General features: G+C 39.1%; 1 protein-coding gene, 1 long non-coding RNA gene and 1 pseudogene across 7 annotated transcripts; 2 read left to right on the top strand and 1 right to left on the bottom strand.

The window, feature by feature from the left end:
- The first annotated feature begins 41,431 nt into the window (after positions 1-41,431).
- Positions 41,432-47,317, top strand: LOC105722049 (uncharacterized). Its single transcript, XR_001108479.3, has 3 exons — positions 41,432-41,566; positions 42,902-43,034; positions 46,937-47,317. It is a non-coding gene; the product is annotated as an uncharacterized LOC105722049 (long non-coding RNA).
- Positions 47,318-65,607: 18,290 nt separating this feature from the next.
- LYST (lysosomal trafficking regulator) lies at positions 65,608-281,717 on the top strand. Of its 6 annotated transcripts, none has more exons than XM_021677341.2 (55): positions 65,608-65,670; positions 111,757-111,846; positions 114,988-115,186; positions 130,412-130,502; positions 133,252-135,334; positions 136,917-137,946; positions 138,916-139,077; positions 140,528-140,684; positions 142,237-142,463; positions 142,950-143,016; positions 149,727-149,836; positions 151,979-152,405; positions 155,092-155,236; positions 156,527-156,700; positions 160,705-160,865; positions 161,731-161,921; positions 165,416-165,661; positions 170,513-170,686; positions 171,864-172,013; positions 174,889-175,026; positions 178,840-179,038; positions 188,506-188,637; positions 191,498-192,125; positions 193,625-193,802; positions 195,337-195,506; positions 197,405-197,635; positions 198,460-198,626; positions 199,278-199,430; positions 203,534-203,695; positions 204,335-204,526; positions 206,478-206,528; positions 207,051-207,229; positions 210,957-211,163; positions 218,177-218,353; positions 218,901-218,977; positions 219,113-219,301; positions 221,966-222,111; positions 222,200-222,296; positions 223,339-223,400; positions 224,829-224,884; positions 228,461-228,613; positions 231,978-232,222; positions 235,717-235,783; positions 237,105-237,261; positions 241,196-241,336; positions 244,250-244,467; positions 248,259-248,489; positions 253,915-254,104; positions 256,966-257,102; positions 260,608-260,706; positions 270,812-270,951; positions 271,243-271,340; positions 278,143-278,299; positions 278,701-278,772; positions 279,658-280,473. In XM_021677341.2, exons 3-55 carry the CDS (start codon positions 114,995-114,997, stop codon positions 279,794-279,796), a joined length of 11,622 nt encoding a protein of 3,873 aa, XP_021533016.2. In that variant the 5' UTR covers positions 65,608-65,670; positions 111,757-111,846; positions 114,988-114,994; the 3' UTR covers positions 279,797-280,473. The 6 variants fall into 6 exon arrangements, with proteins under 6 accessions (XP_021533016.2, XP_021533015.2, XP_021533020.2 ...); XM_021677340.2 differs by lacking the exon at positions 65,608-65,670 and adding an exon at positions 81,789-81,878; XM_021677345.2 differs by lacking the exons at positions 65,608-65,670; positions 165,416-165,661 and adding an exon at positions 81,789-81,878.
- Positions 213,411-214,512, bottom strand: LOC105722392 (L-lactate dehydrogenase A chain-like; annotated as a pseudogene).
- Positions 281,718-288,358: the final 6,641 nt, after the last annotated feature.

The following is a 288,358-nucleotide window of genomic DNA, read 5'->3' as shown; positions in this document are numbered from 1 at the left end:
GTTTATGAATTTGTATTGGGCCGCATTCAAAGTCGTCCTGAGCCACATGTGGCCCGCAGGCCACGGGTTGGACAAGCTTGCATTGAAATAATTGAGTTGTGTGGTAATGGGGTAAGATTTCCCCATATTGCCAATTGTGGAACCTCGAAAATGGGAAGTTGCCTGGTTCCCCTTCACAACTGTAGTGACTGTGGAGTAACTCCATCTCCTGAGAATGCACCTTACAGGAATGAGGGCAGAGCAGGAAGATGTGCACGAGCACACGCACACATGCACCTGAGGGAACGAGCCTGTGTCTGTCAATCCCCCAGGGCTGAGTGTAGCTGCTGCCCCAAGACTAGGCTGCAAGTTGTTCTTCTGGGGTGCATGGACCACTTACCCCATCTCCAGAGCCGCTCGCCCGTGGCTGCTGCAGGCCTTGCAGAAGTTCCTGTTTGGGGATGAAGGTAGCCTGTGAAAGTGACAAAGAGGAAGCTGTGGCTGCAACAGTGAGAGCATGGCGCGCCCCCCACCCCCACCCTTTGCCTTCTGGGAATGGGATTCTCCTGGGCACCTATGCAAATGGCTCAGCAGAAAATGGAACACTTCCTAGTGGAGACCATGGAGTAGGTGAGATCTTCACACTGATTCTCCTTCTCCTGTGATTGCCCCCTGCCCAACAACCTTCCCTGTCCCCTCCATACCCTGCCCTTCCCTCCAATGGAGTGCTTTTTATTTTGAGTTGGAGTCTCGCTCTGTTGCCCAGGCTGAAGTGCAGTGGCGCGATCATAGCTTACTGCAGTCTTGAACTCCTGAGCTCAAAGAGTCCTCCTACCTTATCCTCCTGAGTCACTGGCACTACAGGCACAGGCCGCCATGCCTGTTTTTATTTTTTTCCCTAACTTTTATGAGACTGGGTCTCCCTATATTGCCCACACTGGAGATTGGGGTGTTTTCACACTGTATTGAAATGACCACCTCCCAAACTGGCCTGTGAGTGTTTTGAAGGTGGGGTCTCTTCTCACTGATCTATGCTTTCCTGCTACCTAGAATCATACTGGGTACATAGCAGGCACTTCACAAATATTGGTTGGATGAATGGAAGGATGGAGCTAAAACAATGGAGGCTGGCATATTTCCATCCAAAACCAACGTTCCTCCAGCCCAAACTCTCTCCCACTGCGCAGATATGGCCTCACATCGCAGTCTGCTTTCCGGTGAGTGTATTCCTCTGCACACACACACGCATGCTGTGGGAGACACTGGTGTTTTCCTCACTGGCCCTGCTGAACACCCAAATGCATAGCAGCCTGTGAGAACAAGAAGACAAGCCACAGGCCAGGAGAGAATATTAGCAAAGCACATATCTGATGACTGATGCCCAAAACGTACAAAGAACACTTATACTCAGCAATAAGAAGAGAGATGGCCTAATTAGAAAATGAGCAAATGAGCAAAAGATCTGAGCAGATACCGCACCAAAAGAGAAATACAGATGGCAAGTAAGCATAAGTAAAGAGGCTTAACATCAGATGTCACTAGGGAATTATGAATTAAGTCAACAATGAGCTACAACTGCACACCTGTTAGAACCGTTCAAATTCAAAACACTGATAATGTCAAACATGCTGAGAATCCGAACCCTGAGCACATGCTGGTGAGGATGGGAGCCACAGAAGCTCTCACTCATTGCTGATGGGAATGCAACATGGCGCAGCCATTTTGGAGCACAGTGTGATCATTTATTGCAAAGCTAAACACAGTCTCACCATAAGATCCAGCAATCATGCTCCTTGGTATTTACTCAAATGAGTTAAAAACTTTCATCTACACAAAAACCTGCAAGCAGATGTTTATAGCAGATTTATTCATAATTACCCAAACCTGGAAACAACCAAGATGTCTTTAAGTAGGTGAATGTCTCCATTCACAAACTATGGAAAAAACTATGGAACACCCAGGCAATAGCATATTATTCAGGACTAAGACAGAATGAGCTATCAAGCTCTGAAAAAACATGGAAGAAACTTACATGCATATCACTAAGCGAAAGAAGCTAATCTGAAAAGGCTACGTATTATATAATTTCACTATATGACACTGGAAAAGGCAAATCTATAGAGACAGTAAAAAAATGACCTGTGGGGCCGGGCACGGTGGCTCACGCCTGTAATCCCAGCACTTTGGGAGGCCGAGGCGGGTGGATCACAAGGTCAAGAGATCGAGACCATCCTGGTCAACATGGTGAAACCCCGTCTCTACTAAAAATACAAAAAATTAGCTGGGCATGTGGCACGTGCCTGTAATCCCAGCTACTCAGGAGGCTGAGGCAGAAGAATTGCCTGAACCCAGGAGGCGGAGGTTGCGGTGAGCCGAGATCGCGCCATTGCACTCCAGCCTGGGTAACAAGAGCGAAACTCCGTCTCAAAAAAAAAAAATGGCCTGTGGTTTTGGGGTGAGGTGGGGTGCGGAAGAGATAACTAGTGGAGCAGAGGGGGTCTTTCGGGCAGTGAAACTATCCTGTGTCACACTACAATGACGGCTTCAGGCCATGACACATTTGTCCAAACCCTCAGAATATGTTACACCAAGGGGGAGCCCTAATGTAAACTATGGACATTAGTTAATTATAATATATCAATATGGGCTCATTGATTTCAAAATATATACCACACAAATGTAAGATCGTAATAGGGGCTAAGGAGTATATGGAGACCTGTCTGTACTTCCTGCTCAATTTTTTCTGTCAGCGTAAAATAGTTCAAAAAATAAAGTCTGGGCCAGGTGCAGCGGTTCATGCCTGTAATCCTAGCACTTTGGGAAGCCGAGGTGGGCAGGTCACCTGAGGTCAGGAGTTCAAGACCAGCCTGGCCAACATGGCAAAACCCCATCTCTGCTAAAATACAAAAATTAGCTGGGCATGATGGTGGGTGCCTGTAATCCCAGCTACTAGGGAGGCTGAGAAGGAAAAATCACTTGAACCCAGGAGATGGTGATTGCAGTGAGCCGAGATCGCGCCACTACACTCCAGCCTGGGCAGCTGAGCAAGACTCCATCTCAAAAACAAATAAATAAATAAATAAATAAGGCCTGTTAGAGAGAGCAAGCAGCTCCTGCCAACTTATTATTTGGCCAGAAACACATGAGGATATTCACAGTAACATGTCGCTGCTGTGATCATTAGCATCAAATATTTGCACATCAAGGGTCTTCTCTGAGCCCTAGGACACACAGGGTCGAGAGCAGAGAGGTGCAGCAGGTCAGTCTGGCGGGACCTTCATTTCCAGTCCACGCTCTCCAGTCTGGCCGGCTCGGGGTCTGCTTGTGGTCCTGTCGTTGTCCCTGACAAGGAGGCTACAGGAGCACCACGGACTTACCAGTCCCATTCTAAAGTACGTGAATCTCTTAGCAAACCAGGTGGCTCTTTACAGCAGCTCCTGCTTCACGCTGGACACATCTCCTTCACCTTCTCTGGGGCTTTCCAGCCTTGCTCTTGATGAGGAGGCTCTGGGAACAGAGAACAAGTCTGTGCTCCCCTCCACCCAGAGCCCTTGGCGTGTGCTCAGATGTGCTGGCCCCTGAGAGCTCTATACAGGAGCATGCGTCACCATGCCCAGCTAATTTTGTATTTTTAGTAGAGACAGGGTTTCACCATGGTGCCCAGGCTGGTCTCAAACTCCTGGGCTCAAGCAATCCTCCCACTTCAGCCTCTCTAAGTGCTGGGATTGCAGATGTGAACCACCATGCTTGGACTACATTGTCATTTATAATGCACATTCCAGCCCTGGTTTTTCATCCTTTCTCTAGAAACAGGGAACCACAGCCCTGTTGGAAGTCCTCAAGGGAAAGCAGCCAGCAGACTGTGGGGCCTCAACTGTGTGCCCTTTAAAGAACCTCCCACTTATTAACCTCAAACATGAGGTTATTATTAAAAAGGAGAAGACGGACTTCTTGCCTTAACCGAGGGCTTTGTTGGCAGGACTCCTGTCTGGTTGCTGCAATCAGTAACCAAGACCTGGTTCTAGAGGGCAGTAGTGACACACCCATTCCAAACTACCACCAGTCCAAAATTACCAGGCCCAGGGGTCAGCCCTTTCAGAAGGACACAGTGGGCAGCATAGAAATAGAAGATGAGGCTGGGCGCAGTAGCTCATGCCTGTAATCCTAGCACTTTGGGAGGCCGAAGTAGATGGATCCCCTGAGGTCAGAAGTTCAAGACCACCCTGGCCAACAAGGCGAAATCCCGTCTCTACTAAAAATATGAAAATTAGCTGGGCATGGTGGTTTGCACCTATAGCCCCAGCAACTTGGGAGGCTGAGGCAGGAGAATCACTTGAACCTGGGGGATGGAGGTTGCAGTGAGCTGAGATCATGCCACTGCACTGCAACCTGGGCGACAGAACAAGACTCCGTCTCAAAAAAAAAAAAAAAAAAAGAAAGAAAGAGAAGATGAGTTGAGCCCACTCTGCCAATTGCTGCTCACAAAATTACCTGATGATGTACTGAAATGGAGCATCAAACCTAGGCGAATTCCTAGCAGGAATTTTAGACATCTTCCCATTCAGTGGTTGTCGAACTTTGGCCTGCATCAGAACCTCCTAGATAGCATGTGTGTTAAAACACAGATTTCTGGGATCCAATCCCAAAGGCACTATTCAGTAGGTCTGGGTTGGGACCTGAGAAAGCCCATTTTTAACTAGTTCCAGGGTGATGCTGAGGTTGCTGGTCCGGGGACCACACTTTGAGAGCCACTGTGCTAGCCTAAATTCCTCATTTTGCAGAGGGCGGTCCTGAGCTTCATTCCTGTTAGCACCTTGCCCATGGTCAACAGAGTCAGCCTCCCAAATCCAGGTTCAGGCCAAGGTTAGGAGATCCAAGTTGGGATACAGGAGAACAAAGTACATTCAGGGACATGCAGGGAATGTCAGGGCGCAAAAAGCCAGACTCTGGGCAACGAGCCCCAGGGACAGACCCAAGTTTCCAGTGAGAGGAATGAACTTGACAGACCGCAAACCACTGCTGTGCTCAGGAAGAGAACTGGCCTAAGGACACCAGTTAGATTGGATTAGGACTCACCTCAAGATCTCATTTTGATTTAATTACCTCTTTAAGAATCTATTTCCAAATAAGGTGGCATTCTGAAGGACTAGGGATTAGGGACTCAGCATATGAATTGGGGAGGGGGACGAGATTCAGTCCATAACAGCTTATGTATACATGTGCATATGTCGTGTATGTGTGCACATGCACGTGTGTGTACATGTGTACATGTATGCGCATGTGTGTGATGGGCCTGGGAGCATGAGGGAGGTGCTTTGCAGAAAGCCTGGTGATGCTGGGGAATACCTTGAGTGACTTCTTTCCCAGCAAGGGTCCTGGCAAGTAAGAAATCTGACTTCCTTCTAGCCTCATCCTGGGTTGGTGAGTTTATGAAGAAGCTGAATGTTTAGCTCCATTATTTCCCAGCTAAACATAGTTCTTTAGGTCTCAGGGTTTAAGATGAATTCCTCCTAGGTCCACGCAGCATTTAGCCTCCATTCAAGCAGTCCCCTCCTGCAAGCATTGTGATGTGACAGTGCAGTGTCCACAGGTCCACCCTGGCTGATCTTCCCTATGGCACAAGAATAACAACTGGAAAAACTCGGCTTCCATCTGAGAGCAATGCCAGCTTTACCCAGGCCAACCCTCTCTGGCATAACTGTTCCTTTGAGCTTTCCTCATGTATGGTCATCCTTGTGTAACCCCAAGGCCAGATTCCCCATGTATTAAAGCTAGAAAAGACATTTTGAGGCTCTAGTTAGTTTGTTCTTTCATAGTGGAACAACTGTTTGTGGTTCAAATGGGGATGTGGCAATAGGTTATTTCGGGCCTTTCAAAAGGCCTGTTTTCCATTTGGAATAGCTGTATTACCTAATAGGCCGATCTTTATAGGAACTGAACAAAGACGCGATGACACAATCTCAACGGCTGGCCATTCTTGGGATGGCTAGACAATTATTTGGCTTCTGGATGTAGCAAGCACAAAAGAAGGGGCCAAGGTACACGCAGACCTCAGTGTGAGCTGGACAAGGCCTGAGAGATAAACCATCAGGAAGGCTCATGAGTCTTCAGAAGGTTCTGGGGCCGTTGGGTTCACACCAGGGTGGAGGCACCAGGCTGAGACCCTATGAACACCACAGGGTGGTAAATACAGGGCCCAGCCAAGGGCCTAGGCATAGTTCCTGCCCACTAAATGTTTGTTGATCAAATGACTGATTGGAGGAATGGACAATATTATTTAAAGGAAGGCAAATGTGTGCCAGGCAGAAAAGAGAGGGCTGGCCGTGATGGAGGGAGGTTATAATCGGCTTCCTCTGGAAGGCTCACTGCCGCAACCACGTGGCCTCTGAGAAAAGTTTTTTGTCAGGAGACGCCTCAGTCTGCCTAAAATTATGTATTAAGTGTCCATTGTATGCAAAACAGAGGGAGGCAAATAAAAGAAGTTCTTCTGAAAATTTCCATGTCCTGCTTATATTTTATATGGGAAAACATAATTAAAACTATAGATATAGGCCTGGCGCGGTGGCTCAGGCCTGTTGGGAGGCCAAGGGGGGTGGATCACGAGGTCAGGAACTCAAGACCAGCCTGGCCAACATGGTGAAACCAAAAATACAAAAATTAGCTGGGCATGGTGGCGCGTACCTTTGGTCCCAGCTACTTGGGAGGCTGAGGCAGGGGAATCGCTTGAACCAGGGAGGTGGCGATTACAGTGAGCCGAGATTGTGCCACTGCACTCTAGTCTGGCGACAGAGCAAGACTCTTATCTCTAAACAAAACAAAACAAAACAAAACAAACAAGCAAACAAAAAACTATAGACTTAAGGCAAAAGACTGGAAGAAAAATTGAAAAATAATAATAATTGTACTGGGGTCGTGGGATGATGGCTAAATTTATTTTCTCTTTCTGACTTTCTATAACGCTCGTTTTTGGCTTTAACATCAAAATAGGGATTCAAAGAGTCATGATTGTCTGCAGTTGTGATCACTGCAGTCAGCTCAGGACAGGGATACCTTTCCTGGAACCCTAAGCTCAGTTCAGAGGATGGGGGTTTGGCAACAGTGGGGCAAAGACCCCAGCAAGGCAAACCTGAGCCATTCTTGGGACAGGGTTGGTCTTGATGGGGCCGCATCTCCACATGGTATTCCCCACTTAATTTGCTCCAAAAGCCCCAAAACCCAGCTTCATTTTTTCACTCCTCTTTATCCTTTTTCCCTCACTCATTCATTCATCAAACAATTATTAAGCTCCTTCCTATGAACAATGAGTCCTATCAAGCCCTGGGAATACATGGAATGAGAATTAGGTCCTGGGCTCACTGCTTGCAGAGAAAGCAGATATTTAAACAAATGGAGCCGGGCACGGTGACTCACGCCTGTAATCCCAGCACTTCAGGAGGCCAAGGCGGGCAGATCACCTGAAGTCAGGAGTTCGAGATCAGCCTGGCCAACATGGTGAAACCCCATCTCTACTAAAAACATAAAAATTACCCAGTTGTGGTGGTGGGCACCTGTAATCCCAGCTACTCAGGAGTCTGAGACAGGAGAATTACTTGAACCCAGGAGGTAGTGGGTGCAGTGACCCGAGACCATGCCACTGCACTCCAGCCTGGGCAACAGAGTGAGACTCCATCTCAAAAATAAACAAATAATAAAAAACAAGTGGATACAGAACAGGAATAATGGAATAGCCAACAGGCTCTAAGTGCCAGGAATCTAAGTGTCAAGGAGGGGAGGCTTCCTGAAGGAGGTGATAAGTTGGAAGTGAGTCCCAAAGAAAAGATAGGAAGACAAGTAGGAAAAGACTTTCTGCAAAGAAGGAAATCTGTTTGCAAAGGCACAGCTTCAGAAAGGCATGGCAGGTCGTACGCATTGTTTTTAGGAGAAGCTGTGAGGTCATCAGCCTGGAGCCAAGGGTGCAAGATGGGAGGGGAACATGAGTAGACATAGCCAGGCTTTGAAAGGCCTCGTCTACTCTCCAAAGGTGTGTGGACTTATCTTACAGACATTGGGTTGCCTGAGTCTTGAAGTAGTCTTGAGGTAGACATGGTACCATTGGTTTTATAGCCAGAGAATTCTGGTAGCCATAAATAGGGTAGGGAAGTGTGGCCAAGGGGCAGAAGAGGGATGATGAAACCAGGCTGGGTGGTGGGTGGTGAAAGCCTAAGCTTTGTACCCAGCAGTGGGTGTTGACATGATACTGCATTGCTGTGACTTATGGGCCAGTTGGGAGGAGAATGATGGTGGAGAAACCGGCAGGTCGGATCTCTTCCCTCTGCCGGCAACAAGTTCTGGGTGCTCGTCCACTCCCCGGCCCCCAGCTCTTTGCTATCTCATGTACCCAGCCCTTCCCCAGACAGTGTCATCCCATCCCTGTTCTCCCCGGCTAGCTTGTAGAGCATATTGCATAAAGGTTAAATTCCCCTTTTATTTAAAAAAATTTAAATTATTTATGCATTTTTAAAGCTATCTTTTGTTTTAGAGATAGAGTTTCACCCTGTCACCCAGTCCTGAGAGCAGTGGCATGATCACGGCTCACTACAGCCTCGACCTTCTGGACTCAAGAGATCCTCCACTTCAGCCTCCCGAGTAGCTGGGACCACAGGTGTGCACCACCATGCCTGGCTAATTTTTTAAATTTTTTGTAGAGATAGGGTCTCGCTATGTTGCCCAGGTTGGTCTCAAACTCCTGGACTCAAGTGATCCTCCAGCCTCAGCCTCTCAAAATGCTGGGATTACAGGGGTGAACCACCACACCTGCCAAAATCCCTTTTTAATGGCTACATTCGAAGTCCCCCATTCAGCCGTCATGCTCAGTATTTGCTAGTGTGAACACACCTCCACCCAAGACACCCTGTTACGTCCTCACAGACCCTGCCGTTTCTGCAGCTGACACTTTGTCCTCACAGTGTCTCTGAGGACCGCCCTCCTCCACCTGCGTGAATGAAATACATCTTCCAAGGCTTGGCGCCCCCATGAAACCTCCCCCAGCAGGGCTCCTCATAGAAAGCTCTCCCTCTGCTGATTCCTATGGCATTTTTTCTGACTCTCTACCACACTTGTTTCGCACTGTTATTTACATGTTTTGAAAATGGGCCACGGTTCACGGTATAGTGTAGAAGTCAAGAGTATCTCACAGAACCCACTATAAAGCTGCCTACGGGCCAGGCACAGTGTCTCATGCCTGTAATCCCAGCACTTTGGGAGGTCGAGGAGGGCAGATCACAAGGTCAGGAGATCAAGACCATCCTGGCCAACATGGTGAAACATTTCTACTAAAAATAAAAAAATTAGCTGGGCGTGGTGGCACGATAACTGTAATCCCAGCTACTAGGGAGGCTGAGGTAGAATTGCTTGACTCCGGGAGGAGGAGGTTGCAGTGAGCCACGATCGCACCCGCACTCCAGCCTAGGTGACAGAGCGAGACTCAGTCTCAAAATAAATAAATAAATAAATAAAATAAAAAATTAAATTAAATTAAATTAAAGCTGCCTACATAGTAGGAGTCAGCTGATATTGATTGTCACTCTGTCCATCGGGAGGCTTATCAACAGTACCTGTCACGCTGCTGTCATCAGTGTGACTGGTGTGCAGTACTGAGAATGGGCCCTGGTCAGAAGCCTTTGCCATTTATCATAAACTCACGACCTCAGGCCAGTCACTTCACCTGTCTGGATCTTCATTTCCTTATCAGTGAGATGGCAAAGTTAGAGTCATCAATGGTAGTTAATTCCTTTTCACTTTCTGTTGATCATATAACCTCCTTTCAAATGTGGACCTGGTTGTGTACAGTACATGAGAGTCAAGCTGCTAGGAACCCGGCATCTCCTCCCCGCCGCCCCTCCTTCCCGTCGATCCACTGTGGACTTAGAAAACAACCCGAAAACTCCCACACTGGGTGGTTCCTTCTAAGACTCAACACCTGCATGGTTACAGGATAGCAGAGATGGCCAGTCTCATAGCTCTAGGTCCGGACACTACTGTGTCTACATAGGACTAGGGCAGGATCTAGGCTAAGAGCTTGGTCAAACCCATGCTCACTAATTATAGAGAAGTAGTTACTGCAAAATTTCCCGAGGAAACCAAAGCTAGGGTTTGGTTTCCACTTAGATTGAGCAACTTCCTTCCAGGGCACTCAACCTTCTCAGCAAAACATTCTCTTTCAATACAAGCAGTCCAATAACACGCAAGGGTTGTGATTGTGCATTTGACATAAACATAGAAACGCACCTTCAGGAGGAAACTGGGCCCTGGTTATTCACTCTGGTGGTGTTTATGTTGAGTCTTTGTCCACTTTAATCATCTTAAAGATCCAGAACAGGTTGAGGTCACAGCTCATGGCCAATATGGGGCAACAGACAGCTAAGCGCATACCGTAAGATTTAAAGTAAACAGGTGGCTCACACCTGCCGTCCAGCACTTTGGGAAGTCCAAGAGGGAGGACTTCTTGAGGCCAGGAGTTTGAGAGCAGCCTGGGCAACACAGGGAGACCCCGTCTCTACCAAAAAAAATTAAAAATTAGCCAGGCATAATGAGGTGCTTCTGGAGTCCCAGCTACGCAAGTGGCCGAGGTAGGAGGATGGCTCGAGCCCAGGAGGTTGAGGCTGCAGTGAGCTATGATTACACCACAGCACTCTAGCCTGGGTGACAGAGCGATACCCTGTCTCTAAGAAAAATTTAAAAATAAAATGAAATAGAAACTGGCTGGGCACGGTGGCTCACACCTGTAATCCCAGCACTTTGGGAGGCCAAGGCGGGCAGATCACCTGAGGTCGGGAGTTCAAGACCAGCCTGACCAACATGGAGAAACCCTGTCTCTACTAAAAATACAAAATTAGCCAGCGTGGTGGTGCATTCCTATAATCCCAGCTAGTTGGGAGGCTGAGGCAGGAGAATCGCTTGAACCCAAGAGGCAGAGGCTGCAGTGAGCCAAGATCACGCCATTGCACTCCAGCCTGGGCAACAAGAATGAAACTCCATCTCAAAAAAAACTAAATAAATAAAATAGAAACTAAATAGTAGTACCTCAAGTGACAGAGGATGTTTCACATTTCACTGATAGCCACCTAAAAATGATTTAAAATCACACTAAAGGGATCTAAGACTTTCATTGCTTGAATCTCCTCTGCAGGATATCTGTGGCCTCTCTCCTTCCTCCAGCCAACCTCGCCCTGTGCCAGGCAGGCTGAGCAGGAGGCTCAGTGTCTTCATCCCAGCCAGTCCCTGAAGAGAAACTGGAAACATTCCCAGTTAACTAAGCCAGTTGCTCCAAAAAGGCCCCCATTCTTGGGTCACCTTCCTCTGCCCTGTTCCTCAGTCAGGCTGGTGCTGGTTTGGGTGGGTGGCCTGCAAGAACTGTCTTAGATTTCCCAGACCTGGCTCCCTCCTTTTTGTAAACACCTGGACCTAAATTTCCCATCCACTGCTTGCTGGCCAGCACTCCATTAACATTTTCCAACTTCAGCTGGGACCCAAGATAGCCCATTGGACCTATCTGCCCTTGACACTAGAGTTCCTGCTCTCCCCTCTGGGGTGGTTGTCACAGGAACTCATGGGAACCAGATCTTCCCCAACAGAGCAGCTCCTCAGAGTGGTGGGTGGTTATCAGGGTCAGGCAGAGGCTATGCTGTTATATATGGTGATGCCTCCAGGGGATTCTCAGTGAAAAAACCATGACTGGGTGTGTGGGTGTGTGTAGAGAGAGATGAGACCAGACAGAGTGCCAAGAGATTTTTGTCACGGTAGCCAGGAAGGGGTTATTTTGGGTTATTTTGAGTTGGAATCTCACTCTGTCACCCAGGCTAGAGTACAGTGGTGCCATTGCAGCTTACTGTAGCCTCGAATTCCTGGGCTCAAGCAATCCTCCCACCCTAGCCTCCCAACTGGCTAGGACTACAGGCTCATAGCATAGGCGTGCTGGCTGTGCGCCTGTGGAGTTCAAGACCAGTCTGAGCAACGTAGTGAAAACCCATCTCTACAAAAAATACAAAAGTTAGTCGGGTGTGGTGGCATGCACCTGTAGTCCCAGCTATTTGGGAGGCTGAGACAGGAGAATAGCTTGAGCCCAGGAGGCACAGGTTGCAGCGAGCCAAGATGGCACCACTGGACCCCAGCCTGGGTGACAGAGCCAGACCCTGACTCAAAAAAAAAAAAAAAAAATCCCAGCTCTTCCACTTACTGGCTGTGAGATCTTGCTGATTTAAGATACTCAGCTTATTGGAGCCGAAGTTTCCCCATCTGGAAAATGGAGATGACAATAATAATACCTACCTGATCGGTGGCTTCGATGATTACACAATGTAATATGTATAAGGTGCCGGGCACATTGCAAATCACTGTATTTTTTAGCCATTGCTTTTATTATGCTACACCTGTCTCCATGGTTTTACCCCCGACTTTAACACAACCACATTTGGGGTTTTTTGTTTGTTTGTTTTTTTCTTTTTTTTGAGATGGATATTCATTCTGTCGCCAGGCTGGAGTGCAGTGGTGCAATCTCAGCTCACTGCAACCTCCACCTCTTGGGTTCAAGTGATTTTCCTGCCTCAGCCTCCCAACTGGCTGGGACTACAGGCACGCGCCACCACACCCAGATAATTTTTGTATTTTTAGTAGAGACAGGGTTTTACCATGTTGGCCAAGATGGTCTCTGTCTCTTGACCTTGTAATCTGCCCGCCTTGGCCTCCCAAAGTGCTGGATTACGGGCATGAGCCACCGTGCCCAGCCTAGATTTTTGAAAACTTTTTTTGAAATAATTTTAACTTTACAGAAAAGTTGCAAGAACTCCATGCACTCTTTGGATTCACTGATTGTTAATATTTTGCCACATTTGCTTTATCTCCCTCTCTTTTTCCTTTCTCTTACTCTATATAAATGATCGTTATAATTATTATTTTGCTAACCTATTTAAGAGTTAAGTTGTGAGTATTTTGACCCTTTACCTCTAAGAACAAGGAGATTCTCTTATATAACCACAGTAAGAAGATCATATTCATGAAAGGTACCACTAATACAATACTATGATGAAATATACAATCCCTACTCAAATTTCCCCAATTGACTCCATTCTAAAGCCTTTTAAAGAGATTGTTCTTCCCTGTTCTGGGATCAAACCCAGAATCACATGTTGTTTGCAGTTGCCAGGTCACATGAGTCTCCTTTAATCTGGAATAGCTCCTCAGTCTTGCTTTGTCCTTCACGTTGAACCATTTTTGAAGAATGCAGAGTGTGCAGATGCCCCTCATCTGGGCCTGTCTGATTTGCTCCTCGTGATCCTGTTCAGATTCTGTACTTCTACAGAAGGCTGCACAAGCCGTGTCTTCTCAGCACATCACACGGAGAGGCGCATGATGTCCGTTTTAATCTGTGGGGAGATACTTTGAGATCCTGCTCCTCGCAAGCCTGCACCCAGCAACCTCTAGAACAGATCAGAAAGCTGTGCACGCCATGGCACCGGTGCCAGGCACCTGGAGTTTGGCCACCCACGCCGTCAGCCCCTGGCCCTCCCGCCCTTCCCGTCCTTCTCGTTCTTCCTCCCGTCTTGCTGCACTCCTCCCTGACTTTCAGGACGGGCTCCTTGTGCCCCTGCCCCACTGATCACAGGGGTTAACACAGAGCAGGGACTCTGTAAATTGACATTTGAATGTCACTTTAAAGTTAATAAAAAATATGTGATCTAGGGTCTGCATATCTTCTCAGGGGTAAGTGTTTCAATAGAAGTTTCTTTGACAAGGATTTCATTTATAGTTCACTAGGGTCAGGCATGAAAGACCACAAATATTCTTTCTATCTGCCAAAGGGCAATTCAGACTGGGAAAAAAAAAAAACACCCTGAAATGGTGTGGAGAAGGGAGGGAGAAAGGAGAATTAAATATGCATCTACCTCACACGCCCACCACTCTCTTCCATATGGTGTCCATGGTAGCAGGCAGTGAAAGACCACCGCATCAGAGAAAGTGATACGTAGAATGTGGTGGACAAATCCTCATGCGCTTATTCAATGTTGACGATGAACCCATCGTGGGCTGGTACTGCTCCTACTCTCAGAGCTGCGGTGATCTCAGTGAATAAAAGAAAGTCCTTGTTCTCATGGAACATATATTTTAGTTAGTGCTAACAGACGATGAACAAATATCATCTGCACACATACCCCCCCCCACACGCAGATACCCATCAGGGAGTGGGAAGTGAAGGGGTATAGGAAGAGAAGTGGGGAGGCACTTTGCACAGTCAGACGTAATAAACTAGGCTGGGCTCAGTGGCTCATACCTGTAATCCCAGCAGTTTGGGAGGCTGAAGGGGAGGACCACTTGAGGCCAGGATTTGAGAACAACATATCAAGACCCGATCTTTACAAAAATTACAAAAACTGGCTGGGCATGGTGGTGAACACCTGCAGTCCCAGCTACTGGGGAGGCTGATGAGGGAGGGTTGCTTGAGCCCAGGGTGTCTAGGCTGCAGTGAGCTATGGTGGCACCACTCCACTCCAGCCTGGGTGACAGAGCGAGACTCTGCCTCAAACAACAACAAAAAACAAAGTCGTAAACTAAATTTACAAACAGGATACGAATAGACTTTAAAAACATAGTCAGTTGACCAACGATTAGAATTCGTGATGCAAAGATAGAACAACTTTGTACAAAACTGTATTCCTGATGCTGTTTTCACACGTGGATTTCTGGCTGCAGCAGGATATTAAGCAAATAATAGAGAACCTTTCACTTCACCTCTGGCTGAGCCACCCCACTTTGTTGAATGTTTAGAATTACCTCGATTTAAAAAAAAATACCCATCTCCAACTAACACGTTGTTTCCTAGAAATAAGGCTCTACTACACACACACACACACACACACTCACACACACACACACACACGAAGATGGCTTCTGGGAAAAGATCTTTTCTACAGGAAGCTAAAAATTGAAATGACCAAAGAAACCATCTTTGCAGCCTAGCAGAGAGCATGAGTGAGCCTGGCAAGAATCCAAATTCGGAATCTACATCCATTGAATCTAACGTCTCCTGTCTTACTCCGTGTCTTTCAAATGACTTTCAAAATGAAGTCTTATTTTGGTGAAGGCAAAAAAAATACACAGTCAATTTAAAGAAAGGCATAGAATAAAATTGATGGTATCATATTATTTACGGAACTTTAAAAAACACATATGCAAAATGCTGCTATACATAGTTCAGGTAAACACACGTCTAAGGACAGGCGTGCAAGCATGTGAGCATGTAACCCTAATGGAAGTGAGAATGGAAGTTTGGAAGCGGAACGGGAAAAATAATGAATAAAACAAGAGAGGAGCTTTGCCTGCATGGATGGTAGGGGGCCAGGAAGTGAAGTGCAGAATTACTTAAGTGAAAGTGGAAAGAAAGTTTCACAAAAGGATGGGGAAGGAAGGAGATTTTGCTGCCAATAACGAGGAAATGAGTGCGCTTTTCCTTCCCCTGCATCTGGGATCAGGTCGGCCAGTGAGCCTCTGAGCTTCTCCCTCTGCCCCGTGAGGCTGTCTCAGGGTACCACAGCCTGCAAATCTGCCACTGCCAGGGGACAGCAGGGACAAGCATGGTGGCAAGAGGCGGTGGGCAGGCATAAGGCAGCCTCTACCAGCCGTGGCATCTTCACTGGATCACACAGCTCTGGTTCCCAGTCCAGCTCCATTATCTACTATATATGTGACCTTTGGGCAAGTTGCTTTATTCTCTAAACCTCAGTTTCCCCATCTGTGAAATGTGCCTAATAACATAATAATAGTAAGCACTTCACAGGGTGGTTGTGAGGATTCTGTGGGCCAGTGCATGTAACGCCTCCATCACAGGGCCGGGACTAGAGCCCATTCTTGGAAATCCTTAGTTATTAACATTCTTCTCTTTTTTGCTTTCCGGAAATGGCTGCCAAACTAACTTAGCCCAGCACATTATTCTGCATGTTCAGAACATGCCCAAGCAAACTACAGGCGGGCTATTGGCAACATCTGCCAAAGGATACCTGTGGCTTTCACTCTTTGGTTGTTTTTTTTTTTTTTTGAGATGCAGTCTCGCTCTGTCCCCAAGGCTGGAGTGCAGTGGGGTGATCTCTCTCCCTCTGCCTCCTGGGTTCAAGTGATTCTCCTGCCTTGGCCTCCTGAGTAGCAGGGATTACAGGACCCCGCCACCATGTCTGGCTAATTTTTGAATTTTTAGTAGAGACAGGGGTTCACCATGTTGGCTGGGCTGGTCTCGAACTCCTGACCTCAAGTGATCTGCCCACCTCAGCCTCCCAAAGTGCTGGGATTATAGGCCACCGTGCCTGGCTGGCTTTCACTTTTTAAACACACCACACCTGACACTTCCTGATCAGCCCCTGGGATCATTACCGAACGCTCTAGTACAAACCTCACCTGAGCATGTTTCCATTCAAACACAAGAGGAAACCCAACGCTGTTCTATTGATCCCTTCTCTGCAAAGCTATTGAATTGCCGGTGTTTATTTTTCAATGTGCTGTGCTCAGGACAACTTCTTTTTTCTACAAATTTGACATAGAATCACATAAGGCACTGAGCCAAAAGCCCAAGGAGAAAGGGTGTATGCTCACTCATGTGTGCCTGTGATTGTGTGTGTGTGTGTGTGTGTTGCAAGTGATGTTATTCTAGGTGGTTGCTGAGTTCCGGTCTCCAGATTCCATGGCACCTTTACTCGACTCTCAGCCCAGGCCAAGTAGGTTTGCCAATGTTTGTGCCTGATGTTGGCAGGATGGCTTTGGCAGGAATTGTGAGCACAGTTTTGAAACCTGTGCTTATCAGATGGCACCAGGTTGCAGTGTGGCAATAATTACAGGACAATTCAGAGTTTTGCCAGGACAAAGGGTGGAGCAGCTCTTTGTGGCTGAAATTTCAGAGCCTCCCAAACGGCCCCACCCCTGGTGTGATGGGGAGAAAGGGGAAGACGGGCCCTGGGAAAAGCAGGGCGCACAGCCCCGAGTGTCTACCCCCGCATGTCTACCTCAAAAGCACAAGCAAACAAGGATGCACAGGATGCTAAATTGTGAACCCCTTGCAACTAGGGACTATGCCTAATTCATGTTATTCTCCTAGAAGCTGGTAGTAGGGCCTGGCCCAGAGTAGCTGTTCAGTAAGTATTCATAAAATAACATCAAAGATTGAGGGAAACGGAAAAAATGTAAGACAAAAAGTAGCTTTCACATCTTTTTGCAGTGCAGCCAGCTAAAATCAACAGCAGATCTTAAGCACTCTTAACTGACACCTTCTTTTTCTTTCTTTCTTCTTTTTTTTTTTTTTAGACAGAGTCTCATTCTGCCGCCCCAGGCTGGCATGCAGTGGTGCGATCTCAGCTCACTGCAGCCTCTGCCTCCAGGTTCAAGCCATTCTCCTGCCTATGCCTCCCAAGTAGCTGGGACTACAGGCACCCACCACCATGCCCAGCTAATTTTTGTATTTTTAGTAGAGACAGGGTTTCACCATGTTGGCCAGGTTGGTCTCGAACTCCTGACCTCAGGTGATCCACCCGCCTCACTCAGCCTCCCAAAGTGCTGGCATTACAGGTATGAGCCACCCTGCCGGCCCCTTATTGGCTTCTGATAGCTTCTTTTGTTTCCCTTTAGGATCGTAAACCACGGAGTCCTCCCAGATGCTATTTACACACACGTTCTTGCCAGCTCAGCACCGTGTTCCTGTTCACATCATCATCATCGGTGTAGCACCCACACACCTGCAAAATGCGTCTAATGATTCATTCTTCATCTCAGTCTTGAAAGCAAGGTCTCTGGGGCATCTCTAGTCTTCACTGCAGGCTGCAAGTGGGGCTTAGAGAGAGTGTGAGAAAGTGCAGTTGGCCAGGGAGTGCAGGAAAGTGCAGTTGGCCCATCTCTCTTTTGCCACCTGGGGTCCAGTCTTTCTTCACCTGCTGAGTCAAACTCCCTGAAGCTTTCACAAAACAAGAAGATTCCTTCTGCTCTCTTTCACATCTGGTCCTCCACATCATTTTGTTCTTCCAAGCAGCTGCTGACAAGCTGCAATCCATTTTAAGCAGGTACAAGTTGCACGAACCCCAGGTGCTGAGCCTTGAGTCCCTCGCAAACTTTTCAAACTGAGTTTGACGTTGACTCCTTTCTTTAGAATGAGCACTTGTGTTTGCTACCTGAATCATACATCATTACAAACATGTATTTACACATATATAATTCATCTTAAAAGATTTCCCCGGTGTTTTATCCAGCTTGGAACCAAAGAAGTTCATTCTCTGTGTGTGTGTCTCTCTCTGGATAAACTGCATTTTTCAGAGGAAGTTTGTCTTTTTAGTCATTGTCTTGCAAAAAATAGTAACTGCGTGGCTATTCCTCTTAAAACCAAAAAAATAAAAACTTCAAGCACCTCCTTCCCCAACGAATGACTGAATGGACCCTCCTCATGGTCAAGGGGACCCAAGCAAACCTGAAAAATTAGCCCAGGCCATGGTAGGAAGTGGGTTGGACGTCCCTCATTTACCTCCTCCCGTTGGAGTTTAGGCACAGCTGACCAGTATTAACATGCAAACAAAGCTCTTAAGACTGACAAAGACTGACTGACAAAAGCTCTTAAGACTGACAAACTGCAACAATAAGATACCGAATTCCAACTTGACTCTGGTGTAACATCACCTGACAGTTAGCAGGCCTTGAAGGAAATTAAAGTAGTTTACCCCAAAACATTTTTTTGAGCAAATTGCTTAGTACATCTCACCCTGATGACTTCTATAGCATTGTTGGGAGGATTAAATGACTCCATTTATGCAAAGCTCACAGAATAATGTCAGGGACTATGGTAATCACTCAGAAAAAAAAAAGCAAGCTAATATTATTTGAAAGATGGAGATGATAATGCCTAACTCATAGGAAAGTTGTGAGGAAGATTAACGTGTAAATATCTAGCACATACTAGGTCTAACTCAGTAATGCTTCCATCCTTCCACTCTTGTGACTTTAATATACCTGGAATATTGACTTATCAGGAATATCTATAGAAGCGGATGAAGTTGGTGAGGGTTAGAGCACATGAAAGGTGTTGTCACTCACAGGAGCTATGGCCCTAGGTGCGCTCAGTCTCTCATTCTCTCTGGCTTCTCCTGGCAGTTTGCCTCCTGGCCTTCCAGGTCAGTGGACCAGGCTCATCTGGGGTGCTGGACTATGTTCTCTCTCTTTGATGAACCTCTCTCTGGAGGATGGCTTTATCAAGAAGTCCTAGATTGAAGGTAGTCTGCTTTCATCTGGAAGTACTGTCCAGCCTCCAGAGGAGAGGTCAGCAAAATTCTTCCTATAGAGCCACATATTAATTATCTTTGGTTTTGCAGGGCAGATGGTCTCTGCTGCTATCACTCATCTCTGGCATTCCAGCTCTAAAGCAGCTGTAGACAATCCCTAAATGAACAGGCATGGCTGTTTTCCAGCAGAAGGATATATAGTGGCACTGAAATTTCAATTTCATTTCAGTTTTGTGTGCCATGATGTAGCACGCTTCTCTTGATTTTTTTTCAAACAACTGAAAACATAAAAACCATTCTCAGCTTGTAGATCACACTAAAACACACGTGGGGCTGAATTTGGCCCGTGGGCCACAGTTTTCTAGTCCCTTTGGATCCCTCTTTCAGTGTAGAGGATTTCTTTTAAACATGTGTTCATTGCTATTATTTTTTATTCTCATTCGATGTCAAACTGAACACTAGCTTTACAGGCTAACCATGTTGTATTCCCAGTGACAATTTCTCCTTGAGTAGACATGATTTTGACTGTGGCATTCGTATGTCTGTGAACTATGCTACTGACTCATGTGATAATGGACTTTAGCAACTTTGAGCTTTTTATTCTCTTTTTAAGGAATCCTTCGTAACTTATTTTATGAAGCCAGTATCACTCTGTTACAAAAACCAGGAAAGGACATAAGAAAAAGAAAAGAAAACTAAGACCAATATCACTGATAAATATAGATGCAAAAATCTTCCACCGTATACTAGCTAACCAAATCCAACAGCACATCAAAAAAATAATACACCATGATCAAGTGGGTTTCATCCCATGGATGCAGGATGGTTTAACATTGCAAATCAACAAATGTGATACATCACATAAACAGTATTGAAAACAAAAACCATATGATCATTTCAATAAATGCAGAAAAAGCACTTGATGAAATCTAGCATCACTTTATGATAAAAACCCTCATCAAACTAGGCATAGAAGGGACTTTCCTCAAAATAATAAAAGCCATATATGACAGACCCACAGCCAACATCATACTGAATGGGGAAAAGTTGAAAGCATTTCCCTTGAGAACCGGCACAAGATAAGGACACTCGCTTTCACCACTTCTATTCCATGTGGCACTGGAAGCCTTAGCCAGAGAAACCAGGCAAGAGAAGGAAATAAAGGATATCCAGATTGGAAAAGAGGAAATCAAACTATCACTGTTCACTTATGATATGATCATATACCTAGAAAACCTTAAAGACTCCTCCAAAAGACTCCTAGATTTGATAAACCAATTCATTAAAGCCTCAGCTTACAAAAATCAACATACGCAAATCGGTAACACTGCTATACACAACAATCACCAAGCTGAGAATCAAATTAAGAACTTAATCCCTTTTGCAACAGCTGCAAAAAAGAAAAAAAAAACTAGGAATATACTTAATCAAGGAGATGAAAGATCTCTACAAGGAGAACTACACAACACCGCTGAAAGAAATCATAGATGACACAAACAAATGGAAACACATCCCACACTCATGGATTGGAAGAATCAATGTCATAAAAATGACCATATTGCCCAAAGCAATCTATAGATTCAATGTAATTCCTATCAAAATACCAACATTATTTCTCATAGAATTAGGGAAAAAAAAATCCTAAAATTCATATGGAACCAAAAAAGATCTTGAAAAGCCAAAGCAATCCTAAGCAAAAAGAATAAATCTGGAGACATAAGATTACTGGACTTTATATTACAAGGCCATAATTACAAAAACAGCATGGTACTGGTATCAAAGTCAACACGTAGACCATAGAGAACCCAGAAATAAAGCCAAATACTTACAGCCAACTGATCTTTGACAAAGCACACAAAAACACAAATTGGGGAAAGGACGCCCTATTTAATCAATGCTGCTGGAAAAACTGGGTAGCCTTCTATAGAAGAATGAAACTGGATTGCTCTCAACTTATACAAAAAACAACTCAAGATGGATCAAAGACTTAATTCTAAGACCTGAAACCATAAAAATTCTAGAAGATAACCTAGGACAAATTCTTCTGAGAATTGGCTTAGGCGAAACATTCATGACTAAGACTCCAAAAGGAAAAATTAATAAATGGCATCTAATTAAACTATAAAACAAAAATAAATAAATGGCACCTAACTAAACTAAAAAGCTTCTGTACAGCAAAATAAAAATCATCAAACACACAGCCCACAGAATGGAAGAAAATATTTTCAAACTACGCATCCAACAAAAAACTAATATCCAGAATCTACGAGGAACTCAAGCAAATCAGTAAGAAAAAACACAAATCATCCCATCAAAAGCTGGGCAAATGATATGAATACACATTTCTCAAAAGAAGATTTACAAATGCCCAAGAAACATGAAAAAATACTCCATTAATCATCAGGGAAATGCAAATTAAAATCACAATGACCTACCACCTTACTCCTGCAAGAATGGCCATTACTAAAAAGTCAAAAAAAGATAGATATTGGCATGGATGTGGTGAAAAGGGAATGCTTCTACACTGCTGGTAGGAAAATGTAAATTAGTACTACCTATATGGAGAGCAATGTGGAGAGTTCATTTTTTTTTTTTTTTTTGAGACTTGCTCTTGTCGCCCAGGCTGGAGAGCAATGGCAGATCTTGGCTCACTGCCACCTCTGCCTCTGGGGTTCAAGCAATTCTCCTGCCTCAGCCTCTCGAGTAGCTGGGATTACAGGCATAGGCCACCATGCCCAGCTAATTTTGTATTTTCAGTAAAGACGGATTTTCTCCACGTTGATCAGGCTGGTCTGAACTCCCCATCTCAGGTGATCCACCCACCTCAGCCTCCCAAAGTGCTGGGATTACAGGCATGAACCACTGCACCTGGCCTGAGATTTCTTAAAGAACTAAAAGTAGATCTTCCATTCTATCCAGCAATCCCACTACTGGGTATCTACCTAAAGGAAAAGAACTCATTATATGAAAAAGACAGCTGCACACATATGTTTATTGCAGCACAATTCACAATTGCAAATATATGGAACCAACCTAAGTTCCCATCGACCAATGTGTGAATAAAGAAAACATGGTTTATATACATCATGGACTACTCAGCCATAAAAAGTAATAAAATAATGTCTTTTTCAGGAACTTGGGTGGAACTGGAGGCCATTATACTACGTGAAGTAACTCAGGAATAGAAAATCAAACACCATATGTTCTTACTCACAGATGAGAGCTAAGCTATGGGTATGCAAAGGCAGACACAGTGGTGTAATGGACTTTGGAGACTCAGAAAGAACAGGATGGGAGGGAAGTGCAAGATTAAAAACTACATATTGGGTACAATGCACACTACTCAGGACACAGGTGTACTAATATCTCAGACTTCACCGCTATACTACTCATCCAGGTAACCCAAAACCACTTGTACCCCAAGAACTGTTGAAATAAAAACTTTTGGCCAGGCGTGGTGGCTCACACCTGTAATCCCAGCACTTTGGGAGGCCCAGGCAAGCGGATCACAAAGTCACGAGATCAAGATCGTCCTGGCTATCATGGTGAAACCCCATCTCTACTAAAAATACAAAAAAATTAGCTGGGCATGGTGGCACACACCTGTAATCTCAGCTACTCAGGAGGCTGAGGCAGGAGAATCACTTGAACCCAGGAGGTGGAGGTTGCAGTGAGCTGAGATTGTGCCACTGCACTCCAGCCTGGGTAACAGAGTGAGACTCTATCTCAAAAAAATTTTTTTTAATAAAATATTAAATGTCCTGAAATATTACTGATGCTATATCCATAAAAATCATTAACATTTCAATATACAAAATAACCCTTCATTTAATACAAGGCAAAAAACCTGACAGAGCCCTTTCACACTCGTTAGCTGTTCGTCTCATCTCAATATCTGATTTATCTAACCAGGGCACTGTCAGACTCATGCAGGAAACAGACTTCTTTTTCTTTTTCTTTTTTTGGAGACAGGGTCTCACTCTGTTGCCCAGGCTGGAGTGCAGTTGTGCCATCTCGGCTCACTGCAGCCTCTGCCTCCCAGGTTCAAGTAGTTCTCATGTCTCAGCTTCCCAAGTAGCTGGGATTACAGGTGCCTGCCAACCACACCAGCTAATTTTTTTTTGTATTTTTAGTGGAGACAGGGTTTCGCCTTGTTGGCCAGGCTGGTCTCAAACTCCTGACCTCAGGTGATCCACCTGCCTCAACCCTCTCAAAGTGTTACTGGGCTTGCAGGCATAAGCCACTTTGCCCAGCCCAGAAAACTTTAAAGACACCCTGATCCTTACTTTGAAGTCAAAATCTGACTAGATTGTATATACAATTTTGGGTTGTAGCTCCATCAATGCAGGGCTTCAAGACAGCTTGATGGAGAAACATCCTTTTAGGTGGTTTTTCACCAACAGAGGTTTTCAACTACCAATTTAAACTCATCAGGGAGGTGCTGGAAGGTCACACTCTTAGCATGCTCGATTGGTGTTCTTCCACCTAGCGTCCCAGTTCCTCTCCCTATGTGCATGAGGGAGAAATGCTCTGTATGCATTTGCTGACTGGGCAAATCTAGGGGAGAGGAGTGAGCTGATTTAGGTGACTTAGACCCTGGTCATAGGGCAGACACGTGGGGATCATTTTTCCCCTTTTAAATTATATTCTTCTCCGAAATCATTACAGCATGACTTTAATACACTACTTTTCTCCAAAACAAATATTTACTGACCGAAGCTGTCTTCATAGCCATCTCTTGTCAGTGTTTTATACACATACATATACATATGTGTGCCTATATGTATTGATACATACATACAGATGCATACACACAAAGACACATATGCACACACATCGTTATATATGTGTATGTCTTTACATATGTGCATGTCTATGTATGTACATGTCTTTATATACGTACATGTCTTTGTGTGTGTGTGTGTGTGTGTGTGTGTGTGTGTGTGTGTGTATTCAGGTAGCTGAAAGACCGATGTGTGTATTCAAAGCTATGCCTGTGGGCTGCTAACCTCAACATTTGAGATCATCTTTTTTCACCTCTCCAGAAGGAAAAGGAATAGCAAATTGTTTGCTTGGATTCTTGAGTGTGATTGAATAATGTATCTCCCCCATCTGTTCCCAGCAGAGGTGTTACAACATCAAAGCCTGAATCCAATTCCCGGGTTGTCACTCTCTGTGTTCTCATCTGTTCACATTGTTGTATGTAACAGAAAGGAAATAGACCCTTCCAGAAAGACAAGCGGCCTGTGAGCTTTGGCGCCAAGAATGCACTGGCAACCTTAGAAAAGTAATGAATGCAGTGAGCCGTACCCCGTTCCCCACCTGCCCTGGACTGTTTGTGCTATTTGTTGCTATTGTACTTGCTGTCCTGTTTAAATTGCAGCAGAACAATAGTCTTTGACTAAGGCTGGCTGCAGAATTTGATGCAGGGGTCGGGAGCAGTCTCTGTAATTGGGTTGTGAGCCTGGAGGGACCTTTGCTCTGTCTTTTCGGTTGGCTTGATCTGGACCTTGTGATGCCATCTACAAAATCCCAGGGTGTTTTTGGCTGGTAAAATGAAAGAATCTTAGCACTGGACTGGCCGTAGTGGACATTCCTGGGGCTGTTTTGCCCGGTGTCAAGCAGCTTCTGCTTCAATAAACCAGCAGGAGCTCACTGCCTTCCTTCCCCTCTGCCAAGGGCACAGGGCACAGGGCCGGCCTCCTGGGCAAGCGACCTGTACAATGGCACAGGACTTGCACTCGGAAGGCTCCCACACTTGGTTTAATGGTCTGCTGCTGCTGTCTTGAAATTCTTAATCATTCTCGAGCAAGGGGGGCCCTGGATTTTTATTTTGCACTGGGCCCCACAAACTGTAGCTGGTGCTGCCGGCACATTTAAAGCTACCTTCACCCAGCACCCACAGACAGGATGTTTGTATAAATGTCATTATCTACCTCTAGACCCCACCCTGCCCTCGCTTCCTGCTCTGCTCCAGGTGCTGACTTCCAACTCTGGGCTTTTCCATCTGCTTCCAGCCTCACTTGACTTAACCTGCCTTGACCCTTGCGATTTGAAGTCTGAACCTGGCTTCTCTAATTTGACCCTTAAAGGTCAGATGTCTCAGAGGTTGCAGGCTCTAGTCTTGGTTTTTCCCACTTGTCACCACTTAGAATAAATTCAAAGCCCACTCAGCTCTGATCACCAGACTCTTAACAGAGATGGGCCTCAGCCCTAAGAGATTAGTCAGCTGATTCTTTAGAGAGAGTTATTTTGGACTTTTGTTAAAAGTGCCATATACTGAGCCCAACATCTGCTTCCCTATATTTCCTACACATTACCTGGTAAATGGGACAGATTGCTAGTTATTGAGTCAGCAAGTAAACAGATGCAAAAATAAACATACTGAAATTAAGCATGTTTGTTATAAATGATAATATTAAACCACCTCCCTCTCCAATTAAAATATCCAAATGAGGCTGGGTGCGGTGGCTCACTGTAATCCCAGCACTTTGGGAGGCTGAGGTGGGTGGATCACGAGGTCAGGAAATCGAGACCATTCTGGCTAACACGGTGAAACCCAGTCTGTACTAAAAATTCAAAAAAATTAGCCGGACGTGGTGGCGCATGCCTGTAGTCCCAGCTACTCGGGAGGCTGAGGCAGGGGAATCACTTGAACCCGGGAGGCAGAGGTTGCAGTGAGCCAAAGTCGCACCACTGCACTCCAGCCTGGGCAACAGAGCAAGACTCTGTCTCAAAAAACAAAAAAATATCCAAATCATTCTTCCAGTCATCCTTCACACATCCCCGCACAACCAGCTTAGCCTCAGACTCCCAGATCAACTACCTCCATCAGATATCCCAACACCCAGGCTCCCTGTCCACACACTTTCAGTCTGCCCCTGGCTCCTGTTCAAACATGTCTGCTCACGACTCTTCATCCCATCCTCTTCTCTGTCCCCATGACCCCTCTCAGGTAGCCACTGGGCCTGGCATGTCATTTCATGGTGAGAAGTCTTCCTAAGCATCTTCTGTGGCGGGGATCTGCTTTCATGCCTCTCCCACCGTCAGCATCCCCGGTGTTCCGTGCTCTGAATTTTTCTGGGCTCCTGCATAGTGATGTTTATTTTGACTATCACTGTGCCTGTGCCACCTCAGTTACAGTCCCCGGGAGGCGGAACTGCAGCCACCCCCGGCACCTCCCTTGTCTCCTGGATTATCTCTTGTGATCTTCCTAGACCTGCTCTTACCAATTCTTAGACTCCTTGGTAGCACAACCCTTTACATGGACACCTTTAAGTGTGTGTGTGTGTATGTGTGTGCATGTATATGTGTGTTTATGTGCATGGGTGTATGTGTGTGTGCAGATACGTGCATGTGTGTACACAAGGATCATTTCCTACTGTAAGGCCGATTGCCTCTGGGAGCTCGGATGTACACCCCCCCTTTTTTCCCCGAAAGCTCGGAAAAGCTCGGGCATGTTTCCTTTTCCCCTTTTTGCACAGCCTGGCTTTCCCTTAAAGAACCCAGTATGTAAGCGGGGTCTGTGATTCTAGCCAATAGCAGCCGAGTCTTTCCACCCAATAGCAGCCGAGTCTTTCTAGCCAATAGCAGCCGAGTAATTCTAACCAATAGCAGCCAAGTCCTGTATGCAAACAAAGGCTTGTAACCTTACCCAATAGTAGTCCTGCTCTCCCACAACCAATCGAGCTCCTTCACTGCCTATAAAACCCCACATCTGAGAGGAGTCCGTGCGACTTCTCCGGCCCCTCCTGTCGGACCGCAGAACCTCACCCGGGAGGCTGAATAAATTCCTTCATATTGGATCTTCTTGTGTTGGCCTCAGTTTCTTCTTTTTAAACTCGGCAAGAACAAACCTTACACCTACTGAGAGTGTTGATTTCATTATGCGGAACTAGCCTTGTACATCAACACACAGCTGACATCTGCGTCTCAATGTCACCTTCAGCTCAGTACTATATGAGTTCAATGCCAGCATCTCCAAACTGCTTTGTCACATGTTTGAACCCAAACCTTTAGCCATTCTTGTTTTCCACAGCAGTGTGCATTAACCTAGTGGTTGCCAAACCCAGCAGCCCAGTAGAATCATCTGGGAAGCATTTTTCTTTTTCTTTCTTTTCTTTTCTTTTCTTTTTTTTTTTGGGACAGAGTTTCACTCTTGTTGCCCAGGCTGGAGTGCTATGGTGCGGTCTCGGCTCACTGCAACTTCTGCCTCCCGGGTTCAAGCAATTCTCCTGCCTCAGCCTCCCAAGTAGCTGGAATTACAGGCACTACGCCCAGCTAATTTTGTATTTTTACTAGAGACGGGGTTTCTCTATGTTGGTCAGGCTGGTCTCAAACTCCTGACTTCAGGTGATCCACCTGTCTCGGCCTCCCACAGTGCTGGGATTACAGGTGTGAGCCACTGCCCCAGGCCAGGAGCATTTTTCAATGTATTTCCTATGGTAACATCTCAGACCTGCAGAATCTGAGTCTCTGTGAGTGGGGCCCTGAAATCCTCATATTTCCAAAGCTCCCCAGACTGAACCTAATTTGGAAAGGCTAACAGCAAGCCACCTTTACCCAGACATAAAGCTAATAAATGCACCTTAAATGGGCATCTGGGGCATTACCCTGCATTAGGTAGAGATATATTATTATCTCAATTTCATAGTTGAAATAACCGAGGCCCAGGGAAACTATGCAACCTGTCTGAGAGAGAACGCAGCCAGGACTCTGCAAGTTGCCTCCTCGGGGCCACTCTTCCCACCGTGCATGAGGCTGCTCATGCAGTGCACGGAGTGAGATCTAGGGTCCTCCTTGTGTGCCGCATCCTAAACCATAACCCTGGAAGCGGCTTGAGCACAAGGGCACATCCATACACCATCTGCTCGAACATGCCTCTAAAATCCCCTGGCCCCCTTCCCCTGCCTGCTCTGTTTATTCTGCACAGACCCGTCATGGAATGACTGGGCGGGCATTTGCTCATGTGTCCATCGCCTGCTACCCTCAGGGCTCCCCAAGGTGGCTGGGGTGCTGTGGAATGTGCACTGATCTCCCATGTGGAACAGATCTGGGTGCGAATCTCAGTTTGGCCAGTCTACGAGTTTGCTAGAACTACCTTAACAGAGAACCGCTGACTGGGTGGCTTAAATTACAGTTCTGGAGACCAGAAGTCTGAGAACAAGCTGTGAGCAGGGTTGGCTCCTTCTGAGGGAGTGAGGGATTTGTTCTAGCCCCTCTCCTGGCCTCTGGCGGTTCGCTGGCCATCCTGGGCATTCCTTGATGGCCTGAAGAGCATCACCCTGATTTCTGATTTCATTTTCACATGGCATTCTCCCTATGTGCCTGTCTGTGTCCAAATTTTCTCTTTTTACTTTTTTTTTTTGAGACAGAGTTTCACTCATCGCCCAGGCTGGAGTGCAATGGCGTGATCTCCACTCATTACAGCCTCCGCCTCCCAGGTTCAAGCTATTCTCCTGCCTCAGCCTCCCAAGTAGCTGGGATTACAGGCATGTGCCACCACACCTGGCTAATTTTTGTATTTTTAGTAGAGATGGTGTTTCACCATGTAGGCCAGGCTGGTCTCGAACTCCTGACCTCAGGTGATCCACTCACCTCGGCTTCCCAAAGTGCTGGGATTACAGGCGTGAGCCACTGCACCCGGCCCAAATTTCCTCTTTTTATAAGGACACCAAACATATTGGAGGAGGCCACCCTGATGATCTCATTTTAACTTTGTTACCTCTGTAAAGACCCTATCTTTCAATAAGGACACTTTCTGAGGCACTGGGGGACCTCAGTATATCTTTTTCGGGGATACAATTAAACTCATAAGAGCAAATAACTTGTTTTGTGAATTGGAGCAAGTAATTGAACCTCACAGAATCAGTTTATTCATCCATGAAATAGGGATTAAAAAATACTCACTGTGCAGGCTATTTCTTAATAACTGTTAGCAGATTAGATAAGGCACAAAATTTTGTTTTTTAAAGCAAGGTAGAGAACAGTGAGGTTAGTTACTACAATCTGGGTTAAAAGAGGTGGGGCAACTCTCCATCCATTAGCACCCCCTCTCGCCCCGTGAGAGTGTGTGTGTGCGCACGCATATGTGTGTGCGTGTGTGCGTGTGCACGTGTGTGTGTGTGTGCGTGCATGTGTGTACCATAGTGATTGTCCAGGTCATCACAGCCTCGGGCAGATTCTGACAGAAACCACATATCAAACAAACACGATTATTCCTGAATGCTGACTTCAAATTTTCACTCACATGAAGGGTATATCAGCACTCAAATCAAGAACTAGGCACCTTTGTTGCTGTTAAATCAGCTTTATCTTTATCTAGCTCAGCATGTTTCCTAAACTTGCCTCATCACAGACACATTAAAAGCACAGATCCCCTCCCCAGGGATTCAGGTTCCTTTGTTCTGGGTAGCAGCCGAGGGATCTGCATTTGAACAAGCTCCTCACATGAGTCTTATTGGACAAGGCCAGAACAGGGCTGCTCTGATCACGGGTGGACCGATTTCTCACCCTGCCTCCTCTGCTGCTGATCAGCCAGGTGGACCTGGAGGAGGGGGTACGTGGGGGCCTCCATTTCCTCACCTTTAACCCTGTACTTAATTTTGAGTCTTGAGCTCTCCAGGTCCTTTCCAGCCACAAAAGGCCATCTCTTTGCTGTGGGTTCAGAATTTTCTGCATTATAATAAGCTCCCTGAACTACCTCTGACATCTTTTGCCATATGTTTTCTCATCATCTGGAGGGTTGGGGTCTTTTTACTCAGTGGGCGTCAGCCAAGCTGACCTGCCCACTGCGGTTAGAGCATGTGTAGAGAAGAGCAGTGGACCAGGGGAACCAGCACAGGAGCAGAAACCTCCAGTGCAGTCCTCTCTCTCAAGCAGGGAGAGACAATCTTGCTCCTGGCCTCCAGAGTAAGTCTGCAGACCAGCTGGGGGCCTATTCGGCTTAGGCTTACCTTTTAACATGGCCATTCTAAATGCCCTTGGCACACTCAGCAGTCTAGGATAAACAAATTGTTTTGTTGATTTTGTTCTGTTAGATAAAAGAGAGAGAGAGACCCTCACACGTGGCTGGTGGAAATGTAAAGTGGTGCAGCTAATACGGAAAACAGTCTGGCAACGCCTCAAAATGTTAAACATACCGACATATGGCCCAGCACTTCCACTCCCAGGTCTATTACTCAAGAGAAATGAAAGCACATGTCTGCACAGAAATTGTGCACTCATGTTTACAGCAGCATTATTCACAATGGCCAAAAGGAAGAAGGAACCATCCACAGATGAATGGATAAACAAATTGTGGTTTACCCACAGCATGGAATATCACATAGCCACAAGAAGGAATGAAGTGTTACACATGCTGCAACTTGGACGGACCTGGAAAATGCGCTACGTGAAAGAAGCCAGACACAGAAAGAACAAATGTTACATGATTCCTTTTCCATGAAATATCCAGAATAGGCAAATCTACAGAGATAGAAAGCAGATTGGTGGTTGTCAGGGCCCGGGGAAGGGGAAAATGGGAGTGAGACGTTATTCGGGGAGATGAAAAGGTTTTGAAACTAGAGAGAGGTGGTGAGTGCACAACACTGCGAATGCACTAAATACCACTGAATTGTGCACTTCATAATGGTTAACGGTATGTGATGTGAGTTGCACATCAATAAAAAGAGAGAGAGAAAAGGCAAGGGAGAGACTGGTGGAGGGAAGAGAGGAAAAATGGGAAAGAGAAGAGAGGCAATATCATTAGGCCTGGCATGTGAATTTTTTTTTTAGAAGATAATGTGACCATTTCGTCACTGAAATGGAACAGAGCACTCCTCTGATTACAGTGACCACTGACCTTCTCCGAGGGGTGGAAGCTCCATCGTTTCCTTTTCACCAGCAGCAGTCTTTGATACCACAAGTCACAAGATGTGGCACCAGCATTATATCTTTGGGTCGACCGAGGGAGGCCCCTCCAGCGGTCTCTCAATCAAGCATCTCGAGCTCAGAGGACTCTGCTCTGAGATTGAGCTACACAAGGTTCTTTCTGCCCTGGAGTCTGGGCAACCACTTTGGGGCTCGTAGGGATGTGGGGTACACAGGGAAACGTGAGCTCACCTGGGCTGCAGATTCACAAGGACACGGATGAACTCCTTTTACTAGCTCTCAAATGTGTAAATCATGCTTTTCCTGGTACAAGGTAGGGCAAAGACTTGGATTTTTTTTAAAAGACAATCTGATGGAGATTCAAGCTGGACAGCAGAGAAGACACATTCGTTGGCCAGCCTGGAGAATGCATTTGGAAGGGTTTCTGCATAAGTCCTCTGCTGTTGAGGTTTACAGCCCTTGCCTTGGGAGCCTTTCGGATAGCCTGGACGAAGGCATCTGGTAGAGCTGACTGCTTAACAAAATCACTTCAGAATGAGTATGGAGTTCTGCAGAATTCACTAAGTCTCAAGTCAGACCTGCGTGGACTCCGAATGACTGAACTTGGCTGCTTGCCTAGACATCTACCTCCGCAACCACCCTGTTAGCAGTTTGGTGTTTACTTGTGGGTTCCAGCCACCAATCACATCATCCTTCACTGATGGCTGCTTCCCACATCTCTGCCTAAATCTGTGTCCAACTCCTGAGCACTCAGCGCTGACACTGATCATTCCTGAATGCAGATTCTAGATCGACAGACGCTGCAGAAGCTCAGATACGTTATTATTAATAGAAAAGAGGTCAATGTGACTCCTAGCGTACACAGGCTTTGCCACGGTCAGGGCAAAGGTCTTGCAGCACATTCCAGGCTTCCCAACATGCAGATGCTCCCTCGGAGCCCTGAGGAAGCTTCCAGGGCTGTGCAGTTTGCTAGCACCCAGGCAGATCCAGATGTCAGCTGATGACTGCAGGGCTCTGTGATCTCTGTGACAGCTGGTCAGCTCCCTCTGGCAGTTCCAACGGTGCTCTGTGTTTCAAGATGGACACCCAGGAGACCACCTTCTTAGCTTTACAGCCACCTGGCGGATCCCTGCTGGAGTGTCCTCCTCAACGCTGGGCATGGGGAGGAGGGTGGATCCTGAAGGGCTTATCCATAGCGCCCCCTTTACAGGTCTCCACTGCACTGAGCTTCGCCGATGCAAGACTCATAGTCCCCTTAGATTCCTGTTATGATTGCTGTTCTTTTCTTACAAAGGACTTCATTGCTCTCCAGTCTAAGACTTTCAGTAAAGCAGACTATCTTTTAATGCAATAACTCAAATTAAGTGAACATTTTAATTTTCATTTAAAAATTTAAATTTTGTGGAAAACCAAATAATATTTACTTTTAAACAAATCAGTGCAGCATGGCTGTAAGCCTCAAGTCCTGACCTGCTTCCCCCGACCCCACCCCATCTCCCCCTCCCGGAAATGGTAATCCTGCCTGAATACCGTTTGTCTATCCAAGGGAATCTGTGCCAGATTATGTCTCCAGGGCTGGAGTTTACAGCTCCCATCACATGGTGTGGCAACTCATGCTTCTTAATCAGAGCATCAAATGACTGAGTCAGTGCGGTCTTGCTTTTATTTTTACAAAGCATCTCCCTGGCAAGGCCTGCCCTGAGCTTCGGGGCCTGGCCTTGGCTCCACTCCAATAACTTGAGTAATTTCCTGCGCTGAGGGCCCTTGTGTGCTGAGACTTCTTATCACATGAGCCACTAGGTTAGAGCCTGAACCTATTTCCAGAATGCTCATTACAGGCGCTTTGGAAGGAGGTCTGAGCTCTGAAATAGGAGACTGAACTTCTGGCTTGAATTCTGGCTTTGCCCCTGAGTGGCTGTGTGACACCACACAGCTTAATTAATCTCTCTGGGCTTCCATTCCTACATCTGTAAAACAGGAATCACAAACAGGATGCCAACAGAGGGATGAGCTCAGGCCTTAGAGTCGGACAAAGCTGCATTCAGATGCCAGCCCTGCAGATAGCTAGCTTCAGGACCCCACCAGAGCCTCCGTGGATGAGAGAGCCGATATCTGCCTTCTGGAGTTCCTGTAGAAATTAAAAGAGATGATGTATGTGCCATGCCTGGCACATGGCTAGGCACTGAGGAAATGTTTCTGAAGACTAAAATATGGATAAAACGCACAGTGTATCTACCTCCGTGGAGATTTAAAAGGATCAAATTAATACATGTGAAAATACACTATAAACTAAAAATAATATAAAACGTCATTATTGGGATTTTTTTCTCTCAGATCATTTTGCTCTATTTACTCTCCCCAAGTTCTTATTTAGAAATTTTATACCTGAACAAAGTTGGAAAAATAATAAACACTTGAGTTTCCTTTTCCTAGATTCACCAATTATTATTATTATTATTATTTTGAGATGAAGTTTCACTCTTGTTGCCCAGGTTAGAGTGCAATGGCACGATCTCGGCTCACCGCAACCTTTGCCTCCTGGGTTCAGGCAATTTTCCTGCCTCAGCCTCCCGAGTAGCTAGGATTACAGGCATGCGCCACCATGCCCAGCTAATTTTCTATTTTTAGTAGACACAGGATTTCTCCATGTTAATCAGGGTGGCCTCGAACTCCCGACCTCAGGTGATCTGCCCACCTCAGCCTCCCAAAGTGCTGGGATTACGGGCATGAGCCACCGCACCTGACCATAAATTCACCAGTTATTAATAGTTGCCTCTTTGCTTGCTCTATCTCTATCTATTTATCTACCTATCATCTATATATAATTTGTTTAAGCATTTGAAAGTAAGTTGTGTTTGGGAGGCCGAGATGAGTGGATTCTGAGGTCAGGAGTTTGAGACCAGTATGGCCAACATAGTTAAACCCCTTCTCTACTAAAAATACAAAAAATTCCCCAGGCATGGTGGTGTGCGCCTGTAATCCCAGCTCCCTGGAAGGCTTAGGCAGGAGAATCGTGTGAACCTGGGAAGTGGAGGTTGCAGTGAGCCGAGATCGCACCATTGCACTCCAGTGTGGGCGACAGCATGAGATTCCGTCTCAAAAAAAAAAAAAAGGAAAAAGAAAGTTGCAGATATCATGACTCTACCCTAAGTACCTCAGTGTGTGTCTCTTGAGAATAACAGCATCCTCCTATAGAACAAAGTACTATTACTACCGTATTAGTAGGTGTAGGCTGTGACACCAAAATGCCATAGACTGGGTGACTTCAACAGCACACACTTATTTTTCAAAATTCCAGAGGTTGAATGTATGAGATCAAGGTGTCAGTTGATTCAGTTCCTGGCGAGGGCCCCCTTTCTGCTTGCAGATTGCAGATGGCTGTCTTTTTTTTTTTTTTTTTTTTTTTTTTTGAGACAGAGTCTTGCTCTGTCTGGAGTGCAGTGGTGCAATTTTGCCTCACTGCAGCCTCCCCTCCTGAGTTCAAGCGATTCCCTGCCTCAGCCTCCTGAGTAGCTGGGATTACAGGGGGGCGCCACCACACCTGACTAATTTTTGCATTTTTAGTACAGATGGGGTTTCACTATGTTGGCTGAGCTTGTCTCGAACTCAAGTGATCCGCCCACCTCAGCCTCCCAAAGTGCTGGGATTACAGGCATGAGCCACCACACCCAGACAGCTGTCTTCTCACCATGTCCTCGTGGTGGAGGTGGAGAGAAAGCTCTGATATCTCTTCCTCTGTTTATGAGGACACTAATCCCATCATGAGGGTCCTGCCCCTTTATGACTTTATCTAAATATATTTATCTCCCAAACGTCTCATCTCCAAATGCCATTACATTGGGTTAGGACTTCAACATATGCATTGTGGAGGAACACAAGCATTCAGTTCATAATGATTGCCAAAAACTTTACCATCAATACAGTAGTATTATCTAATACACAGATATTCAAATTTTATATTCAGTATTTAAATTTTAAATACTTAAATTTTAAATTCAATATTCAATTTCAAATATTCTATATTCAAATTTTATTTTGATTGCATGTTGAAATGAGAATATATTGATTACATTGGGTTAAAATACATTATTAAAAATTAATTTCACCTATCTTGTCACTTTTTCATAGGGCTTTTACAAAAAGGAAAATTCCATCTTTTGCCTGCATTGTGTTTCTATTGGACATCACTGCTCATAATACTCTCTCTTACATTTTGTTGCTGTTGTTTGTGACATGGACATTTTTTGAGCCCAAGCCAATATCTTGTGGAAGGGTCTACAATATGGCTTTGTCTGTTTCCTTTTGAGTAGATTCTGTTTAAATATTTCTGACAAGGATATGATCTAAGTGATGTTGAGACTTCGCATCAGGGGCTCCCTGAGTGAGTTACTCCCATTGTTGGGAATACAAAGTGTGATTACTTGGTTAAAGCGGCCTCTGCCAAACGTAAAGATTCGTTTTTCCCAAATCAGGGGTAGTTTTTTGAAACCATATAGGCATCCTGCTCCTACTTACTCGGTTTTAGCATCTAATGATGCTTGTTGCCTGTATCAATTATACATTAGTGGTTGCGAAAATCACAGGTGTCTTAACTTTTCATTTTAACTCAGTGTCTTGACTAATTTCCTATTCTGGTCTTTTATGCTAATACATGATATATGCAATTTGCTTTTTTTTTTTTGAGAAAAATCTCACTCTGTTGTCCACCCGGGAGGGGAGTGGTGCCATCTCAGCTCACTGCAGCCTCCACCTCACACCTCTAGGGTTCAAGTGATTCTTGTGCCTCAGCCTCCCGAATAGCAGGGTTTACAATCATGTGCCACCATGCCCAGCTAATTTTTGTATTTTTAGTGGAAACGGGGTTTCATCATGTTGGCCAGGCTGGTCTCAAACTCCTAACTTCAAGTGATCCACCCACCTCAGCCTCCCGAAGTGCTGGGATTGCAGGTGTGAGCCACCGTGCTTGGCCCAATTCGCTACTTTCTAAGTCTTATCAATTTATTTTTCTGGCTGCATAGCATTCTGTTGTATATAATGTAGAATAAAACATAACTGAATCTGTTGATGATTATTTACATGGCTTCTAATTTTTTGCAATTAAAAATATTGATTCTATGAACATCTTTGTACACTGTCCACCTAGTCATTTCCTGCCTTGAAATATATTCCAAGAAATGGTATTATTGAATATGTTCAGTTACATTTTTGACACATATAGTCAGATTGCCCTCCAGAAATATCACACAGTTCACACTTCCAGTGAATCAGCCAGAATACTTTCAGCTGCAAAGGAACAACAATCTCAACACAGATTGGCTTCCATAATAAAGACATTTGTTTTCTCATAGAATCCAGAACTCCAAATGAAAGGTGCCACCGTACACTCCATTTTCTCCACCTCAATTTCTTTTCTTTTTTTTTTTTAAGCGGAGTCTTGCTCTGCTGCCAGGCTGGAATTCAGTGGCACAATCTCGGCTCACTGCAACCTCCGGTTCAACCACGGGTTCAAGCGATTCCCCTGCCTCAGCCTCCTGAGTAGCTGGGACTACAGGCACGTGCCACCACGCCCAGATACTTGTTTGTATTTTAGTAGACGGGGTTTCACCATGTTGACCAGGATGGTCTCGAGCTCCTGACCTCATGATCCGCCCACCTAGGCCTCCCAAACTGCTGGGATTACAAGCGCGAGCCACTGAGTCTGGTCAATTTCATTTCTTAAGAAAAGGACTAGTTGTAACCCATTAAATGGACTTCATGACTCACAAGGGGATCATGACCTACAATTTGAAAAGCACTGGTTTAAAATACTTGAGTTGCTCACTGGAGCTAGAGGTAGGCAGCTACCTGAACAAATTCTGACGTTTGTTAGGAAGGGATGAACAGATACCCATCACCTTATCTACACGGGACAGACAGCACACCTTTCCCCAGGCCCTTCTCACCCTGAACGGTATTTGGCCTCCCAATCTTTGACAATCTAATAAGTGAATTCACTGTCTCTCTTTATAAAATTTCATCTATATAACAGTGAGATTTCATGGGTAAACAATATTGTATAGTGCCAGGCTCTGGTAAGAGGCCTGCCTGGATTCATAATCTGGAAACTTCACTTCTCACCTGTGTGACTTAGAGCAACTTACTTAACCTCTCTGTGCCTCTGGTTTTTCATTTCTAGAAGGAGGATAATAATATCTACCTCATAGATTTGTTATGATCATTAAAAGAGATAACTTGGGCCAGGATGCAGTGGCTCACGCCTGTAATCCCAGCACTTTGGGAGGCAGAAGTGGGTGGATCGCCTGAGGTCAGGAGTTTGAGACCAGCCTAGCCAACATGGTGAAACCCTGTTTCTACTAAAAATTCAAAAAATTAGCTGGGCGTGGTGGTGTGCGCCTATAGTCCCAGCTACTCGGGAGGCTGAGGCAGGAGAATTGCTTAAACCCAGGAGACAGAGGTTGCAGTGAGCTGAGACTGCACCACTGCACTCCAGCCTAGGCAACAAGAGTGAAACCCCATCTTAAAAAAAAAAGAGAGAGAGATAATTTGTATAACATGCTTAGCACCCTTTCTGAAAATGCATTTTGGAAAAACTGTTTTTTTCATTTACGGGTTTCTGTTGCTCTATTAAGATGATGTCTGAATTTGAACCCATCACACCAGAGAAAAGAAGTCAACAGCGACTTGAACTGTGCTGAAACAACTGTGTCCTGATTTCCCCAGGCCCTACACAGCTCATGGTATACAGAATGCAAAGGGAAGAACTGCTTGCACGACACAGGGTGGGCAAGGCTCTGGAGCTCTGTGAGGCCAAGAAGGCGCCATAGATGACTGTCTTGCAGAAGTTTAATAAGAAGAATAGGTAAACAAACGTTAAAACAGAAAATGCACCCAGCACAGATATATTTTTACATATAGCACACACAGCTTCTTTTTCTTGGCATGCCCCTGGTCCCTGCAGCCATTTGGTCAAGTGCAGTGTCTGTCTTCCTTCAGGTCCTCTATCGGTGTGCGCTTCTCCAGCCTAGGTCCATGTCTTTCCATCTTTGGATGAGTGCCAGTGCCTTTCCTGACATATTGTGAGTGCTGAACAGATAGTAAATGGCTGACTGAACAAACGCAATTTACAACTATATAGTGGAAGATGCAGGAGTAATTGGAGTGTAGTTTTTTCTTGGATTATCCGTTTTCTCTCTGGGATCCGTGGTGGTTTATATACAGAATCTTACAGTCAATGTCTCCTTAGTTGGGGAGCCTGAGTGTTTAGGAAAAATAGGAAGTAGCTAAAGAATTAAGAAAAGAAAAAGAAATAAGACTGGGTGCGGTGGCTCACACCTATAATCCCAGCACTTTGGGAGGCTGAGGCAGGCAGATCACCTGAGGTCCAGAGTTCAAGACCAGCCTGACCAACATGGAGAAACCCTGTCTGTGCTAAAAATACAAAATTAGCTGCACTTGATGGCACATGCCTGTAATCCCAGCTACTCTGGAGGCTGAGGCAGGAGAATCGCTTGAACCTGGGAGGCAGAGGTTGTGGTGAGCCAAGATTGCACCATTGAACTCCAGCCTGGGCAACAAGAGTGTGAAACTCTGTCTCAGAAAAAAAAAAAGTGTTGTGTGTTCTTACGAAAACACAGACAATGTAGAGAGAAAGTCTGCAGGACTATAATGAGCTAACTGCAAAGGGACCTACAAATTGCACGTGGTGTCTATCTGTAAATCAGGGCCACCTCAAGGTCTAAGGCCCTTGGCATTGCTGTCATATGAATGTGTGATAGATTTCAATTGAGATTGATTAGAAAAGGTACCTTGCCTCTAACTGAAAATTGGACAAATGATAAGAGCAGGTAGATCATGAGAGACACAAATTCCCCCAGGAGCTGTAAAATGCTAGGTTGACACCAGTCTCCCAGACTGTGTTGCAATTGTCATCATCAGTTTTTTGACAAGTGAACAAGATTATCTGAAATCGTGGTTGGAATTATAATAATAGCTAACATTTATGGTGTTGTCTGTTCCTGTCAACTTCTTTCCCCTGGTGTGACTTTATCCCAATACAACAGAAATCCATAAATGAAAAAAAAAATTGTTTTCTGAAATGCATTTACTGTGTTAAGCACCTTATATTAATTACCTCTTTTAATATTATTCTGTACTGTAGATATTAGTATTCCCATTTTGGAAATGATGACCCAGATGCACAGAGAGGTTAAGTAATTTGCTCAAAGACACACAGCTAAGTAATGGTTGCAGAGCATGAACTCAGGCTGATCTCTCACAAGAGACTGCACTATACGTTATTGCTTGCCAATGAACTCTCACTGGCAGATGAAATAAAAAGGCAGGTATTTTCTGAAAAGCAAGTCCATTCTGTAGCGTTAACTCAAAGTCTGAAGTTGTTCCCCAGATTGGTGATACCAGTATTAGGGTAATGGTGATGCTGCTGAAATTTCCAGGGACCTTAAAAAACACTTGGGGGGTAGGGGAGCTGTTTCTTCAACCTCCATCGTGGGAAATAATCAAATCTTAGTCATCTCCAGTCTGTGACTAATACCCATTTCCAGGGCTGTTCCATTATGCTGCAGAAGCCACTGTCATGACTAAGCCATCAAAACGGATTTTTTTCCTAATGACATATGCTGCACAGGACTCAATTCTATTAAGCCAGCCTTTTCTAGTCTGGATCTGGAGGAGTCGTCGTATCACTGCCTTTGAAAATTAGGCTAAAGGGGGTGGTATCTATTAATATAACCAGGCTCTAGTTTCTCTCCTCCTAGGATGCCTGACCTCTCCAGCCCATTTCCATCTCTTTCTTAGTGAACCTGCTGCGCCTGTATTGTGGGAGCCTGCATGACCTCATCGCCGTGAGCAGGGGAGTGTTGGGCGGGGCCGCGGCCCTCCCAGTGCCCTCCCAGGCAGAGCCTCCACCCTGGGTTGTTTTACAGTTACTCAGGGACTACAGAAGGTGGATGGTGCTAAATTAAGGCAGAAAACCAGAAAAAAAAGCAAGGACACACCATTCAATACACCAATGCTTTTATTTTAAAGCAGACACTGTCTGAGGCCGTTTCTGACTTTGACATTCTGTAATTATGATCTTGAGAAACATTTATTTAGACAACAACACATAAATTAGTTCATGACTTGTTATTTATACATCACAAGGGTCAGAGATATGGCGCCAAGAACAATTATTTTGTCACTAACTGAAATTCTTTTGAGTTCTAATTATTGGGGTATTTAGCCTCTTCCCAACTAAAATGCCAACCTTTTCCCCAGCTTCTGAGAATAAAGAAAATCTGATCCACTCCCCTGATTAAAACTCACGAGTCCCTTCACCTCCAAGGTGAAAGCCCATCTTTTCTTATGGCACAGTCCTTCATAATCCATTCCCTGCTTACCTCTTCAACCTTATTTTTTATTATTTTTTAAGTCAATGGATAATAGTGGATGTATTTATCATGTACAGCATGATGTTTTGAAATATATCTTTCAACATGACTAACTTCTGCCTCAGGTAAGTCTCAGCCAAATGGCACCAACCCATCAAGTTCTCTCTGTCTCTTGGTGGTCCCAGGCTGTCCTCTCGGCCTTGAAACGACCCCTCCGGACCCTGACGTGTCCACTGTTACCTGACTGACGCTTCTTGCTTCCGTCCCAGCTAAGACATCATTTCCTCCTTTCCCCGCTTTCTCCAAATGCCCACGTGTGGGTGCCACTCCTGCAAATTCCCACAGAAGAGCTCAGCAGCTATCGTGGTGGATTATAATGGCCCCTGGATCTGTTTGCTTTTCTCACCAACTGTAAATTCTTGGGAGCAAGGGCTGTGTTATCTTCACTGTCACAGTCCCTAACACTCAGCCATTTTGTCTGGCACACAGCAGATGCTTCATAAATATTTGTGGCTGAATGTTATTCATGTTCATATGATTTTTTACATTTTTTGCGATTTAGAATGTCGCTATCCATTCTCTTTTTAAACTCTCTGCCACTTACTGAAAACAACCAAGTGACTCATAGTTTCTCCCACTCCAAGCTGATGCCTACTCATGCCATCTAGAGGGCAGTCCCCACCTGCCCAGCCCCTCAACACGCACCCTGAGCCAAGCCTCTGTCATACTGTGCAAGAACTTGAATGCCACGTGGAGGGGGTGGATTTCATCCAACAAGATGGGTGAGTCAGTGGAAGTTTGTTTAGGAGCAGGGAGTGTGCAATTACAGCCAAGATGAATGTTTCTGTGAGGTGCAGGATAGCTGCTTGTGAGAGGAAGGGAGGCTGGTTAGGGAGCGGTGACCGTGAGCAATGTAAATTGGGCTGCTAGGGAAAGAATGGAAAGGAGAGACCGGGTTTGAACTGAGAGGCACGACTTGGCCATTGACTACCTATGCGGGCAAAAGAAAGAGGTTCAAAGTTGATTTCAAACTCAGGTCTGGAAAACGGGAAGGTAGGTGACACCATCAACAGAAGTAGCGCTCACTGGCTGGATTGTGCAGAGTGTTTGGTTTTGCTTGTTTGGAGAGGAGAGGAATGTATTGATATGCCAGCAGAGTATTCAAGTTCTAAAGAGCAATGATTTAAATAAAATTATAGACATATCATTTATGGCCAGGCGCGGTGGTTCATGCCTGTAATCCTAGCACTTTGGGAGGCCAAGGCGGGCGGAACACTGAGGTTAGGAGTTCGAGACCAACCTGGCCAACATGGGGAAACCCAGTCTCTACTAAAAATATAAAAATTAGCTGGGTGTGGTGGTGCGTGCCTACAATTCCAACTACCCGGGAGGCTAAGGCAGGAGAATTGCTAGAACCCAGGAGGCGGAGTCTGCAGTGAGCAGAGACTGCACCACTGCACTCCAGGCTGGGTGACAGAGCAAGACTCATGTCAAAAAACAAAAAAAGGTATCATTTATTAAGTGACTACTCTGAATCAATCATTTTACAAAATTAACATCTAAATGCTTACTACAACACTAAGAGGTGGATTCTGTGATTCTCCCCATTCTATGAATAAGGAAACTAAGGCTGATGTCATGTGACCACATTCACACAGCTGTTCTGAGTGGCAGAGATGGGATCCAGCCCAGGCCCTGTGACGCAGTGTCTTCAGTATGTGGAACTGAGGCTCGAGAGACAGCTTGGAGCTCTCTGTAGACTTCAGTGTGGTCCGCATTAAGAAGTTAAAGCCCTGAGATTGGACGAGGCTGTCAAGGGAGATAATGTGTAGACGAAAGTTGAGAACCAAGCATAAAAATGAAAGACTGGCTGAGTGCGGTGGCTCAAGCCTGCAATCCCAGCACTTTGGGAGGCCAAGGCGGGCAGATCACGAAGTTAAGAGATCAAGACCATCCTGGCCAACCTCTACTAAAAATACAGAAAAATTAGCTGGGCGTGGTGGCACGTGCCTGTAGTCCCAGCTACCTGGGAGGCTGAGGCAGGAGAATTGCTTGAACCTGGGAGGCAGAGGTTGCAGTGAGCCGAGATCTCACCACTGCACTCCAGCCTGGCGCCTGGTGACAGAGCAAGACTCTGTCTCAAAAAAAAAAAAAAAAAGGAAGACTACAAGAGAGCAGGCAAAGGGAAGAGGAGCCAGAGGGTAAGCAGGGGCAGCCGAGAAGAGGAAGTGAGTAAAGCATCCTAGAATAGGGTGGAAACCGGTTTTAGGAGAAAGTGATGAAAGACGTCAAGAAGGAAAAGTCCTTTAGGGCCAGGGGAGTGTTTATTATTTATTGTTGTTGATTGATCAGGCTAAAAATTAATATGTTTGCCTCCTTAATTTCTAGGGCATCTACAGTGCAGAAAGCAGAGGAATGTCAAGGAACCAATGTGGGAAACAGCAGCAGCGCTGGTAGAATTATACCTAGAACCAGCATAGGAAGATAGAGGGAAATGCGTGCTGTGGTTTCCATGCTTCAGGTATGCCAAGCTGTGATATGGCAAGTATAATCATTAAGGCAGCTTGAAAACCGCAGGGATCACTCCTGCATTGCTAAAGCCTCAGTATTGCTTTTGGCTTGAACTCATAACTTGAAACAGCCTTGAATCTAATATACTGAGGCCCCTAAGATCATTTGCCAATGATCCAGATCTTATTTCAAGCTCCTCTTTCAAGCACCAGACAACCTGGAGTATGACCATTTCCAGAACTAGCTGGAACTATTTTTTCCTCTAAGACCACTCAAATAAGACTTTACATGCAATGTCAGAATTTACGAACTCAGATCATTGTCATCAGCTTTGCCAGTTGCTAAGTAATCTTTCAGCTTATCTGCAGAGGTTCTGAAACTCAGGGACTTTAAGGTGATCTCTGCTGACACTGCAAAAGGAGAGGTCTCTTTCCTCGTCCTTGGTTAAATAATAAATGAAGTGGCATCTAAGTTGCTAAGACTGAACCCCCATTAGAGGCTTGAATGGCCTCAAAGTATGTGTGCTGAAGAGAAGAGGCAGGGCATACCAGAAGTCTTGAGGAATTGTAGAAAGTTGAAACTAAAAGGATACTAAAAAACGATTTCGCTTAAGCCCTCACTTTGCAGATGAGCAAAAAAGAGGCTTAGAAATGTGAAGGGCTTTGCTCTAGTCTCAGAGCTAGTTAATACCAGAACTAGGACTAGAACTAAGTCTCTTAACATTTAATCCAGTTCCCTTTCCACAATACTATTCAGAAAACATTCATTCATCTGCGAATGTCCGTTCCCTGGCATTCCAGCATTTTTGCATCTAATGCCACTTACTGTCTCTGTGAGCATGTATTTGTGCCTCAGGCAAGAGAGAAGAGAGACTGATAGACAGGTTCTTCAAAGTATATTGAGTGAAGACCCAAAGAGTTTCCTAAGAGGAAAGCTCTGAAGAAAGACCACTTGGGCTTTGGAATCAGACACTCCTTTTTTTTTTTTTTTTTTGAGACAGAGTCTCACTCTGTCACCAGGCAAGAGTGCAATAGTGTGATCTTGGCTCACTGAAACCTTCGCCTCCTGGGATCAAGAGATTCTCCTGCCTCAGCCTCCTGAGTAGCTGGGACTACAGGCGTGCACCACCATGCCCGGCTAATTTTTGCATTTTTAGCAGAGATGGGGTTTTACCATGTTGGGCAGAATGGTCTGGATCTCTTGACCTCGTGATCCGCCCACCTCGGCCTCTCAAAGTGCTGGGATTACAGGCGTGAGCCATCATGCCTGGCCTCACTCTTGGTTTTAATCCTGGGTTCATCATTATCTAATTTGTGACACTGGGAAGGTTACGGCTTAAACTCAGTATTAGTTTTCTATTGCTGCTGTATCAAATCACCACAAACCTAGTGGCTTTAAACGTTACAAACTTACTCTCTTACAGTTGTGGGCAAAGTCCAAAATGTGCCTTGCGGGCTACACCAAGGCTTCAGCGGGGCAGGCTCCTTCAGGTGTATCTAAGGATGAATTGTTTCCTGCCTTTTCCAGCTTCTGGAAGTCACCTGCGTTCCTGAGCTCGTGGCCCTTCCCCAAGTTGCTCTAGCCTCTTGCTTCTGTCGTCACATCTCCCACTACTGACTCTGAACCTCTTGATTCCCTCTTTATTTATTTAAAAATATTTTGTTTTAGAAACAGAGTCTCACTCTGTTGCCCAAGCTGGAGTAGCTGGAGTGCAGTGGTGCAATCATAGCTCACTGCAGCCTCAAACTCCTGGGCTCAAGTGACCCTCCTGCCTTGGCCTCCCACACATAGTACTGGGGTTATAGGCATAAGCCACCATACCTGGCCTTGACTTGACTCCTTCTTCTTTTTTTTTGAAACAGAGTCTTGCTCTGTCACCCAGGCTAGAGTGCAGTGGTGTGATCTTGGCTCACTGCAAACTCTACCTTCTGGGTTCAAGCAATTCTCCTGCCTCAGCCTCCCATGTAGCTGGGACTACAGGCACGTGCCACCACACCTGGTTAATGTTTGTATTTTTAGTAGAGATGGGGTTTTGCCATGTTGACCAGGCTGGCCTCGAACTCCTGACCTCAGGTGATCCGCCAGCCTTGGCCTCCTGAAGTGCTAGGATTACAGGTGTGAGCCACTGTGCACAGCCTTGACTCCTTTTATAAGTGATTACATGTGATTACAGTGGATCTACCCAGCTAACCCAGTATAAATAAGCTCTCCATCTCAAGATATTTAGCGTAATCGCATCGACAAAGGTTTTTTTTTTTTTTTGCCATGTATATTCACAAGTCCGTTGATTAGGATATGGACATCTTTAAGGGTCATTATTCTGTCTTCCACAAACTCTATGAGGTTCTGAGATAAGTCTGGAGCTAACAATTCCCATCAAGGGATGGGTGCAGTGGCTTATACCTGTAATCCCAATACTTTTGAATGCTGAGGCAAGAGGATCACTTGAGCTCAGGAGTTCGAGACCAGCCTGAGCAACATAGTGAGACTCTATCTCTGCAAAAAAAAAAAAAAAAAAAAAAAAAAAAAAAAAATATTTATATATATATATATATATATAAAGTAGCTGGGTGTGGTGGTTGCACATCTGTGGTCCCAGTTACTTGGAAGGCTGAGGCAGGAAGATCACTTGAGCTCAGGAAGTCGAGGCTGCAGTGAGATATGATTGCACCACTGCCTTCCAGCCTGGACAGCAGAGCAAGACCCTGTCTCAAAAAAGAATTCCTTCCCATCTAATAGTGCTTGGACATCACTTCCTAAAAGAAGACTTTCTTGGGACCCCAAAGTCAGGTTAGGGTCCCCTCCTATGTGCTCCCATCACCTTCTGGGGTCACCTCTCACTGGAGCCCTTATCAAACTGCATTATAGGTACTTGATTATGATTACATCTTCCACACTAGTCTGTTTAACTCCAGAGAGTGGGGACTGTGCCTTATTTATTTTTGTCTCTCCTGCCCCCAATATGGTGTCTGGCACTTTGTAGTTGCTTAATAAATATCTGTTGTCATGACAATTAGAAGAGACCAAATAAAATTCCCAATGGTACCTGTCTCAAATAGGGATTCCATAGATGGTGAATCCTTTTGCTAACACCATTATTGCCAAAAAAGTAAGAGAATTTCTTTTTTCTTTTTATTTTACTTCAAGTTCTGGGATACATGTGCAGAACGTGCAGGTCTGTTACACAGGTATACATGCGCCATGGTGGTTTGCTGCACCTATCAACCTGTCCTCTAGGTTTTAAGCCCCTCATGCATTAGGTATTTGTCCTAATGGTCTCCCTCCCCTTGCCCCCCACCCACGACAGGCCCCCGTGTGTGATGCTCCCCTCCCTGTGTCCATGTGTTCTCATTGTTCAACACCCACTTATGAGCGAGACCATGCGGTGTTTGGTTTTCTGTTCTTGTGTCAGTTTGCTGAGAGTGATGGTTTCCAGCTTCATCCATGTCCCTGCAAAGGACATGAACTCATCCTTTTTTATGGCTACATAGTATTCCATCGTATATATGTGCCACATTTTCTTTAACCAGTCTATCATCGATGGGCATTTTGCTTGGTTCCAAGTCTTTGCTATTGTAAACAGTGCCGCAGTGAACATACGTGTGCATGTGTCTTTATAACAGAATGATTTATAATCCTTTGGGTACACATCCAGTGATGGGATTGCTGGAAATGATATTTCTGGTCCTAGATCCTTAAGAATTCACCACACTGTCTTCCACAATGGTTGAACTAATTTACACTCTCAAAAGTAGGAGAATTTCTATGGATGACAAGTAAAATGCCTCCATCCCGACAGGGAAAGCACAAGGAAGCATGTCTTCTAGCTTAGAGACAAAAACCCTTTAAGGTAGCCAGAGCCAATGGCATGGTTAACCTTTTCTGTTTTTATTATAACATTGTTTTGCCCAGAACCCACCACCCATTTGCTGAGGAAAGTGTGCTGGCTGACTTTCAGAGGCAAGTGGGGGCAGGAGCAGGCGAGAAGAAAGAAATCCACTGTCGGTATTTCATCATCAACTGGGCGGAACAGAGCCTCAACCTGGATGTGCCTTTACCGCTTCAAGCGCTGTGAACTCTTGGCTTGTGTCACATTTCCTCTCAATGGGCCACACTTGCTTTCTTTACTGACATTTACGCCTACTGCAGCGGAGGGACAAGAGGATGGGCAGCAGGCCAAGTCGTTCTGGGCGGCCCTGTGGTGCTGGACTCACCGTATTCCTGGGCTTGCCATCTGGCCATACGCAAGTCACTCCTCTTTCAATTTCTGTGCCTATAAAATGCATGACTCATCTCACAGATGCCAAGAAATTCAAAGTGTTCCTGTCTTTAAAGGGAAAGAGTTATTAAAAAAAAAAAAAAGCTACTGTAGATGTACTTATCAGGCTATTACTAGACCAAAGCTAAAGCTAAGACCAAAGCCAGCTTTGATTTCATTTCAAAGCCTGGAGCAAGGAAACTAGTGTCAGAACTTTAAAGCAGCATGCTGTTTAAAGTGAGCCTTCCCGGCCTGCAATTTAGATTCAGATTCACACATATGCCACAGCAGAGACCTTAATTCCCCTACAGGTATACACAGTAGGATCTGAACCAGCAACTTCGCCTTTTTAGCTAAACAGTAGTGTATCAATTACACTTACAGCCAGAGCCTGATTGGCACACCAGCCATATTTGCTGACAAAATTAAGTCACATGGCCTGCAAAAGAATGTTTTAATTATTTGTGAATTTATTTCTATGAAAGGTTTACAAAGGAACAGATATTAAACCAAATGTAGTTATGCACTTAACAAGTCACTCTATTTAAGAACACATTGTACATTCAGGCCATCATGAGCTCTTTAAAGACCACTGTGTTTTATTTGTTTTTAAATTCCCATCTTTAAAATACTCTTAAAATAGTCTGTGCTCAATAAAGGCTGACTGACTAATTAGTTATTCCATCGAACATGATTTCTGTAGTCTATTGCAGGGATAAAAGGGAAATAGAAGATGTAGTCTTTGCCACCAGTTGGAGACAATAGGCAAACAGATTAAAGAGACAAACAGCAAAAGGACATTGCACAAGTGAAAACCAATTTGCATTTATATGGAACTTGCCTGGTTTGGCAATATTGATCATTCATTCATTTAATCTTTCATTTGTATCATTCAATAAATATTTTGTAAGCAGGTTCTATGAGATATCAAAGAAGAAAGCCATGTTAGCTCTGAATTATGCTCAGTTCTTGAGTCTTCTTTGACTAAATAGGCAATAAATGGGGAATTCCATGGACAGTGCCCATAACTGCTACTTCAGAGAAGCAAAAAGATGCTACAGGGGTTCAAAGGAGAACGTGGATCCAGTCTAGGGGTGATGGTGGGTCCATCTCAACCACCAGAGAGCACCTGCTTTCAGCGACATCATTTCAAATATGAAGAGTAAAGAAGGAAGGGCAACATGGAATTTAGGAAAAAAGAACTCCTCCCAAACTCAGGAACCTTAACAGTCCATAAGCAGGAAGTTCGATGAATGCTTTCGATCCAGAGATTTAGAATTGTGATTTTAAAAAACTAATAAAAATAACACAAATGACCTTCTATTGTGGATAAAGGCAACCCTACTGTCATCCATTTCACCACCAGCTCTGTCCAGAGGAATAAAATTCATCTTCAGCTACCTCTTTACGTCTGCGGATTCCTGAAACTGCCTGTGGCCCAACTTCCAAAGGCCCAATTTCTCCTGTGTCTCAGGTGGGGTTCTCAAGAAGCAGGAGAATTCTTGAGCAAGTGATTCACCGGGGGAGTGTTCTCAGGAGAAGGGGAGTGAGGGGGCAAGAGAGCAGAGGGTGGGGAAAGCCAAGCGAGGATGTGGTCTCAGCTGGAGACCAGCTGCAGGCTGATCCCTCTGGGAAGTTCGGAAACCCCAAAGTGCACCACATAGGCAGTGCCCCTTTGATGCCAGGGGGGCTGAGCTTTTGCACGTCTGGGTCAGACTGCTCTTTGGGAATCATGACTCCCAGGAGAAGGAGGGGCTGTGAGTTGTCAGCAGCCAGCCCTCACAGCAGCTGGGGGTAAAAGGAAGCTGGATGGGGCACCCCTAGAACCTACCATGGTGAAATATGCTAACTGCTGAATACAAGTGAGCTCAGTGAAGGGAGATGCTAATGCCCAAAACATACATCTTGCCGTTATACTGTAAAAATAAGTAATTCAAAATCAAAGCTGTTTGAACATCCCCCAAGTACCTCTGATTCAGCATATCCCAAACCTAAGTGTCACCTCACGTCCCCCATCTCACCAAACTGCTTCCCTGGTATTCGCTCTGTCTATGAGATTCCATCATAATGAGGCCACTCAAGCTATTGACTTCTGTCTCTCTCTCTCTCTCTCCAGTGTGCTCCACACTTAATCAATAACCAAGTCCTATCAGTTTTACCTCTCAAAGGTTCCTAAACCTATGCCTGACTCTCTCTCTTCACTACAACTGACCCAGGGCAGATCCTGGTCACATCTCACCAGATCTCCCTGCCTCCAAACGTGTCCTCCCCAAATCCAACACCTCCCACCCCATTCCTGGTTAAAGTGTTCAGTGACGTCTTCCTATAGAAGTGTCCAAGCTGCTGACCTTGACTCTAGCAGCTTCCCTGAACAGGCATCGGCTCATCTCGATGACTTATTTTTCAGCACTTTCTGACTTGCACTTTATTTTCTAACCACACTAAACCGCTGACTGTTGTCTTGCCCACAGAATGCTGCTCTGCATCCAGGCCTGGGCTGATACTGTTCCCTCTTCGGTAATGCCTTTCTCCTCTTTATCTGGCTCGCTCAGATCAGTCGGCACCTCTCCAGGAAGCCTGCCCTGATCCTCCTCTCCCTCAGACTGGGTTCAGTATCCTTCCCCTGTGTGGCCCTTTGTCTTTTTTTTTTTTTTTTTTTTGAGACAGAGTCACTCCATCACCTAGGCTGGAGTACAGTGATGCGATCTTGGCTCACGGCAACCTCCACCTCCCAGGTTCAAGCAATTCTCCCACCTCAGCCTCTTGAGTAGCTGGGACTACAGGCGTGCACCACCGCACCTGGTTAATTTTTGTATTTTTAATAGAGACGGGTTTCACCATGTTGGCCAGGCTGGTTTCGAACTCCTGGACTCAAGTGATCTGCCCACCTTGACCTTCCAAAATGTTGGGATTATAGGCATGAGCCACCATGCCTGGCCCCCTTTTTCTTTTATATAGCAAGCTACTGCAATTGCTGCATAATATTACAATTATGTGCCCCCCACCCCCAGACTGTGAGCTCCCTGAAGTTAGGAAATGCTGTGCCTTATTCGTTTTTGTATCCTGAGTGTTTAATATAATGACTGGTACTTCCTGGGTGCTTAATAAATGAATGCTGAATGAATGAATATTGATTAAGCCCTCCCACTCCCTTGAGACAGTATGCCATTTGAAGAAACTAGATTACTGTAAACTAATATATGGTTCCCTAAGGTGGCAGGAGGCACTTCGAACACTAAAAGAATAGTACAAGAAAGCACATATTTCACTTCAGAGTTGCAGAAGGTGATACAGTCCACAACTTGGGGATGGGGGATGAGAGAGAAATGGCCAAGGAGATTTCAGATCAGGAAGAGACATCCCAGAAGTATGGGTTACAGAGAATTGGCAACTACTTCACCCTGTCCAGTGCTATGGGTCTGCCCACCACCAGACCGGAGGAAAAGTGAAATAGTCATTTATTCATCAACCTTAAATAACATGATTTAGAACATATGATTAGGTATAGAGTTTATTGGAGCTCAAAGCCAGGAATAGCCGTTCAGGAAACATGGACTCCAGAGAGATGAAGCCAGTGGTCTAAAATAAAAATGTCTTGCTTATACAGGCAGAAAACAAAGAAATTTAGTAGGATTAGAATATTTCATCCTAGACAATGAGATAGTTGTGTACTCTTTGTATCAGAAAGGAAAGAAGGAAGTGAATCTATGATGAAGATCAGTAGTGAAGGGGGAAGGGGTCTTCCCTGGCACCCTTCAGTCATTTACAACATTTTACAAAACAATGTGAGCAAGGAAGAAGGCTAATCTGTAATCAGAGAGACAAAGGTTACAGCCGTCTGTTTATGTAACTTGAGTCCCATCACACTCCTTCAAGGCTCATAATATTTTAAAGTTCTAACAGCTTCGATTTTGAAATATTTATTTTCACACATTCAACAAATACTTGTTGAACATGTACAACAAGGCATAGGCCTAGGTGCTGGGGGATAGAGCGGCAAACTCAGAGGGTCACATCTCTGCTCTCATTGAGCTTACAGGTGGTGCGGAGACAAAACACAGAAGTAAGCAAAGAAATCTATCATTACACGTGGTAGTAAGAACCGTGAAGGGACAAAACAGATGGTGGGAGGGAAAATAGCAGGAGGACAGAGAATGCCTCCCTAAGGATGTGGTTTTAAGCTGAAGTTGTCAAGGACAGGAAGGAGAGGGAGGCAGAGCAGCCTGAGGGACTGCCCATTCAAGAAACCCAGAGGCCAGTGCAGCCTCAAAATGTGGGCTGACAGGGCACAGTGGTTCCCAACTGTAATCCCAGCACTCTGGGAAGCTGAGGCAGGAGGATTGCTTGAGGTCAGGAGTTTGAGACCAGATTGGCCAACATGATGAGACCCTATCTCTACAAAAAGTGAAAAATAAAAATTAGCAGCTGGGCACAGTGGCTCATGCCTGTAATCCTAGCACTTTGGGAGGCCAAGGAGGGCGGATCACCTGAGGTCTGGAGTTCGAGACCAGCCTGACCAACATGGAGAAACCCCATCTCTACTAAAAATACAAAATTAGCCGAGTGTGGTGGTGCAAGCCTGTAATCCCAGCTACTTGGGAGGCTGAGGCAGGAGAATAGCTTGAACCTGAGAGGCGGAGGTTACAATGAGCCAAGATTGTGCCACTGCATTCCAGGCTGGGCAACAAGGGTGAAACTCTGTCTCAAAAAAAAAAATTAGCTGGGTTACTTGGGAGGCTGAGGCAGGAGTACTGCTTGACCCTGGAGTTTGAGGCTATAGTGAGCTCTGATTGCACTACTGCACTCCAGCCTGGGCGACAGAGCAAGATCCTGTCTCTAAAAAGATAAAAATTTTAAAAATAAAAATAAAAGATTTTAGAAGTAAATAACAATAATAATTTTTCAAAAGGTGGGGAAAGAGCAGCAAGACCTGACAGTGTCTGCAGCAGGGCAGGCAAAGGCAGAGCAGGTGGGCCCAAGTCAGCCGGGATGAGTTTAGATTCTGTTCTGATTACTATAGCTGGCTGAGGAAAGAGACGATGTGGTGTGATGTATTTATTAAGCAGGGCAGTTTTTGCACTGCTATAAGGAAATATCTGAGACTGGGTGATTTACAAAGAAAAAAGGTTTAATTGGCTCACAGTTCTATAGGGTGTATAGGAAGCATGGCGGCATGAGCTTCTGGGGAGGCCTCAGGAAACTTAACAATTACGGCAGAAGGCAAAGAGGAGCAGTGAATCTCACATGGCTGGAGCAGAAGGAGAGAGAGGGGGGAGGTGCCACACACTGTTAAATAACCATATCTCATGAGAACTTACTCCCTACACAGTACCAAGGGGAGACTGTGCTAAACCATTCATAAGAACTCTGCCTCCACGATCTGGTCACCTCCCATCAGGCCCCACCTCCAACACTGAGGTTATAATTTGACATGAGATTTGGATGGGGACACAGATCCAAACCGTGTCATGTGATTTACATTCATGTGGGAATACCCAGGCTGCTGGAGGAGACACGATTGAAAAGGAGTTTGGGAAGAAAAGAGAGCCATTGGGGTGGCTAGGACTAGGACGAAGGTATTTAACTTTTCTCTTTGGGAAAGATTATTCTTTACCCCATTTTATAGCTGAAGAAACTGAGCTTCTGAATTGGGATAGAGCCACAATTCCATTCTGTCCCTGAATTCCTCTTTTCTTTTCTTTCTTTCTTTTTTTTTCTTTTTTTTTTTTTTTGAGACAGGATCTCACTCTGTTGCTCAGGCTGGAGTGCAGAGGTGCAATCATGTCTCAACGCAGCCTCAACCTACTGGGCTCAAGTTATCCTCCCACTAAGCCTCCCAAGTTAGCTGGGACCACAGGTATGCATCAACATGTCACTAATTGTGTGTGTGTGTGTGTTGGGGGGGATTTTTTGGGTAGAAACAGGGTTTCATCAAGTTGTCCAGGGTGGTTTCAAACTCCTGGCCTCGAGTGATCCGCCCGCCTCAGCCTCCCAAAGTGCTGGGATTACAGGCGTGAGCCACCAAGCTTGTACTCTTCTGTAATTCTTGTGTTCAGTTGCACATAACTTCCGGATTGGCAAAGATTAAAAGGCATGATAATATCCATTTTTGGCAAGGAGGTGGGGGAAAGGGGACTTCTCAGCCACTGCAGGTGGGAATGTGAATTCATTCTGTCTTTCCAGGGGAAACCCAATGACCCGAAGACACATCCTCCTAGAGCCACTGCTTCCAGTTTTAGGAATCCTAAAAATAAATACATAAACTGTCTACTGAGCAGAGATGTTTGAAAAAGTCTTGTTTGTCAGTATTTGTAAGAGTGAAACAGGATCCAGTGAGAAGATAGGGTTACCCAAAGATGTACAGTATATGATCCCATTTTGTAAAATGTACATATAGGAAAAATTCTGGAAGAATCTATGCCAAATATTAAGAGTGGTTGTTTCCAGATGTGGGCATATCTGGAGATTTTGTTGTTGCTGTTTTTTTTAAATCTGTGATGTCTAATGTTTCTAAATAAAAAAAAGTTAGCATTTTTAAAATTGATAAATAATAATTGTACATATTCATGAGGCATATAGTGATTTCGTTTTGGTTTGGTTTTTCTGAGATGGAGTCTCCCTCTGTTACCCAGGCTGGAGTGCAATGGTGCAATCTTGGCTCACTGCAACCTCTGCCTCCTGGGTTCAAGCAATTCTCCTCCCTCAGCCTCCCAAGTAGCTGGGACTACAGGTGCGCACCACCACACCCAGCTAATTTTCATATTTGTAGTAGACATGGGGTTTCACCATATTGGTCAAGTTGGTCTTGAACTCCTGACCTCGTGATCCCCCCACCTCAGCCTCCCAAAGTGCTGGGATTACAGGCATGAGCCATTGCATCTGGCCTAGAGTGATGTTTATATATATAATATATAATGATCAGATCACAGTATCAACATAGCAATCATCTCAAACACAAAAATGTTAACTTTTTATTGAAGTATGACATACATACTTACAAAACAGCACACATCTTATGTCCACAATCTGATGAATGATCACCAACTGAATACACTCATGACCAACACATTGATCAAGAAATAGAACATTACCAGACTCTTAGAAGCTTCTTTGTAAAATCAGATAGAAACTACTTTGCTGTGTCTTACTTCTTTCACTCCAGATTATGTTTATGTACATTGAGTGTACATGGACACAAAGAAGACAGCAACAAACACGGGCCTACTTGAGGGTGGAAGATGTGAGAGGTATGAGGATCAAAAAACTACCTATCCAGTGTGATGTTTATTACCTGAGTGATGAAATAATCTGTACACCAAACCTCCCTCTCACAATTTACCTGTATAGCAAATCGGCACATGCACCCCTGAACCTAAAGTTAAAATACAGGCCAGGCAAAGTGACTCACACCTGTAATCCCAGCACTTTGGGAGGCCAGGGCAGGCGGATCACCTGAGGTCAGGAGTTCAGACTAGCCTGATCAACATGGAGAAACCCTGTCTCCACTAAAAATACAAAATTAGCCGGGCATGGAGGCACATGCCTGTAATCCCAGCTACTCAGGAGGCTGAGGCAGGAGAATCACTTGAACCCGGGAAGCAGAGGTTGTAGTGAGCAGAGATCGCGCCATTGCACTCCAGCCTGAGCAGTAAGAGCAAAACTCCGTCTCAAAAAACAAACAAACAAAAATATTATGTTTATGTGATTGAGTCTTCCATGTAGCTGCATTTAATTGTAGTAAGTTAATCAATTGATTAAAATCTTAGAATGGTCACACCTTATCTTTTATAAATATGACACTGCAGAATCTGTGATAATTATAAGCATTTTGTCACCTTATGAAGCACTTTTCATGTAGACTAGCTCTAAGCATTATTATTATCCTCATTTAATAGAAAAGGGCCTGAGATCGAAAGGGTAATTTGCCTTGCACAAAGCTAGTAGGTAGCCAAGCCAGGACCAGTTCTTATCTAAATCCATGCCCTTTCTGCCCCACCCCATTAGATTCAGAGCAAAGGTAGCAGTGGCTTAAATGAAACGAATGTTTTGCTCACCATTAGGCCCTTTAGACATTGAGACAAGTTACCAGGGAAAGTTATCTTAACTTCTTTCCTGAAAATCATTGTGAAAAATTGGCAAGGCAGATGTCCCATAAATATTCATCCAGTTTTAATATTAATTATCTCCAGAGAGAATTTCTTCTGCTAATACTATATCAACATTTCTCATTCAATACTATTAATCATAATGCCTTCACGATTACATTTTCTGTGTAGTATATGTTCACAAATCGTGTGGGTTTCATATTTACATATGCCCCCTTTCCTCTCCAGCTTAATGAATATCAATGATTGCAGCCTCTTAGCAATCATATAAAGGAGTGTCACTTCTCATTCACAGATGAGGAAATTGGGACCCACTATCAAATAGATGGTTACAGCAGAACTGTGGCAAAATTTAGGTCCTCAGGCTCCCAGTCCACAACTCTGTGGAGCACTCATTACTACATAAAATGAGAAACTTGTTTCTACTTGGAAACATAAACAATGATCATCCTAATTGTTATTAAAACTGTGAAAGTTTTTTTTAAAGACAGAATGCATGACTTAGCTTTATGTTATTATAAAACCATGATATTGTACCCTAAGATAATGATCCTTCTTTGAAACATGATTCAGTTGTCTCTATGAAGATACTGATTTCGCAATCCAGTACACTTTACAGGAATTTCAGAAGAAATTAGGCATATTAGCAGAGAAAACATGAACTTACCACCTCAAATATTGACTTAAGCACTAACTCAAGTAACCTTACCTTACAGAGCTGTGGGACTTCAAAAGCAGAAGTGAAGTAACAAAAGAGCTTAGTCTAAACTCATCTTCTCCTTCCGCTTTTGTGGCTATTCCTCCTTTTTTTTTTTTTTTTTTGGTAATTTTACAAAAGAAACACGAAGTAGTTCACATCCAGAGTCTTCCTACCTCTGAATATAGCATTCACTGCGCTGAGACCATTTCCCCAGGAAGTCAGGCTCTGCTTTCACCTGGTCAACTTTCAGGAATCTCAAAAATGGGGGGTCTGTTTTCCCAGCAAAAGAACAGTATGTACAGGTCAAAGGACAACAGATAAGCCTATTTATTTTCCCAGAGACCTTGGCCAGGCTCTACCATCTTCTCTTACCTTGTCCTCAGGTTGTGGGTCAGCCTTAGGTCATGGGTCAGGTCGGGCTTGCAAGTCTTGATCAGGTCCCAGGGTTTCCCTCTCCACGCTCCCTGGCGGGCTTACTAGACGTCTTCTTTGAGATCCTCTGTGAACCTCTATCCTCCCAGTCACCATTATGAATAGACAATGGGGTGGCCAGGCACCCTGGCTCACACCTGGAATCCCAGCACTTTGGAAGGCTGAGATGGGCGGATCATGAGGTCAGGAGTTCGAGACCAGCCTGGCCAGCATGGTGAAACCCCGTCTCTACTAAAAATACAAAAATTAGCTGGGCGTGGTGGTGCCCACCGGTAATCCCAACTACTAGGGAGGCTGAGGTAGGAGAATCACTTGAACCCGGGAAGCGGAGGTTGCAGTGAGCCGAGATCTTGCCACTGCACTCCAGCCTGGGTGACAGAGCAAGACTCCATCTCAAAAAACAAACAAACAAAAATGGTTATGTTATTTTTAAAAAAAGATGGGGTAGGTCCCCTCCAGTGTCTCACACTTGTAATCCCAGCACTTTGGGAGGCTGAGGTAGGTAGAATTCTTGAACTCAGGAGTTTGACGCCAGCCTGGGCAACTTGGTGAAACTGCGTCTTTACAAAAAAAATACAAAAATTAGCCGGGCATGGTAGCCCATGCCTGCAGTTCCAGCTACTTGGGAGGCTGAGGTGGGAGGATCACCTGAGCCTGGGAGGTCAAAGCTATAGCGAGCTGTGATGGCACACCACTGCACTCCAGCCTGGGCAACAGAGTGAGACCTTGTCTCAAAAAAATAAAGAAAAGGTCGGGCATGGTGGCTCAGGCCTGTGATCCCAGCATTTTAGGAGCCCAAGGCAGATGGGTCACTTGGTATCCAGGGTTTGAGACCAGCCTGGCCAGCATGGTGAAACCCCACCTCTACTAAAGATACAAAAATTAGCTTTGCATGGTGGTGTGCACCTGTAATCCCAGCTACTCAGGAGGCTGAGGCAGGAGAATCACTTGAACCCAGGAGGCAGAGGTTGCAGTGAGCCAAGATCACGCTACTGCACTCTAGCCTGGGCGACAGAGTGAGACTCCATCCCGATAAATGAATGAATGAAAGAATGAATGAAAGGTGAAGTGTGGGAGGGGTTGCTCAGTACTCAGCATCTAGGATGAAACCTGACTGCAGCCATTGGTCCCAGTTGAGTTCAGTGGAATGTTCAGTTCAGCCCAGGGAAGAAAAGTTCTTCTAGGCTCCTGTACCATGCACTCTCTTAAGGACAGAGAGCGTTTTCTTTGCATCTAGACCCACTCAACCCCTGCCCCTCTGCTCAGTGCTTGTAACTCTCTACACTGTTATTTCATCTTCTCATCCCTGTTAAATCTTTGTGCTGAAAAATGCAGCTCCCTTAATCTCAGCAAATGCAGTGCCCCACTCTGGCCCTGAGCCCCCCATTAGAGAATCTGGATGAGCTACCTACCCACTCTCTGTGTTTTCCTTTTTTCCTTTCTTCCTTCATACTGAACACGCTTTCCTCCTGTATGTGCCTTGCTGTGCAAAGTGGAGTTGATTGTTGGAGACAGACACAGAAACAAATAGTTACAATACAATGTAGCAAGGTTTTTTTTTTTTTCTTTTTTTTGAGATGGAGTTTTGCTCTCGTTGCCCAGGCTGGAGTGCAATGGCGCGATCTTGGCTCACCGCAATGTCTGTCTTCCAGGTTCAAGCAGTTCTCCTGCCTCAGCCTCTGGAGTAGCTGGGATTACAGGCATGCACCGCATGCCTGGCTAATTTTGTATGTTTAGTAGATACGAGACAGGGTTTCTCCATGTTGGTCAGGCTGGTCTCGAACTCTTGACCTCAGGTGATCTGCCTGCATCGGCCTCCCAAAGTGCTAGGATTACAGGTGTGAGCCACCGCGCCTGGCTGTAGCAAGTTTTATAATGAGGAATAGCTATGCAATGAAGACTGTGATGTCTTATTAAGATGGGCTCCAGAGACTCTCAAAGGAGCTATTTTTATTTAAAAAATTGTATTGTGAATTACATATGCAATAAATAATAATAGCTAATGTTTTTTGAGCATGATTCTAGTTGCTTTGTATGACTTAATCCATGTAAACCTAGGAGCTATTTTTATTAAAAAATTGTATTGTGAATTACATATGTAATTAATAGTAATAGCTAACATTTCTTGAGCACTATTCTAGTTGCTTTGTATGTTTTAATCCGTGTAAACCTCAGAGTAAGCCGAAGAGATATATACTGTTATCATCCCTATTTTTGAGTTGAGGAAATTTAGGCTCAGAGAGATTAAGCAGACAGCTAGATAATGCTTGAGCCGGAATTTGAAGGTGGATTGCTTGTCTTGTCTCCAGAGCCTCCCTCATAAGCACTACAAGTTCTTTCCAATAATGACCAGGAAGCAACATAATCAAGTTTCCGTTCTTGCCAGAAAGTTTCATCATCTCGTAATATTTTGCCATCATTTCTTCAGACTTCTCTGACATATACAACAATATTGCTGTGCTAAATGTAATGTGGGGTTCTGGACTGGATCCCGAAATGAAAAAAGGGCATTTGTGGAAAAACCGGTGAAATCTGAATAAAATCTAATGCTTAGTTGTACCAGTGTTAATATCTGAGTTATGTTCATTTCTGTACCATAGTTTTGTAAGATGTCAACACTGGGGAAATGGACAAAGGGGTATCTGGGAACTCTTTGGACTACATTTGCAATTTTTCTGTAAATTCAAAATTATCCCAAAATAAGACTTTTATTTAAAATGACAGCATTATAGATGGAGCTGAACCTTCATTGACATGTTTCTCTCATGGCCTCTTCCCAGAGATCATCCTCATCCAGAATGTGGTGTTTATCATTCAAAGGGCCTAAGACAACTATTAGTATACTGAATGTTAGCCATGAGCAATGCAGAGGATTTCTCAAGGCATTTAGGTTTCAGTGATTGTGGGTCTTCCGAGAGACCTTGCCCCCTTTCAGACAGGGGCACTGCTATGAGTCCCTCTCCCAATCAACCCAGTTTCACCCTCACCAACTACCCAGCCCAGACTTGACCCACAAAGGAGGCCACGCCCTCCCTGCGGCGCCTGTCACTCAACCTTCCCTGATCTGTGTACCACACACCCACATGAAGGCAGCTGGCTCTGAAGTTCTCTGAGCTTGAGGACAAAAGAAGACCTCTGTGAGTTGTCAGACTCTGTTAAGAGTCTAGGTCAGCAGACAAGAGTCACAGGGCTCACTCATCTTCTCCAGGAGAGAAAATATTCATGCCATATGGCGTGTTCTAAGACGGGAAGCCCAGAAAGCTCCGTATTTACTCAGCATTCAAGGTGTATACCCAGACCACAACCCTACCATAGGGGGCCCACCCCTAGGACAGGGGATGGCTGAGCTCTGAAATTTGATTTATTTCCCAGTGTGTCTAACAGTCATTAGAAGGGCAACAGCTCTGAGACCTTATTCAGCTATTTACTGAAATATTTGTTTTTCCCCATTGTCTATTTATTTGTTATTTATTACTATTATTTTTTGAGATGAAGTCTCATTCTGCTGCCAGGCTGGAGTGCAGTGGTGCGATCTCGGCTCACTGCAACCTCCGCCTCCCAGGTTCAAGCGATTCTCCTGCCTCAGCCTCTACGCCCACCTGCACACCACCATGCCCAGCTAATTTTTGTCTTTTTAGTAGAGATGGGGTTTCACCATATTGGTCAGGCTGATCTCGATCTCTTGACCTCAGGTGATCCAGCCACCTTGTCCTCCCGAAGTGCTGGAATTACAGGCATAAGCCACCACGCCTGGCCACAACGTAACGATTTTTAAGTGTACAGTTCAGCGTCATTAAGTACATTCACATTCTTGTGAAAACCTCACCACTATCCATTTCCAGAACTTTTTCATCTTCCCAAATGGAAACTTTCTACCCACTAAACAACTCCCCATCCCCCTTTCCTGGCAGCCCCTGGGAATCACTATTCTACTTCCTGTCTCTAGTAATTTGACTACTCCAGGTACCTCATATAAATATAATCATACTTTTGTGACAGGCATGTTTTACTTCATAACATCCTCAATGTTTATTCATGTTGCAGCACGTCTCAGAATCTCATTTCTTTTTAAAGTTGTATAATATTCTATTATATGGATACATCACATTCATTATCAATTAATCCATTGTGGGACACGGAGTTGCTTTCATCTTTTGACTACTGTGAATAACACTGCTTTCAGCATTACTGTACAAGTATCTATTTGAGATCCTACTTTCGATTCTTTTGAGTATATACCCAGAAGTGGAATTGCTGGATCATATGGTAATTCTATGTTTAACTTTTTAGGAATGGCCTTTTTATAGCAAGAAAGGATTCTGGGGCGGGGGTGGGGGGTGAGAAAGAGGGATGGTGGTTATGAGAATCGAGATTCCTGCGACATTTGTAAGAACCTCAAGGTTGGTAGGCTGGAGGGATCTACAAGGTAATCTGGCACAGCTGCCCTCTGACACCTACAGCCCTGCTTCTGTGTGACTTTTCTTCTGGGGTGAAATGTGCTGCGTTTACCTCTTGTGGCCACAGAGATAACGTGAATCTGTCTGCTTTGGCATAGCCCTCAGGCCTTGGAAGACAGCTTTCTTGTCTCCCTGTTTTTGTCTTCTAGAGAAAGCTTTGTGCTTTAAATTGTGTGTGTGTGTGTATAGAAACAAGGTCTTGCTATGCTGCCCAGGCTAGTCTCAAACCCCTGGCCTCCAGCAATTCTCCTGCTCCAGCCTCCCGAAGTGCTGGGATTACAGGTGTGAGCCACCACGCCCGGCCATGACTCAGTTTTGACCTTATCTTAGGTACTGTCTGAATGAGTTAGTTTCTGTATAATACTTAAAAGAGTGGTATTCTAAGTGGAATGAAATACCCCTGGTAAAGTCCAAGCAGCATGGCCTAGAGAGTCTATCGCTTCCTTTATTCTAAATCAGGGCATCAAATGACTGCTTAGGCAGGGCAGGGAACAGACAGGGAGAGTCAGGCCCTTGTGAGACAGCTAGGATTGGTAAAATCCAGGATTAAATGGGAAGCATGCTGGCTTGCAAAGGGATTTACCTGGACAACAACAGCAGCCCCAATCAAAGAAAGGATTTACCCCAAGGACAAACCATCCAGCCCATTGTTTTATTTATTTTTTGATAGGTAGGTAAAAGTCAGATGAAGGACTGCAACCATCACAATGTGGCTTCCTATGGAGCTTCCTTTCAGCTAGAACCCTGAACACCTTTTCCCACAAGTCCTGCAAAATACCTCCCTCCTATTCTTTACTCAAACCATTGATGTTTTCCACTCAACTGCAGGGCCCAACGTGACACTGACCTCTGCTAAATGCCAAGTTAGAATGATCTCAGCTCTTTAACCCTTCAAGATTTTTTCAGTCTTATTCTGACATCTTGTATGTTTAGTCCATCTCCCAAGTTCACATCTTAGCTTGTCAATGCTGCTTAGCAATGATGAAAGAATTTTAGGAGCTTAATTGAGTTTTCAGTCCTCTCTGTAAAGCAGTGCGATATGTACCACCTCAACTGGGCAGCTGCTCTTACAGCTTTCATATTCAGCTGATTTCTGAACTCTTCCAAACAGTCTGGCATAGAATAAAGCTTTGTAAAGAATCACAACTTAAAGTCTTACTTACATTTCACGACTTTCCATAACTTCTGATGTGCTTTTGATATGATATTCTCTCTTCTCTAATAAGAATGGCAGACAACCTGTGAGTAGGCCATAATATTTAATGTTACTATGTTTTTCTGTGGATATTTTTAAAGGAATACAGTAACTCTTTAGGAGACAAATGGTTTTTCCTTCTTTGAATTGAATGCCAAGTAAAATTTGAGTAAATTTGTGAATTTTTTTAACCAAATAAACATGGCGGGGGCAGTCAGATCTACAATATTCATCTTATTTTTCTTTTTTTTAGATGGAGTCTCACTCTTTCGCCCAGGCTGGGGTGCACTGGCACAATCTTGGCTCAGTGCAACCTCCGCCTCCCGGGTTCAAGCAATTCTCCTGCCTCAGCCTCCCAAGTAGCTGGGACTACAGGCACATGCCACCACACCCGGCTAAATTTTGTATTTTTAGTAGAGACGGGGTTTTACCATGTCGGCCAGGCTGGTCTCGAACTCCTGACCTCACGTGATCCGCCCACCTTGGCTTCCCAAAGTCCTGGGATTATAGGTGTGAGCCACCGCACCCGGCCCCATATTATTTTTCTTTTTGCCTTGATTCCCAGTAATCTAGGCCAAATTCAGAGCCCACATAATCAGTTCATCTCAGGCAGCTGGTTATATTCACCCCCTTTACAGACCCCCTACTGTATTTTTAATCTTAAGTGACCCTGTTTTTGGAATCTGTATCCACTTTCTCAAGCCAGTTTGTAACACCCTGCGCATCAGAAGAATGTTGAAGTAAACAGTAGCCACCAGAAAGGATTTCTGTCTCCCAAATGAGTCATTTGCATCCTGTTCATTAACAAGAGCCTCTAAGTTCATAATGAGGCCAAGATATATTTTTTTCCAAAACATCTTCAAGAGGAAAATGTTAATTTAGTCATCAAGTTATGATCGGTGATCTAACAGTAGTAGAATTAAATGAGGCAGGAAGTGCTATGAGAAATGCAAGTAACACTTAGAGAGGTGAAGGCTTCACAGCTCTTTAAAATACTTCAGGGACTTTTTAATAAGATGTATTACAGCATGAAACAGAGCTAACCAACATTTCAAAGGAAAGAAGACTTTTTCCCCTAAACGTACACATTCACAGTGACTTTATTATCCACAGCATTCAGCCAGTTTTCATGTTGGATAGATAAAGAACTTTCTCTCAGTACCTTTGACACTTAACATCTCTGTTGGGTGCGAGTTAAACTCGAGCTAATACGAGAACAGTAAATACAGTCAAACCCACACTCATTTCAATGAGTGCAGCTGGGGGAATTCACAGACATGGCCTAACCAGTGATAAAAAGGGATTGCAATAACTATTTATTAAAGAAATATTTATCAAGGGCCTAATACCTATATGATACATAATATGCTAGAATACATTTGTAAATATTTGTTGAGGAACTAATTATAAAGACTATGCCAGGTGCTTTAGGATTCAGCCATAACCTATTCTCGGTAATATCTATTATAAGTGGGTGCTTGTTATAGATATTACCGTATTACCTTTAATAGTCTCACTTTAATAGTCATTGTTCTAGGCTCCACCTGATGTTATGATATGAATCTTTTTAGCTATACTCTGCATCCAGAAGATTACATGATTAGCATCAATTTCTAAAAACAGTAATAACCCCAATAGTTCTGAGCAAATACGTACACTACAGAACAGTCATTCAACAAATGTTTATTGCATGCCTACTATGTAGCATATGCATACACATATGTAACACACATGCAAAGAGCAGTCTAGTCAGTAGTTTAGGAGGATGGAATTGGATGTTAAACAGGCCTGGGTTCAAGCACCGGTGCCACCATTTAAAAGCAGTGAAACATTGAACAAGTCTTAGGTTCCTTGTCAGTAAAATGGGAATACAAGTACCTATCTGGAATAATTGTTGCGAGGATTAAATACAATAACACTGATGAAATACTAGCCCAGGACCTGGCATAATTGCTAATTTTAAAAGAGCAACTTGGCAAAATGCTAGTTGGGAGGCCAAGATGGGAGGATTGCTTGAGCCTGGGAGTTCAAGACCCAGCCTGGGCAAAATAGCATGACCCTGCCTCTAAAAAATAAAAATAATTAGCTAGGCATGGTGGTGCGCACCTGTAGTCCCAGCTACTCGGGAGGCTGAGGTGGGAGGACCACCTGAGCCCAGGTGTTTGAGGCTGAATTGAGCTAATCTCCCACAGCTGCACTCTGGCCTGGGCTTCAGAGCAAGACCCTATCTCAAAGGAAACAAAACAGTGACATTGTTTTTATACATATATATGTATGAAAGTTTCTAAATAAAAATATTAACTCAGAAATCCATAACAGGCATGGTGTTAAAAAGATGACAGTAGATTTTAATGAAAATATTTTAAAGGTAACAGCAGGAGGGAAAAAAAAGGAGAAAGGCGTGTTTTAGCCCAAAGGAAGGGCCAAAAAAAGAGAAGACACTAGGAGTTTGGTGAAAGTTTGCCGCCAGAAGGCCAGTGGTAGTATCTATGCTTCAAACTCACATTCCGGGTCAGGATTCATGTCAGTAATCCCATGGCTTTGGGAGGCTGAGGCAAGAGGATTGCTTGAGGCCAGGAGTTCAAGACCAGCCTGGGCAACATTAAAAAATTAGCCAGGCATGGTGGCTCATGCCTATAGTCTCAGGAGGCTGATGCAGAAGGATCTCTTGAGCCCAGGAGGTCTAGGCTGCAGTGAGCCATGATTGTGCCACTGCACTCTAGCCTGGATGACAGAGTGAAACCCTGTCTCTGAAAAAAGAACTCAAATTTTGGGGTTTAGTTCTATGTCCTCCAAGGACTGCAGACTTCTCAAACCAAGAGTAATGATGGTCCTCACAAGGACAAACTTAGGTCCACCCCCTCTGCAGAAGAATCAGGGAATTATGACTCATAGGAGCCACCACAAAAAGCACTAACTGGAAATCCTTGCTGCAGCTACACTGCAAAAGAATCAGATTGATTTGCCAAATTCCCCATGTGATAAAAGTGTGGCCACCTGCCAAAGAGCCAGTGGGAGAGAGGGTCACTTGCCTTCCCGGTGACGCAGAGATTTCCTAGCCCCGTTACCAAATGACAAAGCAATGCAAGGGCTTCTAAGAAGCCAACCCAATGACCTTTTGGCATTGAGAAGACCAGAGTGTTTGGGGTTTTGCCCTCTTTCAGCAGTTTATTCATTCTTACATGGGAAAGTTGTATTCTGAGGTTTCTGTGGTGCATGAAGCTTTTGCCTTCACCATCTGTTCCTGTGTCTTCCTCGGGTGACACCATCTAATGGAGTTTCAGGCTGTTTGACTCAACTGTGCATGTTCCTCAATGTCAGGAAAATAATCCTACCCTAAATCAGCCAAACAGAAGCCAGGATCTAACTGCAAACAAGGAACCCAGTTTGCTTAACAGCATGGAAGAGACCAGTTTCATTGCAGCTACCTGGGAAGACGGTTGCTAATTAGACTGCAACAGGGTTCCTTGCTCATCTGAAGAAGATAAACACTGTGCAGGTAGGTTTAAGTGTTTCTGAGACTTTTTAGTGCCAGCCGAGAACATGGGCCGCTTAGGAGGGCAGGCTGGGTGCAGACTGAGAGCTTTAAGTACCACTGAGAAAGGTGACTGGTGGGTGAATTCCTGGCAGTCCTGTTGCCTTCAGGAGCTGGCCCCTGCAGACTGCTTGCTCAGAGAGTGGCCAAGGACTGTGGAGAAACCTTAGGGGAGAGTATTTGACGAAGAAGAATGCAATTGCTTTTATGGAGCAGGGTGAGCCAAAGACCTTCATTGGAGAGATTCCAATCCGATTCTCGGTTGCCAGCAAAACAGATTATTTGTCTGGGTCATGACGTAGTTATAAGGACTCACTCAATAAACATGTGCAGATGGGCTCCTGTAGGATGTTATTAGACAAGGCACATGAAACGAAACATACCCACCATGCACTAATTCTCTCTCTCCTTCTCTCTCCTCACTGCTAGCCCTCCCTAATCCTTCAGCCTCTGTTATATTTCTGATCTATGCTAAAGCTGTTTCACATCCTTCATAGCTTCCACTCACCCGCCTCTCACAGGTTCCTATATCCTCTTAACATCTCTCTCCATTTCCACATGCCCTCAGCTTGGGCCCTCATCATCTTTCTCTTGGACTGTTGCAAGAGTCTCCACAGCATTGTCTCTGCCTCTAGTCTCTTTCACCTCCAACCCTTTATTCGTGCAACTGCCCACATTCTCTTTCTGAAATGCAAGCTTGGTCATATCTTTAGCTTAATGGACTCCAGTAGCTGCCCAGTACCCATGGAATAAAGCTCAAACCTTCTGCATGGCACCCAGGAGCTTTCAAGACCTGCTCCCTCTGCCATTGCAGCTTCATCTCCTGCAAGTGTCCAGGGCTGTTGTCACCTGGAATACCTGCTGTTCTCCTAATATGACCTTGGAATCACCTCCTTACTTCCTGTCTATTCCCTCAGCCTGGAATATCTTTCTCTTGTCCTGCCTGTCAAACCCCTCCTCTTCTTTCAAGACAAAGCCATCTCCTTTGTGAAGCCTTCCCCATCCTCCCTCCTCCAGATCTGGGTTAACTATTCTGCCTCCTATTCATGTGTGTGTGTGTGTGTGTGTGTGAAAGAGAGAGAGAGTGTGTGTGTGTGTGTTTAAATATACATAACATAAAGTTTATCATTTTAACCATTTTGAAATGTACAGTTCAGTGACATTAAGTACATTGATATTTTTGTGTAACCATCACCACTACCCATTTCCAGGACATTTTAAACTTCCCCAGCTGAAATTTTGTACCCATTAAACACTAACTCCTCATTCTCTTCTTTCCCCAGCCCCTGACAACCACCATTCTATTTTCTGTCTATGCAAATTTGACTACACTGTATACCTTATACATACGGTTTGTCCTTTTGCGACAGGCTTTTTTCACTTAGCATCATGCCTTCAAGATTCAGCCATGTTGTAGCATGTGTCAGAATTTCTTTTAAGGTTGAATAATATTGCATTGTGTGTGTGTGTGTGTATATATATATACACACATACACACACACGCACGCACACACAATGTGATATATATAATATATCACATTTTCTTTTTTTGTTTTTTGTTTTTGAGACGGAGTCTGGCTCTGCTGCTCAGTCTGGAGTGCAATGGCACAATCTCGGCTCACTGCAGCCTCTACCTCCCAGGTTCAAGCAATTCTTCCAGCCTCTTGAGTAGCTGGAATTACAGGTGCACAGTACCACACCAGGCTAATTTTTGTATTTCTAGTAAAGAAAGGGTTTCACCAGGTTGGCCAGGCTGGTCTCAAACTCCTGACCTTGTGATCCACCCACCTCGGCCTCCCAAAGTGCTGGGATTACAAGCATGAGCCACTGCGCCTGGCCCACATTTTCCTTATCTATTCATCCATCAGTGGACACTTGCATTGCTTCCCCTTTGGCTTTATGAATGATGCTGCTATGAACATGGGTGTACCAGTATCTCTTTGAGATCCTGCTTCCACTCTCTGATATGTACCAGAAGTGGAATTGTTGGATGGCGTGGTAATTCAAATCCCTATTATTTTTCCTCAAGGCCTATTGTGCATGTTAAATATGCATCTTCAATGTGGTAATGTAGCTATATGCAGATTCCCAAGGAGTAATTAAAGCACAGCAAAGACTCTGCAAAGAACATCTGAAAAAGTATGTTTTCCACACAGAAGAACTTGCAAACCTATTGAAACGTAACAGTGTGAATAACACTTGAAATCTAAAATTAGACTCTGGCAAATGCTTCTAAGAAGAAAATCCTTTTAAGAAAACCAGTTGCTAAGTTTTGTAGTTATCACTTTGTTATGACCTACTTGGGAATTTGGAGTTAGGAACCCCAGTTCCAGCCCTGCCCTGCTCATCACATATAGCAAGTCACTTAATTTTCTAGGCTGATTTTACCCTCAGGAAAATAACAAGCATCCCTTTACATTTACGATAATAAGGCAACCCAAGTGAAGCCATTCTGGTAACCTCAAAAAAGATCATCTGAATTATCATAATGACCAGCACCCCATGTAATGCTGGGGATCCTTTTACAGCAGACTCAAATGACAGTAAATTGGACTCATGATCCTCTCTCCAAGGAAGCTAAATGGAATTTTTTTTATCTTTTTGAGATGGAGTCTCACTCTGTCACCCAGGCTGGAGTACAATGGTGCAATCTGAGCTCACTGCATCTCCGCCTCCCAGGTTGAAGCGATTCTCCTGCCTTAGCCTCCTGAGTAGCTGAGATTACAGGCATGCACCACCATGCCTAGCTAATTTTTGTATTTTTAGTAGAGACAGGGTTTCACCATGTTGGCCAGGCTGGTCTTGAAGTCCTGACCTCAGGCTATCCACCCACCATGGCCTCCCAAAGTGCTGGGATTACAGGCGTGAGCCACTGCGCCCAGCCACCAAATGGAATTCTTTAAAGAACAAATTGCAGCAATACTTGATCATTCCCATTTTTGTAAGAAAAATCTTTGAAGATGAAGTTGAATCCTAGGGACATTTAAGGGTGATAAGATAGGTGCTGGTGGGATTTTAAAACATGGCAATTGAGGAGACAGTTTTCTATAAATAAGAAATAGGCACAGAGAAGGAAAGCCCCGAGCCAAGAATAGAAAAAATACTCTTGGTAAAAGCAGACAGTATGTCCTACATGATATGTGTACATTCCATCTAGGCAGTATCAATTACAGCATTGGAATAAATACCCTAACCCACTTCCCATGGTTCTTTCTGACTTGCTGCACATATTAGGTGTGGCAAAGTTGTGTTTATAGTCACTGTTAAGATGTTGGTGTCAAATGATGACACTTTTACCGAGAAATAAATCAACACAGGATCCTTGACTTAGAATAACTGACTAATCAACTTACAGATCTTACAATTTTCATTCCTACTGTCCATGTTTTCAGAATGTCTATGCTATTGATTATCAACAAGGAAAGGCAGTATAAGGCAAGCCTACTGAGTTTTTTTCACATATACTGCTAAACTAATATTGAGTGAGATATTGTCTTCCTTCCTCTCTGAATTTGAGGAAGTGGTCAATATGAAAAAAAAACATGTTTGAGATGATTAGAATTCAGACGACATAAATGATTACTTGTAAATACAAGATATAGAAGATATAGTGCTGTGCATGTAGTTGCAGATAACTCTAAGAAAAGATGAGACAGCAGTTTGCTCTTCTGAGAAAGTTAGATCCATTCTCAGGCTGGGCACAGTGGCTCATGCCTGTAATCTCAGCACTTTGGGAGGCTGAGGCGGGCAGATCACCTGAGGTCAGGAGTTCAAGACCAGCCTGGCCAACGTGGTAAAACCCTGTCTCTACTAAAAATACAAAAATTAGCTGGGCATGGTGGCATACACCCCTAATCCCAGCTACTCAGGAAGCTGAGGTGGGAGAATTGCTTGAACCCAGGAGGCAAAGGTTGCAGTGAGCTGAGATTGTGCCTCTACACTCCAGCCTGGGCAACAGAGTGAGACAGGGAAGGGTAGGGGAGGGGGAAGGGGAAGGGAGGGGAGGGGAAGGGAGGAGAGAGAGGAAGGAAGAAAGGAAAGAAGGAAGGAAGGAGAAAGGGAGGGAAGGAAGGAAGGAGAAAGGGAGGGAGGGAGGGAAGAAAGGAAGGAAGGAAGGAAGGAAGAAAGGAAAGTCCATTCTCAGAGCTTTCCGTTTATGGTTCCATGTTTCTCTATTTTAGAATGCCCAGAAACAGCCTGGAATGCAGAAAGGCAGTTTGTATGTAATAATGGTAGTGTCTCTAATTAGAAGGAAAAAGATGAGTATAATGAATAGTGAGTATAATGTATAAAGGAACAGACTGTGCATTTGGAGGAAAATATTTTCCCTGTTTTCTTTCCCTTCAAACAGTGTCCTCCACACATGTTGGTTAAGGAGCCAGTTAACTCAGGTAGCACCTGGGGTGCCACTCAGCAGTGCTTGAGGTGAATACTGTTGGCATGCAACCATTCCTACGCACGCTCCTTCCTTTTGCAAAACCAGTCCCCAGTGGCCAAAGATTTGTCTTGCTTTCAGACATCTATTATACGCCTGCCTTGAATTGATCAGAATTCAACCCCCTACCTGCAAATGCATTCTCCCTAGTGATAAATGCTCTAATATAATTTCTGTGTATTAAGAATCAGCCACAAGTGGGTAGGATACTCACCTCATAGTTGCCTTCAATGTGTGAAGAATGGCTGATAGTTGTGGCTCACACCTATAATCCCAGTGCTTTAGAAGGCTGAGGTGGGAAGATTGCTTGAGCTCAAGAGTTTGAGGTTACAGTGAGCTATGATTGCACACAGCACTCCAGACAGGGCTATAGAGCAAGACTCTCTTTAAAAAATGTGTTACCTTTTGGGTACACGGTTCATTATTCAGATGATAGGTACACTAACAGCCCAGACCTCACCACTACTCAATATACCCATGTAATACAATAGCACTTGCACCTCTAAATCTGTAAAAAAAAAATTAAATATTAATGTGTGACAAACTCAGTTCATTGGATTGCCTGAGCCCAGCATGGAGGGTGGCAAGCACAGGGTTAAAAGCCAGGTTCCCAACAATTAGCAAAGGCACAGCTGCCAGTAAATATGGTGTTGTCTGTATCTCATCAGGAAACCCTTGCTCTCCTATTAGACCTAATTATCAGTTAGCAGCCGAGTTCCAGAAACGGTACTATGGGTTTGTCAGGAAACAAGTCAGGAGAGGTTATCCTGCTGGGTAAGAGGTCCTGTGATGGTGCTTCACAATACATTTCCTGGTCAGCTATTACCGAGATCTGGTGACCTCAGTATCTTAGCTCGTGCTTTCATGGCTGGAGGAGGAACTCGGGCAGTAGGAGCCACAGTGACGGAAGCAGGGCTGCCATCATTGTTTTTACTTCTGGGTTGCTAGTATTAGTATCTGACTATTAGGGAATATGTGTCCAAGGGGTGGCATCCGGGAGAGTGGGATAGAAGGGAGAGTATCTCCTTGAAATCACATAGAATTCAGGAGAAGCTGAGTTCAATGGCAGCTTGCACACTGGCCACAGAGTCCACCCGCAGAGCCAAAGTCGTTCTGCCACAAGCCACTCTCATCACTCAGGGTGGGAATGCAATTTGCCAACACTGCCTCCTGGCCTGGAGTCCCCCTCCAGCTGAAGGCTGAGCTCACCTGCTCCCAGAATGTTGCCTTGGGCTTTGCTGACTAAGCTCCCTACCTCGCCAACACGTGTGAAGTGACATTTTTAAAACTATAAAGATCCAGAAGTTACATTATTTAGTGGGCCCAAACATCTTTAAATGCCTTGCATATTTGAGGCCCTTTCCAATTCACAGAGGTGCTTCGATACGTCTTATCTGAGTTAACTGTCTTCCTCAGATTTCTAGAATCTAGTAACACCCTGTTGCTCCGTCTTCTTGATATTACATTTCAGTGATTGGTTTCCAACCTAATGTCTGCATTTGTTCCAATAACAATGTGTGTTTTAGATCTATTTTTGTTGTGACAGATATTGTCAGATACTTCAGAATAAATCACACATTTTATTTTCCATAAGATGGTCCACCTGGGCTGCATCTGCACTGCTAAGTGATACAACTCTCTCAGAACTGTGCTTGTGGAACCAAAATGTTAAAAAAAAATTGACCATAAGTCAACTGTTTACAAAATTAATTCTGTGTTCCCATGATTCCTATATTGCCTCCTCTGATGTCAGCACAATCTGGGCAGGCAGAAGGGTTTTTCTTTCATCAGAGGCTCCAGCAAACACCTGATAAAATGAGTGACCTCTCCCTGTCATGGCTGGTGTGCGGTGCTGACCCTTCTGGATCGCAGAGCAGGGTTATTCTCTTTCCTCTGGTACAAACACCCGTTATATGGATAGCACATCAGTGCTGACTTCGACCAGGGGTCCCACAGACATTTAGGGAAAACAAGCCTTTCTGTTTTTAAACCTCAGATGCTTTTGTCCAGGACTGGACGTAGAAATATCTAGGAAGCAGGTAAGGAGCCAATCCGGATGCCAGCCCCTCTGCTGCACTGACAATCACCAGTTCCCTTCTGCAACCCACCTTTTATTGTCAGATAAGATTTTGTACCAGGGAAGGTCTGAATGAGAGCCCTTCGGTCACTCATCTGAACCTGTGCCTGGGGCTGCCCCACCGGGACCCCTATAACTTGCACCAACTAAATTCTAGTCGTAGACATAGCTTAGGCCCAAAGTGGACCATGCTACATTAATGTTCAGTTCCGATTCCAAATATATGACAGGACTGTGCCTCTCAAATTAGCTTATGTAGTGAGCTAGGTAAATGATTATGTCTCTTTTACAAGTTTATTTTATCTTTGCAGAAAACAGCACTTTACTAACAAACAGGATGTCACATCACAGTGCACACAGATGTCAAATATTCTGATCTGCCAGGAACAAAAATACAGAATTTAAACAAAATCTCCCCAAGTATGAAAATAAGCTCTAGCAACCATTGGCCATGTAGCTATAGATCACAGAGAATTCATTCAACTATTTGTATTCCTCTGTGTCATCAGCTTCCTCATTTATCTAAAAAATTAATTGAGCAACTACTATCTTGGGCACTTGGAAACACAAAATGCAGTTCCCACAACTTTATAAATTCAGAGTGTATTTGAGAAGACAATTTTTTTTGTTTTAGAAAATATCAATAGAAATACTGTGGGAAGCAGGAGAGGGAGGGAAAACTACATTGGACCGTGTTTTGGCTTGTTGGCCACGTGGGATGTTCTTTCCCTTTCAGCAGATAAAAGAGAAAATGCATTTTCTTTTTTTCTTGAGACAGAGTCTCACTCCGTCACCCAGGCTTGAGTACCATACCTCACTGCAAGCCTCAAACTCCTGGGCTCAAGCCATCCTCCTGCCTCAGCCTTCCACGTGGCTGGGACCACAGGTGTGTGCCACCATGCCTGACTTACTGTTTACTTTTGTAGAGATAGGGTCTCACCATGTTGCCCAGGCTGCAGCACAGTTCTTACACAGGTGTAGGATGAAGACTAATTTAGACAGCCAAGCAGTTGTGTGGGGCAGGACTCCTTCTATCAGCATAACGTAGCCTCCGCCTGGTTTAGGGTAAATTTTTATCCTTTGGTGTCTGGTCCTTATTAAAACAGACTCTCCACCAGCCATTCTGGAGAGTCAGAATAACGTGTTATTATAGTTACGAAATGCTTAATCAGCATCCCACTAATTGCCACACTATAGGCCCAAGAAATTTGTCTCATGTGTGCTTTGAAGTTTTTCTTTTCTTTACCTTTTTTTTTTTTTTTTGATATGGAGTTTTGCTCTTGTTGCTCAGGCTGGAGTGCAATGGCACCATCTCAGCTCACTGCAACCTCTGCCTCCTGGGTTCAAGCAATTCTCCCGCCTCAGCCTCCTGAGTAGCTGGGATTACAGGCATGTGCCACCCCGCCTGGCTAATTGTGTATTTTTTAGTAGAGATGGGGTTTCTCCATGTCGGTCAGGCTGGTCTCAAACTCCTGACTTCAGATGATCTGCCCGCCTTGGCCTCCCAAAGTGCTGGGATTACAGGCATAAGCCACAGTGCCTGGCCACTTTGAGGTTTTTCAATAAGTGATTGGACGTTGTAAGCAACATGGAACATACCTTAGTTAAAAATGACAGGAGGAAATACGGAACAGTGATCTATGCAGCTACTGTGGGAGCAGAGGGAAAACACAAATCATCTTCCTCCACCCTCCTGCCTGCCTTCCCAGCATCACTCTCAGCCTCCCTGAACTGTGGCCTTGACTCTTTCACTTTGGAAAAGATCTTCAAACCACCATGATCTTTTGCACCAGTCTTTACACCTGCTGTTCCCTCTCCTAGAATAGTGCTTCTTAAACTTTAATGTGCATAAATCACCCGGGGATTGTGTTAAAATGCCAAGCCTGACTCAGTATGTCTGGGGCATGGCCTGAGATTCTGTATTTCTCAAGCTCCCAGGTAGTGCTGATGCTGCTGGTCAGAGGAAGAGCCTGGGCCTGGAACACCCTTGCTGGCTGTCCTAGCCCAACTGTCAGTTGTTTCTGGACACATGGATTTTATGCACACACCTTTGTGCACACACACGCACACAAATAACCATATCGACAACACCAACAAAACCACAAACCCTTTCAGAGACCAATCAAATTTCCAGCTCTTTATTGGCAACGGATTGGTCTAAAAAGGCTATTAGAGACATCCAAACTGTTATTTCTGTATCATAAAAAGAAGATTATTTAAATTCTCCAAAAGTAGGAAGGGCCTAGTTTCAGAATAAAGGACAGTCCTTTGGATAAAATTAGTTTTATGAAAAACCCACTACATTGATTTTATTTTTTTTTATTTTTATTTTTTGAGATGGAGTCTTGCTCTATCGCCCAGGCTGAAGTGCAGCGGCCTCGGCTGATTGCAACCTCTGCCTCAAGCAATTCTCCTGCCTCAGCTTCCTGAGTAGCTGGGATTACAGGTGCGTGCCACCATGCCCAGCTAATTTTTGTATTTTTAGTAGAGACAGGGTTTCACCATGTTAGTCAGTGTGGTCTCGAACTCCTGACTTCGTAATCTGCCTGCCTCGGCCTCCCAAAGCACTAGAATAACAGATGTGAGCCACCGTGCTCAGCCTGTTGATCTTATTTTAAAAAATTCATCCTAGACTGAAAGTGCTTAACACATTAGGAAAACTGGTTTGCCCAAAGCCTACTGAGTGTTTACATTTAGAGGCTCCCTTTCTAAGAAGCTTTTTATGATCCTGGGATGGAGTTGGGTGTCCCTCCGTGTTGCTCCAGAGAATCCCACGCACAATGTTGCTATAGTCTTCATCTTCCTCCACTATAATTGCTGGTTTACTTGTCTGGAGTCCAAGCAGACCCAGAATGTCTTTCAAGTACCTTTTGATTCCAGAGCCTTGAACGTTGCAAATATACAGAAAATATCCAATAGCTGAATGAAGGCCTGAAATAACATATCAATCTTGCAATCTACTACTGTAGTGGATTCTATGTGTGGGACTAGGTAGAGTTGGAAATATTTTTTTGAAATGGTCCAAAACTGTAGTGTTTATAGAATGGCAAAGTGTACATATTCAGACTCTTTTTATGTAGTACTATTTTTCAAGGAGGCAGTGAAACATACATATATATCTTTACCTGTTCCTTGCCTTGACCCTGACTCATCCTTTTCAACTGTTGCTTTGAAGTGGTCAAGTGACATTCTGTTATATGCATTTGCTGAGAACTTATCTGTGGTTTTCTATTTCCTTCTGAATGAGTGACCATGAGTTCTGGCGAGTCCTTGTAATTTTTAATCTGCTCAGATAACCTGGGCTCTTGGCTTTATAAACAGGAATGAATAGGAAACCTGTATTTCAAATGATAATGTTTCTTGATTTCCTTGTACTTCTTAGCCTGTCTATTGTGTAGGACAGACTTAGTTTGCTCTTCCAAAATAAACAGGTAGTGTGGTTTCAAATGAAAGTTAATCAGAAATTTGTTGACCACAGGAATATACTGGGACTTAAGTCAGACAAATATTGGCTATCAAAATAAGTAATGCCAAGTAAATCACTTGGCTAAGAATCACACTCAACAATGGACTCAAATTCCTCTTTTTTCAATGATAGTGGTGGTGACAGTAATAATAACACAATAATAATCACAACTCTGTGTTTTTGTGTGTGTGACTACTAAAACATTTGTAGGCATGTACCTCAATTAGTAATGATTATCTCTAGGATGAGATCATGGAATACTTCCATTTTCTACATTGCATATTGTATATTTGTTTAGTATTTGAGTTTATTACTATAGTATATATTTTCTATTATAAGCAGAAAAACAGGTCAAAATTTTTAAATGGAAAAAAAAACCTCGTATGAGAATTAATGACACTGTTGCTCACAAGTACAGTCTTTCCTACATATGAAAGTAAACAGGTTTCCACAGGAAAGAGGGGAAATTTCCATTGTTTTAACACTTTTAGTTGGTTGGAAAGGTCATCTCATGAAATAGTTTTTGATGTTTATGTCGGGACTCAACACATCTCCCCGAAGTTTGGTGCCTTGGCATGCTGAGCACTTTGAACGAACTGCAGGAAACCGAGAGGGCCTCAGAAGCAAGATCTGTCTCACCATCTCTCCCCCTCCTTTCTCCTGCTCCTCTCTCCTTCGAGACAGGCCATGGAAACTCTAAGGAAAGCCATAGAAAGTAGAACTCCTTCCTTACAAAGCAAGCCATAAACCAGAAATTTTACTCTCTTTCTTCCCAACTTTCTTTTGGCTTTTTGAGACGGAGTTTTGCTCTGTCACCCAGGCTGGAGTGCAGTGGTGGGATCTCAGCTCACTGCAACCTCTGCCTCCCAGGTTCAAGCAATTCTCCTGCCTCAGCCTCCCAAGTAGCTGGGATTACGGGTGCGCACCACCACGCCCGGCTAATTTTTGTATTTTTAGTAGAGACTGGGTTTCGCCACATTGGCCAGGCTGGTCTCAATCTCCTGGCTTCAAGTGATCTGCCTGCCTTGGCCTCCCAAATTGCTGGGATTACAGGTGTGAGCCACTGTGCTTAGGCTCATGTGACATAAAACTTTGATTAAATAAATTTATATGTTTTCTCCTGTTAATCTATCTTTGTTAGTTTTATTTCAGAGCCAGCCAGGAACCTTAGGAGGGTTAAGGAAACTTTTCCTCCCCTACATTTATAAATCTCCAAGGACATGAGAGTTTTTGAGTAAAGTATACATACTGTCACTGGAAAAGGGGTCTCGTCCCAGACCCTAAGAGTGGATTCTCGGATCTTGCACAGGAAAGAATTTAGGGCAAGCTGCAGAGTACAGTGAAGTTAAGATAGTTTATTAGAGACTACTCAATTACAGAGTAGGGTGTCCTCAGAAAGCAAAAGGAAGAGCTCACTACCTTAAATGTAGTGCTTGCTTATATAGGTTAAGAATAGTGTACTTTATTACAAAGGCTTGTGATCAGCTTGTGATATGCTATTAGTACTCTTATTTTCCCATGTTACTATTGATTTCGGCAAGAATTTATAAGTGTATTATGTTATCATTAAAGCAAAACCTAGTCTTAAACTAAGAATGCTTTTTGTTCTTAATGTACTGAGACATTGTCATAAATTCTGGGTCTTTAGTTCGTTATTAGCATCATTAACTTATTCCCTCAACCATAAACATCTCGTGACCAAGAGTGCCCAACCCCTTGGGAATATGACACAGGAGGTTTGGCTTTATCTAGCCTTTGTTCAGGATGGAGCTGCTTTAGTTAGGATGCCTCTGACAATACTTTTGGGGATTTCATATGCTATCAGTGATTTAGTAGAGAAAATTACATGAAAGAATTATACTAAAACCAAGTCTGACAACTTTTACAAAATGAAGTGGATGTTGCTAACAACTTGATGAAGACATTAATTATAAATTGACTTCTTCAATAAAGTTTCAAGGTGGCTACTAAGAAGCACATTTTTTTTTTTTTTTTTTTTTTGTGAGATGAAGTCTTGCTCTGTTGCTCAAGATGGAGTGCAATGGCACGATCTCAGCTCACTGCAGCTGCCGCCTCCTGGGCTCAAGCGATTCTCCTGTTCTCCTGCCTCAGCCTCCCTAGCAGCTGAGATTACAGGGGCCTGCCATCCTGCCCTGCTAATTTTTGTATTTTTAGTAGAGATGGGATTTCAACATGTTGGCCATGCTGGTCTTGAACTCCTGACCTCATGATCTACCCACCTCAGCCTCCCAAAGTGCTGAGACGCCAGGTGTGAGCCACCATGTCTGGCCTAAGAAGCACAATTTTAAAAGATGCTGCATATGCATACTAATAAAGTAAAGCATTTCAAAATAAGATTGGTACATCTATAATTTTTTGATGCAGGTCTTTAGTCAAATGCATAATTTTAGTCATCTGTATAATTTTGACCATCTTGCTATTGCTGAAAACACAGTCTTAAATTTCTCTCCCACTTCACAAATCCATTTCTGTTCCTGTGCATTGTAGCAATCATTAAAATTGTCCAGGTCCAAAATTATGGTCAACTTACTGTTTGGATATTTATTTGAATTTTCAACAAAATTTTCTTAATTTATTTATCCAAATATTTACTGAGTGCCTACTAAGAGCCAGGCACTGTCCTGGTCCTTGGGATACATCAGAAATAGAACAAACATTGATGCCCTTGTGGAGCCCATAGTCTAAACGGGAGTGACAATAAAAATAAGCATAAGAAATAGATAAATTATGTAGTATGTTAGAAGCTGATGGGTGCTATGAAACACATGATGTTTAGAGCTACAGGTTACACTGCAATAAAAGAAAAACTTCAGCCAAATTAAATTTAAAGGAGTTTAATTGAGCAATGAATGGTTGATGAATTGGACAGCCTTTTGAGCCAGGGTAGGCTCAGAGACTCCAGCACAGCCACATGGTGGAAGAAGATTTATGGACAGGGAAAGGAAAGTGACATACAGAAAACAGAAGTGAGATACAGAAACAACTGGATTGTTTGCAGCTTGGCATTTGCCTTATTAGAACACAGTTTGAACAGCTGGCTGCATTTTATTGGCCAAAACTCAGGGATTGGTACAGGTGTGGGCTACAGCTTACTGACACCTTCATTTGTTATAGCTCAGGATGCACAGAAAAACCTTTAAAATACGCAGGTAGGCAGCTTTAGGCTAAACTTGATCTAACAACTGTGTCAACTCTCATCAACACCCTTCTCCCAGAAGGGACAGAGAACATATATGCTTTTTAATATAATTATTTTAGGGAACATTTGTGATATGAAGTCCATTCATGTGTGGGGTTCGGGGCAGAGGCCCCTCTTGCCTAGTTTAAGGACAGTATTGAGGGTAGACCTCATTGAGAGATGAAATTTGAGGAAAGACATGGAGGAGATAAGGGAGTTACAACTACATCTATCTGGAGAAAACAAATTTCAAGCAGAGGAGCCAGCCAGTGCAAAGCCCTCAAAGCAGGACTGTGTCTGGCATGTTTGCTAAACAGTAAAGAAGCAGGGAGAGCAGAAAGAGATGAAGTTATGAGGAGCCAGATGGTGCGAAGTAGTAGGCCATTGTAAGGACTTTGGTTTTTATCTGAGAGAAGTGGAGAGCCAATGCAGATTTTTGAGCAGAGATGTGATATGATTTGATTTATATATCCATTTAGTCAAGAACACTTTTTAAAGGTATTTTGGGGAATAATTAAATGTGAAATTATGCACATTTATATTGACTGTGTTGTTTTAAGCTGGGATGTTATAATCTCATTTAAGAGTATAATTTTGGAGTCAAATTAAGCTGGAGACTTTCCTGCTTAAAAAGTTTTCCAGTGTGTGATATAGGCATAAGTAGAGCTTTCTTCTGTATTCTTATTACTTTTTCTTTACTTTTTTCTTCTTTTGCATGTTCTTCACTACACAGTTTGGGTGTGTTCCTTTGAAATCTTTAAGTTTTATTTGATATGCATATTTAGTATTTATGTTCTAAGATACTATTGAATAAAATACATACTGCAGTAGCTTAGTTAAAATGCTGGTACTGAGGCTGGGTGCGATGGCTCACGTCTGTAATCTCAGCACTTTGGGAGGCTGAGGTGGGTGGATCACCTGAGGTCAGGAGTTCGACACCAGCCTGACCAACATGATGAAACGCTGGCTCTACTAAAAATTACAAAATTAGCCAGGCGTGGTGGCACATTTCTGTAATCCCAGCTACTCAGGAGGCTGAGGCAGGAGAATCACTTGAGCCCAGGAGGCAGAGGTTGCAGTGAGCCCAGATCACGCCACTGCACTCCAGTCAGAGAAAAAAGAGTAAAGCTCTGTCTCAAAAATAAAATAACAAAATAATAAATACTGGTACAGAAAAAATAATAGTCACAAATGACATTACTTTGTGCCTTTTACAAACAAATAATACTTTGAGGGCCAATTGTATACCATTGTCATTTAAAGTTTGTGTCATTTTCTTTGCTTTAATGAAATCACGATAATCTATTATCTTCTACTCCAGGTTAACACAAACTGGCTTGTTACTTAATTATTTCTTTGACTTATTTCATCCATTAAAAAAAGGAGGTGTTTTTAAGATTAGTGGGTGAAAGTTGATTGTAAATAAGAGTAGACACAGCTTTAGGTAAAATTATGAAGCAGGTCAAGTTTGGCTTCCTCTTTTTGTTTCAGTTCAGGCACATGCACCTAGCACAATACTTAGCACACTGTAGGTGCTCATTATATACTAGTTAAATAAGTGATGATTTCCCTGAAGCATCTACTTCCCGCACTTGTTAGGGTTCAGTGAGCCGAGATCCCGCCACTGCACTCAAGCCTGGGCGACAGAGTGAGAATCCGTCTCAAAAATTAAACAAAAATAAAATTAAAATTAAATTTAAAAAGACTGCCTGCCAGAGGAAGTGGGCAATCTTCGCCCAAAGATACGAACTTTAAAGCGCGGAATTTTCCCCGAGAGCCCCTCGAAACCACATCAGTGGGCAACTTGAAGCACTTTGTCATTAGGGTCAGAAGGGAGTTTGAGGAATTGAGAGTAACATTTGGTATATAGGCTTGGGACATAATATTCTGAATTACTTCTATTTCATAATTCCTGTGCAAAAAATTATGGGAGTTGTTGATTCTACAGCAATTTCTGTCAATTTGTAGATGATCTGCTTATTAAGAGTTTGTATTGTTTGATAGAACTTGAGAACTACCGAACGATACAAACTATGTACAGTTCAGCCTTTTTCCCAGTGCTTCTGGCGCTGATGTCTTATTGACTACGAGGTGAGGAGGGCGGCCCTTGAAATGCCAAACTGCCTACTGCAGCAGTCTGCCAGCCGCGTGCTGGGCCGGGAACCGGGGATGCAGCCAAAACATCCCTGGATTTAACCTACAGCTCCCACCCTCTGGACGGACTGGTCTATTAGGGCATATGGCTCTGACAGTGCGCAGTGTATACAAACCGCTTGAACAGGAGTCGGTTGGAAAAGACACCACTGCACTGAATTAATTCTACAGTGGCTTTGCAAAGCTTCTTGTTTCTTGAAAGAAGCCGAAGGTAACCATTACAATATGGCTTTTTCCAGGTCCCAGAGAAAGGCTAAGGGTTCCTAGTGGGTAACACTTTCTCCCTCTCCTGAGTCCTTCCCGTTATTTCTTCTATCCTCATCCTCTAGACCTACACAACGGGACAGGTTGATAGTCTGTGACGAATAGAAGAAGCAGACGCTGCGCTTGTGCTTGGTGCTTCTCAAACCGTGCTCGCTCTCCCCAGGGCCTGACGCAGGCCACTACGCAGAGCCCTAGGACGAGGTGCGGACACAGGGTCCAACCCCAGCAGATGAGGAGCCCAGACCCGGCCCCGACCGCAGCCCCGCAAATCGGCCAGCCCTCCTGCCTTCCCTATTGGCTCCACGGCTCCACGCGTCACGCCTGCGACGCCGGCGCTGCCCTCCTGGAGGAGGCGGGGCTTGCACGCGCGAGGCGGAGCCAAGCGCGCAGGCGCAGACGAGTTGGTTTGGGTCCGGAGGAGGGGAAGGAGGGGGTGCTGTTCTCGGTTTCCTGGGTTACCTGAGCGGGCGGGGGTGGGGAGTGCGCGGCGGCTGCGACAGCAGCGGCGGCAGCGGCGTCGACTCGAGATTCTCCTGGGCACGGGAAATGAGCGGCGGTGGCAGCTGCCACAGAACAGGTAAAGGCGGCTGCCGGGCGCCGACGCTGCCAGCAGAGGGTTCCGGGTCCCGGTCCCTCTGTGTGGCCTGGAGGGGAGGCGGTTTGGGGCTGGTGGCAGTCAGCCTGGGCTGAGCGCCGGGGTGAGGGCACGAGGGCACTCGGCCTGACGCGCCAGCTCGGGGCGTCTTCTCTGGCTTCTGGGCTCTGGGACTTCTCCTCGCGGCGCCGGGCCGCTTTTGACAGCCGCAGAGCCGAGGGCAGGAGCTTGGCTGGGCCCCTCTGTCCATTGCAGCGGCCACTGGGCACTAACTTTATTTCCCAGCGTGCGGGGGGGCGAGGTCGTGCAGGCTGACGGCGGTGTGTGACTACCTTTATTTTATTTTTTTAATCCTGTGCCGCTACACTCCGCAGCCCAGCTGGGCCCAGGCTGGCAGGTTGACGATGGGAGTTGACGGTTTCCGCGCCAGCACCCAGCCGGTGACTCTCCGCGCTACTGCCCTGCGGTGCTCGCCCACCTGTCACCTCCACCGTGCGCCTCGGTCCGCTCTTTCCTCCTGTCTGTGACACCCTTTGACTGGGCTAGAGCCTCTTCTTCCAGGGGATCCCTTGAGACATCTGCCGTCTGTCTCAGGCAACCCTGGAGCCTGACCGAGATGCCCATTCGCCTCTGATGGGTTAAACTGTGTGGGAAATTGCCCAGGAAGACCCGTACCACAGTGTAAAGGCCAGCGAAGGGCTTACTTAATGGTCCAGGGGATAAAGAGGCTTTAAGAAACGTTTCCTTAACCCTAATTCTTATCTGGTTAAACAAAACATAACAAAACATCTCTGATACGCTCAGCAGACCATACACACCCAGCGACAGCAGTTGATAGTTAATGAGGTTTGTTTTAAGCAGATGGAACATTTTAAGGGAGTCGAATCTTGTGTTGAATGCGTTCTTACTGAATTTGGGCCAGTGTTTCCTTGAAGATCAAATGCAGGTTGCATTTTTCCTATTGTTTGTTTAACAGATTGATAGGACAAACTGAATTAGACTTTTCTTCCTGATGATTCTTGGCTCTTCTGCGACACTGCTTTTAAATTCAACACCTAGAAACCCTATGCTAAAAGATGTTGACTTTAAGCTTTCAATGGGGTATCTGTTTTAAAGAGCTTTGTAAGTAGCCAACAACTCTTTTTCTGATAGCTCTTTGCTGTCATCCATATTGTTACTACAAAAATTGGAGAATTTGGAGAAGAGAGGGCATTGGGAAAAATGAATTGTTGTAATTTAATTTACATGAAAGTACTTCATAAAGTACTTTCATGTAAATTATGAAAATACTTCATAATTATAAAATTATATATTTAATAAATATTTATTGAGCACCTACTGCGTGTGAGATACTTTTCTAAGAAAACATAAATATCCCCTCCTTCATGGAGCTTATATTCTAGTGGAGACCTCAGATAATAAACAAAATATGTGCTGTGTCAGATGGTGTTAAGTACTACAGAGAAAAAGCAGGGAAGAGGGAGGACAGGGAATGGGGAGAGGTCTGCAGTTTGAACTAGAGGCAGCCAGGGAAAGCTTCCTAGAGAAAATGACATTTGAGCCAAGACCAGAAGTAAGTGAGGGGTAATCCATGCACCTCTCTGAGGGAAGGATGTGCTAGCAGAGGGGAAGGCAGAAGGGCTTGCAGAAGCCCTTTGTGCTGGGCATGTTTGAGGACAGCAGAGAGGCTGATTTGGCTGTGGTGGAGAAAGCAAAGAGGAGTAGAAATAAAGTCAAAGAGGTTAGTGTGGTGGGAGATTAGAGTGTGTAAACCCTTGTAGGCCTTTTTAACGATTGTTTCTACTCTCAGTGAAAAGTCCTCCCTTTGAGTAAAGAACCTTGCCTTTTATTTTATTTTTGAGACAGGATCTTACTTTGTCTCCCAGTCTGGAGTGCAGTGGCATGATCACAACCTACTGCAGCCTTGACCTCCCAGGCTCAGGTGATCCTCTCACCTCAGCCTCTGGATTAGCTGGGACTTCAGGCACACACCACCCACCATACCTGACTAATTTTTTGTATTTTTTGTAAAGATGGCGTTTTGTCATGTTGCCCAGGCTGGTCTCAAACTCCTGGACTCAAGCCATCCATTCACCTTGGCGCGTCAACATTCTGGAATTACAGGCGTAAGCACCTGCACTCGGCCCTAGGCTTGCCTTTTAAGAATGATCATTCTGGTGGCTGGATGGAGAATAGACTTAGCAGGAGCGGAAGCTGGGATACCAGTCCAGAATTGTTGCCATATTCCGGGCCAGAGATAATGTAGCGTGGACCAGAGTGGAATTGGTGGAGGTGGTAAGAGTTCATCGATTTCAGGATAAATTGAGGGTAGAGATGTAAAAGGCACCAAAATTTAGTTCTGAACAAGTAGAAAGATGGGGTACTTGTATACTGAGATTAGGTTTATGAGAGGAGTAGGTTTGGTGGGGAGAAGGGTGGGAGTTGGTTAGAACACAATAAAATTCAAATCCAAGTTTTTAAAGGAAAATAATTATTCAATGATACTTGTTTAAGAATGGTAAGTAAGACTCTGTTCAGGACCATCTCAATAGGTACAGGAACCTCTGCAGCGGGGCCCTGCAGTAGGGGAGGGAGACTGGGTTCAACTTCGAACACAGCATGGGAAAATGGGAATTTATAGCCAAGGAGCAGTGTGGGGATCCATGGATGGAAAATTACTAAAAGGAAACATCAGGGATAAGGGGGATTTTGGCTAAGCCGACCTAACAGGATTCTTGCTGAAGACAGGCCAGGGTGATCATACATTATCTGGGGAATGGTGGAGGATGAGGAACCTGATCAGATATCTAGCATGATTAGATATTTAGGATGTTATGCTAAACAGACTTAGCAGGGTTCTTTGCTAATACTGGATTTTAAAAGGAAGTGCACAGATGAGCCTCACAGAAAATAAATAATTTTTGTCAAAGCAGATATTATTAGTAGTAAATGCAAGTGTCTTTGTTTTTTTTTTTTTTTTTTTTTTTTTTTTTTTTTGAGACGGAGTTTCGCTCGTTACCCAGGCTGGAGTGCAATGGCGCGATCTCGGCTCACCGCAACCTCCGCCTCCTGGGTTCAGGCAATTCTCCTGCCTCAGCCTCCTGAGTAGCTGGGATTACAGGCACGCGCCACCATGCCCAGCTAATTTTTTGTATTAGTAGAGACGGGGTTTCACCATGTTGACCAGGATGGTCTCGATCTCTTGACCTCGTGATCCACCCGCCTCGGCCTCCCAAAGTGCTGGGATTACAGGCTTGAGCCACCGCGCCCGGCCAAGTGTCTTTGTTTTGAAGAAACTGTTTATATCACCTTGACTATACCAGGGGGTTAAAAATTTCACCCATAAACTGCCAACTTTGATTTCATGCTTATTTTCTTCTTAGTTCTTTTGGACCAATCTAGTCATTTTTTCTCAAATGTAGTTTTGTTTTTGTTTGATTGCACTCACATAATATGTTTGTTAGTTTCAGTGGTAGAGAAAGCCATATAGTCCAGAATTTCAGAGTACCTATTTGATCTGCTGCTGTGTTTAACTTGAACACCTTCATCTGATTAATCTTTTTCTGAATTATCTTTAGTTGCTGGCTTAGGTTCAAGATTTTTTTTTTAAGCCCCAAAATGTTGTTATCAAGTGTGGCTTTACTTGGCCATTTGTGAAATTACAATGGAAATGACTCATATGTTTAATACTTTGTAATGTCAAAAGACAAAATTACAACAAATTTAGCTTAAAGATATTACTTCACCTTTATTTGCCATTCTAGAATCAGGCAACACCTCATTCTAATAAAATAGAACAGTTCTGATGAGCCGAGAAGTGGTTCGTTTTATGGTAGTCTCACCTTATCTTGAGGGGATTTTGTTTTTTTTTTGAGACAGAGTCTTGCTCTGTTGTCCAGGCTAGAGTGCAGTGGTGTGATCTCAGCTTACTGCAAACTCCGCCTCCTGGGTTCAAGCGATTCTCCTGCCTCAGTCTCCTGAGTAGCTGGGACTGCAGGTGCCTGCCACCATGCCTGGCTAATTTTTGTAATTTTAGTAGAGATGGGCTTTCACCATGTTTCCCAGGCTGGTTTCGAACTCCTGATCTCAAGTGATCCACCCACCTTGGTCTACCAAAGTGCTGGGATTGCAGGTATGAGCCACCGTCCCCAGCCTTGGGGGGATATGTTCTAAGATCCCCAGTGGAAGCCTGAAATGGTGGATAGTACCAAATCCTACATACACTATAGAGCAGGATGGTGTGAGATTTCATCATGCTACTCAGAACAGGGTGCAATTTGAAACTTGTATTATTTCTGGAATTTTCCTTTTAATATTTTCAGACCACAGTTGACCTCAGATAACTGAAACTTTGGAAAATGAGTCTGTGGATAAGGGGGTACTACTGTATAGACTGAAAAGGGCTGAGGAAAGCAGAAACAGAAAACAAAAAGCAAACTGGTCATTTAAAGTTACTTTTCTTATTAAGGTTAAAGCAGATGGGACTTCCTTATGTCGTCTTATCAAATCATCATATTATATCGACTGGCATGTTTGGGATTTGACTACTAACTCTGTCTCTCCTGATTGCTTGAAAGGTCAGATAAACAGCTTAGTTTTCGCTTGGTGAAGTGGAACTTCAGCATAAGTGACTCCATTTTGATTTGATCTGCTGGCCCTAGTTCAGGAGCTCAGTCCAAACCAGTAACCTCCTATAAATTTCACTGGACACTATTAAGTTAGTAATATGCAGGGATTAGCCTAATTCTTTTGTTTCAATAAAGATGGCTTGAAATAAATGGGCCATCACATGTTAAATGGAGGTCTTTTACATCAAATTATACAGTATTTGTAGCAATACAATTTTCCCTGTAAAACTCAGATAAAAAGTCTATCAGTTTCCTAAGCCAGGTGCCAAGGCTTGTGCCTATAGGCCCAGTTACTTAGGAGACTGAGGTGGGAGGATCACCTGAGCCTGGTTCCGAGTCCAGCCAAGGCAACACAGCAACACATCATCTCTAAACAGAACAAACAAACACAACATATATATATATGTCAGTCTTCTGAAATTTAAGGTCTACACTTTAAGAACCAGGAAATAAGCTAAAAACCTAAATATATCTTGAAAATATATAAAAATCTGTCAGATTAATAACTAATTGGAGTCTTTGTGGACATGGTATTGTCTTTGATACTACTTTGCTTTTGCGTCTCACCAGTGTTCGGCTTTGTACCTCTTAATCCCCTGGCTTTGTTTACATGATTGAGAGAGGTCTGATACGTTTGGAAATGTTGAAGGCTTTCCAGGTCTAACTGCTGAAAAACAAAAATCTTACCTAATAACACGAAGGAGTAATGCTTAAAGTTGATCATCTTAAGAAAGGAATCAAATAATTTTTCAAAAGGCCAGTCATTGTTTCATTCAAATATGATTCTTTGAAATTAAAACACAAAATGGATGAGGACATAAGAGAACTTTTCACTATTTTAACTGAATGGAGGAAATAAATGAACAATAGTGTAGAGTACTACACATATTAGAAATGTTTATAAAACTACCGCCACTCATCTTTAAAAAGAAATGTTTATAAAACAGATTACTACTTAGCAATAACAAGGAATGAACTTTAGATCACACAACATGGATAAATCTCAACATAATTACACAGCATGAAAAAAGCCAGACCAAAAAGAAAAAAAAAAAAAGTACATACTGCATTGTTCCATCTATAAAATTCTAGAAAATGCATATTAATCTATAATGGCAGAAAGCAGATCAGTGTTGGCTTGGAGATAAAGTACAGAGGGGAGGGGCAGGAAAGAGGGAGAACAGTGGGTGTACTAGGAAACTTTAAGGGGTACCAGATATGTTTACTATCTTGATTTGATGTACACATATGTTGAAACGTATCAAATTATGCACTTTAAATATATGGTTTGTTACATGTCAATTATACCTTAGTAAAGTGGTGTTTAAAAGGGGCTTGACCATGAAAAGACATGGAGAAATCTTCAGAGCCTATCACTAAGTGAAAAAAGGCAACCTGAAAAGTCTGCATACTGTATGATTACAAGTATATGGCATTCTGGGAAAGGCAAAACTATGGAGACAGTAAAAAGATTAGTGGTGAAGAGAAGGAGGGATGAATAGGCAGAGCACAGAAGATTTTTAGGGCAGTGAAACTATTCTGTAGATATATAGTGGTGGCTACATGTCATTATACATTTGTCAAAACCCATGGAATATACAACATCAAGAGTGAATCCTAATCTAAACTGTAGACTTTGGGTGATAATGACCTGTCAGTGTAGGTTCATTGATTATAACAAATGTACCAGTCTGGGGTGAGGGGCTGCTCTGCATGTGTGAGAGCAGGGTGTACCTGGGAACTCTGTACTCCCCATTCAATTTTGCTGTGAACCTAAAACTCTTCTAAAAAATAAAGTCTTTTTTAAAAAAGAGGATAGAAGATTTTTGCCAGAAACCTGAAGAATTGCATATTTTACATTTTAAAGTTGGGGGAGAGGAAGGTAAAGTCCAGAAACTATGTATTGAAAATCTTGACACTGACTGATTCCTAGAAAAACTATAGACCAGATTGACAAGTGCTTAGTGATTTGTAATTAGAAAAGAAAGCACTGGTCGGGCACAATGGCTCATGCCTGTAATCCCAGCACTTTGGGAGGCTGAGGTGGGTGGATCACAAGGTCATAAGATTGAGACCATCCTGGCCAACTTGGTGAAACTCTGTCTCTACTAAAACAAAAAATACAAAAAATTAGCTGGGCATGGTGGTGCGTGCCTGTAATCCCAGTTACTTGGGAGGCTGAGGCAGGAGAATCGCTTGAACCAGGGAGTCGTAGGTTGCAGTGAGCCGAGATCACGCCACTGCATTCCAGCCTGGGTGACACAGCAAGACTCCTATCTCGAATGAATGAATGAATGAATGAATGAATGCACTTATTACTAAGACTCAGGATTTGTTTAAGAACAAGTCATATTAAGCTAACTTCACGCTTACTTTGCCAAAGATATTATAGTATTTGTATGAGAAACTTTGTATAGTACTTTGTAACTTACAGAGTACATTCCCATTTCTTTAACCCTCACAACATCCCTTTCAATTAGTGTAAGATGAGAAAGACCTCAACAGTAGTAACCCCAGGAAGGCACAAAGGGGACAGATGTGAGAGAGTTTTAGAAAGGCCTTGCATAGTTATGGATAAAGGAGAGGAAAGAATCAAAGCAGGCTTTAAGGAATCTAGATTGTCTGGTTGGGTGAATGGTGGTGCAGATAATTACTCATAATTTAAAAAATACAGGTGGAGGTGTGGATTTGGAGATGTGAAATTCATCAGTTTTCTTCAGTGTAGTGGAATTAGCTGTTTTATTTCCTTTCTTGAAACTGAGTCAGATGTAAATAATTTTTTTTAAAGGCCTGGAGCTCAGGAGAGAAATCTAAACCCAAAAGAACAATTTTTGTTTATTCAGTAAATATATTCTTTCAAATACTTTTGCTAATGAAGGGAGGATAGTGAGTAGAAGCTTGAGGAAGTAGATGTGGTCAGTGGAAGGTTTGTTTGTTTTAAGGATGGAGAAGTCAAGAACACTTTAGTGGATTGAGGGAAAGGGACCATTGAAGAGGAAGAAAATTGAAGTCACAAGAGAAAGAAGATAATTGATCAAATGTAACGAGAGGAAATGAAAGAGTCAGGTCCAGAAAGACAAATGAAAGGGTTACCCTGAAGAAGAGCAATGATGCATCTTCCTGTTTAAAAACAAAAAGGAAATACGCGGTAGATACAGATATAAGTTAGGATCCAGGATGGCATCTCTTTTCTCTGTGAAGCAAGATTATCTGCTGAGATTGAGAAGGAAGAACATGGATTGGAGTATGCTCAAGGGCAAAAGAAAAGATACTATTGAGATTGGAAAAGGGACTTAACTAGGGACACGTGACCTCTTTGCTAAATAATGATGAATTCTTATTCTAAGGCTTGAAATCACAAGCATACAGAGGCCAGTAGAATAGTTAAGCTGTGTTCTCCAGCAGCCTGCCTGTTCCCACTCCCCTTGCCCGTCCCCCATAAGAATGCAGAAAACAAATAGACTGAACCTGGATTGAGATTGGAAGGGAGGGTGTGATGGAAAACTTGAGTAAGGGGTAGTGGGAAGTCAAGGAGTGGTAATGAGGTTGCTAATTGAAGGGTTGAGCCAAAGGAATCCTACTTATTAAGGAACAAAGCCAAGCCAAGATGAGGCTGGTAAATGTGGAGAATGAAGAGGATGAAGAATCTAAATGAGTAAAGGGCAAGATTAATGAAAACAAAAGAGTACTAGAGATGGAAAAAATGGCACATATGATGTGAGAATTCTCAATTTAAGATTCTGGAGTTAGAGCAGTTTCAGGTCATGATAAGGGCCAAAGAATGACCAATGTTGGGGGATAGCCAAGATTAATAGGGCTAATTTTAACAATATTAATATTAATAAAAGCTACTATTCATTGAACACTGTGTAGTAGGTACTAAACTAAATATTTTCCATAGGTTATCACGCTTATGTTTCACATATTAGTGTCAACATTTTACAGATGAGGAAACTGGGGCTCAGTGAGATTAAGTAACTTTTCCCAAGGCACACAGCTAGGAAGTACCTGAGTCTTTCTAGCTTTGAAGTGCTTATGCCTAACTACTAAACATGCTAGCCTTCTGCAAAGTAGGGGTCATTGAAGAAAAAGAAGGCAAAGAGCTTTAAGTCTTGTGTGTTGGAATTAATTGTTCTTATGGATAATGAAGTCCCCAGAATATATAGCTCCTGTGTGGAAAGGAAGATAGTCATATGACAAAATTCTCAGTAAATGGAGATGGCTGACTCAAAGGTCTGTAGGTGACTATATAAATATATAAATATAGCTATAACATAATCTTAAAAGTGGATAAAATTGAATAATAATGACTCACAAGTCATCTTGGAAAACTAGGAGAATACTGACTTTTCTTCCCGGCCTGGGATATGAGGCATATGAAAATATTAACCATTTGTTTGTTAACCCTCTCTTCTCTCTTGACTTGTGAAATTTTATATATATACACCCGTATGTATATACACATATGTGTGTATATATATTTACATGTTTATGTATGTGTTTGTATATGTGTGTGTGTGTGTGTGTATATATATATACACACACTCTTGTGTACGTGCACATACACACATACCCCCCCTCTTTAATGGTGTTTTCCTTCTACCCCTCTAACCACTCTCTCTCAGTCTCCTTGGCTGGATTCTTCTTTGCCAGCTCCTTCATGTTGGTGAGCCTCTAGATTCTCTCCTCCTCCTCACTTTCTTTGTGCTGTCCTTTGATGATCTCATCTATTTCTAAGGTTTCATATGCCACCTATATGTTAATGACTTCTGAATGTTCATCTAGAGATGAATCCAGAACTTTCTTCAAATCTCAAGATCCTTATATTAGAAGATGTACCCAGAACATTTCAGAGCAATATCATGGGACTAGAGAAAATCATGTTAGGCTAGTAAGCTCCACTCTCATGCCTATCTAGTTGAGGGCTCAATTCACTTATTCTCAACATCCACAACCTATTTCTAAGGTGATAGCTTCTCTGGTTACTTATCACTGGTATGACCAAACATCTTGATTTGCCTACGATGGCTCTGGTTATGCCTATTGTTTGAGACTAGCCTGGCCAACATGATGAAAACCTGTCTCTACTAAAAATACAAAAAATTGGCTGGGTATGATGACACATGCCTGAAATCCCAGCTACTGAGGAGGCTGAGGCACGAGAATCGCTTGAACTCAGGAGGTGAAGGCTGCAGTGAGCTGGGATCACACCACTGCACTCCAGCCTGGGCGACAAGAGTGAGACTCCATCTCCAAACAAAAGAAAAAAATCAGTGTATCCTTTGTAACTTGTAAGAGCTGCTTATATCCATCAGATCACTCTTATTCTACTTTTTATATTTGAGTATCTAGATTTCATTGCATCTTTACTACATTATTACTTAGAGTTTGTTCAAGATTAAAATCCTTTGCCATTTCCCGAATTTGTTTTTAATGATGCTTCTAAAGACAGTAATACCGATAATTATTCTTGAAATATTTCTCTATTAGCCTTATTTAAACATTTTGGAGAATGTTTCTAAAGTCATTTACTCCACATTACTGAAATATATTTATAGCCTCTTCTTATTTTTTAAAAATGGAACACAGTAAGGCAGTTTTGATAAAACCTGATTATGCACAGTTTAAGGAAACATTCAAGATATGTAACTTTAATCTTAAGTTAATCTCGATACTTACGTTTTCTGAATGTTGTACTCTCATGAAAGTTTACAAGCCAAAGAGGCATTTAAAGATCAGCTAGTTTTTGTTTTTTAAATATCTGTAAGAATAATGGGCATCAGAAAGTTTGAGTACCTTGCCTGAGGTCCTAAAGAGAACAAGGCAAAACAGTAAATTGAGAATATCTTGACTTTTAGTCTAGTATTCTTTCTATTATACTACCAACCTTTTGAAAACTTTAATGTATTTTAAGAAAGTGATCTCATAATCAAAAGATGCCTGTGCTTCATAGAAACCCATAGTGTTTGGTTTTCAATATGTAATTTCCTTATTTTAACCCTTTAACTTTAACAACCGTTTTACTTTACGCAAGTCTACATTTAGACCACAGTGGTAGAAACTACCCAGTGTAGTAGGAAAAAGAATTGTGTGGGTTGAATTTGAAATGCCTTTGCTCAGAAAATATTTATATATATATTCCTTTCTTATTTTTGTTCTGTGCCCTGCTCCCCTAACTATCCATCTCCACACATGGTTATAGAGCAATAGATTCAGCCATCGGACCTCATTTTGAACTTGCTGTTATCTTCCTTGGTGTGAAATGTTTTATAACAGTAAACACATTTTTCTGTAATTGACTGCCTCAAGTATTATTGTTTCTTTCTTTTGAAGGGAAGCTAATTTTTTGTGTGTCTTAAGAATTATGAAATACGAGGAAACATGCTATCTACACATGCAAGGTGTATTTAAAGCTTGTAAATATCTGTGTTCAGTATGTCTAAAATTTACTTTGCAGAATCTTTAACCTATGCAAAAATATATGAAAAATAGTTTATTATTATAGTACAGCTACATAAATTATTTTTATTATTTTCATTTTACATTTAGGATAAGGCTCCAAGCTGTGTTTTTAGCATTCCTTCAGGAGGTATGGAGAGCTATCATGCTTATAATGGATTTTCAAGAAATTTTAAACTGTATGCTCTGAATTATAATCCTTAACATAGTATGAATAAGCATCCAAAAATTTATTGCTGAAGGTTTTTGGTTTTAATACGAAAAATGTTTGGTAAGGTTTTTAGGTATTTCAGTAGTGCCTTAAGTGCTTGTTGTGGAATAGAGAAAGGCTTTTATAAATGTGTCTATTTATTTCTCAGAGCCTTAGCTGTGGGAAGATACCCTAAAGGTATTTGAGTATTATAATGTTTTCTGTCAAAGTTGGGTATTAAATGAATTGGTGTTTATTTATTGAACTCATATCTGTGATACTGTGTTAGATGCTAATAGTCTTCTGATCAAATGAGACCTAGTTTCCTTTCTTAAGAAAAGTATAATCTAGTTTTAAAAGAAACAACACGATACAGTGTGATAAGTGATAAGATAGAGGCAGGTGGAAAAGTAATTAATTGGGAATTAATAGGAACTTCCATAGAAACATGATAAAAATTAGTTGAGAAAGTGTATACTCTTTGAAGGAATTGCAGGGTGGCACGTGTTGTGTGTTGGGAATTTGGAAAGGCTAAATTGTGGCAGGTATGGTATACTTTGATAATAAGCAGTTGGGATCTTCTCCCCTATGAATTGGAGTGACATTTGTCATTCCAGGGGATATGAGTGACATTTTTAGCAGTTGTAGTATTTGGATTAGACAAAAAGTAGACCAGAGACAGGGTGATCAAGTAGGAGGTTGTTAGTATTGCAAGTAAGAAAGGAGATGAAGGTCTAAGGATGCTTAGGCGTAAGATTGGAAGGGAAAGACCAGATTCAAGGTGCTGATGATAATACTTAATAATTATTGATCTTCCTGCAATCTGCCAGTCACTGTGCTATGCATTTTACATGAGTTATCTCATTTAATGTTGATATTTACAACAACTGCAGATACTTTTACGAACTCAGTTGTATAGATGAGAAACTGAGACTTAGAAAGAGGAAGTTGAGTACCCAAGGTCATAGAGTAGCAGATGCAGAGGTAAACCAGTAAGCTGTCAAGAGGGAGAATTGACTAGGCCCTAGATGAAGTGTTATTCTGGTTTCTCACCTCAGTGGCTGGGTAGAGGCCACTAACTGAAGGAGGAATGAAGAAGGAAGAGCTGGCTTATTGGAGAGAGAAGTCAATGTTTGCTTTGGAGAATAGAAATTTGTGTATAGAATACAAAGGGATTGCATGAGTTTGAATCCTGGCCCTGACACTTAGTGGCTCTGTGACCTTAAGCAATGACCTAACCTTACTGTGCTTCAGTTTCCAATATGTGTGAACTAGGGATAATAATGTTACTTAGGAGATTGTTAGGAGGATTAAACTAACTAGTCTACTTACCTGGAGTGCTTACAGTAGTGCCTGATGTGTAGTAACCAATCACTGTAGATGTTAGCTAGATTGTCATCATCCACATGTTTTTTAGTTTCTTTACGCAATTCTATCTCTACATTGGAAATATTTCAGTAAACACATTTTTCTACATTGACTTAGCCTAAATGCATAATACAGAATAAATATAGGAACAGCACAACCATTTATTTCCATATTCACTAGTTAAGAATTATTATATTCCCACATTTTAAGTATAGAACATCTAGTTCAGAGCCGACTCTTACCCCTGTGATGCTGAAATTTCTGATGCTCTTTAGAGCTGAAGGTGTTACTTCTTGTTAAAATGTAAATATTTATTTTCAAGAGGAGCAACATTTTTTTCCAGGTCATTTGCTTTTTGGTATAAATGTACAATGTAGAAACATATGGAAAAAGATAACAAAGCTGTAAAACACCTTGAGAAGTTTGGGGGCGGTGAGAAGTTTGCGGGGGCAAGAAGTTTGTGGTGCTTGGAAGGGTGCTTGGGAGTTGGCACTAAGTACAGCTGTAATTAGGCCATTTTCTGTCCTGTCCACACAGAAAACTGCCTAATTACAGTTGTAAGTAGTGCTAGACCTAATCACTAAAATGCTCTGACATGTACAATTCTGAAAGACACAGTTTGGTTGAGTAGTCTGTCAAAAATTTCATGCAGTATTAGGAAAAACATTGGATAGGAATCTGCAGACCTAGCTGTTAAGTCCTCTGACTTTTGGGAAATCTCTTAATCTCTGTCTGCCTTAGTTCATCTGTAAAATTTTGAGGGAGGTGATATGGTCATTAACCCAGAGGTCATTTAACTCTCTGAATGTGGATTGTAGAATAGATTCTCATTTTAAAGTAATTTATTAAATGTGAACTCTGGCAGTTTTCCTTTATTTTCAACTTGTTACTTACCTCAGTGTTAGTTGAAAAAATTTGTTTTAACAGTTACTTCTTACATATGACTGTGTTCCAGAGGCTCATTTCTAAGATGCCTGTTTATAATGTTTAGAATGCATAAGATTTGCCCTTACAGGCAAAATAAACACACACACACACACACACAGAGAGAGAGAGAGAGCGAGAGAGCGAGAGAGAGAGAGAGAGAGAAAGAAAGAATGGGGCAAAATATATCGCTAGCAATTCAAGTTGGAACTCAGAATTCATTTTCACATTGAGGCATGAGTTGTTACTAAGATTCTGTAGGGTCTGTAATTCAAAGCCTTAGCAGCATTTCCTTCCTAAATCTGTCCCAATGTTAGTATTTAAGGAACTGAAGACCACAGTCCTAACTTCCTAAGAATGTATGACAAGTTGACCTCTAGTCAGATGCTCCTTAATGCACTATTCAGAGAACCAAGTTCAGTATTTGTCAGGAAGGGCATGGGCTCTAAACAACTGCTATCATTTCTTTTAAATTTAATAGATTCAGTGAAAGTTGAACCTACCCCCAAGTATGGTGAGTAGTCAGTAAATATGGGATTATGATTTGCCTTATGGAAGATTTCAGTTTGTGAAACCATTCATATTATTGTTAAAGTGGTTTTCATGAATTTTCTTATTCAGTTATTTAATTTAGAACTTTAAGTGTCATACCTTTTCCTGATCTGCATTTTAAATTCCAAGAGGAATTCGATCACACAAAGCCCTTAAAATATCTTAATTTATCCTATTCAGTGACTACCAGATTTTGCTTCAGTGTTTTTGAGAGTGTATTTATTATCCACTATAAAATAGATTATAAAGGTTCTTATATTAATAAAAGTAAATATATACAATAATATTCCTAATGAACTTTCTGTTTTGTCTTTGGTTAGGAATCATTCTTTTTTTGGCTAATAAACATTTTATTTTTTATTTTTATTATTTTTTATTTTTTCCATAAGTTATTGGGGTACGGGTGGTATTTAGTTACATGAGTAAGTTACTTAGTGGTGATTTGTGAGATTTTGGTGCACCCATCACCCAAGCAGTACACACTGTACCATATTTGTAGTCTTTTAATCCCTTACCCACCTTCCAGTCTTCCACACAAGTCCCCAAAGTTCATTGTATCATTCTATGCCTTTGTGTCCTCATAGCTTAGCTCCTACATATCAGTAAGAACATATGATGTTTGGTTTTCCATTCCTGAATTATTTCACTTAGTCGTCATTCTCATCCAGTTCACTGCACATGCTGTTAATTCATTCCTTATTATGGCTGTATAGTATTCCATTTTGTGTATGTATGTGTGTGTGTGTGTATATCACAGTTTTATATATACACAGTTATATATATAACTGTGCATATATATAATATATAAAAAATATATATAAACATATAATATAAAAATATATATTTATATATAAATATTATATATTATGTATTTATATATATCACAATTATACATATAAATATATATATATCACACTTTGTGATATATGTATATTCCATTGTGTGTGTGTGTGTGTATGTGTGCATATATATACATCACAGTTTATCCACTTGTTGATTGATGGGCATTTGGGTTGGTTCCACAGTTTTATAATTGTGAATTGTGCTGCTATAAACATGTGTGTGCAAGTAACTTTTTTGAATAATGACTTCTTTTCCTCTGGGTAGATACCCAGTAGTGGGATTGCTGGATCCAATGCTAGTTCTACTTTTAGTTCTTTAAGGAATCTCCACTCTGTTTTTACATAGAGGCCGTACTAGTTTACATTCCCACCAGCAGTACAGAAGTATTCCCTGTTTACCACATCCATGTCATCATTAACTGTTTTTTGATTTTTTTATTATGGCCATTCTTACAGGAGTGAGGTGGTATCACATTGTGGTTTTGATTTGCATTTTCCTGATCATTAGTGATGTTTAGCATTTTTTCATGTGTTTATTGGCCATTTGTATATCTTCTTTTGAGAATTGTCTATTCATGTCCTTAGCCCACTTGTTGATGGGATTTTTTCTTACTGATTTGCTTGAGTTTGTTGTAGATTCTGGATATTAGTCCTTTGTCAGATGTATAGATTGTGAAGACTTTCTCCCACTCTGTGGGTTGTCTGTTTACTCTGCTGACTGTTCCTTTTGCCATGCAAAAGCTCTTTAGTTTAATTAAGTCCCAGCTTAATTAAACTAAATGTTTAATTAAACTAAATGTTTTTATTGCATTTACTTTTGGGTTCTTAGTTTTGAAATCCTTGCCTAAGCCAATATCTGCAAGGGTTTTTCCAATGTTATCTTCTAGAATTTTTATAATTTCAGGTTTTAGATTTAAGTCCTTAATCGATGTTTAGTTGATTTTTGTATAAGGTGAGAGATGAGGATCCAGTTTCATTCTTCTAGAGGTGACTAGCCAATTATTCCAGCACCATTTATTGAAAAGGATGTCCTTTCCCCACTTTATGTTTTTGTTTGCTTTGTCGAAGATCAGTTGGCTGTAAGTATTTGGGTTTATTTCTGGGTTCTCTTTTCTGTTCCATTGGTCTGTGTGCCTGTTTTTATACTAGTACCATGCTGTTTTGGTGACTATAGTATATATATGTTTTGGCCTTATAGTATAGTTTGAAATCAGGTAATGTGATACCTCTAGATTTGTTCTTTTTGCTTAGTCCAGCTTTGGCTATGCAGGCTCTTTTTTGGTTCTATATGAATCTTACAATTTTTTTGGTGCTAATTCTGTAAGAATGATAGTGATATCTTGATGGGAATTGCATTGAATTTGTAGATTGCTTTTGGCAGTATAGTCATTTTCCCAATATTGATTCTACCCATCTGTGAGCGTGGTGTGTGTTTCCATTTGTTTGTGTTGTCTATGATTTCTTTTAGCAGTGTTTTGTAGTTTTCCTTGTAGAGGTATTTCAACTCCTTTGTTAGGTGTATTCCTAATTTTTTTTTTTTTTTTTTTTTTTTTTTTTGAGCTATTGTAAAAGGGGTTGAGTTCTTTATTTGATTCTCCACTTGGTCGCTGTTAATGTATAGAAGAGCTACTGATTTGTATACATTAATCTTGTGTCCAGAAACTTTGTTGAATTCTTTTGTCAGTTCATGAGCTTTGTGGAGGAGTCCTTAGGGTTTTCAAGGTAAATGATCATATCGTCAGCAAACAGTGAAAGTTTGACTTTCTCTTTACCGATTTCCATGTTCTTTATTTCTTTCTCTTGTCTGATTGTTCTGGCTAGGCCTTCCAGTACTATGTTCAAGAGGAGTGGTGAGAGTGGGCATATCTTGTTCTAATTCTCAGAGGGAATGCTTTCTTCTTTTTCCCATTTAGTATTACGTTGACTGAGGGTTTGTTATAGATGGCTTTTATTACATTAAGGTATGTCTTTTGTATGCCGATTTTGCTGAGAATTTTAATCATAAAGGATGCTGGATTTTGTCGAATGCTTTTTCTGTATCTATTGAGATGATCATATGATTTTTGTTTTAAATTCTGTTTATGTGGTATATCACATTTATTGACTTGCGTGTATTAAACCATCCCTGCAATCCCTGGTATGAAACCCAGTTGATCATGGTGGATTATCTTTTTGATATGTTGTTGGATTCTGTTAGCTAATATTTTGTTAAGGATTTTAGCATCTGTGTTCATCAAGGATATTGGTCTGTAGTTTTCTTTTGTGGTTATGTCTTTTCTTGATTTTGGTAGTAGGGCGATGCTGGCTTCATAGGATGAATTAGCAATGGTTCCTTCCTTCTCTATCTTGTGGAATAGTGCCAAAATGATTAGTACCAATTCTTCTTTGAATGTCTGGTAGAATTCTGCTGTGAATCTGTTTGGTCCTGGACTTCTTTTTAGTCGTAATTATTAAATTACCATTTCAATCTTCCTGCTTGTTATTGGTCTGTTCAGGGTATCTAATTCTTCCTGATGTAAGCTAGGAGGGTTGTATTTTTCCAGGAATGTATTCATCTCTTCTAGACTTTCTAGTTTATATCTGTAAATGTGTTCATAGTAGCCTTGAATGATCTCTTGTATTTCAGTGGTGTCAGTTGTAATATCTCCTGTTTTGTGTCTTAAGGAGGCCATTTGGATTTTCTCTCTTATTTTCTTGGTTTATGTTGCTAATGGTCTATCAATTTTATTTATCTTTTCAAAGAACCAGCTTTTTGTTTCTTTTATCTTTTGTATTTTTTTGAACTTCAATTTGATTGAGTTCTGATCTGATCTTGGTTATTTCCTTTCTTCTGCTGAGTTTGAGTTTGGTTTGTTCTAGTTTCTCTAGTTCCTTGAAGTGTGACCTTAGATTTTGCTCCTTTAGACTTTTTGATGTAGGCGTTTAGGTCTGTGAACTTTCCTCTTAGCACCATCTTTGCTTTATTGCAGAGGTTTGATAGGTTGTGTCATTATTGTCATTCAGTTTGAAGAATTTTTAAATTTCCATCTTGATTTTGTTTTTGACCCAATGCTCATTCAAGAGCAGGTTATTTAATTTCCTTGTATTTGCATGGTTTTGAAGGTTCCTTCTGGGGTCTCCTGGGTCCTGCAGGAGCAATCCGCTTCCTTCAGAGGGTCTGTGGGTCCTCTAGGGATTGCTGGTTTGTTCTTGCAGTCAATCTGGAGCTAAAATTCAGAGTGTGAGCCCCTGCATACTGCTCTGTCCAGAGCTGCAATCTAGTCCTGCCTCCCATCCGCCATGATCCCAGGCGCTCCTCTCTTTAGTTGGGAATAATTCTGATGGTTATTGCTTAAAACATCTAGTAATAACCAAAAAGTTACACAGTGAAGCTTAGATTAACAGATATTTTCTTGCTTAAATATTGTACAGTTCAACTAATATGGTTTAACTGACTTATTCTTTAAAGAGAATTCTATTAGTCTGAACAAGTGCAACTTCCTCCTCCCCTCTTTGGTCCCCTTCCCTCCACCAGTGTCCTGCATTTCAAACATATAGTTCTGTATTGTAGTTTTAAAAGTTTATAGAGAGAGATTTAAAAATCTTGTTTCCAGGTGTAGTAGGTATTACAATCCAGTGGACTTGAGTAAAGGCTCTGGGTACCGTTTAGAGATAATATTTAGTGTTAAGGAAAAGTCTGTCTGTTGTCTAATTTCTAATTGACCTGACAGAAGATGAAAGGTCATATGTCTTCTAGACTTGGTTATTTTAGAGTTAATAAGCTCCAAAAAGATATCATATAACTCCAAGACAACTGGGTTGGGGGACTCCAGTGACCTAATCATTTCTGTGACCTTGGACCTTTAGGCCTCAGTTTTTGTCACCTGTAGAATATGTGGTTAGAGAATATGATATCTAAAATATCTGCCATTATGACAATATATGATTTTAAGTTATTCATGTTTATTCCTTTATTCATGTCATTTATGAAATGGTATAAATGGTATTATCTTTTTTCTCCTAAAGTTTTTTTATTTTCACTGATGTGTTGTAAAGACTATATGAGATCTTTGAGAAAGTTGCTAATCAATCTGTCATCAATATATATTTATGTCTGGAGAGATGGGATGTAGAATAGTTTAATCCATATAAACTAATCTTTATTTTCAAGAAGGCTGCTTCAAATCATGGCAGATTTTGATTTAACAGAATTTATTGGGCAATATTATTCTATACATTATTTTGTTTAATTCTTAAAATAACTGATCACAGTCTCCTCTTTGGCACATAATAACATTTTTGAAAAAAAAAGTCTTTCCAATGGCAATTTCTGTAATCCTATTGAATTAAGAAAGTTAGACAAGCACATAGTGTTACTTTAAAAGGGAATTTACCAGGATTTTTGGCATTTGGTGAAAGACTAGCAATTGAGTCTTTTGGGTGTCACTGTTTGATAAGGAAAAAGTATGCTTTCTAATCAAGCTGTAAGAATAAATATTATTATAACCTTTTTTCTTGTCTTTTACTTCTTTGTGTGTGTGTGTGTGTGTGCGTGGAAGCCACAAGACAAGTAAAAAGCAGAAAATACAGGGATTCCCTATTTTTATTTTCAGTGCTTCCTTGGAAACAGTGATAAGAAGCAGAACATGGCTTTCCTCATACTGATCTGAGGAAAGCTTGCAGTGATCTTTTTCTTCCTTCAGATGGCACTGTCTGTCATAAGGTGTGCAGCTAGCACTGAGCATTTACATAGAGCTTTAATACTTGTCAACAATGTTTACTGAGGTTATATAATCTCTTATGATCCACATAGCAACTCTGTGGGGTAGACAGTTTATGGAAAAGGAAGCCAAACTTCACACAGCTCTATGTGACTAGCTAGTAATTGCTAGATTCCTCATCTGCTGCTTCTAGGTCCTATTTCACTACTGTCATGATGCCTACTGTATGTATATTCCACTATTCAGAACAGATTCAGATATAGTGGAAATAGAATGAGCTGGAGCATATTTATAAATAAGTATTTGTTAAAATATTTATTTAACTGTAGCACAGTGGACCCCTTTCCCTTCTTATCACTGTGGCCACTGGCTATTTGATATTTATTGAAAAGGAAACTCAGCTGCCTAGGAACCACTTGCTGCCCTGTTGTTAAGCTTGAGATTTTATGTTCAGTGGTACATGTAATGTCCTTGGTAGCACTGCCTAGAACACAGACATGACAAGGCATCTAAAAATGACATTATATGAGGAGCAGCCCTAAAAATGAAGAATATATGTGATCATGACTTGGTGTGAGGGGCGGGTATAGTAGTTCTTTACTTTTCTATTTTATCTTGTCAAGAAGATAAATGCATGAAAATCCGCAAGACTGAGAGTGATGGCTTAATTCTGTAATCTTTTAGATGGATAATAAGTTGTAGAATTTAATCACAGAACCAGAACAGAGCTAAGATATCGAAGTTAACTATCCAAATGTCTTCAGGAAGTCTCACTCAATAAAAGCAGAGTCATTGTTGACTTACTTTAGTGACCATTTCATTTCCAGAAGGTAAAGGAAATAATCAGTGGAGCCAATACTCTGAGTCTAATTTTGACCTAATTTGACTATGAGGGGCTTAATTAGACAGGTTAACCTATTGAAAATCCTGAGAGAAAGGCCATGCCATTCATTCAACAAATTAGTAGAATCGAATGCCTTCTGTTAGTCGTGTTCTGTTTTAGATGTTAGAGATTTAGCAGTGAATACAACAGACAAAATCTCTGTCCTTATACAGCTTTCATTTTAAGAGCTTACAATGATCTATTGTCCAAAAAACTAGCTTCATGGTTACTTAACTGCAAGGACTTTAACTTTCACTTCATTTTAGACATCTGCTTGCAAGGCCACACTCTGGATGTTATCATCTGGGACTGCTTATTTCAGAAATCTAAAAATTCTAACATCTTGATTCCCACATTGTATACTCTTCAGTCTTGTAGAGATCCGCACTTCCTTGATTGCCTGTATTTTCTCCTTGTCTATCAACATTTATTTTCCTGGTGTCTTTCTTTTTCCTACCCAGTCTGTGTTTCATTTTTGACCATAAGGACTGTTCTTCCACCCATGCCCTTGTGTCTCTTTCACTTATGCTTCTGCTGCCTCCACCCACCAAAACTCCCATTTCCAGATCAGTGATACAGTCTGCATTGTTTACTATTAGACCCAAGCAGCTAAATCCTGCTGATGAATCTGAAATATCTGATATAATCCATACCACCAGAAATTCATGGTTTTTCACCTCTGCTAAGCTATTATTCAAACAGTAAATCCTTTTGTCTGTCATCACTACTTTCCCCCATTTGACTATTCTCCCAATAATTATTCTAAATTACTTAGCCTTTAGCCCCCAATCTCTAGACCTCCTTCTTTAAGTAGACAACTACTTTGCCTGTTACTTGAATGAAAAAATTAAGACTCATTCTTGAACTCCCTCAGTTTCTGGCCTTCCACCTGTTAAGTTTTCTGTATCTACAACTGTCCTTATCTCCTTTCCCTCAGCCTCAGAGAATGATGTGTCCCCTCCTTGTTCCCCTGCCCCAGTCCAACCTCTTCACCTATGCCCTTGATCCAATCCGCATTTATTTCCTCTATGAAATTTGTCCTTCATTCATTTCTCTTGATCCTTCATTCATATCTCTTGATCCTGTCTTCAGTATCTTCCCTTGTAGTGGCTACAGTGGTATGCTACTAAATTCACTATCCTGGAGAAAGAAACAAAGAAGACCCTAATGTGTAGCCTCTGCCCATTTCCATGGTGTAAATACTGTCACCATGATGATTTTAAGCTACCAACATGGTGCCACTGATGCTGGGAAGAAGTATACACAATCAGAGCTGATAGTAGATGGCTGGCCACACCACCTCTTATTTCTTATAGCCTAAAAATATGATTCTCCCAATTCTTAAAAAAAAAATCAAAAACAAATACTTGAAAGAAAAAAATACCTTCCTTGTCCTATGCCTCTTTCTCCAGCTCCTCTCTATTTTCTCTTTTTCTTTTCTAATCCTGCCTTCTCAGGACAGTCTATACCTGCCTATTTCCTTATTTGGTCTGGCATTGGAAACCATGAGATGGAGTTGAGGATGGTTGTTGAGAAGGTATATGTTTTGAACATTTCTCAAATTGGAATGAAAGGCATGGTAGATTTAGTCTCAGTAGTCACTATAAAGAAGTTAGTTACTGGCCTAATATACAGAGGACTCAGCTCATCTAATATGGAGTGGTTTTGCCCTGACAGCAGACTGCACACATGCTTTAGTTCTTCTTGTGTGTGCTTCACAGGTGGTTGTACCATTTATCCAGTTAACCAAGCCAGTATTCAGAGAGTTGTCCTGATCCCTCCCTTACTGCTCACTTTTACATCCAATTCATCACCAAAATGGTGCTCATTTTAACTCCTGGATATTTAATAAAATTTTATTATTCTACTGTTGCTTTAGAAAAAGATCCTCTTACCATTTGCTTGGAGTATTACACCAGTCTCCAAATTTGTTTCCATATAGCTGGAGTTTTCTCCATAAAATGTGTCTTCCACATTGCTACTGGTATGACCTATGTGTTCAAGATTGACCATGCCACTCACATGTTTAAAATCATTTATGGGCTTTCTGTCACATGTAGCAGTGGTTCTCAGTTGCTGTGGCTTTAGCGGATTAGGGTCTCTGATGAAAGGGCCTAGACAAACTCTATAGGTGACTCTGATGAGACTCAGTAGTCAATAGATTAAAGCCCAAGGTTCTCGGCATAGTGTACAAAGCCTTTCACCGTCTGGTTTTTGCCAGCCACTTCCTTCATCCTCACTTTTCCTGTTTTGCATTTTGTAGTTGTGATACCAAACTTACTGTAATTTCCTCAGTGACTTAATTTGAGCTGCTCTTTTCATCTATAATGCTTTTCTTCCCTTCTTTTCTCTTTTTATCTGTAAAACTTCTATTTATCTTTCATGAAGCTTCCCTGGTCACTCATATTGGGTTAAGTGCCCCTTAGTAGTACATCGTACCCTATATATTGATTTGCCTTTGCCACCATAATGTAATCTTCTTGAGGGCAGAGACTGGAATTACTTAATGTTCTTAGTGTCTGATACAAATTGGTTGTTTTGTAAATGATAGCTAAAATAATAAATAATAAGCAGGGAGAGGAATATGGAACAAAGCTGGAATATAGAGAATTGGAATGCAGAGTTCCTAAAACTCAAAGAAAAGGTAGAGATAGTCTCTTGAAGGGAAAGTGGTTATAAGGTGATTATAGGCAGTATCTCTACTAAACAATTGGAAATAATATGTGAGGGAAAGGGATAGGGAAAGTGGCCAGATCAACTGATAATTTTGTTTTTTATGAGATGGAGTCTCCATCTGTGACCTCTCCTGGAGTACAGTGGTGCAGTTTCAAGTCACTGCAACCTCCTCTTCCAGGTTCAAGTGATTCTCCTGCCTCAGCCTCCTGAGTTTTTGGGACTATGGGCATGTGCCACCACACATGGCTAATTTTTGTATTTTTAGTAGAGACAGGGATTCTCCATGTTGGCTAGGCTGTTCTCGAACTCCTAACCTCAGGTGATCCACCCGCCTCAAACTCTCAAATCGCTAGGATTACAGGCGTGAGCCACCGCACCAGGCATGAACTGATTTTTAATGTGCACAAGAAAGAAGGACTTGAAACCAAATAACCGGGCGTGGTGGCTCATGCCTGTAATCCCAGCACTTTGGGAGGCTAAGGTGGGCACATCACCTGAGGTCAGGAGTTTGAGATCAGCCTGGCCAACGTGGAGAAACCCCACCTCTACTAAAAATACAAAAATTAGCTGTGTGTGGTGGTGCATGCCTGTAATCCCAGCTACTGGGGAGGCTGAGGCAGGAGAATCACTTGAATCTGGGAGGCAGAGGTTGCAGTGAGCCAAGTTCATGCCACTGCACTCCAGTCTGGGTGACAGAGTGAGACTCTATCTCAAAAAAATATACATGTAAAACCTATAGAATAGGAACACAATCCTGGTAGAATAATGAGCTAGGATTTTGAAAAAGGTTGAGCTGACGGTTTACATTTTATATGTAGAGAAAGAATATGCGGCCAGGTGCAGTGGCTCACGCCTGTAATCCCAACAGTTTGGGAAACCAAGGCAGGAGGTTCACTTGATCCCAGTAGTTCGAGACCAGCCTGGACAACATGGTAGACCCTGTCTCTACAAAAAGAAAGACAGAAAGGGTGTGGGCATCGGGGGGTAGCAGGGGGAGAGAGAGAGAGAATGAATATGACAAATAAATAATAGAATCTTACCAACAAATGGACCCAATAATCAGATACATAGAACAAATGAAACTTCTTAGCTTTCTTGTTGTCTTCTCTGACATGGGGAGTGATCTACACACAGACTAATAAGGGTAGAAGTGAGAAAAGTAAGAGGAGAAAATTGAAGCCCAAGATTGGGGAGGAGATTGTACCAGACCTTCTAGATGCTCTAAAATGAATTCACATCTCAGGTTCAGATTCTGAGAACATTTGTTAATGTCATTGCTGAACTAATAATCTTTGAGTAATTATGGTGAAATGTGAAAGCTTGTGGATGCCTGTGGAGGAATAATGTTCTAAAATTAAAGAATGTAGATTCCGTAGATTTTTGTAAACTTGATGTTACTTCCACAAAAAACTCTAGAGATCATTTTAAAAGATTTGCAAATATTATACTTACTGAAAGAAAACATGAGCAATAAAGGTTATGTGGGCTCTCTAAGAATTCATTCCAGATAACCCAGTTTCTACTTACAGATTCTACATTAAAGATTAGGAGAATGCTGCAGCTATAATATATCTAGATTCCCATAGGATACTTGACAGCCTCCAAGTCTATACTTGGGAACATAAAGGAGAATTGGATTATAGTATGAGTATAGTTATTGAATGATGGAACTCAATCTTAATTTAGTTACTCATTGGCAGTCTGCCAGGAAGTCTCTTGTGGGCTGCTGGTTTTTTTTTTTTTTTTTTTTGAGACGGAGTTTCGCTCTTGATACCCAGGCTGGAGCGCAATGGCGCGATCTCGGCTCACCGCAATCTCCGCCTCCTGGGTTCAGGCAATTCTCCTGCCTCAGCCTCCTGAGTAGCTGGGATTACAGGCACGCGCCACCGTGCCCAGCTAATTTTTTGTATTAGTAGAGACGGGGTTTCACCATGTTGACCAGGATGGTCTCGATCTCTTGACCTCGTGATCCACCCGCCTCAGCCTCCCAAAGTGCTGGGATTACAGGCTTGAGCCACTGGGCTGCTGTTTTTTGACCCTGTTACATTCATCGGATTAACACCTCCTCCCCACTTCTCACTCTCAGCTGGCAGTCTTGCTGTTTATTGCACCAAGAAAGTAGAAGCACCTGAAAAAAACTTCTTGGTCCTCCTGTTGCCAAATATACTAATCCTCCTACAGCTATACTCATATCGTCTGACATTCTTCTTATTCAGTTAGATGAACTGCCACTGTTCCTTCCACTTGTGCATTGGTCCTCTTCGTTTTGCCTACTCATTGTTCCTAGAATTAGCTCTTCTCATTCTAGTTTTTCATCTATTTTCCTTTCTCTGTTAGAGAAACGTGCTATATTTCAGCTTAGAAACAAGCTATAATAATCAGGGTTTTTTTTTAACCTCATTTGTCTCATGTACCCCTCAAGCCACCACCCATTTCCTTGCGTGCTTTGTAGCAGAAGTTCTCGAAGAGCTGTCTAAATTGCTTGCATTTATTTCCTCACCATTCTTTCCCACTCCACCGAGACCATTCTTCGAAAAGGTCGTCAGTAACCTCCATGTTGCTAAATCCAGTGATCAATTCCCAGTCTTTGTCTTACTTCTCAGAATTATCTTTTTTTTTTTTTTTTTTTTGAAACAGGGTCTCACTCTGTTACCCCTACTGGAGTGCAGTGGTGCAATCTCGGCCCACTGCAATCTCCGCCTTTCAGGTTCAAGCAATTCTCATACCTCAGCCCTGCAAGTAGCTAGGATTACAGGTGTACACCACCATGCCTGGCTAATTTTTGCATTTTTAATAGAGATGGGATTTTGCCATGTTGCCCAGGCTGGTCTTGAACTCCTGGCCTCAAGTGATTAGTCTGCCTCAGTCTCCCAAAGTGCTCAGATTACAGGCTTGAGCCACTGCACCCGCCCGCTTTCTCAGAATTTTTGATACCATTGGTTACTCTTTTGTGTTTCAAGCTTTCTTCACCTCGTTTCTGGGAGATACCACTCACCTGATTTTTCTCCCGCCTCGCTTGCTGTTCCTTCTCAGTCTCCTGTGTTGGATGCTTATCCTCTCCCTTAACTCAGCCATGCTAAGCCTAGGGCTCAGTCATGAAACCTCTTCTCTGCTCCCTTTACACTCATTCTCTAGGTCCCCTCTGTTCATTATAGTAGCCTAACCACATATGGCTTTTGTCTGCTATATTGTGTGGCAGAAATTATAGACCAGGTTCATCATCTCAGAAAGCTCTATTTAACAGCACTGCTCTGCGTTATTTCATCTGTCTAGTCCCATGGCTTTAAAACTATATCGATGACATCCTGATGATTCCCAAATTGATTCACTAGGTCCAGCTTCCCCACCTGTTTTGATCTTCAGCTGCCTACCTGATACACTTTACTTCTAAGAAACCTGTCACACCTAACATAGCTAAAACTGAACCTTATTTTCCCTCCCAACCTGCTCCTATGTCAGTCTTACCTATCAGTAAACAGTACTATTCTTCACACAGGCCAAAAAACCTTACAGTCTTTTTTGGGTGGGGATGGGGATGCGGAGGGACTTCCATTCTTGGGGAGAAGTGGTTTCAGGGGAACACTTCTATTTCCTCTTTCCATACCTTTAATTCCTGAGAAGAAAGAATGGGTTGACTTTTCTCACTTTTTCTTTGCAGTTTTTTTTTTAATTAAACATTCTCCTATTCAATCTTTGCAGTTATTTTTTTACCTCTTTTCCTCTTGCACTCAATATCCAGTGCATCCAGCATGCATCTGTCTCAGTGGCTTTGAACACAAATTTCCCTGATACCCACATGGTCCATTTACTTATTCCATTCAAGTTTTTGCCCCAATGTTACCACTTTAGATCTTCCTTGTCCATCCTATCTGAAGTAGCATTCCTGTCACTGTATATCCTTGCTTTGTTTTACTTTTTCATCAAATTATAGTGTATGTTTGTTTTTCATTTGTCTCTACCCCACTATAATCCATGATGGTAGGGATTTTGATTCTGCTCTAAACTCAATGCCTAAATTAGTAGCTCACATATAGTAAATGTGCAATAACATTTGTTGAATTAAATGACATATTGATGAAATTTTTGATGACATAAAATTAGGAGATGTAGCTAATACACTAAATCAGTGTTTGTGTATGTGTCTTTTGTTTTTTCATGTTCATGTTTTACATTTTACCAGATGCTATATGAGAAAAAGTGAAACATTATTTTTCTGAGAAGGTCATTTATATGATTATAGGCATTTGTTACTATGTTTTTCATTTATGGTAAATGTTAAGAATATAAAAATTCTAAGACTATCACTGGGGCAAGTTTTCTTTATTATGATATAACAATTGTTGTATTAGAAATTGAAATTATAGTAATAAAGTTAGATTTAAAATTGGACATTATAGCTATAAAAGGCAAAAGTATTAAGACAGGGTCCCTGGCTTTAAGAAACTTGTGACCTAGAGGGTAAAAGTTACAGATAAGTAACTACAGAGTGTGTCTATGTAGTTTGGAAACAGAGGCAAATATATAATGGCCTAAGGACATTGTTATTAAAAATGTATCTATATTTCCAGACATTCTGGACACCTAGAGTGATACACAATGATAAAAATTAGAATACAGGTATGTATAAAGAGTGATGGTAAACTCAAGGAAGACACATGGCTGTGCTGGTGGTTAGAATGATGATCTTGGATAAAATGAAACTCCATGGATATCCAAGTGAGGCTTTGTAAAATACAGAGATAAAGAAGCTATGCCAGTTTAAGAGCATTAAAGAAATCCCTCAGCTTGGCCTAGAAATTGTCCCTCGATAAGAGAAACACAGATTTAGCTGAATAGCTGGCAGCTTTCACTTCTTATGGCCATGCTGATTAGTTGGAATCATTTTAGCATTGCAAGATAGATTGCTCTACCTTGTGGTAGTACAAGCTGGAGGGTGGTAGTAGTCAAAGCAACTCATATAATACCATCTTTAGGATTACAATCTGACTCATAATTTCCCTTCCATAATTTTATTTTATTTTTTTCCTTTCCATAATTTTAGAGTTAAAAATATCTGCATGAGCCAGGTGCAGTGGCTCACATCTGTAATCCTAGCACTTTTGGGAGGCTGAGGCAGGTGAATCACCTGAGGTCAGGAGTTTGAGATCAGCCTGGCCAATGTGGTGAAACTCTGTCTCTGTTAAAAATACAGAATAGCCAGGCGTGGTGCTGGGCACCTGTAATCCCAGCTACTTGGGAGGCTGAGGCAGGAGAGTTGCTTGAACCTGTTGGTGAGGGGGTGCGTAGGTTGCAGTGAGCCAAGATCGTGTCACTTCACTCCAGCCTGGGCGAAAAAGTGAAACACCATCTCATATATCTGCACGATATTGATTAGCTCAGGAAGCAGCAGGAGCAAGTATGGAAGGTGTATTAAGACTCCATTCCAGGGCTGTTCCACTTGGTTGAGCAGTTAATATACTGCTTGCTTTCTGGTGTCCTGCCAGAGGAATGACTGTGCTTTGATAGCTGTGTGCCCTGCTGTGGAGCTGCACCCATCAGGAAGCGATTTTTTTCCTAATTTACACGAAGCCCTGTGTAGTCTAAGACAGCTGTTTTCTTCCTGGTTTTTCTTCAAGTGCCTAGAATAATGTATGGTTGGCATAGAACTGGTTGGCAAGCTGAAAGAAGCTTAAGACAGTTTTCCAGATTTGAGCATTTTAAATTAAAAAAAATCACTCTGGGGCAGGTACAGTGGCTCATGCCTGTAATCCCAGCACTTTGAGTGGCCAAAGCAGGCAAATCACTTGAGCTCATGATTCAAGACTAGCCTAGGGAACACAGGGAGACCCCGTCTCATTTTTTTTTTTTTTTTGGAAATAAAAAAAATTAAAAATGCCCAGTCTGATTTAAAACCTTGTAATTCAAAATATCTTTGTATTTGCCTCATAACTATAAGGAAACATTTTTCATGCTTCTTCCTGGTAAAAACTATAGAGAAGAGGAGAGCCGTAACTAAAGAGAAACATCTTGTTGCTATCTCAGAAATAGAAATTTATCCTTTAGTCTTCTAGAAATCTATCCTTTAGTCTTCTAGAAATCACCTTTATTATATTGCACACAAAATACTAATTCATTTAAAAACTTCAATAAAGATATGAAGTTATATGAGGTTTGGTGATGGTTAATAAATTGATGTTTGGTTTTAGTATTGTCTAAGTTCCTATCTATCCTCAAATACCTTTCATCCTAACAGGACAGTAATGGCTGTACCTAGGAACTTTGAGTTGAAGACCTTTTTTTCTTGATAGTATTTAGATACTCCACAACCTCCTAGATTCTAGTGTGAAGAAGACTAGTCTAATTATTTTTTGCAGTTAACTTGTGATTTACCTGGAGGTATTAGTTAAGAACAGGAAGAGGAAAAGTAGAGAGCTTTACTGAGTTGCTTTTTCAGATCACTATGTTCCAAGATTCCCTCTCAAGAGGAATTCTTGAAGTAGGCATTTTTTTTAATGTGCTCTTAAAGATTTAAAAATTTCATTGGTTGTTTCATGCATCATATATGAAGACTGGCCACTGATTATGTCACAACTTTATTTGTTCAAATTATTTGTGGTTTACTATTGTAATTAATATGTTTGTCTTTTTTTTTTTTGTAGGTGAAGCTTTATTCTAAGAGTATTTGTTTCATCTAGTTTATGAGCCCAAATGATATAGACTCTAAATGTTACAGCAGTGGTGAAAGACTGGTAAGTATATAATGTAATAAATATTAACCATCAGCATACTTGATTTTGAAGGCTTGAAACTACAAAATTATGTGACATTCATTAAACCTCAAAGTTAAAACCACTAAACTTTTCTTAGTAGAGATGGATGTATAGTTTGTGGTTTATTCATACAATGGTATATTGCATAATAGTTTAATGGAATGAACATATAACATTCAGAGGAAAAAGCAAAGTTACAAAAAGATACATAGAGTATACTATTTATATCTTATATCTGGTTGTTGGCTATAACCTCTTGTTATATATTCTTTGTTTCTGAGTACTTTAAATATTAGAAAAAATTTAAGGAAAATACCATGCAATCATCTTTTCAGTTGACACTCAAAATGACTGAAAGTCATTCAATTGAATTCAATATTTCTGTTAGGAAAAGGTGAATACTTCCTAATGTACAAGGCAAAAATGTCCCCATCACCACAACTGATGTTGTTCTGTTAGTGCAAACTAATACAATTAGATAGAATAATGGAAATTGCATGAATATTGGATAAGATAATTCAGAATTTTTGTTGTTTATAGATTATAGAGTATTATATCTGGGAAATTCAAAATAATAAGCTCAGAAAGAAGTTTAGACATATGATTAGTATATCAGAATAAATCCACTTCCTATGTGCCTATTATATACCAGTTTTAAATCCTAGAATATATAATGGGAAAAAAATCCCATTCATCACAATGGCAGAAATATAAAGCACCTTGGAGTAAACCTAACAAGAAATATGTAAAACCTACCCTATGAAATTAACAGCAATTTCTACTTTAAGGAAATAAGTAAATGTGCAAGTAGTGTAAGAGTGTTCATTGTAGTTTTGTTTATCATAATAAGCTAGAAATAATCTATTCAAAATAAGAGATCGGCTACATAGTAAACTATAATATAATTCAATATATGTAACATTTACATGTAGCTATTAAAGAGTGAGAGAATAGATCATGTATGTAATCTAGCCTATTCGCATAAACATGTATATAATGTACATTTTTAAATCAGGAAAAAACATACATTTCTGCTTAGATTATAATCCTTTTTACTTACATGGCATCTTGTGTTTTTAGAAAGAAAGATTAAAATATTTCTTCATTAACTGTCATATCTAAAAATTTTTATTGATTTCCATTATCTTAATTTCTAGAAGATAGACTTAATTATTCCCATCATTTTTAAGTTTTTCACATTTTTAATATTTCTAAAGTTGCAGTGTGTTTTGCAATGGTTAGTGTCTTGTAAGCACTTGTGAAGTAGTTGACCTGGCCTGCACATGAGTGCACTTGGTCATAGACTTTCACATTGTCAGCGCTTCAGGAGACTTCTATGCATTGCTGGTACTATACCTGTTGAGTTTTAAATGTTTTCCTGGTTTTCTGAAACTTTCTACTGATACCATCTGATAAGATCAAGAAAGCATCAACATATAAACTTAAAGAATGACATTAGTAGCTTTGAAGGGAAATCTTGGAAACAGTAGTGCAGTACTCTTAAATGCTGTGTCATGAATGTTTCTGATGGCCCAGAAGGTGATATTGTAGGGAAATTTTATGTGATAAGAAACATTGTGTCATAGTTTAATTCTTTTTTAGTGGTGTGCTAAATAATTAGTTACCTTAAAATTATTAACAGATTTAGTGAAATATATTAAAGTTGGATAAATATGAACTGAATATAAATTAGGTTATTGGACTTATTGAATAATTTTACTTGATGAAAGCATATAAAGAACCAATATTAATACATAATAGAAGTTATTGCTGCATTTTAGAATAATGAGAGATGTATTTTATACTTTTTGTCTTCTTTCTAATGTTCAAAAATATTGAACATAATGATGTTTGTTATACTAAGAGACAGTTACTGTAATACTTAGAATTCTAATGAAATCAGAAGATTAAAACCATGAGGTTCCAGAATGAACAGGAACTAAGGTAGTATTAGGAATTTCTCTGGTATTTCCCTTTCATGTTTATCTACTTCTCTTTGTATCCTGTTGGTTTATTTTTACCTAGTTGGCTTCTTCTGACCCTCAGCTACCTCATATTGACTACCACAGCCCCATCTCTATGTGATCTTTCAGCACATCAACTATACCCCTTTAGTTTAAATTCCCAAGAGAGAGAAAGAAAACCTGATTAGTCCAGTTCCTCCTTGCAAGCCACACTATGCAAGTCAAATCTTTTGATGAGCATGGATTGTAGCTGAATTGGGACCCAGAGCCTAACTGCCTCTTGGCAAGGGGCATAGTCATATGCCCACTGCCCTCTCCGCAGGTACTGTGGGGAGCGCTTCCTCCTGAAGCGGGTGAAGGGAGGTGAGGCAATACATGTCTTATTTAACTTAACATCTCTAAGTTAAACATTTTTTATAGGTTACTGGATACCTCAAAATTGCTTTTAGTCCAAAGATGAAACTATTTTGAAACTCTTTGGGGATTTTGTTGTTCATGGTTTTTCCCTTCTGAAAATTTGTACATTTTTCTCTATATTTATATTCCTCCATTCTGTTTGCTGTACCTTATTTTCCTTAATCTTAAAATGTCACGTTTACCCTTTATTTGATTCAAATATGTCATAAGAAGTGAAGTGGCATAACTTTAGCTGTTAGAATTATTCAGTTTTTATTCACCTGATTGGAAATTCTTTTTGTTAACTGAACTTTGGTGTTTGGGGAGGATGGGTCAGTAATTGTGGGCTCTATCAGCTGAAAAATGGTTTATATTTTTAAAGTACCCATTTATCCATTATAAAACATGTAAAGCAAGAACATTTTATAAGTAATGGGTTTATTTTTATTCTATTTAAGAAAGAAAGTCTTCTCTCTTAAAAAGAGGAAATGTCTTCTGTCCAGGTGCTGTCACTTACCCAGTCTCAGCTATGCTCACATATTTCAAACCTGGTACTCATTTCTGCTGTGGCAGGAATTGTTTAAGAAGCACCTGACTAGGTCAGAACAAAGCCTGAAAATATTATAGGGTTAAGTACCAATTCCCAGTAATTTTAAGCCAATCTTCAGTTAGAAACAAACAACAAAAACACATAGTTTTAAAAGTAAATTTGTGTTTGTTTTCCTAATCTTTTTTTTTTTTTGTAATATTTATTTTATAGCTCTGTCATGAGCACCGACAGTAACTCATTGGCACGTGAATTTCTGACCGATGTCAACCGGCTTTGCAATGCAGTGGTCCAGAGGGTCGAGATCAGGGAGGAAGAAGAAGAGGAGACGCACATGGCAACCCTTGGACAGTACCTTGTCCATGGTCGAGGATTTCTGTTACTTACCAAGCTAAATTCTATCATTGATCAGGTAACATTTTTGTATCAAATACTTATTTTCATTAGTATGTGATAGTTAACTATAGCTACATGGTTTTGGATTATATAGTTTCTGAAGTCTCCTTGAGATCAATCCAATGTTTTACATTATCCAATTATCACAAAATCCAATCTTTCACATTATTCCACCAAAAAAAAGCAGACCTATTTATAACAATATTGTTTATTTGGATACTTTCAAAATGTCTGATATATCTTAGAATTATGAATGGCCATAAGAACTAAATGGTTTCATATATACTATGCTTTTTATCCTAGTATCAGTGAGATAACTGTGGTTGTTAGTAGAGATATAAGATATAATCTTATATCCTTGTGTCTTATGTCAGAAACATGATGAATTTGCATTTTCAATAAATATCAAATATGTTTTTGAAAAATTTTTGGAGGTTGCTAATTCTGGAGTGAAAGCAGAGAGTCCTTTTATGTGAACTTATAATTACTGAGTCCTTTAGCTTGTATACATCTAGTGTTTCAAACATTGTTGTTTTTCGCTTAAAGTATGGTATGACCGTATGGCTTTGCTGTTTTCCTGCTATAGAATTAACAGAGTTTTAAAACTAGTTGAGACAGATGTTTTCATCTAACCTTCTGTGACAGATGAGAAAACAGATCCAGAAACATTAGGTACTCACATAAATTAATTTTAAGGCCAAATGTGATTTATTTCTTTATTTCATTTTAGTAGAAAATGAATAATTATTTTGTAAATGAAAAACTCTACAATCTGCTTTCAGGGAACTAATTAATATAGTTAGTTGAAAAAATAATAAATTGTTTATAACACGAATATGATGGATATTTTTAACGCTTTGAATGTTATGAGCTTTAGATGTAAAATTGGCCATCATTAAATAACATTTCTTTGCTATGAAAGCATTTTGCTAATAAATACACATATTGAGTAAATATGGAGACTTAAACAGTACCTCTGTTTTCACTATAAGTAAAGGAATCTAGCAAATACAAATTAGGAAGCATTTATTCTCTGTGGTATCCACTTGTCATGGAATTTTTCAGGACATTTGTAGGTCTATGGTTTTTTCTGAGACAGAGTCTCACTCAGTCACCCAGGCTGGAGTGCAGTGGTGTGATCTCAGCTTACTACATCCTCCGCCTCCAGGTTCAAGCGATTCTCGTGTCTCAGCCACCTAAGTAGCTGGGACTACAATTTAATCCCAATCAAAATAATAATAACAGCATTATTGAGGTATAATTTACATATCATAAAATTCACCCATTTTATGTGTACAATTCAGTGGCTTTTAGTGTAATCACAGATATGTGCATCTATCACCCCAGTTAATTTTAGAATATTTTCATCACCTCCAAAAGAAATTCCATACCCTTTTGCTGTCATTTCCCTATCCCTTCCATCCTCTTATCTCTAAGCAACCACCGCTCTACTTTCTATCTCTCTCGATTTTATGCTTTCTCATTTATGTCATAAAATATCTTTTGATGTATTCTTTTTTTTGTTTTTGAGACGGAGTTTTGCTCTTGTTACCCAGGCTGGAGTGCGTTCTTTTCATAACAGTAGCAATAATTTTTCTTATAGGAATATTTTACCAGTCTGTACTGTCAGTCATTCTAAGAGAATATGAAGTAGTTTCTCATTGTAGTTTTAATTCACATTCCTCTAACAACTAATGATGTTGAGCATTTTTTCATGTGCTTATTGGCCATTTGCATATCTTTTTTTGTGAATGTCTGTTTAAAAGTTTTGCACCATTTTTAAGGTCAGGTTATTTATTTCTCATCAGTTGTAGCAGTTCTTTATGTATTCTGGCTACAAGTCTGTTGGATTACAAATGCAGTATTTTATTTGTATATATGGTGAAGAGAATACTTTATCTTTTAAGTCACAAAATATATTTTAAGGTATTCAATGACTAAAATTATTTAGATCATAAATTAAATAATATTTTTCCTCTGGTAATATTTTTTAATCCCTTCATTCCACCTAGTCACTTTTTGGAATATCTGTAGGAATAATAGTAGGAACAGTAGAAGTGCCTTTGGAGTGAAAATAAATAGCCATTTAAAACATAGGACTTTATCAAAGTTTAATTATTTCAATTAGGAAATGGAGAATGAATGTTTGAGTTTTTAAGGGGAATTAATTGAATGAGATTTTATCATTTAAGATGAAATCATAACACTAGACACACAGTTGTATGTTTTAGGAGGAAATTTAGTTTTGTTTTTCAATCTCTGCTTCTCATGAATAGGAGCACTTCTTGAGTACTCTGGGGTGATTTAAGCCTTTGCCCATCCACTGTAGTCCTTTTGCTTTATTAATATTTATTTATTTTGAGACAGAGTCTCACTCTTTCACCCAGGCTGGAGTGCAGTGTCACAATCTTGGTTTACTGTAACCTCAGCCTCCAGGGTTCAAGAGATTGTCATGTCTCAGCCACCTAAGTAGCTGGGATTAGAGGCATGCACTACCATGCCCAGGCTAATTTCTTTTAATATTTTTAGTAGAGACAGGGTTTTGCCATGTTGGCCATGCTAATCTCAAAGTCCTGGCCCCAAGTGATCCGCCTACCTCAGCCTTCCAAATTGTTAGGATTACAGGTGTGAGCCACTGTGCCCAGCCTATTAATAGACATTTAATATAAATAACTAAATAGACTTTTTATTGAGGTATAATTTACATACAGTAAATGCACAGATATTTTGTATATAGTTAGATGAATATTGACAAATACACTTCACATCAGTAGTCCCAATCCTTTGGGAGACCAAAGTAGGTAGATCACTTGAGGCCAGGAGTTTGAGAGCAGGCTGGGCAATATGGCAAAATCCCATCTCTACAAAAAATACAAAAATTAGCCAGGTGTGGTAGTGTGTGCCTATAGTCCCAACTACTTGGGAGGCTGAGGTGAGAGGATTGCTTGAGCCTGGGGGGATCGAGGCTGCAGTTAGCTATGATTGTGCCACTGCACTCCAGCCTGGGTGACGGAGTGAAACCCTGTCTTAAAAAACAAAACAAAATCCAAATATATACACCTGTATCATTACCACCCAGATCATTGTTTAGAATATTTCCACCACCTTAGAAAGTCCCTTCCCTTCACTTACTGCAAAGCCACCACTGTTGTGATTTTTAGCATCCAAGTGTAGTTTTGGAATCATGTAGTATGTACTCTCATGTCTCTGAAATTCATCCATGTTGTTGCATGATTCAGTAGTTCACTACTTTTTTATTTCTGATTAGTATTTCATTGTAAGGGTATACTGTAATTTGTTTAATCATTCACTTGCTGTTTAATCATTTGAGTTGTATGCGTTTGGCTATTATGAATAAAGTTGCTTTGAACATTCCTATAAAAGTATTTGGGTATGTTTTCATTTCTTCTGGGTTAATATCTAGGCATACAATTTGTGGGCAAAGGGTAGTGTTTGTTTAATTTTGTGAGAAACTGCCAAACTCTTTTGCAAAGTAGTTCTATCATTTTTCATTCTCACCAGCAGTGTATGAGAATTCCAGTTCTATATCCTCTCTAATATTTGATATTGCCAGTATTTTTAGTGTTAGTCATTCTAAGTGAATATGAAGCAGTATCTCATTGTAGGTTTAATTTGCATTTCTCTGGCAATTAATGATGTTGAGCACTTTTTCATGTGCTTATTAGTCATTTGTATATCTTCCTTTGTGAAGATCTGTTTAAGGTTTTGTGCCATTTTTGAGGTCAGATGACTTGCTTATTATCCAATTGTAGTAGTTCTTTATGTATTCCAGATACAAGTCTTTGTTGGCTTGCCTTTTCATTTCTTAACAGTGTCTTTAGAAAATCAGATTTTTTTTCTTTTGTAAATAGCACTTTTTTGTGTCCTAAAGAAACTTTGTCTTATAACCCCCGGCTTGCAAAGATACTCTCCTACTTTTTTTTCCTAAAAGCTTTCTAGTTATTGCTTTTCTTTTTAGGTTTGTGATCCATTTTGAATTAATATTTGTGTATGGTGTGAGGTAGGTGTTACAGTTCCTTTCCACCTCCGCCCAATATATAGTTATCCAGTTGTTCGAGCAACATTTCTTCTTAAAAGTCTGTTCTTTCACCATTGAATAACCTTGGCACCTTTGTTGAAAATCAATTAACCATATATTTATGGATCTCTTTCTAGACTGTATTGTGTTCCACTGATCTTTCATGTAGCTTTTTTACCAGTACCCTGTCTAGATTACTGTAGCTTTTATAAAAATGTTTGGAAATTAGGTGTTGTAAGTTCTCTAATTTTGTTCTTGTTTTTAAAGAAAGTTTGGCCATTCTAGATCCTTCAATATTCCATATAAATTTTAGAATCAATTTGTTATTTCTACAAAAAATACATACTAGGATTTCAGTTGGGATGGTATTAAATCTATAAATCAATTTAGAGAGAATTGACACTTAACAATGTTGAGTTTTCTAACCCATGAACATGGTATAAAACTCTATGTCTTCTTTAGTTTCTCTGCACTATTAAGTGGTTTTCATTATAGAAATCTTGCATATTGTTTGGCTAAATGTATTCTAAATATTTTATTCTTTTTTGATGCTATTATAAATGGTATTTAAAATTTTTTATTTTTCCTGTTGTTTGTTTCTCATAGAAATACAATTGCTTTTTGTATGTTGACCTTGTATCCTGTGGCCTCTGCTAAATTCATTTATTAGATTTTGAAACTTTTCTGTAGATACCTTAGGATTTTGTATGTCGTCTGTGAGTAATGACAGTTTTACTTTTTTCCCAGTTTGTATGCCTTTTATTTTGCTTTCTTGACTTTTGCACTGGCGTCTAGTACAAAGGCATATGGCATTAGTGAAAGTCGACATCCTGGTTTAGTGTCTGACCTAAGGAAAAGCATGAGGTATTTCACCATTAAATGTGATATGAACTCTCAGTTTTTCTTAGATGGCTTTTATCAGAATGAGGGAATTTTCTTCCATTCTCAGTTCATTGAGAGTTTTTATACTGAATGGATATTGAATTTTGTCAAGTGCCTTTTCTGCATCTGTTGAGACTATCATATGATTTTTCTTTTTGTTCTGTAATGTAGATGAGTTATCTTGATAGTTTTTAAATGTTTGCATTCCTGGGATAAACTCCATTTTGTTCATAATTTGCTATACACAGAAATTTTAATCTGTTTATTCTTAGGGAAAAATACTCTGTTTAAATATCGAAAACATTCTTTTTAATGGTTAAAGATGACAAACTTGAAGTTTATACAAGTTTTTTAAAAGAAACTTTGCTCAGTGTAAAAAGCAACAATTATATTTGAGTTTTTTGTTTCTTTTTCTTTTTCTTCTTCTTTTTTTTTGAGACAGAGTCTTACTCTGTCACCCAGTCTGGAGTGTAACAGCATGATCTCAGCTCACCGCAACCTCTGCCTCCCGTGTTCAAGAGATTCTCCTGCCTCGCTCCCCCAAGTAGCTGGTATTATAGTTGCACGCCACTACGCCTGGCTAATTTTTGTATTTTTAGTAGAGATGAGGCTTCACCATGTTGGCCAGGCTGGTCTCGAACTCTTGACCTCTGGTGATCCACCCACCTTAGCCTCCCAAAGTGCTAGGATTACAGACGTGAGCCACCATGCCCGCCCAGGAATTATTATCTTTGCTTTTAATCTCAGCATTCATATCAACTAGATGAGTGTCTTTAGTTGGTCACTTAATTGCTCCAGAACACAGTATCCTCATCAGTAACATAAGTGCATTCAGCTGGATGCAAAAGCTGCAAGAAGTCACATAACAACATGCTGGTCACATTCTATTGGTCAAAGTTAGTCACAAGGCCAGCTCAGATTTAAGGGATGGGGAAATAGACTCTATCACTTGATAGGAGGAACTGCAATTAATTTGTGGCTGTGTTTAACCTACCATAGTCTCTTCTCTGGCCAAAATTATTATTATTCCTCCTACACTCACTCCCCTCTAGGCCTCTTAAAGTATTATTCCATCATGGCATCAAGCTTGAAGTTGATGATCTCATGGTATGCATCAGTTCTGGATACACATGAGGCTTTCACATGTAGTAATTTTGTTGAAGCTCTTCTTGATTGAGAAACTTGTGAATTAGACAGATTATCTGCTCCCCATATACGCTAAATACAATGAGATAGGAACAAGTTTATTGCAATAAGGAAAGGGACAGGAGAGGAACATAGGGATCTCTTGGCCATGGCAGTCCTGGAATCCAGTCAGCACATGTTTTCATGGCGCCTGTTCTAGGGGCTGTGAATGTTTTTCTTCGGTGGTAGTGGTTCCCCAATCCATTTTTCTCCAGGACTCTTGGTTCCACCCCATGAGGTGTCTTCTCCTTTCTATAAGAGATAGCCCATAATATACAGCTTTCTCCCTGCTTCCTGCCTGTTGAAGAGTGGGGGCCTACAGGCCTCTTTTCATTTTGTACTGTATCCTATCCCTTTTGGGCCAAGCTATTAGTATTTTTAATAATACAACTTTCTTTAAAATGTTGTGAGTTTCTTGTGATTCTTAATGGGATTCACTCTATGCCTCAAAAGCCACATCTATAATAGTCTTTGAGACAGCCCTCTCTGCTTTGTGTAGAACAATCCCCTGAAGATTCCTAGTAGTACTTTTGTCTAGGTGATGGGGCCTACTAGGTACCACCTAAGTCTTTCTGGAGTCTTAACAAAGAGTATTGTGGCCATTTAATAACCACTCTTTGCTTGCAGGGGAGGTGGGGCAGAATGGGGGCTGGCTGAGCAAACTACAGTCTGCAGGCCAATCCTGTTGCCATTGACTTGTTTTTGTACAGTGTACAAGCTAAGAATAGTTTTTTATTTTTAAAGGGTTGTTAAACAGAAGAATATGCAACAGAAACCATATATGGCTCACTAAGTCCAAAATACTTACTATCTGGCCCTTTACATATAAAGGTTGCAATTCCTGGTCTAATTCAAGAAAAACTGTTAGCATAATGTTTATCACTGGGAAAAACAGTACATATCACATTATTATCCAGACTCACCAAAAACATTTGACAGGCTGGGCACAGTGGCTCACGCCTGTAATCCCAACACTTTAGGAGGCTGAGGCGGGTAGATCACAAGGTCAGGAGTTCGAGACCATCCTGGCCAATATGGTGAAACCCTGTCTCTACTAAAATACAAAAATTAGCTGGACGTGGTGGTGTGTGCTTGTAGTTCCAGCTACTTGGGAGGCTGAGGCCAAAGAATCGCTTGAACCCAGGAGGCAGAGGTTGCAGTGAGCTGAGATTGTGCCACTGCACTCCAGCCTGGGCAATAGAGCGAGACTCTGTCTCACACACACACGCACACAAAAACGAAAAAAATCATTTGACAAAAGGTCTAAAAACAAGCATAGAATAGAGGACTTTTTTCATATACAATAGAATATGAAAAGAAGAATAGAAAACAGAGTCTCAAAAAAAAAAAAAAGACTCTCACCCAGGCTGGAGTGCATTGGCGTGATCTCAGCTCTCTGCAACCTCTGCCTCCCAGGCTCAAGCAATCCTCCCACCTCAGCCTCCCAAGTAGCTGGTACTACAGGCATGCACCACTATACTCAACTTATTTTTGTATTTTTTGTACAGATGGGGTTTCACCGTGTTGCCCAGACTGGTTTCAGTCTCAAGCAATCCACCTGCCTTGGCCTCCCAAAGTGCTGGAATTATAGGCATTAGCCACCATGCCCAGACACCAATAATATTTTTAATAAGTTCTACATCAGACCAATACAAGCATAATCCTTTATTGCTATTTCCATTTGATATTATGTTTTAAATACATGTAGTGGTAAAGTGGAATATGAAAGTAATGGTAGCTAAATGTGGGAAAGATGGAGAAATAAAAATACTATTTTTAAAGTAATGTGAATAGAAAAATGTAAAAACTCATCCAGAAAACTATTCAACAGTTATAGAGTTTAAGGCAGATATTTTTTTAAGCTGTAGCCATATAGCTAGAAAAGAAAAGGAAAGAAAAAGGTCCTATTTGTAGTACTAATGTAGAAACTTTCATGTATGTGTATATATACATATATTAGAAATAATTATATAAAATTCTGATAGAAGAAATAAAGGACTTAAATAGTCCATACACATATATTCCTGCTTATGCATGGAAGATCAAATTTAATTAGATTTAATGTAATACAAAAATACCTATTAGGTATTAGGCTGGGTTTGGTGGCTCACCCCTGTAATCCTAGCACTTTGGGAGGGAAAGGCAGACAGATTGCTTGAGTCCAGGAGTTCAAGACCAGCCTAGGCAACATGGTATAACCCCATGTCTACAAAAAAACACAAAAATTAGCCAGGTATGGTGGCACATGCCTGTAGTCCCAGCTACTTGGGAGGCTGGGGCAGGAGGATCACTTGAGCCTGGGTGGTGGAGGTTGCAGTGAGCCATGATTGTGCCATTGAACTGCAGCCTGGGTAACAGAGTGAAACCCTGTCAGAAAGAGAGAGAGAGAGAGAAGAGAGAAGGAGAGGGAGAAGAGGGAAGGAAGGAAGGAAAGGGGGAAGGAGGGAAAGGAAGGGAAGGGAGAGGGAAAGGAGAGGGAGGAGAAAAAGAAAGAAAAAAGGAAAAAGAAAATAAAAACCTATTAGCTTTCTTTTTTTTTTTTTTTTTTTTTTGAGACAGAGTTTTGCTCTTGTTACCCAGGCTGGAGTGCAATGGCGCAATCTCAGCTCACCGCAACCTCCGTCTCCTGAGTTCAAGCAATTCTCCTGCCTCAGCCTCCCTAGTAGCTGGGACTACAGGCGTGCACCACCATGCCCAGCTAATTTTTGTATTTTTAGTAGAGATGGGGTTTCACCATGTTGACCAGGATGGTCTTGATCTCTTGACCTCGTGATCCACCCATCTCGGCCTCCAAAAGTGCTGGGATTATAGGCGTGAGCCACCGCGCCCGGCCAAACCTATTAGCTTTCTATCACACTCCGGATAGAGTCCAAGTTCCTTATGTCATCCAGAAGTCCTTGAACCCTAGCAATCTGGTGCCCATCTACCTTTGCAGCTTCTTAGACATCAGTCCGGTTTGTGATATAAGCCCTTTGACTCACTTGTCTATTCTCTCCCATCCTGCCACTTCTACTTCTGAATGGCTAGAATAGGCAATTAGTTTAAAACTCAGTCTAAACAATAGTTAGGAAAAGGGCCAGTGCCTGGCACCTTGTTGGTACTTGAAATACATTTCTTGAATGGAAAAATTACCTCAATGAAAGTTATTTTACTGTTTGTTGTTTCTATGGGGAGTTTTAAAAAGGTGTAACAGTTATTTTCCCTGTAGAAAGGAAGACATAAAAGTGTAAGTATTAAATATGAATGGTATGTTATTGGCTGATTTCTCTTGATTGAGTGGTCTAGAAATAGCCAGGGAATGGATCAGTTCATGGCATGTATTGTATAATATGGCACATTGGGAACTTTCCACTTGGATGGCATCAGGGAACACCTCATTTCCCTGGATTCTGTAACTATGGCATGTACATAGGACCTTCGGAGATAAGATCTTGGTTTGAAATAGAGGGCTGCAAGTTCTAATTTGCCAGGGTACCCACAAATTAAGAGTAAGGGATTTTATCACTTCTAAAAGGACAGAATTACAAATTTGGGTTTTTTGGGGACCAGAAAGGATAAATCCAGTAATAAATGATACCCAGGTACTAATAAAAAAGTAATACATCCAGAGAATTGAAGAGAACTTTCCCAATAATGAAATATGTTTGAAATTATGGTAATCAAATGTGAAGCAAAGACTTGTTAATCCCAGTGCTATATTGGGCAGCAGGATAGTACGGGATGCTCTCTTCAGGACTACAATTCCAGCAGAGGGTCCAAAAAACAAAAATCTGCACTTGCCTCAGTCTCATTCTTTCAAGACCCATTGGTTTACAAGAACTAACTCACTTGGTGAAATGGGGGCAACAGGCATGAGAGAGGAAAAACAGCAATCTTGGGTTGGTGTGGGAGGAGAAGCTTCACAGAAGAGGTATTGCCAGATCTGAGCCTTGAAGGTAGTTGAGAAGCCCTCAGCTAAGTGGGAAGGACCTTGTGTCATGCAGAGCTCTGCCAGGAGTCTGGAATGTCTATTCACGCAGCAGTGATGATTTGCCAATATACTCTTGTGGAGCAAGGGCTAAGTTATCAGTACATCATGTCTGTAGCACTTTCTCTGAACCTTGAGGTTTCTGCAAGCTCCATTAGAATGGAGCTATTAGTTCACCTGCTAAATATAAAGACTCAGATTAGGAGAACTCTACAGAATAGATGTGCCAAAAATTGGTTTATCTTTTTTTAAAAAAGATAAAAATGTTTAAAAATGTTGAGGTATACTGGGTATGAGCTATACACGGAAATGTTATCTATACATCTTTAAAAGTCTTATTATTCGGAAGTAAAGTACATGGAAATGGGGCCCTTTTATATATTTTATTTTGCATCTAAAATTTAAAGTTATTCATGCAGTGAATGATTATTGAATACCCAACTCCATGTTAGGCATTAGGTGGCAGAAAAGGGGGTGATTGCTGAGGGCTAGGGCCTGAGGGAGTCCATGCTCTGAGAGAAGACTGAGAAGTATGTTTGGGAAAGTTTCCCATCATATTTAGAGATATATCTAAACTCCTTTGTGTGATCCACAAAGGCCCATTAGATCTGGCACTGCCTACCCATCTGACCTACACCCTCCAGCCTTGTTTCCTAGCCCTCTCCCCCTTGCTATCTATATGTGTTTCAGTCACACTTTCCTTCTTTCTTTCTTTTTTTAAAAGAGGATGTAATATATAATTTGGAAGTTTAAATAATCATGAAAACAATCATGAAATGATTAAAATTAATTATAATCATGAAGTGACAAAAATAACCATGAAATGACAAATTTCTGGAAAAATGTACATCGCAAAACTGACGTGTATAAATCTCAAAAAAGCCTCACAGAAAATACTGTAAAACTTAACATATTTTCTCCTTCAAGGGCTTAAGGGACAAATCCTATTGCCAGTGGATTCCTTCAAAGTCTTAATGAATAGATCATTTTTGTGGTAACAAATATGTTTTTTTACCTTTTATTTTAGGTTCAGGGGTGCATGTGCAGGTTTGTTATATAGGTAGATTGCATGTCATGGGGTTTGGTATACAGACTATTTCATCACCCAGGTAATAGGCATGGTGTCCAATTGGTTTTTAGGTCCTCACCCTTCTCACACCCTCAATCCTGACAGAGGCCCCAGTGTCTGTTCCCCTCTTTGTGTCCATGTGTACACAAGGTTTAGCTCCCACTTACAAAGTGAGAACATGCAGTATTTGGTTTTCTGTTTCTGTGTTAGTTCAACCTAGGATAATGACCTCAGCCTCCATCTGTATTACTATAAAGGACATGAATCTCGTTCTTTTTCGTAGCTTCACAGTATTCCATGATGTATATGTGCACATTTTCTTTATCCAGTCTACCATTGATGGGTATTTAGGTTGATCTGCTATCATGAATGGTGCTTTGATGAACATAAACATGCATTTGTCTTTATGGTAGAATGATTTATATTCCTTTGGGTATACGCCCAATAATGAGATTGCTGGGTTGAATGGTAGTTCTGTTTTAAGTTCTTTGAGAACTTACCAAATTGCTTTCTACAATGGCTGAACTAACTTATGTTCCCACCAGCATTGTATAAGTGTTCTCTTTTCTCCACAACCTTACCAACATGTTAATTTTTTTTTATTTTTAATAGCCATTCTGACTGGTGTGAGATGATATCTCATTGTGGTTTTGATTTGCATTTTTCTAATGGTTAGTGATGTTGAGCATCTTTTCACATGCTTGTTGGCGTGTGTATGTCTTCTTTTGAAAAGTGTCTGTGTCCTTTCACCACTTTTTAATGGGGTCATTTGTCTTTTATTTATGAAGTTGTTGAAGTTCATTATAGATTCTGTATATTAGACCTTTGTCAGATACGTGGTTTGCAAATATTTTCTCCCATTCTGTAGATTGTCTGTTTACTCTGTTGATAGTTTCTTTTGCTGTGCAGAAACTCTTTAGTTTAATTAAGTCCCATTTGTCAATTTTTGCTTTCATTGCCATTGCTTTTGGCATTCTTTGTCATTAAACCTTTGCCAGGGCCTATGTCCAGGATGGTATTTCCTAGGTTATTTTCCAGATGGTTGTAGGTGTGCAGCTTTATTTCTGGGATCTCTATTCTGTTCCATTGGTTTCTGTGTCTGTTTTGTACCAGTACCATGCTGTTTTAGTTACTACAGCCTTGTAAAGTAGTTTGAAGTCAAGTAATGTGATGCCTCTAGCTTTGCACTTTTTAAGATTGCTTTGGCTATTTGGAGTCTTTTTTCATTCCATATGAATTTTAAAATAGCTCTTTCTAATTATTTGAAGAATGTCATTGGTAGTTTGATTGGAATAGCATTGAATCTGTACATTGCTTTGGGCAGTATGGCCATTTTAACAATATTGTTTCTATTTATGAACGTAGAATGTTTTTCCATTTGTTTGTGTCATCTTTGATTTCTTTAAGCAATGTTTTATAATTCTCATTTTAGAAATCTTTCACCTTCCTAGTTAGCTATATTCCTAGGTATTTTATTCTTTTTGTGACTGTTGTGATTGAGATTGTGTTCTTGGTTTGGCCCTCAGCTTGGGTGTTGTCGATGTACAGAAATGCCACTGATTTGTGTACATTGATTTTGTATCCTAAGACTTTGCTAAAGTTATTTATCAGATCTAGGAGCTTTTGGGCTTTCTTGCTTTCTATGAAAAAGCCAGACCCATTCCCAATATTTCATATACTTGCTAGGAGCCCTTTTCTTCCAAATCTTTGCATGGATGCCTTCTTCTTATCAATTAACTATCTGCTCAAATAGCCTATCCTAAATAGCCTGTCTAAAATGTTACCCTTTTCATCACTGTGTAATCTCTTTCCTAGATAATTTCCTTAATAGCTCAGCATTATATCTGAAATTTTCTTATTTTTACCCATTATTTTCTGTCTCCTCTGCTAGAAAGTTGGCTTCATGAAGATGTGGATATTGTGTTCACCACAGCATTTGAAGTACCTGATACAGTGCCTGGCCCATTTAGTAGGGGGATCAATAAATATTTGTTTAATTAATAAAAGAGGAAAATGGGCATTCGGACATTAACAGTTGAGTAAGGTGTTTGCTGGAATGGAAGCAAATAGGCAACATGAAAGCTAAGTTTACTAAGGGAAGCACGTAGGGTATTAGAGAAGTCTCCCCACAGAGGAACTAAAAACCTAGAGAATGAGTTGCACTTTGGCAGATGGGAGGATGGGGATGGAGAACTGCAGAAACAGTGTATGTGAGGAAGACCTGTTGGGAGCACCAGAGACCAGTAGTATTCAGGGAAAACCCTTACCAGCTAGATGTATACGGAGGACTTGTGTGGCGGAGGGAGCTGAAACTGGACAGGTCAACAGGAATCATTGCCATGAAGGGTTCCTATGCCTAAAAAGGGGTTTCGATTTTACTAAACCCCTTTTTTGAGGAATTCTGAGCCTTTTCACAACCAGGATGCCAGAAAGAATATTCTGAATGTCCTGTCTCTGCTTTCTCACTTCCTTTGACTCTTCAGCCTATTGTAATTCGACTTGCACCCAAATCACTCCATTAAAACTGTGTTAGTTAAGGAGCAGTCCTGTTGCTAAACGCTTTTCGGTCATCATGTCACACAGTGAAAGGGCAACAGCTTTGGCCCTGCTGACTCCTTTCTTTCCTGAACTGCTTTCTACCTTGATTTCTCTGGTTGTACTTCTTTTTCTGGGGGCTACTTTTCAGTAGAAGCCTTTTCAGGCTTCTCCTTTGCATTGCCCATCTTTAAGTCTTTAAATATTCTCCAGAGTCCCATTCTTGGTGGTCTCCTATTGTCATTCTATATTCTTGCCCTGGGAAAACTCACATATGTCCTTGCCTTTCACTCCAATGACTCCCAAATCTTGTTATTCATATTTTTAAGTTCCAGATCTATATATTTACTGTCTGCTAAAAAGCTGTCTTCATTAGGATAGCCCATAGACATCTCAAACTCAGTATGTCTAAAAAGTGAATCTATCATCTTTATCCCAACCTAATACCATGCCTAAATTTCCTGTCTAGTAAATACATTATTGCTACCTAGTTGCTGAAACCAGAAACTTGTGAGTCTTTTTAGATCTTTTTTCCTCCCTTATATGCCATAGATAATCAACTGCAAATTATTTTAGTTCTACCTTACAGTTTCTCAAATACGTCTCCTTTCCCTTCTGCTGTTGGAGTACTTCAGAAAATCATTATCTCTCATCTGGATTACTGTTTCCTTACCTCTAACACTAACTGCTTCCCCTTCCACCTAATTCTGTGCCGCAAATCTGATTGTGTCATGCTGACCGCCTTCCCCACTGAATGGTGTAAGGCAAGAACTCAAGCTTGATTTGTCATTAAATCCTTTACCACCCATGTCCCAGGTGTCCCAAGTCTAGCTCTCTAGCTCCAGTTCTACTTCCATACTTCTGATAATAACTGCTCCTTTTTCTGAACTCCTACACTGAATACTTCTACCACCCCTGGGTACTTACTCATACTACATGCCTTCTGCTGTTCTTTAACTGTTTGTGTGTATGTATTTTATGGACCAAATGAGGGGACCTTCTCCAGGGCTTGGACCATATCATCCAGAAAGGGTAAGACAGTAATTTTTGTGGACATAGTGTGCAGTCAATAAATATTTATTGGATTTTCACTAATAAATCTTTCTCTCCTTATTTATTAATCATGTCAATTTCTCTTTTTAAAATTGTTGTATCTGAGTTTTACATTTAACTGCATGAAAGCTTCACATTTTTCTAGTAACTATGGTATTGGTTTGCTAATTAATAGGGCTTAACTTTTCATTTTCACCTAGCAAATCTGTTTCTTCATAGGTGAGGAATTCTTGCAATGTGCATGGTGGTAACAACAGCTATTTTTGGAAATATCAGCAAGAGTGTGCTAAATACTGTCAAATACTCTTAGATTCTTCTATCATTAGAAAGGCTTATAAACGTGAAAGTATCACAGCTTTAATTGGATTGAAGATAGGTTAATTTGATTCTTAGCTTTTCAAATGCAGCCTTTCAAGAAAAAGGATTTTTTGGTTCAGTTTAAGACAAGATATTAGGAATCAATGTGTCTTAACGCCTTAGAACATGAAGGATTCTTTTGTTACTGACACAGGCATTGACATGTAGAGAAGAACTCCTGACTCTTCTTCTGTCTCTCCTTCCACTGGTATGGAAGATACCTGTTCAAGAAGAAAAGGCAACCGGTATGCTTTTTCCCTTTCTCATATCACTTGTGTTATCAAAATTTCATAGAAAAGTTACTTCTGCCTGAATGGTTTATTCTGATTCAGATTCAGAACAGTATATGTTATTGTGATTTATTATATACTAAATATGAAAAATTCTTTAGACAAACATATTTTTATTTCTTCCAATAATACAAAAACCATGGTGCTTCTTGGGGGATTACTTGAATATACTAATGATTAGAAAATGTATGAAGAAGCAGAACACTTATCAGGAGTAAATCTAGGTATGCAACATAACATCAGAAAACTGGATAGTGAAAAGTCTGAAGAAAGAAATTAAAGTTTCTTTGCTTATTTTAAAGACTGTTTTCTATTACCAGTATTCTATAAGTGACTTGCAGTATTTGTTTTAGCTTAGTTTTTCTAGTGTTGGCTTTAAAGGATATATATATATATATATATATTTTTTTTTTTTTTTTTAAGACAGTCTTCACTCTGTCACCCAGGTTGGAGTGCAGTGGAATGATCTCGGCTCACTGTAGCCCCAGCATCCTGAGTTCAAGTGATTTTTGTGCCTCAGCCTCCCAAGTAGCTGGGATTACAGGTGTGCACCACCATGCCAGACTAATTTTTGCATTTTTAGTACAGACAGGGTTTCACCATATTGGCCAGGCTGGTCTCAAACTCCTGACCTCAAGTAATCCGCCCACCTCAGCCTCCCAAAGTGCTGGGATTACAAGCATGAGCCACCATGCTCAGACTAAAGGATAAATTTAGTATAGTATTTTGTTTCAAGCTTGGATAGAATTATTGTACCTAAGGTCAATAGATATTTTTAATTTATGATTTTGAAGAAATTTTATGACTATAAAGAACATGAAACTTTAAATGTTTCATTGGAGAGATTAATAGTTTTCCTCTTGACTCTTGTGAAATGTGACTTGTGAGATGTTTGAAGATCTCTCAGATTAAAAAACAAAACAAAACTATTGTATTGTAATTCCTGTATTTTTAGTGAATTTCATGGAGTTTTTTTTAAGGAGGTATCTAAGGTCTTGTAATATTGTTTTCCTGCTTATTTATTGATTCACTAACTCTCTGCTTTTTTTTTTTTCTGAGTTTGCAGAATTCACAAATTGTTAGTCACTTAACAAATCTGATTAATGCTTTTTGGGGGAAGTTGTCTTCATTGCCTGCATCTTTTGCTTGGGTGGAATTTGTCAGACTCCTTTTAATTTTTCCTCTTCCCATCTGGTTTGCTTTCCCTGTGTTAGTGAAAGCAAAGATTTTTTTATTTACAGATTTTAATTTATTCACTCTAAATTGCAACTATTTTTTATATAGCTCTTACTACATACTGCAAAGAGAAAGACTGATTTAAATATCTTTTTAGTTAAAAGGGAGAATTCATTCATTTCCTCTAAGAAGTAGTTATTGAGTGTTGACCATATGCGAGGCCCTATCTAGGAAGTGGGGATGAAATGATGATGTCTGTACCTGGTGCCGAGTTCAGTGCTGAAACACTTGAGAAAGAATTTGAATAAAGAACTCTTTTAACCTCAGTTTTGGAGAACATTTGGCATATAGTGTACGATTTTGAAATAATTTTAGAAAATCTTAAAGTTCTTAAGTTATATCAGATCTATGAATACTATTTTTGGGAATATAATACATCCTTATATCTTAATTAGTGATACTATGGGAGGATATTTGTAAAATGGTATGAATAGCAGTACTAAAATGCCAGATAATCTAAAGCATCTCTTACGTTGAAGTTAGAATGTAATGTATAGTTTTAAATCAGATTTACTTTCTTAACTCCATTCTCTCTTGTTTGTTGTTGTTGCTTTGAAACTGAGTCTCACTTTCTCACCTGGGCTGGAGTGCAGTGGCATGATCTCATCTTACTGCGACCTCCAGCTCCCAGGTTCAAGCAATTCTTCTGCCTCAGCCTCCCAAGTAGCTGAAATTGCAGGCGTGAGCCACCACATCTGGCTAATTTTTGTATTTTTACTAGAAACAGGGTTTTACCATGTTGGCCAGGCTGATCTCAAACTCCTGACCCCAGGTGATCCACCAGCCTTGGCCTCCCAAAGTGCTGGAATTACAGGTGTGAGCCATCTCACCCAGCCTCTCTTTTGTTTGTATGCCAGGCACGTTGGCTCACACCTGTAATCCCAGCATTTTGGGAGGCGGAGGCAGGCAGATCACCTGAGGTTGGGAGTTCAAGACCAGCCTGACCAACAACATGGAGAAACCTTGTCTCTACTAAAAATACAAAATTAGCTAGGCATGGTGGTGCATGCCTGTAATCCCAGCTACTAGGAAGGCTGAGGCAGGAAAATCACTTGAACCCAGGAGGTGGAGGTGGAGGTGAGCGGAGGTTGTGGTAAACCGAGATTGTGCCATTGCGCGCCACCCTGGGCAACAAGAGCAAAACCTCATCTCAAAAAAAAAAAAAATTAGTTTGTATCCTTTGAAATAACGTCAGCTAGCGTTTTGAGTAAGGATAAGTATGCCTCTCTTTTGTTGTTTTAAAAATCACTTTGTATCCTTTGAACTAATGTCAGCTAGTGTTTGGAGTAAGGATAAGTGTCAGAGGAAGTAACCCAGAGATACAACATAAATGAAGGAAATCAACCCTGCAGCAAAATACATTGGGGATAAACTCCTTAAGTGGGTGATAAATAAGAGGGCTGTCACCTTAAAATTGAGTTTTAAAACATATTGAGGTATTCTAAGTCTTCTTTCTTCTTTCCATTAGATTTTAATTTACCGCTGTCAGCTGATACAATCCTGACCAAAGAAAAGAACTCAAGTTCACAAAGATCCACTCAGGAAAAATTACATTTAGAAGGAAGTGCCCTGTCTAGTCAGGTTTCTACAAAAGTAAATGTTTTTCGAAAAAACAGACGACAACGTAAAATTACCCATCGCTATTCTATTAGAGATGCAAGAAAGACACAGCTCTCCACCTCAGATTCAGAAGCCAATTCAGATGAAAAAGGCATAGCAATGAATAAGCATAGAAGGCCCCATCTGCTGCAGCATTTTGTAACATCGTTTCCTAAAGAAGACCACCCTAAAGCTAAACTTGACCACTTAGTGACCAAAGAAGAACATACTCCTCCAGATACTATGGCTTCGGAAAATTCCAGAGAGAGTATTCCAAGACAGGAGTCAAACACTGACATTTTAAGTGAGCCAGCTGCCTTGTCTGTTATCAGTAACATGAACAATTCTCCATTTGATTTATGTCATGTTTTGTTGTCTTTATTAGAAAAAGTTTGTAAGTTTGACATTACCTTGAATCATAATTCTCCTCTAGCAGCCAGTGTAGTGCCCACACTAACTGAATTCCTAGCAGGCTTTGGGGACTGCTGTAGTCTGAGCGACAACTTGGAGAGTCGAGTGGTTTCTGCAGGTTGGACTGAAGAACCAGTGGCTTTGATTCAACGGATGCTGTTTCGAACAGTGTTGCATCTTATGTCAGTAGATGTCAGTACTGCAGAGATGATACCAGAAAATCTTAGGAAAAATTTAACTGAATTACTTAGGGCAGCTTTAAAAATTAGAACATGCCTAGAAAAGCAGCCTGACCCTTTTGCACCAAGACAAAAGAAAACACTGCAAGAGGTTCAGGAAGATTTTGTGTTTTCAAAGTATCGTCATAGAGCCCTTCTTTTACCTGAGCTTCTGGAAGGAGTTCTTCAGATTCTGATCTGTTGCCTTCAAAGTGCAGCTTCAAATCCTTTCTACTTCAGTCAAGCCATGGAGTTGGTTCAAGAATTCATTCAGCATCATGGATTTAATTTATTTGAAACAGCAGTTCTTCAAATGGAATGGCTGATTTTAAGAGATGGAGTTCCTCCCGAGGCCTCAGAGCATTTGAAAGCCCTAATAAATAGTGTGATGAAAATAATGAGCACTGTCAAAAAAGTGAAATCAGAGCAACTTCATCATTCAATGTGTACAAGAAAAAGGCACAGACGATGTGAATATTCTCATTTTATGCATCATCACCGAGATCTCTCAGGTCTTCTGGTTTCAGCTTTTAAAAATCAGGTTTCCAAAAACCCATTTGAAGAGACTGCAGATGGAGATGTTTATTATCCTGAGCGGTGCTGTTGCATTGCAGTGTGTGCTCATCAGTGCTTGCGCTTACTACAGCAGGCTTCCTTGAGCAGCACTTGTGTCCAGATCCTATCGGGTGTTCATAACGTTGGAATATGCTGTTGTATGGATCCCAAATCTGTAATCATTCCTTTGCTCCATGCTTTTAAGTTGCCAGCACTGAAAAGTTTTCAGCAGCATATATTGAATATCCTTAACAAACTAATTTTGGATCAGTTAGGAGGAGCAGAGGTATCGCAAAAAATTAAAAAAGCAGCTTGTAATATTTGTACTGTTGACTCTGACCAACTAGCCCAATTAGAAGAGACACTTCAGGGAAACTTATGTGATGCTGAACCCTCCTCAAGTTTATCCAGTCCTTCTTACAGATTTCAAGGGATCCTGCCCAGCAGTGGATCTGAAGATCTGTTATGGAAATGGGATGCTTTAAAGGCTTATCAAAACTTTGTTTTTGAAGAAGACAGGTTACGTAGTATACAGATTGCAAATCACATTTGCAGTTTAATCCAGAAAGGCAATATAGTTGTTCAGTGGAAACTATATAATTACATATTTAATCCTGTGCTCCAAAGAGGAGTCGAATTAGCACATCATTGTCAACACCTAAGCATTGCTTCAGCCCAAACTCATGTATGTAGCCATCATAACCAGTGCTTGCCTCAGGACGTGCTTCAGATTTATGTAAAAACTCTGCCTATCCTGCTTAAATCCAGGTTTGTATGTGTGTGTGGGGGTGGGTGGAGGGGGGTGTAAGATCTTTTTCATTGGATGCTTTCAAGTGAGTGATAAAGGGTATGCATTTAAACTTCTAACACTGATATCTCCAGGGCCTTGGCAGTAGTGTGATCATATTTACTCTTTGTTCTCTCCTAGGATTTAATTTCAGTTTGTCAACAAAAAATGTTCTCCTTCCTTATCAGATTTGTTTTAACCATTTGTTTATGTATGTATATGTTTTTACTGAACTGGTTATAGAGGATAGAGCCATTGATTTTAATTTCTCAACGAAAAAGAAAATTTTTAAATATACTGCTGAGAAAAACGTAGATGCAACACAGATATCCAAGAGCAGGGCAAGTTTAATTACTTTATATTTCCTTGATAGAATATAATTAGCCATTGAAAATATTTACAAAGATCATATTGAAATATGAGAAAATGATGATGATATCTTACGGGTAAAATATACACAATTAAAATAGTGTTCACTTATTTACAACTATGTAAAATAGGCACATATATAAAATAATTTAGACAGTGGCATTAATGGGATTATTAATTTAAAAATATTATATTTACATTTATAACCTTTGTAATATATGCAGAAAAATTAGAAAATATAGATAAGCAAAAACAAGAAAATTAAAATTACTTTTAATTCTGTCAGTGAGCTTTCCAGACTTTGTGATTGCCAAATCTGGTACAATTAAAAATTATTTTATAGAGCTTGCTTCTGATAGGTAGACTGGCCTTTCAAATTAATGCATATACCATATTAGAAACTTATACAAATATAACCTATCATTAATATCTTCGTGTGTGGCATTTTTTGGTCCATTTTAGTAAAACTACATTAAAACTATTATTGGTGTTAAATCATTGCCTTACAGTCATTTAAAAATTTTTCTGACATTTCGGCATTATTTAAATAGAACTGACTGATTTGAAAGTTTTGTAACTCTTTGGCGTATTTGTGGACAATCTGAGTCTTTGTGATAAAAGGGCTGAGAATCACCTAGCTGACTTATATTAAAGTTATTACTAGGATTCCAATGATTTAGACACAAGTCTCACCTGAGACAGAGCTGAAAACCTTTTATGATATTTGTACCATTGACTCTGTCCAACTAGCCCAATTAGAAGAGACACTGAAGGGAAATTCGTTTGATACTGAACCTTCTGAAGAGTTTGAGCTCTGTAGTGTTGTTCTTTCCCTTCATGAGTTATAATTTAAAATAAACAAAGATTTCTAAATGAACCATTGGGCACAAAAACTAATGAACAAACACATGCTTGCCTGCCCTCAGAGTGTCCACCTAGAATATAGTGGTGGCTGTGGTGTTCAGAATTTATATAGAATTTGCCATTTGGAGAAGGATATAAGAGTAATTAGAAAGTAACTTGAGGTCCTGATTGTATCTAACTAAAAACTTTAGCCCAATAATTGATGAATAAAATTAGGTAGTGGTTAGTATATACCACCTGCAATAGCAATATAGTAAATACTATATGTACCTATTTATAAATGATGTTTCTTTATGTAAAACTTTTAACATGCTTTTTTTCCTTTCACAGAGTAATAAGAGATTTGTTTTTGAGTTGTAATGGAGTAAATCAAATAATTGAATTAAATTACTTAAATGGTATTCGAAGTCATTCTCTAAAAGCATTTGAAACTCTGATAATCAGCCTAGGGGAGCAACAGAAAGGTGCTTCAGTTGCAAGTATTGATGGGATAGACATTGAACAAAAGGAGTTGTCCTCTGTAAATGTAGGTACTTCTTTCCATCACCAGCAAGCTTATTCAGATTCTCCTCAGAGTCTCAGCAAATTTTATGCTGGCCTCAAAGAAGCTTATCCAAAGAGACGGAAGACTGTTAACCAGGATGTTCATATCAACACAATAAACCTATTCCTCTGTGTGGCGTTTTTATGCATAAGTAAAGAAGCAGAGTCTGATAGGGAGTCAGCCAATGATTCAGAAGATACTTCTGGCTATGACAGCACAGCCAGCGAGCCTTTAAGTCATATGCTGCCATGTTTATCTCTTGAGAGCCTTGTCTTGCCTTCTCCTGAACATATGCACCAAGCAGCAGACATTTGGTCTATGTGTCGTTGGATCTACATGTTGAGTTCAGTCTTTCAGAAACAGTTTTATAGGCTTGGTGGTTTCCGAGTATGCCATAAGTTAATATTTATGATAATACAGAAACTGTTCGGAAGTCACAAAGAGGAGCAAGGAAAAAAGGAGGAAGATACAAATGTAAATGAAAACCAAGATTTAAACAGAATTTCTGAACCTGAGATAACTATGAAGGAAGATTTATTATCTTTGACTATAAAAAGTGACCCCATACCATCAGAACTAGGTACTCTAAAAAAGAGTGCTGACAGTTTAGGTAAATTAGAGTTACAGCATATTTCTTCCATAAATGTGGAACAAATTTCATCTACTGAAGCTGCTCCCAAGGAAGCAAAAATATTTACAAATCAAGAAAGTGAGACCTCACTTCAGAGTATACGACTTTTAGAAGCTCTTCTGGCCATTTGTCTTCATAGTGCCAAAACTAGTCAACAGAAGATGGAATTGGAGTTACCTAATCAGGTAATACTTTGTCCTTAGTCCAGCTCTTATGTAATGTTTACACACACACACACACACACACACACACACACACACACACACACTTTATAAATATCAGATGAATAATAATGGATATTGTGTTTCAAAGCTGAAAGATCTAAATCTTTATGTGATGCTGTTGGCTGCCCTGCCCCGATCCCCTTTACCAAACTGATCACCTATTCACCATCTGCTGCATCAGCACCCATCTTCTATCGCCCTTGACTAATGGGAGATACCTCACAGGGAGATGCCTGGGAAGGATGCTCATAGCTAATGGCTGATAGATGTGGCTCTGAGAAGTGGGGACAATCACTGTGGTGCACTTCAGTCTCCAGAGCTTCCCAGGAAATGAGGCTGGAACCAGACTTCTCCTAAAACGACGTCTTCGTCCAGATTATTCCCCTAACCTCTCTGCTTTCCCTTGCATCCTTACAGGTTTTCTCCTGAGATTATTTCTTAATTAAAAAGGAATCTAGGGACCTGGAATATGACAGACCTCTTCTATCCTTACTAACTTAGCCCTAACTTCAGTCAGCTAACAGGCTCTTCCTACTTCAGTTCTAGCCTCCATGTTGCCTTCTCTCTAAAAAATCCTTATGCTTCCACACTGAATTTCCACATTTAATTCACACACTTTAACACAGCGTAAAAAACTCTTCAGTCTTGCTTTGACTTCCTTGCTTAGCTTCATTTTCTGCCATTCTTTACCATGCTGCAATGAAAACCAAATAAGATGAACTAAGTATTTTATCAATAAAAACGTTATTAATTTTAACAGTAGAATGTTTGTATAAGAGCTAGATATTTATTTATATAATCATTTTACTTTCATATCAACTGCAAATAAATGAATTAGCTTTATACTTAGTAAATATTAATATATTTATTTTTTCACCATTTAGTTTTTAAAATAGTTATTAATATTTTTAGTCTCTTGTTTTACCTTAGAACTTGTCTGTGGAAAATATATTATTTGAAATGAGGGACCATCTTTCCCAGTCAAAGGTGATTGAAACACAATTAGCAAAGCCTTTATTTGATGCCCTGCTTCGAGTTGCCCTCGGGAATTATTCAGCAGATTTTGAACATAATGATGCTATGACTGAGAAGGTATGAATTATACATATGGTTGTGTTCTTTGGGTATGACCAGCAGAGGCAGAAGTGTGGGATGAGACTAGGATGTTGATGAACGTAATTAGAGCATATGGACTAGGACTTGGTCAGGTGAGTTCAGTGGATCTTATTTTCATGTGATGGATATATGATGGGATAGACAGTATTTTGTCATTGCCCCATCTTATACATAACAAGAAAGCAATATGATATGCTTTTCCTTATCTAATCTGGAAATTTACTGAGAATTACTTCAGTTAAGACAGAAATATATTGCTTAATTTGGTACATTTTACATATATCTGATAGTTTATTAAATGCTAATTCAGGGATGAGTGATGATTTACCTATCCTATCTGTCTATTTCTTTGTTGGTGTAGCTAATATTTCCAGAACCCTCTACTCACATTAATTTTAAATCATTCAACATAAAAATGACTAGTACTTACATAGAAAATAGCAATCACAGTGTTCTGGTTGCTTAATATTTTTTCCTAAAACAACTATTTTAATTTTCTTTCCTAAAATTATGTGGTGCATAATTAGCTGTTCTCTATCATTTTATGTTTCTTTTAACTTTAATTGCCGTCTGTCCTTTATTTTTTATATAACTTCTTTTTTAACTCCTTCATCTAGTCATATATATATTTTATGTTTTTTAAATAATATTTTATGTTACTATTTGCCATAACTTAAAAACATGCTGAAATAGCTATTAATACCTTCATCATATTATTGAATTAATTGATTAACTGTAAAATGTTAAAATACCTACTTTATTCTTCCTTTTATTGTTGTTACAATGATGAAGTATTCTGAGCTTCTTTAAGTGGAAATGTTTTCTAAAATGAAGGTATTAGTGGAATTTTTATAAGAAATGGAAAATCTTCCTTTCTTACACAGAAGTGAATACTGGAAATCTCAACTTCTGAGATGCTTGTTATGTAGACAGTTGCATTCTGAGATCTTTTAATTAATCCCTTTGAAAAAAATGTCATGTCTCCTCTAGTTACCTAATTTATGAAGCATTTATAAAAATCCTTATGAAAAAATCTTTTTTATTAACAAATGTACACAAATAATATATATTTATTAGTATTAAATTGTATGAAGTATAATTTCACCACATTGTGGTTTTTAGTAATTTCCTATTGTATAAATAGAATGAAATTTCTTACATAGATTTATTTTTTACTTTAACTGAAATGACTTATAACTTACTATGTTAGAAACACCCTTTTTTGAGGTATTAAGTTGTCTGAGAGGATCTGGGAAATTTTGCCGAGTGAATTTCATAATTTATAATGATTCATATTGAATACTAAGTTTTTTTCTTCAAGAAAATATTGAAACTGCCCTTAACATGACTTTTGAGTAGTAAGTTTTGTATTACTAAAAACAAGCAAATGTTACAACTTTTACCTTTGAATTACACTGGTTTATAGAGTCATCAGTCTGCAGAAGAATTGTCATCCCAGCCTGGTGATTTTTCAGAAGAAGCTGAGGATTCTCAGTGTAGTAGTTTTAAACTTTTAGTTGAAGAAGAAGGTTACGAAGCAGATAGTGAAAGCAATCCTGAAGATGGTGAAACCCAGGATGATGGTAAAATATTATTGAAGTGCTTGTGATTAGATCTGCAAGCCAGATCATTAAATAGCAAAATGGTTCATAATAATACCACTTTCGAATTTTGTATTGCCTTAACAGTTTAACAAGTGCAATGCATTATCATTTTATCGATAAAATGATAAACTATCATTTTATCGATAAAATGATAATGCACTCTGTTTCATTGTGTGGCATTCACAACAGTCTGGCATTCATATATACAACAATGTGATATAGTTTGTTATCACAAACATCTGAGTGCCTCAGGATGTGGGGTGAAGGACAAAGTCCCCAATTTCATATATTCAAGCGTGAAAGACAATAAATACTAGAAATAGATAATAAAATAGAAATAGATAAACTGGGTGATGTCATAATCGTGACTGGGTGGTGAGGGAAGTCCTTTCTGAAGAGGCAATGTTTACATTGAGGACTAAATGAAAACAAGCTAAGCAGACAAACACTGGCAGGAAGAGCATTCAGGCAATTTGCTATAAAGAATACATAATACAAGGAATTCACACACCTGTCTGTGACAGCCAAGCATAGATTTCTTCTTAGTTTACCACAGCTCAATTTGTCTTTAGGATGGAACTATATTGCCTATGATTCTTTCCCCCTTTGTCTTTGGATTTAAAATGGGTAGAATGGAAAAGATGGGTTGATTAGAGCCAAGAGACTTCTGGGAAGACTCCATCTTTTTATATACTGGCCTTGTGAGTGTCCCCAGTACTGCTAGTCTTTACTGAGTTCACAGTAGTGTATCTTCCTCACAGTCACTTTTTCTCTTGCTTATCTAGTAAATGGGAATAATCACTGATATCTTACTTAAAGGGCTTGATGGACCCATGACTGGTGCTTTTTGAAAAACTATTGGTTTATTAATGTTTTTTAATAGTACAGCTTGCTATAGTACAGATTTGACTTTATAATTTTGGATTTCCTCCTTTTTTATGTTTGCTAAGTAGATCTCAATTTAAAGAATTCTGGTCTAGGTAGAAATTTATAAATTTCTTAACTATATCAACATTTTATTAAGAGCACAGGAGTTTTAAAAGATCATAAAAGTCAAATTTTCCAAAATGCAATATTCAATGAGATAGGGTCTGTTTCTCACTTATGAAAAAGGCAAAGTTGATAATTCACCCAACCAACGGCCAAGCCTACTATTTTCACAAAGATTTGGGTAGGCAAATTGAATTGCTCTGTGATTTAGTTATTTGGGGTGAGGGGTCAGAAAGTTTGAATAGGTTTTTTTGTATATTGCTGTGTCAGTGGCATATGTTAAATCTGTATCATATGTTTGGAAAAATTCCTGTTTATTTGTAAAATTTGTTCTATTGAAGATGAAAATTGCTTTTAAGGCAACTTATCTTCAAAATATCCATATCATAGTCAAAAGTTGTGTTGTAGAAAAAGATTGGAAAAGGTTTTATGAGCATCCTCTGAATAGTACATTTGCCACTAGATCTTCTAAAGGATTAATAAAGTTTGAAATATTTCGTGTTTAGGGAATAAAAATAATCCTTTGTTTTTCTCTTTTTAGGGGTGGACTTAAAGTCTGAAACAGAAGGCTTCAGTACATCAAGCAGTCCAAATGACTTACTCGAAAACCTCACTCAAGGGGAAATAATATATCCTGAGATTTGTCTGCTGGAATTAAATTTGCTTTCTGCTAGTAAAGCCAAACTTGACGTGCTTGCCCATGTATTTGAGAGTTTTTTGAAAATTATTAGGCAGAAAGAAAAGAATGTTTTTCTGCTCATGCAACAGGTAAAAAATTCATTTAGTTATATGTGATCAATATTTATTAGACTCATGCCCCAATAACAGCTTCTTATGTATAACCCAACTTTTCTGAAAATTATTTGAGGTGATTACTTATCTTTTCTGGTACCTCAGGTGTGTTTTTACCTAAAAGTAGTATTCCAAAATCTTCTAATTCCATAGTTTTCTAAAGTAGCATAAAAAAATTAATGTCCTTTGCTAGCCAGTAGTAAATCCTCATCTATTTCTGAGAATGGGTAATATTTTTAAAAATACATTTAATTTTAATATTTGCTCATTGTTTTGAAAAATAAGAAAATTTAGAAGCAGTATAAAAAGAAAATTCCTACACATAGTAGTATTTTTAGTCATTTTTAAATACTTATATACATATATAGTAGATACCCTATCATATAATTTATTATGACATTATAGTTGTTTCATGCTTCTGTGAGGTAATTTAATTTTGTATGTTTTTTTTTTAATCTTCAGGGAACTGTGAAAAATCTTTTAGGAGGGTTCTTGAGTATCTTAACACAGGGTCATTCTGATTTTCAAGGTGAGTTGAAACTGGTGGTTTTAAACTATAGCTCTGAAATTATTTTATGTGAAAAGTTGATAATAATGGCTTCTGGCTGGGTGTGGTGGCTCATGCCTGTAATCTTAGCACTTTGGGAGGCTGAGGTGGTAGGCAGATCACTTGAGCCTAGGAGTTTAAGACCAGCTTGGGCAACATAGAGACCCTATCTCTATAAAAGTTAGGTGTGGTGAGATATACCTGTAGTCTCAGCTACTCAGAAGGCTGAGGTGGGAGGATTGCTTGGGCCCTGGAGGCCAAGGCTGCAGTAAGCCATGATCATGCCACTATACTCCAGCCTGGGTGACAGAGCAAGACCCTGTCTCAAAAAAAAAAAATGTTTCCACTGGCATAGTGCTCTGTGATTTCAAAAAAGTGTCTTTATATGCATCATCTCATTTGTTCCTCAGACCCACACAATGAAATAGACAAGAGTGCAAGTATGTTTATAGAGAGGAAAGTCTTGATTCCAAAGAATTGAGTTGTTTAGGGTCAGACATAGAAGTGGCATTGTGGGGACTGTAACCCAGTCTAACGCTATGTTATTGCAATATCTCATATTGATTATCTACTCTGTACTTGGACTTCCTCAGACATTCAAGAAATTCGTAATGAAAGTATACTAATTTTATAAGATTGCTAATCACAAGAAATCTAAATTGTAGTTGGAGAATTAAGGCTAGCATACACGAGACATTAATTTGGATTTGTATGATGTTTTCTCGTGATTAGGTTATACATTTTTGGCAGGAATACTCAGAAGTGATATTTGGTCCTTCTGAGTGCATCATATCAAAAGTATTTATGATATCCTGATCTTATTACTGGTGATGTTAACTTTGATCCTGTGGTTAAGGAGGTGTTTGCCAAGTTTCTCTATGTAAAGTTACTATTTTCCCTTTATAATTAAGTATCTTATGGAGAGATAACTTGAGACTATGTAAATTGACTTTTTCTTGTCATTCTTTCATCTACTAATTTAGTATTACGGAAAAAATATGAAAGTATGATGATTCTTGACTGAAACAGTTAATTCTGTGATATTTGCCAAATAGTGATTTTCTATTTCGATCATTCCTTCTACATTTATTACCTGGGATTGTACTGTAAGGAAAAGCCTTCTCTTCTCATTCATTTACTTGTTTTTATTTATTGTGTTAGGCACTTAGAGCCCTTGTGATCTGAATTTGTGTTTCCATCTTAACTCTGAGAAATTATGTTCCATTATTTAATAACAGTTTTACTGGGATATAATTCCCATACCATAACAGTCACCCATTTAAAGTGTATAGTTAAGTGTTTTGTAGTATGTAGTACATTTACAGAGTTATGCAACCATCACCACAATTAATCTTAGAACAATTTCATCACCCCCAAAAGAAACCCTGTACTCTTTAGCAGTTATTGCCTATTGCCCCTTGACCCTTCCCTGCATGGATTTTTCTGTCCTTGGCAATCACTCATCTACTAACTGCCGCTATAGATTTGCTGCTTCTGGATGTTTTTGCGTATAAATGGAATATGTGGTCTTTTGTGACTGGTTTCTTTCACATAGCATAATGCTTTCAACCTTCATGTTGTAGCATGTTTCAGCACTTTACTTCTCTTTCTAATCATTTTTTAATTTTTTTTTTCGTTTGTATGGATTCCTTTTTTCAGTTTTTTTTTTTTGTTGTTGTTGTTTGGAGATAGAGTTTTGCTGTCACCCAGGCTGGAGTGCAGTGGCACGATCTCGGCTCACTGCAACCTCCGCCTCCCAGGTCAAGCTATTCTCCTTCAGTTTTTATTAATAGACTTTATTTTTTAGAACAGCTTTAGATTTACAGAGAAATTGAACAGCTATTACAGAGTTCCCTCATTACACCCCTCCCTGCCAGTTTCTCCTATTATTAGCATCTAACTTTTTATGATGTATGTATTATAATTAATGAACTTATATTGATATGTTATTATTAACTAAAGTCCATAATTCAGATTTCTTACATTTTTACCTTATGTCTTTTTTCTGTTCAAAGATTCTATCCAGGATAATACTACATAATAGTTAGCTGTCATGTCTTCTTAGGCACCTCTTGACTGTAACAGTTTCTCAGACTTTCCTTGTTTTTGATGGCCTTGACAGTTTTGAGGGGTACTGATCAGGTATTTTGAGGACTGTCCCTGTAATAGAATTTGTTTGACATTTTTCTCATTGTGCTATCTTATTGTGATTTTGATTTGCATTTTCCTAATGATTAGTGATGTCGAACCTCTTTTCATATACTTATTGGCCATTTGTATATCTTGTTTGAAGAAATGTCTATTCAAGCCCTCTGCTTATGTTTGACTTGGATTGTTTTTTTTTATTGTTGAGATTTAGGAGTTCTCTATGTATTCTAGATATTGATTCCTTATCAGATATGTGATTTGTTAATATTCTCTTCCATTCTGTAGGTTGTCTTTTTACTGTATTGATATCTTTTGATACACAAAAGTTTTTCATTTTGAAGTCCAATTAATCTATTTTTTTAATTTAGTTGGCGTTACCTTTGGTGTCATATCTAAGAAATCATTGACAAATTCAGTATTATGGAGTTGTTCCCCCTAAGGTTTCTTCTTAGAGGGATATAGTTTTATCTCTTAAATATAGGTCCTAAATTAATTTTGAGTTAAATTTTGTATATGGTGTTAGATAAGGACCCAACTTTATTTATTTTGCATGTGGATATCCAGTTTTCTCAGCACCATTTGTTGAAGAGACTGTCCCTCCCCTATTGAATGGTTTTGGCACCTTTGTCAAAAGTCACGATTACACTAGGAGTATACGCTTTTGGGAGGAAGATCATAGAAGCAACGTGCCATTGTCATTAAATGATATCAAGGGTACATATTGTCAACATGATTTATAATTGTTGATGTTGACCTTGACTACTTGCATTAAGTAGTGTTTATCAGGTTTCTCCACTATAAAGTTACTTTCCCCTTCCCTGCTTCTTTTCTTTTTTGGCTGAAATAACATTCCATTGTGTGGATATACTGCATTTTATTTATTCATTCATCAGTTGATGGACATTTGGGTTGTTCTCCTTTTTTGCTATTATGAATAATGCTGCTATGAACACTCAAGTACAGTTTTTTGTGTGAACATATGTTTTCATTTCTCTTCAGTCATTTCTTTTGAATCATATAATAACTCTGTGTTTAATCATTTGAGAAATTGACAGACTGTTGTCCAAAATGACTATACCATTTTATATTCTTACCATCAGTACATAAGGGTTCTAATTTCTTTACATCTTTGCCAACACTTGTTATTATATGCCTTTTTAATTATATCTATCCTAGTAGATATGAAGTGGTATCTCATTGTGGTTTTGATTTGTATTTCCCTAAAGGCTATTGTATTATATATACCTTCGTGTGTGCCTTGGTCCCTTTGGTACTAGTATAACAGAATACCACAGAGTAAGTGATTGATAATGAACAGAAATTTATTTTCTCACAGTTCTGGAGACTGAAAGTCTAAGATCAAAGTGCCAGCATCTGGCAAGGGCCTTCTTGCTGCATCCTCACATGGCAAAAGGCAGAAAGGAAAAGAGGCAAAAGGGGGCTGAACTCTCCCTTTTTTAAGGGCATGAATCCCACCCATGAAGGCAGACTCCTCATGACCCAATCACCTCCCAAAGATCTCATCTGTTAACGCTACCACAATGACAACCAAATTTCAACAGATATTCACATTATGGCAGTGTGCTTATTAGCTATTTGCTAATAGTTTTGGAGGGGACAGATATTTACACTATAGCAGTGTGCTTATTAGCTATTTGCATATTTTTTTGGATTTCTTCAGAGAAATGTCTATTCAAATCCTTTACCCATTTTTATATTGGTGATTTGTGTTTTGATTATTGAATAGTAAGAGTTTTTTAATGTATTCTGCATGCAAGTTCCTTTTCAGATATGTGGTTTGCAAATATTTTCTCCCATTCTTTGTGCTGTCTCTTCACTTTCTTAATGGTTTACTTTGAAGCACATTTTAAAGGATGTTTATGAAGTCCTACTTGTCTATTTTGACTTTCTTTGCTTTGCTTTTAGTGTCACATCTTAGAGGGTCTAATACAGAATCATGAAGATTTATTATTTTAAAAAATAATTTTCTTCTCTCCATATTCTCTCTTCTTTTTTTTTCTTACATTCTAATTGTAATCTTGAGCCTTGCCAGTTGATCTTGCATGTATTTTATCTTTCCTGTCATATTGACTGTGTCTCTGTTTTTATGCTACATTCTGAGACATCTTTTCAATTCCATCCCAACCTTTTATTTAATTTTTGATTTTGGTAATTTTCATATTTAAGAGCTCTTTTTTTGTTTGATTGTTTTCTGGTTATTTCTTTTTCATATAAGGATATAATATATCCTTGTATATATTTGGTTATAGTAATAAATACATTAAAGTTTCTTCTGTCCCCAAATTATCTTTTTCCTCTGGGGTCAGTTTGTCTGTTTTTTGTTTTTTAAATATTGTTTTTACTACTTTAGGTTGCTAATTCCCTAATATTTTATTAACTTTTTAGCCCATTTATATTTAATGAAATTGTTGGAGATTTCCTCTAATATTGTGAAAGTTAATTTGTTTTCCTTTTTGGCCTCTTTCATGAGTGGGTAGGATGTTGAAGAGCTCCGTGTGAATGTGCCAGTGGGTAATTAGGGGCTTCCCAAATACCCTAATGAAGAGAGCTTTACTTTGGGGGACTGTTAGGGATACTATTACCCCACATGGCAGTTTGCATACATTAGAAAAATGCATCTTCCACATGCGGAACTTGGCTAGCTTATAGTGTTTTTGAGCTGGGAAAAAAAGGCATTACTTTCTTGATCCAGGCAACACAGCCCAAAGCCAGAATGTATGGCTTGGCACACAGCATCCAGGCTTTATTTTAGTCTCTACTTTTCCTGTTGGTTAGGCAGTTCATTCAAGCTGTAGACTGTACAGTTACACTCAGTAGCCATGGTGCTAAAAGCCTATATATGCCTGAGCTTTTGCCTGGTAATCCATTTCGTTTCTTTAGAGAAGAGTTATCAGGTTTGGACCCAAAAGTGAAAACTGAACTATCTGTGCTCTGTACTGAGGACTAGGAGAGAGGTGGATATTCACAGAGAGACCTTTCATTAATTCCTGTGTTGTCAGCCTCACTCTCACTTCCTCTCCAGACCTTAGATGGACAGCTCGACTTCCTACTGCTCTGAACCTCTTTATAATTCAAAGGAATTCTAGGTTGTAGCTTTCTCTTTTATCCATCTACTTTTCCATCTTCAAGAAATATTTTTAAATCTTTCACTAGATGTGCCCCAACATATTTTTGCTGTTATTGGTTTCTTTTATAATTCTGTACTTTAATGTCATGAGTTTTCAGTAGTACACAAAAGCAAGTGTATATATTCATTCCCCCATTTTTAACTGGAACCTGTCAGTTTTGAACTGGAAAAAAAAATCTAAGCACACACACTTTGATCATATTACTTTCCTACTTAAAAACCTTTAATGGATTCATGTTACATGTAGGATAAAGTCCATGCTATTTTATAGTCTCATTGCAAGTAGTCTCTCCAGATACATGTACTATTTTGCTACTCTGTCAGCTCATTGCTTCTACAAAATATGTTGCTTAAACATGGCTTCATTCTCTAACCTCCCAGTCTTCCAAAACTACCAGTCTTTTAAAACTTATCTCAAGGTTTTAAATCAAGATTATTTCTTTCAGGTCAAAGTGGAAATAATATTTACTTTGTAAGGTTTTTCATTTTGGGTGAGGATCAGCTGAAATAAAGCATGTAAAAATACTTTGAACACTATAATGTGCTCTACAAATATTAGTTATTATTTTGCTCTAAAGAACTCTATGAATTTGTGTACCACCATTTATGTTTTATGCTAAACCTATGGTGGAATAAAGAAAACGTTCAAACCAGTTTGTGATATTTAAGTATGTAAATCATCTTTAATATTTCCACTTCTTGTCGTCTAATTTTGTACTTAAAGAGTGATAGTTATAATTTAAACATTTTCAAGATGAGAAGATAGCAGACTATTTTATGGTGTAGGGGTATCAGCTTAACAAATATTGTATTGATTTATGCTTCTTTAAAGAATGCCCTTAGTTTACTTATAGCCAACCAATCTTTAAGAAAAGTGGGCTAGGTGCGGTAGCTCACTCCTATAATCCTAGCACTTTGGGAGCCCGAGGTGGGTGGATCACCTGAGGTCAGGAGTTCGAGACCAGCGTGGCCAACGTGGCAAAACTCTGTCTCTACTAAAAATACAAAAATTAGCTGGACGTGGTGGCACGCGCCTGTAGCCCCAGCTACTCAGGAGGCTGAGGCAGGTGAATTGCTTAAACCAGGGAGACGGAGGTTGCAGTGAGCTGAGATAGCACCACTGCACTCCAGCCTGGGTGACAGAGCCAGACTCCGTCTCAAAAATAAATAATAATAATAATATAAAAAGAAAAGTGTTTTTTGTTTTTTTTGAGGGTTGGTTGATTTACATTTAGTTATATTGCTATTTCTTCAGCAAATTTTGTGATTGCTATACTAGATTTTTTATAATCCATTCAAAAAGTGACAATAGTATTTTACCTCTTATGGAGAAATTGCTTATTCTGTTCCTTTATTGTGCACTAGCTTTAATTTTTTCCCTGTTTCTTTAATTTAGCATGTCAGAGAGCATTGGTGGATCTTCTGGTATCTTTGATGAGTTCAAGAACATGTTCAGAAGAGCTAACCCTTCTTTTGAGAATATTTCTGGAGAAATCTCCTTGTACAGTAAATATGCTATAATTTTTACATTTTTCACTGATAAATTCTTTTACTTATTAATAGAATGTATTTTTTTTAATTATTCAGAAATGTTACTAAGCGCTTTCTTTTGATGCGACAGTTGTTATAGTCAATTTCATACTATTATGTGTGAAGTACTTAATTATTTGCATATATTTTAACCGTTTCACTTCAATTTTGACTAACCAGACATATCACTGGGATTATATTCCCCTTACCCACCCCATCCCCAATTTTTGTGCTTCAGAAAAGCTGAGTAGTTTTAATTACTGAAGGGAACTTAATTCTGAATAGTTAAACCATCTTAGGGATTATCCTTTTAAAAAAATATATTATCCACTATACTCTTCAGTTATTATCTATACTTCCCCTTTCCATTGGTGTGACTTAGTGGCTTTCAAACTATTCTTTGCTAGAAAACCTGTTTTTAGAATGAAATCTTGACTAGTAGCATATGCAAATAAAACAGAAAACTTTGAAGCTACATTGTAGTGGGACTGAATGTTCCAGAGCCCTGCCCACTTTATCACCCTGCTCCAGTCCCAAGGTTCCTGAGGGAGCTCTGTGGAACATGGGTTTAAAACCACTAGTGTAGACTGTTGAAAACTGACTGCAAAAAAAAAAAAAAAAAAAAAAAAAAAAAAAAAAAAAAAAAGAAAACTGACTGCAATGTTTGTGGAATGCTTTTTTAGTACTTCTTCTGAGTATATTTGTCCTTATCATAATCAACATTAGATGTTATTTCAAGCATGAGTAGGACATTGTACTAGGTTAATCTTTTTTACTTTTTTCCTTCTCTCTCCTTAATCATTGTCTTTGCCTTTAATTAAATGCTCATTTCTTCTATTTTCTATAAATTCTACATTTCAGTTTAACCAAAAACTTGTAACATAAATAGAAGCTTAAAACCTTATTTCAGTTTGCCAAACACAGATGAAAGAAAATTTACTTGATACGGAAAAATCATGTGAAATAAGTTGGAAATTTTATGAATTTTCATAAAAAGTTGAAATAACTCAATTTTATGAAGCCAGTCATGCTCCAAAGTCAGAAATCTGGAGAATTTGTAAAGTATCCAGTTATATCCCTAATTTAAAAATAATTGGGAAAAGAACCACAGTTTACTTAGAAATAATCCTTTTTCTTTGGTAGAAATGATTCCTGATATAATTATTATCTTTAATTTAAAATTTAAAACCAAATCATAACTATTAAGTCTAAATATGTATCAAAAATCTAGGTACCCCATAAATGTATATACCTCCCATATATCCACAAAAATTAAAAAGAAAAAATTTAAAGAAAAAAAATCTAAGGCCAGGTGTAGTGGCTCATGCCTATAATCCCAGCACTTTGGGAGGCCAAGGCAAGTGTATCACGAGGTCAGGAGTTCGAGACCAGCCTGACCAACATGGTGAAATCCTGCCTCTACTAAAAATACAAAAATTAGCCAGGCGTGGTGGCACACACCTGTAATCCCAGCTACTCAGGAGGCTGAGACTAGAGAATCGCTTGAACCCAGGAGGTGGAAGTTGCGGTGAGCTGAGATCATGCTACCACTGCATACCAGCCTGGATGACAACGCAAGACTCCGTCTCCAAACAAACAAACAAAAAGAATGAAGGCTGGGTGCAGTGGCTTATGCCTTTAATCCCAGCACTTTGGGAGGCCAAGGCGGGTAGATCACCTGAGGGCAGGAGTTCGAGACCAGCCTGGATAACATGGTGAAACCTCATCTCTACTAAAAATGCAAAAATTAGCCAGCGTGGTGGCAGGCATCTGTAATCCCAGCTACTCAGGAGGCTGAGGCAGGAGAATTGCTTAAACCTGCTGTGAGGCAGATGTTGCAGTGAGCAGAGATCGTGCCACTGCATTCCAGCCTGGGTAACAGAGTGAGACTCCGTCTCAAAATTAAAAGAAAAAAAACAAAAATGAAATCTGTTTCATATTTTATCTCAGCTACAAAAAAAGAGAAAATTTTAAAGATGTTGGAGATAGGAAGGTATTTAAATAGGAATGCTGACATGTATGGGTATGTTTGTATTTTCATTTATAACCTAAATTTCAAGATTGTTATGTACTTTATTACATGATTAGAAAGTTTCATTTCTTTCTCTTTTTCTCTAGAAAATTATTCTTCTGGGTATTCTGAAAATTATTGAAAGTGATACTACTATGAGCCCTTCACAGTATCTAACCTTCCCTTTACTGCACACCCCAAATTTAAGCAATGGTGTTTCATCACAAAAGTATCCTGGGATTTTAAACAGTAAGGCCATGGGTTTATTGAGAAGAGCACGAGTTTCACGGAGCAAGAAAGAGGCTGACAGAGAGAGTTTTCCCCATCGGCTGCTTTCATCTTGGCACATAGCCCCAGTCCACCTGCCATTGCTGGGGCAAAACTGCTGGCCACACCTATCAGAAGGTTTCAGTGTTTCACTGTGGTTTAATGTGGAGTGTATCCATGAAGCTGAGAGTACCACAGAAAAAGGAAAGAAGATAAAGAAAAGAAACAAATCATTAATTTTACGCGATAGCAGTTTTGATGGTACAGGTATGATGACAGGATTATCTGATTTGTACACAAAGATTTTTCACACTGTAATTTTGCTTGAGTGGTAAGAATGTGGTGCTATTCTTAACACTCTTAACATGTTCTTCACATTAAATGCCTTAGTTAGTGGCGGTAAGTGCTGACTTATCTGTTATATAGCCTTGAATCTCCATTACAGATACTTTAGTCTTTTATAGAAGTCAAGGGGACACCACATATACAACTTTTTCTGGAGTCATCAGCCTATAGAGTTCCTTATGGAACCTCTTTCCTGGTCCTATTACTGGATTAGGGTGACTCCTGATATTAGAAAAGGATAAAACCCTACAGCCATTTTTCTCTCTGCTGTTTCCCAGCCCCTGTTAGACGGTTCCCGTTTCCTTTTCTTTCTTTTTCTTTTTTGAGACAGAGTTTCGCTCTTTGTTGCCCAGGCTGGAGTGCAATGGCATGATCTCGGCTCACTGCAGTCTCCACCTCCCAGGTTCAAGCGATTCTCCTTCCTCAGCCTCCCAAGTAGCTGTGATTACAGGCATGTGCCACCATGCCCAGCTAATTTTGTATTTTTAATAGAGACAGGGTTTTGCCATATTGGCCAGGCTGGTTGCGAACTTCTTTCTCTCTTTTATTTCAAGTTCTCCTTCTCATGCCATGTCTTACCTCAGTGGCCCTCCTGTACTTCCTGTCTCCGAATGTTTAAATGCATCAGCCATTCTCCAATGTTAGAATACATTTCATTCCACTTCCTTCTTTAACTGAAGAATTGCTATTATACTGGACCTTGTTTCTCATATGATGAGGGCAGAAAAAAAACTGTTCATTGAAAAGCAGTTGATGGTGATGAGAAGTAAAGCAGGTAGGGTGATTCTTAGGGCCTTTGGAATGAATGAAATGACTGGATGAGCCAGATGTTCAGGATTTTATATGTACATGGAGATGCAGGCCTCAATAGCTCTTCATACCATAAATCTTTCTCACCCACTGGAACCTCTGTTTTAGGACACTATGCCTTCACTAGAATTTTGCCACAGACCTGATAGCTCTACATGTGATAATATTTATTATGATGCTATCTAATGTGCATTGAGTGCTTTCTGTATATTTTGCTCAGCTGTTTCTATATACATTTTTAATCTTAACAAGTCAGTAAGTGTTCATACTATCTGTATTTTTAGAGGAAGTTAAGTAGCATGATCAAGTGATATAGCTGGTAAATGATGGAAAGGAATTGAAACACACCTTCTTTTAACTCCAGAGCTTAAACATTGCTACTATACTATAAGCTATGCAGATTGCTTTCTCATGTTTTAATGGAGGTAATCTCAATGTAAACAATCTCTTCTAAAATGAATAAATGTACACAGTGACCTGAGAAAAGTAAATTTTGGAAAGTTTTTTTCTTAATTTTTTTATTTTAAAGATACATGAGAAAACATATTTTAGAAAGATGATTTTATATAAGTGCTTAAAAATAGTGGACATATATAAGCGTTTTTGAAGAGAGATAAGGAATATTTTGCTGTGATATCATATCTTTTACCTCTAAACTAACTGGTGCCTTTGAGCAAATTTTTTAACCTCTCAGTGCCTCAGTTCTGTCACCCTGTATACATTTACCTTGTAAAATGATTGTGAGCATTAAGTTAAGTATTTGTAATATTCCTACTCTATAATTCTTAAGTACACACTGGTTTTGTCCTACTCTTTTATTTGTACAAGTTCATATTTGGTATGGAACATTTTTTAAATTTCACGTCAGATATGAGTTCTCTATATATCTTGGTCAGTAGCCTCAAAATAATCCCTGACCTTAATTCTTCTTTTTTAAAACTATTGTCATTGCTATGGGGAGTATTTTTTAACATTGGTCATGGTTTTACCTGTTGAAAAATAGCAACTAATATGTATACAGTTTCATAAGCAGTAGTGTTCTTTAAAAGTCTGAGCCTTTGGACATGCATTTTGTATTATGGTATAACATATCTTTACATAAAGTCACATGTATTATAATGACAAGTAGATCATCATACATCTTCAGGTAGTGCTGGGTTTTAAAAGATGAGGAAGAGGAGTCAAGATGAATAACCAGACAGCCTAAACCTATAAGCATTTACCCTAGCTTGCCTTAAAGAAACATTAGAGTTTGAGAATCACTTAGCAATTATAATCAAAGACCACTCAACAGGGAATATAAATTATGAATATATTCAAACATTATAGTTTTTCCTTAAAATTTGTAATATGAAAAAATTTTTTAAATCATGCCATTGTGATAATTATAGAATGATTTTTGGTAGTGTGAGGCATTGACAATGACATGTGCTCTCTGGATGAGGGTCAGTGAAGTAATAGTGGCCCAATCCAGTTGATAAAAGAAGCTTGGTACAAATTGTAATAAGTTGTCACATAGCAGTCTGGTTATGCCCACAATTGTCCTCAGTTATTATTCATTTTTAAACATTTAATACCTTCTAAAGTACTGAATTACTATTTTTTTATCCCTTGTGCTTTTTTGAAATTAACATCTATACTTTGGAAATATAGTTGTTTAGAACAGGTCAGGCTCAGACATTTTGGATCGATAACCTACTACAAATGAACAAACTTGCTTTGTATTCTTCTAAATTCACTTTTCTACTCAATTGTTATGAACCATTTTACTGATCATTCTAACATCTTTTTCTTATAGAGAGTGATAGACCAGAAGGTGCAGAGTACATAAATCCTGGTGAAAGACTCATAGAAGAAGGATGTATTCATATAATTTCACTGGGATCCAAAGCGTTGATGATCCAAGTGTGGGCTGATCCCCACAGTGCCACTTTTATCTTTCGGTATTGATTATCCTCATCCTTCCATTAATAGATAATGTATTTAAATAGTTTATTTAAGAGATATTAATGTGAAATCTGCTAATAAAATTTCATTACAGCAAAACAAAAGTCTCATTTTAAAAAAGTATGCGTTCTAACAGTTAATACCACTTTTGTAATAGTGTGATTCTGTCCAAAAATCCATAAAGTCTAAAACATATTAATTCTTGGCTGAGTGTGGTGGCTCACACCTGTAATCCCAGAACTTTAGGAGATCAAGCCAAGGCAGATCATCTGAGGTCAGAAGTTCAAGACCAGCCTGGCCAACATAATGAAGCCTCAACTCTACCAAAAAAACCCCACAAAAATGAGTCAGGCGTGGTGGCACATGCCTGTAGTCATGGCTACTCAGGAGGCTGAAGCAAGAGTATCGCTTGAACCTGGGAGGCGGATGTTGCCGTGATTCCAGATCGTGCGCTGCTGCACTCCAGTCCAGATGACAGAGTGAGACTCTGTCTTAAAAATAAAAATAAATAAATAAATAAAATACATTAACTCTCTGTTAGATTTTAGCTCAAATACATACTGAAGTCTTATCAGATTGTAATGGTCTTAAGATGTTATTAACAGACAGCTGTATTCCATGTGCATTATATATTTAATAGCCCTTAGCTAATAAGCTTGGGTTCTTGTTACCTTGTCCTTTTATCCTCTCTCCTTTATTAAGTAGTGTAGATGCAGGTCTTTTATTTGTATTGAGTAAGTATGAATAGTATGTTACTGTTTGTATAAAACTTAAATCTAAACAAACCAGTACATTATTTAGGAATATATATTTTATAAACATTATAAACATTACTAAGTGCTTTATGTACATTATCTCCTCATTCTTTTAGTAATCCCAAAAAGTAGATTAGACCTCCAATACAGTCTGGTATTTAGACATTCATGTATGATATGTATTAATTTTTCTATGAATCAAATAATACATTGTAATTTCTAAATGGCCAATGACTATATAAATAGTAATAATACATATTTTTTTTACAAACTGAATTCTGAAAATTATTGCCTGAATTATCACTACCAGCCAATGAGCCTAATTTACTTTAGTTCATGAATTGAGGTAATAATAGAATGATTAGATTATGGTATAAAACAAAGACCTACTGACTTTTCAAGCACTTTAAAAAAATAGAACTGGTTTTTAATCTTACTTAAATATTTAGAATTATAGTTACTATACATGTGTTAAATATTGAGGTCAGAATTTTCATGTTTTCAGCCTATGCCTTTTCTCTTTTTCTATAGTGTGTGCATGGATTCAAATGATGACATGAAAGCTGTTTTACTAGCACAGGTTGAATCACAGGAGAATATTTTCCTCCGAAGCAAATGGCAACATTTAGTACTTACCTACTTACAGCAGCCCCAAGGGAAAAAGAAGATTCACGGGAAAATCTCCATATGGGTCTCTGGACAGAGGTAAAAAGCATTTTGAGAAAATGCATATTAATTTCAGTTACAGAAAATTCTAGGTAATATTTACTATACTTTAACTTAGGAATCTGCCAGAGTTGGACTTTTTTTTTCCTATTGGTTATTTTCATACAAAATAAGTTTCCTGTAGAAGTAACTTGAAAATTAATATTTGGGTTTAGGGAGCATGCAGATACCTAGACATGTAGACATTTATGTATAGTTATATATCAAAGAACAGAATCTATAATTTCATCCCTCAAGCCCATATATTATAAAACTGAATCCATGATAATTCTTTAAACTAAGTGACTAATAAAGCTAATATCTAAATTAAATTGGGCTTTCAAAAGAAATTAAACTGACTAGCCTATGTATCAGGTGACAGATGCAGATAGAGTCCTAGAAATATACCAACTGAAAGATTCAGGGAGAGTACTGTTTGATTTTTACCACATAGGAGAATTGTGGGCCCAGTTAACAAGAAACATCTTGTGGAATATATTAATGTAAAATTTTAGCCTGAATGAACTATAAGTTGTCTTTGATTTGTAAGCATTGGGAAGTATTGTATTGAATGAAGTAGCATGAAAGAAGATAGAGAATTCAAAACTGTAATGTAGTGTGGGAGAGGATTAAGCTGGTTGAATGCGTTTAAGTTGGATAATGAGAAATAAAAATGAATAGACACGGTGAAACTACTTAACAGGCTTTGAATGCCAGGCTGAGAAGTCTAGATTTAATCAAAGGGAACATAATATATTGCATACTTACTGTGTTGCAGACCTTTTGCTAGGTGCTTTATGTACATCATCTAATTCTCTCAAAAATCTCTCAAAGTAGATTAGACTATGGAAATAACATATATCCTTAACACAGATCAACCTATTTTTATTCATTCATTTGTTCATTCATCACATTTATTGATGCGATGATGTGCTCAAGTGTTTTGAGCACTTGACATATTAATTAGACCTGGGGGATGGTGGTAAAAAAAATAGACACATTCCCTGCCTTCTTGGAATTCACAGTCTGATGAGGAATCAGACAACAAGCAAACATAATTAGATGAATATTTACAAAAGATGACAAAAACTGTGAAGCCCATGCTTTAAAACCCTGAGACAGAAAATGCTAAGTTTCACACTTATAATGGGTGGATCAGGGAAGGCCTATCTAAGAACAGGGTATTAAAGCTGAGACTTGAAGGAGGAGATGGAGTTTGCCCTTTGAAGGTGGGAGGAGGAAGATTCGAGTGGAGGACGGGGAATTGCTGCAAGAGACTGCAGCAATTGATTGCTTATAGCTGTCCAGCCTCAATAATAGAGTGAGGCAGGGAGCAGGGGCTTATGGATTGCTTTACAGTCCATGGTGTCCGCCACAGGCAAGAACAAACTTTGGAAGTAAAATCAGGAGTTCAGTTTTGTTGTATTCATTAAAAAAAAAAAAAAAAAAGTAAAAAATACATAATTGAAGCCTAATTTCTCTATTCCAAATAGAATACTGTCTGTGATGTTCTCTATCAAGAACATCACTCTGTTTTCATACCTGCCTAAGCCTGAATGGCAGCTGAAGCCAATCAGCAAATTTGTTTCCAGAACCTATAGTTAAATCAGAGGGAGCTGGGCCTGGATATGTAAGTAAAGAGGCCCTTTCTCTTCCTAGACACTCTTAATTTCTTGAGCTTTCAATGTGTGCCAGGCACTGTATTAGGCACTTGATACAGATTACCTAATTTAATCCTCCCAACAATACTGTGAAGTAGGTATATTATTATCCCAATTTTACATTTGAGGCAACTGAAACCTGGAGTGACTTGCCCAAACTCATGCCACAAGCGAGGGGTAGAGCTGAAAGTTTAACCTAGACTCTGACCCTAGAGAGGGCCCATGCTTAAAACCCCTGTTCTTTACTGCCCCTTCAGCCTTTTTCTGAATCATGTCAACTGACAGGTACAGGAACCATAAAGTAATTATTAGATATGTTCAGAATGATAGATTAGATTTTTATTAAAATCTAGTCTGAAATTAGTAAGCATGGTCACTTGATTCACACATCACTCTGTTGTTTTACCCAACCACTTATGTCTACATTCCTTTGAGAGAATGTTTGCCATTTGGCACAAGTTAATTTCATTGGTTAACAGAGCAAGTGACCAAGGACAAATATTTTATTCTGTTGATTTAAACTTTGTGCTATAATATCTTCATCACCTTATGAGCTATAGAATAACTTCTAGGCCAGGCACGATGCTTCATGCCTGTAATCCCAGCACTTTGACAGGCCAACGCAGGAGGATTGCTTGAGTCTGGGAATTCAAGACCAGCCTGGGCAACACGGCAAAACCCTGTCTCTACTAAAAATTAAAAAAAATTAGCTAAGTGTGGTGGTGCATAACTGTAGTCTCAGCTACTTGGGAGGCTGAGGCAGGAGGATCACCTGAGCCCAGTAAGTCAGGGTTACAGTGAGCCATGTTTGCACCTGTGTACTTCAGCCTGGGCGACACTGTGAGACCCTGTCTCAATTTAAAAAAAATAATAATTTCCAAAAGAATACATTTGAAGAGGCCTTTTAAAATAAGATAATGATACTGAAAATGACTTAATACTTTCTATTAGTTGTTATTAACAGCTTACAAATATGGCAGAAATATATGGCACACAGTAGATACTTAATATTTGTTTAATTCATTTTGCATTCATCCTGCAATAGGTTTTCTTTCACCCTTAAAAACAGTATTTTATTTTTATTTTTATATTTTTATTTTACTTTAGTTCTGGGATACATGTGCAGAATGTGCAGGTTTGTTGCATAGGTATACGTGTACCATGGTGGTTTGCTGAACCTATCAGCCCGTCATTTGGGTTTTAAGCCCACATGCATTAGGTATTTGTCGTAATGTTCTTCCTCCCTTTGCCCCCCACCACGTGACAGGCCCCGGTGTATGATGTTCCCCTCCCTGTGTCCATATGTTCTCATTGAAAAACTTTGTTTTTTAAAATGAAAATTTTAAAACTATTTTAAGTCATAATGCCACTAGGTGGCGATAGAGTTTTAGTCACAGCCATTTATTTGGTCAAGGAGAAGTATGTCATTGAAGGTATCTCACATCTTTCCTTTAAAAAAAAAACATTAAAATAGTTAGGTTTATATGTTCTGTGTGAAACAGAGAGGCTTAGATAAAACTTTTAAAATAAATATATACAAAGTTGAGTTTCTCATTAAGAGCTACCCATGTTAGCTTATCCTGTCTTCATCTTACACATTTTATTGAGATTTTGCCTTTATAGATTACCCTTATTATCTTAAAATGGAGTTTAAAACATTCCTAAACTAGGGGTAGAGCTCTGTGGTTTCACTAGTTGATGAAGTTTTCCCTGATTTGTGTGTCTTTCTGTGAGAAGGCCTTGCCTTGGCAGCACTCTGTCTTTTGTAAGCATTCCTGTCACCTTTATCCATGAAGCAAAAGAGACTAATCAAAAGCTGTGTAATCACTTAGCATTAAGAAAACAGAAAATGCAAAAAGCAATAGTATTTGAGTAGCCGGACAGAGGAAATTTTGAAGAAGTTATATTCTTTTTGTGATTAGTTGCCAAAGGCCTCATAGATGACATAACATTTTTTAATGTCATGGATTCCAATTTTTGGAATTGTTTGTCAAGATGGGAGACTTCTTGGCAAAATTAAGAGGAGGTGGTTTGTTTGTATCTGTAAACCAGGAAGATGCATATGCAGAAGTCTAATGGCAAAGAAAACTTGCAGCAAATGTCTCCTCACATTTCCCATGGCCTGTTGTGGGATCATTAGATATCTCCATTCAGTTCCCGTCTTTCTGCAGAACCTTTGACCAAGAGATAAACAGAATTAGCCCTCCTCTCTTTCCCCACTGCTGGTGGATAATGAACCAAGAAAATTGTTCAAGAATTTCCCAATTTTAAATATTCACACTTTAAAAATACTTAGTACTAGTACTTCCTAAAGTCATTGCTTTAACTTTGTTTTTAATGTAGGAAACCTGATGTTACTTTGGATTTTATGCTTCCAAGAAAAACAAGTTTGTCATCTGATAGCAATAAAACATTTTGCATGATTGGCCATTGTTTATCGTCCCAAGAAGAGTTTTTGCAGTTGGCTGGAAAATGGGACCTGGGAAATTTGCTTCTCTTCAATGGTGAGTGAGCCGTGATTGCACCACTGCACTTCAGCCTGGGCGACAGAGAGAGATTTTTTTCCTTTGAAATAGTTCGTTTTTTTTCTCAGTTAACAAGTATTAAACTGAGTAACCTGGCTAAGATACCCATCTCTGTTCCTTTACTTGTGTTTAATAAGTACTATATTTCTAAGATTCTAAGATACACTTTTGGAATATTTTAACATTTTTGTAATCTAGTTGTGTCTTACAATTGATAATTTAATATAAACATGTATTTCCTCCACCCTCAAAAAAGAGAAGCCTATATTAAATTAGCGGGTTTTTTTAAACACTGGATAATGTAGTATCATGACTAGTAAACTTATCTCCATTGTCTCTTTTATTTATAATTTTATTATATCTTATACAAATATCAAATTTTAGGGAAAAATGAAATATATAAGTTTTAAAAGCATGTCCTTAAACCTGACACATAATAGCATTCAGACAGTGTTTATTGACTAAATAGGAAGGAATAAAGATGTTGTTTCAAATTTTAGTTAGAAATGGAATTTACCAACGTATAGTTTCCATTATTTAAAAAAAAAAAAAAAGTAAATAAAACAGAAAACCTGTTTTCTGGCTCAGGAGCAAATGGAAATTTTATGATTTAATTAAGAGCTTCACAATTAACTTTATACATATTAATCCATCTTCCATCATAGTTGGCATAGGTTATTTTCTCATTACATAAATTTGGAAATTGAGGCTTTATCAATTTTATAAAATATAGTGAACAACTGAAAGAATCTAGCTAAAAAAAATGACTCCTGGTTCCTTGCTTTTTATGAAAAATTCTGGTTAGAGTGTTTTAAATAACTAACTTTATTTTTCTGTTATTCAGGAGCTAAGGTTGGTTCACAAGAGGCCTTTTATCTGTATGCTTGTGGACCCAACCATACATCCATAATGCCATGTAAGTATGGCAAGCCAGTGAATGACTACTCCAAATATATTAATAAAGAAATTTTGCAATGTGAACAAATCAGAGAACTTTTTATGACCAAGAAAGATGTGGATATTGGTCTCTTAATTGTAAGTTTTAACTTTCTAAGTTTTAATTTTATAGTAACTGTATTTAGGTATATTTATTGACTAGTATAGTTATAAATTAGATTTCTAAAGTTTTTCATGTGGTTCCTTACATTCTCTTTTCTTAGAATTATGTTTTTTTCTGAAAAAAATTGAAACACTTTGACTTCCCTTCAAAACTTGTTTCAGGTTTTATATTTATATCTTTTCTTTGAAATTATATTTCTATAAAAAGTTTATCAGTTCATTTTATACTTACTAATTATTCAGGAAAAATGTTTATGATACAGTGAAAATAACACTTGTTAGTTTGACATATTCTTAAAAAATGTTGCTCATTATATTTTCTTTCCATACTTATAAATAAATAATAATATTCATTTATAATGTTAGTTTTAGTTACATATATTCAGGTTTTAGAAAACTTATTCTTTTTTATTTTATTTTTTTTTTAAGAGACAGGGTTTCACTCTGTCACCCAGGCTTATGTACATTGGTATGATCATAGCTCACTGCAGCCTTGAACTCTTAGGCTCAAGCGACTCCTAGGCTCAAGCGATCCTCCCACCCTAGCCTCCCAAGTGGCCAGGTCTACAGGCATGCATCACCACACCTGGCTAATTTTAAATTTTTGTAGAGATGGAATCTCACTATGTTGTCCAGATCTTTTGGTCTAAAAGATCCTCCCACCTCAGCCTCCCAAATGCTGAGGTTATAGTCATGAGCCACCATGTCCAGCCTAAAAAACTTAGTCTTTAATATCAGTACAAATAGGAATTTTGCTTTCAAAGTATTGCTAATTCTGCTTCTATGAGACTCTCTATTGCTTTTTTTAAAATATATTTTCTAATATTTTGTTCTACCAGTATACAGTTTAGGAGCTAGTGGTAAGGATTTTTCATTATAGCAGCTAGAAAACTGAGCCTTCATAGTCTTAGAAAATCTTCTAAAATATTTTAGATCTGGCCATGAAACTGGGTTCCTCCTTCTCTTGCTTCTTATGAGATGTACGGATATTCCTGAAAGAGACTACTGTTTTGAAATGTGTTGTTGTTGTTGTTATTGTTGTTGAGTTGGGGGGAGGGAGATTTGGTTGTCAATAATTATTGCGTAGTAGGGGCCAGGGATGCTAAATGTTCTATAGTACGTGAACACTATTTACAACAAAGAATGATCCCATCCTAAATGTCACACCATTAAGAAAAAATCCTTGAGGGAAACGGTTCTTCAAATCTGAGTGTGCACCAAAATTGTCCAGAGGGCTTATAAAAATAGTAGATTGCTGGGCCAGAGCTTCTGATTCAGTAGGTCTGAAGTGTGACCCTGGAATTTACATTTTTAATAAGTTCCTAGGTGAAGCTGAGGCTGGTGGGGGATAATAACACTTTGAGAACCTCTGCTTTAGGGAAGCTGAGGAGCTCACACAAATGTTTGTTCAGGTAATAACTTTAACTCTCTAGTTTTTGGTTAATCCATTTGTTTTCATAGAAAAATTTCCCTAAGCCTTTTATTTTTCCTGATCAGTATATAGGTCATATACGTTACAAAACTCAACAAATTATCATGAATGAAAATTCTGAGGGTTTTAAGTAAAAGCTATTTTTAGAGAGTAAATTCTTTAAGCCCGATTTAGTAATTTGGGAGTTATAAGTTCATAAAAGAATGGTCAGGCAGAAGTGGTACCCTCAGCTGGGCACAGTGGCTCATGCTTGTAATCCCAGCACTTTGGAAGACTGAGGCAGGTGGATCACCTGAGGTCAGGAGTTCAAGACCAGCCTGGCCAACATGGTATAACCCTGTCTCTACTAAAAATACAAAAATTAGCCGGATGTGGTGGCTGCTGCCTGTAATCCCAGCTACTTGGGAGGCTGAAGCAGGAGAATTGCTTGAACCTGTGAGACGGAGGTTGCAGTGCGCCAAGAACACACCATTGCACTCCAGTCTGGGAGACAAGAGTGAAACTCCATCTCAAACAATAATAATAATAATAAGTGGTACCATCATGTCAGGGTGTGGTGTCAGATTTCTGATTGAAACAATTGCAGGTTTGAAATTTTGCTTTTCTAGCATAATCATACACAACAGACAGTATAATTGCCTTAGCTGGTGCACAAATATGCTGGGTGATATGTCTGATTGTTCTGGGTCATAAATAAAGCACAGGCCAGGCATGGTGGCTCACACTTATAACTCCAGCACTTTGGGAGGCCAAGGAGGTCAGAAGTTCAAGACTAGCCAGTTCGAGACGAGCCTGGCCAACATGGTGAAACCCCATCTCTACTAAAAATATAAAAATTAGCCAGGCGTGGTGGTGCACACCTGTAATCCCAGCTACTCAGGAAGCTGAAGCAGGAGAACTGCTTGAACCTGGGAGGCTGAGGTTGCAGTGAGCTGAAATTGCGTCACTACACTCCAGCCTGGGTGACAGAGCGAGACTCCGTCTCAGAAAAAAAAAGTCATCGTCATCATCATCATCATCAAAGCACAAGGCCCCCATCCAGTTCTGAGAGAAGACACTGAGTCTGTGATTTCTCTGAGTCTGGGCTTGGCAGCTGCTACCACTACACCACCTTAAAGTACATTATGGGCTGGACACCAAGGTTCATGCCTATAATCCCAGCATTCTGGGAGGCACAGGGAGGAGGATCACTTGAAGCCAGGGGTTTGAGACTAGCCTGGGCAACATAACAAGACCAAGTCTCTACCAAAAAAAAAAAAAAAAATTAATTGGGTGTAGTGGCACCTGCCTGTAGTCCTAGCTGTCTGGGAGGCTGAGGTGGGAGGATTCCTTGAACCTAGGAGTTCAAGGCTACAGTGAGCTATGGTCACACCACTGCACTCCAGCCTGAGTGTCAGAGCGAGACACTGTCTCTAAAAAAAAAGGACATTCTGCATTTAAAATTAACCTTAATTTTAAAAATAGTTTAGAGAATCTTGACAGATAGTTCACTGATGGAAACTATCATTTGCCTTGGAGAAATATTTGCAATTCTAATTTATTTTAGTTAGGTGTGCTGACAGTTGACAATCTAGAATTGTATTCTAGTAGTAAGAAAGATCTAGTTTCAATTTGATTTTAAATGGTAGTCAGCCCATGAGCAAATGCAGAGCAAAAATTTCAAATAAATTGACCTGACCCAGAGTTCCCGATATTTTTAAGTGCTTAGATCAGTGCCTGGTATGTAATAATACAATTTAATATTAAGTAGTAATAGTATAATTTAATATTTATTCTAAGCTGAACAAAGTTGGAATCCTCAACCTTGATGTGATTTATACAATTGATCACTGCTAAATAAATCACTGATCATTTGCTTTGTAGGAAACAGCCTTGCTTCTAATGTTTATCTTTGTTTAGTGTAGTAGCTGTTGTTTTTTAAACAAAGAAAAGGATCAGTTGGATGTGTTTTCACTTTGAAAACACATGGTTACTTGCTAGTTGATAGCTTACATTCAAACTTTGTGTCATTACTGAATGAAAATATTTGTGTTTTCAGGAAAGTCTTTCAGTTGTTTATACAACTTACTGTCCTGCTCAGTACACTATCTATGAGCCAGTGATCAGACTTAAAGGTCAAATGAAAACTCAACTCTCTCAAAGACCCTTCAGCTCAAAAGAAGTTCAAAGCATCTTATTAGAACCTCATCATCTAAAGAATCTCCAGCCTACTGAATATAAAACTATTCAAGGCATTCTGCACGAAATTGGTGGAACTGGTATATTTGTTTTTCTCTTTGCTAGGGTAAGAATCACTGATTATAGTTTTGTCTAAAGAGAAATGACTTACTGTTTTTTGTTTTTTTTTTTTTTGAGACGGAGTTTTGCTCTTGTTACCCAGGCTGGAGTGCAATGGCGCGATCTCGGCTCACCGCAACCTCCGCCTCCTGGGTTCAGGCAATTCTCCTGCCTCAGCCTCCTGAGTAGCTGGGATTACAGGCACGTGCCACCATGCCCAGCTAATTTTTTGTATTTTTAGTAGAGACGGGGTTTCACCATGTTGACCAGGATGGTCTCGATCTCTTGACCTTGTGATCCACCCGCCTCGGCCTCCCAAAGTGCTGGGATTACAGACTTGAGCCACTGCGCCCGGCGAGAAATGACTTATTTACTATTGATAAATTAAAGGATTTCTTTTGGACCATACAAAAAAGTTATACTCAACTATATTAAACTTTTAAGATAAAAAAATTACATATTAAAGATGTTATTAAACTTTCTGCCATAGATGGTTAAGGTTTATTCTAGTTTATGAATATTTTAGAAGTTTTCTAATAACCAAAAATGTAATTAACAATTAAATGTTAAATATACAAGATTTTAAATTCCCTTTGGGAAGAAAAGTGTATGCCATAGTAGTAATATGAAATAAGTATACTTTTAAAATTTTTATGGGCTGGGCATGGTGGCTCACGCCTGTAGTCCCAGCACTTTGGGAGGCTGAGTCGGGCAGATCATAAGGTCAGGAGATCAAGACCATCCTGGCTAACATGGTGAAACCCTATCTCTACTAAAAATATAAAACATTAGCCAGACATGGTGGCATGCACCTGTAGACCCGGCTACTTGGGAGGCTGAGGCAGGAGAATTGCTTGAACCCAGGAGGCAGAGGTTGCAGTGAGCCAATATCACGCCACTGCACTCCAGCCTGGGCAACAAGAGCGAGACTCCATCTCAAAATATAATTTATTAAGCTTTTATTCCTTAAATGTTTCCAATGCATAGGAAAAAACTAAGGGTGAACAAATAAGTTTTTTTTAAAAAAAAAAACTTTAATTTGTTTGGATTTGGAGTTGTTTCAAAAAGGAGAAATATAAAGAGTTTGACTCGGGCTGTAAGTACCATTTTAGAATAAATCATTTAGTTATCTGTCCTGATGCAGAGTAGGCAGTCAGTAATTACAGACTATTTCAAGGATCACTGAACCCTATATTAGGGAGTACGAATAGTCTCACTTTGATAAAAATCATTTCTACTTCCTCTGGGTCCATATTCCTGTTTAATTAAGGAAGCTTTGATCTTTCTTCATCCTCGGAATGCCATCTTCATTTTATCCCTGTGTATAACTTCTGCAACATTACCAAGTTTTCATTGTCTCCCTGTCTAGCTTTCTTTAATGGAAGCGTCTTTGATTAATTTTGCAATAAGAAGCATATCAGCATTTGTTGTTGTTACGGTTCTTATAAATATCTTGCTAGCATTTGATCCACCATACCCTAATCTGTCTTTTCTTCTCCACCTCTTCCTTTTTCGTATTTTTTTGCATCTAGTGTCTAGTCGAATAGATTATCTCCTAGTGTTTTAAAATTAAAAGCCTTTTAATTCCTCACCAATGTTTTGTGATATTTTCTGCCATTGTATAGTTTCAAAATGTATATCCTTGTTTTTTTCTCTTTCATCAAGGTATTGAATATAATTTTGTTATTATTGCATAGAGATTGGATCTTAGAGGAAATTGTTACATTTTTATCTTCATATGTTTAGTATCTTGCCAATAAGACTTTTAAAGTATGTTTCTAAGTCAAAAACTTAGAAACTTTGTTCAGTATCCTTCCTCCTCCCATACAAAAATAAAATTCAGTGTCTTTAAAATCCTTGTGTGCATAGCCTGCCTTGTGAGCCTGGTCTCTACCAAAAAGGCAAGCTGCAGCTTCCTAGATGTACTATGAACTTCCAGTTTAGGCCTTTACCCTTCCCCTGGCTGTGCCCTGCCCCCAGGCACTCCTTTATTCCTGCTTTCCAGGATTTGGCTCTCTTCCTAGGCCATCTTCTCTCTGTGTAGCCTTCCCCTAAACCAAGCAGAAGAGGGGTCAGAATGGTTTCTGGGCTCTCCTGGCATACCTGTTGTCTCATACTTCTTTGCCCTTTTGCGTGATAATAAGTGTGTGTTTCTTATGTATATAGTAGTTGTCAGAAAGTGTTGGTTGAAGTAAATTGAAGTACAAGGCACAACATGTGCTTTTATTTATTTTTTTTTAATTGCACTTTAAGTTCTGGGGTACATGTGCAGATATTGCAGGATTGTTGCATAGGTACACATCTGCTATGGTGGTTTGCTGTCTCCATCCCCCCTGTTACCTACATCAGGCATTTCTCCCAATGTTATCCCTCCCCAACCTCCCCACCCACCAGTGTCCGTCCCCTAGCCCCCCAACCTCCAACAGACCCTAGTGTGTGACGTTCCCCTCCCTGTGCCCATGTGTTCTCATTGTTCAACACCCTCCTATGAATGAGAACATGTGGTGTTTGGTTTTCTGTTCTTGTGTCAGTTTGCTGAGAATGATGGTTTCCAGATTCATCCATGTCCCTACAAAGGTCATGAACTTGTCCTTTTTTATGGCTGCATGGTATTCCATGTTGTATATGTGCCACATTTTCTTTGCCCAGTCTATTATTGATGGGCATTTGGGTTTGTTTCAGGTCTTTGCTATTGTAAACAATGCCACAGTGAACATATGTGTGCATGTGTCTTTATAATATAACTATTTGTAATCCTTTGGGTGTATACCTAGTAATGGGATTGCTGGGTCCAATGGAATTTCTATTTCTAGATCCTTGAGGAATCGCCACACTGTCTTCCACAATGGTTGAACTAATTTACACTCCCACCAACAGCGTAAAATTTTTCCTATTTCTCCACATCCTCTCCAGCATCTGTTGTCTCCAGATTTTTTAATGATCACCATTCTAACTGGCATGAAATGGTATCTCAATGTGGTTTTGATTTGCATTTCTCTAATGACCAGTGATGATGAGCATTTTTTTCATGTTTGTTGGCCTCATAAATGTCTTCTTTTGAAAAATGTCTGTTCATACATTTTTGCCAGTATGAATGGGTTTGTTTTATTCTTATAAATCTGCTTTAGTTCTCTGTAGGTTCTGGATATTAGCCCTTTGTCAGATGGGTAGATTGCAAAAATTTTTCCCATTCTGTTGGTTGCTGGTTCACGCTGATGATTGTTTCTTTTGCTATGCAGAAACTCTGAAGTTTAATTAGATCCCATTTGTCTATTTTGGCTTTTGTTGCCATTGCTTTGGGTATTTTAGTCATGAAGTCTTTGCCTATGCCTATGTCCTGAATGGTTTTGCCTAGGTTTTCTTCTAGGGTTTTTATGGTGTTAGGTTTTATGTTTAAGTCTTTAATCCATCTGGAGTTAATTTTAGTGTAAGGTGTCAGGAAGGGGTCCAGTTTCAGCTTTCTGCACATGGCTAGCCAGTTTTCCTAACACCATTTATTAAACAGGGAATCCTTTCCTCATTGCTTGTTTTTGTCAGGTTTGTCAAAGATCATATGGTTGTAGATATATGGTATGACTTCTGAGGTCTCTGTTCTGTTCCATTGGTCTATATCTCTGTTTTGATATCAGTACCATGCTGTTTTGATTACTGCAGCCTTCTAGTATAGTTTGAAGTCAGGTAGTGTGATGCCTCCAGCTTTGTTCTTTTTGCTTAGAATTGACTTGGCTATGTGGGCTCTCTTTTGGTTCTATATGAAGTTTAAAGTGTTTTTTTTTCCAGTTCTGTGAAAAGGTCAGTGGTAGCTTGATGGGGATAGCATTGAATCTATAAATTACTTTGGGCAGTATGGCCATTTTCACAATATTGATTCTTCCTAACCAGGAGCATAGAATATTTTTCCATCTGTTTGTGTCCTCTCTTATTTCCTTAACAGTGGTTTGTAGTTCTCCTTGAAGAGGTCCTTCACATCCTTTGTTAGTTATATTCCTAGGTATTTTATTCTCTTTTGTAGCAATTGTGAATGGGAGTTTGCTCTTGGTTTGGCTCTCTGTCTGTTATTGGTGTATAGGAATGTTTGTGATTTCTGCACATTGATTTTAGTATCCTGATACTTTGCTGAAGTTGCTTATCAGCTTAAGAAGATTTTGGGCTGAGACAATGGGGTCTTCTAACTATACAATCATGTCATCTGCAAATAGAGATAATTTGACTTCCTCTTTTCCTAATTGAATACCCTTTATTTCTTTTTCTTACCTGATTGCTCTGGCTAGAACTTCCAATACTATATCGAATAGGAATGGTGAGAGAGGGCATCCTTGTCTATCAAAGGGAATGCTTCCAGTTCTTGCCCGTTCAGTATGATATTGGCTGTGGGTTTGTCATGAATAGCTTTTATTATTTTGAGGTACGTTCCATCAATGCCTAGTTTATTGAACATGTGCTTTTATAGATACATCTTATCTCTTTGGCAGGGCAGTAGACCCCACTGGGAACAAGTATCATGTCTTTTAGTTCTTTTTATCTCCCTTACTACATAATGTAGAGCCTGTTTATCTACTAATTTATCAAAAACTTAAAGCATTTTCCTCACACTTCAGATCACTAGTTTTAAAATGCTACTGACCTCTAAGGTTGTTCATATTATATATTACAGTATATATAAGAGACTTTAGAACATAGAATTTATGCCTTACTCTCAGTTTTGCATATTCACAGTCCTTAAATAGGTACAGTATGAGCATTAAAAAATGCTTCGTGGAAACTAATGGATTGATGTTATATAATGGAAGATTATACATGTTAAATTTTTACTCTCAGCAAGTTAGGAGCAAACTATTATCCACCCTTGTTTTTTTAGGTTGTTGAACTCAGTAGCTGTGAAGAAACTCAAGCATTAGCACTGCAAATTATACTGTCATTAATTAAATACAACCAACAAAGAGTACATGAATTAGAAAATTGTAATGGGCTTTCTATGATTCATCAGGTGTTGATCAAACAAAAATGCATTGTTGGCTTTTACATTTTGAAGGTATGACTTCATAAAATTTATTCTTAAAGTTTCATATGCAGTGGTGCTCATCTCGTCAATAATAGTTTTGTGTTTCAGTTATTGGAAGAAAATGGAGGAAAGTTATTACTGTATAGTTAATCAAACTAGAGCACTCTTCTAGTTCTTTTCATCATTTAAATAATTACATTTTTCTCTAAAGCATTTTTTTAAGTAAAAAATCATAGATGTCTCCCATGCTGTCCCCTCATTCCGTAGATTGATGAGATCTTTGCTTTAGCTCCCACCCTTATGGCAGAGAACCGAGTTCTCTAGGCCCCTAGAGGCATAACATTCCATTAGGCACTGCTGCTACAGAGTTAGTTTTTTTTTTTTTTTTTTTTTTTTTTTGAGACGGAGTTTCGCTCTTGATACCCAGGCTGGAGCGCAATGGCGCGATCTCGGCTCACCGCAATCTCCGCCTCCTGGGTTCAGGCAATTCTCCTGCCTCAGCCTCCTGAGTAGCTGGGATTACAGGCACGCGCCACCATGCCCAGCTAATTTTTTTTTTGTATTAGTAGAGACGGGGTTTCACCATGTTGACCAGGATGGTCTCGATCTCTTGACCTCGTGATCCACCCGCCTCGGCCTCCCAAAGTGCTGGGATTACAGGCTTGAGCCACCGCGCCCGGCCCGGAGTTAGTTTTTAAAGTCATAGAATTTGTGTTCATTTTTATTATGATCCCACGATCATCATACATTTAAATACATTTCTAGATAAAAGCGTCTGGTAACACTGTGAAAATATTTCTGTCTGAGACTTCTGGTACTAAGGCAAAAGATGATTGCTCTACCCTTGCCCCAACCCCTACCTCTTTAAACTGCAAGATCCATACATTTGTGACATGAATCCTTACTACTTTTTTGAAAGGTTTTAAAGCCTAATAGCAGATTAATTCAATTTAAAACATACAAATTGAATACTGTTTGTTTTACCCCATGTTTGAACCTGAGTACTCAAAATATTTGTAAGTTTGGGATTTTCTATTTATCTGAATTGTTTTACAAAACAAGTTAAAGATACTTTGTGAAGTGTTAAATTATTTACTAGCTTTCCTTTGAATTTAATGATTGTTAAAATTGAAAGCTTAATTTTTCTGTTGAACTTTTTGATTAACCAGTTACTAATGCATCTTATATTAATGCTGATTTTCCATAGACCCTTCTTGAAGGATGCTGTGGTGAAGATGTTATTTATATGAATGAGAATGGAGAGTTTAAATTAGATATGGAGTCTAATGCTATAATCCAAGATGTTAAGCTGTTAGAGGAACTATTGCTTGACTGGAAGATATGGAATAAAGCAGAGGCATGTAATATGTACTTTTTTCCCATTTTTTATTGTGGTAAAATACATAAACATGAAATTTACCATCTTAAACATTTATAAGTTTTGGTTCAGTGGCATTAAGTGCATTTACAGTGTTGTGCAGCCATCACCACCATCCATCTCTGTAAATCTTTTTTGTTTTGTAAAACCAAAACTCTGTACCCTTTAAACAATAACTCTTTGTTCCCCCTCTTCCTCCAGCCCCTGGCAACCACCATTCTACTTTTGAGTACTCTAAGGATCTTATATAAGTAGGATCATATAGTATTTGTCTTTTGTGATTAGCTTATTTCACTTAGCATAATGTCTTCAAGGTTCATCTATGTTGTAGCATATGTCAAAATTTCCTTTTTAAGAATGAATAATATACCATTCTATATTTTTACATTTTGCTTATCCATTCATCAGTTTAGAGACACTTGGATCGTTTCCACATTTTAGCTACTGTGAATAGAAGCATATACTTGTTTTGTTTTGTTTTTGAGATGGAGTTTTACTCTTTCACCCAGGCTGGAGTGCAGTGGCATGATCTCAGCTCACTGCAGCCTCCACCCCCAGGCTCACGCAATACTCCTAGCCTCAGCCTCCCAAGTAACTGGAACCACAGATGTGCACTACTGTGCCTGGCTAAGTTTTTGTATTACTGGTATAGACAGGGTTTCACCATGTTTCTCAGGTTGGTCTTGAATTCCTGAGCTGAAGTGATCTGCCTGCCTTGGCTTCCCAAAGTGCTGGGATTATAGGCATGAGCCACCACCCCCAGCCAGCATATTCTTTTAAATATTTATCTAATCATTCTTCTGAAATCCATTAGAAACTAATGGATTGATGTTACATAATGGAAGATTATACATGTTAAATTTTTACTCTCAGCGATCCTCCTGCCTTGGCCTCCCAAAGTGCTGGGATTACAGGTGTAAGCCCCCACCTCTGGCCAAAAAAAAAGAAAAAAAACGCTTCTAATCAATTCTTAATAAAAATAAGTATGCTAGAGAGTTTTATATTCTTCCTGTAGAAAATTATGTTACAAAATTGTGGTCACATGAAGAGGCAATTAAAGAATATGCAGCCACAAAACAGAGAAAAGTATTTTGAAAGGCATGTCCAACAACCAACTATTGCCGTGTTTCTGGATTTTGTGGTATTCCTGGTACTTTTCAGTTTTTTAAACTTTGTAATTTGTTGTGATTCATTTTCTCATTCTGAATAAATATATACTTTCAGATCTAAAAAAAAAGAAAAAAGATAGATTAAAATATGTATAATATTTCAGGGAGAAAAAGCAAATAATTACAGGGATCGCATATGTAAACAAATTGGATCAAAAGCAGTATAAATGTATAACAAAGAATGTGCTCTGCCAGGCATGGTGACTCACGCCTGTAATCCCAGCAAGTTGGGAGTTCAAGGCAGGCGGATCATGAGGTCAGGAGTTCAAGACCAAATTGGCCAAGATAGTGAAACCCCATCTCAACTAAAAACTACAAAAATTAGCTGGGCATGGTGGCTGATGCCTGTAATCCCAGCTACTTGGGAGACTGAGGTAGGAGAATTGCTTGAACTGGGACATGGGAGGTGGAGGTTGCAGTGAGCTGAGATCGTGCCACTGCTCTCCATCCTGGGCTACAGAGCGAGACTCCATCTCAAAAAAAAAAAAAAATCGTACTCAGTTGCAGATTGGAAAATCTAACTTGGACAAAGTTGAACAAAGTTTATTTAGTACTTCAAAAGAGCAGGCAAATTTGGGGTTGTTTGATTTTAAAAGAAACATTTTTAAATTGAATTTTAAAGTGATAAAACACACATTACTTCTATGGATTTGAAATAAGGTTTTCTTACCTAATTATTTTTAAACTAAGTCCAATTTTTCTTTTTTGGTTGTTGCTATTTGTTTGTTTTCATTGGCACTATTTTATCTTGGTATTACTTTTCAGATTGGAATCACGTTTTCATACTTCGGCTGCCTTGTCTTCCAGTTTTCATATGGTTTTTTCTTTTAGAACATCTTGCCTCTCTCTTATAGAGAGGCCCTGAGTAGAAGAGTATGATTAAGTCTATGAATTTCTTGGTTTATTATTGCCAGATAATGGCAGGAGAAATAGTAGAATCTGCAACACAAGCCAGTTAATTTTGCTTTTTGTTGAAAGCTTTATTGAAAGGACAATTAGGATAATAAGATGAAGGGAAGGTTATCTTTCAATATTAGTTATCAATATAAGATCTCTTTTCTTCTAGTATTGTGGACAAGTTAAAATTGATTGAATATGGGAAAAGCATTTTAAGGCACTGTCAAAGGATGCTAACTATTCTTTGAAGTGCATAGTTTGTAATCATGCAGAGAATTCTGTTATTTGGACTTAAAAGTAAATTAATCTAAAAATGCAGAATTTTCACATTGTCCATGACTTTTTCATTTGGTATGATTTGTTCTAAAATTATTTGGTTAAATGCTGCATATGCAGATTGGTATTGAAATTTATACATTTTTAACAACAGCCTTTGAACATAAATTATTTAATAATAATGTTGGTAAGGTGTATGCTTCTCTAATTTGAATAATCCCTCTTGATAATTCATCTTTTGAAAATACATATATATCATTTAATGCCACAGAAAGGGTAATGTAGGAAAGCACCTAATACAATATTGCATTCAACTTAGCTATTTAGAAATAGCCTATTGACAACAAAAAATAATGGGAATAAATTTTAACATTGGCTTTTTGCAGACTAATATAATCTTTGATGCTGAATATATACACAATGTTAAATTGTTATGTTGTGTGTCTTCCAAAAAGCATGCCTGCATATTTTTCAGTAACTATGTGCTTGTTGGTGTGTGTTTATCTCCTCAGCAAGGTGTTTGGGAAACTTTGCTAGCAGCTCTAGAAGTCCTCATCAGAGCAGATCACCACCAGCAGATGTTTAATATCAAGCAGTTATTGAAAGCTCAAGTGGTTCATCACTTTTTACTGACTTGTCAGGTTTTGCAGGTACTTTTCATGTAACTTTACTTTTGGAGATATTTTCCACAGTTGTTTAATAATACTATGAACATCAGATTTTTGGGGCACTTTGAATGGGACTTTTTTCTTTTCTTCTTTTTTTTTTCTGTCTTCTCTTCTCTCCAGATTCTCTTCTTTCAACAAATAATATAGGAGTTTTTCAACTCCTGCATCTTACAGCTTGATCATCACACTGTGTCATAATTCCTAACTCATTACAAAAGAACAGTTACTAAATTTCTTAGATGTTTCTTTATGTTAGGATAGAATAATAGTTCTGTAGTGCCTTGAACAGCAAGAATAGTTAATTTTAACTTGTTTCGTATTCCTTAAATAAAAATTTATAAGTATGTATTGCTTTAATAAGTATAAACTTGCTAAGAGTCTATTTTATATGCTAGAATTAGTATTTTAAAGTGTATCCAAAAATTATATTAAAAAGTGACACTGATTTTATCAGTTACATTGTAATGTCTGTGCTATGGCCCTTTTAATTTTTTTCTCTGCTTTTCTCAATATCATCTAATATACTAACCAAGCAGATAAAAGACATTGATAAATATCTGCTTGGTTGGTATATTAGACAGTTTTCCAAGTTTAATGTCTGAGGCATCTATTAGAACTTTGTCAAGTTAGATAAAGACAGATATTCCATGAGATCAGTAATATTTTCTATTTTGAGTGCCTTTGCTTCAGTGGCACTAAGGGCTTTTCATTGTAGTTGGGCTAAAATTCAAAATCTGTGACAACATCTATAAGAAATGTTAATCTGAGAAAGCTTATAAGATCTGGCTACCATTCTAGCTTCATCTTATGGTACTCAGCCTCCCTAGATTTCTTTCCCTTCCTTAAACAAGTAATACTTTTTTCTGTCTCAGATTACATGGTATTCTTTTTGCTTTAACAATTATTGATCTCATTCTTTTCATCTGGCTAACTCCTACTTATTCTCCACGTGGCAATTTAAGACTTAATTCTTGAGAAATCCCTTCCCTGTCCATATAAATTAGTCATTTTCCCTTTACTCTGTAAGCCTCCTGAAAGCAAGGATGTGGTTTGTTTGTTTTTTATCATAATGTAATATCAGTACTTGACACACCTGGGCATCTGATAAATATTTGCTAAATGAATGAATTCCAAAACCACAAAAATATTTTATTGCCTTTCTTGGCCCCTCTGGTAAATTAGACTATTGTTGTAGGGAATACAATATGTTGATTGATCTTTCAAGCCCCTTGTTTACTGTTTTATGTATCATTTATGCATCAGTTTTCCTCTAAATTTGTTCCTTTGCATATCCATTTTGAAATGTATTGGCCAATTTTCATTAAGTTCATATGACAATGTGATATTCCTATTTAGTCTTTGCGTGTCAGAAAAGTGACACATAAACTTGGAGATTTCCATATATATTTTCACTTTTGTCTTATTTACAAAAATGCTAGAAAAATCTTGTTACAATGTTTTTTCTGAAATATGTAGTTCTTTACCCTTGTTTGTTCAAAGAGCCCACTTATCAAATTAACAGCTATTTATTAAACATAACTTTATGTCAGGTATTGTGGGAAGTTTATAAAGAAATGAACTTAGCCTTTGCCTTTAAGGGATCTCAGAGTTTTTATGCATTTCAGGAAGATTAATAAATTGGTAGTATATTGGATATAAGGCAGTTACATTAGTTTGTGAGTTCAATATAAAGAAACTGAGCCCTGGTGATTAAAGTAGAAGCATTTAGGTAGGGAGAAAATATGAGAGAGATTATAAAGATAGAACTCATCGGACTTGATTCTGTTTAAATGGAGCTTCAGGAGGAGTCAAATATAACATTAAATTTCAAACTGGGAAACCGGAAAAATAATAGTTTTATCAGAGAAAAAGAAGCAACCTTGCAAGTTTTGTAGTTTATATAGTCTACATTTGAGATTACAGCAGGACATTCAGCAACAGTGAACTAGTAGTAGTGAAGCCACGAGGATGGATAAGCATTCCAAGATAGAGAAATGTAATGAGAGAATCAGAGGGCTGAGGTTTACACCTCAGGAGATACCCATTTTCAGGATGTGAAACAAAAAAAAGGGGGCTATTGAAAGAGATATAGAAAGAGTAATTGAAAAACCAAGAGGAAGGAAACTCAGTAAAGTGAAAGCCAGAGGTGGGCAGAAGGGGAAGAACATGTACAGAATGAGGTGATACCTTGAACCAAATGATATAGAAAGTTCAGAGAAAATGTAGACAGATAAAGAGTCATTGACTCAGAAATTCTTAGTAACTTACAAGATTTTAATAGCATGGATAAGGCAAGAGCCAGATTTCAGGGACTTTGGACAGCATGTGTGGTGGATCATTAAAGGCAGTGAGAATAAATGATTATTTAGAAGTCCAGCAGCAAATGCAAAGACAGAAACAGAATGTTCACATAAGGTGCAGTTAAGGGATTAAAAAAATAATAACCAGTGACTATTGATAAAGAATCAATGGAGATGGCAAGATAGAAGTAACCTGGGCTGGACTTAGGAATGAATCACAGATGCTGCAACCAAGAAAGTTAAGAAGATATATAGAGTATGCTTTAAAAGAAATGCAGATGGTTGTAGCAGAAGTAGTTCTGAATTGGAAGTCAGGAGATCTATGTTCCTGTCTTAGCTTGGCCACTTGACAGCTATGAGATCTTGGCAAAGGGGTTTTGTGTTTTCTTCTGTAGACTTAATGTTCTCTTCTTAAATCTGAGGTAGTTAAATTGTTTCAAAATTAACATCTACATTTTAAGTATTCCAATTCAGCAGTACACAAGAGTAAATGAAGAAGAGTGGATGTAGAGATGTATATTTGGACATAGGAAGAGAGAAGATGAAGAAGTTTGCCTCCCATACCCTTAATCTGGAGGCCAACTGCTACCCACTGGGGAGGTGGAATTGGAGGATATAAACAATTTATTTATATACAGTTTTATTTTTAGTAATTGCTTGGCATTCTGCCAAGTCTCATTATTCCAGACAGTAAATGATGCAGTAGAAAGAGCTCAGAGGCCTGAGTTTGAGTTACAGTTGTACTCCCTACGTATTTTATGTGTGGTTTACACTAGTCAAGTAACCACGTTGAGCCTCATATTCTAGATATGAGGGCTAAAACCTCTCACAGAACTGTTGTGAAAAAGGGCTTTATAAACTGGAGCATATTGTATTATTGTAAGGAGTTTTGTCTATCAAAAGTTTTCTGTCTTAATCCCATACTACCATTACTAATAGTAGTAGTACTAAAAGAAGAAGAAAAGGTAGTAGTAGCAGTAATAGTAGTGATTGTAGTTTATCACTAACATTTATATGGGGCTTACTGATATGCAAGGCACTATTCTAAGAGTTGATGTTATTTAGTCCTTATAACAACCCTATAAAGTAGCACTAGTATTACTCACATAGACAAAGAAAGTGAAGCATGCAGATGTTAAATAATGTACCTAAGATCACATGGCTGTGAGTAGAGAAGCCAGAATGCAAACCTAGGTAGTTTGGCTTTTGAGTCCATGCTTGTGAGAGTTGTAGTATAACTTTGCCTCAGTTAATTAAGATAAAATGGGCTAGAATTAAGTTGTCATCCATGTTAATGAATTTTTAATAACAAGATTACTTGAATTAGGAAATAACAACTCAATTTAATGAGTTATTATGGTAATGGTAAATATGGTCAGACTAGAATAGTAAACCAACAGAATTCTCTCTTAAAAAGAATATTGTGCCTAAATGAAGAATATCAGTTAAGTTGACAATTCTTTAAATCTAAAGAGTTTGATTTTTATTTTTTCAGGAACACAAAGAGGGGCAACTCACATCCATGCCCCGAGAGGTTTGTAGATCATTTGTGAAAATTATAGCAGAAGTCCTTGGATCTCCTCCAGATTTGGAATTATTGACAATTATCTTCAATTTCCTTTTAGCAGTTCACCCTCCTACTAATACTTATGTTTGTCACAACCCCACAAACTTCTACTTTTCTTTGCACATAGGTAGGTATAATCATTTTTGTTAGATCATGGCTATTTCCACTTTTGTTTTCTTCTTCCCACTTAATTCACATTTGTTTGATATTGAATGGCCACTGCTCTAATTGCATATTGGGGTTGGGATAGGGCAGAGAGTTATAGAATGAACTAGACATGGCCTCTGCCCTCAAGGAGTCTAAATGCCAAGAGGAGAAAGGAGACATAGACTCAAATAACTACAGTTTTAAAAAAAAACAAACAGTATTTGGTAAGTATCGAAGAGACACAAAAGAACTAAGGAGATTTCAGAGGACAGAGGGTTTGATCCGACCACTGTGGAGAGAATATTTAGTAGGTTACATGATATCTGATGTGGACATTGAAGATTTTGAGTAGAATTTCATAGGCAGATTAGAGAGTTAGCATTTCAGGTAAAGAGAATGGCTTTAAAGGGAGGAAAAACAGAAAGAGAAAATAAGGACTAATGAGTTTTACCTTTGTGTAGAGGATCTGTAAAGGAATAGTGAGAAGTAATGCCATAAATATGGTTTAAAGCCACCATTTATTTATTTTTACCCTAAAGTTATATTAAATGGGTCTTTGAATGTAAGACCAGAGATTTGAACTTGTATTATAGTTATAGGTCATCGAAAGGATTTTGATTGTTTGTTTTGAGCAAAGGCTATGATGTAAGTAAATTATTGCAGTAGGATTCAGTAATAAGGAACTAGGGGCAGTAAGGCCAGTTATAGGTAGTCTATGAGAGACAAGATAACAGAATCTAGGTATAGTAGCAGTGGAACTGGAAAGGAGTGATAAATGAAGTGGGAAGTTTAGGATGAAATGATTCTGGGGATGTTAAGAAAAAAAGGATAATGGCTTTGGTTATATAATATGTGTTGTATTTGAGGTGCCCTGCAGTTAATTATAATTTTCTAGTAGGCAATTGGAAATGAGGGTTACAGCATGAGGAAGAAGGGGTAGGTTATAAGGAGCTGTCTGCATAGAAGTGAGGTTTAAGCTCTGAGAACAGACAAAACCACTGAAGAAAAGTAGAGAGAGAAGGAAGAGAAAGCTAAGGAAAGAACTGCTGGTAATGTTACTGGTTAGAGGGTAGGACAAGAACAAAGAATCTATAAAAGAGAAAGATGGAATAACAGTTTTTTAAAGAACTAGGGAAATGTAATGTGGTAAGAAAGAAAGCAACAATGTACCTACAAGAAAGCTGAGTCAAAATTAACAGTGGAAAACTGGTTAAACAATAACCATTTTAAGAAATGTAGTAAATGGGGCTGGGTGCAGTGGCTCATGCCTGTAATCTCAGCACTTTGGGAGGCCAAGGTGGGCAGATCACCTGAGATCAGGAGTTTGAGACCAGCCTGACCAACATGGAGAAATCCTGTCTCCACTAAGAATACCAAAAAATTAGCCAGGCATGGTGGCACATGCCTGTAATCCCAGCTATTGGGAGGCTGAGACAGGATAATGGCTTGAACCCAGGAGGGGGAGGTTACAGTGAGATGAGAACATGCCATTGCATTCCAGCCGGGGTGACAAAAACGAGACTTCATCTCCAAAAAAAAAAAAAAGGAAATGTAGTAAGTGAATAAAATGAGCAGCAGTAAAGCAGTAAAGTCTAGATAGCATGACTCTGGTAGGCTCAGCACATTTCATGGGAAAAGAACTGTGGATAAAGATTCTGGGAATGGGTTAGTTACAAAGATGAGTAAAATATGGTCCCCTCTCTTAAGACACCTACAGCCTAGTTGAGGGAAAGCAGATAAAGAAACAATTATACCATGCCATGTGGAAAGCACAGTGATAAGGAAGTCAGCATTTTTGTCTTGTGGTAACACAAAGCATGTGAAGGCTGAGGGGGGTTTCCCAGAGGAAGTGATGCCTGCCCTGAATCTTAAAGGCTAAGTAGGCATCAAAGAGAAAGGCCTTGCAGGCAAATGAAACAGCTTGACAGGGAACCAGAAGGTGGTACTGAACTGTAATTTATGAAACAAGGCTGGGAAGGGACCTAGGAACAAATAGTAGTGATGCTTGTAAGCAAGAAGCTTGGATTTTATCCAAGGTGGCAAGGAGGCATAGAAAACCAATGGAATGTTTTAAGCAGGAGTTGACATTCGAGAGAGAGCGAATTCTGGTAGCTGTGAGGATTTGAGGGTAATGAGATGTTCATCAAGGATACCATTTAGAAATCTGTGACAGTAATCCAGTTGAGAGATGATAAAGCCTGCATTGTAGCACTATAGTAGGGAAGAGAAGAGTTGAAGAAACAAAAAATAAAGTCATGGCTGGGCGTGGTAGCTCACGCCTGTAATTCCAGCACTTTGAGAGGCCAAGGTGGGTGGATCACTTGAGGCCAGGAGTTCAACTTCAGCTTGGCCCACTTAGCAAAACCTTGTCCCTAAAAAAAAAATTAGCTGAACATATGGTGTATGACTGTAATCCCAGCTACTTGGGAGGCTGAGGCATGAGAATTACTTGAAACAGGGAGGTGGAGGTTGCAGTGAGCAAAGATCACACCACCACACTCCAGCCTGGACGACAGAGTGAGACTCTGTCTAAAAGAAAGAAAAAGTCAGTAGAACCTGGTGACTGATTTGCTGTGGATAAAGGAAAGGTAGTGGTCAAGGGTGGCTCCAGGTTCCCACATGGGAAATAGGTCCTTCTACAAAACTACCCAAAGACCAAAACAGAAGGAGTAAATTTAGGGCAAAAAGATGATTCAGATTTAGATTTGTTGCATTTGTGATTCATTTAAGAAACCAGGCAGTTGAATTTATAAGTATGAAGCTCAGAAGTGATTCATTTTTACAAATATCAGACACTGAATGGGATATATAAAAGACAGTCCTTTCCTCAAGGAATGAACAGATGAATGGTCTCCCTTGAGAGATCATAATATCATGTAAAAAGTAAATAGTTAAATGTTAAACCACAGAAATAACTATAAGAAAATAGAAATTAATGTGGCCAGAAATAATAAACAACAAAATCTGTACTAAAATATTGTGACGAGGATCCAAGACGGCCGAATAGGAACAGTGCTGGAGTGCAGTTCCCAGCGAGAATGCAGAGGGTGAGTGCATTTCTAGATGAATTTTTGCTGCTCACAGACTAGGAGATTCCTGGGCAGAAAAGCACCACGAGTCTCCAGCACAGCCGTTTCTGCCAGCGCAGCAGGTCTCCGCACAAAAACTCACACAAATCTGGGCAGCCGTTTCACCTGGCACCTGGAACGCCTGGGAGACAGAGTTGCCCATTCAACTTAAAAAAAGGGGGCTGAAACAGGGAGCCAGGTGATCTGGCTTGGTGAGTCCCACCCCCACAAAGACCAGCAACCTGAAATGCTCTGGGTTGAGAGTTTCACAGCAAGCACAGCTGGATCCAGGACTGTCCAGCTCTGGGGGGATGGGCATCTGCCATTACTGAGGCAGTCCACCACTACCGAGGCAGTCCGCCACTACCAAGGCAGTCTGCCATTACTGAGGCAGTCCGCCATTACAGAGACAGCCATTACTGAGGCAGACCGCCATTACCGAGGCAGTTCTAACTATACCTCTATCAACAAAACTGCAAGGAAGTTCACACAGCAGCTGGGCAGAGCTCACAGCAGCTCTGCAACACCTCTGCTGGCAGACTGTGACTAGGCTACCTTCTCACTGGGCAGGGCATCTCTGAAAAAAGGCAGCAGTATGTCAGGAACTTATAAATAAAGCCCCACCTTCACGGGACAGAGCACATGGGAAAAAAAGGCAGTTATGAGTTCTGCTGCAGCAGACTTAAACTTACCGCCCAGCGGCTCTGAACAGAACAACAGAGCTCACAGCTCAGCACTTGAGCTCCTATAAGGAACAGAGTGTCTCCTCAAGCAGCTCCCTGACCCCCATATACCCAAAGAGACACCTCATAAAGAAGAACTCAGGCTGACATCTGGTGGGTATCCTTCTGGGAAAAAGATGACAGAAGAAGAAACTGGCAGCAACCCTTACTGTTCTGCAGCCACTGCAGGTGATCCCCAACCGAGCAGGATCTGGAGTGGACCTCCAGCAGTCCTACAGCAGAGGGGCCTGTTAGAAGGAAAACTAAAAAACAGAGAAATAACTTCATCATCAACAAAAAGGACATCCACTCAGAGACCCCATCCAAAAGTCACCAACCACAAAGACCACAGGTAGATAAATCCATGAAGATGGGAAGAAACCAGCATAGAAAGGATGAAAACACCCAAAACCAGAACGCCTCTCCTCCTCCAAAGGATCACAACTCCTCACCAGCAAGGGAACAAGGCTGGATGGAGAATGAGTCTGATGAATTGACAGAAACAGGCTTCAGTAAGTGGGTAATAACACACTTCTCCGAGCTAAAAGAACGTGTTCTAACCCAATGCAAAGAAACTAAGAACCTTGAAAAAAGGTTTGATGAAATGCTAATGAAAGTAAACAGCTTAGAGAAGAATATAAATGACCTGATGGAGCTCAAAAACACAACACGAGAACTTTGTGAAGCACACACAAGTTTCAATAGCTGAATCGATCAAGCAGAAGAAAGGATATCAGAGATTGAAGATCAGCTCAATGAAAAAAATGAGAAGGCAAGATTAGAGAAAAAAGAGTAAAAAGAAATGAACAAAGCCTCCAAGAAATATGAGATTATGTGAAAAGACCTAATCTACGTTTGATAGGTGTACCTGAATGTGACAGAGAGAGTAAATCCAAGCTGGAAAAAACTCTTCAGAATATTATCCAGGAGAACTTCCCCAATCTAGCAAGGCAGGCCAATATTCAAGTTCAGGAAATATAGAGAACACCACAAAGATATTCCTCAAGAAGAGCAACCCAAAGGCACATAATCGTTAGATTCACCAGGGTTAAAATGAAGGAAAAAATGCTAAAGGCAGCCAGAGAGAAAGATCAGGTTACCCACAAAGGGAAATCCATCAGACTCACAGTGGATCTCTCAGCAGAAACCCTACAAGCCAGAAGAGAGTGGGGGCCGATATTCAACATCCTTAAAGAAAAGAACTTTCAACCTAGAATTTCACATTCAGCCAAACTAAGCTTCATAAGCAAAGGAGAAATAAAATCCTTTACAAACAAGCAACTGCTCAGAGATTTCATCACCACCAGGCCTGCCTTACAAGAGCTCCTGAAAGAAGCAGTAAACATAGAAAGAAACAACCAGTACTAGCCACTCTAAAAACGTACCAAATGGTAAAAAGCATCAACACAATGAAGAAACTGCATCAACTAATGGGCAAAATAACCAGCTAGCATCAAAATGGCAGGATCAGATTCACACATAACAATATTAACCTTACATGTAAATGGGCTAAATGCATGAATCAAAAGACACAGACTGGCAAATTGGATAAAGAGTCAAAACCTATCGGTGTGCTGTATCCAGGAAACCCATCTCACATGCAAGGATACACATAGGCTCAAAATAAACGGATGGAGGAAGATTTACCAAGCAAATGGAGAGCAAAAAAAAAGCAGAAGTTGCAATCCTAGTCTCTGATAAAATAGATTTTAAACCAACAAAGATCAAAAGAGACAAGGGCATTATATAATGGTAAAAGGATCAATTCAAAAAGAAGAGCTAACTATTGTAAATATATACGCACCCAATACAGGAGCACCCAGATACATAAAACAAGTTCTTAACAACCTACAAAGAGACGTAGACTCCCACACAATAATAGTGGGAGCCTTTAACACTTCACCGTCAATATTAGACAGATCAATGAGACAAAATTAACAAGGATATCCAGGACTTGAACTCAGATCTGGACCAAGCAAACCTAATAGACACTTAAAGAACTCTCCACCCCAAATCCACAGAATATACATTCTTCTCAACACCACATCACACCTACCCTAAAATTGACCACATAATTGGAAGTAAATCACTCCTCAGCAAATGCAAAAGAGCGGAAATCATAACAAACAGTCTTTCAGACCACAGTGCAAACAAATTAGAACTCCAGATTAGGAAACTCAGAACCTCACAACTTCATGGAAACTGAACAACTGGCTCTTGAGTGTTGACTGGATAAACAATGAAATGAAGGCAGAAATAAAGATGTTCTTCGAAACCAATGAGAATGAAGACACAATGTACCAGAATCTCTGGGACACATTTAAAGCAGTGTCTAGAGGAAAATTTGTAGTAATAAATGCCCAGATGAGAAGCAAGGAAAGATCTAAAATCGACACCCTATCATCATCAAAACTGAAAGAGCTAGAGGAGCAAGTTCAAAAAAACTCAAAAGCTAGCAGAACACAAGAAATAACTAAGATCAGAGTAGAACTGAAGAAGATAGAGACATAAAAAACCCTTCAAAAAGTCAATAAATCCAGGAGCTGGTTTTTTGAAAAGATCAACAAAATAGACCATTAGCCAGATTAATAAAAAAGAAAAGAGAGAAGAATCAAATAGATGCAATAAAACACGATAAAGGGGATATCACCACTGATTCCACAGAAATACAAACTACCATCAGAGATTTTTACAAACAACTCTGCACAAAAAACAGTAAACCTGGAAGAAATGGATAAATTCCTGGACACTTGCACCCTCCCATGCCTAAACCAGGAAGAAGTCGAAACCCCAAATAGACCAATAACAAGGGCTGAAGTTGAGGCAGCAATTAATAGCCTATCAACCAAAAAAAGCCCAGGTCCAAATGGCTTCACAGCTGAATTCTACCAGATGTACAAAGAGGAGCTGGTACCACTCCTTCTGAAACTATTCCAAACAATCCAAAAAGAGGGAATTCTTCCCAAATCATTTTATGAGACCAACATCATCCTGATACCAAAACCTGGCAGAGACTCAACAAGAAAAGAAAACTTCAGGCCAACATCCATGATGAACATAGATGCAAAATCTTCAGTAAAATACTGGCAACTGATTACAACAGCACATCAAAAAGCTTATCCATCATGATCAAGTAGGCTTCATCTTGGAAATGCAAGGCTGGTTCAACATATGCAAGTCTGTAAACGTAATTCACCACATAAACAGAACCAAAGACAGAAACCACATGATTATCTCAATAGATGCAGAGAAGGCCTTCGACAAAATTCAACAGCTCTTTATGCTAAAAACTCTCAATAAACTAGGTATCGATGGAACGTATCTCAAAATAATAAAAGTTATTTATGACAAACCCACAGCCAATATCATACTGAATGGGCAAAAACTGGAAGCATTCCCTTTGAAATCTGGCACTAGACAAGGATGCCCTCTCTTACCACTCCTATTCAACATAGTATTGGAAGTTCTAGCCAGATCAGTCAGGCAAGAAATAAAGGGTATTCAATTAGGAAAAGAGTAAGTCAAATTGTCTCTATTTGCAGACGACATGATTGTATAGTTAGAAGACCCCATCGTCTCAGCCCAAAAATCTCCTTAATCTGGTAAGCAACTTCAGCAAAGTCTCAGGATACAAAATCAATGTGCAGAAATCACAAGCATTCCTATACACCAATAACAGACTTAAAGAGAGCTAAATCAAGAACGAACTGCCATTCACAATTGCTACAAAGAGAATAAAATACCTAGGAATACAACTAACAAAGGATGTAAAGGACCTCTTCAAGAAGAACTACAAACCACTGCTCAAAGAAATAAGAGAGGACACAAACACATGGAAAAACATTCCATGCTCATGGTTAGGAAGAATCAATATTGTGAAAATGGCCATACTGCCCAAAGTAATTTATAGATTCAATGCTATCCCCATCAAGCCACCATTAACCCTCTTCACAGAACTGGGAAAAACCACCTTAAACTTCATATGGAACCAAAAGAGAGCCCACACAGCCAAGTCAATTCTAAGCAAAAGCAAAGTTGGAGGCATCACACTACCTGACTTCAAACTATACTACAAGGCTACAGTAATTAAAACAGCATGGTACTGATACCAAAACAGAAATATAAAACAATGGAACAGAACAGAGGCCTCAGAGGCAATGCCACACATCTACAACCATCTGATCTTTGACAAGGCTGACAAAAACAAGCAATGAGGAAAGGATTCCTTGTTTAATAAATGGTGTTGGGAAAACTGGCTAGCCATGTGCAGAAAGCTGAAACTGGACCCCTTCCTGACACCTTACACTAAAATTAACTCCAGATGGATTAAAGACTTAAACATAAGACATAACACCATAAAAACCCTAGAAGAGGCCGGGCGCGGTGGCTCAAGCCTGTAATCCCAGCACTTTGGGAGGCCGAGGCGGGTGGATCACGAGGTCAAGAGATCGAGACCATCCTGGTCAACATGGTGAAACCCCGTCTCTACTAATACAAAAAATTAGCTGGGCACGGTGGTGCGTGCCTGTAATCCCAGCTACTCAGGAGGCTGAGGCAGGAGAATTGCCTGAACCCAGGAGGCGGAGGTTGCAGTGAGCCGAGATCGCGCCATTGCACTCCAGCCTGGGTAACAAGAGCGATACTCCGTCTCAAAAAAAAAAAAAAAAAACCCTAGAAGAAAACCTAGGCAAAACCATTTAGGACATAGGCATAAGCAAGGACTTCATGACTAAAACACCGAAAGCAATGGCAACAAAAGCCAAAATAGACAAATAGGCTAATTAAATTCCAGAGCTTCTGCACAGCAAAAGAAACAATCACTAGACTAAACTAGCAATCAACAGAATGGGAAAAAAATTTTGCAATCTACCCATCTGACAAAGGGCTAATATCCAGAATCTGCAAAGAACTAAAACAGATTTACAAGAAAAAAAAAAAACCATTCAAAAGTGAGTGAAGGATATGAACAGACACTTTTCAAAAGAAGACGTATATGAGGCCAACAAACATATGAAAAAACGCTCATCATCACTGGTCATTAGAGAAATGCAAATCAAAACCACATTGAGAAAACAGCTCATGCCAGTTAGAATGGTGATCATTAAAAATCTGGAGACAACAGATGCTGGAGAGGATGTGGAGAAATAGGAACACTTTTACGCTGTTGGTGGGAGTGTAAATTAGTTCAACCATTGTGGAAGACAGTGTGGCGATTCCTCAAGGACCTAGAAATAGGAATTCCATTTGACCCAGTAGTCCCATTACTGGGAATATCACACACTGGGGTCTGTTGGTGGGGACTAAGGGAGGGACTGCGGGGTGTAGGGAATTGGGGAGGGATAACACGGGGAGAAATGCCATATATAGGTGATGAGGATGGAGGCAGCAAACCACATTGCCGTGTATGTACCTATGCAACAATCCTGCGTGTTCCTCACATGTACCCCAGAACCTAATGTACAATAAAATATATATTTAAAAATAGTGAAGAATAAGTATGCACATATCAAGTATGCCTTAGTATAAAGTATGCCATCTCTATTTTTCTCTCTTAACATCTTTTTTTCAAAATTTGAATTGAATGATCTGCTTTTAACATTGTATTTTTATTTTATCCTTTTTAAAAATTTTTCTGTCTCAAAAAATTTGGATTCTAGATGACAAGATCTTTCAGGAGAAAGTACAGTCAATCATGTACCTGAGGCATTCCAGCAGTGGAGGAAGGTCCCTTACGAGCCCTGGATTTATGGTAATAAGCCCATCTGGTTTTACTGCTTCACCATATGAAGGTAAAAATAGCAATAATGAAAGTATAGCCTTCTCATTTTTGTTCTGAATATTCTTAGATAATTAAATTGTACATATTTTAGAAGTACATATAGTACAACCTCATTCAATCTAATGGGATACCCAGTACAGGTCCTCAGGAGAATTGAGAAAATGGATGAGGCTCACGCTATGTTGTTCTGGCATTCTCTGACCTCTCTTATCATAGTCATTTGTCTTTGATCAAGCTTCCGACCTATTTTCCCATTTTCTTCAGAAGCTTTTTGTAAACTTGTATTCTCTTCTCTCTACCTAAAACCATCATTCTAGACAACTTCACTTGCCAGATGAATGGCCATTCAATACTCCACTTTCACCTTTCTTGACTCAGGGTACCTTTTCTCTACTTTGTCTTACTACTCTGCATGCATCTGTCTTGGACTTTATCATCATCAAGAATGCTTTCAAGCACCTGTGAACCTCCAGTATCCCACTCTGTTCTATCTGTATGATCTGTTTTTCAATCACATGCATTACTGTGGATCATTTTCAAATACTGTACATTATGTCTCCATTTCTTTTCCTGGTCTTTTGAACAGTCTTTCTGCATCATTAGCCCTCCAGCCATATAGAGAAACAGAAGCCTTTGGGGGGAGTTCTGACATGCTGAAAAAGGGCAAAGGGGATGCATTCATCTTTTCTAATCCACAGCCTCCCGTCTTCCTGGGGTTTTTGTTTGTTTGTTTGTTTATCATACTCCAAAGTTCCCCTTGTCTCTCTTTCCCTATCCAGCCTAGGTCACATTAGCCAATAACTTCAGCAGTTATTCAGTTGGAAACTATCTCAGTTTCCTTATCCCCTTGGTTTATTGGTATTCTTGAACTGAAAAACTCTAACCTGGCCTCAGTCTAACCATCCTCATACTGAAGCAGAGCTTTAAATGCTGCCCTGTAATTTTTATGTATGTTCAGAATCAATTCCCTCTTCTATTTCCATAGTAAGTATATTCAAGTCTTTAAGCCTATTGTACTTTTCCGTCTTCCTAATTTTCTCTTAACAGACTCTCATCGCTACTTCATAGAAAAAAAGAATAGGTGCAGGTTTTCTAGTTGCAAACTGACCATTCATCTTTCCCTTTCCTGACTACTATCCTCTTCCATACTGGGACATTGCTCTTATTGTCAGTCCAACCTAGTGTTGTCTTTAGCTTCAATCCTAATTATTAAATAGCACAGGTGAGATAGTAATAGAGATAGGTAAACTAGATATATGGATATTAGTCTCTAGTTTTGTTTTCCTCCCAAGTGTTTCAGTCATTCTCTAGCACTTTTTATGGACTTTTATAATAATATTTTAAGGCTATGTTTTCATTAGTTTTTTTTCTTTTTTAAAAAATTATTATTTTTTTTAATAAATAGAGATGGGGTTTTGCCTTGTTGCCCAGGCTGGTCTCAAACTCCTGGGCTCAAGTGATCCACTCACCTCGGCCTCCCAAAGTGCTGGGGTTATAGGCTCACACCACTGTGCCTGGCCTTTTTGAATTAGTTTTATTTGGTGTTTTATAGGACATATTTGTTTTTTAAATCATCTGTGTCACTTTGAAACATTTTCCAATACAATCATACCCCCATTTTTTCCAGATCTTTTGAATAGAATCTTTGGGTGACTTCAGCCCTCTAGCCAAAATCTAGAAATAACTAGAAAAAGTTTCTGAGCTATGGAAATATTTTATTGCCACAAAGTCTATGCCCTAAAAGCAGTTCACTTAATGCCTGTTTGCTCTGTATTTGTGGTCTCAAATTTTAACATGCAAAAGAATCACCTGGAGAGCTTGTTAAAACACTGATTCCTGGGCCCCTCCCTCATACATTCTGTATCAGTAAATCTAGGGTGATGCCTGAGAATGTGAATTTCCCACAGTCCCACAGGCGGTGTTGATGCCCAGGCTTCCACAGACCACACCTTGAGTGGCATGCACTTATATCCCATGCACTACAATGAGAATAATTTTTCTGGTGTCTTCCTATGTAGAATATTAGAAGCAGTAAATTAGAGAGCTGTGACAAGAAGAGAGACTGTTCTCACTAATAGCAGCAAGAAGTGACTGCAGAAGGAGGGAGAGAACTGTCTAGGGCTGTTTAGGCTGGTAACAAGTACTACCATTTTTTGAGTACCTATTATATGTTGGGCTTCATGCTAGGTGCATCACAAATAGAATCTCAGTCCTTAAAGCAACCTTGCAAAGTAGATATTCTGAACCCTCATTTTACATTTGTAGAAACTGTGGTACGATTAAGTGATTCACCTTGGGCCACCTCACTATCATTTGAATCCAATTATATCTAGTTGCAAAGCCCACGCACTTCCCACTACATCCTGGTGACTGCTAGCCTGAGGTAAATTGGGTTTCACTTAATTCACTTAATTTCACCACCATAGAACCATTAATCCTAATGACTTTGAATCATTCAGTCGGTAGTGTACTTTGTTAAAAAGACAGAAAAAGATATATTTTGGGAAAATATTAATTTTAAAAATGGTTAAAATAAAAATAGTTTTGGCATTTAAGAATTTTAAGCATTAAGCCAGGTGTAGGTGTTCATGCCTGTAGTTCCAGCTGCTTAGAGGCTGAGGTGGGAGGATAGCTTGGGCCCAGGAGTTAGAGGCTGCAGTAAGCTGTGATTGTGCCACCGCACTTCAGTGTAAGAGAGCAAGACCCTGTCTCTTAATAAAAAAAAAACAAAGGAATTTTAAGCATTAGTTACTTGTAAAATTAACCTATATGGATTGTGACAGTGCTAAATGGGCTTTTGCTATGGTTGCGATTTATAATGCACTTAATAGATTTTTTTTAAGTAGTATTTTTGTATCTACTCTTACCAGGAGAGAATTCCTCAAATATCATTCCACAACAGATGGCTGCCCATATGCTGCGTTCTAGAAGCCTACCAGCATTCCCTACTTCTTCACTACTAAGGCAATCACAAAAACTGACTGGAAGTTTGGGTTGTAGTATCGACAGGTTACAAAATATTGCAGATACTTACGTTGCCACCCAGTCAGAGAAACAAAATTCTTTTGAGAGTTCCAACACACTGAAAAAAGGCAAAGAGGATGCATTCATCAGTAGCTGTGAGTCTGCAAAAACTGTTTGTGAAATGGAAGCTGTCCTCTCAGCCCAGGTCTCCGTCAGTGATGTCCGAAAAGGAATGCTGGGATTTCCAGTGGTCAAAGTAGATCATAAAGAGTTGGGAGCAGAACCCAGATCAGAAGATGACAGTCCCGGGGATGAGTCCTGTCCACGCCGACCTGATTACCTAAAGGGATTGGCCTCCTTCCAGCGAAGCCACAGCACTATTGCAAGCCTTGGGCTAGCTTTTCCTTCACAGAATGGATCTGCAGCTATTGGCCGTTGGCCAAGTCTTGTTGACGGGAACACTGATGATTGGGAAAACTTTGCCTATTCTCTTGGTTATGAGCCAAATTACAACCGAACTGCAAGTGCTCACAGGTATTTATGTGTTTTTGTGCACTCCTCCCACCTTTATTTTACTATTCTTTAAAGATTCTCTACCCTTCTGGAAATGTCTTCATTATACCACTTCTTATAATACAACAAACAGAAAAGTGTATTTCTTTATATACATAATAATAACAAACAGAAAGGTATGTTTTTCCTTATTTTAATACTAGATAACATTCCATATATAACCAAAATCTAAACGATAAGTAGCATTTAAAGAAAAAATATCTCGTGGTTTAATTCCTTATGGTTATTAAGGAAAAATTATTTAGGACAGAAAAATGGTAGCATTTATCTAAAGCTTTGACTCATGAGAATGATTCTCTCCACTTGGTGCTCATGTGAATGTGGGAGTGATTTCTAGATTGGGCCCATACTGGGTAACATCTCACTTGATCTGAGACAAATGATTGCCCCAGAAGGGAAAAGGAACAGGTGTCCTGGGGTGGCCACTCCATTCCACCTCAGCTAATTATAATCCAGGTCTTGGTCCTGAACACTGGCAATTCTGCTCTGAATGAAGTCAGAAGAGAGCTAAAATGGCCTTAGAAAGGAATGCCAGTGTTTCCCATGAGAGGCTCACACCAGACTGCAGAGTCCTCCACGTTATGACAGACATTGCCTAGGTGTTATATTTCTTCAGCCATTTTCCTTCTGCAACCCCAGTTTGTTCTCTCTCCAAAAACTTAAGGTTCTTCTCTCACCTGGACACAGATGATCTTGCTTGGGTGATGAGACATTCCCTTATCTTTTCACCTACTTCTGCTATTCTAGACCCATAACTTTATGTGGAGTTCAGATGCAGCAGTGCTAGAGAGCATTCCTTTTATAAAAAAAATCTCGTTTCACCGGGAACTTCCAGAAGTTTCACCTGGGCTAAACCCAGCAGCATTTGTTAGCATGTTTACATGGAGGTTTTATTTTCACCCTTGGTTTTTGAGAGGATATTCTGTAAGACAAGATTCTTCCCCTGTACTAATATTTGTCTCTCTTCTCTGTGACTGAACTGGGTTTTTCTGACATGTCTAGACTCCTATAAAGCTGTTTCTTCCTTGGTGAAAAAAACATTTCCAGTAGCATCTCAAGTAGCAGCGTCCAGTGAAACTTTCTGCAATGATGAACATGTGTTATTCATGCTGTCCAATACAGTCAGCACTAGCCACATATGCCCACTGAGCACTTGAAATGTGACTGATGCAACTGAGGAACTGAATTTTTAGTTTAAGTAAACAGCATACGTGACAGTGACTACTGTATTAAACATCAGAGATGTACAATAGAATAGTGTTAGTAGACTATATACCTAAAAAAATCAATGATAAAAAGTGATGGTAAATTTGTTAATCACAGTTAAATTAGGAAACATTTCTTAAACATTATGAACATTTGTTTCACCTGTTAAAAAATACTACTTATCACAGTTCCTGAGGTAATCATCATGTACTTTTCTTATCATGTTAGTAAGACTTTTTTGGTCTCTGTTTTAGTGTAACTGAAGATTGTTTGGTACCTATATGCTGTGGATTATATGAACTCTTAAGTGGGGTTCTTCTTATCCTGCCTGATATTATGCTTGAAGATGTGATGGACAAGCTTATTCAAGCAGATACACTTTTGGTCCTCGTTAACCACCCATCACCAGCTATACAACAAGGTGTTATTAAAGTAAGGGCAAATACTAGATATGTTATTTTAATTCAGAAAAATAATTATGTAATTCAAGATTTTGAATATATACATTAAAGTAGATCTGAATCTTTCCTTTTTAATTTTAGAATAATGAACTAATATAGTTTATTGCTTCTTACTCATATTTTTTGTTTTTGTTTTTAATTTTTTTATTTTGATAGCTTTAGGGATACAGTGGTTTTTGGTTACATGGTCTTATTTTTCCATTATCATGCAGTTTTAAGTCCCTCTCCGTATATTGGTTCATATCAATATGTTTTTTAAATCTACCAGTAAATCTCCATATCTGAACTAGTAAATCTGTATTATAAAAATTGCAGGGAACGTGTGGTTCATTGGAAACTTCTTTAGTGTAGTATCAAATTTTAGACCTTTACTTCAGGTCTCAGCTTAGAGGACACCTTTCAAAGAGTCTTTCTCTGATTATCTTGTCAAAATCACTTCCCTCTAACCCTACTCATTATTCTATCATAGCATCCTATTTATGTCTTATAATTATCTTTTTAATCTGCATACTTGTTTTTTAAATTTCTCACAAGTATAAGTTTCATGAGGGTAGGCATCTTGTGTAATAGGTACTAAGTATATTGTTGAATGAGTGAATGCTTGATATGAATAGTTTCCATTAGAAAACAACCCAATATTAAAATAATCTTGTAAAGATTCTCATTTTCTTTAGTTTGGATGTAGGTATTGTTTAATCACTTGTGGTACAACCTAGTATTGAGCTCCCATTTCATGTGTAAGCCCCTGAGCATAGTTGCAATTTAGTATATAAAGAGAAATAATGTAAGCCTCTACATTCAAGAAGTTCATAGTCTAGGAGGGAGAGTCTCATACTTAACTAAGTAAAATGTAAGGAATTCTGTGATGAGTGCTGCAGTGGCAGTATTAATAAAAATTGAGCATAAAGGAAACAGAAGAATTCATGGAAAAAGTATACTTTGTATTATGCTGTAAACTTAGAACGTTTTTTAGTAAGGGGGTACATAGATGTGTGTCTGGGGGAAAGGAGTCTATCACTACTGTGAGAGAATCATTGAAGGAGAGAGAGAGGTGAAAGTATTAATTTGGTATTACACGTGTCGCGTTTAAGATGCTAGGGAAGGGTGGAAATTCAGGCCTGCGCTCAGGATAGATAATCTGTCAAGAAGACTAGAAGTAGAAGTCTAGGATAGATATAGATATAGATTTGCAGAGAGAGCATAGTTTGCAGATTTTTTTTCCCTCAGTATTAGGTACAAATATTCTACTTATGCTCACCTAAGAGAGAAGTGTTAAGATCTCCAAGATGGAGTCATCATTAGCATTCTGCATTAGCTGAAGACAAATTCATTTTTATTTTGCTGTGGTGGTGGCATTTTTTTAAGCTTCCTATGTTCTTCTGTACATATGAACTTAATAATTTACAAATACAGTTGTGATACATTGATTTGTATATATTATATTATATTTTAATACATTATCTAAATTGACTTAATTATCTAAATTAACTAAATTTTTTCTTTAGCTATTAGATGCATATTTTGCTAGAGCGTCTAAGGAACAAAAAGATAAATTTCTGAAGAATCGTGGATTTTCCTTGCTGGCCAACCAGTTGTATCTTCATCGAGGAACTCAAGAATTGTTAGAATGCTTCATTGAAATGTTCTTTGGTCGACGTGTTGGCTTTGATGAAGAGTAAGTGCATTCTTCCCTCTGCTCTAATTATGGATCTTTTGTGTTTTTGTTTTTGCTTTTTTTAATTTTTAAGACAGCATCTCACTCTGTCACCCAGCCTGGAGTGCAGAGAGGCACAATCATGGCTCAGCTCATTACACCCTTAAACTCCTAGATTCAAGGGATCCTCCCACCTCAGCCTCTTAAGTAGCTATGATTACAGGCACGTACCACCACACCTGGCTAATTTTTTTTTTTTTTTTTTTTTTACTTTTAGTGGAGATGGGTCTTGCTATGTTTCCCAGGCTGGTCTCAAACTCCTGACCCCAAGCCATCCTCCTGCCTTGGCCTCCCAAAGTGCTGGGATTATAGCTATGGGCCACCACGCCCGACAAGATCTTTTGTCTTAAATGTAAATTTAGTGAACTCATTCTTTTTTTTTTTTTTTTGTGAACTCATTCTTAACAAAATCTTTTGATCACCGTTAGAAAAAATCTGCTAAAAGTTATTTTCCAGGTAAATCAATGTAGTATTTGCCATATGATATTCTTTCTAATATAACTTCATCCTTCATAGTTAATTCACTAGTTAGAAACTAGAAACAAATAAAGAGTGCATCAGATGAAAGTGATAGCTAAGATTTGGCATATAGTATTAACATGAGAAGATTAACTGAAAAGACAGATGAGGCTGGGCAAGGTAGCTTATGCCTGTAATCTCAACACTTTGGGGGATGGAGGTGGGTGGATCACCTGAGGTCAGGAATTTGAGACCAGCCTGACCAACATGATGAAACTCTTGTCTCAGGCACTAAAAAAACAAAATTAGCCAGAAGTGGTGGCGCATTCCTGTAATCCCATCTACTTGGGAGGCTGAGGCAGAAGAATCGTTTGAACCCAGGAGGTGGAGGTTGCAGTGAGCCAAGATTGTACCATTGCACTCCAGCCTGGGCAACAAGAATGAAACTTTGTCTCAAAAAACAAAGGAAAAGAAAAAAGAAAGATGGCTTATGTATTCTCAGTGACAAATCACATAAAGGATCTATATAGGAACTCCATACTCTCCTCAGAGCCTTCAGATTACCTGGAAGAGGAGTAAATCCCTCATCTGGAATTGCTGGATACACTGATTGCTGAGTTTTGACCCCGGTAGAATGCTGATGGATTAGCAAATAAAAGTATATATTTCTCCCACACCAAAAGTTTGGCAGAAATTAAACTGTAATTTCTGCTCATGATAGAATAGAGATAAATTTGTTTCTCCTTATTGTGGTAGACAGATTCAGACCTTAAAGAATTTACTAAATTATTACAGTAGTTTCAGTGCTACCTTTCATTTACATACAATTTTTGGTTTTCACAAAGCAATTCTGTATTGCCTTATTTGATTCTCACAGTAGCCTTGAGAAGAAAAGAGGGAATATATCACATATTTTTGGCAGATAAGGAAAATGAGGCACAAAATAGTTAATTTCATTCCATTGCAGAGGCAAATGCATTGGGATAAGAACTCAAGAATCATTCCCTTTTTCTAGACCTCTTTTTACTAGCTGTCTCTCAAATACTAGTAAAATAATAATAATAATTTTTCTGTGCACTTGTAGCCCCCAAACATAGAGTTTCTTTGGATATAAGGGGCTCATGGATGAATTAAAATAAATCAGTTAAAACTATGAAATTGCATGCATATTTCATTTAAATGTTTGTGTATGTATCTTGGGATGGACTTCTAGCAACAGCTTTTACCCTATTATTGGAGGGACTCTAAATCTTAAAAACAGGTTAAGAATTCTTACTCCCCAAATTTTTTTTATGACTTCAAAGTCAAGTTAACGAAATGACCCATGGTTGCTGCCATATTTTCTTATTTTGTGACTAATTGTTTCTAATGTGCTCTTAACTGTGTGTTATTTATTCTAGATTTGATCTGGAAGATGTGAAAAACTTGGGACTTTTTCAGAAGTGGTCTGTCATTCCTATTCTGGGACTAATAGAGACCTCTCTATATGACAACATACTCTTGCATAATGCTCTTTTACTTCTTATCCAAATTTTAAATTCTTGTTCTAAGGTAGCAGATATGTTGCTGGATAATGGTCTACTCTATGTGTTATGTAATACAGTAGCAGCCCTGAATGGATTAGAAAAGAAGTAAGTTTAAAATTATTATTTAAAATTACATCTGATAAATACTTTAGAACAGGAAAACTTTAGTATTAGTTTACTTTAATATACGAGTTTACCTGTGTAAAAAGCCTTCCTGTGTACCCCTGAACCTAAAATAGAAGGAAAAAAAAAAAACAGAAAGAAAATTGTGTTTACTGAATGTCCCTGTATGTTACTTTATTAACTGGCTCAAGTTAGTTTCTAACCCTTGCTTGATTTGGAAAACCCAGATGGAGAGAAGTGTTATAGGCATAATACCAAGATTAAGATTGAAGGGCAGAAATAACTAATTCATATTTATTGGATATTTATAAATGATTAATATAAATTCAAATCTATTACCTCTTTTAGTCCTAAAAATAACTATAATTTATACAAGCAAGATTCAGAGAGGTTTAATAGTCAAATTCATCTTCTCTGAGGACCCTTCACAGAATGTTCCTGTTCGTACCCACACAATCTTCATCCTTAGTGTGGACTAGAAACCTGCGTATGTGTTCTTATAGTATCTTGTATTAATCTCTAGTGTTACACTTACAATTTATAGTGCTCTGTTTACTTGTCCAGTTCTCTGAAAAACTGTATATTTTTGACAGGTGTCAAAGTGTATCTTCTTCTTTTTATTTCTAGCATACACACTACATATTACCTGCCATAGAGTAAGCATGAATAAATATTGAATGATTGTGTGAATGAGTGCCAGCTGGTAGAATAGGAATTTAAACAATTTAAATCAATTAGCTGTGTCTTAAATTATTTGTTCTTTTTCTTATAAATATTCTGTTTTGTTCTTTTGTTGCTATCTTTAGCATTCCTGTGAGTGAATATAAATTGCTTGCTTGTGATATACAGCAACTTTTCATAGCAGTTACAATTCATGCCTGCAGTTCCTCGGGCTCACAATATTTTAGGGTTATTGAAGACCTTATTGTAATGCTTGGATATCTTCAAAATAGCAAAAACAAGAGGACACAAAGTAAGATTTAATTTTTATGGACTTGGGGAGGGACTTGTATAATAGACAAACATGTTATTGGAGCTTAATCTCTTTCTTCTTAGAAACTCTTTTACTAAAAGTTTAACATTAATTTTGTGATAATATCTATCAGTTTCAAAAAAGAAGCCTGAAAAGGGTTGAAAAAGTGGCAAAAATAGAAAAAGTGATTCCTCCATGTAGTTAATAGTTGGCAATACATAACTGAAAGATGTCACTGATTTTTTTTACCAAGTAGAATTTAAAAGCATATGCTGTATAGTAATGCCCTTTAGTTTTCTTTAATGGTAATTATTAAAATGAATATGAAACAAAAAATGTGATAATTGCTGGTTAAACTGTAGCCTTATATAGAAAAAGAAAGTCTCTTCTTTGAAACAGTTTTTTAAATGAAATAAATTTGTGAGCAAGCTAATAATTTTTCATTGAAGGTTTTTAGTGACCATTTGTAAATTTGCTTTAAAATTGCCTTTAACAAGAATTATAAAATGTCCACTACTGTCACCCCCATGTTGATCAAAATTTTAAAATTTATATCTAACAAAACATTATTGGCATGATACATAAAATCAGTTCAATTAAAAAATTAATAACCACATAGCTTGAAAACATTCTAGTATCTTCTGTTTTTAGATATGGCTATTGCACTACAGCTTAGAGTTCTCCAGGCTGCTATGGAATTTATAAGGACCACTGCAAATCATGACTCTGAAAACCTCACAGATTCACTCCAGTCACCTTCTGCTCCCCATCATGCCATAGTTCAAAAGCGGAAAAGCATTGCCGGCGAGTATTGAAATAATATTTTATTAACCATAAGTTGAGGCTAACTTGACTTTCCTATGACATTTCTAAAATATTTCTTGTTTTGCATAAAATTTAAGAAAGATTTTTTTCCTGGGGTAAACTGTTCTGCTGCTTATTTTTAGTGCTTTTCTCATTCAGTTATTTCTTGAGCACCTGCCTACCGTGTGCTGAGCATTGTGCTAAATATTGGAGATACAATGATTTAAAAAACAGACACAGAGATTGTAAAATAGTAGGGAAACATAGATGGTAGGAATAGAGATTATAATAAGGCAACCTGATCTACATCAGAAATTAGGGAATTCTCTGAGAAAGTGAGATTTCAATATAGATGTAAAGGATGAGAAAGGAGTTAGCAAGGTAGAGAGTCAGAGAAAGAGTATTACAGGCAGAATGGATGGCTTATGTGGAGCTTCCAAGACAGGGAAAAGCTGAGCTTGTTCAGAGAACTAAAAGCCATTTAACTAGAATGTGTCACTTGATGAGAATGGGACACCAGAAGAAGCTATACAGTATGGCATGGGTCCATTTTTAATCACATGGGTCTTGTTAAAGAGTTTGGATTTTATCCTAATGAGAAGTCATCAAAGGTTTTCAGTAGGTGGCATGCTATAAACAGCTTTCTATTTTGTAAAGATCACTCTGTCATCTGTGTAGAGAGTGGGTTAGAGGAGAGGAAGAGAGGTAGTGAGGAGTCCAGGGAGGAGACTGTTAACAGTAGTCAGGGAAAATGATGGTGGCTTGCACATGGTTAAAATGTACATGATATCAGGGCTTGCCATAAATTAGTACGTGTCATCAAATAATAAGCATTAATATGGTTAGGCTTCCTTATTTTTTTCCACAAAATCTGCTATGATCTTTATATGAACACAACCCAGAAAGATAACATGAACACCACATACGCAGGATATACACACACATGTATATATACATAGTGGATAAATATGCATGTACACATGCTCACATGCACACCATCTCCAAACAGAGTATTTGGTAAATTGTTTGAAGTTTAATCACTCTTACTGTCTTAAATGCACTTAAGTTCAAATCTTTCTTTGACCTGTGTTAAGCTATTTCTGTGTTCAATGCTATGCAAAAATTTTAAACCATGTGAAAAACTCACTTGTAAAGAAAAGCTACCAAGTACACATTATTTTGCAGTAGTATGTTTAAATTATGCTAAATAAAACTTATATAAGTAAAACTTCTAAAACATCTATGTAACTAAACTTACTGCCCCTCTACATTCTTCCTTATTTAATATCTGAACGCAGTCTCTCCTCCTGAGCTGCCCTCCCGGTTGTACATCTCTTTTGTCCTGAATAGAAATAGTTTATTTACCAATTCTGGCATTAATGCTCAGCTTCCTGCATACCGAAAGATGATTGTTGGACACCTTTCCTTTGTGGGACTCCTTGTATTGTCAGTGACTGCTTAGATGGAATTCACCCTCTATTGATAACAGAAAGTATACCTTTACTACCCCTGCGTTTCTTTTGTATTGATACTTCTCATTCTCATATCTGTTCCTCCCCTGCTTAGATCCCTGGATTTAGTTAATGATCACTTTGGTCAATGATTTCTCTAGCAGTCTTTAATCTCTTTAGATACTAGCATTTTTGTCACCTTGAGCCTTAGAGCCCTGCATAGCTTCAAGTTTGTTATTTGTTTTTGGTTTGAGTCACTTTAAAACAGATAATGGATTTTTAATCTTTTTCACTAGACTGCTCTCTTTTTTTCTGACTCTAAGTAAATGTGATTGCTGTAAGCTATAGGAGACTTATAGAATCCTACAAATTTTTGGCTTAATAAAAGACCTTAAAAGTCATCCAGTCCAGCTTCCTCTTAAGACCCACTGCATCCTAGAATTAGGGACTGCTGGCATGTGCACCCCTATACTCATCCCTTTGTGCCCTATGCCACATGTACTCATTGCAAGTCTATCATATCTCTTAGGACCCATCTCTCTCTCTCTGAAGTCTCTCTCAAGAATCCTTCCTGTTTTAAATACTACCCTTATTTAAATTCTATCTTTGTGAATCTAGTTTGCAAAATGCCGCTTTATATGTGTTCGGTTGTTGCTTTGTAATTGCTTCTAAGTTGTTTTTTTACCCATATACTTGGGGAAGATTGTGCTTTTACTTTTTTTACTATTAGTTAAAAGTATCATCAAAAGTATATTGGCTTTATATGCTACAGGTACAAAAACTGCAGAATACTGAGGCTCTTCTGTGTGATTACAAAAACTCATTCAAGTCCATTTGTCCATGATGCTAAAGTGACATAGAGAGATTTCTATTTCTGTCATGTCTATCAATTAAGTAATGAATTTTTCCTTCAAAGACTTAAGCTGTTCTCTTTACTAATAAATATTTAGGTGTAGTGGGGGGATTTCTAAATAGGCTCCTTTAGCATTTGTTGAAAACTACTGAGATGAGTTAACACCTCCAACCCCACTGCCACTACCCTCCACCTTCAGCAGGAGTTGTGGGGACTGCCAGCAGCTGCAGCTTCCATTATGGCCACACACCAGACTCTAATAATAGACAAGTATACTCAAACCTCGAACACCAGGATATCCATGACTTGGAACCAAAGTTTCTTCAGCAGTACTCTCGTTACATCTGGATCTTAAGTTCTTGCATAGTTAGAGTAGTTAGATACTATTTTATTGTCAGATTAATCTTCTTACAACCTCACTCAGATTTACTATTCTAATGCTTAGCAGCTCCAAGTTGCCTGCTGCGAAATGAACAAAGCTCTGATTCATTAGCCTCTATATCTGTTTTTGGTCTAGGTATCTACATTGATATATATCTTTATATGTAATTTTACCTAAATGTTATCATGCTCTACCTACTGTTTGTAAATTGATTTCTATTTTTAGTCATTATATTGTAGATTTTTTCCATATTAAGAAACATAAATATACTTTTATTTTTAATGATTGCAAAATAATCTATTATTTTGGTATGTATAATCTTCTGTAACTTTTATAGATAAACAAAGGTTTTTTTTGCCTGTTGGTTTTTGCTCTTATAAATAAGGTAGCAATATACACTTTTAAATGTATTTTTTTTACTTGTCTGCTTATTAATATGAAAAACTTTACACATCACCCTTAATGTATGAAGGTAGAAATGGTCAGATTAGGATATTATTTAGAATGCTGGACATATATTTCAATTGTCATATACTCACACACACATAGTTATATTAGTAATTCACATACATATGAATTTTCTTTATATTTCAACCAATAATAATACTAACCATTAAAAGTATTTATTCTTTGTGAGGATGAGACAGGCATTACATTTTACATCCATTTTTTTTAATCCACAAAATGACTCTTTATCCATTTATTCAACCATCAAATATCAAATATTTCTTGAGTACCAACCATGTACCAGTTACTGTTTTACCTGTCTTCAGGGAACTTGTACTGGAAGAAGTTATCAATAAGTATATAAACAAATATATTTAAAACAATGTCAGATAGTGATAAATATCTACCTGTGAAGTAAGCTCTGTTTTTTTTTCTAATCCACATCTTATGTATGAGAAAACTGAGGTTTAGAAAGAAGTGTGCTTAAGGCCACACCAGCTCTGTGTGGCTTCACAGCAGGAGTGCTGAAATACCCTCCCACTTTTTGAAGTATTAATACACATAATACTAAGGAAGACTTACCTAACATTTCCTTATTCATTGCATTGTCATGCCTCTGAATTACAATCATCAGCTGCACAGACAGTATGAAAGCTGTCAGATGTAGACATTAGAAAGAATCTGCTTAAACTAAGTATATTGTTTGACAGTATTACTCTTGAATATATACAGGATACAAATATTTGTATTTTCTTATTTTTTAACCTCAAAACTGACTATCTACCAAAATATATTAACTAATTATGAATACTAATTACCCAAAATACTGAGTGATCTAAAATAGTATTAAAATATTTAAATATCTTACAGGATAAATCATTAATACCTGTTAAAATTTAGTCATATTTAAGTAATTTTTATAGAGGTTATTTATAGAAATTGATATATGTTTTCATAATTTAAAACAAAGGTTCAATTCCAATGAAGGGTTCCATTATTCCTCACCTACCAAGACGTCATTTTGGCTCCTATGGTCAACTTCCGATGCCCTTCTCCTTCAGTCCATTAAATCAAGACTCATCCCCCCAGTTTTCTCCTGGATGCTCTACCTGTATTGTACCTCCCGGAGCAGGTGCAGTAATGGTGCAGGAATGCCACTCCTCTCTGTTCAGTGTCAGGAAACATTTCTCAGAAAGTACTTTTGCAGCATTGAAATCCAAATGATGCATATGTTCTAAATCATTTTAATAACAAATCACTAGAATTATATTCTGATCTCTTCACTTTCATTGACTGATTTCTATTTGTCACTATATCCAATTTTTAATACTACTTTATAAAATTTAGTAACAGTAATTATCTAGAAATAGTAATATTCTTACTAAAAAAAAATGATGTGCATTAAAACTGTTGATTTTGGAATACAAAGAAGTGAAACAGTATTTGAAACTATTTTATCAAAATGTTCTGAACTACTTATGCCCATTTAATCCTTTTTAACTCAAACTTTGCCAGATGACATCTGTTTTACTAAGCTATGTCACTAGCTTCAACATTGTTATTTAGGACTTTGAAACCAAAAGTACTGTTGCACTTCTTCAAAGAGGGAGAAACGTCACTTTCTCTTAATCATTCTTTCCTTTGTATAAATTGACTTTGTAGTAAATAAGGTTGTTTTCATGTTCTGGTAATCAAAAAGTTTTGGCAAAAATAGTTTGCTTGATCCTTATTAACACTGGCATTTGATGTTTTAATTTATATGCTTTTGAAGGTCCTCGAAAATTTCCCCTTGCTCAAACTGAATCGCTTCTGATGAAAATGCGTTCAGTGGCAAATGATGAGCTTCACGTGATGATGCAACGGAGAATGAGCCAAGAGAACCCTAGCCAAGCAACTGAAACAGAACTTGCACAGAGACTACAGAGGCTCACCATTTTAGCAGTCAACAGGATTATTTATCAAGGTAAGACTATAGGATTCGTTTGTTTTTCCTCAGATTTTAAAATGAGAGAATTAATCTAAGAAGAAACTGGTTAGTTTTCAGATATTTAAGAAGCATTATTTTTTAGTTCTTAACATCCATATTATTAAGAGTTTTCTTATTTGGAATTGATAGTCTTGAATAAAAAGTCCACTTTTTAATGCATTCAGTGCTAGCCCAGATTGACCATTTTAAAACCATATGGCACTTCCAGTATGATCTTTTGAGATCGTTGTAGATTCAAATGCAGTTAAGAAATAATAGAGGGACCCTGTATACCCTTTACCCAGCTTCCCCCAATGAATCTTGCAGAACTGTAGCATAATATCACTACCAGGTGAGTGACATAGATACAGTCAGCAGCATTTCCAGCACCAGGAGGATCCTTCACATTGCCCTTTTCTTAGCCACACCCACTTTCCTCTCATCCCCCCCCAGCCCCTCCTTAGCCCTGTAACCTCTCATCTGTCCTCCATTTGTATATTTTTGTCTCATCAAGAATGTTACATAAATGGAATCATACAGTATGTAGCCTTTTGGAATGAGTTTTTTCACTCAGTATAATACTCTGGAGAGTCATTCTGGTTGTTGCATGTATCAATAGTTTGTTCCTTTTTTTGTTGTTGTTGAGTAATATTTGTGGTATGAATGTGCCACAGTTTGTTTAACCTCTCACCTCTTGAAAGGCTTCTGGGTTGTTTCTAGTTGTTGGCTGTTACAAATAAAGCCTCTGTCTGTAAGCATTTATGTGCAAGTTTTGTGTGAATATAAGTCTATTTTTCTGGGATAAGTGCCCAGGAGAGCAATTACTGCATCATGGTAATTGCATATTTAGGTTTTGTTTTGGTTTGGTTTTTGAGTCAGAGTTTTGCTTTTGTTGCCCAGGCTGGAGTACAATGGCACGATGTTGGCTCATCGCAGCCTCCACCTCCTGGGTTCAAGTGATTCTCCTGCCTCAGCCTCCTAAGTAGTTGGGATTACAGGCATGCGCCACCACACCTGGCTAATTTTGTATTTTTAGTAGAGACTGAGTTTCTCCTTGTTGGTCAGGCTGGTCTTGAACTCCCTACCTCAGGTGATCCTCTAACTTTGGCCTTCCAAAGTGCTGGAATTACAGGAATGAGTCACTGTGCCTGGCCTACATATTTAGTTTTTTAAGAAACTGCCAAACTTTTCCAGAGTGGCTGTACAGTTTTACATTCCCATCAGCAATATATGAGACGTCCTAGTTTCTTCACATCCTTACCTACTATTTGTTGTTGTCACTATTTTTTAGCCATTCTGACAGATGCGTAGTGATATCTTATTGTGATTTTAATTTGCATTTCCATATTTGCTAATGAATATATATGTACATACTTAAATTGTGATACTTAGAGCAATCTCTTAAAAAAGCTATTCAAAGAAATATACTCCAAACACTATAAATAATGTTCTCACCACACACACAAAAATGGTAACTATGTGAGGTGATAGATATGTTAACTAGCTTGATTATGGTGATTATTTGACAATGTATTTATATATCAAAACACCTTAATTATATACAATTTCTGTTTGTCAATTATATGCCAATAAAGCTGAAAATTGTTTTTTAAAAAACACTATAGATAAGCCAAAATGTAATGTAAAAAATGTTCAGGTAACCCCAGGAAGACAGGACAAAGAAAACAGTAATTGTTAATCACTAGAAAAGCATGATAAACTCAAGGAATTTTTTTTTTTAGCTTTTTTACTTTTGTTTGTTTCTTTTTTTTTTTTTCTTTTTTTGAGATGGGTTCTCTCTCACCAAGGCTGGATTGCAGTGGTGTGATCTCAGCTCACTGCAACCTCTACCTCCTGGGCTCAAGCAATCCTCCCATCTCAGCCTCCTGAGTAACTGGGACTACAGGTATACACCTCATGCCTGGCTAATTTTTGTATTTTTTTGTAGAGATGGGGTTCCACCACATTGCCCAGGCTGACCTCGAACTCCTAGACTCAGGTAATCTGTCTGCCTTCACCTCCCACAGTGCTGGGATTACAGGCGTGAGCCACCATGCCCACCATTTTTTCCTTTGACTTTTCTAATGTACATTCTGTGCAACAGACTCCCAGATTGAACTCCGAAATTGAGCCATGATTATCACATATACAGCATATAAATGGATAGCACATGCAGAGAAACAGCTCTTTAGATCCACTCATGTAATATGACATGGTCTTTATGTTTGATTTGTATAACAAGTTCATGGTTTGAACCATTTCACAGTTTAACTTACCTTCATTAGTCAATTAAATATTAATTTAAAATGGCATGACATGTATTTTTAAATTTCTACATTATTTTATGTGAATTCACTTTCTGCTACATTGTATCTACTACATCTAATACACCTGATACACATTTAAATTGTGATAACTGAATTAGTAATTAAATACAATATTTTTACCAGCATTATTACTATTTATAATGGGTAGATAGCAGTGATATGACTAATTTTGTATTCTTTTTTTCAATTCGAAGAGTTTAATTCAGACATTATTGACATTTTGAGAACTCCAGAAAATGTAACTCAAAGCAAGACCTCAGTTTTCCAGACCGAAATTTCTGAGGAATATATTCATCATGAACAGTCTTCTGTTTTCAATCCATTTCAGAAAGAAATTTTTACATATCTGGTAGAAGGATTCAAAGTATCTATTGTAAGTAAATTGATTATATGGGAAATGTTCATTCACACAAAGGGAGTAGAGGTTTTTTGTTGACTGTATTGTATGTTTTCAAAATTATATTTCTTTGTGCTCTTACAGAGAGCTTTTTAAAACTCAGACAACTTGAATTTTAGTTATAGAGTAATACATATTGCTAATTCACCCTTTCCAAAATGACTCACCTCATGCAGCATTGCTTTTTAAGCCTGTAACCCTCAAGGCTATTTTCTAGTGTTATAGTTTAGTAAGATCAACATCAGAAAAGAGTAGATCATCATTATTGATGACTGCTATAAGAGTTTACATTAATTGTTTGTTTTTAAAGGACTATATTTATGGCTACTTGTTCTCAAATTTCTAAATCATTATGAATTTTAGATCTTGGCCTAAGTGTATCTGACACATTCAAAATTATATAGAGAATACTGATAAGTGTCCGGGTTCATTTATCATCATCTCACTTGGGTTTCTGTGGGTCACTTACAGTTGACACAACAGAACAAATCGGTCAGTTTACTCCATAGATAGCAAAGGCCAATCTAATTGTAGCAGATCTCATAAATCATGACATGCCAGTCTCTAAATCTAAACTAGATTTTGTTGGTTAGTTCTGAACAGCAAAACCAAGTGCGGATTCACTTAGAACTCAGTCACTCACACAGGACCCTTAGAACTAGATGTAATTAGAGAGGAGCAGTTTCCAAAACTCAGAATGAATTCTGAATGTACTGCTTTCAGTTTTAAACCAGATACAGGTGATTTCATCAGCATTTGGCTAGGCTTAGTGGGACCGTAGTTAAAACAATTGGTTAATTGTTAGGGAATACTCTATGGTAAACCCATAAAGTAGTTTCCCCTTATCTTCGGGGAATACATTTCAGAACCCCTGGTGAATGCCTGAAACCACAGATGCTACTGAAACCTATATATAATATGTTTTTTCATATACATACATACCTATGATATAGTTTAATTTATGAATTAGGCATAGTAAGAGATTAACTGTAATAATAGAACAATTATAACAATATACTTTACTAAAAGTTATGTGAATGTAGTCTCTCTCTTTTTACAATGAGTAAATATCTTATTGTATAGTATTTAACTATTTTCAGACCATGATTGACTGTGGAAAGCAAAACCACAGGTAAGGGGTATTGCTATCTGCAGTGCTTAATTTGTGACTATTGTACTCAGTAGTATAGCACAATTCAAGTCTTTATTATGAATCTTTTCTCTTTTTTATTGCAAAATCAGTGTAAGCTTATTTATCATTGTTATTTGATAGTTTTTTTTTTTAATTTATAATTTGTGAGCCCTTGGTAATTTTTTAATGGCTTGGGACATAAAATTTACCATTTTGGCCATTTTTAAGGATACAAATCAGTGGCATTAATTATATTCATATTGCTGTGCAGCCATTGCCACCATCATCCATCTCTTGGAACTTTTTTTCCTCCCCAGAGATGGAGTCTCATTCTGTCTCCCAGGCTGGAGAGCAGTGGCCCAATCTCAGCTCATTGCAACCTCCACTTCCCAGGTTCAAGGGATTCTCCTACCTCAGCCTCCCGAGTAGCCGAGATTACAGGTGCACATCACCACACCCAGCTAAGTTTTGTATTTTTAGTAGAGATGGGGTTTCTGTATGTTGGTCAGGCCAGTCTCATACTCCTGACTTCAGGTGATCCATCTGACTCGGCCTCCCAAAGTGCTGGGATTACAGGCGTGAACCACTGCACTCAGCCAGAACTTTTTAATTATCCCAAAATGAAACTCTGAACCCAATAAATAATAACTTTTACCACCCTCTCCCCTATTACCCTGTAATCACTATTCTACTTTCTGTTTCTGTGAGTTTCACTGTTCAAGGTACCTATTGTAAATAGAAGCATACAATATTTGTCCTTTCGTGTATGGCTTTTTTTTTTATTATTGTACTTTAGATTCTGGGATACATGTGCAGATCATGCAAGATTGTTGCATAGGTACATTCATGGCAAGGTGGTTTGCTACCTCTATCCTTCCATCACCTGTATCTGGCATTTCTCCCCATGTTATCCCTCCCCAACTCCCTACACCCCGCTGTCCCTCCCCTAGCCACCCCTAACGGACCCCACTGTGTGATGCTCCCTTCTCTGTGTCCACATGTTCTCATTGTTCAACACCTACCTACGAGTGAGAACATATGGTGTTTGATTTTCTGTTATTGTGTCAGTTTGCTGAGAATGATGGTTTCCGGGTTCATCCATGTCCCTATAAAGTACACAAACTCATTGTTTTTATGGCTGCGTACTATTCCATGGTGTATATTTGCCACATTTTCTTTTTCCCAGTCTATCATTGATAGGCATTTGGGTTGGTTCCAGGTCTTTGCTATTGTAAATAGTGCCGCAATGAACATACATGTGCCTGTTTCTTTATAATAGAACAATTTATAGTCCTTTGGGTGTATACCTGGTAATGGGATTGCTGGGTCAAATGGAATTTCTATTTCTAGATCCTTGAGGAATCACCACACTGTCTTCCACAATGGTTGAACTAATTTACACTCCCACCAACAGTATAAAAGTGTTCCTATTTCTCCACATCCTCTCCAGCATCTGTTGTCTCCAGATTTTTTAATGATTGCCATTCTAACTAGAATGAGATGGTATCTCAGTGTGGTTTTGATTTGCATTTATCTAATAACCAGTGATGATGAGCATTTTTTCATATGTTTGTTGGCTTCATATATGCCTTCTTTTGAAAAGCGTCTGTTCATATCCTTTGCGTACTTTTGGATGGGTTTGTTTGTTTTTTTCTTATAAATCTGCTTTAGTTCTTTGTAGATTCTGGATATTAGCCCTTTGTCAGATGGGTAGATTGCAAAAAAAATTTTCCCGTTCTGTTGGTTGCCAGTTCGCTCTAATGATTGCTTCTTTTGCTTACAGAAGCTCTGAAGTTTAATTAGATCCCATTTGTCTATTTTGGCTTTTGTTGCCATTGCTTTTGGTGTTTTAGTCATGAAGTCCTTGCCTATGCCTATGTCCTGAATGGTTTTGCCTAGGTTTTCTTCTAGGGTTTTTATGGTGTTATGTTTAAGTCCTTAATCCATCTGGAGTTAATTTTAGTATAAGGTGTCAGGAAGGGGTCCAGTTTCTGCTTTCTGCACGTTGCTAGCGAATTTTCCCAACACCATTTATGAAACAGGGGATCCTTTCCCCATTGCTTGTTTTTGTCAGGTTTGTCAAAGATTAGATGGTTGTAGATGTGTGGTGTTGCTTCCGAGGCCTCTGTTCTGTTCCATTGGTCTATAGCTCTGTTTTGGTATCAGTACTATGCTGTTGTGATTACTGTTGCCTTGTAGTGGCTTATTTTATTTAACATAGTATCCTCAAGGGTCATCCATATTATAGCATGTGTCAGAATTTCCTTCCTTTTTAAGGATGAATAATATTCCATTGTAAGTATATAGCACATTTTGTTTATCTGTTCATCCACTGATGGATGTTCAGATTGTTTCCACCTTTTGGCTATTTTGAGTGATGCTACTATGAACATCGTATGCCGATCTCTTTTAAACTCCTATTTGTATGGATATGTGTATCTCCTTCTAATTTTGACTATTAAAACCAATCTGGAATAAAACATGTTCTGTAATCTTCTTTAGAGCTGTGTTGAGTCTAGCATAGTATTGCTTAAGCAATCTGATCCCAATTCATTCCTATCTTGATTTTAGGGTTCAAGTAAAACCAGTGGTTCCAAGCAGCAGTGGACTAAAATTCTATGGTCTTGTAAGGAGACCTTCCGAATGCAGCTTGGGAGACTATTGGTGCATATTTTGTCACCAGCCCACGCTGCACGAGAGAGAAAGCAAATTTTTGAAATAGTTCATGAACCAAATCATCAGGAAATACTACGAGACTGTCTCAGCCCATCCCTACAAGTAAGTATCTCAGCTTTGATAAGATAAGTAAAACTTTTGGTGAAATATAAAGTCTGAATAAAACAAGAACTGAAATTAAACTGAATTTTCATGCCTAATTTATAAATATAATTTTCTTACCAAACAAATTTAACCCAAGGTCTTTCCTCAGGTGCTTTACACAGACTCAATTTAACCTCTGTGTTTATTTCCCAATCTTATTTCTAGTGCTTAAATTAGAAGTTCTGTTTCAGAGTTTCTATCAGATACTTTGTAATGTGTTAACATATCTTAAAATGCTTTCTTTAAGGATTGTTTGGAGGCTTCTTTAAAAGGCTTATATTACCTGTGAAACATCTATATTGAATAGCTCAAACAACAGTACCTATAACATATCTCAAAAATATGTATAGTAAGTTAAAACAGAAAAAAAAATTAATCATTTGGAATAATCAAACCCAAAATACCTGAAAGAATTTCAGAGTCCATAAAGTCTATCGCTTCAACAGTGGTAGATGGAAAATTTAAAAGGCACATTAAACCATATTGTAGGGCTGTTTAATAGTTTCTTATAAAATTAAACGTATATTTAACTTGTGACCATGTTATTTCATTTCTAGATATTTACTTAAAAGAGAAGTTAAAACGTATGTTTATAAAAAGACTTGTTTAAGAATATCCATGGCAGCCTTTTTTCACAATGGCCAAAAACTACAAATATTCAAATGCTTATCAACAGAAGAATATACAAAGTGTGATTTCTTTATACCTGTAGAGAGAGATCTGTATAGACTATTCTACAGCACTGTGTAGACTATTCTACAGCTCTAAAAAGGAACAGACTACTGATACACCTATCATTATGGATGAATCTCAGAAACATTGCGTGGGGAAAGGGACAGCTAAACACAAAGGAGCACAATCTGATTCTATTCATCTGAAGTCCAAGAACAAACAAAACTAAGATATGATGATAGAAATCAGGACAGTAGTTGTCTCTGTGGAAGGGGGGTGGTGAGAAAGGGAATTGATTGGAAAGGAGTTTAAGAGAACTTTTTGGGGTGATAAAAATAAGATCTTATTTTGAGTAGTGGTTAAGTGGTTGTATGCAATTGTCAAAACTCATAGAAACACTTAATGTACTTATAAATAAAGAAAGTGAGAGATGATATATTAAAAAAGATAGTATCCCCTTTAATACATAGAAAACTCATATTAGGAGTCAAAACTATCTTGAAGGGATACTTGGTGCTCTTTCCAGGATTAAGACACTTTCAAGTATACTGAAGGCACTGTCTTCCATTTCACAAGACAGAGGCATATTTAGCCCATACTTTCCTTCTGTGGAGAACTTGAAGTGGTACTTTTTTCTTTCCTTTATACTCAGCAAAGTTGCTCTCCATCAAAATTCAACTGTGGTGTTAACAGTCCACTTTTCCTCATACCAGTTTCCCTTCTCCACCACTTTGTGTCTTTCAGTGGTATCATTATTGAATTTCAGCCTGAAATATTGAACTGTTGTTGTCATTGACTTTTTCTTCTCTCTCTCAATCCATTTCATCACCAAGGCCAGTCATTTATTCACCCACAAAGACTGAGGATATAATCTTTAACCTGATAATTTTAGCAGCCACTGATGATAATTGCCAAGATATACTTTTTCATTAAGGAGTTACAAAATAGTGATTTCTCTAAGTCTCTCATTCCATCAACATCTGTAAGCTCTGACTCTCCTATAGGGAGGAACTTTCCCTTGTCAACTATTTGGCTACCTTTCTTTTTTCTCTTTTTTTTTTTCCCACTGTTCAAGGTTTATTTGGGGTTTTGGTTGGTATGACACTTGGATAGTTGGTTACATTGTTTGTATGTAGATCTCTTTACATTATATGGTAATGTACACTGCTGATACAGTTCACAAAATAAGATCCTTTGGAACAATTATGCACAAGACATGCAATATTGGATTTATACACTGGATGCCCGGATGTTACTGATTGGGAAAAAAAGTTGAACTAGGCATGTTCAGTGAAGGAGCCAGGAAGTTATATAACACATGGTAAACATGCATCTGGTTCAAGGGGCAACCGCAGCATGTGCAGCATCGGCAGTGGTGCCTCAGAGGTGGCAGAACTATTTCACACTAACCATTTTAGGACTACTCAACAGTAGCACCATCCAGCATCAGGATATAGCTGTAGGATTTTACAGACCATTCCTATTTCACTTTAGGAATTGATGTTTTTCCCAGTCCATCTTAACATTACTGCTTTAATCACAGATCAGATAAAAAGAACAACATGCACAACCTCCAGCTAAAATCCTGTTGTAGCCTAGACAGTGAAATGGTATGACATCAGAAGACTTTAAAATTGCAGCTCTTTTTGGATCCCCTAAGCGTATCTGTACTCTTCTTCAAACGGGCCTCTTCCTTGGGAGTCAGAGTCACCTTCACAAGATTTGAGATTCCATTCTGTCCCAAGATGCAAGGAACACTAAAGAAGACATCAGCCTTTATATCATGGAGACCCTTATGGTGGAATTGGATGCACTCGCCTACGATTCTTCATTATACTCTCTGCCAAATCTGCCACAGAGAGTCCAGTGGCCCAGGATATGTAGCCTTTGAGTTTGATCACCTCCTAAGCACTCTCAACCACCTGCTTATGAACTTCTTTCCCCTGTTCCTTATCTGTATCAGTCCCTAAATCTGGGTGCAGAGTCTTCAGGGAGAAACCAGCAACATTCACTCCACGCCATACAGGCACACTAGAATCTCCATGTTCCCCAAGGACCCACCCATGACAGCTTAATGGATGAACTCCCAGCCCTTCCCCCATCAGGTAATGGAATCGGGCTGAATCCAGATTGCAGCCACTTCCAGTAACACGGTTTTTGGGAAAGCCACTTATCTTCCAAGTCACATAGGTCAAGATACCAACTGGATTTGAAACAATAAGCAACGTGCAGTTCGGGCTGTATTTTACATTAGGAATGACTAATTTAAAGATGTTCACGTTATGCTGGACCAAATTAAGATGGCTTTCTCCCTCTTGCTGACTCGCCCCAGCCATGGTATGACCAGCTTGGAGTTTGCAGTTACATTATAGTCTTTGCCAGAGATAATCTTTGGTGTTCTAAGGAAAAGGTTGCCATATTAGAGATCCATCATCTCGCCCTTCAGTTTGTCTTCCATGACATCAACAAGAGCAAGTTTACCTGCCAAGTCCTTCATTAAGATACTGATGGCACAGGCCATGCCAACAGCACCAACCCCAACAACTGTAATCTTATTCTGGGAGGTCTGTTCATCCTTTAGAAGATTATGAATTGGCTGATCCTTGAGAATTTCCATATTGGACTTGGAACCTGAAGGAATCAGGAATTCACATTGGGTGGGCATCACGGGGCGCGGCAGTGAGATTTGGACCTGGAGGTAGACTCCAGCCCCTTGGCTACCTTTAAATACAGTCAGTCAAGGAAAGGCAGGAAAAATTCTGTTTCCTTCCCTGTTTATTAATTTTTAGAATGATGAGTTCATGCCCCTAGTAGCCTCTAATTTTTGTATTTGTTTTTATTTTTGGAGTGTCATTAGAAACTCAGGTGTCGTAAAATAAGTGGTATGTGTTTTGGTCTATTGCAGTCATTATTCAGTTTAATACTCAAATTAACACCTCTGTAGATTCAAGTTGTTGTGTCAACATAGCCTTTTTCATTTTAACAAGTTAATACAATTAAACTTCCTTGTTTTCTGGCACAGAAGAATGTCCCAGGCCCACCTTACACATTTCCTTTCCCAAACCTGGAACCTAACTTCCCTCCCAAGAAGGCTCTATTTCCTTTTAAGGTGATGACGGTATTTAGAGACTGCAAATCTGGGGACTAGGTATGTTTATTTCTACTGGGTTGTCATTTCTTCTCAGCCTTTTTTAGTGGACAAAAGTAGGAAATACGTATTTTTTTAGAAAGAAAAATCATGAGTTTATACTGATACTTTCACTTTTTCTTGGATTTTTTTATTCGTATTTCTTATTAATGTTGATATCTTGGTTCCTAACATTAACATAATCATTTATTTACTTTGTCTTTCTACATATATAACATTTTCAAAATGAGATGACCAACATGATCGCTAGTAACAGTCCTGCCGAGTGCAGTTTAAGATGTCTTCGTGGTTCTTTTTGTCCTTAGCATATTATTATGATTATACAGTGAAAATACTGTATTATAAAAGCACTTAAAATAGTTTTCTTTATTTGGTCATGCCACCAGCTTCAACCAATTAGGTAGGTAGGTGGGCTTTTTTTTTCAGTTTGTTTTATATTTTTAGAGATTCCTTTGGGTTTGTGTTTGCTTGCTTAATTTTGTTTTGATTAAACAAACGTGCGATGTCTACATGGTTCTAAGACCAATGTTGTGAAATAGCAAATTCAGAGATGTTCTAACTTTTATCCTTTCGCCCTCCTCTTATTTTTTCCCTCCCTCTGTAGGTAACATTTTTTTCTGTGGTAGATAAGCAAGTTTGCGTATACATATATTGATACATGTAAATATTCTCTCCCCTACTTCCCAACACAAAGAAAGATAGCAAAGTATACACACTCTTCTGCATCTTACTTTCTTCACTTAATATATCCTAGAGATCATTATTACATAGTAGTATAGAGTGATCTTTATGCCTTTTACAGCTTCATACATTTAATTTGTATTTCATTTGTAATCTGCCTGGGTTTTTAACCCCCAGCCTTCTTTTCTGCCATCACAACTTGATTCTGATTAACTCTCCAGCCTGCAGACCCTCTTCTCTTCAAGATAATCACATCTTTTGTTTCTTGCAGCCTCTTCACATCTTGTTTATTTTTACTGTCAAGCTATTCTATTCATATTGTCCACCAGCACAGAACACCTCTCTCTCCTTTGTCTGTCTATATCCCCATTCTTTTTTTTTTTTGAGACAGAGTCTCGCTCTGTCACCAGGCTAGAGTGCAGTGGCGTGATCTCAGCTCACTGCAACCTCCGCCTCCCAGGTTCAAGCAATTCTCCTGCCTCAGCCTCCCAAGTAGCTGGGACTACAGGTGTCCACCAACACGCCTGGCTAATTTTTGTATTTTTAGTAGAGACGGGGTTTCACCATGTTGGCCAAGATGGTCTCAATCTCTTGACCTCGTAATCTGCCTACCTCAGCCCCCCAAAGTGCTGGGATTACAGGTGTGAGCCACTGTGCCCAGCCTCTATATCCCTATTCTAACCATTCATTTAGCCATGACCCAGATTACTCTATACCTTGTTCAAAACCTTTCTACCTTTCTGTAGTCCACTTAGAACTCTTCCTTCTTAGAACCTTCATTGAAAAGTAATATTTTATGTATTTTAGCATTTTATTATTTTCTAAGGATTTATGTTTAATAGACTCAATTCCTTAAATCAGTTTTTGAGGGCTGAAAATAAGATATTTTTTGTATCTATTCCCAATGACACCTTTTATAGTCCCTGAAATGATAATCAGTAAGTGATCAGAGGGTATTAAAATGAGATACTAGAAACAACTTCAGTGTTTAAGAAAATCATGTGTTTCTTTGGATATTCACAATGAATAAAAACATTTTTGATAGTTTTTCAAGATAATTTTAGAATGTCATTGAATACTAAACTGAAGTACTTTTAAAGTTATATCAAGAACATTACCTTTAAGACACACTTAGGAAAATCTTCTAGTCATTTACCATTTTTCTTTATTTGCCAACTCTTTGGGCCTTTTACTCACAGAACTTCTGTTCATCTTTCTCTTTTGGTCAGGTAGCAGCTGTCTCTAACTGATTTAAAATGTTGCATTAAAATGAGCTTTGCTATTTTCATCATTGCATATGTTCATCTTTTGCTTTTGGGAAATGACATGATGTGATTCAGCATGTTAATTTAAATATCACCCAAAATGTAATCATTTCCAGATCCATTTGCTGACATTTACTACTGTTCACAGTTTAAAATGTCATAAAACTAAATGCAGTGATATTTGTTTCAATGCAGATTTTTAAAGTAAAATATATGCATTTAACTTGTTGGCAAAATTATTGTCTAAATAATACACACTGTACACATTAGAATCAGGTGTAATATCTATAGCATGTAAGGGCCACTTAAAAAATCATGAATGAACATTTGGTGTAGGTTTGTGCTGCAAAGGACAATTGTCATTACCTTAAGTAACACTGTAAATTTTGGTTTTAGGGTCTATTCTTAAAAGATTGGCTAAAACAACTCTTCCCTGGATATGCACATACAGCTGTCTCTGTAGGTCTCACCAGTTGGAGAGTTTTTCACGTTTTGTTCTCCCTAGGGAGTAGTGAATACTTACAAGCTAAAAATAGGTTTTAGTTCTAGAAATTGTATCAGTTTCTCTTGTACTAAGCAGAAATCAAAGGAAGAAGAGTAAATAAACTTTAAGGTCTAAAGAAAGCTTTCCCTTCTACTTCAGTTTTTCTGTGAGAAAAACTAAAAATTATCTTTCTTTATCCCAGTTTATTTCCTGCATTCCTTTAGCAACTTCTCTCCAAAATTCTTACCCCAAAAGCTAGCTGGCTAGCTTGCTTGCTTTTTAAAATACATTTTATAAGAAAAAATGTCAAACATACTGAGAGTAGAAAGAATAGTATAATAAATACCATATAACCATCACCTAGATTTAACAGTTGTTACTATTTTTATCATATTGACATAATCTCTTCTTTTTCTGAACGATTTTAACATATATATATAGAAATCATGATATTTTACCTCTAAATTCTTTTTTAAAAACATTTTCCTATGTAACCATCACAACATTATTACATCCAACAAAATTAGCATTAATCCTCTGTCATCAGCTACTCAGTGCATAATCAGATTTCTGTAATTACCCCCAGAATGTCTTTTGTAGGTGCTTTATTCAAATCAGATGCAACCAAATAAATCTAGCAATATAATTTAATTACTATTAAGTAATTTAAATGTAAGAATTAAAATTCTAAATGACTTAAAAATTATTACTTTTTTTAAAGCATGGAGCCAAGTTAGTTTTATATTTGTCAGAGTTGATACATAATCACCAAGATGAATTGACTGAAGAAGAGCTAGACACAGCAGAACTGCTTATGAATGCTTTGAAGTTATGTGGTCACAAGTGCATCCCTCCCAGTGCATCAACAAAAGCAGACCTTATTAAAATAATCAAAGAGGTGAGTCAATGAAACCATAGTTCTTTCTTAGGAGATTCCATCATAGGTAATTGAAGAATCACTGACATTACTTTTTTAAGAACAGAGTACCATTGATGATGAACTTGAAATGATTATTTTATTTTTTCCTGTATACTATATTGCTTTTTTCTACAAAAGAAAAAATATGCTTATTTTAAGGAGCATTTTGTTCTCCGTGGTCATCATTATTCATTATCAGTATCCTTCGGTGAAGGAAAGATTTTTAAAGTGACAACCAAGCTGAAGCATACCTTGTGTTAGGGGTTCTTTAATGAAAAAGCAAAATAAGGAGGCAAGCAACTATGTGTAAACTCATCAGGTTTAGCAACGCTGGTTAACCATTCTACTCTAACTTATGTGACCTAAATTGTATAGAAACAGAATTATAACACTGTTTAGATGGTTTATTATATTTTTCTGGTCTCCTAGAGACAATATTTTCTCCTTTGTTAACTGGGTTTTGAAATAGGTTTGTTGGGCTCTGGGCCAAAATTTCCTGTAGTATATTATTATTTAAATCTTTTAGGAACAAAAGAAATATGAAACTGAAGAAGGAGCGAATAAAGCTGCTTGGCAGAAAACGGTTAATAATAACCAACAAAGGTAATATTTTATATGTTCCAAAGGCATGTCTTTTAGGAATCCATTAGATTTCACATATACTTTTAGTTTTAAAGTATCATGTTTTGATAAATACATTCCGTGTATGCTTAACTATGAACAATCTTATTTGTTTAGTCTCTTTCAGCGTCTGGATTCAAAATCAAAGGATATATCTAAAATAGCAGCAGATATCACCCAGGCAGTGTCTCTCTCCCAAGGAATTGAGAGAAAAAAGGTGATCCAGCATATCAGAGGAATGTATAAAGTAGATCTGAGTGCCAGCAGACATTGGCAGGAACTTATTCAGCAACTGACACATGATAGGTAAGCAGCGGGAGGATGGTTAAAGTTGTCTTCCATGAAGATTTTAGATATTGATGTTAAACTAAATTTGTATTCCAGAATTCAGACTCATAAAATCATGTCATTAGTTTAAACAATTTTTCGTTTAATCATTTGTGATTTTTTTTCATCTTAAAGAATAATCATATGAGATTCTTTTTTTTAATTCTTGGGGAAGAAAAGTAATGAGGGGGCATTAGTTTGTCTAGATAGTAAAATTAGTTTAATTTTAAGACATAGGCTTTGTAAAAGAATAGAGAAATTACTGAAACAGGACAGCTGAGAAGAATGTCTTTTTTTTTATTTTTTTGAGATAGAGTCTCACTCTGTCACCCAAGCTGTAGTACAATGGCATGATCTTGGCTCACTGCAACCTCCGCCTCCCAAATTCAAGTGATTCTCCTGCCTCAGCCTGCCAAGTAACTGGGATTATAGGCACCCACCACTGTTCCTGGCTAATTTTTGTATTTTTAGTCGAGACAGGGTTTTGCCATGTTGGCCAGGCTGGTTTTGAACTCCTGACCTCAGGTGATCCACCCACCTTGGCCTCCCAAAGTGCTGGGATTACAGGAGTGAGCCACCACTACTGGCCTTTAAAAGTATCTTTTTTTAACTAAGACAATAATTTAAAATATGTATTACGAATAATGAAAATAGGGAAATTAAGGTATTATTCTCTAAATTTGGTTAAGATAACTGATTCGTATGACTTTGGTGTACTAAAATACACTAAACATTAGACACTAAAGTAGATTCCAGATAGATAAAAGAGTTAGACTCAAAAAGTTTATATAAAGTAGAAGATAATAGGATATTTGTTAACTTTTAGAAGGGTAGATGACTTTCAAAGCTCAAATGCCATAGAAGAAAGTGCAAATAAATCAGTGGCTTTTAACTTTAATTTTTTCCAGTGTATTTAGCAACCGTAACAACAACAAAAAGCCTGGAAATTTATTTTCAGCAAATAAAAAGTTATTTTTATTGTTTGAAAAACTTACACAGATTCTAAAGTAAAATGTTATGATACTAGAAGTTTGAATGACCAAAAGGCATGAACACATTTCTCACATAAAACAAATTGAATTACCAAACACATGGGAAAATATTCAGTATTGCTAGAGGCTAATTTGGTTTTCTAGAACCTTTAGATACCACATTGTACTTTTTATATTAAAAAAATTTTTGGCTGCTAATATTCACAGCAGGATATTAGCTGTCCTTACTCAGAACTTTGGCGACATTTTACATTTTGACAATATATATTAGTAATCCTAACAACATTTTATTTCTAGCTTCAGTTATCCTATTTTAGTGATTGTATCCTAAGGAAAATATTCAAAATATGCCTCACATCTGTAGTCTAGTACTTTGGGAGGTTGAGGTGGGAGGATTACTTGAGCCTAAGAGTTCAAAGCTACAGTGAGCTATGAACGTGCTGCTGCATTTGGCCTGGGCAACAGAGTGAGACCCTGGCACAAAAAAAATAAATAAATAAAAGAAACATAAAATGTTTTCTCTCTGCATTATTTATGCTAGTGAATGAATTAGGAACAAGTTATGTATTAACAGTAATATGGTTAAATACAGTATAATGCATCTACCTCCATATTGGCCAGCCATTCAGAAAGATGAAATAAAGATAATACTGTTTCAGTAAAATAAGGCAGATTATAGAAAAATGATTATAATGGTCATAACTATAGTTGAAAACAGATGCATTTTTTTTTTTAAAAAAAGGCAGTAACCACTACCAGTATTTTGGTATGTTTAGGATATGAATAAGTTCTAAAAGCTTACGAATAAGTTCTATCTAGGATACATTTAGTTCTAAAAATATATTTAATATGGTTTTCCTGCCTTCTTTCATCTAAGATACAAATTTATTTTTAAATCTTTTTAAAAATGTGATTCATGCCACAAAAAAGAACTGATTTTATTTGTTTCATTAGTGAGTAGGCAAAAAGGCCAGGCGAGGTGGCTTATACCTATAATCCCCACACTTTGGGAGGCCCAGGTAGGTGGATCAGTTGAGGCTAGGAGTTCAAGACAAGCCTGGCCAACATAATGAAACTGTCTCCACTAAAAAAAAAAATAGAAAAATTAGCTGGGCGTAGTGGTGGGCACCTGTAATCCCAGCTACTTGGAAGGCTGAGGCAGGAGAATTGCTTGAGCCCAGGAGGCAGAGGTTACAGTGAACCAAGATCACGCCACAGCACTCCAGCCTGGGCAACAGAGCAAGACTCGGTCTCAAACTCAAAAAAAAAAAAAAAGAGTAGGCAAAATGGGAAATGTAAAAAATTAATTTTTAAAAAAAGTTCTAACCATATTAAATCCAGCTTATTATTTATGTTGCTCAAGTGTTCATAGTCATCATGATATATCTTTTTAAAAATTTAATAGTTGAAAGAAACTGGAAGTAGAGCTTGCCTCGAGGTGAGGAACTGGGAGACTGGTATTCAGTAACAAAAAGACACTTATATTTTATTATTCATACTTGTTATGTGTTCCCTGATCAAATATATAAATATTTGGAGTCTTAAATTAACAGATCTATTGTGACTTACTTATTCAATCTCTATAATGATTTTTTTAAGCTACAAGTCCTGGATGGTCACTTAAAACACGCTTTAATCTTCTTACTTGCAGAGCAGTATGGTATGACCCCATCTACTACCCAACCTCATGGCAGTTGGATCCAACAGAAGGGCCAAATCGAGAGAGGAGACGTTTACAAAGGTGTTATTTAACTATTCCAAATAAATATCTCCTTAGGGATAGACAAAAATCAGAAGGTAATAGTGGCTTCTTGACTCAACATATAAATATAGCAGATAACTATGAACATTAGATAAAGATAATATGTACTTTTTTCCTCAACAGATGTTGTTAAACCACCACTCTCTTACCTATTTGAAGACAAAACTCATTCTTCTTTCTCTTCTACTGTCAAAGACAAAGCCGCAAGTGAATCTATAAGGTAATTTTGAATCCATAGATCTTCAATCTGTCATGAATATACAATAATTTATTGTAGTGTTTATGTAATATTTATTTTAGGTAATGCCATCTTTTTCAGAAAAATCCTAAACAGGAAAGGCTCAAGGGAGGAGAACAAGGTTATATGGCCAAAATCCAAAAGCAAATGACATTTCTGATCGCAAGGGTTCATGGAACTTCAGCCATCATGTTCTGGCCCTTGTTAGTATACATACATACATACATACATACATATATATATATATATGCACACACACATATATATTTACACACATATACACATACACACACACACACATATACACACACACACATATTTTGTAATTGACTGTTTAACAGCTCTGCAAAGTAGATAGAGCTGCCAGTGGTATCAAGAGACGATGTAATATAGTGATTAAAGGTTCCGATTCCAGTTCCTCCTCTTACTAGCTCTTTAATCTTAACCTCTCTGTCTCAATTTCCTCGTCTATTAAGTGAGGAAATAATAATAAGTATCATAGCATTGTTGACTATTAAGTGTGTCATTATATATTAAATATTGATAGTATTATCACTGAGGTTATTGTGGTTGTTATTATACCCATTTCATAGATGAAAAACTGAGACTCAAAGAAGATAATTGGCTAAGAACACAAAGGAACTTTCTGATTCCAAATCCTCTGTTTCTCCTGGAATACTAGGCTTTTTTTTTAATGTGTTTAAAGTACCAGAGGCATGAAACAATGTTTGCTTACTTACTAGAAAATATAAAATATTGGTATCTCTTTTAAATAACTTAATTTCTATATTCTCCCTCCAGGTTATAGGGATTACTAGCTTTTTCTAGGCATTTCAGTCATTTCTCTTAACTAGGATGTTAAAAAAAAGGAGATAATATTTTCATGTGGGTTTCAATAAGATACCTCATGCTGTTGGAACTCTAGTCTGCTTTGCGGAAATCTTTTACTCAGTAAAATAAAGCATATGCTCTCTGAAATTGGCCAAAACATTTAGTCATAGTAATTTTAAATATGTTTTGACAGAGTAAATAGAAGATGTATCAGTGTTGCACCATCTAGAGAGACAGCTGGTGAGTTGTTACTAGGTAAGTCAAATTTTGAGATGATTTGTTTTTTGACACAGTGTCATTAAATTGGATAAACTTTCTGTAATATCATGTAGGCTAGTTTGCCTTAACATTATACGTAATTGCATATGACTCATGAATGTGAAGAAATGATATATCTTATGTTCTGAAAAGCACATGAATAGCATTTTAATTTTTATAAAATTAAGTTTCTTCATGTATATGTAATTTTATATTTAATTATTTCTTTTATTATATGCCAATTTAGAATTTTTTAAGTGAAAAATTATTGGTATACCTACATACCCACTATTTTAGCCACTATTTTAGCAGATATACCTGTGCATAAGAAATATGTCTACTTTAAGATTGTTCATAATTTATAAGCCCAAGATTGTTAGTCCATAGATAACTATGTCGTTACATTTGGTTTGAAATTTTATTCTCAAAATATGAAGGAAAACAGTTATATCACTTGGTCTCTGTTCACTTAAAGAACCAATTTGTATTCTGTAGACTAGGTTCTCAAAGTGTGAGAACTCTGAATTGGTAGCATCAGCATCTCATGGAAGCTTGTTAGAATTGCACATCCTCAGGCCTCAGTCCAGACTTGATGAATCTGAAATTCTGAGGGTGGGGCCCAGCAGTCTATGTTCTGATGAGCCCTCCAGTGATTTCATGTACCTTCAGATTTGAGAATGAATGTTGTAAGCTACAGCCTCCAAGGTCCAAGATGTGGAGCTTCAAGCCTACTGGGACTGAGCCCCACCATCACAAGGATGGAGGTAGTACCCTTCCCTGAGCTAGCCATGTCACTACTTCAAGGTCCATTCAGTGCTCAAGGGTGACCAGCATCCAGGTAGCGGAACCTCAGAGAAGTTCCCAACGTTTTAAAACACGATGTAGGGACGTGTTAGCAACAGCCAACCTATGAAACAGGAAAAAATTGGGGGCTACATTTAGGGCCTACTCTACCCTATGGAGTGTCTCAATCTATAAAATAATTAAGGATTTCCCTTTTGCTAGATAATTTGGTTTACCACTTGATTTCAATTAGTGTGTAACAAAATAAAGCAAATCAGTATGCTAGTAATATAAGAATAATGGTAATAATAAATAGTCAATATTTATTTAGCACTGAATGCTAAAACAACCACATAATCATTTGGCATATAGTCTAATCTAATTCCCATAGTAACTCTGTGAAATAGAGCTCCAAGCAATCTTTTTTTTTTTCTAATAAAGAAACTAGGACACAAAGAGGTAAAGCATCTTGCCCAGGATTTCATGGATACTATTCAAAAATATTTATTGAGTGCTAGGAACTGTGTCTAAGTACACTGAGATTCAAATTCAGACCAAAGGACTCCAGAGGCCATGTATTAAACCATGAATAGTTATGTGCACATACACTTTTAAACCCTTATATCCAATTATTTTCTGCAGGTAAATGTGGAATGTATTTTGTGGAAGATAATGCTTCTGATACAGTTGAAAGTTCGGTGAGTAGAGGCTTAAGTTTGTATTTATATAAATCTAGGCAGATTCCAAAAATGTATCAATTCAGTATAACCAGAGAGAAGGAAGAACTATTAGAGTTCATTCTTTGTCACTTTATGTATAGATTGGTCTGAGTTCTAAACATTTTTTTAAATATAATTTTTAAAAAAGACTGTGCAATCTCCTCTGGCTTGTGGCCCAAGTCTCATAGCAGTTAATATAAGTCAAATTCTAAAGTCTGCTCCTATTATATCAGTTTATGTTCATTCCTTATTATTACTATCCTTTGTTGCAACAAATAACTATTCCTTGCCACTCCCAGTCCACTATCAAGTACCTTTGCCTTCAGAAAGAAAGGAAAAATATTAAATAATTGAATAACTTAAGTAATTCTAATACTCACATAGCTTAATAATGATTGTTATTATTCTAGATAGACTGATATTAATCAGAAAATAACAAAGACTCTTAACTTACATTTTTTGTATAATAAAGCTTTTTTATTTGAATTATCTTCTATGCCATTAAAATATTTTTTGAGATCCCTGTAATAGAAGAAATAAACTTTTTGTTTCAGAAAAGTTCTAAAGCCAGGAATTCCTAAGGATATACTAAATGAGATTGTGTGTGGTTTAATTATTAATATATATTTGATTTTAAAGAAATTAATGAGTGAAAACATGAAGTTTGGTTACAAAATTAATGTAAAAAAAGTCATGAACATATTTAATGTAGTCAGAAATATGAACAACATTCTTTTCTGATTTACATAGCAATTACCACAAGGTTTGTCCCAGATAGTAAAATATAGTTATGTTACTTTTCAAAATGCATCCTTTTATCAAGCCAAGGGATGTGATAGTTGATGTATGAGACAACTCTTTTGTGTGTCCAAAACATGACAATTTTTCCCCCTAAAAATTCTACTCAATTTGTGTTTTAACTCCATTTGACATGAGGTAACAGAAGAGTCTGAGTCTACCTGTGAAATATGTTGGTTTATTTTCAGTGCTTGAACATACATTCACAAATATTTGGTTTGGGAAGACACCATTTAATTTAAGTTAACTTGCATGCTATAAATGTGTTGTATGTTTAAATAAAGAGGAAAAATTTTTTAAAAATCTAAAAATGCCCTTGCTTCTTCATACATTGAAAGATCCTTCCTTCCTATGTACTTTTGTAGTGTTGGTTCTTCTCATATGACTTTCTATCTTGCATTGTGTATGCAAATGTGTGTACAAATACTTCATGCCCCCTTTTTGACTCATACAGATGTATTTCATGCCAAGCACTTAGCGGAGTATCTTGTGCATAGATGCTTAATTAATATATGTTGAATGAATGTTGAAACTAAACAAATAAGGAATTCAGTTTCAAGTATGAGAATATTTTCATTAAGACACTGTATTTTATTTGTAATATATTCCCTGCCTCTAATTATAAAAATTACTTTGGACCAAGAACAATAGTAAAACACACATAAAGTAGGACAATTCAAATCTAATAATAATAATAAGGTTTTGGAAAGATAAAGAGCCTGGGATAAAATTTGCCCTAAGCTTTCTGTTAGTCAACACAAAGGAGTAAGTAAATGCAATTTTTAAAAAAGGAAAAAAAAAACATGAAAAAAAGAAAACTAGGATGCAGGTTTATTTGAGGAGGTAAATTCTAGCTAGTTTTAAACTTCAGTAGAAATTTTTTTCATTATTTCTCTATTAAAAGCATTGAGTAACATAATTTATGTATTCAGTTACAGTTTACAAAAGATTTAGATGCACATTTTTTAAAGTGTTTCTTGATTCTGTACTTTGGGAGAGACTTAGTGATGATAGGATATGTAGGCCCTGTGGCCCCTACCTCTTCATTTCAGAATGTGGGGATTTGTCTGAGTACACTAGGATTAATACTCTCAAGGAGATTCAACTTTCCAGTGGCTATTTTCTCATCTTCTTTTCTTCTGTTGACCACCTAGCAGGGGAATGTAGCTATTTAGTATGTGTTAATCTGTCAGGTTACATTCAGTGGGCCTTTATTTGCAGGAATTCCCCATTAGTTCCAGAATGTTCCTCCAGACACTCTGCTTTGCTTTAGCTGGATGACTTGGAAGCATGAGAACTGTGTTTCACAGCTCAGGCCTTTCCAAACCATCCAGACAGGTTTAATGTTAACCTAAATCCATGTGATGGCAGGCCCACAGTTATGAATTCTCAGAGAAGAGCTTTTTTTTCTAATTATCTAGGCTCCAGGCCAAAGAGACAAACTTGTTTCCTGGTTATGCCCATTTATTTTTATTTTTATTTTTATTATTTTTGTTTTTTAAGATAGAGTCTCACTCTGTCGCCTAGGCTGGAGTGCAGTGGTACAATCTCAGCTCACCAAAACCTCCGCTTCCTGGGTTTAGCTGATTCTCCTGCCTCAGCCTCTCAAGTAGCTGGAACTACAGGTGCCCACCACCACTCCCAACTAATTTTTGTATTTTTAGTAGAGACGGGGTCTCACCACATTGGCCAAGCTGGTCTCGAACTCCTGACCTCAAGTCATCTGCCCACCTCAGCCTCCCAAAGTGTTGGGATTACAGGCGTGAGCCACCACACCCAGCCTATTCCCCTTTATTGATGGGCACATTTATTTGTCTAATCTTTCATTAGGAACAAATCCCTTCCTAGGTTTTAGCTTTCTGAAGCAATCTCAATTCCACACCCCGATTCTAGGGGCCCAGGGCCTCATCTTCTGTCCTCAAGTGGCTGTCAACCTACATCAGTTCGTTTCTGAAACTGGGGTACGTGCATACCTGCATGCGTTTGCAGACACATACAACAGAGCAACCAGAGGATTGCTCCCTGCTTAGTGCTGATTTTTCAATTTCTCTATATTTTTAACTCTAGGGGATTTCATCTCCCTTGTTTTCTTGTAAGCTCAGCTATGTATTTAAAAGGATATTTGCTTAGTAAAAGAAGCCAACCTGAAAAGGCTGCATACTTTATGATTCTAACTATATGACATTTTGGAAAAGGCAGAACTATAGAGACAGTAAACAAATTAGTGGTTGCCAGAGGTATGAGTAGGTGGAGTACAGAGGATTTTTAGGGCAATAAAACTATTTTGTATGATACTGTGATGGTGGATACATGTCCTTATTCATTTATCAAAACCCATAGAATGTACAACACAAAGAGTGAACCCTAATATAAACTATAGACTTTAGGTAAGAAAAATTGTAGCAGTATTGACTCATCAATTGTAATTAATGTCCTGCACCAAATCCAAGATTTAATAATAGAGAAACTGTGAGTGCAGGGCCAAGGGAGGGGAGGATACATGAGAATTCTGTATTATCTGCTCAATTTTCTGTAAACCTACAACTAGTCTAAAAAATAAAGCCTATTATTTTTTTTTAATTTCTGAATTTTATCAAGCATTTTGAGGTGTTTTGCATTGAGAGAGTTTTCAAGTAAACTTTTCTGCCATCTGCCACAAAAAGATTTTCTGTTTTGTTTTGATGCTTTTTAAAATCTAAAATTAAAATAATTATATTTCAGGTAAAACAAATATTTTTGCCCATTTCTTTGTCTTAGAACCTTCAGGGAGAGTTAGAACCAGCATCATTTTCCTGGACATATGAAGAAATTAAAGAAGTTCACAAGCGTTGGTGGCAATTGAGAGATAATGCTGTAGAAATCTTTCTAACAAACGGCAGAACACTCCTGTTGGCATTTGATAACACCAAGGTAAATTCACCCTTATTAATTGAAATATATTAAGTGATCATGGGCCAATGTAACTATACTCATACTGGTTACATGAAGGTTTACTGAAATCAAATAAAAATTACCATATTTCTTAGTCCTGATTAAAGTGAAATCTATGTTGTATGAGAATTATCTTTTACCTTCAAAATTAGTTAAATCTGATTCCCCAAAATGACCGAAGGAGTAGTTTAAACTTGCTCAGTGCTGTAGCGGAGTCCATCTTTGACAAACCCTCTTGACCTCTAATCCCTTCAGCTACCATTTCTCTGTTCTCCTTTATAGAAAACCTGTTGGGGAAAGTTGCATATGTTTACTGCCTCCAATTTTCTTTTGAGATGCTTCAGACAGACTTTCTTCTCACCACTCTTGTCAGGGTCACTGGTAACCTCTAATGTCATAATCTTCCTTGGTCCCCATTTTACTTGACCTACTGGCAGCATTTGACCCAGCTGATTATTCTCTTCTTAAATAAAACCTTCCTCCCTGGCCTTCTGGGTTACCATTTTCTCTTAGTTCTTCTTATACTTTACCAGCCATTGCTTCTCAGTCTTGGTTGCAGACACCTCCTTGGTGTGTGTCAGGGCTCATTCCTCAGACCTCTTCTCTTTTCATCCAGTCTTATGACTTTAAAATACCACCTGTATTTTAATAACTTACAAATTTATGTCATTGCCCAAGCCTCTCCCCTGAATGCCACACTCATACATTTAACTCCGAACTAGTCTCTCCATTTAGAAGTCACTGATTGGCACCTCAAACTTAACCTGTGCAAAATGGAACTTCTCATCTTCCCCCCAAAATTACTTTTCAGTTTTCTCTATCTCAATAAATGACAACTCCATCTTTCCAATGCCCAGGTCAAAACTCTTGAGATTATCCAACACTCTTCTTGTTCTTTCATCCCCTGCATACACTCTATTAATAGGTCCTATTGACTCTGTCCTCAGAATACATCCAGAATCTGACTGGTTCCACTGCTACTATCCTGGTTTAAGCCACCATCATTTCTTGCCAGAATCATTTACAATAGCCTCCTAACTGGCCTTCCTGCATCCATCCTGTTTCTGAAATCAAATAAAAATTGCCATTCTTTCTTAGTCCTAATTAAAGCCTTGGTTATATGAGGATTATTTTTGACCCCCAAAATTGTGTTAAATTCTGATTCCCCAAAATGACTGAAATGAAGTAGTTTAATCTTGCTTAGGGCAGGGTGCAGTGGCTCACGCCTATAATCCCAGCACTTTGGGAGGCCAAGGTGGGCGGATCACAAGGTCAGGAGCTTGAGACCAGCCTCGCCAAAATGGTGAAACCCTGTCTCTATTAAAAATAGAAAAATTACTTAAGTGTGGTGGTATGCACCCATAATCCCAGCTACTCAGGAGGCTGAGACAGGCGAATCACTTGAACCTGGGAGGCAGAGGTTGCAATGAGCCAAGATCACACCATTGCACTCCAACCTGGGCAACAGAGTGAGACTCCATCTCAAATAAACAAACAAACTTGCTCAGTGCTGTGGTGCACTTCATCTTTGACAAACCCTTTCTTGACCTTCAATCCCTTCACCACCATTTCTCTGCTCTCCTTTATAGAAAACCCCTTAACCCCCCTTTAGATTGTTCTCAACACAGCAGCTAAAGTATGTTGTAGCATATCTTTTCTCTGCTCAGAATCCTTCAGTCACTTTCATGTCACTCCGTTAAAGGCAAAGTCCTTTCAATAACCTGATAAAGCCCCAGATAATCTTGTACCTTGTTACCTCTCTGATGTCATTGACTGCCATTCTCTCCCTCTGTCTACTCCATCCATGCCTTGAATATGTTAGGCACACTAGTGCCTCAGGGACTTTGCATTCACTGTTGCCTGGAATGTTTTTCTCCTTAGAAATCCAAATGATTTGCTGTGTCACTTCTTTTAAGTTTCCTGATCAAATATCTTATCAGCAAGTCCTCCCTGACACTATAAAATAGCCACCCCTCCTCTCCACCAAGCATCCCTTATCTCCTTTACTTTGGTCTGATTTTCTCCATAGGATGTATTAGCATCCAGCATTTTCTACCTCTCCCCAGTAGATGCCAAGTCTTTGCTTTGTTAAGTTCCAGTTTTTTGGAATCTTGAACACTACTGGTATGCAGGGATTCAATTCATATTTGTTGAATAAATGAATGTCTTATTTTCTTTCCAGGGTTTGTCTTATAGTTTGTCATAGATTCCTTTCCATGGACCTTAGCTTCAACAGTTGGCAACCTTCAGATTTAGGCTACAGGTTTAGGATGTTATATTCTCTGAGGTTTTGCCTGTTCTGTAACTACTAGTATAGTTATATAACTCATTCTTGTTATTTACTTTAAGTTCACTCATTATCCACATCTGTGGCTCTTCTTCCTATATGAAGCATATAACTGCTTAAAATGGGTATTTCATATCTGTTTTTAGCAAAGCTTATCTTGTCTATTATTTTCATTCATTAGCAATCATCATTTAATTGCTTTAGAAGAACCACTAACCTTTTTCTGTGACAAAACTATTGTGAATCTCTAAAAGAGTTTACATGTTTTCAATCAGTAGTGAAAGTAAAATATCCTGTTTACATAAGATACTTTATTTAATTCTCATGAGATAAATATTATCACTCCCATATTATAGATGTCATAACTGTAGCACAGAAGGTTAGCAGGAAAATACACCAGATCTGTCAAACTCAGAAGACAGTACTGTTTCTACTATGCTGTATTGCAATTATTTAGAAGAAAATTCTTCTTTTTTCTTTTCTTTTTCTTTTTTTTTTTTTTTGAGATGGAGTCTTGCTCTGTATTCCAGGCTGGAGTGCAGTGGCGTGATCTCAACTCACTGCAACCTCCTCCCTCTTCCTGGTTCAAGCTATTTTCCTGCCTCAGCCTCTCAAGTAGCTAGGATTACAGACAATAAGCCACCATGCCCAGCTAATTTTTGCATTTTTTTAGTAGAGACGGGGTTTCACCATGTTGGCCAGTCTGGTCTTGAACTCCTGACCTCATGATCCACCCACCTCAGCTTCCCAAAGTGCTGGGATTACAGGCGTGAGCCACCACGCCTGGCCCTAAGTGACTTTACTATACAAACTTTTTCTTAGAAGTTTTTTATTAACATATTTCTCCAGCAGCAAGGCATAGTGGCGAAGAGCCCAGGTTTTGGAGGACGACCTGGACTTGAATCTCAGTTCTCTACCCAATTATGTTTTTGAGAAAAAAATATTTTCTTGGAGGACATGAGATTTGTAACATGTCTATAATGTCATGGGTTCTTTGGAGAAAAGTGCCAATAAGACTAAAAATAAAATCTGGTTTTTTTTCTCCTTCCCATTTAGGTTCGTGATGAAGTATACCACAATATACTCACGAATAACCTCCCTAATCTTCTGGAATATGGTAACATCACCGCTCTGACAAATTTATGGTATACTGGGCAAATTACTAATTTTGAATATTTGACTCACTTAAACAAACATGCTGGCCGATCCTTCAATGATCTCATGCAGTATCCTGTGTTCCCATTTATACTTGCTGACTATGTTAGTGAGACACTTGACCTCAATGATCCATTGATATACAGGTAAGTTAAAAGAGTCATCGCCTTTGGGTTCGTCCATCCATATGTTGTATTTTTTAAAGTTTTTATTATTAAAAATTTAATAATAAAATAAAATTTAAACATGCTCAAAATAGAACAATTATATAAGAACCCAAATACCTATCACCCCAATTCAACAATTATGAATTATGAAGATTTTTGCCAAACTTACATTATGTTTTTTGCTGTTGTTATTTAAGGCAAATCACAGACATCTTGTTTTGTCACTTCTTTGTTCTACAGTGTGCATCTCTTTAAAAAATAGAACATCTTAACCACAATGCTATTATCACATGTAAGAAAATTAACAGTAATTCTGTGGTATCATCTAATATCAGGTCCATTGCTATATTTTGTTGCTATATCTCTGAACATATACTGAGAACAGCCATTATTTTTTATATGTATTTTTTCTCTGTATTTTCTCCTGACATTGACTTGTTGGAAAAACCATGTCATTTATCCTGTTGGAGCATCAAATTCTGTGTTTTCTGATTGCTTCCCATGACATTGTTTAGTTTGTTCCTGTAGCCCCTACATTTCCTAGAGACTGGAAAAGTCTTGCTTAGATTCAGGTTCAACCCTATTTTTTTTGGCAAGAATCCTTTATAGGTGGTGATGATGTGAGGTGAGGTTTATATATATATATATATATTTTTTTTTTTCTTCTTTTATCATCCTGCATGGTTGAGAGGAGTGAGCTTTATATTGTGTTGTATCAGGAAGCCTCCGATATTTCACTCTAATGATGCTCAGTTTGATTTGTGGGCTCAGGCTCCCATTGAACTTGTACCTAATGGTTTCATCCATCGATAATTATTGCTTGAATCAATTATTTCATTAGGGGTTGCAAAATGTTGATTTCCCCATTCTCTCATTTCTTCTAAATTTATTAGAAGAAAACAGACAAGGTAAGCCTAGGATGTTTTGTTGTGTCAGAAAGCAAGGAAACTAATAGGGTGTTGTCAAAAGGACTCAGAAGTTGGCCAGGTGTGGGGGCTCACTCCTGCAATCCCAGCACTTTGGGATGCCAAGGTGGGCTGAAGGCTTGAGACCTGGAGTTCAAGACCAGCCTGGCCAACATAGTGAAACCTCGACTATTTTAAATACAAAATTTGCCAGGCATGGTGGCACATGCCTGTAATTCCAGCTACTTCGGAGGCTGAGACAGGAAAATTGCTTGAACCTGGGAAGAGGAGGTTGCAGTGAGCCGAGATTGCACCACTGCACTCCAGCCTGGGTGACCAGAGCAAAACTCTGTCTCAAAAAATAAAAATTAAAAAGGACTCAGAAGCCAAATTTAAGTGTCTCTCACTGACAGAGATAGGATAGTCCGAGAATAAAAAGAATAATAACTGCAATTAGTTGAAACACATGGAAATAAAAAGAAACATAAGTTCACAATGATACTGTTTAAAAGGCCAAAGAAACAAAGTGAAACAAAATTCACTGGTCCCACTAGAGGTAATAAAGTACCAATTCCTTACTTTGAAAGTTGGCAATTAAAGGAACAGAACTCAGCATTTATTCTGCCTTTCCTGAATGAACTGTGTTTTAGAGTAACCAAATAGTTCTAGTTGATGAGGGAATGCTTTATTTAGTTTGAAAAAATACTCTCATACTTAGTTTAAAGAAAAATAGACTCCAAATATTTTACTTAGTACATTAGAGTATTTCAGTTTTAAGTGCCAAAGAGTAGGCCTAGTTCTGACAGTTCTCAAGAAATCAGATTTCAGCTGGGTGCAATGGCTCACATCTGTAATCCCAGCACTTTGGGAGGCCAAGGCGAGTGGATCACCTGAGGTCAGGAGTTCAAGACCAGCTCAGGAAGTTGAGGCATAAAAATTGCTTGAACTCGGGAGGCTGAGGTTGCAGTGAGCAGAGATCATGTTTGGGTGACAGAGTGAGATTCTGTCTCAAAAAAAAAACAAAAAAAAAAATTTGCTTGCACAAATAAACAGAAAAACATCTGGTTGGTTATAGACCAACATGTTTTACCTGGGGTAATAGTATTATGGCTGATTTTTAGTTTATTGTTTGCTCAGCTGTAAATTTGTGTTTTTCAACCACAATCATTAATATAACTTGTGTCCAAAAATAAAAACAAAACCTATTTATACTATCTATAAAAATTTGCAGGCCTGGAGCAGTAGCTCATGCCTGTAATCTCAGCAGTTTGGGAGGCCAAGGCTGGTGGATTATCTGAGGTCAGGAGTTTGAGACCAGCCTGGCCAATATAGTGAAACCCTGTGTCTTCTAAAAATACAAAAATTAGCCGGGCATGGTGGCACACACCTTTAGTCCCAGCTACTTGGGAGGCTGAGGCAGGAGAATGGCTTGAATCCAGGAGGTAGAGGTTGAAGTGTGCCGACATCACGCCATTGCACTCCAGCCTGGACGACAGCATGTGACTCCATCTCAAAAAAGAAAAAAAAATTCAGGCAGCCATCTTAAATGATTTCACTCTATTTTTAGATGTTAATTTGTATCTATTCTGTAAAACTGTACTTTTTAACAGTTTTTATGATTAGAAAAGTCTCAAAGACAAAATTAGTGCATTTAGTACCACCAATTTCAATATTCCTAGGAAATAGTAATTTATATTTAAAAAAAAAAAAAAAGATGTATCAATGTGTGGTTAAGCAGACCTGGTATGACTGACTGAAATTTGGGCAAATCTTGCTGTTGGTCTAGTTATGGTGCTGCAGGTTGAAATCCAGGTGGTCACATGGCTGTGCCAGACCAGATGATTCCTTAGCCGAAAGAACCTGCCCTTCATCAGAGTTTTTTCCTCACCACATGATTCTGTAGCTTAGAAAAGTGAGGATGCATTCCTGGAGGGATGAGGATTCATTCTCCTGCTTCAAGGAATGGTGTCGTGTGGTGTTCATAGAATGTGAACACCAGCACTGACACATTTGTACACTAGGTAGCCAAATATTTATTTCAGTTCTCACTCTCCAGATCTCAGCTTGGTTATTTTAAACATGTATTGTTTCTTCAATTTTTATTAACTAGACTGATAATTACACAGCATCTTCCTCTGTTCCTAAGTTCTGTTGAAACTGTCCTTCACCCTACACTGCCTAACTGGATGCAGAGTCTGGAAAATGGGACAATAACTTTCAGGGCTTGTTACAGGAATCTGCTCCCATGAGCAGCATCAGCTACAATTCTAGAGGAAGCTGCAGAAGTAAGGGAAAGAAGGATAGTAGTAGCTCTTCTTGTTTAGGCTACTTGTAAGTCAAGAATTTCTAATACTGGTTTGGCTCTGTGGGGAGAATTCTACCTTAATTTCTGAAATAATAATTTTGATTAGTGACTGTTAGTTACAAAACAACATGTTTAAGCAGAGAAATAAAGGTGGAGCGTTTTGTTGACCGACCACTTACCTACTTATAAGATGCAAACATCTAGGGAGCTTAATTTTGACAGTATCAAAATATTTAATTTTTTAAATTACTCTTTTCTTGTAGAAATCTCTCTAAACCTATAGCTGTGCAGTATAAAGAAAAAGAAGATCGTTATGTGGACACATATAAGGTAGCTTTCTTACTCATACTTTATTAAATGAAAAATTGTGTTTTGTTTTATAGACTTACTACTGATTTTTTACTTTCTTGTACTATGATTGACAGACAACTAGAAATCATTATGTGAAATGAAATACCATCTTCTGTCCTGATTTTCTGAGAACACTTTGCCCAGAAAAAGAATACATTTATTTTGGCATAAATCATAAGCCAATAACTCGTTGTTTATTTAAGTATGTAGTAGTCATATTCCTTATAAAAATCACGAAGATTTCCAGGGACGTGCTATTCATATCCCCTAGTGTTATTTATATAAAGTGTTAATATATTTATAATATACCATAACCATTAGTCATATTCAGGAAATTTTGCATTGGTTTATTAAACAGAAATTTATCAGATTTTAACATTTTTAAAAGGAAATGAATTACCTTTTTCTGTGAAATTACTATTAATGAAATTCTATAGGAAATTTTAAAAAAAACTCAATAGCTAAACATTACATTCTTCACAAGAGTATCAAGACAGGAGCATCTGAAACACTTTTCTCATATTCATCACATTATTTTATGCCACAATTCCTGAAACATCCCTTTAAGCATCTTATGACTGTCACTACTTGATTCTTCAGCAGCTGAAAATGAGGCTTTGCTGTGGGAATCAAGAAGTGACTCTTGAAAATCCACTATACCTGACTTTGTTATCAGAACCAGACAGAAGCTATAGGAGATGAGAATAGTGACAGATATTAAATGTTTGGTTGAGCTTCCTACTTTCTGATGAGAAGATAGTAGTAGTGAAAAATTACCATTTTTTTTAACTCTGTGTAACTGCACTGTAAAACAGACTTAAAATGTTATATTTTTACCAATAATGTGACATAGTTTTTACATTTCTGTTGCATTTCTGCTACTTTTAGAGAAGCAGTTCTCTAAACAACATAGCATTACGTCTTGAAACTCTTTTGAAATGAAGACGTCTCTAGTGACAGAAGCACCTCTTATTTGTTGGGTGCTTGATCAGCTTAGACATTATGAGCCATTAGTTAGGAGGTAGAGTGCTCAAAGTTAGGTAGGTTTTCTATGAGGGAATGAAAGAGTGAAGGTGGAGATGGGAAATGCTTCTGAGCATTTGGGTCTCAGTGAGGCACCAAGGAGAAGACTCCCAGACACTCAAGGATGCTGAAGTCTCTGGGCAAGAGTGGGAGGGCTAACCATGGAGAATGGCCTCAAAGGGGCAGTAGAGAAGGAGAGGAAAAAAACATCCAGCACTTTTCTAGTGTTGCCTGGAGTCCACAATCATGAATTCTCTCGATTCACTGTTTCTTTCAGTACTTGGAGGAAGAGTACCGCAAAGGAGCCAGAGAAGATGACCCCATGCCTCCCGTGCAGCCCTATCACTATGGCTCCCACTATTCCAACAGTGGCACTGTACTTCACTTCCTGGTTAGGATGCCTCCTTTCACTAAAATGTTTTTAGCCTATCAAGGTAAAAATATTTTTTATAACAGCCTAAAAAGTCATGTTGGGTCATCAGAAAAAAAAAAAATCGACTTTTTAAGAACCATTGAGACTAATCAAACTACAGGAAAAAGACTTCTATTTATTCCTTCTCCCAAGTTCTCTTCAAAAAACCTGTAGTAAGCCAAATCATCTTGCTAATGTCTCAAATTTTAGCTTCAAATTAAACATGTCTGAGTTTATAAAAATGCAGTTCACTTTTTAAAAACTAAGATATAATTCACAAACCATAAAATTTACCCTTTTAAAGTTTATGCAATTCACTTTTTAAAGACATTCTACCTAATACTTATTTCAAATCATGTAAGTTACCTTTGGAGCCTATGTACATTATTTGTACACAGGGTACATTATTGTAGTTTATTCTAAAGGCGAGAACATTATTGAGGTTTGTTATAACTAACTATAACAAAATTATAAAATAAAAGAAGAGGCACACTGGCAACTTCACAGTGGTAGCTTTCTAGTTAATAATCTTCTACCTTAGCATTTTAAGTGACAGACTGGAGGCCTGAACATGACTTAGATAGGAGTGAATTTATGTTTTTATGCAAATTGGGACACACTCACCTGTAGTTTCTAATGGGGACTGTGATATTAGTTCTATAGCTGTTTCTCATGGCATCCAGAATCATTATCCATTCTTTTACTCAACCATTCTTGAAGTTCTTCATGCTTTTTACTCATATATGATCTATTAGAGGAATGAATTTGTATTCACTCTTACTGGTCTACAGAAGGGGCTTTCCTATGTTTGTCTCTCTGTAAGTAAACAGAACAAATGTTCTGTAGGACAGCTGTTCAAATATTTGAACATTGTTGGCCTGTCCCCTTTCTCTCTCTCAGTTTTGTTTTTCCCCTGGCTAATTATCCTTGGTTAATTTAACAGCAGATTGAGGGCCTCCTAGATACGTGGTCCTATCCCAGCTGCTGCAAGAAATACCAAAAAATAAGGCAGTTTTTGTACTAAATAAAGAGTTTTGAAAACCAATGCTTAAGCCATTCTTGTTTGCTACGGTTTCCAAGCCTGTCACTATTCTGAAGATCTTTCTGGACATGTTCTGATCTGTGAATGCTTTTGACAAAAAAAAGGCAGTCAAAATAAGTATATATATATATATTTCAGATGTGGTTTGGGCCCCCACAGTGTTTGACAGAATGGTTACCTCCCTTCATCCAAGATGACATTTCATTTAATGTAGCCCAAGGATCCATTAATATAAAACTACCAATCAACTAAAATTTATCAATATTTTTATTCATGTTACTATTATGAATGTATTCATATATACTATTTGTAGGGTCCAGACCTACAGGGTTCTGTGAGCCCCTCCCTGCTGGTGCAGAGATGAGAAACAATAGAAATAAAAGAAACAGACAGAGATAGAGAAAAGAGACTTTAGGCTCGGGGGTCCACTGCACAGAGACCTGCAGTGGCATCAAGTGCCTGGACACTCTGACTTTTATTGAGTACAAAGCAGGGAGCAGGGAAGGTAGGGTGAGGTAATTGTGGTCAGTGATAGGGTCAGGTAAATCACGTGTCTAGGAGATAGGGGCCCAGGACTTTCAAGTAGCCGAGACGAGGAGAAAACCTAATGCGTCAGCACTCTTCACATATTTGTCAGAAATGTCAAGGACATTTACTATTATTAATTCTTATCTTCTGAGAAAAAGAGAAACCAAGTGCAGAAGCAGAGTGTGAGAGTGGACATGGAATATGACCACTAAAGCACAGCATCGCATAGAGACAGTTAAGCATCCAGATGTCTGCGTGCTTCCCTGACAGCTGTCAGGCCTTGCCACAAGAGCGTGGAGAGGTAGAGTTTTCTCCTAACTTCCCCAGGAAGGAGACATCTCGGCCATTTTGGACATCTCCTTCCCTAGCTGGCTGAACGACAGGCGCTTTCACAGCACTGGCACTGCTGCACAGCCGAGGCGCCCTCCAGCAGCCTTTATGCGGGCGTGGCAGAGGGCTTAGAGCATCTTGCCTTAGGATCACTTTGTTCACAGTGTCACCTCAGTTTCATGCTTCATACCCCAATAGTCATTAGTAAAATTAAACATTATATTGAGTATATGTCTTTATGATTATAAGTAAGTAACTATAAGATTATATATGATAATATAAAGGAATAACTATGTGCCTACATTTCTAATTCTTTTCTAAATCAGTGTTTATATGGGAACAGGCTGAGGCTTCAGACCCTTGCCACAGCACTTGCGAGGTTCCCCCCACACACACAAATACTGTGTTTTTTTCATTGTGTATTTATGAATAGATTTTGTGTAAACCCTAGGACTATCTCAGTCTCCATTCACTTTCATCTCATTAGTTTCAAGTGATATCTGTTGGCTTTGAACTTATTTCTTGGCTTTAGTACAGGAATTCTCAACCTTGGCATTGTAGTCATTTCGAGCTACAAACTTCGTTTTCATTTGTCATGGGAGCTGCCCTGTGCATTGTAGGACATTTAGCAGTATCCCTGGTCTCTCCCTACTAGTGCCAGTGGTACCATCACCACCCACCCTCAGCCCCCCAGTTGTGAGAATCAAAAATGTTGCCAGATGTTGCCAAATAACCCTGGAAGGCAAAAGTGCTGCTGGTTGAGAACCACAGGTTTAATATATGCATATTCTAGATAATAGGAATTTGTAGTAGTAGTGTTTAATAAAATGTAGGAAGCTACAGAGAATCTTAAAATCTGAACAGAACCTACCCGATATACTTTTCTTGTTCCATATTTCCTTAGTCTTACCTTTAGATACTTTGACTTCATCATGGAATTACAGAATTACCTTAATTTTTCTGAATTCCATTTTGATTGATAACTTTTTCTACTAAGTGAGTTAGTAGGTACTTCTTTAAATGGCCTTTCTTACTTTCTGTGAAAATGTTTCTAAACCTTATTTCTTCCTGGATTTTATTTAGTGGCCAGCCAATGCTAATTGACTCAACAGAATAGATGAGAAAGTAATAAAAGTGACAGAAAATGTTGCTCAGCAGAGCAACCAAGGCTGGGAGAAGAAACCTGATGCTAAGATGTGTTTGTGGCAGTCTCCAAATGAAAAGATGTGTTCAAATTTCCGCAGAGTTTTAGATGATGGAATATGATTCCTAAGAAACGTGTAAACTGCTACTGTTTTCAGGGGCGAACTTTTAGATATCATTTAATATTCTAGGCCTTTCCCTATAGCTAGAAAGTCTGATATTGTTGGCAGAAAAGAGAGTCTAAACTCAATTCTTGATTATTAATATTCTATCCTAGGAAAAAAATGAACAAAAGAGTGACTATGCTTAGTTTCATTTTCGTTCATAGGAAATTTTACTCAATTCTTAGCTCAGAGTTAGAACACCTAAAAAACAATGCACCATAACGTACACCCCCTGCCCCCTCCCCCTAAAAAAGCAAGTAAAGAAAGGAGAAAAATAAGTCTTAACAATTCAAAGTGAAGGAATCATTTTGCTTCCTGATGGGGAAAAAACTGTTTACCTACTTAAACTTTCATTTTTCTTCTTCATTATTCATTCATTTATTCAATACATAAGCCATTATCGAGTACCCGTTATGTGCTAGGTGTGAGTGATATCCCAGGGCCCTGTTTTTGTGGAACTTTTATTCTACTTTGATAGATAGATGATAATTAAACAAATAAATGATATAAACTAATCTAATTATATGTATTACAAAAGCATAATACAGATGAAAAATAATATAATATCTCAAGTTATATTTATAGAAATATTTATTTTCGAGAACACGAGTAACTTCTTTTAAGCTATGGGCAAACAAAATGAGCATTATTTTAATCTTTTTGAAGTAGCAAAAGTAAATGTATTATGATAGGCCTCAAATAGAATTAGGTCTTTGTGTCTTAATTGTGTTATTTGTATTTTTTTATAGATCAAAGTTTTGACATTCCAGACAGAACTTTTCATTCTACGAATACAACTTGGCGACTCTCATCTTTTGAATCTATGACTGATGTGAAAGAACTTATTCCAGAGTTTTTCTATCTTCCAGAGTTCCTAGTTAACCGTGAAGGTATAGTAATAAATTATTTCTAATTTATATTTCTGAGGACTTGTGATTATTTTATAATTTTCCAAAGGCTGGAATGCAATGTCACAGTCTCGGCTCACTGCAACCACTGCCTCCTTGGCTCAAGCGATTCTCCTGCCTCAGCCTCCTGAGTAGCTGGGATTACAGGCATGTGCCACAGCACCCAGCTAATTTTTTTTATTTTTAGTAGAAACAGGGTTTCACCATGTTGGCCAGACTGGTCTTGAACTCTTAACCTCAGGTGATCCACCTGCCTTGGCCTCTCAAAGTGCTGGAATTACAGGCATGAGCCACTGCACCCAGCCGAAAATAGCTTTTTTAAGTCCTAAAATTTGAGTCCCCAAATAAGATAAAATGCTTTTTATTAAGTATATAATTTTATTTTCAAATAAGCGTGAAGATTTTAAGTATTTTATAGGACTAAATATGTTTGGAAGACTAACTTTTAACTATTAAAATTATTTGTAAATATATATTTTAATTTTATTATAGAAATTGCTTATTTTTTTCTGAATACAAAAGTTATAATGTGCTTATTACTTTAAAAATAAGAGGTATGATTTTATTGAAAGCAAAATGTAAATTAACTGAAATCTCAATTATTTTATGAGGAATGACCAAAATAAAAATAAAGTACTCTGCCCAGAATTATCTAATAACCAAAAGGAATACTGGAGTATAAAATCAAATTTTCTGTGATGCCAACCAATAATCTTGGCTGCCAACCTTAGCTGTTCTTAAATAGAAGATCAGTTAACCCTTTAAGGGGTATCTTTGGGTAATTTTCTTACATTTCTTAATTCTATAATTGTATGTGGTCCTTAAGAGCATATGAAATTGAGCATTATAGCTTTAGGAAGTTGGTGTTGGGCAAATTCCTTTAGAATTTTATTGTATATTAACTGTCTCTCTGAGGTTGTTTGATTGATTATTGAATCATCAATAGATTCATGCTACCCTGGAATATATTTCATAGTGTTGATCTAGTGAGAAATGCCTCAATCAAATATCAGCACCTGCACTTTGGGATACCTGCCTTGAAGCTTTTTATTTAGGATTCCTGTTTGAATCCACTGCTTGTTTTCTCTGTCCATGGTCTCTTATATTTATGTTTCAGCTATCTATGGCTCTATAACAAATAATCTCAACACTTAGTGGCTTGAAACAATAATAAATTTATTATCGATCACAGATAATAAAATTATTTTTTATTGGTCAGAAATAAAAAAAAATAGGTCAGAAATTCAGAAACAGCTCAGCTAGGTGGTTTTAGCTCAGGGTGTCTCATGCTGTTGCCTTCAGGTTTTCTGGAGCTGGAACAGGCAGGGGATGGAGCCTTAGGTAGCTGGAGGACGTCACCCTCTCTTCATGTAGTACCAGTGCTTTTTCATGTGGTCTCTCTGAGTAGGCTAGTTTTAGGCTTCCCCACAGCACAGCAGTCCTGGATGTCCTATTTAGCAACTCAGGGTTCCAAAGATGAGTGTTCCAAGAGGGAGACGAACAGAGGCTGCGTGTCCTCTTCCAGCCTGTCCTTAGCAGCCATGCAGCATCACTTCTGCTGTATTCTTCTATTTGTTGAGGTAGTCATGGTGCCTTCCCAGATTCTAAAGAAAGAAAGATAGACTGCCTTGTGATGGAAAGTAGCAAGATTGTGGAAGGGTATGCAAGATGGGAAATGCTGTTATAGCCATTTTTGAAAAATACAATTTTCTACAGCGTACATTATATCATTTCCTATCAGTGTTCCTCTGAGACTCTCGTACCTCAGTTGTCTGCTTTGGGTTGAGTGTCTACCTCTGTGATGTGCCCTCAGAATATCTGAAAGTTGCAAATGATTGAGTTTGTACAAATGCCCTGTTACATAGCCCATTCCCAGTCCATCCCCAGATGCCTCATTCACTGTTAGATAAGTTCCTGCTGCTGCTTCTCCAGAAGTCACACATATGCAGTTCTGCAGGTGCTCAGCCAGTCCATCCTAAATCAACCATGCAGCTGCTCTATACAATGACTGCTGAGCTTTCTCAACTGTTTTTACAAGATCAAAAAGTAGACAGACAGATAGCAACTTAATTTTATATGGAACTTAATCAGCTTTTAAAAGGTCTTTTTAAATTTTTATTATGTTATAGTGTTCAGCACACTATAACGTGTAGCACAAAAAGCCATTTCTGTTTAAAGGTAACATTTCCTTTAGTATAATTTTTTTAAATAAACACTTCTGAGATTGTTGTTTATACTAGCATACTGATGAGACAATTAGATATTAGCCCATTTACATCACAAGAACCCTCTTATTTCATGTGTTGGGATAATTTTGTTGTCTACAGGAATGCTTAGTAGAAAGGAAGTCAGAACAGACCTATAGACTTGTAAAATTAACAGACTATGGCAGTTCATTCTAGGAATGTGTATACTTTGTATTAGTTGAGTTTTTAAACTATAGAATACTAATATTTACTAAATATAATCTTAAATTTATTAAAACATTAATACCAATAGTTCAGAAATGCTTATACAAAGCCTTAGTTTGATTACAATCAGGTTAAATAGATATCTAAGTACTTGATGTCCTTGAAGATGTGAATAGTGAGAATATTGGAATTAGTAGGCAGTGGTTTTCTCCTTTTTTCTTCAATATGTTATAAAGTGGTAGAAGGATAAAGCTGAAAGATCTCAAATTTAATTATGATAGCATTAGCTAACATGGCACTATTAGTAGGTAAATAAGTAGATAAGCAGTGGTGTTTCTTATTTAAAATGTAAATCCTCCTTGCTATTCCCTTTGTTGGTTGTAGCACACAATCAGCCATTTTTGTGAACTCTTAAGACCTGCTCTGTGGCTAAATGAAACGTCTTTTGGGGGAATTAAATATTAATATTAATCTTCTCTTTTAGGTTTTGATTTTGGTGTGCGTCAGAATGGTGAACGGGTTAATCACGTCAACCTCCCCCCTTGGGCACGTAATGATCCTCGTCTTTTTATCCTCATCCATCGGCAGGCTCTAGAGTCTGACTATGTGTCCCAGAACATCTGTCAATGGATTGACTTGGTGTTTGGGTATAAGCAAAAGGGGAAAGCTTCTGTTCAAGCAATCAATGTTTTTCATCCTGCTGTAAGTGACTCTTTTAAAATAATCTATATTTATGTAAGATAGAACCTGAATATTTTAAGGTTAGTTGTTCGGGTGTTCCTTTAAAATAGTCAAGTTATCAAAGAGAATTGGCAGTACCATTAAGCTGTTACCTAAGATTTTCCAGGTTTTATATTTCCTCTCTTTAAAAATAAGATACTATTGCCGGGTGTGGTGGCTCACGCCTGTAATCCCAGCACTTAGGGAGGCCAAGGCGGGCAGATCACCTGAGGTCAGGAGTTTAAGACCAACCTGACCAACATGGTAAAACCCCATGTCTACTAAAAATACAAAAAATTATCTGGGCAGGCACCTGTAATCCCAGCTACTCAGGAGGCTGAAGCAGGAGAATCACTTGAACTCGGGAGGTGGAGGTTGCAGTGAGCCGAGATCATGTCACTGTACTCCAGCCTGGGAAACAAGAATGAAACTCCGTCTCAGAAAAAAAAAAAAGATGCTGTCTGTTCCAGAGGTTTCCCAAAACCATCTCCAGATTTGATGATTCACTAGGAGGACTTGAGGATTCAACATATAGTCATCCTTCCAGCTCAGGTTTATTACAGTAAATGATATAAAGCAGAATCGGCATGGGGCAAAGTCTGGGAGAAACCAGGCACAAACAGCCAAGAATCTACCCCTGGTAAAGCACAAAGAGCATACTCAGCTTCCTCCAGCAACAAGTCGTAATGACACGTGAAATGTCTGCCAGGGAAGCTCATTAGAGACTCAGTGTGCATGATTTTTATTGAGGTTGGCAACATAGGCACCCTCTGTCTCCCACATGCTGAAATTCCAGGCTCTCAAAAGGAAAGCAGGTGTTCTGCATAAACTGCATTGTTTGTATAGTTTAGGCACAGTAAGCTACTCTTATCAGTTAGGGAATGGTAGAACCCCTCCTGAAATCCAAGTTCCCAGACAACGACAGCCAAGGGTCAACTTTACAAGCAGGCCTTTCCAGAGATAGCAGTCAATCCTGCTGTGTTAAGTCTTTTCTGCATGCTATCCTACATACATATTCTACTTTAAAATGGCACCATGCTTCCTTATTACCAAAAAAGTAGTTGTACTTTGTTAGAAAAATGTATAAAATACAGAGTAGCAACAGGGAGAAATTTTAAAGTCCACTTTAATATCACCATCCAGAGATAAATAGTGAAAGCACCTTTAGACTTCTTTCTATACATGTATATCATTCCATTGATCATTTATATAATAATAATATTAATGCTATTTGGTAACCTTTTCTTCTCCCTAAACAAGATAGTCTTAAATTTATTCAAGTGATTAGGTATCATTCTACATTATTTTTAGTGGCTACCTACTACAGATAGAGCATTCGTAATTCAAAAATAAAATTTTTAGATTTTGATGCTTCAAAATCAGAAACTTTTTGAGTGCAAAAATGATAATCAAAGGAAATGCTCATTGGAGCATATGAGATTTCAGATTTCTTGGATTAAGAATACTGAACGAGGCAGGGTGCAGTGGCTCACACCTGTAATTCCAGCACTTTGGGAGGGTGAGGTGGGCAGATCATGAGGTCAGGAGTTCAAGACCAGCCTGGCTAATATGGTGAAACCCCATCTCTACCAAAAATGCAAAAATTAGCGGGGCGTGGTGGCAGGCGCCTATAATCCCAACTACTCAGGAGACTGAGGCAGGAGAATCATTTGAATCCAGGAGGCAGAGGTTGCAGTGAGCTGAGATCACACCATTGCACTCCAGCCTGGGTGGAGATTCTGTCTCAAAAAAAAAAAAAAAAAAAAAAAAAGAATACTGAACTGCAGGGGCCGGGCACAGTGACTCACCCTGTAATCCTAGCACTTTGGGAGGCTGAGGCGGGTAGATCGTGAGGTCAAGAGATCAACACCATCCTGGCCAACATGGTGAAACCCTGACTCTACTAAAAATACAAAAATTAGCTGGGTGTGGTGGTATGCACCTGTAATCCCAGCTACTTGGAAGGCTGAGGCAGGAGAATCACTTGAACCTGGGAGGCGGAGGTTGCAGTGAGCTGAGATCATGCCACTGCACTCCAGCCTGGTGACAGAGCGAGACTCTGTCTCAAAAAAAAAAAAGCAATTGAACTGCTAAGTAAATAATGCTAATATTCCAGAATCCAAAAAAATCCTGAAATCCAAAACAATTCTGGTCCCAAGTGTTTGTATAAGAGATACTCAGTCTATATTCACAAGTATGGCTATAGAATAATTTATTTAACAGTCTTCTATTGTTGGATATTTAGTTTGGATGTGTTTGCTGTTAAAATTGGCATTTCTGTGGTTATTTTTATGTACATTTCTTAACGTCCTTAAGATAAATTCCTAGAAGTAGAATTGTTACATTTTCTTTTTTTTTTTTTTTTTTTTGAGACGGAGTCTTGCTCTGTCTCCCAGGCTAGAGTGCAGTGGCACAATCTCGGCTCACTGCAATCTCTGGCTCACTGCAACCTCCACCTCCTGGGTTCAAGTGATTCTCCTGCCTCAGCCTCCCAAGTAGCTGGGATTACAGGCATCTGCCACTGTGCCTGGCTAATTTTTGTATTTTTAGTAGAGACGGAGTTTCACTGTCTTGGCCAGGCTGGTCTCAAACTCCTGACCTCATGATCCACCCACCTTGGCCTCCCAAAGTGCTGGGATTACAGGCATGAGCCACTGCACCTGGCCTACGTTTTCAAGTATACTCTTTGATGTTGTTGGATAGACTAACTTTAAAAAAAATCTTCAGTAAACATTTATTTTGCTAGGTTCTGGGAATGCAAAAGTAAATAGGAGTCACATATACACCATGGAATACTTTGCAGCTATAGAAAAGAACAAGATCATGTCCTTTGTTGGAACATGTATGGACCAGAAAAAATAACTACTGGTACTAGGCTTAGTACCTGGGTGATCAAATAATCTGTACAACAAACCCCTGTGACACGAGTTTACCTGTATAACAAACCTGCACATGTACCCCTGAACTTAAAAAGTTTTTTTAAAAAAAGTATGTGATCCCTGGTGCTGGGGGTTGTGAGGGGAATTGAGTTGAAGATGACTTAACTTCTGAAATATCTTTGGAATTTTATTTTGGCATATATAGAAATGTTATGTCTAGATATGTAATGAAAACCACTGTGACTGATTATATATTATACTAAAAGCCAACCCATCCAAGTGGATATATACAAAATATGGCTGATCTGTACTCAATTACTGACTACCAGCTTTAGAAATAAAGAAGTAAATGCAAATTGCTCTCCATCTGACTCTATGGGATAATGACACTAAGAAGAAATATCCTTCTTAGTGCAATAATTTTATTAGTACATTAATACCCTTTACATTTAAGAGGTTTGAATTTTCATTGCTGCTCTTTTGGTTTCACCTACAATATTTACTAGAACCTAAATAATGCTCTCTTGAACTATCTACCAGCATTGTATTTTAACTTTATTTTTGCCTTTTCCTATACATTACTTTGGACAAGCAACTTCTTCAATAATTTAGTATCAAGTCTTATATGATATTCTCGGGTCTTAAATTAAAAACTAATTTTATAAACATGCCTAATTTGAACCAATCAGTCAAGATACATTGTTTTTGTTCACCTGTTCAGAAACATTGATACTTCTGATCTCAGTGAGACCATGAGTGACTGTTAACGTGAACAAAAGCATTTCTTCCATAACCTAGAAAATAAAGTGTTGTTTTTCCCTTTGGTATGAATATTATTGCCAAGCCTTTCTTTATACTACATATGTCTTTTTCCTTTACTCTTTTACTCTGCAGACATATTTTGGAATGGATGTCTCTGCAGTTGAAGATCCAGTTCAGAGACGAGCCCTGGAAACCATGATAAAAACCTATGGGCAGACTCCCCGTCAGCTGTTCCATACGGCCCATGTGAGCAGACCTGGAGCCAAGCTCAACATTGAAGGAGAGCTTCCAGCTGCTGTGGGGTTGCTAGTGCAGTTTGCTTTCAGGGAGACCCGAGAACAGGTCAAAGAAATCACCTATCCGGTATGTCATTTAGATTTCAATTGAATGCAGCAAAACCTGATTAGACTCTTGTGATGCCAAGCACTCTCCTAGTTGCCAGGGACACAGAAGTGAATAGCATGGTCCTGGCCTGAAGCTGCGTCCCAGTCACTACAAGGCAGGTACAGCAGTGAAAGCAGAATCCTATGCAAGGTAATTGCTGTGTTAGCGATATGTGAGAGTGCTTTGAGGAGCTCAGAGGAAAAAAGAATTGCTTGTTTCAGACAGTAAGCTCCCTCAGGGAGCAGAAAGAAAGGTTATTCCCAGGGAAAGCCTCCCAAGGCAGTGACATAATAGGATTTTGCAAATAAGAAGAGAACCATCAGGACTAGAGAACAGATTGAGCATTGCTATGCCAGTGTATACATGCAGAGCATGGTCTTGGTTATCATCTTCAGTCAAAAGGATTGACCAGTGATGTGGATGTTTTGGTTTATACTTAAGGGGGAGCTTTACATATTTCTTTGGCCTCCCCAGATTGTAATGATAAAAAGTATTACCTCCAAAAATAGGAAGTAGGTATAATTTTTACTTTGAAATAGAAAAATCAAGCAAACAAGCAAAAAAGCTAAAGTGGATTTTAATCTTCAACTAAATTCTTCATTTTAAAAACAGCCTAAGATAGTAGAATGTGAATTGTAAAGCACTATAAGGGTTTGCAAAAGGAAATTGCAGAAAATGAAAAGGTGAGGGAAAGAAGTTGTAAAGAACCTTGATGAAATAACACAGTATATCTCAAAGTGCAGTAATCTGTGACCTGTTTTAAGAGGAAAAGGTTTTTACACACCTTGTTTTGACTATTTTTCCTTGTAATTATCTTACTATATAAGACAGAACACTGGATATAAATTATTTGTGCTCATAGCTCACATATATCAAATTTTCATGTTAAATATGAACAAAACTTACTCTACCAGTAAAATTCAATTTTAAAGCATTAATATGGTAGGCAATGTTGTTTTGCTAAAACTAAATTACGAGTGTTGGTTTTTGAAGCCTCACAAATCACTTTAGTCACTGTTATTACCAGGGTCACTATTTTTAACGACAGTCTGTCACTTGTCACTTTTTTTTTTGAGACAGGGTCTCAACCTGTTGCCCAGGCTGGAGTGCAGTGGCGCCATCTGAGCTCACTGCAAACTCTGCCTCCTGCGTTCAAACAGTTCTCCTGCCTTAGCTTCCCAAGTAGCTGGGATTACAGGTGCCTGCCACCACACCCAGCTAAATGTTGTATTTTAGTAGAGATGAGGTTTCACTGTCTTAGCCAGGCTGGTCTTGAACTCCTGACCTCATGATCCACCTGCCTCAGCCTCCCAAAGTGCTGGGATTGCAGGTGTGAGCCACCGAACCTGGCCCAATCTTTCACTTTAACATGTCAACATAATTTCACAATACATCCCTAAAAATTAATAGATGTCATTTAACTTACTACTATACTTACTGCTCATTAGCTGTTAAAAGTTGGTGTATATAAAGGATCTGAGCAGTATGTCTGCTCACAGTGGGAACGTGGTACCAACCTGCTTCATTCCCACCTCAGGACCTTTATGATGATTGTTTCCTCTACCTGGGATAACGACTCCCCAGATATATCCCCAGTTTGCTCCCTCATCTCATTCAAGTCTCTGCTCAAACATCTCTTCCTCAGAGTCTTCCCTGAATCCCATTTAAATGCTTTCCATAAGCTCTGATTATATCTCTGTCTGATTATGTCTAAAACAGCTATTCCATCATCCTCAGACCCCTTCTCCTTCTTTGTTTTGGTGCATAGCACTTCCGTCACTTGACATATTGTATATGTATTTGTTTATTTATTTGTCTATCCTCCCATCCCAAATAGAATAGAACTCCATAAACACAAGGACTTTGTCTGTCTTGTTCATCACTGTGTCGCCAGTTCCTAGGAAGGTGCTGGGCATTTAATAGACACTCACTATTTTTTAAATTAATGTCTTCTCTGATAAAAGTTGGTTTGGTTTGCTACACTTTTGTGTGATGTGTAGTGACATTTATGTCACTGCTTATCTTTATTTGAACTGTGGTGCAACCTTCCACACCATACTGCTCCTTGACTCCATGGGCCTTCACTTGGCATCCACACAAAATGCAAACACAAGCCTTGAAACCAAGCAACAGTACTCAGTTATAAGGGGTCTTCTGGATGACCCAGATATGCTTGTGTAAACTTCAGTTCACCACTGAAGTTCAAAACAATCAGAGTTATATAAAAGGGAGCATTTCAATAAAGCACTCCTCTTTAAATATTCTATGAGAAGTGTCTGTTCACGTGCTTTGCCCACTTTTTCATGAGGTCATTTGTTTTTTTTTTCTTGTAAATTTGTACAAGTTCCTTGTAGATTCTCAATATTAGACCTTTGTGAGATGGGTAGATTGCAAAAATTTTCTCCCATTCTGTAGGTTACCTGTTCACTCTGATGGTAGTTTCTTGTGATGTGCAGAAGCTCTTTAGTTTAATTCCCAATTGTTAATTTTGGCGCTTGTTGCAATTGCTTTTGGCCTTTTGTCATGAAATTTTTGCCCATGCCTATGTCCTGAATGGAATTGCCTAGATTTTCTTCTAAGGTTTTTATGGTTTTGGGTTTCACATTTGTCTTTCATTCATCTTGAGGTAATTTTTGTATAAGGTGTAAGGAAGGGGTCCAGTTTCAGTTTTTTGCATATGGCTAGCCAGTTTCCCAGCACCATTTATTAAATAGGGAATCCTTTCCCCCATTGCTTGTTTTTGTCAGGTTTGTTGAAGATCAGATGGTTGTAGATGTGTGGTGTTATTTCTGAAGTCTCTGTTCTGTTCCACTGGTCTGTATGTCTGTATTGGTACCAGTATCATACTGTTTTGGTTACTGTTGAAAAAAAGCTCAAGATCACTGATTGTTAGAGAAATACAAATCAAAAACCACAATGAGATACCATCTCACACCAATCAGAATGACGATTATTAAAAAGTCAAGAAATAGCCCGGCGTGGTGGCTCACACCTGTAATCCCAGCACTTTGGGAGGCCAAGGCGGGTGGATCATGAGGTCAAGAGATCAAGACCATCCTGGTCAACATGGTGAAAACCCATGTCTACTAAAAATACAAAAAATTAGCTGGGCACGGTGGTGCATGCCTGTAATCCCAGCTACTCAGGAGGCTGAGGCGGGAGAATTGCCTGAACCCAGGAGGCGGAGGTTGCAGTGAGGCGAGATCATGCCATTGCACTCCAGCTGGGTAACAAGAGTGAAACTCTGTCTCAAAAAAAAAAAGTCAAGAAACAATAGATGCTGGTGAGACTGTGGAGAAATAGGAATGCTTTTACACTGTGGGCAGGAATGTAAATTAGTTCAACCCTTGTAGAAGACAGTATGGCAATTCCTCAGAACCAGAAGTACCATTTAACCCAGCAATCCCAGTACTGGGTATATACCCAAAGGAATATAAATCATTCTGCTATAAAGACACATGCACACATATGTTTATTGCAGCACTATTTACTATAGCAAAGGCATGGAACCAACCCAAATGCCCATCAGTGATAGACCGAAGACAATATACACCATGGAGTACTATACAGCCATAAAAAATAGTGAGATCATGTCCTTTGCAGGGACATGGATGAAGCTGGAAGCCATTATCCTCAGCAAACTAACACAGGAACAGAAAATCAGATACCACATGTTCTCACTCATAAGTGGGAATTGAACAATGAGAACACATGGACACAGGGAGGGGGAAAAACACACACTGGGGCCATACGGGGTGGAGGGTGGGGGAGGGAGAGCATTAGGACAAACACCTAATGCATGCAGGGCTTAAAACCTATATGACGAGTTGATAGGTGCAGCAAAACACCATGGCACATGAATACCTATGTAACAAGCCTACACATTCTGCACTGTATCCCAGAACTTATAATAATAATAATGATAATGATAAATATACTATGATATAAAAGAGTTGCCATTGTATCTTTATGTGTCATTGAAAAACTAGGAGTTTAAACTCTGCAACTCATATAAAAGGAATTTCCTGGCAAGGAATTATGAATGATAAATTATAACTATAAAATTAGCACACACATTTTTATCAATATTGATAGGTTTGTATCCCATGGGGGAACCACAAAAAAACCATTGATAGACAAGATTTTAGAAAAAGCTTGTTTTCAAACTACCTGTCCCTAACCTCTGTTCCCACTTGAGCATTCCTGAAGCTCTTAAGCTTTTCCAGAAATATTCAGTTTTTAGACCACTATGATATCATTTAAAACTATATATTAACATATCCCCTAAATACTCTGACAGAATTATTATAGCTTCTAAAGTGGTATGATTTTATTTTAAAGATAGCATATAGATCAATGCTGCCTATTTTTTTTTTCATTTATTTGGGAAATGACATAAGCAAGTTTCACTAAAAATCTTTAGGTTTTTTACAGAAATGACTGAAAATTGCTTAGTATAGTACTTTTATTTTATGTGGCATTTTCTCTGAAGAGTTGAAAGTAAAATAATGGGTTAAACTCTTAAATGTCTAAAAGAGGGGAATCCACTAAAAAAGAAGAGTTCAGTAGAGGATAAAACAGTCATAAAAAGAACAAAAACAACTACTGGGAGAAACTCTTTAAAAGGGCGTTATGTCTTTTCTTCTTGATTTTGAAACTTTTTAATAATTGTTTTTGCTTGAAGTGGAGGAAACCTTTCCATTACTGTTCATGGGCAGCCACATGGGTATCACTCTCTAAGAGACTTCATTCACGTTTCTTTCCCCAAATCCTAATGTTCCTCAAGATCTACCTTTTATTTTTCACTGACAATTCTTTCTCATCTCTTTTCTTCCCTAGTACTTGCTAGAGGTCCTCTAATCCTTTCAATATGTTCCATAGATAAACACTTTCCTTTCACTCATCACATCTCTATTTGAGATGAGAACCTGCTATGTTCCAGGCACATAGATGAATCAGAGGTGTTCCCTCTCTTCAAGGAGCACATAGCTGAGTAAGGTTTCCTTTGCTACATGTGGTCTTGATTTCTCTTGCCATATGTACGTATGGCTTCTCATACTACCGAATTACAGTCCTCCAGTAAATATCAACTTTAGTTTAGGTATTTCAACTAGAAATAAGAAATACACTAAATTTTTTTTCTCTGCTCAAATTTCAAGGAATTTCTAATTATTAACTACATATTTTCATGCAAGTTAGGCCAGAACCATAGAGTAAAACTCAAATAAGGAAAAAATATTTCTATATGCTAAGCATAGGGAAGTAAAAATATGTGTAAAGCAATTATTGCTCTCACAGAGATTATAATCCATATTACATTCTCTTTGTTTAGAGCTTAAATTGGAAGTAATTCTATACTTACTACCTTTTAAAAGGCCATACTTTTTATTTGTCTTGGTTTTAGAGTCCTTTATCATGGATAAAAGGCTTGAAATGGGGGGAGTACGTGGGTTCCCCAAGTGCTCCAGTACCTGTGGTCTGCTTCAGCCAGCCCCACGGAGAAAGATTTGGTTCTCTCCAGGCTCTACCCACCAGAGCAATCTGTGGTTTGTCACGAAATTTCTGTCTTCTGATGACTTATAGCAAGGAACAAGGTAAAATAAAACATAATGAAAATATTTCTGGATATATCTTTCATGAGATTTGAATATTTCTAGTTCATCTGTGTTGCTACTTTGAGTCCTTGGTGGAAAAATTTAGCTCAAAATTGTGGTTATTTAGTGCAAAGTGGGATTGAAAACATACTATATGAAAAAACAGACAGTTAAATGCAGCATCATTTGAAATGAGAGGAGGAACTTGAAGGGGACAAGAATAAATGGTTATGTTCACAAAATGAAGACATTATCAATTTGATAGAAATGTACACTTGGGAGACTCTTGAGCCCCAGAATAGACAGACATATTTGACCAACAAATCTACCACCTTAGAGGATATAGTCATGGGTTTAAGCAACAAACAAAACAAAGGTGTCAAGATAGCCTTGAAAATAGGTTTTAAAGACATGTATTCCTGAAAACTTTTCTGACTCCCCACATACTGATTCACTAAAAGCAACATGTGGGAAAGTGCTGTGCAGTAGAGGCTTCTTCATGCTTCTAAATGTCAGCTAGACACTGGAAAACTAGGGACATTTTCTGTTTGAGTAGTCCCGCAGCCATTCCAAATTAGCCATTTTACTAGAAACAAAAGAACTCTTCCTACTTCCTAGGCATGGACTTGGGGCACTCATCTCTTCCTATCAGGTTATGTGCAGACTTGCCTAAAAGCCAATATGTGGACAAGATGCCTGTTAGCAGCCAGCACTGCTGGCAATTACCATTACCTTCTGTGCACTGTGCTCCTTGGGAGCCATATATAGCCTTCCACCCGAACTGCAATACAAGGGTGTGAGCACCCAGAGAAGATATCAGTCACTTAAAGAAAATAAGTACGCTAGCTGGGCCATAGTTCTTTTAGGCTCACTCTTACTTCTGTCACGAAATGAATGATTGTTTTTATAGTTAGAAATAATGCATACCATTTCATCTATATTTAGTGAGTTAATAGGATAAGGTAGATCTGTTTCATCATAATCGTTGTGATATCAATAGTTTATTCTTATTAGTATGTTACAATTAGTTATGAAGTAATTTACAAGTAATTTGCTACTAATACCACCAACATATCAACATGTGGTTAGAGTACACTAAAGTTTCTCTCTGTTGAGCAACAGAGAAAGTACAGGTATTATCACTTAGCATTATGGGACTTAAATATGTCAAACATATTCTAAGCCTATCTTATTTGTGCCACTACAGTCATGAACCCTTAGTGTGCCCTTAATAGCCATGTTCATTTAAATTACACTTAACTTCCTTGCACAGCGTATTTGGAATTTGTCAGAACCTGAGTACGTCCAGAGCAGTAGTTTAATAGAACGGTTTCCGCTGTGGCCTCAGCAGGCACAGTTCCTGAGTTTGCCTCCTTGCCCTGCTGCTTACTAGTTATGTGGCCTTGGGGAAGTTACTTCGCACTTCACGAATCCTGGCTTTTGATCTATAAAGTAGGAATAACCAAAAAATTTACCTCACAGGATAATTTACTGTAAGGATTGCAATAATGTATGGGGATGATTAGCACAGTGCCTGGTTCACTCTAAGTGCTTAATAAATGTTTATTGGCCTGTAAATACTCTAGGGTCTGGGAAAGGTCAGTGTTTACTAGATACATGCAACACTAGAGCCAGCAAGGAACAGTCCACATAGACATTCTAGAGAGGCATTGACTGAACAGTGATGTAGCTTACAGATGAAAGTTAGGTCGCTTTCCTTATTTTACTCAACAAAACAAAAAGAAAGCTATGAATTGCCTATTTTCAATATGCTATTGATTCATTCAAGAAATATTTGTTATACTCATCTACGTGCTGGGTATTCTGCTAGGGACTGGAATAAATAAAGCACATTATCTCTCCTTTAGGAACTTAAAATATTGCAAGTTTCAAGGGCAGTACCATTTATAGCATCTTTGCTGCATTTAGCTATATTCAGCATACCAACAAAGCATAGATAACAGTACTGGGAAATGATGTTAAAATTTCCAAGTTTTTATGCCAAAAGGACATAATACTGTGTTGTTGTAAAAAAAAAAAAAAAAAAGAGAGAATGAGGGCCAGGCACGCCTGTAATCTCAGCACTTTGGGAGGCCAAGGCAGGTGGATCACTTGAGGAGTTCTAGACCAGCCTTGGCCAACATGGTGAAACCCTGTCTCTACTAAAAATACAAAAAAAAAGTCAGCTGGGCGTGGTCGCAATTGCCTGTAGTCCCAGCTGCTTGGGAGGCTGAGGCACGAGAATCACTTGAACCCAGGAGGCAGAGGTTGCAGTGAGCCAAGATTGATCACTGCACTCCAGCCTAGGTGATAGAGCAAGACTCTGTTTCAAAAAAGAGAGAGAGAGAAAGAGAAGAACAGAGCCTCCCTGAATGAAGAAGGTCTGCCATACACGGTCCTGCAGTTGACAGGATTAAACAGTCCCTTCTCAGCCTAGGTGTTGCTTCTACTCCAGCAGCGTTGTCTTCCTGCTATTAGCAGGTGTCCATCCTGGGTATCTAGAAAGTTACTTAAATAGTATCTAGTTCATATTTATTTTTAAAGAAAAAGTGTCTCAGAACATGAATAGAGTAAGCTTGACTGTCATTGTCTTTTATAATAATTTCTTAACAGAAATTTTAGTTTTGAGTCAAATAAATCCCAGCCAAAACAACATAAGTAAAAAAATATAATCCCACCCTGAGAATCCTATTAGCATTAAAGGAATAAAACTAAAAATTTTTCCATCTTAAGGATATAAAGATGGTTTTATACCAAATGATATGTTCTGCTATGTAAACTTCAGACTTTAATCTGCCAGTTTGAGGCTGTCATGTAACAGTTGAGCAGTGACAATCTGATTCTTTCTCCTTCTCCTTGAGGTGTGAGAAGCATGAACAGTACGGACATTCAGTGGTCAGCCATCCTGAGCTGGGGATATGCTGATAATATTTTAAGGTTGAAGAGTAAACAAAGTGAACCTCCAGTAAACTTCATTCAAAGTTCACAACAGTACCAGGTAAACTTTTTTTTTTTTTTTTTAAATTTTAGACAGAGTCTCGCTCTGTTACCTAGGCTGAAGTGCAATAGCGCAATCTTGGCCCACTGCACCCTCCGCCTCCCAGGCTCAAGTCATCCTCCTGCCTCAGCTTCCTGAGTAGCTGGGACTACAGTGAATGCCACCACACCTCGATAATTTTTATATTATCTTTAGAGATGGGGTTTCACCATGTTGCCGAGGCTGGCCTCAAACTCCTGGGCTCAAGTGAATTCACCCATCTCGGCTTCCGAAAGTGCTGGGATTACAGGCCTGAGCCATTGTGCTTGACCCCAGGTAAACTTTTTTATGGATTCTTTATAATAATTAAATACAATGCATAAAAATGAATCAGACTGATAGCAGCTAGGTAGTTTGGTTGGTTTGTTTTGAGACGAAGTCTCGTTCTGTCACCCAGGCTGGAGTGCAGTGGTGCAATCTGTGCTCACTGCAACCTCCACCTCCCTGGTTCAAGCAATTCTCCTGCCTCAGCCTCCCAGGTAGCTGGGACTACAGGCATGTGCCACCACACTTGGCTAATTTTTGTATTTTTAGTAGAGATGGGGTTTCACCATGTTGGACAGGTTGGTCTTGAACTCCTGACCTCAGGTAATTCTCCCATCTCAGCCTCCTAAAGTGCTGGGATTATAGGCATGAGCCACTCTGCCCAGCCAAGCAGCTAGTTTTTAATATCCCTCAATTTTTCCAGTCAGAAGCTGATGCTGTTGTGAAATGATTACTGTAATCAGGCTAATTAACACATCCATCACCTCACATAGTTAGCATTTTTTATGTGTGTGATGAGAACATTTAAGGCCTGCTATCTTAGCAAATTTCAAGAATACAACACAATTTTTTTAATTGATTTATTTTTTTTGAGACAGTCTCACTCTGTCACCAGGTTGGAATGCAGTGGCGCAATCTCGGCTCACTGCAACCTCCACCTTCTGGGTTCAAGCAGTTCTCCTGCCTCAGCGTCCTGAGTAGCTGGGACTATAGGCGTGCACCACCATGCCCGGCTAATTTTTGTGTTTTTAGTAGAGATGGGGTTTCACCATGTTGGCCAGGATAGTCTCGATCTCTTGACCTTGTGATCCACCTGCCTCGGCCTCTCAAAGTGCTGGGATTACAGGCGTGAGCCACCATGCCTGGCCAACACAATACTGTTAACAGTAGTCACCATGCTATACATTAGATCTCCAGAACCTAATCATCCTGCACAACTGAAACTTGTACCCTTTGACCACTGTCACCCCATTCCACACACATTACCAGCACTCTCAGTCCCTGGCTACTGCTATTCTACTCTCTGCTTTTATAGTTCAGCTTATTTTAGATTCCACACATAAGTAGGATCATACATAAAAAAATTTAGGCTGGGCACAGTGGCTCACACCTATAATCCCAGCACTTTGGAAGGCCAAGGCAGATGGATCACAAGGTCAGGAGTTCGAGACCAGCCTGGCCAACATAGTGAAACCCCATCTCTACTAAAAGTACAAAAATTAGCTGGGCATGGTGGCACATGCCTGTAGTCCCCACTATTCGGGAGGCTGAGGTGGGAGAATCACTTGAACCTGGAAGGCAGAGGTTGCAGTGAGCCAAGACCACGTCATTGCACTCCAGTCTGGGTGACAGAGTAAGATTCGATCTCAAAAAAAAAAAAAAAAAGAATTTAAACATTGCAAAATCATTTGTATCATAATGTGATAATGTTGTGTGATACTTTGAGTCAAATGACTAACTGAATGAGAATACTATATTGCATTTTCATCTAGAGATACATTTCTAAAGACATATTTTTGTTCACCCATTAATTCTTTAAGAAAATTCAGCTAGGATATTATTATATAAAGACTCACACTCTGACATTTCACTTATATGATCAATTTCATCATCATCACTAGAGTCTAGAGTCCTGATGGCTGTGTGACTTCATGTTGTGATTAGTCTCATAATTGTGAAACGTCTTCCTCTGTCAGCTTTCTTCTCTTTGTTATTATTGGTAGAAAATGAAAAATTCTGAATTCTCCACTGTGTTCAATGAAAGCCAAAAGTAGACTACAGAAGTGGTGTCTCCAGCCTTCTTTTTTACTTTCTTGAAAGATGACACTATACTTTGGACAATGCAATAAGAAAACCAAAAGATGACAATTTAGTTCACTTACGTTATCCTCATGGGAGATTCCATCATTCTCTCATTTCCTTGTTTGTTTGTTGCATAGTTAGGAAAAATTGATGAGTAGCGATTAAATAATTTTTAGAATGATGAAATAGCAAAATGTTTCAGGATATAGAAAAATAAGTTAGTTATTAAAATCTTATAATGTAACTTAGGTTAATAAAAGATTTACTGGATCCATATGGTAATTCCAAGACAGAATGAGTTTTATTCTGTATATTTTTTAAAAGTGCATTTTCTCTTTGTTCTTTGGAAGACCTCCAAGAAAGAATAGAATTTATTAAGTTTCAATCCTTACAAATAGAACTACTCAAGAAAGAAACTGAAAACATAAAATTGGATCCAACGGACCCTTATAGCATAACAGGAGTTAATAAAGTTCAGAAAAAGTCTTTTTTCTAAGGTAGCAGAGACGTGAACACACTTGTAGTGCAGAGGAGGAAGCCAGCAAGAGACAGTTTGAAACTGTAAGAAAAAGAAGACAAGGTTTCTGAGGAAGCCTGGGGATGAGGCAAGGCTGACCTTGAAAGCAGATACATTTCTTTCTCTGAATCAGAAGACAGGGAAACATGTTGAGTTGCAAGAGAGAGAAGAGGAAGAGGTGTGCAGCTGGTGGCCTCCGTCTGCTTAGTGAAGTGAGTGTGGGGGAGGGAAGACAGGAGAGCACTTGGGGACAGTTGCTGCAGACATGGTGCTAGGGATGGGGGTCAGCTAGTGTGGAAAAGAGGACCTGTCAGGCCACACAAAAAATTAACTCAAACCTGAATGGTGCCTCCTCCATGGTTAGGACTGAGGGATTTTGTACCAAAGGCGTAATCCCATCTTTTACATTCACACTTATCTTTCTTCTCCTGCTTAACAATCTTTAGAACTATTAGAAACAATACCTCTATTTATACATACCCTGTTTCCCACCAAAGACATAAAAACAGAAAAATAAAAGGAAAAGCAAATAAATATGTGAAGTACACACACATTCACACTCAACCTTGGATTTAATCAATCCTGAATGATTTTGTTAAATTTATATAAATATATATACATATATATATATATATATATATATCTACATATACATAGGCACATAGACACATAGACTGTGCATTATAATATATTTTAATTTGGAAACAACTTTTAGACATTTGGCTCAAAGTTAGAGAATTATTATTATCTGACACCTTTCTAATCTTTTCAAGTAAATGTTTACCTAAAATTTTTGAGATTTAAAAAAATAGTTGTCAGAAAAGTAGAAGCATTTTTCATGCTTTTAAAACATGATAATCTTTGAGTTGTCCTTTTTCGAAGGTGACTAGTTGTGCTTGGGTGCCTGACAGCTGCCAGCTGTTTACTGGAAGCAAATGCGGTGTCATCACAGCCTACACAAACAGATTTACAAGTAGCACGGTAGGTTCTGGGCCTTCTGTGTGGGTAGTATGGGACTTTGTCAATGAGGGGAAGAAAACCTTTATGAAATATAATTCATTTTGCATAAGATTAACTTAAAATGTTTATTCCTTTAATCTTCTCCCTACATTAGGTCTTAAAATTCTTTAGGGTTTTATTAGGATCATGAAAAATCTTGAAAACAATTTTTTTTTTTTTTAAACTGAGTCTCACCAGTCTGGCCAGGCTGGAGTGTAGTGGCGCAATCTCGGCTCACTGCAACCTCCACCTCCTGGGTTCAAGCAGTTCTCCTGCCTCAGCCTCCCAAGTAGCTGGGACTACAGGCACACACCACCATGCCCAGCTAATTTTTGTGGTTTGTTTTTTTAGTAGAGATGGGGTTTCACCATGTTGGCCAGGATGGTCTCAATCTCTTGACCTCCTGATCCACCCTCCTTGGTCTCCCAAAGCACTGGGATTACAGGCGTGAGCCACCGCACCCAGCCCAAAAACAGTTTTAATAGTCCTATTTTTTTGTTTCAGAGACAGTATTTTGAGTTATGATCTGTTTTGTATTTAAGCTTTTAAATGACATTTTGGTGCTTACCTATATTTGCAATATAAACTTGAATGCTTAGGAGTATACTAAAATTCTATCAAGTTCGAAAGCTTAGAAACCCTAATGTCCAACATTCCCATACACTCTGGGTAAATTAAATGACAGCAAAATCTAAGTAGTCTGGATTTGTACCACTTACTGGAAGAAATTTTATTTTTTAGCCATTCACTGAATTCCCAGGATTTTGGAGTTGAATCATAAAACAGGGAAGAAAATAAGACATTATGCAATGCTTCTTTTAATTTACTGTTATTGGGGTTTTTGGTTTGTGTTATTTAGTTTTTGTTTGTTTTTTGAGACAGAGTCTCCTTCGGTTGCCTAAGCTGGAGTGCGGTGGCGTGATCTCAGCTCACTGCAACCTCTACCTCCTGGGCTCAATCGATTCTTGTGCCTCAGCCTCCTAAGTAGCTGTGAGTACAGGCGTGCACCACAACACCCAGCCAATTTTTGTATTTTTAGTAGAGATGGGATTTTGCCATGTTGACCAGGCTGATCTCAAACTCCTGGCTTCAAGTGATCCTCCCACCTTAGCCTCCCAAAGTGCTGAGTTTACAGGCATGAGCCACCATGCCTGGCCTGTTTTTGTTTCTTGAATCAACTGCCTGTGGTGCAGTGGAGGATAAGTGGCAAGTTTAGTTTGTAATCCAGTAATAATCATTCTGATCTAGAATTTTCACTGTGCATTTTTTTCATTATAATTTTCTAAGTATTAAATCTGTTTTACTGGATGAAACTTGTATTTCTAGCATAGGATGACTCCCAGGTTCTTTTCTTTTCTTTTCTTTTCTTTTCTTTTCTTTTCTTATGAGATGGAGTCTCACTGTGTCGCCCACGCTGGAGTGCAATGGCTCAATCTCAGCTCACTGCAACCTCCGCCTTCTGGGTTCAAGCAATTTTCCTGCCTCAGCCTCCTGAGTAGTCGGGATTATAGACACCCACCACCAAACGCGGCTAATTTTTGTATTTTCAGTAGAGACAGAGTTTTGCCATGTCAGTCAGGCTGGTCTCAAACTCCTGACCTCACGTGATCGCCTGCCTTGGCCTCCCAAAGTCCTGGGATTATAGGTGTGAGCCACTGCACCCAGCCAGTTCTTACTTTCCTTTCCAAGGTTATTCCTTTTGAACTCTTGTTAAGTTTCTTTGCATGGTCCCTGGGGTATAAACGTGACCACATTTTGTTTCTATCTCTTAGTCTAAGAAGCCATTAAGATGGTTTCAATAGGAGTTATATGATCTAATCGAAATTTTAGGGGGAGACCACTGTAGAGCCTGCAAGGAGAAACACTTCCAAGGGCGTGAGACTGGGAGCCAGGACACCAGCGAGAAGGCCACCACAGTGATCGAGGCAGGAAGAAGAGAAGGGCAGGTTAAGGAGGCAGAACAATAGAGTGTGTGTTCTGAGAAAGGCTCACACTGAGGCTAGAGGACCACAGAAGAAGGGCATCCAGACATCAGAGAGCCTGATAAGTTACACTTAGCTGGATCCTAAAGGATCAATCTACTATAAGTGAAGGAAAGAGGAAAGAACATTTCAGGCAGAGGAAATAGTTTACACAACATCCTGGAATGAAAGGCATAGGGATTTTGGAGGTGGCAAATACTTTTCTGTGTGGTTTAGAGTGTAACGTGTTCGGGAAGAATGACAAAAGCAGGGCAGGAAAAGTAGATTGAGGCCAGTGATGGGCTTCTTATATGACATGATAAAAAGAATGCTAAAGAATATAAGCAGGGTGCAGTGGCTCACACCTGCGGTTCCCAGCACTTTGGGAGCCAAGGCAAGAGTATTGCTTGAGCCCAGGAATTTGAGATTGTCTCTACCAAAAAACAAAAATAAAATGAGTCAGGCATGGTGCTGTGTGCCTGTGGTCTCAGCTACAAGGGAGGCTGAGGTGGGAGGATCACAGCAGTAAGCCGTGATCACACCACTGCACTTCAGCCTGGGTGGCAGAGCGAGACCTGTCTGAAATTTAAAAAAAAGGATATAAGCAGAGAATATAAGTGTCATAACTTTTTGAATGTCTCCTTTTGTCACCTTTTGATTCCCAAAGTCTTAAAATGAATGTTAATTTTATAACATCTATAATATTCATGCTGCCGTTGCCTTTAATCTTCTGAGCTCCGCTTTCTTTCTCCTGGAAATCTATTCTAAACCCACTGCCGGGGCAGTTGTCTGCTTGTGCACTTGGATCATTTTGTACTATGACATAGACACCTTTTTTTAAAAACTGGCTTTATCTTTTGCTTTTTATTTCCTTTTGCTTTTGCCAATACATTGAGCAGTCTTGTTCTTAGTTTTCCCTACTTCTCCATTTTTATTTATGCACTAACACAGTGTGCAGTACAGGTTTAAAAAAAAGGTTAAGCTGTCACTATAGGAGTATTTGTGCACAGAACAGCTCTGAGAAAGCAGATCAAGAGTATAACTATTATAATTTAAATACTGCAAGACATATACTTCTTTTAGTTTTGAGGTCATGACATACTTGTGAAGGCTTATGTTGCTTATTTTTCCTCAGTTATATATTTGCCTTAAAGCAGATTTTTCAGCTCATTTTTGTAGGATTTTTTTTTAACCTAAATATTAGGTAATGAAATCATGAGATTAATAGTTACTATCAAGCAGTGTCAAAAAATCTAAATTAGCAGTGTAGTTTTATCAGTTTGTTTTGAGGGGAGATTACTTGGGTATTTGTAGACATTGTTGTCGCTTTTTCCCAAGGACCGTGTCACTATTCTGGCATCTCTAAAGTTGCGGTTCTGACCCTGAGCCTGTGAGGTTAGCAGGAGACACCTCATGTTCACTAGTTTCTGTTCTGCAACTTTCCTGACCCACTGAATGCCATGGTTTTTAAAATGTTCATGTCCTCCTTTAGGTTGTCTTTAACACAGACAAAAGAGGGTTCCCCAGCTAAGTCCCACGTAGGATGTGGCCAAATCCTTGTTTGAAAATACTTTCAAGGGGATCTTATGAAATACCTTCCATAGCTAGTAAGCATATCTGACTTTGAGCACTGTTTCTGTTGAAGCACCCAAGATAAAGTCTTCTAAAATGCATTCTCAGTAATGATGATAAGTTGACTTGGTATATGGGATTGTTACCTCGAAGCCATTTAAATGTTAGGGGAGAATATCTTCTAAACATGATAACTAATTTTAAAATAGTTGCTCTCAGATTATTCTGTCACTAAGTAAGTAACGTGACCACATCATCTTCATATAAGTGAACACCTATATATCTGTTCTCTAACTTGAGGGTGATAGAATATATATGCAGCTTATACAAGGTAGTATTACTTCATTCAAGAACAGTATTTAAAAGAAGACGCCAGCACAAGAGTCCTGCTCTACCCACTGGAAATTATTTTCTGAAACATCAGTGAATTGTCTAGTAATATTAACCTTTGCAATCATTTCAAAGTGCAGAGTTTATTAAAAATTGTCCAATACAACTAATAGGGGCCCTATGTTGTGTTTACCCATAGCTGTTACTCATTTCACAGAGTAAAAGGTGGAGAATAGGTCAATAAATCTGTACTCTGTTTCTGCTGACATATTTTTTACAATAATAAATGGGATTGGCGCAGTTAGTAGGAGAATGGCCTAAAACTTGAGGAAAATATTGGCCCAAGGAGACCAGATTTGTAACTTATCAAGGAGAACACTAACCTCATTTTAGTTTTGATGTTGCGGTAACTCACTAATCTGTACTAAGTGAATTGGAGGTAGTTGTTCTGTCTAAAATTGGGACACTGAAGAAAAACAAAGTAGGTGTGGAAAAAATAAAACAGAACTTCTAGAAATGACATGATAAAATAATAGTTAATATTTATTGAGTGCTTACTTTGTATTAGGCATTGTTGTAAGCTCTTTACATATTCTGATGTATTAGTTTTTGGCTCAAGTATCTTTATTTTTCTCTGTATTCTTTCATCTGACAACATTTCTATGGTTTTAACTATTGACTCTTAAGCATAAAGCAGATGTGAGGATGATCTTATTCTAAGAGCTGTGCATTGTGTTCCAGCCCCAGGTTGTCTGGTACTTTCCTTCCTCATCTCCCACCTGGCTCGTGGCCTCTCCTGCATCCGTGGTGCCTGCTGTGGGCTTCCTGAGGCTGCGCAGCATGCTTCTCACTGCTTGCCTGCCACATGCTTCTCTGGTGCTTCCTCTCTGTGTGGGCCAGCGGCCTGCTGAGCTAAGGCACCTTCCCTTTCCTTGTTACTCTTCTCTTTCTCTGTTTTCTTCTTGAGCATGTCTCTTGCCCTGTCACCCATGCTGGAGTACAGTGGCACCATCATGGCTTCCTGTAGCCTCAACCTCCCAGGCTCAAGTGATCTTCCAACCTCAGCCCCATCCCCCACCCGCTGCCAATAGCTTGGGCTACAGGCACACACCACCATGCCCTACTACTTTTTAAATTTTTTCTAGAGACAAGTTCCCACTATGTTGCCCAGGCTGTTCTCGAGCTTCTGGGCTCAATAGTCCTCCTGCCTCAGCCTCCCAAAGTTCTGGGATTACAGACATAAGCCACACATTAAATCTTCATAATAATCCTTTGATACAGGTTTTGTCATTATCTCCATTTTTACATGAGACTACTACAGAGTTAATCCTTCTTGTAATCTGCCCAAGGTGTCACAGCTGATTCATTGTAACAGCTAGTTAAATAGCAGATTATAGAATTAATGAACTGAAAGGCAGATCTGGAAAAAATTACACAGAATATAAAATAGAAAGATAAAGAAAAAAATGAGGAAAAAAGGGATATGAGGACTAGAATGAGAGCAAATGTGGTAAGTGGTTACAGGATGAGAGAAAAGGAGAAAGGCACAACTTGAGGAGATGATGACTGAGATTTCCCCACAGTTAAAACTTAAATTTTGGATTGAAGAATCACAGCAATTCTTGGCAGAATAAATAGAAATGAGTCAAACCTGTCTCCTCCAGATGTCCTTCTGCCCATTGCCCCAGCTCAGCCCTCTACATCCTGCCCGGGTCCCTATGTTGACCTTCTCCTGGCCCCCAGTCTCATGTCCCTGGAAGTTGAATCTCCTTGCAGGCTCCATGATGGCCTTCCTAAATGCCGACTGTATCCCATTCTCCTGCCTCAAACACTTCAGTGACCGCTTATTGCTTGGGCGTTAACATGTAGGTTGCTAGGCATCACACACCAGGCTCCGTGCTCTGACTCCTCTGCCTCACCGCCCCCTCTACCTCACCACCCCATTTCTTCCTGCTCCCAGTAACACTGGCAGTGCCACTTTGTCTCATATCTCCTTTCCCTCACACATGCTGTTTTCTTAGCCCAGAGTGCCCTTTGACAGCCAGACAGAATTTTCGTTGAGTAATTTCTGCCAGTTCTTTAAAACTTCTGCTCATATGGCATCTCCCAGGGAATCCCGCTTTCACTCCCTGTCCCCAGTCTGAGGAAGCGACCCATCTGTGGGTCTCCGGAGTTCTCTGGGAAAATCCTCTTTGGTAGCTCTCACTCCTTACTGCCATGGAGCTCCTGGAAGGGAACTGGATCCCCAGCTCCTAGTTCAGTGACAGGTACACAGTAGGGGATACTCGGCAGTGTTTGTTGGATAAATCAATGAATGGGTTGATTCACATTCCACATTACCTCTCTCACTCTGTAATATGAAAATCACTTGTAGGCCAGGCATGGTGGCTTACACCTGTAATCCCAGCACTTTGGGAGGCTGAGGTGGGCGGATCACCTGAGGTCAGGAGTTCAAGACCAGCCTAGCCAACATGGGGAAAACCCTGTCTCTACTGAAAATACAAAAATTAGCCAGGCATGGTAGCAGGCACCTGTAATCCCAGCTACTCGGGAAGCCGAGGCAGGAGAATTGCTTAAATTCGGGAGGCAGAGGTTACAGTAAGCCAAGATCATGCCATTGCACTCCAGCCTGGGCCACAAGAGCGAGACTTCGTCTCAAAAAAAAAAGAAAAGAAAAGAAAATCACTTGTTTGTCCTTATTAAAAATATCTATGGGCCAGTCACAGTGGTTCATGCCTGTAATCCCAGCATTTTGGGAGGCCTTCCCAGGTGGGAGGACTATCCAAACACTTGAAGCCAAGAGTTTGAGACCAGCCTGGGCAGCATAGCAAGACCCCATCTCCACAAAAAAAAATTTTTTAAGTAGTTGGACATGGTAGTGCACACCTGTAGTCCTATTATTGAGGAGGCTGAGATGGGAGGATCACTTAAGCCCAGGAGTTTGAGGCTACAGTGAGCTATAATCACACCACTACACTGCCGCCTGGGTAACAGAGTAAGACCCTGTCTCAAAAAACAAAAATAAACAAACAATGATCATGGCCAATGGCCAAAAAGAGATTTCCTGTTTCTTAAAAAAGTTGTTCAGAATAACCCTCCCTGAAACAACTAAGACTAGATAAAATATATATACAAAAATATGTCTTTATAAAATATATTCATGTTTTAATGTAACTTATTAGTATATATTTTAATATAATATAAATATATACTGATAAAATATATTTTTATTCAGTCTTAGTTGTGTGTGTGTATATATATATACACACATACATATATATATATATATATATATATATATATATATATAAATTGAAGCATTGATGATCTGACAAGCTAGTAAGAAACTACCAAGCCAGAGAGGTAAATAAGCAGAAAGGAGCTTTAGCCCTGAGGACATTGTCAATCCTGAAACACTAATATTGTCCTTGGACAGCCTCTGTGGAAGAAATGGAAAACAGCACCCAGGAACTAAGCAAGCTGGGGAGTGCCAAGAGAGCCCGCCTCCAAAAGGCAGGTCCCTAATGGGCTGCACTCTCATAATGAAAATGAGTTGCACGGGAGAACCCTTGCATGGAGTTATTTCCTGGGCTGGAATTCCCTAGGTTCTCTAGGATCCTCAAAGAGATTTCATTTTGCATTAAAGTGGCCCCAGACTGATGTTGTAGTCTGTGTCACCTGACAGAAACAAGGAAGTTACTGGCATTCTGTTCCACAAATAGAGGAATTCCTACAAATAAATTTTTAATGTAGTGACAAATACATAAAACCAGGCACAAAAAAATACAGTTAGGAAAATGACTTTATGAAAAAGTTCAAACTTAGTTATAATAAAATAAATATCATTTTAAAGCAACCTTAATCAATCGCCACTTGAAACTTAGAAAATTTTCAGATTTAAAGTGGGGCCGAATCACAAACTCAGTGCTGCGGAACCCAAGCAGAAAAGCAAGGGACTCAGATCCTTTTGAGCAGGGAATTCCTTGGTCCTACATACCTCAGAGCATGATCTGACATGGGTTGTAGGCATATCCCAGTGGCTCTGCAGACTCCTGGCTATGGAGAGGGTCACAACTGGAGAGCCAGAATGGTTCTAAAGGGAGGGCCTAGGGATCCAGGCCTACGACTCTTGCTCTTGTTTAAAGCTGACCTGTTCGCTGTGATTGTTTTCAGTTGAAGGTCACATGCTTTAGCTTAACAGGCAGTTGCTACACAGCTCAAGCCAGTTGTTCCAAGGAACAATGTGAGCCTGGTATTGCCTGGTCTTTTGATTCTTTAAATGTAAAATATGTATTTTTATGTATATAAAAATATGTAACTGGACTGTATAGCAGCTAAGATAGATATGCTATGCCTAACATATCAGCACAGATGTATTTCAAAAACAACGGTGTTTTTGAGAAAAAGGCAAGATGCAGAAGATACCTAAAAAATAATAACATATGTTTGGCTGGGTGCAATGGTTCATGCCTATAATCCCAGCACTTTGGGAGGCCAGGTGGGCAGATCATGAGGTCAGGAGTTCAAGACCAGCCTGGCCAATATGGTGAAACCCCATTGTACTAAAAATACAAAAATCAGCCAGGCATGGTGGGAGGCGCCTGTAATCGCACCTACTCGGAAGGCTGAGACAGGAGAGTCGCTTGAAACTGGAAGGCAAACATTGCGGTGAGCCAAAATCGTGCCATTGCACTCTAGCCTGAACAAAAGAGTGAACTTCATCTCAAAAAAAAAAAAATGTTTAAAATTCATAAGCATAAAATATAATACATATATGTATTATACAGTATGTTATTTATGGCTATAGAACATAATAGAAGTATAAAAACTTAACATAGGATCATAAATACAAAATTTAGAATACTTATAACTTCTGACAAGACAGAAGAAATAGGATATAGGACAGTATACAAATTATATTTACAATGTTTAATGCTATATTTAAAAAATAAATTGATGGCTGAGCGCAGTGGCTCATGCCTGTAATTCCAGCACTTTGAGAGGCCGAGGCGGGTGGATCACCTGAGGTCAGGAGTTTGAGACCAGCCTGGCCAACATGGAGAAACCCCGTCTCTACTAAAAATACAAAAAATTAACCGAGCCTGGTGGCGCATGCCTGTAATTCCAGCTACTCAGGAGGCTAGGGCAGGAGAATCACTTGAACCCGAGAGGCAGAGGTTTTAGTGAACCAAGATCATGCCACTACACTTCGGCCTGGGCAAAAAGAGTGAAACTCTGTCTCAAAAAAAAAATTTTAAGATAAAATAAATTGATAATATAAAATGTTAAGATTTGTTTAACTGGGTAGTCAGTATATAGCTCTTTATTATACTTATTCTTTCTACTTTTCTATATTTTTGAAGGGGAAATATTGAAATGCTTTGTGATAATAGTTAACCTAACAAAGAAAGCAAGAGTCAAACCTGTGTGGACATCTAGTATCTGTGAGCCAGTGTGGACCTCAGAGGACCAGTTTACAAGCTTCGATTTAAAAAGTCAATCCATAACTGCTGATGAGTATTGGTGGTATTAGGGCCCATCACCATTGGTGACATCACCAATTTGTATGATACCTTCTTAAAGTATACTGACAAGAATTATAAAATTATTAATATTCACGGACCCACTAGTAAAATTTTGGAAATTTATTCCAAAGAAATAATTCAGAAAAGGAACAAAGCTTTTTTTTTTTTTTACAGAAGCATTTCTTCTTAAAAAACTTTATTTATTTCCCAAAGGTCTGTCCTCTAATCTACTAAAAACCTTTTATGCATGAAGAATTTATGGTATTATCTACAATTTGTAAAAAATAGAAATAATTTTAAATGTCTATCAATGAAGAATATTTGTAAATTATGGTATACTAACTGTATTGAATATAACACTATTAAAAATTATGACAATATTAAAATTGGAAAATGCTTTTGGGAGAATATGTAAAATATAAAAGGAAATTTTTTATGTGGCAGTATTACAATTATAAAAACACATGTATATTTGAATATAAATTGGACAAGAATAGACAAAAATGAAAAGCATATAAGTTGAAATTATGAGGAATTAAAAATTTTTTAATTTCTTTCTTTGTTTTACTCTGAATAGGATTGAAGAATGGTATGTTTGAGTAGACCATTTGAGTCACTTTGGTTGCTTTATTTTTGAGATACTGTACTAGAATACTTTTTGTTGTGATTTTTATCTTATACTTAATTTTTAAATTTCAGCCATCAGAGATAGAAATGGAGACTCAGATACATCTCTATGGTCACACAGAAGAGATAACCAGTTTATTTGTTTGCAAACCATACAGTATACTGATAAGTGTGAGCAGAGACGGAACCTGCATCATATGGGATTTAAACAGGTACAGAAGGAGGTCTCCAACTCAAACACAGCTATTTTTAGTATGTCCATTTTTACTACATGAAATAGATACACCAAAATAATATCTTTACATTATAATAATTTTAACCATGAAATACATGCTTAAAGGTAGTAAGATTACCTTTATATTTTATTGAAGTCAAACAATCAGATAGGAAAACATGTATGCCTTATATACAATAGGTACATAGACTGAGAAAAAGCATTACAAAATAAGACAATATAATTATATTTAATGATCAAATACAAATTCATGTCTTTTGTCTTTCAGGTTATGCTATGTACAAAGTCTGGCAGGACATAAAAGCCCTGTCACGGCTGTCTCTGCCAGTGAAACCTCAGGTGACATTGCTACTGTGTGTGATTCAGGTGAGCTTGCTCCAACCCTAAACACAGGGCTGGCTGGTGCTCTAACAGTGCATTTGGCCAGTGGTTACCTCCAAGGTCCAGCTGTTCTCTCAGGTCCCAGCCAGATCTAAATACTTTGGTGATAGCATGTATGTCTATTGAAATACAATAAGGTCTGGGACTGAGTTCATCAATTTAGGCCTCAGCTTAGGTAGAGGTTAGTATTGTCATAATTTAACTATTTTCCTTTGCTTTGCTGGGCGTTTTGTCCAATTCTTTTTCAAAACACCAAGAACCTGGACAACTTGCAGTCAAGACCCTCTGTCAGTGACACCGGGAGGAGAGAGGGGCTGCATATATGTAAAATTGTATTTAAGTACATGTTAAGCTAAGCAAATTATTGTTATGTAATTTTTTGAGTTTTCTTGGTTTTGACTTTTCTCCCCTTTTTTGCTTCTGCTTTGTAACTATTAACTTTGTTACCTTCCTCCTGTGAAAGAACAAAATTTTAACAAATTGAGTTGAAAAATTGAATTGGCTTTTATTAATGATTCGTGAATCAGGCAGCATTCCATCTATGAAATAGAAAGGTACCCCAGTAAGCTGAGCAGAGGAGGTAGGCTTTATAGGCAGAAAAAGCTGAAGACAGCAGAAACAAGGAACAAAACTCAGACTGATCATTTCACAGTTACTTTCCTTAGAGGATTAAAGCAGAAGGGACTTCCTTATCATGCCAGCTCAACTCAAGTGATCCCCTGTGATTGATTGCTGTGAATCTCCTGTTTTTTTTGGAAAACTGGCCCATTTCCAAGTTTAATTTGATTATGTGTCACCTTGCACAAATGACTACTCCATTCTGGTTTGATCTGGTATGTTAGGGCCTAGTGCAGGAGCTCAGTCCAAAACACTGGCCTCCCATAAATTTTATTTAACCTAACCTTCTGACTAAATGAAGAGCCTCAGCAGATGCCCAGCTTGAATACATGTCTTCTAGTTTCGGAGAGAGAGCAATATAAAGAATAGTAAACGGAAGTATAATTTGCCTTAAAAATTACGTGACAAAAATCTATCAACTAATCAAGAGTCTTATTTTTTTGTTTTTTTTTTTTTTAATATGTATACATATTAAGAAACTAATACATCCAGCAGAAAAGAACAGTCAGAAAATTCATGAATTTTCTGTTTGCATTTCTATTTTTAAGAGTCTGAAGATGGGCAGGATCCTTTGAAAAACTGTTTGCTTCTTTCTGTCCATTCAGTGTTGGACATACCTACCTGTTGTGGGTAGTCCTCTCTCCTTTGCTTGCATTTTTTACATTGTTTCTTTTTTTCTAACCCAAAATGTATGGTGTTTTTCCAGACACCAACAATTCTCTGACACCAACTGGGTGTCCAGCAGTGCAGTTCAATTGTGACACTAGAAGTTTGCAAATTTGGGGGCTGCCATGACTCCCACCCTCAGGTTCAGTAATTTGCTAGAATGACTCACAGAACTCGGTAAAACATGATTTATACTTAACTTATATACTCATTATAAATTATGTGCTTATTATAAAGGATAGAAATGAACACCAGGTTAAGAGGTGCACAGGGCCAGGTCTGGAAGTGTCCTGAGTGCTGGAGTGTCTGTCCTCCTGGAGTCAGGGTTATGGAGCTGGAATGCACCACTTTCTAGCACATAGTTATGTTCACCAACCCAGAAGTGCTCCTAACCTTGTTGTTTAGGGACTTTTATGGAGGTTTTGTTACATAGGTCAGTCTGCAGCCCCTCTCTCCTCCCAGTGTCACTGGTAGAGGGTCTTGACTGCAAGTTGTCCAGGTTCTTGGTGTTTTGCACAAAGAACTGGACGAAACGCCCAGCAAAGCAAAGAGGAATGAAGCAACAAAAGAACGAAAGCAGGAATTTATTGAAAATGAAAGTACACTCCACAGTGTGGGAGCAGACCTGAGCAGCCACTCAAGGGCCCAGATAGAGAATCTTCTTGGGTCCAAGTACCCCCTGGAGGTTTCCCATTGGCCACTTCCTGCTCACCTCATGTGAATGAAGTGGTAGCCCACAATCAGTCTGATCGGTTACCTAAAGCCACCAAGCAGAGGCTGAAATGGAGTTACAAAGGTCACACTCCAGTGCAAACATTTGATTGCTTTTTGCAACCAATCAGAGACTAAGGTGAAGTTAGGAAGTTGCAAACGAAGACTCAACCCACAGTCAGTCTGATTGGTTGCAGACAGCCAATTTCCCACCTGCCAGTGAAAAAAACATGGGGGTTTTGCAAAGGGAGTGGCCTCTGATCCTTTTGTTCTTTAGGCTGGAAAGTTAGGGTTTTCCTTTCAATTTAGTGCTAGAAAGTCAGTGTGAAACAGCCTTAGGTTCCCTGCCTCCAGACCCTGTTCTCCTGCCTCACCAGGAGGTGGGTGTGGGAGTTTGGGGATATCTGGAAGTTTTAATCTTCAATCATGCAGTTGGTTCTTCTGGTGGCCAGCCTGTAGACTGAAGCTCTGTAGCCCTCCCCACCGTGAGTCATCTCATTAGCATAAAGACAGTAAATTCCAAGGGCTCTAGGGGCTCTGTCCCAGGAACCAGGGACAAAGACCAAATATTTATTTTTCATTATACCACAGATACCTCTTAGGGTTTTGTTATTGTTGTTTCTGCAGAGCATTCATTTATTTTTGTACTCAAGAGAAGTAATATCTTCAGTCATGATTAGATTTCAGATATGAAAGAATTTTTGCTAGTCTTAGCCCCTAGTCATAAAATAATGTCATGAAAACAATTTTATTTTCTAATGGTTATAACTAAGGGAAAAGATCTTAAAAAGTTGATTTTGGTAGTACAAATGTATGCAAATGATTGATGATCTTGCTAATTGTTCTTCCTTGATTTGTACATTAGCAGCTTTTAGTGTGTCATATCAAGAGAGATGCTGGGGAAATAACATAATGATTATTTATGTAGAGTTCTCCACTTTCCTGTTTTGCCAGTGTTTGAAATTTAGGACTGATCCTGAGGGAGTTGAATTTTGTAAAGTTAATTACTTTCCTGCTGCCAGTAGTGACTTATATCTGTGATAGTATATCAGCTAGTCATATGGGAATGAGAAACAAAATTATTTTTGCTGCAATTACCAACTTACTAGTAGGATATTCAGGTGTCCCTGGGCAGCATACAATATAACAGAGTAATGAGTAAAACTTTTTTCCAGTTTGAGCAAAAAGGCCTTGTCAACTTTTTAAAGGTCTCTTGATACATATGTAAAAGAAGTCATAAAGAGCACTTGGTATATAGAGAACGTAATTTTTTAAATTACTTTTTTAAAGAGAGGTTAAACTTATGTCTAGTGACCTAGACTAGAGTTCGTCCTTCTATTTTCTTATAGGCTAAGAAGGAAAGAAAGTTATCAGATTTAACCTATCAAAAATTTTGACTGTTGGATACCATCCAAGTAATCTTAAAATTAAAAATAAATATATATGTTTACGTATGTGTATATATATGTAGTCAACCCTTTGTATCTGTGGGTTTCACATCCATGGATTCAAGCAACCTCAGATTGAAAATATCGAGGGAGGAAAATGGATGGTTGCATACTGAATATGTACAGACTTTTTTCTTATTATTCCCTAAACAATACAGTATAACAGCTATTTATGTAGCATTTATATTGCATTATGTATTATAAGTAATCTAGAGATGATTTAAAGAATACAGGAGGATGTACATAGGTTATATGCAAATACTATACCATTTTAAATTAGGGACTTAAGCATCCATGGATTTTGATATCCTCAGGGGTCCTGGAACCAAGCCCTCTCAGATGCCTAGGGACAACTGTATTATATGTCTGTGTTTTATGTGTAACATCTCAAAAGTTACATTGTCAACTTTATTCCTCCTGATCATAATTTCTCAGTTCTTATGATGGGATACAGTTTTATAATGACAAGATGTGAAATGTATTAAACTGTGAAAATGTAATCAATGATTTCTGGGGTTTGTGTGTATGTATGTGTGTTTACCATTCTATCATTGGATCAAAAAAGATGCCTCTGAACTAGGTAAGACATCCATAGCCTGGTCTTCTGTTGCCAATGGCAAGACAGAGTTAGTAAAATATTCTAAGATTCACAGGGGGGTGATTCTTTAATTTATTTTGATTTCCATGACTGTGTATAGAGATGCTTTTCAGGAATGCCTAAGTTTCTGACTTTCAGTTGATGTGTTAAATTATACATGCAAGCAATCTGGTATTGGGTAACAGTCTCAAATTTTGATACGTACAGTAGTAGGCAGATGAGTGGTTACTTGGTTTTGTAGTATCCCAAGATACTGAGTGAGCTACTAGGATAATTATTGGCTACTAAGTTCCACACCATACTTCAGAGTCCAGGCCCACATTTAGATTTATTATTTTGAAGGATTAAGCCATACGGTAGCTATGGGTTACAGTGACATATCCTTACATCAATATCTTTTATGGTTATGTCTCCAGTGACTTTAATGAGCCTTCTAGCCTTACTAGTACTCATCTAATTATCTTTTTAAAAAATATTTTAGCCAACATTTATTTCAAAAGAAAGGTTGAAATGTAGCCTACTCGTGGAAAATATTATCATCTTTAATTCTATTTATTTAGCATACTGAGTCTCCTGCATCTTGATGCTATATTTAGATATATTATAATCAATGTTCTACAGTGGGAAGTCTTAGTAGAACATTGGGCATTTGTGTGTGTGTGTGTGTATGTGTGTGTGTGTGTGTGTGTGTGTGTGTCTCAATGTATATTTAACATCAAATTTGCCATTCCAACCATTTTTTAAGTATTCAATTCAGTGGCATTAATTACATTAACAATGTTGTACAACCATCACTACTATTTCATAAATTCTGCCATCACCTCAAGCAAACTCTGTAACCATTAGGCAATAGCCCCCCATTCTTCCTCCCTTACCTCGAAGCCCCTGGTAACCTCTATTCTACTTTCTGTCTCTATGAATTTGCCTATTGTAGATATTTTATATAAGTGGAATCATACAGTACCTGTCTTTTGTGTCTGGTTTATTTCACTTAGCATGATGTTTTCAGGGTTCATCCATGTTGTCGCATGCTTCATTCCTTTTTACAGCTAAATAAAATTTCTGTGTGCGTATGTGTGTGTATGTGTGTGTATGTGTGTGTGTGTGTGTGTGTGTACGTACATGTACATACTACATTTTGTGTATGCATTCATCTGTTGATAGACATTTAGGTTGTTTCCTCTTCTTGGCTATTGTGAATAATGCTGTAACACGCTGGGCATTTTGCTCTGTGGTGTTTGATGGTCTTTAGGATATTTCTAAATACAGAAGCATTGTTAATATGTTTCTTTGCTATAAAATATGAAATATTTTCATTGTCTTAATAAAAGAGAGAAGTAATGTCTCTACTTATATGTTAATGAAAAGATAAAATTAAATGCAGTGAGACTATGCCATCAAACTTTACCATGCCTCCTTAACCTCTTAATCAGCGTGAGAATATTTCCCCAGAGAAGACTGGACACATCATCATCAGGCCCCAGACTACCCTGTTTAGAAAGCATGGCAGGCAATTATGTTTCCCCCAGCCCCAGAAAACTAAAAGAAAACTTTTGGTTATTCTGTGATCTTTGAAAAGAAAAAATTAGTTTAATAAGGTATTGCTTTATAAGAGTTAATCTTAGATGTTCTGAAGAATACGTTTTCTTCTTTTAAGAGTTATGTTTAAACTCAGGTAATTTTTACTATACCTTTTTTTTCTCTTCAAAAGTCATATAAGTCACTTTTTTTTTTTTTTTTTTTTTTGAGAAAGTCTTGGCTCTGTCGCCCAGACTGGAGTACAGTGGCATTATCTCAGCTCACTGCAAGCTCCATCTCCTGGGTTCAAGTGATTCTCCTGCCTCAGCCTCCCAAGTAGCGGGGACTGCAGGTGCCCACCACCACACCTGGCTAATTTTTTTTGTATTTTTAGTAGAGACAGGGTTTCACCATGTTGGCTAGGCTGGTCTTGAACTCCTGACTTCAGGTGATCCACCCGCCTTGGCCTCCCAAAGTACTAGGATTACAGGCATGACCCACCATGCCTGGCCAAGTCACCTCTTGTAGATGGTTTCACAGAATATTTCCTTCACTTTTTGGAGACTGTTTAGCTTTCCAAGTATTTTCAATCATAATTCATATTTGATAGCTCTTATGCTGAAATACTACAAATCCACAAAGATGATTAATTTACCTTGTTACTCTGCATCATAGATTGCTTCTTTTATTTTTATTTTTTCACTGGTCATTGTCTCTCAATTAATACAAAAAGATCTATGCAACTTGGCCCAGCGCAGTGGCTCATGCCTGCAATCCCAGCACTTTGGGAGGCTGAGGCAGGCTGATCACGAGATCAGGAGTTCAAGACCAGCCTGGCCAACATGGCAAAACCCCATCTCTACTAAAAATATAAAAATTAGCCAGGTGTTGGAGTGTGTACCTGTAGTCCTAGCTACTCAGGAGGCTGAGGCAGAAGAATCTCCTGAACCCAGGAGGCAGAGGTTACAATGAGCCGAGATCACACCACTGCACTCCAGCCTGGATGACAGAGTTAGACTCTGTCTCAAAAAAAAAATAAAAAGAAAAAGCAAGATCTATGCAACTTGTGTTGTAATTTCATTTATACAGTCTTCAGTCATGGGTTGTCTACAAACTTCATCAGTAAACAAATGAGCTTGACCTTCAGGGTTGCCTTTCTAGGGCCAAATGTGGTGGGCTCTGAGACAGCCACATTTTGGGTAACCTGCAGGATGATTTGGGTTTTTAGCTGGCGGAGGCAGTGACCTCAGACTCTGGACGGTGAACGGGGATCTCGTTGGACATGTCCACTGCAGGGAGATTATTTGTTCTGTGGCTTTCTCCAACCAGCCTGAGGGAATATCTATCAATGTAATTGCTGGGGGATTGGAAAATGGAATTGTAAGGTAAGAGGAATTTGGATTCTCTTTTATTTCATTCATAAGGACACAGGAGTTTCAGAAATTAATTTTTTAATATCTAGGCATATTTATTCAGTATTTAGAGATTTAAACACACCTTGGGATATAGGTTCTTTGATTTTTCCTGTTTTATTTCTAAATAATAAAGATAGCTTTAGTACAGTTTTGAAGTTTTATGTTCACTGTAAAAGATTAACAGTATGAAAGTATACAATGTTAAATGTTCCCTTATTCCCACATCTACCCCCTGCAAACTTCCTAGAGGCAACTACTGTTTTTTCTTACATTTCCTTCCAAATGATTTTTAACAAATAAACAAATACGGAGGGCTTTTTAGGGAGAGTAATTTTAGTTTGTATAATTAGATGATTTTTTTCCCCCTCTAGGTTATGGAGCACATGGGACTTAAAGCCTGTGAGAGAAATTACATTTCCCAAATCAAATAAGCCTATCATAAGGTAAAGTCTTCTCCCTTTTATGCTTCAGAATGTAATTTGTGATTGTATTTTTCGCAGAGAGGTATTTAAGCACAAAGACTTGAAGAAATGTGTGATTGAAGTCATCATGAAAAGTCAACCATTTAACACACAGTGGGTTATTCATAACCCAGCAGCAAGAGAGACCACACTCCTTGTCTTCATGGAGCTGAAAATCTGAGTCAGTGACTCAAAGTCTAATGGAAAGACATGCCTGTAGCATGCCTCTGGAATCACAGAGACTGTATTTTTTCCTTTCATATTTGACAAGACCATAATGGTGATTGATAGCTGCAGGGGTACTTGACAAGATTGATAATCAGTTACTCTTTGCTTAGTTAACAAATTCTTTAACTAATTAGAAGTAAAGTGATTCAAATTCTACTTTATTAAATTAAATGTATTTTCAGTGTACTAAATTTAAAGTTTAAGGAACCTAAATTGATTATTAATGTTACATTTTTGTTCTTTTCTCTTTCAGGGAAATAATATATATCTATAAAATACTTATAAGGAGAAAATATAGTACTGATAAGTTTTTTAAGTTTTATACACCCAAATATTTGTTGTTTAGGTATTAAAGCATAAACAAGGAGGCAAGAGAACATATGCAAAGAATAGAATGTACTTAACTTTTTGATCCTGATTTTATTCTGTATCCCCTCATTAATACAAGCATCTCAAACTTGTCAGCAGAGTGACTATATTAGGATTACAATCAAAACCAATGAGTTGTAAGCAGTCATTTAGTTTATGTCTCTCTGTGTCACTGAAGATAACTTCTTTATACTGACCTGAGTATGATGACCAATATGCTAGTACAGTTTTAAGAAATACAATGTACAAACAGGATTCTTTTTTTTCCAGCCTTACATTTTCTTGTGATGGCCACCATTTGTACACAGCAAACAGTGACGGGACGGTGATAGCCTGGTGTCGGAAGGACCAGCAGCGCTTGAAACAGCCAATGTTCTATTCCTTCCTTAGCAGCTATGCAGCCGGGTGAATGTGAATGAACTTCGCATTCTCCAAAGCACTTTAACTTCAAACTAGACTTGTTGACTTCACCAGTTTTAGGAGGTTGAACCTGAAGAAATGGATGACTGAACAAACCATCCAAATAGTGATACAGTCTATTCATCCGCACAAAATTCTGAAGACTCACAAGATCCCAAAAGGAAAGTTATGTTCCATGTTAGTGATAATGTGCAAGATGGTGTCAGTACACACTAGCCAACAAGTGTTAAGCCTTGCATGGTACATTAACATGATATTCTTACATTTTTTTCCCACCAAGGTATTCCAAAGAAAATATTAAGGTCTCCCCTTTTCCTGTTATTCCAAAAGGACCAGTAGAATTTAAATTGGTTAGCTAATTGTTTATATAAAGCACACTAAAATTATATTTTAAAAGTTTTCTGCCATGTAATACTCCTGCCACCACACACACATACTCCAAAAGAAGAAAGAGAAAAAGATAATTTTTAGGACTTGATAATTGCTTTCTTTGAGAAGCAAATTATTCAGTAGGTGCCTCTGTACCAAATATTTTATGGAATATCTGAATACTAAAAATAAACTTCTAATGAATCTCAAAGTTAGGCAGTTTTTGCCAGTTGCCTTCTTAGCTCAAAAGAGAACCAGAATTTTTTTTTTGTTTTTGACAGCCACAAACAAGAATACAGGTATCTTGGATTTCAGACACATTCTGTTTCTTCATAAAAATTTTACTTAAAATTTGTAACACTAGATATTGAATATCCTTAGTGGAGTCACTAAGGTTTAAACACAATGGTAAGTCTTTTAAAGTCTGCTATTTACAGAGCATTGAATACGTACCAATTTGCAATAGAAAGCCTCCAGTAGGCAAGAAGTTTGCATGGGTATTAAGAATACAGCCTAAATAAGGCATTAATCTAATCTGCAGGAGAATTTTCTTCCCCAAAACAGAATTATAAAAGAAAAGGAGACAGCTTACTTTGTTTTAAACAGGAGGTGGAATAATTCTTTTAGGAAACCATTTTTATTCTGTTTCTACTAATACCATCTGAGAATTCTAGAAACAATAATAAAATTGAGTGTACTACACAGCAAACTTACATACTATAGAGACAGAATTCCCAAACATCTTGGAACCGTCTGTCTCGCCCATATGATGGCTGTCTGTATGTTTTTACTTGGGGTGCTGCTTTATTGGCTTTGAAAACACTGTCAGATAAGCTCCATAATATGCTACCATGGGATAAAAATATGTATCCTTGCCTAAGAATAACTTGTGCATTTGTTATGGAAATTTAATTCATATGGTTTTTACAGTACTACTTTTGTAACTTCCAGACTTTCTAAAACATTCTGCTTAAAAACCATATAAAATGTAATTCCAAAGTCTCTGCTGTCAGGATAGGTTGAGAGAAAGCAAGTGGCTTTGTATGCTTTTAACCTGAAACTGCATACACGTCGGGACACTTCAGCAGCGTTTAGATCACAGTGCGCTCAGGCCGGTTGTTCATCCTGAGCTCCAAGCAGGTGCAGAGATAAATTACTCCTATTCACGTTGAAGTGATTTGCTTTGTTAACAAAAAATTGCAGCTATTGTCTAGCTTCCATTTTTCTACTGAGAACTTTAAATTAGTCCCCTATTAGAATAGGGTTGCTACTCAGTCTTTTTTTGAAAACCGAATTTCATCATTTATCTAAAGAGAAAATATGCAAAATAACTGGTCTTGTTAAGAGTGCAATATTCTATTTTTATGTAAACATAAAAATTAATTTGGGGGGATTATTTATTCAGCATGAAACCTAATATGTCTATGTTTGAAATACTTCATAACGTGCATGTTGTAGCAAACATTTCTGTAAATTATCACAAGCTCTGTTACCTTTATATACACTGCCACTTCAATTTGGAAATAAATTTCATAAAAATATTTAAACACCTCTTCTTTAAGCTATTGAAATATTATAACCAGATCTCAAATTGATGACTTTTTCTATAACCCACATAGGTTCTGTCTTTAGCTCCACTATGCATTTATATCACTAGAAAAAGATAACTTTCATTTCTTCTTGTGGTTTTCGTACTAAAATTTTGTTTCAACCTTTACTACCCTTAAATGGTGTGGACATCAGTTCCAAGATCAAACCACTCATTTTAAAGAAAAGACCATCTGCCCACCCCTGACCCCACAGCAGACCTATATTGAGCCCTTGCCAGGTGCCAGGCGCTGTACCAAGTGCTGAGGATACTGAGCTGCACAAAGCACAGTGGTCCTTGCACTCCTGGAGGTTACAGGCCAGTGGAGAAACCACCATAACTAACACACAATGTGTGCAGTTATAAACCATGGTGCTAGGGAGGTAGAATATAGGGTTCTGTGAAAGAATGTAAGGGGAAGGACTTCATTTAGATTGAGGTGATCTAGAAAGCCTCTTGAAAATTGAAACTTTTGGCCAGATGCAGCAACTCATGCTTTTAATCCCAGCACTTTGGGAGGCTGAGGCGGGTGGATCACTTGAGGTCAGGAGTTTGAGACCAGCCTGGCCAACATGATGAAACCCCATCTCTACTAAAAATACAAAAATTAGCTGGGCATGGTGGCACGTGCCTGTAATCCCAGCTACTCAGGAGGCTGAGATGAGAATCTCTTGAACCCGGGAGGCGGAGGTTCCAGTGACCGAGATTGCGACACTGCACTCCAGCCTGGGCAACAGAGGGAGACTCCATCTCAAAAAAGAAAAATTGAAATTTTTGTTGAAACCTGATGAATGATTAGAAATGTGGTGAAGATGGGGGCAGATGTGTTCCAGATAATACATGTTCAAGTAACTGGGGCGGGAACATCACAAAGCCCCAGGGAAGGAAAAAGCATCCAGTCCACGTCTCAGCTTCTTGGTGGGCGGGGTGGGAATGAAAACAATGGGTGACATCAACAGCAGCAGTCCGAGGGCTTGCGTGCTGCCCTTCTTTCTGCTTTGCATCTGTGGTATTTTAAGATTCTCAAGACTAGAGCATTCCTGTTTCTAGGCATCTGTCCCGAAGAGAACTGAGCAGTAGCATTTTGTCTGTGTAAGCCTGCCAACCCAGATGTCCACTCTACCTGTAAGTCTCAGTTGGACTCACCCTTTCCACAATGCTCTCTGAATTCCAGTTTGCAAGCCCGAGGCTAGGTGCTGGATGGAGAAGGGAGGGGAGGGGGCTTCTTTCCAACTCTAAAGAGCTCATGCTGGCTGGGTGCGGGGGCTCATACCTGTAATCCCAGCACTTTGGGAGGCCAAGGCGAATGGATCATTAGGTCAGGAGTTTGAGACCAGCCTGGCCAACATTTGTATTTTTTAGAAGAAACCCCGTCTCTACTAAAAAATGCAAAAATTAGCCAGGCGTGGGGGCGTGTGCCTGTAATCCCAGCTCCTGGGGAGGCTGAGACACGAGAATTGCTTGCATCTAGGAGGCAGAGGTTGCAGTGAGCCGAGATCACGCCATTGCACTCCAGCCTGGGTGACAGAGTGAGACTATGTCTCAAAAAAAAAAGCAAAAAGAGCTCATGCCGGGTGACCTGCTATTTTGGATGACTTGTTCATGTTCTCAGGAGAAAAGCAGAAAGAGCTACGAGACCAACGAGGGTGTTTTGTTTTCTTGGTCCCCCACTCTTGTCGCCCAGGCTGGAGCACAGTGGCGCGATCTCGGCTCACTGCAACCTCTGCCTCCCGGGTTCAAGCAATTCTCTTGCTTCAGCCTCCCGAGTAGCTGGGATTACAGGTGCCCGCCATCACGCCCGGCTAATCCACCTGCCTCAGCCTCCCAAAGTGCTGGGATTACAGGTGCCTGCCATCACGCCCGGCTAATCCACCTGCCTCAGCCTCCCAAAGTGCTGGGATTACAGGCATGAGCCACCGCGCCTGGCAAGGCCAATGTTTATAAAAAGAAATAGGGAGGAAACAAACTCAGCGGGTTAACATTCTTCATCAATAATTGCAGAACAATTGGAGTTCTTGGGTTATCCGTGTTACGGACCTTCTTTCTCTGCTGATTACCCTTCAGCTGTCCCCAGTTTGCTGTATTATTATTACTATTTTATTTATTTTATTTTTTTCCCGAGACGGGGTTTTGCTCTTGTTACCCAGGCTGTAGTGCAATGGCGCGATCTCGGCTCACCGCAACCTCCGCCTCCTGGGTTCAGGCAATTCTCCTGCCTCAGCCTCCTGAGTAGCTGGGATTACAGGCACGCGCCACCATGCCCAGCTAATTTTTTGTATTTTTAGTAGAGACGGGGTTTCACCATGTTGACCAGGATGGTCTCGATCTCTTGACCTCGTGATCCACCCGCCTCGGCCTCCCAAAGGGCTGGGTGTATTATTTTTTTAATGGACTCCTTCTCAGGATAAAAAATAACACTCCATGTACTGTGAAGCCAGAGCACTTTTAAAACCTAACGAGCTTAAAACCTCGAACCAGAAAGACCAACTGAAAAGCATTAGCAGTTGGAGGGTAGATGGGGAAGGAAACAAAACAACTGCCACTGGAAAGAACCATTCACAACTGAGGTCACAGGAAGCAAAAGGCTTCATGTTGCATGCAGGATTCCCCCCAGTGTACGTCATTTTCAACTGCACAATTAAGGCAGCTACATTTGCCAATACCAGATATATACATGTATATGTACACTGAGTTGGGAAAGAGGTGCCACCAATATCATGTGTCATGTGACAACAGAAAACTGTCTTGCCACTTTGGGGACACTGGGTTGCAACTCAGCTGTTTGAGAGAAATTAAATACTACAGTGTGTCCTTTGAGGCCAAGACTAGGTCATTTGAGACGAGGCTACAATATTCCTGCGCAGGAGCTGAACTTGTGTCTTCGCTCATGAAGGAAATTAATGAGAGACGAGTTTCAAAAAGATTGTCTCGTGGCAAAGTTTGGCTCATTTCCAAAGTAAATTAAGCTGGTCTTGCCAAAACTTCTAAAAATTGATAACAATAAATCGGTCTTTCATTCTCAGATTTTAATGTTGTTAAAATAGCTTTAAAAGTCCTTGGAATCCAGTTCCAAAAGTAAAAAAGACTGTCTTTTCTGAGATTTTTAGTAAAAATTAAGCTATAATTTTCATAGTAGTTATGATCTAAATACAAATGAGTAATTAAACTTCATTACATAGTTTCTGTGCACAATTTTCTGCACAGTAGTAGTTTATTACAACCAAGTAAAGGCTACTTACATGTGCGCCTACATGGATATGAATTAGACACTATTTTATTTCTACAGTGGTCTGGAGAACAGGGTTAGGAGTAGAATGCCTCACAGCCTGAGGTGGAGACTGAAGAACAGCTGGTCTTTCTACCACCCTTTCCACCATGCGCATTTTTAGACCCAAGCGTTGTTCTGCCCTGCTGCAGGCATTTCAAGCCCAGCTTCAGCTCTGCCTCACAGATACATGTGCTCAATGGAACTGGTGGTCTCTGCCACTGTGTTCTCCTGCACTTTAAATTTCTTCAGTTATTACAACCAATTATTCGGAATATACTCAGTGTTGGACAATCTTTCTCTTGTGAACGTCTATGAGTTTCAAAAACAAAATCATCAGAGCTGAATCTGAGAAATAGAACTGTTTTAGTCAAAAAACAGTTACCATTAAGAGGTACTGAAAAAAATTGTATAATTCTGCAATTCCAAATGAGAAATTTTTTAAAGATTTGAGCACTGTATAATATCATTGGAATACGGTAGATTAGGTACTTGGGAGAAAGGAGGGAAGAAAGCAAGCAAGCGTCACAGGGCGATGGACAGATACCATGTCTCATTGTTTCTTTTCTTGATTTTTTTTTTTTTAATTTTTTTTCAAGACAAAGTCTCACCCTGTTACCCAGGCTGGAGTGCAGTGGCGCTATCTCGGCTCACTGCAACCTCCACCTCCCAGGTTCAAGACATTCTCCTGCCTCAGCCTCTCGAGGAACTGGGATTACAGGCACACGCCACCACACCTGGATAATTTTTGTATTTTTAGTAGAGATGAGATTTCACCATATTGGTCAAGCTGGTCTCAAACTTCTGACCTCAGATGATCCACCTGCCTCGGCCTCCCAAAGTGCTGAGATTATAGCCATGAGCCACTGCATACCGGCCTTCCTGATGGTTTTTAGGAAAACTTCCCAATCCCAAATAAACTACCAAGTCCTGGTTGCTTTTCTTTGTCTTTGGATAACGTCTTTCACAAAAATGAAGCCTACACTAGATCATCTTCACTTACACATTTTCCTTGGAGTGAACTTACTTGACTCCCCCAAAGAGTCTCTTAACTCTTTTCTTGTCCTCTGTTTTAGTAGATTACAGTTCTTCCTGATTTATCACAGGATAGTTCTTACACAAATGTTAAAACAAGAGTAAAAATGACAGAGTTGTGTACACATGTCCTGTCAGAAATAACAAGAGCTCCTTTTAGATCCACTGAAAAAGGCTTATTTAGAATACTATTTAAGACCAACAGTGATGGCCGGAGTGTGGTGGCTCATGCCTGTAATCCCAGCACTTTGGGAATCCAAGGCGGACAGATCACAAGGTCTAGAGTTCGAGACAAGCCTGACCAACATAGTGAAACCCTGTCTCTATTAAAAAGACAAAAAAATAGCCGGGCGTGGTGGCAGTGACCTGTAATCCCAGCTACTCGGGAGGCTGAGGTAGGAGAATCGCTTGAACCTAGGAAGTGGAGGCTGCAGTGAGCTGAGATGGTGCCACTGCACTTCAGCCTAGGCAACAGTGCCAGACTCCATCTCAAAAAAAAAAAAAAAAAAAAAAAGAAAAGAAAAAAGACCAACAGTTTCATTATCATTCAGCTACAAATTGTGCCAGAAGCAACCAGTCTCTCTTTCAATCTGGTAATCCTTATATTTTCTCTAGGCAGTAAATCACTCCATTGACAATATTTTGCTGTTTTTATTATCCTGCTATCAATTGATCCTTGGGAACTTTTTATCCAGGAATAACATTCAAAAGCTAAGGCTATTCTTTTAGTAATTTCCTTCCTAAGTGGGGCCACTCAAACTACCTTTGCCAAATCTTTAAAAGGTTTTACATTTATGCAAATCAATGAGTACATGGTTTTCCTTGATGTCCCATTAAACATGGAGCATGGTTGCTCATTCTGTTAACATTTTTTTTTTTTGAGACGGAGTTTCACTCTCATTGCCCAGGCTGGAGTGCAGTGGTGCGATCTTGGCTCACTGCAACCTCTGCCTCCCAGGTTCAAGCAATTCTCCCGCCTCAGCCTCCTGAGTAGCGATTACAAGCGCCCGCCACTACACCCAGGTAATTTTTTTTTATTTTTGGTAGAGACAGGGTTTCACTATGTTGGTCAGGCTGGTCTCGAACTCCTGACCTCAGGTGATCCACCAGCCTTGGCCTCCCAAAGTGCTGGGATTACAGGCGTGAGCCACCGCACCTGGCCATCTTTTAATATTTTTGGGCTGCTACAACATACCAGACACAAAGATTTATGACAGAGCATCTGCTCTCAAAAGAACTTGATGAGAAAGGAAATAGAAAAAGATAACTGCGACAAAACCAAGTAAATTTTGTATTAGAAGCATCTACACATCAGAGTGACTAAAATGGGAAGGGGGAGCTGTCAGATTAGGTTTCCCAAAGATATTAAAGATATAGCAAAATCTTGAAGACAAAAATGTACCAATTTGGGCCACAGTAGAAAGAAACCAATAGTGCCAAGACTCAGAGGTATAGGAAGGCAGGAAGTGGAAGTGCTCAGTGTGTCAGGGACGTAGGTGGAGGAAGGGATGGGGGAAATGAGGGTGAAAATATGGGAACTTCTGCCTCTGTCCACTTGGGGAAAACTGAGATCAGACTTACCCTGCTATCAAAAACAACTGGGAGACAAGATGATCTATGAAGCAATGATTTTCAGTGTGGAAAGCAGACAGCACAAGATGTGATGCCTGAAAGAAGGGAAATGAACTGAGTAAATCTGATCGTTGTCTTGGTCTTCTGCACTTAAAAAGCAGCTGCAGTGCAGAAGGAGATCCAAAGAAGAGCACTGAAATCACGCTGAGGTGAGGAAATGGAGACCAGAGTGTGGAGGAGGCTGAGAAACTGGAATTTGTGGCACAGAGTACCATACAGTAGTCGCTGCCCAGCAACGAAGAGGTCCAGATTGAAAACAAATGGAAATCATCAGAGCTGAATCTGAAAACTAGAACTGTTTTAGCCAAAAACAAGTTATAATTATGAGGTACTGAAAAAAAATGTGATTCTGCAAGTAATTGCAAGAAAAAAAAAAAGGATTTTGTTGTTGTTTTTGTTTTGAGATGGAGTCTCACTCTGTTGCCCAGGCTGGAGTGCAGTGGCACGATCTGGGCTCACCACAACTTCCACCTCCCAGGTTCAAGTGATTCTCCTGCCTCAGCCTCCCATGTAGCCAGTATTACAGGCACCTGCCACCACACCCAGCTAATTTTTGTATTTTTAGTAGGGGGGTTTCACCATGTTGGCCAAGATGGTCTCGATCTCTTGACCAAAAGAGGAATTTTTAAAAATGTTTTGAGCAATGTACAGTTTCGTTGGAA

Source organism: Aotus nancymaae, unplaced genomic scaffold (genome assembly GCF_030222135.1).
Source record: "Aotus nancymaae isolate 86718 unplaced genomic scaffold, 86718_ANA_hifiasm-v0.15.2.pri h1tg000032l_0, whole genome shotgun sequence".
Classification (NCBI taxonomy): Eukaryota; Metazoa; Chordata; class Mammalia; order Primates; family Aotidae; genus Aotus; species Aotus nancymaae.
Note: the sequence above shows the minus strand (reverse complement) of the source record. Positions and strands in the feature narration are given on the sequence as shown.

Coding starts and splice junctions, on each gene's coding strand:
- LYST (XM_021677341.2), top strand. CDS start 114,995: ATGAGCACCGACAGTAACTCATTGGCACGTGAATTTCTGACCGATGTC. Junction 115,187..130,411: donor TAAATTCTATCATTGATCAG/GTAACATTTTTG, acceptor TTACTGACACAG/GCATTGACATGTAGAGAAGA. Junction 135,335..136,916: donor CCTATCCTGCTTAAATCCAG/GTTTGTATGTGT, acceptor TTCCTTTCACAG/AGTAATAAGAGATTTGTTTT.